Consider the following 252,500-nt stretch of genomic DNA (forward strand, 5'->3'; position numbering starts at 1 on the left):
TCAGTCCCCAGCTCCGGGGGCGGGGGCGGGGGCGGGGGCGGGGGCGGGGGGGGGGGAGGGAGAACCAAAAAAAAAAAAAAAAAAACAAAACTGTCCTCCCTCCTTCCCTCCCTCCCCCAACTGGCCATTATCTCAGATGCCAGGAGAGGTTCTCAAACATTCTGTAGCCATCTGTGTGGCGTCTTCGTGTAGAAATGCGGCATCTCTTTTCTCTTTAAGTGAAATTGACATCTCGGGAAGATATACCAGATTTCTATCACATGGTTTTGGTGAGACCCGGCACCCGGCCAGCTTCACACGGCCACACTTGTGCCTGCATGACACAGCCCTGCGGACACACGTGCTCTGAGAAGCCTGAGCCACACTGAGCTCCTCTCCAAGTGGGCCGGAACAGGCTGTGACGAGCCTCAGGCAGGCTGAGCAAGGCAAGGCCGCCACGCCCATCCCTGCCTCCGTGCCTCCTTGCTGTGTGGATCTGCGTGGAAAGCTTCATCTCTCTTGGATTTAGCTTTCTCGTCTCACCTATAGAAAGAGTTCATGGTCTCCACATTTGGGGTTCTTTTTCGTATTGTTGGGGATTGAACCCACAGTCTAGTGCATGCTAAGCAAGTGTCCTTCTGCTGGGGACACATCTCCAGTCCCTTTTCGGTTCTTGCAAAATCTACAGAAAACGTAGAGAATTCCTGACTTAGAGATTGCCATGTGTCCAGCAATGAGAACTCTCTCTCTTTTTTTTTTCCTTTTCTTTTTCTTTTCTTTTCCTTTTCTTCCAACCCCGCAATGAGAACTCTTAAACATCTGGGTTGTTTTCAGTTGAGTAAAAATGGTTTTAAGACAGTGAGGCAAGGGTCCATGTGCCATACACGAGTAGGTCTTTCTTTTTTTTTTTTTGGTTCTTTTTTCTGGAGCTGGGGACCGAACCCAGGGCCTTGCGCTTCCTAGGTAAGGGCTCTACCACTGAGCTAAATCCCCAGCCCAGAGTATGTCTTTCTTATTCCTTCTGAACACCTCAGTTAAGACAATGAAAGGCCTTCTTCAGAAACTTATTTTATTTCATCTCAGTTATGAATAAGAGATTAAATATGTCTTGAGTAAGAGAAGGAAGACCAGCAAGGCAGGGTTTTCAGTCTAAAATGGACATTTCTTCTGAGGCATTGCGCGCGCGCGTGTGTGTGTGTGTGTGTGTGTGTATGGGATATTTTTTAAAGATTTATTTATTTATTACAGATAAGTGGGGTTGGGGATTTAGCTCAGTGGTAGAGCACTTGCCTAGCAAGCGCAAGGCCCTGGGTTCGGTCCCCAGCTCCGAAAAAAAGAACCAAAAAAAAAAAAAAAAAGTGTGTATTACCTATTACAGATAAGTACATTGTAGTTATCGTCTGATGCACCAGAAGAGGGCATCAGATCTCATTACAGACGGTTGTGAGCCACCATGTGGTTGCTGGGAATTGAACTCAGGACCTCTGGAAGAGCAGTCAGTGCTCTTAACTGCTGAGCCATCTCTCCAGCCCTGTAATGGGATCTGATGCCCTCTTCTGGTGTGTCTGAAGACAGCAGCAGTGTACTCACATACATAAAATAAGTAAATTTAAAAAGAAAGAAAGGAAGAGGCGGGGGGGGGGCAGGGGGGATGGATTTGGACTGATGGCTCATTTAGAAAAGCACCTGCTGGGGTTGGGGATTTAGCTCAGTGGTAGAGTGCTTGCCTAGCAAGGCCCTGGGTTGGGGGGGTGGGGAGGAAGAAAAGCACCTGCTGAGATAGCAGGAGGACCTGAGTTCAGTGCCCAGTGCCCATGTGAAATGCCAGAGCAGGGGCTAGAGATACAGCTCAGCAGTTAAATCACTGCCTGCTCTCCCAGGGGCCTGGGTTTAATTCCCAGCAGCCACACAGCAGCTCACAACTATGTATAACTAACTCTAAGATCAACAACTTCACACAGACAAACATGCAGGCAAAACATCAATGCACATAAAATAAAAATAGATGGATGGATGGATGGATAGATGGATGGATGGATAGATAAATAGACAGATAGATAGACAGACACCAGAGCAGCACCCTTGTGGTCTCCGCTTTGGGGACCTGGAGATAGAAAGATCCTTGAAGCTTGCTGGCCACCTAGTCTGGCTGAATCAGCAAGTTCTAGGTTCAGTGGGTGACCCACTCTTGGGGGAAATCTGTGGACTGGAGAAATGACTTCTCAGTTCAGAGCGCTCACTCTTGCCGAGGCTCTGTTCCAAGTGCCTAGAAGGTGGCTCACAACTAGCTCTGGTTCCAGGGGCTCCCATGCTCTCTTCAGATCTCTCAGCAGCAGGTGTTCCTGCTGTGCCCGCACCTTCCTAAAGGCAGACACTCATACACCTCAAATAAAATTAAAAGTTAAAATTAAAAAAAGGTGATGGTAACTGAGAAAAACACTCAGTGTTAACCACTGGTCTATACACACAGACATACATACACATACAAACAGACACACAGACACACATATACACACATGTACACACATACACACCCATGCACACACATACAAACACAGACACAGACATACACACATGCACAGACACATATACACACATACACAGATGACAGACACACACACACAGACATACACACATATACACACATACACAGATCACAGATACACAAATACGCACACAGACATACACACAGACACACAGACACACATATACACACATGTACACACGTGTACACACAGACATACACATAGACACGCCCATGCACACACATATGCACACAGACACAGACATACACATATGCAGACACATGTACACACATACAAAGATCACAGATACACACATAAACACAGACATACAGACATATATACACATACCCACACATGCACACACACAGAACACATACACACATGCACACACATGCATGCACACAGAGACACACACATGCACACATGCATGCACACACAGACACACATGCACACAGAGAGACATACACATGAACACATGCACAGACACACATATGCACACAGAAACATACAAATACACACATGCACAGACGCACATGCACACATATACACATAGATCACAGATACACACACATATACACACATACGCACACATACACACATAAATACACACACTGATAGATGGACAGAAGAACACAGGGACACACATAGGGAAAAAAAGCTATTGCTGTTAATCTGATGCCTGGTATCAAAGTAAGACCCTGTTCACTCTAGGCAATGGCTCTAAGACTAAACTACACCCTTACCAATGCGTTTCACCCCTTAAACCTTTCTAAGTCTCCATGTCTCAGAGATAGGGCCAAAGCTCTGTCCCAGGGAATGCCTCAGCCTCTCTGAACTCCCAGACTCCTGAGCACCTTTCTGCCTGTAGCCTTTGCCCTGACATCTACAGTGGTTTAATAAGATAGGTGTTGTCCTCATGCGTTCAGGATGTTGAAAGTCGGGTAGGTAAAATAGCTCACCCAGTCACACGGTGACAGCATCATGAGCTCATTAAAGCTAGCCCACCCCCCTCCAGTGAGTGCCTTTTATTTCCTGCCTGGAGGCCTCTAGGTCTTACCCTTAGGCCTAACTCCCATGGCCCTATGAACTGACAGAGTCCCTGGTGCAGCAGTGTGGTACCCCAAGGCAAGGTTGACTACAAAGACTGCCCCCCTTACCCACCTCCTTCAGCCTCAGCAGCTAGGGTCAGGGGGCTCACAGAGAGGGCACACAAGGCCAGGCTGCAGCTGTGATCTATACATACAGCCCGGCAACCCCCAAGGCCCATTGTCTCCCCGGGAGACAATATAAAGGACCTAGCCTAGTGGGCTGCTTGCATCAATCTGTAGCCATGGAAACCCCTAGGGAGACAATTCCAAAGCCCTCCCTGTCGCCCCCCCTATACGCTGCAGCTGTGTCCCAGCCCCCTGCGGGAGGGGAACTGTTGGTAATTGCCGCCCCCCCTCCCCACTGCCACCTCCAAATGGGACACAGCTGGATCCTCCTCAAGTCCCCTCCCCCCAGCAGAACTGATGCCGCTGAAGGGTCCTTGGGCTTTAAGTTCTAAACCTTCTGGGTCAGCTTAAGGTTCCAAGGCGAAGAGAAACGCCCCTGATCCCAGGGTCAACCACCAGAGAAAAGGCTCAAAAGAATCCACCAACACAGAATCAGCGGTAGCGTAGGTTTCCGGCGTGTCATTGCCCTCTTGTGGCCAGTCGGTGCAACTGTCAGCTGCCGCACTGGAGAGAGAAATGACTTCCTGGTTATGTAACTACTGTGTTCTGACGCCCGTGCCTGTAGATCTTATTCTCACCTTGTGGGGTGGAGTTCTTATCCTACTTAGGAGAGTTTAAGCCGAGGCTTCCAGAGAATATTCCAAGGGAAAAAAAATCAGGCAGTTAAGAGGGTCACCCCAAACAAGATTAACTCAAAATACCAGCCACTGCTTGACCTGCCTCAAGGCTGGGTAGGGGGAAAATGACCAGGATGGGTGGTGGAGTAGGAGGGGGAAGTGGATTAGGGCCTGGAGAAGGAAATGCAGGAGAATGTTAGTCTCTGAAATGACCCATGACTCCCAGGGCCCTGACTCAGTACTTCCTCAGACACAGAGTTCCAGCGACTGTGTCAGTGGAACTATTTCTGGGAAGAAGCTACCGCCCACTTCCCCTTCGACTTATGAAGGCTAAGGCTGACAGGAGGCATGGAGCTAGACAAGGAGCACCTTGAACTTAACGGGGCAGGGAGAGTGTGATAACAGCCATAGTTACTATGGAATTGGTGTTGGGCTAAGATACAACAAGATGGTGTGAACCTGGGTCAGCATCTGGGGATGGGCATTACTAACACCAGTGAGATTCCAAAGGAAAGCTGTCCATACTGGAACTCACAGAGACCCTGCCTCCCCTGGACTAGGGAAAATTGGTTTTGTGCCCTATCCGCATAGACACCTACATGCCAGATCCAGTTCACACTGTAGACGGCTGCGAGCCACCATGTGGTTGCTGGGACTTGAACTCAGGACCTCTGGAAGAGCAGTCAGTGCTCTAACCACTGAGCCATCTCTCCAGCCCGTGAGTTCTGATCTTGTTTCCCCACTTTAACAAGTGAGCTGATCCTTTCTGAGCCCTTTGCCTGAGATCAGTGGCAACTGGAGCCACTTTGGTTTTGTTGGAGATTGAACTCAAGGAGCTGCAGACTAGGCAAGTGCCATATTTGACACTATTCTAGGGTGTTGTGCATCCCAGGCCGGGGCTGTACCACTCAGCTTGGTCTGGATTCCAGATTTTACTCCAAAGTTTCCCTTCTATTGCTCTGAAGCATTTAAGGCACAGATGGGTTTCTTTTGGGGGGATTTTTTTTTTTAAAGATTTCTTTATTTTATGTATGTGAGTACACTGTAACTGTTTTCAGACACACCAGAAGAGGGCATCAGATTCCATTACAGATGGTTGTGAGCCACCATGTGTTTACTGGGATTTGAACTCAGGACCTAACCACTGACCCATCTCTACAGCCCTTGTTTTTGTTTTTAACTGAAGAGTACTTTGAATCAGCAATGAGCACAGAATGCATGACATTCTCAATGACTTAACAGGCTAAAAGAAAGGCAAGGGGCCTGGTGAAACAAACCTATAGTCTTGCTCTCCTAGTGCCCAAGGCAGGGGGATTTCGAGTTTGAGGTCAACCTGGACTATACAGTGAAATCTTATTCAAGAACCGAGTCTGGTGATGTGCATCTGTAATTCCAGCACTCAGGAGATAGAATCAGATAGCTCTAGAGCTCAAAGCTATCCTTGGCTACATAGAATGTTGCAGGCCATCCTGGGCTACCTGATACCCATCTGAAAAACATCTGTGGAAAAAAAGATGAGAGAGAGAAAAAAAGACAGCCAGAGAAAGAGAGGGAGACAGAGAGACAGAGAGAGAGAGAGAGAGAGAGAGAGACAGAGAGACACAAAGAGAGGGAGGGAGGGAGGGAGAGAAGGAGGGAGACAGGGAAAGCTACCAAGCACAGGGTGTTTTCCTTGGGGCTAGAGGCAAAGAAAGACATTTTTAGCAGAGCACTGTGAGTCCTCTAGGAGCAGAGACAGAGGCAGTTGGGAGAAGTGTGTTGATCAGAACTCAGGGCCAAAATGTGAAGAGGTTGAGGATCAAAGGTCCTGAGGGTGGGGTGGGAGGTGCATGGTCTCGTGGGAGCTGCTTGCTAGACCTTAAGCCAGACAGAGACAAGGTGAGGCACTCTCAGGAATAGGAGGAGAAAAAGACATGGCATGGCGGTGCTCCCCCAAACTGCTCTAGGCACCGCTATGCTATTGGTTCTCTCTCTGTCTGACTCTAGACCAGCCTTGTGCTACTGGCAATCCTCCTGCCTCATCCTCCCAAACGCTGGGATTATGGGCAAGAGCCACTAAATCCAGAAGAAAAAAAAAATTGAACTAGACCAGCAGTAAACAAAATTTAAAAATAGCTAATGCTTAAATTAAATTTATCCGTTGACAATTTCATGCACGTATGTAATGTGTTCTGATTACTCATACTCCAACCCTTTCCTCTATCTCCCACTCCCACACCCTCCCCCCAAGAGCCGCATCTTTTTTCCTTAGTTCTGGAGATTGTAGTAAACACGTGCCTCGTCAAGTGTTCTTCCCTGAGCTATGTGAGCAGTCGGATGGCCCCCTTTCATGTGAGGTCACCTCCACAGGTTCCAACATCTGTGAAAAACATTGTCAGCCTCTGGAAACATCTGGAAAGAATCTGTCCAAACTGGAAGCCCGTGTTTTCCCACCGGGGTCCGCGTCCTTCTCGCCTCTGTCTACGCATGCGCCATGTTCAGCAGCTGACCTCTAGGTGGCAGCCTTGCCCTTTCGCCCCAGCCCTTCCTTCCAAAGCACGGAGAAGGAAGGCAGGCGAGCCACAGGAGACTTGCAGAGCCCACTGCTTGAAAGAACGCAGGTTCACCGGCGGCAGCGCATCGCCCTTGGACCTGAGAAAACAAACTGCTCTAGAAATCTCGCAGAGAGGTGGGAACAGGGCCTGTTAGGTGTTCTCCTTTCCTCATCTGTAATGAAGACAGACCCATCCCCAGCAAACGCGCTAGTTCATTCTCTGCCTCTGTGCGGACTGCGCGTTCCTGGACTTCTCTTGGTGTTTCATAAACTAGATCCAATGATATGTAGCCTCCGATGACCAGCGTCTTCCACTTGGCAAAATATTTTAAAGGCTCATTTATATTGGGGTATATATGTCCTTTTCTTTTTATGACATATATATATATATGTCTATCTATCTATATATATGCAGTAAACCTTTATGATATATATGACATAGAGACCCTGTCTCAAAAATAAAAAAACAAAAAACAAAACACACGATGCACACGCTGATTTTTTTTTTTTGAGATTTATTTACTTTATTTATGAGTACACTGTAGCTGTCCTCAGACACACCAGAAGAGGGCATCAGATCCCATCACAGATGGTTGTGAGCCACCATGTGGTTGCCGGGAATTGAACTCAGGACCTCTGGAAGAGCAGTCGGGGCTCTTAACCGCTGAGCCATCTCTCCATCCCACACACCAATTGTATGTCTACAGTTTATTTAATTTCTCCATTTATCAGTTAATGGCACCCGGCTTATCTTTACTCTGTAGTCATTAAAAATAGGCTGGCTATGAATACTTGTGTACACACTTGTTTGTTTGGTTGACAGTGTCTCCCTTATGGCTTGGATCACATGCCTGACTCTGCCTCTGTTAGAACCAAAGGCATGTGCCACCATGCCTAGTTTGTGTGCACAATTTTATGTAGAGAAGGGCTTTCTTCTGCTTTGTTTCTCAAGACAGGGCTACTCTGTGTTTCCTGGCTAGCCTGGAATTAGCTCTGTAGACCAGGCTGGCCCCATACTCACCGAGATCTGCCTGCTTCTGCCTCCTGAGTGCTGGGACTAAAGGCGTGCACCAACATGGGCTGGGTTGTCAATTCTCTTAAGTTTATATCCGGGATTACTATTGCTAGAGCATACTAGAGTGGCTTACCTTTATATTTTTGAAACAAAGTCTCACCTTGTTACCAAGGATGGCCTTGAACTCATAGAGATCTGCCAGCCTCCCAAGTGCTGTGATTAAAGGTGCGCGTCATGCCCAGACTTTATGTTTTATTCATTTATCTATATGTTGATTTAACGGAAAAAGGGGTCTGTTGAGACGTGGCCGCTCTGTGTAGCCGGAGTCCCAAGATTACAGGCCTGCTCTGTGTGTGGGTTTTTGAGAAACCGCCAAATTGCTTATGAAGCAGCTGCACTAATTCACTGCTCCCAGCAATGTCCGAGGCTCAGATTTCTCCACATCCGGGCCAACACTTGCTAGTGTCCATCTCTCTCGTGTTGGCCATGCCAGCGAAGGGGAAGCAGATTCTCATGGTGGTTTGCCACCTTCCAAGTGACTGAGGATGTTGGCTGTGCTGGTGGGCATCTTCCCTGGAGAAGCATCCATCGACATCCTCAGGCTGCTTAATACCGGTTCATGCTCCCGAGTTACATCCCGAGGACCTAAGTGGAAGGAGGAGAAAACCAATTCCCACAAGTTGTCCTCTGACCTCCACACTCAAACATACCAGCCATGGTACATGAAACACACACACACACACACACACACACACACACACACACACGCACATGCACACGCACACATGCACACATGCACACGCACGCACGCATGCACACACATGCACACACACGCACACACACGCACACATGCACACACACACACATGCACACACACACGCACACACGCGCACACATGCACACACACACATACACACACGCACACATGCACACACACACACATACACACACACACACACCCCAGGCACATTCATCTCCCCATTCCAGATTCACTTCAATATCGTGAGGCAGCCATAAGCAGCCTTATTTCTCAGGGGGAGAACGGAGGCGCAGGGTGGTGCAGTGGTAAGCGTAAGATCCCAAGACTTGGGCTGGAGAGGTGGCTCAGCGGTTAAGAGCACTGACTGCTCTTCCAGAGGTCCTGAGTTCAAATCCCAGCAACCACATGGTGGCTCACAGTCATCTGTAATGGGATCCGATGCCCTCAGAGCAACAGTGTAGTCATATACATGAAATAAATAAGTCTTTCTTAAAAAGGGCACAGGGGTTGGGGATTTAGCTCAGTGGTAGAGCACTTGCCTAGCGAGCGCAAGGCCCTGGGTTCGGTCCCCAGCTCCAAAAAAAAAGAAAAAAAAAAAAAAGGCACAGAACTCAAGGATGAAGTATTTCAGAGTCTATGAACTTAACTGTCCATACTGAGTGGATACGCCTAGTACAGCGGAAGGGCCAGGACCCGAGTTTTCCAGCAGAGCCCCTCCTTTGGCGTAGTAGCCTCACTGAGGCAGCAACTCCTTCTTCCCTCAGACCTTTCCTGCTTTTCAGTGCTAGGATGGAACCCCAGGCCTCATACTTTCTAGGTCAACTCTGTACTACCATGAGCACGATTTCTCCAGCTCCTTAAGGTCCCAGCCCCACCCCCTCCTCACCCTGGCCCCCACCCCGGAAACGGAGATTTAACGGAAAGCACAAAGACGAGGATGAGTAGAGGTTTTTCTCCTGTGTACACCTGCTAGACTTTCATCCATGTGGACAGGTGACATGTGGTAGCAGGGGACTGGAACAGGAGGACTCGGACTTCAGGATGCCTGGTGCTTTTTTTGATCTTTTTTTAAAAGATTTATTTATTTTAATGTATATGAATACACTGTTGCTCTGAGGGCATCAGATCCCATTACACATGATTGTGAGCCACCACGTGTTTGCTGGGATTTGAACTCAGGACCTCTGGAAGAGTAGTCAGCACTCTTAACCACTGAGCCATCTCTCCAGCCCCTTTTTTGGTCTTTTGACTTTAGGTTTTTGTTGTCATTTCTTTGTTTGTTTGAAGAGTCTAAAATTTGGGGCTGGAGAGATGGCTCAGTGGTTAAGAGCACTGCTGATCTTCCAGAGGTCCTGAGTTCAAATCCCAACACAGAAGCTCACAACAGTCTGTAACTCCAGGATATAACACCTTCACAGAGACATACATGCAAAACACCAATGCACATAAAGTAAAAATAAATACATTTTAAAACTAGAAAAGAGATTCTAAGTTTTATGCTTATTTATGTATACGGTGTGTGTGTGTGTGTGTGTGTGTGTGTGTGTGTGTGTGTGTATACACATCTGTGTGATTGTGTGTACCATGTACATGCAGGATCCCTTGGACTAGAATTGCAGGCAGTTGAAAACCACTATGTAGATGTTGTGAACCAAACTTGGGTCCTATCCTCTGCAAGAACACTAAGTGTTCTCATTCTCTCTGGTCCCATTGCGTGCTCTCTTAATTATGAGAGAGAGAGAGAGAGAGAGAGAGAGAGAGAGAGAGAGAGAGAGAGAGAGAAAGAGAGAGAGAGAGAGGAGAGAGAGCCTGGTTCTATAACACTAGCTGGTCTGATATTTGCTATATAGCTTAGGGTGATGTAGACTCCAGGTAATCCTGGTTTAGTCTGCTCTGTGTACCCAGATTACAGTGTGAATCCCCATATCTGCCTCTCTGAGAAGCCTGTACCAAGTACTTCAGGCTTTGAGAAACAGGATGTTTGTTTGTTTGTTTGTTTGTTTGTTCTTTTTCTCGGAGCTGGGGACCGAACCCAGGGCCTTGTGCTTCCTAGGTAAGCGCTCTACCACTGAGCTAAATCCCCAGCCCCTGTTTTGTTTTTTTAAATTTGTTTTTCGAGACAGGGTTTCTCTGTGTAGCCCTGGCTATCCTGGAACTCACTCTCACTATATAGACCAGGCTGGCCTCTCGAACCTGGCAATCCACCTACCTCTGAGTGCTGGGATTAAAGGCACGTGCCATCATGCTCTGGCTGCTAAACAGGATTTAGAGCAGAGGCATCTGAGGTATTTTCCAGGAGACACACCAGCAGATGACCCACATGGAGAATGGAAGCTTGCTCCGGCTTGGGGACTTTTCCAAGGCTCTTTGTGCCTGGCTTGGACCAGGACTTTGTTATCAGCTCTGTGCCTCAGGCAGGTTCTTAATAACCTGAGTCACCATTTCATCATCTGGTAAATGGTTCAAAGCATCCCTAATGCACCCAGTTGTGAGCACTATGTGTGCATGCATGCATGTGTGTATGTATGTATGTATGTATGTATGTATGTATGTATACAGGGTCTCATATAGTCCAGACTATCCTAAGATGTTGTTGAGGCTGACCTTGAACTGCTGCTGTCACCTCCAGCTTCCAAGTGCTGGGACTGCACATCCTTTCTGCAGCCCAGGCTCCCTGGCAAGGCATGAATTTCTGAGACTGGTGCTTTGTTTAGCATTCCTGGTATATGGCCCCGCAGAGGTGGCTTGGTGGTTAAGAGTACTTGTTCTTGCAAAAGACCCAGGTTCCATTCCCGGCACCCACATGGAGGCTTGCAACCATCAATAACGCCCTCCAGCACCCAGGCATGCACACGGCACCGGAACACTATGCAAGCAAAGCAATTATGCACATAGAATCTTTTCTATGTGTACATTTTTTTTTTTTTAAGACCTCTGGGGTTTGGGGATTTAGCTCAGTGGTAGAGCGCTTGCCTAGCAAGCGCAAGGCCCTGGGTTCAGTCCTCAGCTCCGGAAAAAAAAAAAAAAAAAAAAAAAAAAAAAGACCTCTGTATCTTGGGAGACCTTAATTCTTAATTTCATTCCTATACATGTTTTGTCAAATCTCTTTACATCGGCCGTTCTCAACCTGTGGGCCGTGACCCCTTGTTTTGGGGTGTGTGTGTGGGGGGGAGGGGTCAAAGGACTCTTTCCCGGGAGTTGCCTAAGACCATCAGACAACACAGATATTTAAATCACAATTCACAACAGGAGCAAAAGCACAGTTACGAGGTAGCAATGGAATCGATTTATGGGGGTCGCTCCAACATGAGGAGCTGTATTATGGGGTCTCAGTCAGCATAAGGAAGGTTGAGAGCCACTGCTCACAGGCATGGCTCAGCCTGAGTTTCCTCATGTTGTACCTGTTACAGGGTAACTCAGAGGCTTCGATAAAATAAGCATGGTGGCACGTGCTTTGTTCCTTGTTTTTTGAGACAGGTCTCACTATGTAGCCCTGGCTGTCCCAGAACTCACTAGATAGATCAGGCTAGCCTCAAACTCAGAGATCCGCCTGCCTCTGCCTCCCAACTGCCGAAGTTAAAGGTGCAGACCACCGGGGTTGGGGATTTAGCTCAGTGGTAGAGCGCTTGCCTAGGAAGCACAAGGCCCTGGGTTTGGTCCCCAGCTCCGAAAAAAAAGAACCAAAAAAAAAAAAAAAAAAAAAAAAGGTGCAGACCACCGTGCCGGGTTGATGGCCTATGATTTTAATCCCAGTCGTTGAGAGGCAGGGGCAGGTGGATCTCTGTGAGTTTGAGGCCAGCCTGGTCTATAGAGAAGGGCCAGCCATGGCTTCTTAGGGAAAACCTGTTTCACAGGCACCACAACCACTACCAAAGAATAAAAGTAAGCCGGTGAGTGCATAGCTGGGTGTTTCCGGCAAGCCCTAGGAAGCACCTGGCAGCCCTCCGTGGATTCTGTGCTCAACAGATGGGGCATCCCAGAAAACCATCGGAAGGGCCTCTTTGCCGTCCGACTGCAAAGGTGTGAGAGGCAAAGCGTCGAGGTCCAGCATCCTGACTGACACCACAACAAGAAGCACGGACCTAGCGAAAACTTGAACGGAAGGAGACCTGCTTGATCCATGCCCACACCTCTCACAGGAATCTGTCTGTCAGTTCCCAGGCAGTGAAACTCCAAAGCCAACCCCAACCACCCGAAACTCAACCACAGAGAACTGGCTCTCGGCCCCCTCACTGGCTGCTGGCTCTCCTCTCTTCTCCCAGCCCCACCCTGCCACCTCCCTTTCCTCCCTGGCCCTGGGGCCCCGCTTCAGCTCCAAACCTGCCCAGCCACAATTCCTTCCAGGTTCCCTCATCTGTAGAATGGGGATAATAACAGGGCCGTGTGTTGTGGGGATTGGAGCAGATCCCGGAGGTGAAGCTCATGTGGTGTGGTCTTGCTACGGACCAGTGACCACCATTCGCACTGCCCTGTGAACGACACCTTGGCGGCAAGCCAAGTGGGAGATTTCTCTGTATTGGGTGGCTGAGGGAATAGAGGTTCAGAGAGGTGGGGTAACAGCTGGTCTGCCTAGGGTTGTTCAGCTAGGAAGTAGAGGACAGGACTTTGTGAGGGAACCCTAGGCTTTCTTACCTGACAGGCAAGCAGGGCATAATATTTATTATCTACTTTCTGCCAAGCTAAGCCTCATTCAAAAAGAGGGGAGCGGAGAAAAAAAACTTAGAAGGCAATGATTTACAAGGTGAGAAAGCCAAGTCTTTGCTTGAGGCAAAGCACAATAAACTTTCAAAGAGTAAAAGGCCTTCAGGGTGACAGAGGGCAAACAGGCAAGGAAGGCTTCCTGGAGGAGGAGAGGTTTAAGCTGGGACTTGAAGGACCAGTTTGATAGCAGACTTTTTTTTTTTTTTTTTTTTTTTTTTCTTTTTTTTCGGAGCTGGGGACCGAACCAAGGGCCTTGCGCTTCCTAGGCAAGCGCTCTACCACTGAGCTAAATCCCCAACCCCAGACTATTTTTTTTTATTTGTTTGTTTGTTTATTGGTTCTTTTTCAAGACAGTAGCCCTGGCTGTCCTGGAATTCACTCTGTGGACCATGTTGGCCTTGAACTCAGAGATCTACTTATCTGGGCCTCTCAAGTGCTAGGATTAAAGTCAGGTGCCACCCCCTCTTGGTGGCCTACCGTAGACTAGAGAGGTCTGTGTGTTTCACATCAAAGTCCGGTGTAGTAACAGCTGTCAATTCTTACGGACCAGGCACTGTGCAGAAGGTTTTGCAAATACTATCTCATGAGATTTTTTTTTCTGTGACCCCCCAAGAGGTGTCGTTAGGAATGAGGAAAAAAAGGCCCAGAGAATCAAGAAATCTTGTCAGTTTTCAAGAAAAGGTTGGGAGCCTGGATGTGGATTAAGAATGTTGAAGGCAGGGGTTGGTGATTTAGCTCAGTGGTTTAGTACTTGCCTAGCAAGCGCAAGGCCCTGGGTTCGGTCCCCAGCTCTGAAAAAAAGAACCAAAAAAAAAAAAAAAAAAAAAAGAATGTTGAAGGCAGGGGGCTGGAGAGATGGCTCAGAGGTTAAGAGCACCGGCTGCTCTTCCAGAGGTCATGAGTTCAATTCCCAGCAACCACATGGTGGCTCACAACCATCTGTAATGGGATCCGATGCCCTCTTCTGGTGTATCTGAAGACAGCGACAGTGTACTCACAGATATAAAATAAATATTTAAAAAAAAAAAAAAAAGAATGTTGAAGGCAAAGTCTGGGCTTCCTGATTTTTGATGATCTGATGAGGTCTTAACCTGGGGACTCTCTGGAGGGCTTTGAATGCCAGGTCCAAACTTGAAACAAGTAAACCAAACCAAACCCACACAGCGGCCTTGAATAGGCCAGCAGCTCTTGAAGCCCCTGTTTCTCCCTGCTTGACACTCCTGTAACCTCTCCAAACTTGAGAGATGTGAACTGTAAGCGGATGATTAGCAAGGGAACTTTATGAATGAGGGGGGATTGTTATGGTAAAATAATCGTTTAGAAGAAAGAAACCTGGAGGTGTTTGACTCAGCGAGAGTGTTGGACCCTGCCTGGGAATATGACTTGGTCCTGACAAACTCTGGACCCTCACTGCTGCTGTGCCTGTCCAGGGCAGGTCAGAGCTGGGGAGAGTGGGGAGGAGCTCTTCACTAGAACAAAGACTCCCAACATGGACTGTCCTACATTCGAATGCCAACTCTCAGATCAGTAAATCTGTGAATGAGCCTAGGCAAATTATCCTGCCCCTCCGACTCTCTGGCCTTACCCATCCCACTTCTCAAGATTGATGGGGTAAATTAAACGACATGTAATGGCCTAATCTTGGTGTACTATACTGGGCTACAGTAGGCACTCAATAGGGGGTTAGTTTTTCCTGAAGAAAAATACATTTGGGAGGCGCCACCATTCCCTGCCCCTCTGTCAGTTAAAGCCAGGAGGAACAGGTTCCTGGGTTTCATTTGAAGAGAAAGGGGACATATTGGTTGTATTAATTAATATATTAATAAACGATTTAATATAACTAAGCAATAAAGCGAACAAACAAAACGTTTTGTGGCCAGGGAAATGCACTTGAGGATCAAGGGTCAGACTCTATCTCTCCTTCAAGTTGTTCGGCCCCACCCTCAAGGAAAAGAGGTTCACTCCTCAGCGCTCTTCGCTGTACTGTGGGTCGTTATGCTGTGAGTTCCAGATGCACCTTTCTGTCTCAGTTTCACCGGCTGTTACAAGAGGACGCTGAAGTCAGCAGATGTCGCGGCCCCTTTAAGCCACTAAGCTCCTGTTGTAATCGTTGTTTCTCAGACTAAGCCTTTCCGGGGGTGGGAGGGTGGGAGGAGCCTATATATGTTGTAGCAGCCAATCGAGGTGCGGCATTTTCCGCGGGAGATCCGAATTTGGCGGCACATAGTTTGGCGCTAAAAAAAAAAAAAAAAAAAAAAAAAAGAAAGAAAGAAAAGAAAAAAAAGAAGATAGAAAGAAAAGAAAAAGGAGTCCAAGCAAGGGACGGGAATTAGAGGGTGAACGGAGAGCTCAGCGGGGCGCACAGGACACCCTTCGCGGGTCAGAATACACTCGTGTCGGCGGAGTCCGTGGGCATCCCGGGACGCTTTCACGCACCGGGGCGACTACGGGCGCCCAGACATTCCGGGCGCAGCCCGGCCCGGGCCAGCCCCTGGCAGTGCCACCCGCGCCACGCGATCTCCGAGTGGCGATCTCTGAGCTCGACTGTGCTGGGCGGCGGGCCAGGAGGGGAGGGTCCGGCCTTGCCCGGCGGGCGTCCATTGGCGGCTGCTCCCGGCGTCCGCGGTGCAGCCGGCTGCAAAGCCCGCAGGTGCCCCGCGCGCGCGCGCCATACCCGAGTGGGTAGGGGGCGCCGCACTCGCCATGCTGCGCGCGCCGCGGACCCTGGCTCCGGCCACGGCGCAACCCACAAAGAGCTTGCCGACGTTGAACCCCACCGAGCTGTGGCCTTCGGGTCTGAGCAGTCCCCAGCTCTGCCCGGCCACCACCGCCACTACCTACTACACTTCGCTTTACACGCAGACGGTGCCTTCCTCTGCGGCGCTGGGCACCTGCCTCGACGCCACTCCCCACGGACCCGAGGGCCAAATTGTGCGATGTGTACCCGCAGGCCGCCTGCCGGTAATGCTGGGGACCCCCTATACTTCCCGTATACGTGTCTGGGTGGGAAAGGAGAGAGGGTGCTTGGGATTCTGTACAGCTTGATTACAGCTGGTTGAGGTGGGGAAGCGGGACTGGCAACAGAGAGAGAACCTCTTGGTTTTCTGACTCCGTGAAGTAATCTCGCCTGCTGTTGCGGGAGCGCATTGAGCACTGGACAGGGAGCCTGGACCCAGCCCAGTGCCCGTAGCGTCTGCGTGACCTTCAGGAAGCCCACAAGGCATCTATACTGCTACAGTTCATTCATTCTTTCATTGTTTACGCCAGAACCAACACCTGCTATTTCAGGCCAGGGGCTTGGCCTGTGGGATTTCCTGGTGACTTTAAATCCGGATAGGTCTCCCAGGTCTCTGGTCCAGCCTGGTATGGACAAAGTTGTCTAGCCAGCTCCTTCTCAAGTGTTGTCCTCAGGCCCTCCCCACATCCTGGTCATCCTCTGAGATAGCCAGTAGCAGATGCAAATGTACTCAGTCTCTTGGGTTTCCTGTTCAGGTGGACTGTGTCCTCAGTAGTGCTGCAGGTGTGATGTCAGGGAGGGCCTGGTGTGGTGGCATTGGGCTGGAGCAGGGGGTGCATGGAAATGGAGTGGGAAAGCGCCTGAGGGAGTTGGAGTGAGGGTTGGCATGGCTGGTTTCAGCTCTGGTCATCATTGTGTCTATTTGGATAAGTCAGGGCCTCTGTTTCCTCTTTTAAGAAAAAGGTTTTAGGGGTTGGGGATTTAGCTCAGTGGTAGAGCGCTTGCCTAGGAAGCGCAAGGCCCTGGGTTCGGTCCCCAGCTCCAGAAAAAAAGAACCCCCCCCCCCAAAAAAAAAGAAAAAGGTTTTAAAATTACTTTTTTGTGGGGGAGGTGGGGCTGTTTGTGTTACATTGTGTTTGGAGGTCAGGGGACAACTTTTCAGAGTTGGTTTTCTTTTTCTGAGTGGGTCCTGGGGATCAAACGTAAATGGTCCTGCTTGGTGGCAAGCTCTGCTACCCACTGAGCTATCTTGACAGCCCCCCGTTCCATCTTCTAGAAAATATACCTTCCTCGGTTTGTCTCCTCTGTTGCTTCCAGCTCCAGGTTTGGAAACAGGTACCAAGGAGGGGAGATGGTATTTATAGAGTATGGTAAGTCTGGGGACAGAGATAAGACCACCCTGTGTCCCCAGGGCATTTTGCCTGACCTGTGGCTCAGTGATCTTAGCTACTTAGATCAACTCTGGCTACAGGCCAAGCCTCATTTTCTGCCTTTGGAGTCAAGCTTTATTTTTACCTCCCATGATCCCTTTCCTGGGAGCTCAGGAAGTGGCACAGTTGTCACGCCCATTTTGCAGGTCAGGAAACTGAGGATAACTGTTCTGTTGCTTTGCCTGGTCTTTAGCATTTCCCAGCCGAATGCATTTGTGTTAGCTTGTGACGTGAACTGAACAGGAAGAAGCTTCATGTTGTAGAAGTGGAAAGCTAAAGGGTCAGAAGTCATCCAGCGAAATGACCCACAAGTCAGCTCTCTCCATACAGCCACTCTTTACCCCTGAGGTCATTTTAGGAGCTAGGTGCCCCCGCCAGGGAAAGGGGACTCCGGAGGGCTAATCTCTCCTTTGACCAACTGCTTTTGGATGTAGAGTGTCAGTGACAGCTGGGGTTTTGAACTTCCTCACCAGCCCTGCATCTGTCTGTTCTACTCTCCCAGGGCGGGCTCAGGATCTTAGCCAGACACTGCTTGGCACTCTGCACCAGTTATCTTGGTTAAGGGATGAGGCTCTCTAGAGGTGAGGAAACCAAGCCGAGGTGAAGTCACTTGCCCAACTCACAAGGCAAGAAGTGGGGGTGTCATCCTTGCATCAGACTCCCTAAAAGCCTGCCCAGGCCCAGAGGCCATCTCTGGTCCTTCCCCAGATGCTGGGGCCCCAGTGCCCCGTGGGCAGGCCTAACCCCCTGCTTACTCATTTGACAAGGGTGTGACCTGGAGCTCCTCCAAACCCAACCCTGGGTGTGGCCCTTCTGCTTTGTGGCTGCAAAATGTGGGGTGAGCAAGATTTGTTGGGGAGCTGGCCTCTGAAGGGATGATAACTGTTGAGAAGGCAGCCAGGATGTAGGTCTCCTTGCTTCCTGCCCACTGGTCCTGCTATCCACCAGCAAAGATTCCACAACTTTCCCTGTTGAGTCTTACCTCTGGCTAGGATCATGGCATTTTCTCTCGGTCCTGTAGCTGGCATCTGTGAGGACAGTGGGGGCTGTTCTGTTTCTCTTTGCCTCTTAATTGGTTTGTGTTGTTCACACGGCTGTCCTGAAACCTACTATGTATGCCAGGCTGGTCTCGAACTCTCGAACTCAGAGATTCATCCGATCCTACCTCCTGAGTGCTGGCATTAAAGGCGTGTGCCGCACACCTGGCTGTCGTTGTTGAGACAGGGTCTCATTGTTGCCAGGCTGGTCCTGAACGCCTAGGCTTAACTGATCAGCTAAGCTGGGCATACACACACTCCTGAAGTCCTAACAGTGGGGAAACTGAGTCAGGAAGACTGTTGAGTGTTCCAGATCCGGCTGAGTGTGGTGGCGTGGGTCTTTAATCCCAGTACTCTGGAGGCCGAGGCATGTGGATCTGTGAGTTTGAGGCCAGCCTGGTCCTGCATAATAAGGCCATGTCTCAAAACAAACAGATTGGGGGGTTGGGGATTTAGCTCAGTGGTAGAGCGCTTGCCTAGCAAGCGAAAGGCCCTGGGTTCCGTCCCCAGCTCCAAAAAAAACACCAAAAAACAAACAAACAAACAAAACCAGATTCTGCCTCAGCCTCTCCAATGGCTCAGACTGTAAGACAATTTTTCTTTTTTTTAAATTCCACCCCTACCAGACCAAGAGATGATGTATCAGCTCAAGGATAGGGTGACATGTCCCAGGCTGTCCCTTGGCGCTAACGGCAAAGTGGTTCCCCAATTTGTTTTCACTCCAGTCCCTGCCCGTGTGACCTTGGGCACTTCATTTCCCTTCTCTGATCTCCGTGCTCCTTGTGTTTTCCTGCCAGCTCCTCTGATCCTCTGGGGCTCCTGGGCAAGGGGTGTGTTCCACACATAAGGGTTTGGCAAGTAGATTAAATCCCAACCAGGAGCTGCTTCAGGGGGTCCAGATTAGAGCCGTGCTGGCCTCTGGGTGTGCTCACAGACCTTTGCTCTCCCTCGCCCCTGTTGTCCCTTCGACATTTTTCTCTTGAACTTCACTCACGGGGATACCCTCGCCTGAGTGGCTGCAGCTGCTGCGCCAGCCTGCTGCATCGACTTACTGACTCCTTAGCAAGAGCAGACTGGCCCAACTGCGCAAGTGGGTCAAGGTTATCTGACCTCCCAGCTCACCTAGCTAAGGAGAGAGAGAGGTCTAGCTTTGACCTCACCTGACCCCGAGGCCCGTGCTGAGCCTCTCTTGGTGCCACCTGGCCTTTGCCAGCTCAACCTAGCCACATGATGACTTCTTCCTGGGCAGTACCCAAAGGTGTTAGGCTGGTGTCCTTAGATGGGGGACACATTGCTACGTAGGGACCCTGGGGTTGCCAAGAGTGTGCACCTAGTGAGGGAGGGTGAGAGAGGAGGAGGCAGCGTGTGAACGTGTGAGGTGCTGGGAGCAGGTGGCACAAACGAGACCTTGGCCCACATTCTAGCAGTTCCTGGGGGAGTGTGAATGGATGGCTCTCGTAGCCTGGCACAGGGCTCCAGGGTTGGACAGACCAGGCTCCACACCCTGGCTCTGCTTTTTTGTCTGTGTCACTTAACCTCTCTGTATCCGCTTGTCTGTCCAGACAGAGTGCTGGTGCTGACAGACTTCAGGACTGTGAGAGAATGTGACTGGCTGTTCCCCGCCCTCTGCCTTGCAGGTGGCTAGTGAGATTCTGATGGGGCATCGGGAATATAGGCTGAGCTGGAACTAGGCTTAACCAATCCTCTTGTCAACTTGTTCTTGCATGGTGGGAGGGAGCGAAAATGAACCATTTTAATCAAGATGTAGTCCATCAAGCCCACCTGGCCTCGATTGCAACAGCCACACACTGGGTACTGCCGGAGGCTTAATTAGAGCTGAGTGCTGGAGCTTGGCTTGGGTTATTTAGCAGGTCTCAGCGGGTGCCTGGTGTGTGGCGGGGTGGGCTTTCTCGGGTGATAGGATGGGGCTAGCCTCCCTTGGGTCTAGGACTTGGTCAGTTGAGAGGTGGGTGAGGAATACTCAGGAGACTCAGAGGGATGAGTAGGGAAGTGTTTGGATTCTGTGTGAGCCTTGGTACAGCAGCCTTGTGGAGGAGAGACATTAGACAGTCAGGCTTCTGGAAGCAGTGAGTGGAATTCTTGTGCCAGTCCGGGGAGACTTCCTGGAGGGGGCAGGAGTCAGGGAGGGGAGCTGACACCTGTCAGGCCAGCTGTGCTGAGCAGCAGTTAGAAGGCTCAGCCCTGCCGAGCGTGACCTCACCACCAAGTGTTTAAGCAGATCTCTCAAACGGGTGGAGGTATCTAGGGGGCAGCCAAGGAAGGAAACGGGCTTAATGGCCCCAGAGGGTGTGTCCAGGAAGATGCTGGGATTGTGTTTGGGGAATAGATTGCATTTCCTGAGCCCCTACTGTGTATCTCCTACTGAGAACAGCCCTCCGGGTTGTGGAGTTCTGCCCATTTAACTGAGCAGGAAACTGAGGCCCTCAGCTATGGTGGCACATGTCCCCAGGTCACGCAGTGAGACTTCAGACTTGCTGGAGATTCTGGCTGGCCCTTTGCCCAGTGTCCCAGTGCCCCAGTGTCTCTGCCCCACCTCTGCCCAGCCCTAACCATCAGAGAGGCTCTTTCCCGGTAATGCAACTAGAAGCCTCCTTGTGGCCCTGTGGTGGTGGTAGTGGTGGGTGGTGTCTGGGCAGAGCAGATGGGCTGTGGTTTGGTTTCCCCAGCAGGTGTTTCCCAAGCTTGGCGGGAACGGGGAGGGGCAGCAGGGCCTCAGCTGCTTGTCCTTAAGACACTGGGGAAGGACTCATTGTGTCTCAGTAAAGAAAGAATGACAAGCAGCCCATTCAGGGGGCCCTGGATCCTCGAGCTGGAGCCCAAACGGGGAGGGGGAGTGTTTGTGCTGTTTCCCAATGTGGGCACCTCCTTGGGGTGTGGCACTGAGCCAGGAAGTCCCCTGGGCCTGGGCGGATGCCGGTCCCACCCTGATAAGGGCCAGCTGTGGGGCTGTGATGGGCACCAGGTCTGTCTGAACCAGCTGCTTCTGAAAGGGACAGGACCATGCCTGATGTGGTTTGGGTCCTGCCCACTTCTTCCTCCTCTGTGTGTGTGTGGGTCCTGCCCACTTCTTCCTCCGTGTGTGTGTGTTTGTGTGTGTCTGTGTCTGTGTCTATATGTCTGTGTGTTTTGCATATGGTAGGGCCACCAGGGTCTGGCCCACAGAGGTGGAAATTTTATTTGCCCCTCAGAAAATATGGCACTCACTTCAGTGGCCATTGAACTTTGAACTCTCCTCACCAAGTTCAGCCAGCCACGCTGCACCAAGGGCTGGTGGCAAGCACACAGGAGATGGCTGTTGATGTCCTTCTTGACCTTGCTGCAGTTCATAAAAAAGGCTGAGGAAGGAAGGCCTGATTCTCTAACTCTTCCTCTTCCCCTCTCTCCCTGTCTGTCAAAGGCCAAAAGGAAGCTAGACCTGGAGGGCCTTGGGAGGCCTACGGTCCCAGAATTCCGGACTCCCAAGGGGAAGTGCATCCGAGTGGATGGTTTGCCAAGCCCGAAAAGTAAGAGCTTCTGATGGGCACCTACGGTGGGGTGGCACGAGGCAGGAGTCCCTACCCAAGTCACAAGCGCAGAAGCCTATCAGACAAGTTTCCTTTTCCAAGGTTCCCTGTGTATTCTCACACTTGATTCTGTTCAGTAGGTAGGATTATGTCCCAATTACTGATGAGGTATCTTAGGGCTTGGCCAGGCTCAGATAGCTAGGAGTCAGGACGAACACCTCGAATGGCTTCCTGTACTCTAGGCACCTGCCGCCAGAGCTAACCACCATGACTAGTGTTTATTTGGGAGCTTGGTTTTTTGTTTACAGCCTGTCTGTCTAGAGCAATGGTTCTCAGCCTGTGGGTCGAGACCCCTTGGGTGCCGAATGCCTCTGTCACGGGGCTCACCTAAGACCACCAGAAAACTCAGACATTTACATTATGATTCATAACAGTAGCGAGATTATAGTTATGAAGTACTAGCAAAAATAACTTTATGTTTGTGGGTCACCACCACAGGAGGAACTAGGTTAAAGGCCGGCAGCATTTGCAAGGTTGAGAACCGCAGGGCTAGCGTCTTCTTCAAGCTATGGTGGAGGGGATTCCCACTTCTCAGATTTTTCAGTCAATATTCTGGTTAACCTGGGAGTTTAAGCCAGGACGTCTAGGAGATATATGGATTTACCCAGAGACCTAACGAGGGCATAAGATTGGGTAGATGCATAGATTCCTGTCGGGAATTAGGGGTGCAGGTAAGGGCTCCTTATCTCTTGTGACTGAGGCATAGCTAGCTCTGGATAATGAGAAAGTTTACTCTCCAATCGGTTGATTGGAAGTGACCTGGAACCAAGACTGAAGGATCCAAAGCTCACTAGGACAACAGAGCATAATACACTGATCAATTATTAATGTCTGCCACGAACACAGAACTGGAGTAAGCAGTATGTGTGTCAAATGCTTGGCCTCTGTGGGTTAAGGGATTCTCAAGTCCCCTTCTTGAGGAACCTGAGACTAAAACTTACTTCCTGTGACTGGTTTGGACACCGACTTCTATGAGACTTAAAGTCATTGGATTGCAAAAGTCCCCTTGTGGTTTAATTCACTTCAGCTGAGAGTGGTGTTGCAACAGCAGCCTTGTTGAGAAAGGGACCTTTTCCACGGACCTGGCCCCCATTTGATGTTTGATGTTACATGATTCCCCTCAGATAATTATCAGGCTACACATGGAAAGAAAAAGGCAAGTGTGGATCTATAAAAACTGCTCTCAAATCCAGGCTTGTCGTTACCTCCCAACCATAACTCCTAATTCCTGGTATAATTGTTGGAGAGGATAATGGTTTAGGAAGAAGCCTGGAGCCTGCCTGGATTTGAATCCTACTTTGTCATCTACTAAGTGAAACGAACAAATGATTTAACCAGTCTGTGCCTCTGTAGAGCCCTGTAGGGTATTCCCTTAAGGAAGTGCCCAGAACAGTGATGCTTCCAACAGTAGGCAGTTGGAGCTGTTTCTGTCTGCTCTGAGCTATGGTGGAAAGGTACTCTGAACTGGGAGTTGCGACCCTTGGCTTCCGATCTCGATAGCGCACCCTAGCGGAGGGACCTGGAGCAAGTTTCCTTCCCCGAGGCTACAGGTTGCTGGTCTTTGCTGGTCTGTGTGGCAGTGGAGGACCCCCTGCCCGGGTGCTCTGCGCGCTAGACAGCTCTCGATGGGATGGGATAAGGTGTTTCTGGATGGATCTGAACTCGTGGAGAGAACCCAGGCTGGCTCCCCCAGAGCAGTGTGTGAATGGGGCCTTTTCCTCCTCAGCCCCTAAGTCTCCTGGGGAGAAGACACGCTATGACACGTCGCTGGGGCTGCTGACCAAGAAGTTCATTTACCTCCTGAGCGAGTCGGAGGATGGAGTCCTGGACCTGAACTGGGCAGCTGAGGTGCTGGATGTGCAGAAGCGGCGCATATATGACATCACCAACGTGCTGGAGGGCATCCAGCTCATCCGCAAGAAGTCCAAAAACAACATCCAGTGGGTGTGAGTGCCTGAGCCCGGACATGGCACCATCCAACGGGTGCATGCATTGGGGGCGGGACCGGGAACAGTAGCCAATAGGTGTGAGTTTTAGGGTACCCTCCCCAGCAACAGAAAATTCGCCCAAATACGGGGTGGTGGTGGCGGTGGTAGTAGGTAGCAAAAGTGGCATAGCCTGTGTGTTTGAGTGGGGTGGAGCAGGTGTTAAATGCTGGAGTGGTAGCGAGAGCGAGCCAAGGGACCGGGCAGAGCGGAGGAGTTCTAGAGGTTGTAAAGCCAAAGGATCCTAGCTCCTTGTGTTAGGGAACCCGGGATCCCCTTCTTGACTTAGCAAGGCCTTTGGGAATTGGTCAGGTGGATCAGACTCCTCCCCACAGTTCCAGGCTTGATTGAAAGCACCCTGGCATGAACCCTTAAGGAAACTCAGGAACAGAGCCAAGGCTAAAGTCAACAACTTCCCATCTGATGGAGGCTGGGGCCTAGGAACTGGACGCTGGGGTTCAGGCTTCCGATCTCTAACCTACCCCCAAGCTTCAAGTGCTAGTCCATGACAGTTCCCAGGGAGCTGGGCATCCCTCCACTGATTTGCATAACAGGGGAGGGGGCCCCGCTGGTGACTAGCCCTGGTTTGGAGTTACGCCCGCTTCCCTATGCAGTTGTGCAGGGCAGCCCTGAAGTGGGGAACCATGACGTTGGGGGTTGCTCTGTTCCCAGAGGCAGGGGAATATTTGAAGACCCCACCCGACCGGCCAAGGAGCAGCAGCTGGGGCAGGAACTGAAGGAGCTAATGAATGCGGAGCAGACCTTGGACCAGCTCATTCAGAGCTGCACGCTGAGCTTCAAGCACCTGACAGAAGATAATGCCAACAAGAAATATCCTTTCTGCGGGGAGGGGGGAGGGGAGGGAGCAGGGCTGCGGCTGGCTGCGGAAATGTACACTCTGTTGATTTCTTACCTCCCTACCGGGACTAGCTCCCTCTAGGGGACCGTCACATCTGTATCTCCCTCCAGAGCTTAGGGAAGTTGGGGGGGGGTTGTTTTGGGGTTTTCTTTTGTGAGATCCTGCCGAGGAGATTGATCATATCTATACTCGGTACCCACTGTATATGTAAAGACCTACAATGGGTGTTGTTGGGATCCAGTCTAGAGTTCCCTTAATTTAGTTTTTAGTTATGCTTTTGTTTTTTTAATTACATGTATTTGTGTGTGGAGGGGTGCATTGTGCTATGGCACATGTACGGAGGTCAGAGGAGTGGGAGTTGGGTCTCTTCTTTTACCACAGAGGTCCCAAAGATCAAATTGACTTGGAAGCAAGTGTCTTTACTTCGTGCAGTGCCTCACTGGCCCAGAGAGTTTGCTTTAGCCAGAGTCCAACCTCTAACGTCTCCCAGGCAGCTGCCTCTCAGGCAAGCTGTTAGCTCCTGGCCAGTCCTCGGAGAGCATTTTTACTTGATTTGACTCTTACACTCCAGCTTCTTGTAGCTTACCCCTAGTGTCTTAGTCAGGGTTTCTATTCCTGCACAAAATATCATGACCAAGAAGCAAGTTGGGGAGGAACAATTTATTCAGCTCACACTTCCACATCGCTGTTCATCACCAAAGGAAGTCAGGACTGGAACTCAAGCAGGTCAGGAAGCAGGAGCTGATGCAGAGGCCATGGAGGGACGTTACTTACTGGCTTGCTTCCCTGGCTTGCTCAGCTTGCTCTCTTATAGAACCCAAGAACACCAGCCTAGGGATGGCATCACCCACAGTGGGTCCTCCCACCCTGGATCACTAATTGAGAAAATGCCTTACAGCTGGATCTCATAAGGCATTTTTTTCAAGGGAGGCTCCTTTCTCTGTGATAACTCTAGCTTGTGTCAAGTAGACACAGAAAACCAGCCAGTACACCTAGAATTCCACTTTTGGTTTCCATATTACTTGGGTTCTGTTACCCCTCCCACCTTCTCTGACACTGCCCTCCCCCACCCATATAATACACACATAAAAATTAGCAGTTAGGAGCCACACATAAGAGAGAACAGTGTCTCTCTTCCGTTTTTTGAGAGAGGGTTGGTTTATTTTATTTTATTTTTTTTTTTGGTTTATTTTATTTTTATTACTTTGTTTTATTTTTTGAGACAAGGTTTCTCTGTGTAGCCCTGGCTGTCCCAGAACTCCCTCTCTAGACCAGGCTGGCCTCAAACTCAGAGATCCACCTGCTTCAGTCTCCCAAGTGCTGAGATTAAAGGCCTGTGCCACCATCACAGCCTGGCCAGTGTCTGTTTTTCTCAGCCTGGGTTACCTTGCTTCATGTAACATTTTCCTGTGTGTTTCCTTTTCGTTTTCCTTTTTGCTGATAGAGTTTCGTTGAGTCCGTTCCGTCTTCTCAGCATCCGTTCATCTGTTGATGGACATCGAAGCCAATCCCAGTTCCTTGTGGTTGTAAGCAGCCACACTAACCCTGGCTATGCAGTGTTTGCTTTCCAGGGATGGAAGGTTGCTTTGTGCTATTCAAAGAACTTTACTCTATGGTCGTTTGCAGTTTTTCTGAGCGAGGATGTGATATTCAGAGGCTTGGGAGGGAAGAGAAAAGCCCTGACGGGCTGGGACGTACGTTTTGACTAGGTTGCTTTTTTTTTTTTTTTTTTTTCCCTCGGGGCTGGGGACCGAACCCAGGACCTTGCGCTTCCTAGGTAAGCGCTCTGCCACTGAGCCAAATCCCCAGCCCCTAGGTTGCTTTTCTTAACTCTTCTGCCCCTACACTGGCCTATGTGACCTACCAGGATATCCGTGCTGTGGGCAACTTCAAGGAGCAGACAGTGATTGCGGTCAAGGCCCCGCCACAGACAAGATTGGAAGTGCCGGACAGGGCGGAGGTTAGCAGGGTGGAGAGCAGGGTGGGGAAGGCCTGGGTGGCTCTGCAGAGTCTGTCTGGCCCTGCTAGTCCCAAGCTCCACTGGTCCATTCTGGATTCTGGGGCAGAAGTGTCTGAAACTAGAAGTGGAGACTGAGTTCTGGCCTGAGGGCATCTCTGGTTTTCAGGGATTTTCTTTGCAGTTAGGGGTGGAAAGGCTCCTCGATCACTGAAGGTGAGGACGGAAGCCTTCAGTGTCGAGCGAGGATGGAGCCCAGTGCCTCGAGAGTGCCAGCATATTCTCTACGACTGAGTTGCATCTGACCCTTGGCTTTTTTGAGACAGGGCCTCTCTGTGTGGGCCACTCTGGCTTTCAACACACTGTGTAGCCCAGCCTGACCCCAAATTCATGGTCTTCTTGCCTCTGCCTCTTTTTTTTTTTTTTTTTTTTTTTTGGTTCTTTTTTTCGGAGCTGGGAACCGAACCCAGGGCCTTGCGCTTCCTAGGCAAGCGCTCTACCACTGAGCTAAATCCCCAGCCCCACCTCTGCCTCTTAAATGCTGGTGCTAAAGGCAGATCCCACCATTCCTGGCACAAGACCAAATTTAAAAAAGACATTTTTTTTTTCTTTTTTTTTTCCGGAGCTGGGGGACCGAACCCAGGGCCTTGCGCTCGCTAGGCAAGCGCTCTACCGCTGAGCTAAATCCCCAACCCCTAAAAAAAACCATTTTTTTAAATTATATTTATCTAGTCACTGTGTGTGTGTTTGTGTGTGTGTGTGTGTGTGTGTGAGAGAGAGAGAGAGAGAGAGAGAGAGAGAGAGAGAGAGACAGATAGGCAGCATGTGTGTGGACATCATAGACAACTAGCAGGGGTCAGTTTTCTTGTTCACATGTTATCAGTTTTCTTGTTCACATGTTACTATATTAGTCTCAACTGCAGGAACCTTTCTGTTGAGGGCTCTCTATCCCAAGACCAAAAATTTTTTTTTATTAATTTTTGGAGACTTATTTAGATTTTTTTATGTACATGTTTGGGTGTTTTGCCTGTATGTGTTATCTGTGTGCTATGTACATGCTGTGATCGGGAGAGGGCGTTGGGTCTCCTTGCAGCTGGAGTTTCAGGCTCCTGTTAAAGGCCCTGTGGGCACTCTGGGAGTCGACTCTGGGTCCCCTGGGAGAGCAGTGGGTACCCTTAACCACTGAGCCATCCCTCCAGCCCCAAACCGAAATCTTTCATACTCCTGTAAAGTCCGAGGTGCTCTGGGCCCAGAGGCCTCCCCGGATTCCTCTCCGAAGCCGCCTTCATGTCTCTGTTCCTGACAACGGCAGCCTGTCTGGGGCTTAGCATCCTCGGTGCAGAACCTTTGCACACACTGCTCCTCTCCCTGCCTGCTGGGCTGCTGCCTGTCCTCAGCTTTCGACTTGAGGCTGAGTCTTGAGTCATTTCCTTCCTCATCAGCCCCAGACTAGATCCTCCTTTAAAAAAAAAAAAAATCACACTAAATCTCGGTTCTCTGGTCCATCTTTGACAACGTTCCTCGCAAACTCATTATGTAACCGAAGACGGCCTTGAAATTCTGGTCCTCTTGCCTCTGCTTCCGGAATACTGGGATTAGAAGGGTGTCTAGCATCCCTTTAGGCTGTGCGGGAGCTGGAGCCCAGGGCCTTACACCTGCTAGGCAAACCTTCCACCAGGGAACTAGGCAGCAGCCTGTTGTGGTCTAAGCCTCACAGAAGAGTGTGCTAGGCAACTGCTTGTAGGGTGTGGCACATCCAGAAATGATGTGTTTGAAGGAACCACTACTGCAGAGGTAAGCCCCACCCCTCAGCTCAGGACCTGGCGGGTTGGAGAAGACCCAGGCAATGTGCTAAAAGGCAGAGTAAGTGTCCCTGGGGGTGACAGGTAAACCAAGTGTCAGAACTTACAAGGGTTTCTGCCAAGCAAAGTGATGTATAGAGACCTGAACTTGTGTCTGTGTGTGTCCATGTGTGTGGCACTCGAGTGTGTGTGTACATATGTGTGTACACCTCTGTGTGTGTGTGTGTGTGTGTGTGTGTGTGTGTGTGTGTGTATTCACTGTGTCTTAAGTAGAAACACAGTGGAAATCGACAGGGGTGGAGAAATCCAGTCCAGCTACTTTAAACCTGTGGGCGAGGGGAAAACCAGAGAGGAGCTCAGGATCTGAAGATCCGAGACAAAGTTTAATTCAAGGATTCAAATCATGCCTGGGGGCCCTGTTAACCCCTGCCCAATTCTCTCTGTGCTATTCTCAAGAGGGCTTCCCTCCTGTGGTAGAAAGTGTGTGTGACAACAGCCCAGCCACCCTGGTAGGAAGGGTCCTTCTGTTCTCCTGTCCAGCCAGAGTCCTGTACTTAATGCTGCTTGGGTTGACTTCAGCCCTGTGACACCCTGAGGCAGCCACATAACCCTGACTCTCCTGGCTGCATCACAAGTGGGGCCACTGGAGTTCAAAGGTGATTTCCACAATCTTAATGGCAGGACCTAGGAAGGGAACGCTGATTTGCCCAAGGAAAATCATGGTGTCCTCCCTACAAGGAGACTTGCAGGCCAGACAGTGGAATGGTGATGTCCTTCTAGCAGGGCAGGGTGGTATCAGGCTTGCTGAGCTTGCGCGAATGAGTAGCGTTACCTTTGTCCGTTCAAACCGGCTGACCTGTGAGTCTGTGTCTAGCATTGTAAGATGGTTTCTTTTCCTCCTCCAGGAGAACCTGCAGATTTACCTAAAGAGTACCCAAGGCCCCATTGAAGTCTACCTGTGCCCGGAGGAGGGGCAGGAGGCAGACAGTCCTACCAAGGAGGCCCTACCCTCCACCTCTACCCTCAGCCCTGTCCCTGACTGCGCTCAGCCCGGCTGCAGCACCGACTCTGGGCTGGCAGAGACCATAGAGTCTTCAGGTAGGTCTTCCCCGGAAGGGGAGGTGGGCGTGGCTCTACTTCTTCCGGGTCTGCAATTGTCGGCGGTTACCCAGCATGCTCCACGCAGAGGAGCCCAGTGTCCTCAGGTGTGGTCACTGAGCGTCCTGCTTTGCAAAGTCACTGTCATCTCTGTCATCGCCTCACCAGGGGAACTGGTGTTGTTCTGGGGCAGCTCAGTTGCTCATTCCCTCAGCTGTGTGCCCTCTGACAGTTTCTGCTTGCATTACCTTTATCTGAAAGTTGGGCAAGAGTAGTTAATATTTAACTCTCCAATTATTAAAGGGATTAGCGAACTAATGTAAACCGAATGTCCGGCCTGGCAATAACTGTTATTTCTCCCGTAACTGCTATGAGGGTGGCTCGCAGCCAAGCACGTGGCAATCAGTAAGCCGCAGTAAGTGGTGGCATGTGTGTGGGGTGGGAGTTGAACCCGGGCATTCCGAATCCTAGATAAGCGGACACCGAGCCACAGTCTCAGCCTGTGGGTTTTTTAAATATTTTTAGTTAAGAGTTTATCATAAAAACCTTGTAAATGGGGGCTGGGGAGATGGCTCAGTGGTTAAGAGCACCGACTGCTCTTCCAGAGGTCCTGAGTTCAAATCCCAGCAACCACATGGTGGCTCACAACCATCTGTAATGGGGTTGGGTGTGTCTGAAGACAGCTACAGTGTGCTTATATACATTAAGTAAATAAATAAATCTTTAAAAAAAAACTTTGTAAATAAAAAAACATCATGCACCAAAATGAACCCAATCCAAAGTCGCTATGTACATTTTGATGTACTTCTGTACGGTTAGGAGCCAAGGCTGAAGAGATGGCTCAGCAGCTAAGAACACAGAAGGACCCAGGTTCGGTTCCCAACAGCCATATGGTGCCTTAGAGCCATCCATAATTATAGCTCCTGTGGTGCTTCCCAAAAAACACGCACGCACATCATTCACACACACTCACATGCACACACACACATGCACAGATGCACACCCCCCCACGTGATGCGCACACACACATACAGGCAACATATTCATACACATAACATAAATATTTCTTTTTTTTTTTGAGACAGGGTTTCTCTGTGCAGCCCTGGCTGTCCTAGAACTCACTCTGTAGTAGACCAGGCTGGCCTCGGACCTGGAGATCCATTGCCTCTGCCTCCTGGGTGCTGGGTTAAAGCCCTGCACCACCACCGCAGGGCTAAAATTTGTTTTAGATAGCCGCCGTTCTGGAACTGTGGAGTTTTCACCTTAGATCACACACTTTTGCTACTGAACATTTTACATTTAATGCTTTTTTTTTTTTTCTTTTTTTCGGAGCTGGGGACCAAACCCAAGGCCTTGTGCTTACATTTAATGCTCTTGAATATGCCCTGCTCCCCGCCCCCAGAGGACTAGAAACACAGTTACCTTCATCTCCTTGGTCATTACCTGAAGATTAGGGTGGCTTTAAACTCTTAGAGATCGTCTCCATCTTGAGTTTTGAGATTGAAGACTCTTCCTGGTGAAGTTTTTTTGTTTTGTTTTGTTTTGTTTTGTTTTGTTTTGACATAGGGTCTCATGTAGCTCAGGCTAGCCTCAAACTTTCTGTGTCTGAGGATAAATCCTCATCCTCTTGCCCCTAAGCCCCGAGTGTTAGAACTACAGGTGTGCACTATTACGCTTAGTGTACGTGCTGCCAGGAAGCAAACCCAGGGTTTTGCACACGATCTGGAGGAACCCTACCGACTGAGTCACGACCCTAGCCTGAGTCTTTATTGTGGTTTTACAGATTATTTATTTATTTTGCATTTTTTTGTATGAGTGGATGTGTGTATATGTGGACCCAAGTTTGCCATGACCCATGTGGAGGTCAGAGGACAACTTGCAGGGGTTGGTTCTTTTCCTTCTCTCCTGTGGGTCCTAGGGATTGAACCCAGATCAGCAGACTCAGCGGCAAGGACCTTTACCTGCAAAGCCATCTTGCTGGCCCCAGGTCTCTAACCCAAGTCATCGCCAAGGTCCTCTGTCTTCTACCTTGTGATGGGGTTACTAAAGGTTACCACATGCCTGGTTAACTGGATTTCCAGAGGAAGGCTCAGAACTTTCTCTGGTGACAGTAGCAGAGCTTTTTTTGTTGTTGTTTTTTTTTTTTACTATGACTCCATATTGGGCTGTCCCTTCCCGTACCACACCTTGAAGGAGGTCTCATCACTCCTGGTTTAGCATTCGATAACCAAGGTGGAGCAAAAACACAGCCTAGCCAAGGACAGACAGCTGGGAGGCAGCCTGGCGGTGCCTTGACCTTTGCTTTACAAGGACCTAGTGCTGTGTCCTCAAGCACAGGATAAACCGGGAAGGGCTCCTGGCTGGAGGGCCCGCACCTGGCTGGGAGGTGGGTGGTACAGTTAATGACTCAATGGAGCCAGAAGCCACCTCGGCAGCAAGGCCTTGCCTTCCACGAGATTCTGCCCCAGGTCACATGAACGGGTTCTTCCAGACTGTGGAGGCTGGCATTATACATTTGTTTTTCTAAAAAAGAACTTTTTTTAAAAAAGTAGAACCCTAGTGGTTCTTTAATTTTTGTTACAATTTTTATCGGGGGGGGGGGGTTGGTACACATGCTACATGCTGCTTACATGTAGAACTTTCAGGAACTGGTTTTTCTCTTTCCACCGTGTGGGTCCTGGGATTGAACTCAGGTTTGCTGCAAGCGCCTTGTCCCATAGTGTCTGTCTAAAGAAAGGAAAACTAGAATTGGTCTGGTAGTAAAGACCTGGTGTAACAGGACATAGGTTGACCTCTGTCTCAGGCCAGTAAGCTAATGATGGTTTGAACTTCGTTTTCCTTTTTATTTAGTGGTTGTGCTGGGAACTGAACCCAGGCTTTTGCACATGCCTGGCAAGCCCTCTATCACTGAGCTACACCACCCTGCCTTTAGTTTTTAGAGATGACTCAAGTGTTAGGAACGTTTATTTATTTATATGTGTGAGTGATCGATCTGTCTTTAGACACACCAGAAGAGGGCTTCAGATCCCATTATAGATGGTTATGAGCCACCATGTGGTTGCTGGGAATTGAACTCAGGACCTTTGGAAGAGCAGTCAGTGCTCTTAATCACTGAGCCATCTCTCCAGCCCTGAACCTGGGTCCCTTAAGGAGAATAGTCAGTACTCTTAACCTCTGAGCCATCCCTTTAGTCCCCAACATTTGCTGTTTTTGCAGAGGACATGAGTTCAGTTCCTGGCATTCACATGGTGATTATAACTCCAGTTCTGGGGGATATCTGACACCTTTTTCTGACTTACGCTGGGACTGCATACGTATGACACCATACACACATGCAGGCAAAATGCTTGTACGCGGGGTTGGGGATTTAGCTCAGTGGTGGAGCGCTTGCCTAGCAAGCGCAAGGCCCTGGGTTCGGTCCCCAGCTCCAGAAAAAAAAAGAAAAGGTTTAAAAAATAAAAAATGCTCGTACACCCAGACTATAATTAGTACACCTTAAAAAAAGGCTTGGATAGAGGACGTGGACATAAGCTGCACATGTCCCACAAAATAGGAAATGCTGTCCAGCCCTTTACAGAAGTTAACTGACCTTAATCTTGTTCTATATGATATGATATGTCTCTATAAGAGACAGAAAGTGGCTTCCTTAAGGTCTCACAGCAAGGTAGTGGAAGATCTGGGACAAGAACCCATGCTCTTAACTCTTCCAGGATCTCTCCTGTGTTGTTGTTCAGGGACCAGGGCTTCTGGGTGCCAGCCATCTGTCGCTTTGGGCACCTCCCTAGTCAGTATCTTTTAACCCAGACCTGTGCCTCCCGTGCCCCACCCTTTCACCCCTCCTGCCGCTCTGCCCTCTCCATCAGCCGTCAACATGAACATGGCCCTCCAGAGTTAGAACGTCCTGCACACGAGCTGTCCTCAGAGACCTTGTGTGAAGACAGTGGTGAAAACTTCGTATCAGCTTTCTAATGAAGACCTGAAGCCCAGAGTCTGCAGCTGAGCTCAGGGGTAGAGCATTGGCCTGGCCACTGAGGCCCTGGGTTCTGACCCCAATGGTAGAGACTGGCAACAAAACGTGGAGGCCCTGGGGTGGGCAAGGGCAGAGCCAGTTTGCTTGCTACCTTCTCACTGAAGGGAGGAAAAGGAAATGGTTCTGAGGGTGTGCACTCACACACTTACACTGAAAGGGGAATTGTCAGGAAGGTGCACACTCACACGCGTACACGTACACTTCCATGCACACTCACACACATACACTTCCACACATACTCATACATACACGTACACTCACACATACACTTGCATCACACATACACCTCACACACATACATACATACACTTCCGTGTACACTCGCACATACACTTACATTCACACATATACATTTCCATGCACACACTCACACACACTCACGCACTCACACTCATGCACATACATGCACTTTCATGAGCATATATATACACTCACATGCACTCTCTCACACACACACACACACACACACACTTAAATGTACACTCACTCACACTTCCATGCACAGTCACTCAGATATGCTTGAAGTAGGGGTTTTTGGTTGTTTTTAAAGATTGCTTATTTTTATTTTATATGTGTGTGTGTGTGTGTGTGTGTGTGTGTGTGCGCGCACGTGCACACGCGTATAACTACACATACACATTCGTCCCGTGCAGAGGCCTGAGCAGGACATCAGGTGTCCCCCTCTGTCACCCTCTGAGTTGTTGATTTTAGTTGGAGTCACTGGGTCTGAAATTGCTATTATTTGGCTGGCTGGCCTGTGAGCTCTCGGGATCCACCCATGTTTCTTCTAATTCTAGGGTCATAGGCACTCACAGCCACTCCAACTTTTATGTGGGCACTGGAGATTCGAACTCAGGTCCTTCTACTCACAGTGCAGGCAATCTTTTTTTCTTTTCTTTTCTTTTTTTTTTTTTTCGGAGCTGGGGACTGAACCCAGGGCCTTGCGCTTGCTAGGCAAGCGCTCTACCACTGAGCTAAATCTCCAACCCCCAGTGCAGGCAATCTTAAGTACTAAGCTATCTTCCCAGCCCTTGTGTTGCTTCAGGATCTTGTTCTGTAGTCTCCAACGTATGATGCTTCTGCCTCTGCCTGCCAAGGGCCAGACGAGAGGTATAAGCCACCATACTTGGCATGAAAATTTGCTCGATGTTTTCCTGTGAGAATTTAATAGCTGGAGATCTTGCATTTGGCCTTTAGTCCCCTTTGAGCCAATCTTGAGAAATGGTATAAGGGTCCAACTTCATTCCTCTGCACATGGACAGCCCACTCTCCGGGGACCATTTGTCGAAAGGGTGCCCCCTTGTGGGTGGGAGGGTTAATGCTCTAAAAAAAGGTTTACTTCATCTTCTGTTGCTTATTTGTGTGTGGGTGTGCATATGAACACGAGTACTCACAGAGGTCGCCCCAGGGGAATGCCTTTTAAAGATAGGCATTATCAGGGTGTCGCCTGTGTGACAATGTAAGGAGAGTCAGGGAAGCTGGAAGTGTAGGAACCAGAAAATGGCTTCAGTAGCAGTCCTGTAGGGTGGCAGGGTGGACTGGATACAGAAGCCCGGGAGTAGGTTTTTTAGGAGCAGGTCCCAGCACCCAGTGGAGGGGAGAAGAGAGTGAGGTTTCTGTGACTCACGCCTGGAGAGATGGCATGTCCCCAGACCATTAAGTGGAAGAGATGGAGGAGGGGCCAGCCATCCAGAGAGTGGGAAGACTGCCCTGTGCGCTCAAGGCCAGGCGTGACCCTTGTCTGTTTGTCTCCAAAACCAGTACTGATGCCACAGCCGGTACCGCCACCGCTGCCGCCGCCGCCGCCAGCACCATCCCTTGTCCCCTTGGAAGCCACTGACAACATGCTGGAGCTGTCACACCCACTTCTGCAACAGACTGAGGACCAGTTCCTGTCCCCAATCCTGGCAGCCAGCTCCCCTCTGATCAGCTTCTCCCCGCCGTTGGACCAGGAGGAGTACCTGTGGGGCATGGATGAGGGGGAGGGCATCAGTGACCTCTTCGACTCCTATGACCTTGGGGACCTGCTGATTAATTGAAGCGTCCTGCATCTGTCTCTACCTCCTCACAGACAGATTGACAGGCTCTCTGCCCAGATTTGGGGGGGGGGGAGTGGGGACACTAGACACCAGGTGTCACCCTCCGTGTGCCAGCGGCTCCATTCCAGCCTTCCTTCGGGTGGAGGCCACCTAGGGAGATGTGGAGGATGTGGCTGAGGAGTGTATCGGGCTAAGCCCTGCTCTTCCTCTTCTGACCTCTGACCCCCTCATGAAGGACTACAGTTGCAGGTGGCCACGTTCAGGGAAAGGGTCCACTGCCTCCTTCTGAGGGGCAGTAGGGCCCTGGCTTTTTCAAGAAGCACTTAACGCCTTTGTATTTATTTCAAGTTGAGTTGTATGTGTTTGTCCACCCTGAGTTTTAGCAGGGAGGTTTGTTCTAGTTTTTCCTCAGACAGGCCCACCCATGCCCGTTGCCTAAGGGCACATCTGGGCTTCCAGGGGTCTGGGCCACACCTCCTTGCCCCCGCCCCTCGCCCCTATAGTGGTGCCTGGGTCTTGAGGAGACTATCCAGTTTGCTTGAATATTGATTACACTTAGGCTTTGTAATTTTAGAAGGTGCCAGGCCCAGCCCAGGCATTGGCTTGGGGTCCTCCATCTCCTCCACTCTAGAGAAGGTTCCAGTAGCTATCCTGCGGGAGGTAGGCAAGAGAGCCCGCTTCCTGTCGAATCTCTCATCTTCCTTGAGCCTTAGAATATAAATGTGGGCCTTCAGGAACTAGCTCAGAAGAGCTCCTGGGAAAAGCAGGAGGCAGGTGTCATGGCTCCCTGATGCCCTTCCTCAGAGCTTCTGTCCGGGTCAGAGACCTGGAAGGTGGAGGCAGAGAGAAGTTTGAGAAGAAACAAGAAACATCCCGGGGGGGCTACCCACGCTCCCCTGGGAGGATTATTTTGTTTCTTGGTCGCGGTTGTTGGAGGGGGAGATTCCTTAAACACCCACTGTCCCAAGCCCTCACTTCAGTTCCAGGGTCAGATGTGACTGGAGCTTGGGGACAGGTTTGTACCTTTCCCCACTGAAGTGCTGAGGGGATGACGGGGCAGGGGCGGGGTACTCGTCCCTGCAGACTAGGCCTCAGCAGCTCTGAGGAGATAGAGGTGCCCGCCACCTCTCCTGGAGTGGGGATCTGGGAAGAGCTCTGGGTCTCACTTGTTTTTCCCATAGACTGACCATCCAGGGTCCCTGTGGTTAGATGGGGACAGGAGTTTTTCTCCCTTGCCTTTCTGGGGATGGAGAAGGGCTAAACCAAGGCCATGTTGTCTGGAGAGGTGCACCCAGGGGTGAAGGGGTCTGAGAGGCCTTCCACCTACCCTCAGAGAGCCTGGGTTCCTCAGGGGCTCAGTGGGGCAGCACTTTTTGTTATTGTCGTTGTAAGTTTGTAGCATTAAAATTGATGTAAAAGATGAAGTTGACTATGCCAGGTAGCTTCTAGGCGGCCGACTGGCATTTTGAAGTTCGGATGTTGAGCTAACATGAACTGGTGCCCATTTGGGTTAACTTGTCTTTATCCTTGACTCAGCTTCCTGGGCCCACAAAGTTAGTCCCTGTCTGAGGAGTGGTCAGGGATTCACACAACTCCCCTACTTGAAATGTGTATCCCTTTACACCAAGTGTCCACAACCTTTTGACATATGTGACCTTTTCGTCTCTAAAGTTCACCCTCAAGAACTGCATAGATAAGCTACCAAAAAAAAAAAGAATCTCATGGTGTTTTAAGTATGTTTACAATTTTGTGTTGGGCTGTGTTTGTAGGTGTCTGTGGCACATGCTACAGAGATGTCCTTGGTCTCTACCAAACACGGGGGCTTCTCAGGCCACCAGGAAGCCCAGCGTGCCCTAGACACGAGGGGACCCTTGAGTGATGAGGATGCTACCTGGGGTCTGGTTTGATGCAAGTGAAGCGGGAGACAGCGTTGTTGTTCTCTGGTCTTTACCATTTAACCGTGTGCCAACTCCGAGACCAGAGATGCCTGACCTGTTAGGTTAGGGTTAGGGGGAAGAGGGCTGTACTTCCTGCCTGGAAGAGGTTCAGAATGCAGTCCAGATTCGAGTTCAGTCACCAAAGGCCCAGCACAGGGATGGATGGAGAGGCCTTCCTAGAAGCTGCCTTTTGATCTCTGAACTGTCTCTTTTCCACTATGGCCTGGTCAAGGGGCTGGGCCTCGGGGGAGAAGCCCAAGGCTAGCATGGGAAATCAGCTCATGCCTCTTTCTTGCCAATGATACTTGAGACCTCGAAGTTCCTTAGAGTGCTTTAAAAGAATGGGGTGTACCCCCATTTGGAACACTGTTTTGAGTGGTGTGTCTTTTAGGCCCTATGGGAACTTTCATGCTAGGGTGGGAAAAATACCAGTTTCTTTCTGAGGGGAGGACTTTCTTCAGGGAGATTTCCCAGCCCTGCCAGTGTCCCCAGGGGCTTGATGTCCCTGGGGACCCCAGAGCACTTAGCAGAATTAAACTGTAAATAGGCTTTGGAAATGCACCGTGTGAGATGTCAGGATGAGTGGCATGGTGGCATGGCCAGCTAGTGTGGCTGCAAGGAGTGTGGGAGTTTGGGGAGTCTATAAACCATTTCAGGGGTGCAAGCTTGGTTTTCTCTCCCTGCGTGTTCTCAGCCTCTCTTCTGCACAAATTAATGTGGTGAAGAGTTTGCTCATGCTGGCATAGGGCGATATATTGCTTTAGCACATCTGAAACCTTTGGGGTTGATTAGAAGCTTTTTTTTTTTTTTTTTTTTTTTTTGTTTTCGTTTTTGTTGTTTTTTGTTTTGTTCTCTGTCGTACTCAGAGGCTCCGCCTCGCCCAGATCCTCTCTTCTGCCACGAGGCTCTTCAGGGATCGTCGTGGCCACAGGTCTGGCCAGCCTCTGGCTTCTGGGAGATAACGAAGTCTTGTGGGTTTTGATCTTTTGATCGTTTTGAGGATGCCTGGGGGTGGGGAGTTCTGGAGTCCCTGGGTTGGGACTCCATGTGGGTTACCTACCTCTCGGTTTCACCCAAAGTCCTGCCTTGAACACCAGCAAGTTTCATTCTGTTGTGATAATTGGGCATTAAATAACGAACGGCAGCTCCAGAAAGCCTTGTCTTGGTGTGATTTCTTTTCGCGGAACTGGGGAGCCCCACCCCTCACACATGTTAGCTACGTCCCCAGCCATTGAACTGTACCTCAGCCCTTTTGTGCTTCCTGAATGACATTTATTACCGACTGAGGGTCTGGTCCCTTGGCTGGGGGTAGGGAGCCTACTTTTCCAACTGACGTGCCCTGTCCTGTTGTCCTCCCTTCCCTGCCTTGCTGTTCCCATGCCTGGAGTTAGCAATGCCAAGCCCTGCGGTATGACGAGCCTGCCTCCCCGACTCCTCATCAGCGTGTGCTGTTGCCTCCCCCTTAGTCTCCCTGTTTCTAGCCACATCCACCATGTCTTCTACGTCTCAAAGCGGGGTCCCCAGTCAGAGGCTTCAGCATCCTACACATGGCTGTGGGTGCACAGAGGCCAAAAGGCCAGTTTCCAGTGTCTCCCTCTGTCACTGCTCCTAGAGCTGCTGTTTTGCAGCCATGTTGACTGGTGGCAAGCTTCGGGAATCCTCTTATACCTCCCTACCCAAGCACTGGGCTCCAGGGGAGCACTGTCATGCACTTTTTGTTTTTTTGTTTTTTTGTTTTTTTTTTTAATGTGAACTCAGGTCCTTATGCTTGATCATAGAGCACTCTTACCCACCTAACCATCTCTCTAGCCTCAAGAATTTCAAAAAAGATCATTGTTGGAAACGGGCAAGACATGTCAGGTGGGGTAGTGTATACCTGAAACCAGCATTTGGGTGGTGGAGGAGACAGGATTTCAAGTTCAGCCACAACTACCTAGGATGCTTGAGGCTAGCCTGAACTACTTGATATATAATATCAATTAAGCAAACCAGAACAGCATCTTTAATGTGAAAAGGCATCTTATGGGCTGGAGAGTGGCTCACTGGTTGGGAGCACTGCTCTTCCAGAGGTCCTGAGTTCAATTCCCAGCAACCACATGGTGGCTCACAACCATCTTTAGTGGGATCTGATGCCCTCTTCTGGTGTGTCTGAAGACAGTGACAGTGTACTCACATACATATAATAAATAAAATCCTTACAAAAAATAATCTTAAGAAAACGAACTCATGGGGGCTGGAGAGATGGCTCAGGGGTTAAGAGCACTGGGTGCTCTTCCAGAGGTCCTGAGTTCAAATCCCAGTAACCACATGGTGGCTCACAAACATCTGTCTACAAGGGAGTCTGATGCCCTCTGCTGGTCTGCAGATGTATATGCAGCAGAGCACACAAAATAAGTAAAATTTAAAAAAGAAAAAGAACTCATATAACTTTAATCCCATCACTTGAGAAGCAGAGGCAGACATATTTCTGAGTGAGTTTGAGGCTAGTCTGACCTACACAGAGTTCCAGGCCAGCAAAGCTACACAGTAAGAGCCTGTCTCAAAAGACAAACCAAAAATAAACTTAAGTATACAAGCCAGGGTGATGATAGACACCTTTAATCCCAGCACTCAGGCAGAGGCAAGCAGGTCTCTGAGTTGAGGCTAGCTCGTGTGTGTGGAGTGAGTTTCAGGACAGCCAGGGCTACTCAGGGAAACCCTGTCTTGAAAAACCAAAAGAATGCCAGTATATGGACATGGGTGGGACAGGGCACATCTGAGACAACCCCTGCCCACTGCCACAGGGTGAGGGCAGGGTGGAGGATACCTTAGAGGCCTGGGTGCCACTAAGATGGGCTCGTAAGTGTGGAGAGAGAGAATCAGAACTGCATATACAATGAAGAGAGGCAGAGCTGGAGAAGAGGGAAGTGAGGACAGTGTGCCTGATGCGTCTGCAGCGCCACTGGCAGCCGTGGTGAGGTCCTGGCCCATGCGGTGGCGAGGGCTATGTCTGAGTCCATGGTGTGTGTGTGTGTGTGTGTGTGTGTGTCTGCCTGCCTGCTTATCTGTCTGTCTGCCTGCCTGTCTATGTCAATGTCCTTGGCCCATGTTACCACCAATGACCATGGAACGTCCCTGCTCTGGGCTTCTGCCTGGGGCCATGTCGATGTCCAAGGGCTGTGCAGAGCTGGCCCTGCCCCTGAACAGCTGCAGCACTCAGCAGAGCATGAACCTTGCCTGGTCAGCGCAGTCGAGCTGGCCCTGAGGATGTGATGGAGGGAGAGCTGGCCCCTTCCCTCGCCTGGGCAGCATAGCAGAGCTGGCCCTGGTGACATGGTGAAGGAGAGCCTTGGAAGCTGCAGTGTGTCGCAGCGTGTCACACAGTATACCTTTTTGCCCGAACTTGCAAACGTTCTTTGCAGTGAGTCATTGCCTAGTTTCAGGCCACTGGCTTCTGCGACACTTTCCATACTGGATCCTGGCTGCGACTCCACTCAGAAATCCTGTCGTTGCCCTGTGTCATGGAGATTGGTTCTGCAGGACCGACCCCTTTGTGTGCTTCAGAGTTCATAGATGGGGTAGATATTGGGGTGGCCAAAGCCCTGGATCTCAGCTAGAAGCTGAGTTGGTTGGCCAGCAGCTCTCCCAAGCTCACGCCATTGAACCCACACTACTCCAAGGCCAGCTGTGGAGGGGCTGCAAGAGCATTTGTGAGTAGAGATGTTTGGGCAAAGAGTATTTACTATGTGACACGCGGTGACGCATTGCAGCTTCCAAAGAGAGATTTTGGGGGTGTGGGCTGCGAGGCAGAGGGCAGATATCGAGGCATGTTGAGATGAGTGGGGTCGGGGTCCAGATGTGAAATTCACAAAGAATCAATAAAACGTTTTTTAAAGGTCAATATATACATTTAAGAGTGTAATGTCGGGGTTGGGGATTTAGCTCAGTGGTAAAGCGCTTGCCTAGGAAGCGCAAGGCCCTGGGTTCGGTCCCCAGCTCCGGAAAAAAAAGAACCAAAAAAAAAAAAAAAAAAAAAAGAGTGTAATGTCATTAGCCATCGGGGAAATGCAAATCAAAGCTATGAGGTATCACAGTCACTCCCAAGTACAGGAGCAGCTCCACATAAGAAAGAACAAGTCCTGTGGAGGGGGAAACCGGGCCTCCAATGGTTTATGAAATAGAGCAGCCAGCCACTTTAGGAAGAAGATGGTTCCTCAACAGAGGTAAACTCAGTCCAATAACAGGATAGAGACCCAAGACCATGAGGAAGTGACTACATGAAAATGTACAGTATCTTCAGAGCATGATTAGTCGTAATAATTTAAAGATAGCGAATACGTATGTTGATGTGCCCGCATGGCAGAAAGAAGCCAGGTCCACCCACTTATACCACTGCCACCACTGCCTGGCTTCAGATGAGTCTCAATGAGGGGTTGTCTACATTGGGTCGGCCTTTGGGCATATCTGTGGGGGGACAGTCTTTTTTTTTTTCTTTTCTTTTCTTTTTTTCAGAGCTGGGGACCGAACCCAGGGCCTTGCGCTTGCTAGGCAAGCGCTCTACCACTGAGCTAAATCCCCAACCCCGTGGGGGGACAGTCTTAAGTGAATCGATATGGGAAGACCTAACCCACCGTGGGCGCCACTATTCCCTAGGCAGCTGGATCTGAACAGTGTAAGAGCTGGGAGTCCAGCTGAGCACAAGGAAGCAGGAAGCATGCTGCACTCAGATCTGCCCTTGACTGAGGAAGTGGTACCTTGCCTGCCTTGACTTCCCTGCAATGATGGGCTGTGACCCCAAACTGTAAGCTGAAGTAAGTCCCCTTTCCCCAGTTACATTTTTAAAGAAAAATATACTTATTTACTTTATCACTGTCTTCAGACACACCAGAAGAGGGCGTCAGATCCCATTACAGATGGTTGTGAGCCACCATGTAGTTGCTGGGAATTGAACACAGGACCTCTGGAAGAGCAGTCAGTGCTCTTAACCGCTGAGCCAGCCCTCCATCTCCCCATCTGTCTCCCCAGGTACTTTTTGTCAGGGACTTGAATCCCAACATCAGAAATGAAACTAGGACAAAGTCTGTTTTGCTTGGTTTTGGTTTTGGTTTTGGTTGGTTGTCATTGTCCTATTGTTATCAACATGTCAGGGCTGGACAGAGTACAAGTGAGCTTTCTTTTCTTTCCTTTCCTTTTCTTTCTTTCTTTCTTTTTTTGTTTGTTTTTTTTTGTTTTGTTTGTTTTTTGTTGTTTATTTGTTTTGAGACAAGGTTTTTTTTTTTTTTCTTTTCTTTTTTTCGGAGCTGGGGACCGAACCCAGGGCCTTGCGCTTGCTAGGCAAGCGCTCTACCACTGAGCTAAATCCCCAACCCCGAGACAAGATTTCTTTGTGTAGCCCTGGCTGTCCTGGAACTCTGTAGACCAGGCTGGCCTTAAACTCAGAGATCTACCTGCCCTTGTCTCCTGTGGCCTTAAACTCAGAGATCTACCTGCCTTTGTCTCCTGTGGCCTTAAACTCAGAGATCTACCTGCCTTTGTCTCCTGCGTGCTGGGATTAAAGGTGTGCATTACTGCCTCTGCCACCACCGCCATCACAAGTCACTACCGCCACTGGGCACCACCGCCTGGCTCATGCCTAGCTTTCTGAGTATTTTGGAAATCCCTAAACTACATGCCTGAAGTGGATGTGAAAAGTGTACAGCCCATCAAAGAAGGCATACCAAAAATTATAGATTAGTTCTTTTTTTCCCCAAAGATTTATTTATTTTATTTTGTATATGAGTACACTGTAGCTGTCTTCAGACACACCAGAAGAGGGCATCGGATCCCATCACAGATGGTTGTGAGCCACCATGTGGTTGCTGGGATTTGAACTCAGGACCTCTGGGAGAGCAGTCAGTGCTCTTAACCACTGAGCCATCTCTCCAGCCCAATTAGTTCTTTTTAAACATAGAGACAAAAATCTAAATAAAAACCAACCAAGTAAATATAGCCTCGTGAAAAGGAGTCACAGCCGAGTAGGATTGAGATAGGGAGGCAGAGAATTCATCAGCATGGTTTCTGGAAAACTCCAAGCCTGCCCTTACAGAATGCAAGTGTGAGCGTATGAATCAGGCTGGCAGGGCCTGTGCAGGCATCGGACCCAGGGTCCCACTGCCTGGACCTTCCCCTGTGATGAAGGAAAAGAAAAAGAAAGAGAGAACCTGCTTGCCCAAGACCTGCGAAACTAGCCCTTTTGAGCAAGGGTCGTTCATTTCTCAGACATTTATGGATGGACCATCTATGCCGTGCCAGGGTGGGGTCAGAAGTCTCCTTCCTGGTCCACACTGTACACCTGCTTTCAGCTTTTGCTTCCTCGTTGCCAGGGAGGCCTCAGCCTGGCAGGCCTGGCACCAGTAGAGCCCTAAGTACCTGGAGTCCTGGTTAAAATCAAGGTCAAAGAGCACAGAGGAAAGTGTGACTTGGCTCGGGGTCTTTTTGTTCCGGCTGTCTATACAGATCTTTAGCAATACGGATGGAAGTGTAAGTTACTTAGAACCATAAAATAAAACCCAGAGGCTGATTGGGGTGGTGCACACAAATAATTCCAGTACTTGGAAGGTGGAGGGCTGCTGGGGGTTGGGGTTCAGGAGTTCAAGGCCAGCAGCCATGGTTATATCAGATCCAATATCCAAGAAGAACTGAAAGGGAGGATACTCGGTGGATCTGTTAGCTGGTGTCTGCGTCGATCCAGGCAAGGCCTCGCTTCCTTCCAGAAGTATGTGGTTCCATGAACGGGGTCAATAGAAACTACCTATAAGTACTCCAGAGGCTGAGGCAGGAGGACGGAGAGTTATAAATCATCCTGGGGTACATAGTGAGACGTTTCTGGGAAAAAAAAAAAACAAAAGGCAAGGAAAGGAAAAAGGACAGAAAATAAAAACAACACGGCCCTCTATTGGTGTTGGCCTAAGTTCTGTCTGGGTGCCAGACATTTGTTCACCCCGGGTGAGCACTACTGCCCTCTGGTGGCCACAAGGAGAGGCGCTGAAGTGGTACAACTAGCAAGTGGCCAGGACAAGGTAAGTAAGCAAACTTGCTGATCTCATTCTTTTTTTTTCTTTTTCTTTTTTTATTTATCTATTTATTTATTTTATGCATGTGAGTACACTGTCGCTGTCTTCAGGCACACCAGAAGAGGACATCAGATCTCATTACAGATGGTTGTGACCCACCATGTGGGTGCTGGGAATTGAACTCAGGTCCTCTGGAAGAGCAACCAGTGCTCTTAACCACTGAGCCATCTCTCCAGCCTGTGTGTCTTTTATCTGTGAACTGAGTGATAAAAATGGGGTAGAAACTCCTGATTTGAGATGAAATAATATTACAACGGATACGGTTGCTGGGAATCAAGCTCTGGTCCTCTGTAAGAATGGTTTGCACTTTAAACCACTGAGCCCTCTCTCCAGTTTTTTGTTTTTTTTCTTTTTTCTTTTTTTTTTTTCGGAGCTGGGGACCGAACCCAGGGCCTTGCACTTGCTAGGCAAGCGCTCTACCACTGAGCTAAATCCCCAACCCCCCTCTCTCCAGTTTTATCTTTTTTTTTTTCATCTTTTTATTTGGAGACAGGGTCTCATGTAGCCAGAGCTGGCTTCAAGCTCTCTCTGTAGCAGAGGACGACCCTGATTTTATCAGCCTTCTTTCCCGGACTCTGCAGTGCTGGAATCACAGGCATTAGTGACGTGTGCCTCCACACATTATTTTTATGAGCTACTGGAATGGAATGGAATCCAGGGCTCGGAGCAAGCAAGACATGAAATTACACCCACGGCTTCTCGATCCTTCCGTCTTCTAAAAGACGAGCCACTGAGGGCCGGAGAGATGGCTCTGTGGTTAAGAGCATTTGTTGTTCTTGTAGAGGACATGGTTAGGTCCTCAGCACCCACATGGTAATTCTAATTTCAGGGAATTATGCCCTCTTATGGTTTCCATAGACACCAGGCACACATGAGGCAAAACTCTCATACACATAAAAAAAATCTTAAAAAAATAAAAAATCATAAACGTGGTTTTTACAATTTATTTGTGTGTGTATGTGTGTGTGTGTGTGTGTGTGTGTGTGTGTGTACATGTGTACCAGACCATGTATAATGCATGGGTTCTGGGGATCAAACTCAGACCTCCAGGCTTTCAAAGAAATCTTGCTTTTTTTGTCTTGTTTCTTTGTTTTTGATCTAGGGTCTCACTAACTAGCCATGGCTGGCCTGGAACTCTCTACCCAGACCAAGCTGACCTCCGACTCACAAGAGTTCTGCCTGCCTTTGTTTCTCAAGTTTGGCAGGAAGCGGTATCTTTTGCCACAGAGCCACCTCACAGACCCTAAGTCCTATTTTTAAGATCTATGGTGGCACCTAGTTGTGCAGAAGTACTCTGATATACATTCCTATATCAGACGTATTTATGTACTCACCAAATATCTCTTTAGAAGATTCTGACCTCGTTCACGGATTCCCTGACCCTTTGAGAATTTGGCTTTTGAAGTATCTAATCCATTCACACTCTTCTCTGGAAGTTGATGTGTGTGGACGAAAGTTATGCTTTTGTCCTGTGGGTAGGTGTGCCCCCTCCTGTCGGCTCTACCTTGTGGGTACTGGCTGCTGCTTTCCAGTTATGTAGGTTGTGCACTATTCAACGCTAGGGGGCGCCATGGCACCAAGTATGGTGCTCAAGTTTGGGGTTGGCCTCTTAATGTCTCTTTCTGGCAGGAAATATCTAGTTCTCTCTTAAAGAAATTTAAGAATTGAGATTCAAAGATTAGGGTCAGCATGTGGCTTGAACTGAGGCTATACAGAGATCATGGAGCCCTGGGAAGCGACTGTGTTTCACTCTTGGGCACTTTTCAGTTCCTTGGCCAGAAACTCCTGGGACAATTGGGGTCAGGGAATTACCAAGCTGGTAGATGAGAAAAAAGAGGAAGTAGGGTCCCTGTAAGTCTCAGCAGATAGCGTTAGCATTCCTTGTAAGCTCTGCCCCACAGTTACCTGGCAACAGCTGGGTCTGCTTGACTCACTATAAATAGGGCTGCTTGCCCCCTCTGCTCTCTCTTGCGCTTACCCTCTTACCCATTCTGTCCCTTATCTCCCCATTCCCCTTCTGGCTCTCTCCACATGTTCCTGGCCAGCCTCTACTCTCCTTCTCCCTCTCCCTCTCCCTCTCCCTCTCCCTCTCCCTCTCCCTCTCCCTCTCTGCCTCCCTCTCCCTCTCCCTCTCCCTCTCCCTCTCCCTCTCCCTCTCCCTCTCTGCCTCCCTCTCCCTCCTACCTCATCTCCCCCTCTCACGTCCCAAATAAACTCTATTCTATATTATATCCATCATATGGCTGGTACCTCAGGGGGATGCCTCAGCATGGGCCCGCAGAGGCACCCCTTTCCACCTCACCATACCACACCTCTACAAACACATCCTGGTTCTTTCTTTCTTTTCTATAAAACACAACAGATATTGTGAAGGATAAACAAGAAGACAAAGGGAGCCACATGGGGAGCTCATTTTGAGATGGTTGTATGGACTGGACCTAGGAACAAGACAAAGAGCACGTCGGAGAAACGATTTCACTCACATTATTATTTCTTGTCCTGGGAGCATGGCAACCCCGTCCTCAGGAACTCCCGCTATGTAGACGGATTGACACGCGTACTCTCTTATTAGAAGATTTAGTTTTTAAGTTATGTGCCTGTTCGTGGGCATGTGCACGTGTGTGCAGGTGCCTGTGGAGGACAGAGAGGGTGTTGAGTTCCCTGGAGTTGGAGTTACAGGTGGCTCTGGGCTGCGGGGCAGTAGGGACAGGCTTTGGAGCAGGCAGGTGACAGGAGCAGCCAGATGTCAGTCTGGTGCCCTCAGGAATACTGCGTGGGGGCTGGTTCTTTTCTCCTGAGAGATTGAAGAGGCAGGCGGGTCACATTAGACCAAGAAGGTGTTGAGAGGGCTGGAGAGATGGCTCAGTGGTTAAGAGCACTGACTGTTCTTCCAGAAATCCTGAGTTCAAATCCCAGCAACCACATGGTGGCTCACAACCATCTGTAATGGGATCTGGCGTGTCTGAAGACAGCTACAGTGTGCTCAATACATAAAATAAATGAATAAATCTTGAAGAAGGAGGAGGAGGAGGAGCAGCAGCAGCAGCAGCAGCAGCAGCTGGGAGTGGCGTACAAGAGCATAGCATAGGAAGGAAAGAAACAGTGCTCCAGCCAGCTCTCAGGGGTATAGTGCATTAGAGATTAGAGTTCTGGGCTAGCACACAGAGAACATCCCAGAACCCTGGTGTGGCAGTCCATGTCTGCAGTCACATTCAGGAGGTGGAAGGACATGAGCCAGGAGTCTGAGGTTACCCATGGCTACACATTAAGTTTGGGTCTATATCAAACCCTGTCTGAAGAAAAACAGACACAGAAGAAAGGGAGCCTGCTCTCAAGTCTAGTGGCTTGAGTTCGATCCTTGGAACCCAAGTGGGAAGGAGAAAGCCAACTCCTGAAAGTTACCCTCTGCCCTCATGAGTTCAGCATCCTCCATTGTGTACACACATGAGTACACACACACACACACACACACACACACACACACACATTCATGCACACTGCACATTCCTAAAAATGAAAATTTTAAAAGGGGGCTGGACAGATAGATGGCTCAATGGGCAAAGAACATTTGTTCTTGCAGATGACCCTGGTTCAATTTCCAGCACCTACATGGTGGCTCACCATCATCTGTGACTTTAGTTCCAGGGGATCTGATGCCCTTTTCTGGCCTCTGAGAGCACCCAGTTTTCATTATCACAAAAAAAACCCAGCAGAATAAAGATGATTATGCTGGCGGATGTGGAGTGAAGGGTGAGGGAAGCAGCCGGGCGGGTGACTAGTTTTAAACAGGGTGGTCAGGATAAGCCTTGTGGTAAGGTTTGAAACATTTGAGCTAAACTTTGAAAAACAAACCCCAAAATCAAATAAACAAAAACCGAAGGAGGCAGACAGGGAGAAGCATATTTAGAGGACTCAGCGTGGAGTCTGAAGCAACTGCTGAGGTCAGTTAGCATTTGGTCTGGGGACAGGGCGCCAGGTTGGGCAGTGAAAGTGTCAAGAAGAAACCCCTGAAAGAACCTAGTGAGGGGTTGGGGATTTAGCTCAGTGATAGGGCGCTTGCCTAGCAAGCGCAAGGTCTTGAGTTCGGTCCTCAGCACCTCAAACAAACAAACCAAAAAAAAAAAAAATTGAGATGGATAAAGAAGATAAGGCTTTCAAGCAGACGCCAAAAAGAAGACCTGGAGTCCAAGGCAATAGCGAGGGCCCCTGGCCCACAGCTGGAATTTTGAAATTGGGCAAAAGCAAAATAAAACCAAAAACCCACAAAACAACAACAAAACCTGAGCTATCCTGTGTACCTGAGATAAGGGTGAACCTCTCCCATTGCTATTTAAACATATTCTGGGTTATGGCACGATTACTTTTAAAAACCAGAGGGGCAGTTGATTCAGTGGCACATAGCTGACTGATGGTGGAGATCTTATATGGTGGCCTGGTGACACAGGCCTTGCCTTTAATCTCAGCGCCCGTGACGACTGCTTTGAAGAACCTAGAGTAAGAAGAAGCAAACAAGTGAACCTGGAACCTGCCAGCGCACGGTGGGCGGAGCACCGAGCTAGGGGCGGGGCTGGATGATGCTGTGCAGGCTGCGGGCTCGTGTATAAGGCTCAGAAACTGGTCCGCCTTGGGGGCGGGGCTAGGAAGGGAAGAGAATCGGGGCGGGGCCTGGGAGTCGAGAGCGGACCCCCCCCACCCGAGAACTCTCCCCAACTGTGAGTCTTGGAGGCAGGGCAGAGTGGGGCCAACGCGAGGTTGGGGCGTGACTAGGGAATTAGGGGCGTGGCTGGGTGTGGCCGGAGAGTGAGGGGTGGGAGCGTGGCCAGGGAGTTAGGTGAGGCAATGGGTCTTGGCCAGGGAGTTACTAGTGAGTAGAGGGCGTGGCCAGGAAGGTAGACAAGCGGACCGGGGGCGTGGCCGAAGAGGAAGGCTGGCGGACGGGGGCGTGGCGGAGAAGTTAGGGGCGTGGCGGGGCAGAGAGTGAAGAGGCCTGGACTGGGAAGCTGCGGGTAGTGAGGCAGGCCCTGCAGCGAGCAGCTATCCCGGCGCGGTTAAGTACAGCGTCCCCCGCGCTCTAGGCAGCCCCGGCGTCTCCGCCTTACGCCCACCATGCCCGAACAGCTCAGTGTTGCGGAGTTCCTGGCCGTCACCGCTGAAGACCTCAGTTCCCCAGCCGGGGCAGCTGCCTTCGCCGCCAAGATGCCCCGGTGCCGCGGGGCGGCGCTGGCACGGGAGGAGGTGAGGGGCCGAGGTGGGAGGGGACCTCACGTCAACTTGGGGCCTGGCTTTGACCTTTGCAGGAATGCTTGGAGCCGGGATGGCTCTTCGCTTCGCTCCAGAAACCCGCCCCTCCTAGTTCTGTGGGAACCGAGTTCATCTCAAACATCTGTGTCCTCACAGTGGAGCCGGGTTGAGAGGACCAGATGGACTTTGTAGGGGATCTCGGGGTCACTTCGATACAGATACCACATGTCGGGGCACATCTCCCAAATACTTTGGGCGACCTGCCCATCAAATGTGTATTTGCACAGCGGTTTACAGTTCTGTGTTTTCGTTTTTAGAACCCCACAAATATGCAATCCCCCAGGTCACTCCCTTTCTGAGAAGCAAACTCAGTCCTGAGCTTACTTCTCCCAGGCTGCAAGAGAGAGAAGGTCTCCTCCTCCTGGCCGCTGGTTCTGAGACTTGGCTCGCCTTGTGGAATGATTGTGAATGGGAAGGCGCCAGGAGCCGGGGTTCACCTTGGCTGTCGCAGGGCAAGTTTATAGGCTCCTCTCCTCTCCCCTCCCCTCTCTTTGTGTTTCCAGGCAAAGTGTCCCAGGCTCTTTCTTTCGCCCTTGTAGGCTGCCCCACCCCATTCCCAAGCTCCCTGGAGTTCATTCCTCTTCTCTGAACTCGCTGCAGGTTTTCATCCACTAGGAATATTCTAGAGCAGACAGCCTGTAGTCAGGGGCCAGAGGAGGATAATATGAACCCAGCTCTCTTCTAGAGGATGCCCAGGGTTGAGGTGGTATTTTTGGACCTCATTGGTCAGTCTGGCCTCTTACCCTTCCCAATAAGTGTGTACCTACTGTGTGGCAGACACAAAGTTACACAGAAATAGTCTGAGCTGAGGTTTTAGGAAATCTCCCTTCCTCTTCTCCCTGACTGGCTGGCTCTCTGTCTGGACTTTTTCCTCCTTGGTAAGGAAGGCAGAGAATTATACAAAGACTGTCAACTTCAAGTGATGCATAGGTTCAGAGCCACTACCTCCTCAGAACCCTTCAGCATCCTTGGGGATTTTACCCATCATCCTTTTCTGCAGGTTGGCCATTAGAGTGTTGAATCAGAGCATAGGCCTGGCTGTAAGTGCCTGTGCATCTGACTGACTTTACCTGACTGTGTAAACTCAGATTTGCCTCAGATCAGACCAGACAAAATCCAGCTTTCTTTTCTTTTCTTTTTTCATCTTTTCTTTTCTTTTCTTTTCCTTCCCTTCAGAACTGTGAGCTTGCAAGCTTTCACTTTTGCAACAGAAAGGCACGAGATCCCCAAGCCCAGCATTCCCCTTCAACATTCTAGTGTCCCAAAATTTAAGAGTCTGACTAATGACTTATGCCTTAGGTTTTGCTGGAGTTTTCTGGTTGGTTTTGTGGTCACGTCTCTCTGTTATTGTGCTGGGCTTACATGTAGTTTGATCCTGGGATTTTTTTTTTTTCTCTCCCTCCAGTACTGGGCACCACTAACCTACACCGTGCGCTGGCAGGTTCCAGGTTCACTTGTTTGCTGTAGTTGCTTCCTGAACCAAGGCTCCTAGTTCTAACCAGTTTCCTGGAAGTAACTAGGGACCCTGTCCTAGGACCCGCAGCCTTTTTTTTTTTTTTTTTTTTTTTTTTTTTTGTGGACCTACTGGGAAGGACCCTGGACAGGACAGGTTATAGGAACCAAGAATGTCCAGGCTGAAGGACCCCAGTAAAAGAGGAATCAGCTAGAATTTCTCTCATTTAAGATGGAGAAACCGGGGGCTGGGGATTTAGCTCAGTGGTAGAGCGCTTACCTAGGAAGCGCAAGGCCCTGGGTTCGGTCCCCAGCTCCGAAAAAAAAGAACCAAAAAAAAAAAAAATGCAAACATTACGGGCTGGAGAGATGGCTCAGCGGTTAAGAGCACCCGACTACTCTTCCAGAGGTCCTGAGTTCAGTTCCCAGCAACCACATGGTGGCTCACAACCATCTGTAAAGAGATCTGATGCCCTCTTCTGGTGTATCTGAAAACAGCTACAGTGTACTTATATATAATAAATGAATAAATCTTTAAAAAAAAAAAATGGAGAAACCGGTGCACAGAGAGGGCAAGACACTTGCCTGAGCTCCCACAGCAAGGGAGTGGGGCAGCTGGCTTTTCTCTCTCAGCGCCTCAGCCTCTGGTCTTGCTCTCTTCCTCGCAAACATCACCCCACCCCCACCCTGTGGCCTCTTCCAAACCTCAATGATTTCATCATTGTGGATCTGTGTGCAACATGAGGGAATATTAAACACTCCTTGCACCACACAGCCCCTTCCTGTCCCGGACCCCTGTGGAGCCATCACCCCATTGACTCACAGGGAAAGCAAGGCAGCAGCCACGTGGGACACAGCAGGCTTGGCTGGCCACTGTGCTTTGTGCAGTTCTCTGTGCCCTTTCTGTGCCGGCCACCGAGGGCATAAGGCTCCTGCTCTGATAATGCCAGGGGTTGTCCTGAGCATCCAGTGAAAGACACAGTCAGTGCTGTCTGAGCCCCAAGGAACAGGCTATGGAGGGAGCCAGGGAGGACCAGTGCAACATGGGAACTTCCTGGAGGAAGTTCTATTTCCAGGTAGGAGACTAGGTGACCCCAATTTAGTGGAGAATACAGTGAGTGAATTCAGGGGACCGGTTGGAAGAAAGCATGTTGGGAAGCCAGGAGACCATTTTGACCCGTGCTCTGCAGGAGGCAGTCCTCGTGGCCACGTGCATAGTTCCAGTACTTATCTTCTGAGCTGATGGGGGGGGAAGGGTCATGGTCAGTGGAATGTTTACCTAAAATCCATATCATGTCTTACACTGCATAGTTGAAATTCCGTTGGCATCAGAATTACCTTTGTGTGTGTGTGTGTGTGTGTGTGTGTGTGTGTGTGTGTTTATGTCATGAATTTCAGGATGGCTTGGGCTAGACCCTGTCTCAAAATACACACACACACACACACACACACACACACACACACACCATCTCTCTGACTACTGAATGCTGGGATTGCAGGTGTGTACCACCACATGTGTACCCAGAGGTTTTGGTTTTCTTAGAGGATTTCTTTTCTTTCTTTGTTTTATTCTCTTTCATTTCCTTTTCCTTTTCTTTTTGACACAGGGCCTTGCTATGCAGCTCCGGGCTGGCCTCAAATTCTGCCTCAGCCTCCTGCATGTTAGAATTGGGGACGTGTACCACCACCAATATTCTTTTTTTTTTTAAGATTTATTTATTTATTATATATGAGTACACTGTCACTGTCTTCAGACACACCAGAAAAGGGCATCAGATCCCATTACAGATGGTTGTGAGCCACCATGTGGTTGCTGGGATTTGAACTCAGGACCTCTGGAAGAGCAGTCAGTGCTCTTAACCGCTGAGCCATCTCTCCAGCCCAAGTTTTAATGTTCTTAAGGTGGGGATACAGTTCAGCTCAGCATCTTAGGTCCAGTCTCAGGTGCCATAAAAATAAGAGGAAAATGGCAGTGTACACAGTGTTAACGTCGTCACAGTTTGCCTCATGATGTGACTCTTTGTTTTACTGTAGAGTATTATGTAGACTGGGCAGGGTGGCTCTTTAATCCCAGGGCTTGGGAGGCAGAGGCAGGCAGATCTCTGTGAGTTTGAAGCCAGCCTGGCCTATCTAAGCGACTTCCAGGACGGTTAGTGTTGCTTAATAATAGAGAGATCCTGTCTCGAAAAACAAAACAAAAATTTGCAGGACCCTGGAGACCGTAGACGATCCTGGCAGTTTCCGAGGGAAGGAAGCTTGTTTTAGAGAAATAGAGACACCTCTTGGAACTGGACCCCAAGTGGCCCGGGAGCTGTGGCTTGTGGGGTGTCAGGAGTTTGGGCAGCCTCCTCATCTGCCTGTTTTACTGTCTCATCTGATTAGTGTTTCTGCTGCCCTCTCATTGGACGGGGCTCAGAGTGTAGCTTCAGTCCCCACGGTTATGTGACCTCACTGGTCCGGTGTCTAAAGGTAACCCAGCCAGTCTCTCGTGTCCCATTTCCAAATTCCTGACAGCCCAGCCCAGCTTCTGGACTGATTACATAAGCCGGATCTCCACCCCCGGTTTTATCAACAGAGGTCACTGGAGGTATAGACTCAGGCATGATAAACATGGCCATGGTTTTAACCCTGGGGGAGAAGGTCTCTTCTTAGAGAAGGAAGACAGGGTCCTGAATCTCTGCCCCCACCCCCACTGTGCCCCCTGTGAGCGTCCACAGAGCTTCTCTCCATTTGGTGTAGTCTGGTCTCAGGAGAGGCTCATGAGGCCCTCTGCCACTGTCTCCCCCTTCAGAACAATTGCATGTTACCTCAGCTGAGACTATTGGAAAGCTGGGCAGAGAGTTTGAAGCCGGAGCGGCAGGCTGAGGGATGCTTAGCATCTTGGAGGGTCCCCCCTGACACAAGTTAGGCATTTGGACTTTTTCCTGGACATTGGGGATCAAAAGCCTAACTGTATTGTCCAAGGCCTGGATGAGGCAGCCTTATTAAGGGTCTCATAATGGCACTGCATTCCAAGCAGTAGGTGCTGGGAATACTCATCTCTTAGCAAGAGAGATGCAGTCCCTGCCCTAGGGACCATCTCTTCTGGAGATGTCAGCTCCGGGAACAGAAGAGCAAAGTCAACAGCGATTGCCTATGGTAGCAGGTGGCAGGAAATTCATCCCCTTGTCCGGGCCATCCTTAAGGCTGTGCCCTGGGTCATCTCTCTTCCTGCTACTGCCCTTCTCTCCAGCCTTTCTAGCCCATGGCTTCAGTCGCCTCCTGCCTCACAGTGACTCACCCAGTGCAGACTCCCATGTCCAGTGGTTTGCAGTGGTTTTGCTTGGATCACACTCATGACTCCTTCGACTGGCCGCCGGGTTCTTTCGCACCAGCTGGGAAGCTCATGCTTCCCACCGAGGGCCATGAGTTTTACCTGCTGTGTACCCACAGTCTGCCCACCTCTCCTTAACTGTCCCCTGGTCCAACCTGTCAGCTCTTCAGCTGGCCTGGCTGCTCAGTGTTTTTACTGTAATTTTGTAAATTACACTGATCCCACAGATAAAATTTATCTTTATTTCCAGGTAGTGGTGGTACATGTCTTTAATCTCAGCCCTTGAGAGGCAGAGGCAGGTGGATTTCTGTGAGTTCAAGGCCAGCTTGGTGTTCAGAGCAAGTTCTGGGGCAGCTGAGTCTACACAGAGAAAACCCTGTCTCAAAAAAACAATTTTATACACCATACACACACACACACACACACACACACACACACACACAAATAAAATATATGTATATATAGCTATTTCGTTAACATCTGGTTTCTTGATAAAATAGATTCTTCTCTTCCATGAGACTAGACTCTAAGCTCGGTGTTGTATTCCCAGTTTTAATTACTGTTTTCAGTGTGGCTAGCAATTAAATTTAGGATGTCATGCATATCAAACATGTCCTCTGCAGCGAGCTATCCTCCCAGCCGCCTGTCGTAGCACTACAGTAGGTGCCTAGAAAGGATTGGTTGAGTAACAAATAAAAAAAAAAACAAACATAAAAACCAAAAGGAGGACAGTGGCCTGTTGGTTGTTCCAGTTGGAGGGAACAGCTTCAGCAAAGGTCCTCCAGCAGTAAAGAGTCTCAAGCATAAAGAACCTCAAGGCAGTGTTCATGGCACTGAAAAGAGGCGGAAGGCAGAGAAGCCTAGCATGTGGTAAATGGAAAAGCTTACCAGCTACGTAGAACAGGCTGCCTCAAAAATTAGGATCTTACTGTCTCTGCCCTCGAGTGCTAAGATTACATGAGACCTTATCTCAAAAAAGGGAAATAAACTGGGCAAGGTGGCACACACCATCAATCCCAGTATAGGAAGCAGAGGCAGGAGGAGCTCTGAGTTCAAGGCCAGTCTGGTCTGCAGAGCAATTTCCAGGACAGCCAGGGCTACAAACTGGGTATAGTGGCACGCACTTTTAACCCCAGCACTTGGGAGACAGAGGTGGGCAGATTTCTGAGTTAGAGGCTAGCCTGGTCTACAGAGCGGGTTCCAGGATAGCCAAAACAAAATTAATTGAATAAGGTGGAGAGTGACTGAGGAAGACACCCAGTGTCACCTTCTGGCCTTCACACGCACACGCAGCCCGGGTCTAATCCGTGGGATGGTAGGTGTGTCCTTAGGTACCTTACTGTAAGTTCAGAAGCACCCACGTGGGCTGTTCTAAACAGAATAGGAATTTACTTCATGGGAAACTCAGTAGTTCCCAGAAGCTCCCAGGGCTGGAGAACTGGGCTGAGGGGCAGGCAGATGTCGGCCAGAATGACATCACTCGGCCAGGTTGGCAGGATGCTGTCCCATAATGCTGCAGCTTAAGGTACCACTGTTCCTAGGACATTGTCACTGTGTCGCTTATCAGCACTACAATGGGTTTTCCGTGCTCTGGTCTTCTGGTTCAGCCCCTCAGTGAGAATCCTTTATTAACCGAGCCCAAGTACGGGGGTTGGGGGGGTGGGCCTAGAAAAGCAAGAACTCCGTCTCTCTGGCTTTTAGGAGACATGACCCGCTAAGCCTTGCGTCTTGATGTCAGATGTCCTTGGCGTGGGTTTAGCAGTGTGTAAGGTGTCTAGGAGTCTATAACCCAGTCCTCCAAATGCCCCCGAATCTGTGCCTCTCATTCACATCCATCCTAGCCGTGGGGATAGAGAAGATCACTTCTGGGAGAGGAACTCAGGGGCCCCGGCCCCTGCTCCGGGGAACTGAAGTCTGTCTGGAGAGACAGTGGAAGAAGCTAATGGAAGAGACTGGGAAGGTACTTCCCAGGGAGAGGGATGGATGTGTGAACTGCAGGACCTCGAGCTGTGAGGATGGAGAAGGGAGGGGTGGCCGGCTGCCCCTGTAGCAAAGTAAGCAGACAGCAATTGATGGCTTTCGTACTGTGGACGCCTGTGTTGAGTGCAGGAATGGGAGGTCGTGTCTCCTCTGTGCCGGACAGAAGAGATGGGGACACACTATAGTCCATGACTTTGAAGAGAGGTGAATGTGATCCTTCCCCTCCCGGCTGCCTCTGTCCGGGGTGAGGGTCAGTCCCAGCCTGGTCTCAACGTCTGTCCTCCAACACATGCCTCAGCCTCAAGCACTGATTTTTCTTGGCCAGTGTCCAGCTCCTTCTGATCTGTGGAGTGCAAGGTAGATCTGGGAACAGAAACTGAAACTTGGGAAGGGAGAAACGGCCTCAAAGGCGGTTTGATCGTCTTGTGTGATGTGTCTGAGGGTGGTGAGTGGCTGGGGCATATGGTGTTCTATGTCTTTGAACGTGTGTGCTGCTAAAAGGGTGTATGGGCGTGTGGGTAGCCAGAGGTTGACCTCAGACGTCCATGTGTGACTGTTCTTGACCTTTGTGTTTCGACACAGGGTCTCTCATTGCTGCCTGGCCAGTGACCACAGTACCCGTTTGCCTGGCTGAGTTCAGTAGCAGCGGTTGATAAGTGAGGTCCGACTGGCCTGGCTTTGAATTCCTCCAGGCTGTGTGACCCCAGACAAAGGGATATCCCTGTTTCTACCCCACAGCACTGCTTACAGAAGTGCCGTGGGCCTGGCTGATTATGAGTGCCAGAGATCTGAATCCAGGTCCCCATGATTGGTCAACAAGTACCTTGCTGACTGGGCTATGTCCCCAACTCTTGACAGGGTCTCCTACAGTTCAGGCTGGCCTTGAACTTGCTATGTAGGTGAGGATGACTTTGAATTCTTTTTTTTTTTTAAAGATTTATTCATTTATTCTATATAAGTACACTGTAGCTGTCTTCAGACACACCAGAAGAGGGCATCAGATCTCTTTACAGATGGTTGTGAGCCATCATGTGGTTGCTGGGAATTGAACTCATGACCTCTGGAAGAGTAGTCAGGTGCTCTTAACCGCTGAGCCATCTCTCCAGCCCAACTTTGAATTCTTGATCTTCCCACCTTTCAACTTCCGGGTGTTGGGACTGCAAGCATGTTCCGCTCAGTATCTGCCGTGTTAGCGGTTGAACCCAGGGCTTACATGCATGCTAGACCAGCACTCTACCCACTGAGCCTCAGCCCCCAGTCACTTAGTCCTCAGGACGATTAATTCCCTTAGAGGGAGGCCTGGTGTTTTCCAGGAGAGCGCACAGGGTTCTTTTGGCTCCAGGGCAGGCCCCAGGACTGTCATGCTTTCCAGTCACCAGAAGCACTTTGAGGGACTGAGCTGGCTGATCTGGTGGCAGTCGCTGAAGGTCCCTCTATGCTGGTTCTAGACCTTACCCAAAGAACCTCAGATACCCTGGGCCTTGACCCTGTGGAATCAGAGTCAGAGTCTCCCAGGGGGAAAAGGCCTGAGCGGGAGCAGCTTGTAAATTCTCCAGGTGACTGAGCAGGCAGTGTAAAAACAGATCAGTGAGCTTTGAATGCCCACTAGAGGTTAGTGACCCATTAAACCGTGTTTACAGAACACCGTGTGTACAAAGGTCACAGAGGTGACCAGACAAGGTCCCCATCAGCTAGGAGGACTCTGTCTGTGAAAACTTGAACAACCTGTGATGTCCACAGTATCCATTTGCCTGGCCGAGTTCAGAAGCAAGCGATCGGTGTGTGTGTGTGGTGTGACGGCCTGGCTTTGAGTTCCCATTGGTTGTGGGGCGGCAGACAGAGCTTAACCTTTCAGACTCCATTTCCCCACGTGTAAGTCAGAGAGGATAACTCTTAGGGGTTTGTTTGAGAGGGTTACATGTAATATGTGATATGTCCATTACAAACCTGGCATGTCACAGATAATATGATAATATGTGTGCATGCTAGTGCTTGTGTGCCTGTGTGTGTGTGTATGTGTGTGTGTGTGTGTGTGTGTGTGGAGAGAGAGAGAGAGAGAGAGAGAGAGAGAGAGAGAATGAGCTTATGTGTGCATGTGTGTGCATGTGTATGTGTGAGCGGGGTAAAGGGGTCAGAGTCACCAAGACGACCTGCAGCGAGAGGACAGCTGCTCAGAGCGTACAATCAAGAATGATCTGAGCAGTTCTGGTGCCAGGTCGGGAAGGGCTGTGCTCTGGAAGTCATAGAGTGAGGTGCAGAACCTGTCTGTCTGTTATCTTTCCTTTAGGATTTTTTTTTTAGATTTATTCATTTATTATATATAAGTACACTGTCGCTGTCTTCAGATACACCAGAAGAGTGCATCAGATCTCTTTATAGACGGTTGTGAGCCACCATGTGGTTGCTGGGAATTGAACTCAGGACCTCTGGAAGAGCAGTCGGAGCTCTTAACCACTGAGCCATCTCTCCAGTCCCCTCCTTTAGGATTTTTAAGACAGGGTCTTCATTTGCAGCCTGAGCTTGCCTTGGACTGGCAGGGATCCCCTGCTTCGACCCTCAGGTGCCAGGATTCTAGGTCTGCAAAGGCAGGTCTGGCTTGGAGCCTGGTTTTGAAGGAGGCAGGATCTTCCTCTGCTTTGCCCTTCGCTCTCCCATCCACCTGTTTTGGAATCCAACATTTGTTAATACCCTCCCAGAGGCCCCGTGCTGGCTGCATATGACAGTCTACTGTGGTGTACTCTTATTTACTTACTGTGTGTAGTCTTATTTAAAGTGGTGGTCAAAATTTTTTAAACATTTATTTATGTTACATATACACTGTCACTCTCTTCAGACACACCAGAAGAGGGCATCAGACCCCATTACAGATGGTTGTGAGCCACCATGTGGTTGCTGGGAATTGAACTCAGGACCTCTGGAAGAGCAGCCAGTGCTCTTAACCGCTGAGCCATCTCTCTAGTCCAGTGGTGATCAAATTTACATTAGGTCACATTCACCATTTTAAACTTTGTCTTCTCCTTCTGTCAGTCTCCCTTCTCTTCCTTTCCCTCCGTCTTTCTTTCTCTTTCTCTCTTTCCTGCTGAGACACGATTGCGCCTTCTTTGTACAGGTTCCACTGAGCTGCCTCTCTGCTTTGGCGGCTCACACCTTTGATCCCAGCTCTCAGGAGGCAGAGGCAGGCGGATCTCTGAGAGTTTAAGGCCAGCCTGGTCTATAGAGCGAGTTGCAGGATAGCCAGGACCCTGTCTCAAAAAAACAGAAAAAGAAAGAAAGAAAGAAAGAAAGAAAGAAAGAAAGAAAGAAAGAAAGAAAAAAGGAAAGAAAGAAAGAAAGAAAGTATTTAGGGGCTAGAGAGAGATGCCTCGTGGTTAAGAGACTATTTTGTTCTTCCAGGGGACCTGAATTTGGTTCCCAGCACCTACATCAAGAATCTGTCATCTGCTGACGTCTGCGCTCTCTCTCTCTCTCTCTCTCTCTCTCTCTCTCTCTCTCTCTCTCTCACACACACACACACACACACACAGATACACACATACACATAATTTTAAAAATATTCATTCATTCATTGTTTATTATGTATGGTACTGTGGTTGAATGCGTCGTACTTCACTTGCTAGGCAAAGGCTCCCCTTCGACTGTATTCCCACTTTAAAGCATATAAAACACAAACACGGCTTTCATACATTCATAGTTGTCCTATCACCACCACTATTTAATTCTCAAACGCATTGCTCCAGTAAGGAGCCCTGTACTGCGTCGTGGGAACCCCTGCCCCAGCTATCTTGTGTTTCTGAATTTGCCCATTCTGGACATTTTTCGTAGTTGGGCCCCTACAGTAGATGGTCTTCTGTCCTCTGCTTCTTAGGGCTAGCATTGCATTTTTAAAGTCCAGCCCCCTTGTCTGGCTTAGCAGACAGAGCAGGCAGTGTGGGAAGTGTTTTCCACAGACTGACTTGTGAGGTTCCCCCATGAGGAGCCTTCCAGGGCATGGAGAGGTGGAGTAGCCTGGCAGGAGGGACTGCCAGGTAGCATACAGGATGTCCTGGCAATATCTGGGCCCGCACTTCACCTCCCAAGTTTGGCAATTGTTTGAAATGTAAATACGGCTGAGTGTTGTGTATTTATTTTTGCTAAATCTGGCTTCTCTACCGGCAGGAAGTGGCAGAGCTAGGATTTGCACCCGGGAAGCTGGCGCAGAGCTGATCCTGCTCACTCTCGTAGGCCTCAGTGTTCTTCTTTGATTGACTGATTGGTTGGTTGGTTGGTTGGTTGGTTTGGTTTGTAGCACTCTGGTGGTTTTCCTGGGCAACCTGGGGATATTGTAAAGGCGTCTACTGGACCATAGTTGTTTTTAGACTTAAATGTTGAAGAGATTCAGGGCTCTGAGATGGATGCTGTTATTACCACACTTGACACCAGGGGAAATGGAGGCTTAGAGAGGTTAAGTCTCTTGCCTCACATCACACAGCTAAGAACAATACATCATACTATGACAATCGGTGTCCTTAAGTCCTGCCACCTTTTTCCATTCCCGTGGAGCCTTGATAACATTCATTAATTAATTCATCCGATCTCTCATTCCTCCCATCATAGGTATTAATATATGTTTCTGGGGTGGGTGATGCAGATACAAAAGTAATGAGGGGGCTAGAAAGACGACTCAAAAGGTAAGAGCTTAGTGTAGAAACACAAGGACCCGAGTTCAAATCCCAGCACACATTTAAAAAACTTTGTTTGGTTATGCTGGTGCCTGCAACCCCAATACTGTAGGCTCATTGTCCAGACTTGCTGACTACCAGCCTACCTCAGCGAGAGACCCTGTCTTAAGGGCAGAGACACAGCAGGACATCCAGAACTTCCCTGGCTCCCAGCTCAGCACACGCACAGGAAGTACTCCCTCCCCTCTTGTCTCCAGTCTCACCTCCAAGGTCACATGTGTGACACACAGGGCAGTGAGGGCTCAGATAAAGACCTATAGGTTGGCACTGGGTAGCAAAAAGACGGGGCAGGACAGTTCTGCAGTGGTGGGAGTTGGGGTGACCCCCGTGCTGAGTCAGGAAAGATGGGTGTTTACAGCAGGAAGGAAGAAGAGTCCCTCCAGGCACAGAGCAGCTGAGGTGACTGGATATAGCTTTCCATGGTTAGGAAATTGCTAAGAGCTCCATAGCTGGTGCCAGAGGGGCTCCTGACAGAGAGCAGGGGTGGGAGTTGTCCTGGTTACCAGTGGAGGCCAGAGGGCGCCAGGCTCAGATCTCTTACTTTCCTATCCAGCAGGTCAGGCCTCCCTTGGCTGGGATTTTTCCAGGGCTGGCAGCCAGGGGTCTGGCTGGGAATCTTTGGGAATCTTCAGCCATCGGTCCAGCAAACTTCTTGTTCTCTTAGTTCATCATTGCCGAGAAGTCTCCTGAGGAAAATCCCAGCCAGGAAACTTGGGGTTTGCTGAGGCCTCCATGTCGGGGGAGGGCGTGGTTCCTTTCCCGCATCCCCCTCTTCCTTAAGCTTCTAACTACCCGACAAGGGGTAGTGGAGGGACTGAGTTGGCCGGGCTGGCCTGCTGCCCAGAGTAGGAACCATCCACTGAGGCCCTACCTGGGGCACGGCAGGCTCAGGCTCCTGCTTTGCAGGAAGGAAAGCAGCCAGAGTCCTGAAATAACAAATGGCTGTGGAGCCAGCAGGAGGCTCCCCTGTCTCCGCCTAGCTTCTTAATTCCAGAAGAGGGGTTCTGTGCAGGAGGCCCAGGGATGGGGGAGACTGGGCAAAGTCACTCTACTTGGCCAGTCCTGGCCCCCACGGGGCTGTTCGAAGGCAGGGGTTTGAACTTTCCTCCAGTACCTTCTGACTGCTCAGCAGAACAGAGAAGCCTGGGGTACAGGGACACTGGGTGACAACAGCCAGTGGACTTGTGCTTCCGAAGCTGGTCAGGCGGGAACAGCCTTGCAGGGCACCGTGAACTGAGCCCTGAGTCCCAAGCATCCCTGAATGGGCTCAAGATCTCAGGTCTATCAGAGCCAAACTATACAGATGAGGAAACTGAGGCACAGAAGGAGAAGGAGCTTTATCAGGGTACACAGAGTGGGCAGGCCTGAAACTCAGTACCTCACCCCACCAGCCTCCAGCCCAGTACACTTGGCCATGCAGTAGTGAACGTGTGTGTTGGAAAGCGGGTCCTTCCGTGGTCCTGTGTTGCCTCCGAAGACATCCCTGTTAGAGGAGCTAAAGAGACGATTGGGAAATCTGGTGTGGGGGGTGTGGCGACACATGTTTATGACCCCAGACATGAAAGGCTGAGGCAGGAGGATTGCTATGAGGGTGAAGCCAGTCTGGGTTATAGAGTAAGACTCTGTCTCAAATGAGAAAGACAGACGAGGGAAGGAGAGAAGCAGGGGCGGGGGGAAGAGAGGAGAAAGGTAGAGAAAGGGCCCAACAGGGTCTTTCCTGAGCGTTCATGAAGCCTTGGGTTCACTCTGGTGGTAAAAGCTGGAGAATCAGAAGTTCAAGGTCAGGCTGGTTAAGAGAGGCTGGTCTGGGCTGGGGATTTAGCTCAGTGGTAGGCCCTGGGTTCGGTCCCCAGCTCCGAAAAAAAAGAACCAAAAAAAAAAAAAAAAAAAAAAGAGAGGCTGGTCTGAGGTAAGAGAGGAAGAGAGGCTGCTCTCATGACTGGCATCCTAAAAGAAGTTCAAGGTCATCGTCAGGGTACATAAGATCCTGCCCCTCCCTCCAAAAAAGGAAGGAAGAAGAACAAGGAAAAGGAAGGATGAAGGGAACTCCTACTGCTTGGGGTTGCCTCATGGATTCCTGGGGTGGGGGGAGGAAGAAAGGGCTTTCTCCAAGGCCTCGAGCCCATTGCTCTGCCTCCTAGCCTCTCTCCCTCCTCCCTCTGTGACATGGAGAGGCTAATGATTACCTTACAGCAAATGACTGATGGGAAGAGCAAGGACCTCAGAGAGCAGCTGTCCCAAACCCAGCACAGCAACCTTAAGTGGGGCAGTAGGTGAGGTGCAGGTTCCTGAGCCAGCCTGAGTCTGCATCCTTCCTGTTGGGTAATCTGCTCCCCAGAACTGGCTGTACTCCTGTCTCTCTGTCCTGCCCCAGGGACAAAGACGGATCTTCCGTCTCCTACCTGGGCATTGGCTGCAGCTGTCCTCAGAAGCTAAACTCTCTGTCCTGAGACCTTGTCAAATCACTGCCCTTGTTCACACCCTCTAGGACAGTGGTTCTCTACCTTCCTAAATGCTGCAGCCCTGTAATACAGCTCCTCGTGTGGTGGTGACCCCTGACCATAAGCTGATTGTTTCTACTTCATTACTGTAACTTTACTGCTGTTGTACGCATCTGATAGGGGACCCTAATGAAAGTGTCACTTGTCGCAAGCGACCCACAGTGTTGTGTTAGAATGGCGGCTCGTCGGGCAGATCATACCAGGTCACTTTCCACGGGAGAGGTTTATTTGAGCGGGGAGGACAAAGTGGGTGACAAAGAAGAAGAAGGAAAAAAGAGAAAGAAGGTCCAAGTGCCCTGTCTTTTATTTGGACCGTGCAGTAACCGTACGAAAGTGAGGGCCGGCAGGTGAGCATATGGCGGTTGCCATGGCAATAGATGTTCATGTCCACGGTTTGGAGGCTCGCTTCTGATGCCAACACACAGATTAAGAGTCACCATTTTAGGTTCTCCATGATTTGTGTGGTAAAACCCAAGAGTTGGGTTCAAGCTTGTCCCCTGGAATCTCTTGGCCTGGCTAAGGGTCTAGATTCTCCCCTTTGCACACATACCATGACTTCCTGGTGGCTGTAGTTTCCTCATCTATAAAACCTGCATTGGTGGAAGAACTCTGTCGGAGATGCGGGGTGAGCCTGGTCCTGGGAATAGACCCTTACGTGCAGTGACGGGCAAGTGTGTCCATGCGCTGCCCTTTGGCGCACCCTCCCAGCCAGTCTTCAAGGTGTAGCAGAGGCTTAGCTCTGAGCCTGGCGCTCACACTTCCTCCCTGGCCCTGTGAGTGCAGATGCTGGGGACCCCAGGCTGCTGCTCAGTTGCACCTGACAGAGGTGCCGACCCCTCCAACAGTCACCTCTCTGCTTTGCTTGGCCTGTGGCTCCGCATTTCCGGGTTTTGAAGATGCATCACTTCCTCTGGGTGGGTCCAGGGCTGCTCTGTGTGCTGGCCCTGGTCTTTCCAAGCCTCCTCAGCCCTTAGCAGGGTGTCTCACTTCTGTATTCACCTAAACTCTGAGCACCAGGGTCAGGGACAATCTGATACCCTCCATCCCCAGCACTCTTTGCCAAGGGCCCAGAGGGACTCACTGTGATTGAGGTGTCCCAGGATCAGTTTTCCAGGGACCCCCTCCATCAACCGTCAATCCTTGGTAGGGGAGCAAAGCAGAGGTTGCCCCTGGCTCTCCCTTCCCTCTCTGTGCCAGCTGCCCCGGCAGGGTCTTGTTAGCTTCTGAGCATCTCTTGGGATCTCGTGGATGAGAAACGATGGACGAAAAGCTAGGCATAACGCAGAGCAGCTCACAAGCACAGAAGCCACAGGTGCGGCTTTGTGCAGTTCCAGCTTCCATGGGAAGGGAGTGGCTTCAGCTGCTCTTCTCATCCTGTGGTGGGAGCTGGCAGCCCAGAGGGACTAGGGACTTGCTGGGAGTCACCATGCTTGAGACCAGTCAGGCTGGGGGAGAAGCAGTCTCTTCTCTACCTTGCATTCTCTGACTGACCTGACTTGTCCCCCCTGGGACCCTCCCACCAGGCCTGGGCCCCAGAGCCTCCCAGACTCCATTCTCTCTTACTGAAAGCTGAAAGGGGCCAGCTCGCTGGACAACTGAAGTCACTGAGCAAGTTTCAGGTTGCTGGAGCAGCCCTCAGCCCTGCTCATTGTGAGAGCCCCTTTGTCTCCATTAATTTATTTGCTTTGTAGAAATTTTCGAGCCTACTCTTAGCTTACTCACCCGGTTTCAACAAGCATCTTATTCTTTTATCCTCCAGCCCCCAATTTTTCCTTTTTAACGAGACATTTAAAACATTGGCAGGAAAGTCAAGATGGCAGACTCCATTCTTGCTATGCGTTGTCAGTCCATACCACCAACCTGCCTCTGTCTCTCTCTCTCCCTCCCTCCCTCCCTCCTCCTCCCTCCCTCCCTCCCTCCCTTTAAGACAGGGTCTCACTAGTAGACCAGGCTGGCCTTGAACTCACAGATCCACCTGCCTCTGTCTTCCAAGTGCTGGGATTAAAGGCATGCACCTCTATACCCAGCTTCCATTAAGATCTTTTTTAACAGAGTGAGTTTCTGTGATCCCACCCACTCACCCACCCAGCACACACTGTCAGCTTTTTACATGGGTTCTGGGGATCTGAACTCAGACCTTCATGCTTGTGAGGTGAGCGCTTTACTTGACTGACCTGTTTCTCAGCCCCCAGTTGTTCTCTGAGACAAGCTTTCGGTATTTGGCCCAAACTGTCCTCCTCAGTTCCCCAAGTACAGAGATTGAGAGTGTGTACCATCATTCCCAGCTACAGTTCATTTTTAAGAATCAGGAATTGGGGGTATGGAGAGATGGCTCAGTGGTTAAGAGCACTGACTGCTTTCCCAGAGGTCCTGAGTTCAAATCCCAGCAACCACATGGTGGCTCACAACATCTTCTGGTGTGTCTGAGGACAGCTACAGTGTACTCACTCTACAGTGTACTCACATACGTAAAATAAATAAAAATCTTTAAAAAAAAATAAGTCTAAAAAAAAAAAAGTACCAACTGCTCTTCCAGGGGACCCAGCACACACATGGCAGCTCACAACTGTCTGTAACTCTAATTCCAAAGGATCTGTTGCCTTCTCTGGTCCCCTTGGGCATCACATACAAGTGGTGCACAGACATAGGCACACATAATATAGATTAAAAACTATCGGGCTGGAGAGATGGCTCAGCGGTTAAGAGCACCCGACTGCTCTTCCAGAGGTCACGAGTTCAATTCCCAGCAACCACATGGTGGCTCACAACCATCTGTAAAGAGTTCCGATGCCCTCTTCTGGTGTATCTGAAGACAGCTACAGTGTACTTATATATAATAAATAAATAAATCTATAAAAAAAAAAACAAAAAAACAAACAAACAAAAAAAACTATCAGGGCTCAGATAGAGTTTATGTAATGTCGCTTGAGATATATCTTAAAGACTCTTAAGATTTCCCTTCCGGGGGCTAAGGATGTAGTTCCAGGATAAAGCTCTGCTTTGGCATCAAGACCTTGGGTTTGGTCTCCTGCACTGCAACAAAAGGGAAAAGCCTAAAATGTCCCGTTTTCTCAAGTCTGTACAGTGGCGACCCTCCCAGCTCTCGGGAGGCAGAGGCAAGAGAATCTTTGAGTCTGAGGCCAACCTGGTCTCCACAGAGTTCCAGGACAGTTTGAAAAACTGTCTCAAAAACAAACAAAAAACGTTCTCTAACCCCCCCCCCCCAAATCTGGAACTTTCTGTAGTTTCTGTATTATTTGCTGAATGTGTTCAGTGTAATTGGGTTTGGGCATTCAAATAACTAATCTAATGAGCACGTTTCATAGCTAGAACATGTAATTTAACGTCAGTGAACATCAGTCAAAGATCAAAGGAGCCAGCGTTCACCACCTCGCAGAATGGCTCCTCGCAGCCAGCAATTGTTGCCGCTGCCGGGTTAGAAGGCTGGCAAAGGTTGGAAGGGAGGAACCCAGGCGAGCTTTGAAGGAGACCAGGGATTGGATCGTTGAATGCTGGAGCCATACGCAGTCTTAGAGGGCGACTGAGTGTGTTTGTGAGACTCTTCATTTCTTTCCAGGTCTTTCCTGGGAGAAAGTGAGAAGATCTTGTTTTGATAAGGGTGACTGCAGAAATGCAGGTCACGGGTCTCGGACCTCCAGGGTTTAGGCTACAGGGAATGAACCAGGGAGTTAGGATCTAGCAATCTGAGTTACATGAACTTAGGCAACTTTGTGGGTCTCCATCAACCTGTCTCTGCGGCCTCATTCCCAAGCAGAATGCTGACGTGCCTACGTAGTGTGGTTTTACTATTCTTAAGAATAGTAAGGGCTGGGGGTTGGGGATTTAGCTCAGTGGTAGAGCGCTTGCCTAGGAAGCGCAAGGCCCTGGGTTCAGTCCCCAGCTCCGAAAAAAAGAACCAAAAAAAAAAAAAAAAAAAAAAAAAAAAAGAAAAGTAAGGGCTGGAGAGATGGCTCAGTGGTTAAGAGCACTGACTGCTCTTCCAGAGGTCCTGAGTTCAAATCCCAGCAACCACATGGTGGCTCACGACCATCTGTCATGGGATCTGATGCCCTTAATATTAAATCTTAAAAAAAAAAAAGTAAAGCTGGGTGTGGTGGGCCGCGCCTTTAATCCCAGGGCTCAGGAGGCAGAAGCAGGTGGATCTGTGCCTTTAAGGGCAGCCTGGTCAGTGGAGAGTTTGCCGTGTAGAGCAGGGGGTCCTCAAATTCAAAGAGATCCACCTGCCCCTGCTGCCTGCTGGGGTTACAGGTGTGCACCGCTCACGGCTGGTTTGGTTTGTCTTGCTTTCTTCTTATTTTAAGATTTTACACTTATCTATTCCGTGGGTGCACACATACGCAGGTGTGCAAACGCGCATGTCCTGGGATTCGTATGGAGGTCAGAGGACAACTTGACAGAAACGTTCTCTTCTTCCACCCTTGCAGGCCCCTGGCTTTGAACTCAGCTCACTGGTCTTGGTAGCAAACCCATTTACACACTGAGCCATCACCCTGTCTAGGTTCTGGTTCAGATCTTTCCCTTAGTCTGTTATGGGAGGTGGCGGTGGGGGTGGGGTGAGATGCCTCTGGACTTTGGTTTTTTCAGTCTGAGTGTTACAGGTAATGGGTTCTATGTTCTGTGGCTTAGTCTCTCTAGAGGCGCCCTCATGGTCTGAAGCAAAGAGTAAGTGGTCCATCCAGCTCCCGATTCAGCTGTAGGCTATAAGCAGGCGTTTACAGGTCGAGGGTTCCTGAGAGCTCTCTCAGCAGAATGACACACCCAGAGCCAGTGGGAAAACTGCTGTGATAGCCACAATGGCCACTGAGATTTAAAAATGGTGTCTGGGCCTGGTATTATCATCCCCCCAATGGAGTGAAATTCAATCTACAGCTCCCAGGGCTTTCTGCCGCTTTGCTGGGTTGCCATGGTAACCACAGCTGGCACTGCAGAGGCACAGGGGTGAAGAATGGGTACCATTGATACATCCCGACCCAAGAAGAGGTGCAGGCAGAAGACCTTTCTAGGCAGGGCATCTGGGCATGGCCTGGTGCTGCCATCTGTGGTCTTTTGCACAGGCAGAAAGCACAGGCTGAGAGCCAGAGTGGTGGAGTGTGTGTGTGTGTGTGTGTGTGTGTGTGTGTGTGTGTGTGTGTGTGTCGGGTGGATGAGGGGCACAAAGGACAATGCCAGTAGTTGGAACTCAGCCCTTTTCTTGGGGTGGGCAGACTGGGCTGCCTGAAGGACTCCACTGGTCTTCCAAGTTCAAACATCTCTTTTGTGCTGGGTTTCATGCGTCTTTACCCAGTGCCTGTGTAGGTTTTTGCCTAAAGGCATTGGCTCTTAGTGTTGAGAGAAATCTAGATGGCCACCAGTCCTTAAATTTCATGTATTTATCTGTCTGTTTCAGTGTATTTGCGAGTGTGTGTGTGTGCATCTTTTAGAGTGCACACATCAAGGCACATGTGTAGAAGTCAGAGGTCAGCTTCAGGGAATCAGTTTTCCCCTGTCACCATGGGGGATCCAGGGATCTCTAACTCCGGTCATCAAGCCCATGCACAAGCACTTTTACCTGCTGAGCCATTTTGCCAGCCTTTGCCTGTCTGTTCTGATCTAGAATCCAGGGCCTCTATCTTTGTAGCACTGAAGTCCCTAGGTTAAGTGGTAGAGAGCTCAAACCCTTGGGAGGAAACTCTTCCTCATTTGGGAACATCCTGTTTGGGCTGAAGTCTCTGTCTCCCTGACTTCCACCTCTTTGTTCTAGAATCCCCTCCAGGATCGTCCAGACCACTTCTGTTCTCCTTTCTGCAGAACAGGCTCCAGAGTATTAGGAATTGGGAATGGAGGACTGCTGCCCACTTCAATTTCTTAAGTCAAGTTCCCTCTTTCCTTCCTGTTCCCTGCCTGCTTTCTAGGAGACAGTGAGAGACCTTGTGGAGATGTTGGAGCTGGGGTTGAGGTGGACATGATTTGGGGCCACAAATCAAAACAGTGCTCTTGACTCTGGGTCTGCTCGATGTGGACAGAATATCGACTCTGGATGTAACCCATCCTGGGCTAAGTTCTGACTCGGCCCCTGTTTATGACTGAATAATCTAGACATTTTCCTTCCCCTTCAAGTGTAAAATGGTCATGGTGATTCCCTGCTTCCTGTGTGTGTGGCTGGGATCTCAAAGTCCGCTGGGCACAGAGCATGCGCAGTGTGACAGATGCTGGAGCCTAGACCCTCCGCTCCTGATCCTCCGCTGTTGTTAAAGGGTTCCTGGGAGGGGTTGGGGATTTGGCTCAGTGGTAGAGCACTTGCCTAGCAAGTGCAAGGCCTTGGGTTCGGTCCCCAGCTCCGAAAAAAAGAATAGAAAAAAAAAAAAAAAAAAAAAAAAGGGTTCCTGGGAACTCCTCTACCTTTCCCTAAACACCTTCCCTTCCCAGGCTGCGCTCAGAAGTTCCCCCTTAATACTTTTTTCTATTTTTTTTTAAATTGATTTTTCAAGACAGGGTTTCTCTATGTAGCCCTCCCTGTCCCTGGAACTCCCTCTGTAGACCAGGCTGACCTCAATCAAACTCAGAGATCTGCCTGTCTCTGCCTCTTGAGTGCCGGGATTAAAAGTGTGCTTCACCAATAATCACTATTCCTTAATATCTCTCAACATCAATGGCCTCAACTCCCCAATAAAAAGACATAGATTAACAAACTGGATACGCAATGAGGACCCTGCATTCTGCTGCCTACAGGATACACACCTCAGAGACAAAGACAGACACTACCTCAGAGTGAAAGGCTGGAAAACAACTTTCCAAGCAAATGGTCAGAAGAAGCAAGCTGGAGTAGCCATTCTAATATCAAATAAAATCAAATTTCAATTAAAAGTCATCAAAAAGGATAAGGAAGGACACTTCATATTCATCAAAGGAAAAATCCACCAAGATGAACTCTCAATCCTCATCTTCGATTGGTTTATATACAAGTGTGCAATTTCTAGGCTTGAAAGTAAAATGATGCTATCTGGTGCTGGATAGAGGAGCCTTATTTTTTATTATGGCAGCTTGCTATTTTTGTAACATGGTGATTTGGTTGAACACAATAAAGTACAGTAGTAACTGAAAAAAAAAAGTGTGCTTCACTATGCCTGGCCCCAGATTTTGTTTTATTTTAATTTATGGATATGTGGATGTGTATGCATCGGCCACCTTGTGTAGATACCGGTGGAAGCCAGAGGAGAGAGAGCTTTAGATCCCCTGGGGCTGGACTGACAGCTGATCATGAGCCTTCCTAGGTGGATGCTGACTCAGAGATGAACTTGGGTCCTGTATAAGAACACCGTGTGCTCTTAACTACCGTATCATCTCTCCAGGCCCCAGAAAGGACTATTTGGTGCACGCTGAGGAATGATGGGAGAATATTCAGTCTTTGTTTCCTGTAACAAAGCCATTTTGTTTCTGAAAGAGCAGAACACTATGTATGTACAGTAAAAAGTCCCTGCAATTCCCAACATGCAGGAGTCTCAAGTGTGCACCAAGGTGTTCCGCTGTCGATACTGTGAGGTGAAACGGCACTGTGTAAGGTGCTCATGTTGTATGTTCAGAGCCAAGGCTGCAAAGAAGTTGTTTCATAGAGCATGGGTGAACTCTGCTAGAAATACTTCAGATTTGAGGGCTGGAGAAGTGGCTCGGTGGTTAAGAGCACTGACTGCTCTTCCAGAGGTCCTGAGTTCAATTCCCAGCAACCACATGGTGGCTCACAACCATCTGTAATGAGATCTGATGCCCTCTTCTGGTGTGTCTGAAGACGGCTACAGTGTATTCATATACATTAAATAAATAAGTGTTTAAAAAAAAAAAAGAAGGGTTGGGGATTTGGCTCAGTGGTCCCCAGCTCCAAAAAAAAAAAAAGAAAAGAAAAGAAAAAATACTACCTTGGATTTGTGATACGCTTGACCTTGAATTAATTTGGGGTCATCACATCTTCAGAAATATTTTACAGTTTCCGAGTCATTTGCCATCCACACATTCAGTTCCATGACCCATCAATTCAGAAGCCTCGGTTAGGTTAGCCTGGCAGCTCTCCTATGTCACGTATCTCTGAATCTCTTGGTTTATATAGCTCTGGTCGGCACTAGGTTGGTGGGAAATCTGTAGTCTTCCTAGAGTGGCTTCATTATTTTGTGACTTCTGTGTGGTCAGGCAAAGAGGATCAGTTTACAACTGGCAGGAGGAGCCCAGCAAGTTCTCTCTCTGTATGTGTGTGTGTGTGTGTGTGTGTGTGTGTGTGTGTGTGTGTGTGTGTGTGTTTGGAGGGTCAATTCCTGAGGTCAAGACCTTCCTACCCAGCCCCTCTGAACCTTGAACACTTTGCCTCTAGGTCCTGGAAGGAGACCAGGCTATCTTACAGAGGATCAAGAAGGCTGTTCGTGCTATCCACAGCTCTGGTCTTGGTGAGTGAGCCTGCCTAGGGTCCAGGGCCCGGGGCCTAGCCAGACCTGCAGCCGACTCTGAGAGCCTTTCCTGTCTGCAGGCCATGTGGAGACCGAGGAACACTACCGAGAGGCTGTGGAGGCCTTGGGGAATAGTCACCTGTCCCAGAAAAGTCATGAGTTGTCCACTGGCTTCCTAAATCTCGCTGTGTTTACCCGAGAGGTGGCCGCCCTCTTCAAGAACCTGGTGAGGCCCCCAAGTCTGCCTTCCACAGTCACAGCAAAGCCAGCCTCTTGATTAGCTTCTAGGATATATTTATTTTTATCTCATGTGCGTGTTTGTCTGCATGCATGTATATGCACCATGGGTGTGTGTATCTGGTGCCCTCAGAGGCCAGAAAAGGGTGTTGGATCCCTGGGAACTGGGATTACACATGGTCTTTATCCACCATGTAAGTGCTGGGAACACTCAAAGCCCTTACCCACAGCACCATCTCTCTAGCCAAAACCCAGCATCTTAAGAACTGACCAGAGGGCTGGGGATTTAGCTCAGTGGTAGAGCGCTTGCCTAGGAAGCACAAGGCCCTGGGTTCGGTCCCCAGCTCCGAAAAAAAGAACCAAAAAAAAAAAAAAAAAAAAAAAAAGAACTGACCAGGAAGAATCAGTTGTGACCCTTGATCTCTGACCCCCTGACCTGAAATTTCTGTACAGTTCTGACCAATCTTCACCATTTTGTTTTGAGAGTGGTCCCACTGCCTGCCTCAGCCTTCTGAGCGCTGGGATTACAGTCTGCTGTGTTCCCACTCCGCTCCCTTTCCCAGTGTTGTTTCTAGCCTTACTTCCCTCTGCCCTCCTCTGCTTCACCCAGGAGCAAAGGGGGTCCTGCAGCAAGGCAGGGAGAGCCCCATGCAGGACTGGAGCAGTCCAGGGAAGGCACTGCATTCTTTACCCCCGTCCCCCTCCACCCCTTTGTCTCTCCCTCTCCCTGCCTCTTAGAGTCCTGTGGCTCCTCTTTGGCTCCTGGTATTTCCCCAGACCTTGATCTCCACGGGGTGGGGGTCTCTGCTTTTTGTAGGTTCAGAACCTGAACAACATCGTCTCCTTCCCGCTGGACAATCTGATGAAGGGGCATCTAAGGGATGGGCGACATGTGAGTGTCCACGTGGGACAGAGGGGTCTGCGGAGGGGACAGTGGATGCAGGACTGGCTGGGAGGAGAGGCCAAGTGAGGGGCTGTCTCTGCAGGAATACGGCCTTTGGATCAGCTGGAGGGCCTGGAATCTAGGTCATGAGTAGAGTTTGGCTCTGAGTCCTCACCTCTCCCAGCAGGGTAAAGGCAGACATGCTGAGACACGGAAGGTCCACAGGCCAGGATCCTCAGTGTTCTGTTGCTGCTCTGGCAGCTCTGAGTCCATGCAGAGAGGTCCTGTGAAAGGAGGTGGCAGAGTCACCTCCCTGAGCAGTCTGCCCCACAAAGCTTGGGGAGGAACTGTCCTGGTCCGAGTGACACCATCCTGGGAACCTCCCAAACCAGACAGATGACTTTTTTTTTTTTTCTCAGAAGAAGTTAAGGCTGTCTAGAAGGGTGTGGAGAGTTGAGCTGGCTAAGGCTCAAGCATCCGGCCCAGGCAAGCCAGGCCAGGGGTCAGCTGAGTCTTACTGGTTTGCCGGATGGCCTTAAGGAGACTTCTCAACCATTCTGTGAATTCATAGAATTCCTGGTGGTGTCAAATCAGGCAGAAGAGATTGGTAGGATAAAATCCGGGTGGTGTTTGACCTTCATCTTCCAGCCTTCATCCTCCACAGCCCATGACAAGACTCACAGCAGAGCCCAGAGGCTGGCTGCACCCCCGGCTAGACCCCACCACACCTGACTGGTTCTTGGCAACTCTGGGGAGAAGCGGGGGTGGGCTGAACCTCAGGAAAGAAGTTGGTTTGGCGTGCTAGTGTCAGTTGGAGAACAACATAGCTAAAGAGTGGGGCCCCTCCCAAAAAAGAGTGGGGTCCCGCTAAAGGCAGCAGAGCATCCTATTTATCCCAGGGTCCATGCTTCCCTTTGGGCAACTCATTCTTTTCTCAACTCCAGGATTCCAAGAAGCATCTGGAGAAGGCATGGAAGGACTATGAAACCAAAGTGTAAGTGACCTCGGGAGGGTGACTTTCAGGAGAGCATGTTTGCATTGGAGAAGGAGGGAGACTTTGGGTTGTGTCACTCAGGGTGTCTGGCTCTTTGGAGCCTATAGTCAATCCTGGCTGGGTTCTGGGTACCGTGCTGCAAGACAAAGGACCACAGGATGCTGCCCCCAGTGACCTGGTCTTGTGACGCCCATGTGGACAAGATATTGCATCCTCAAGATAACTCAGCCCTGAGGTGTATCCAGAGCTTCAAAGGGACAGAGTTGTTAGCTCAGGGGCATGCAGCTGGGCAGCAGATAGGAGTGGCAAACATTGGGTTGGACATAGAAGAGGAGGGGGGAAGTACCTAGGCTTCCTCGTGCTGTCCCAGGGACAGAAGAGGTTGTGGCCTCCAGCGGCCAGCCTTTCCTAAGCAGACTCCTTAGGCTCCTTCAGGTTCCGGTTTCAGACTCTGTATTCTTCCTTTGAAAATGTGTTTTTTCTTACATTGTGCTAAAGCAGAAATATAATCTAGAAAATACGGTGAAGTTAAAAAAAGAGAGAGAGAGAGAGAGAATTTGCTCAGCATGGTGTTACACACCTATAGTCTTCGATAGGCAGGAGGCTGAGGCAAAAGTTGCTTGGTTCCCTGGAGTTTCAGGCCAGTCTGGACAGTAGTGAGATCCTGTCCCATCACCTACACACAGAAAAAGAAGGAAAAAGTTTAATCATCTTTAGGAGAATATGAGGGTCACTTTGTGGGGAATGTGTTTGTTAAAAAAGGTCGGGGGGGGGTTGGGGATTTAGCTCAGTGGTAGAGTGCTTGCCTAGGAAGCACAAGGCCCTGGGTTCGATCCCCAGCTCCGGGGGGGAAAAAAAAAAAAAAAAGAAAAAAGGTCGGGGGGCATGGGCCTGGAGAGACAGCTCAGTTGTGCTCACTTTGCAAGCATGAGGTCCTAAGTTCAATTCCCAGAAGCCACTTAAAAAACAAACAAAAAACAGCCAACTAACCAACCAACCAAACAAACAAACAAACAAAAAAACAACCAAAAAGCAGGGCAGAGGTGCTGTGGCGATGCTCTCCTATAATTTCTGCAGTGTGCAATAAGCGGGGTCAGGAAGAACAGCTTCAGAGCCAGCCTCTGCTACATGGCTAATTTGAAGCCAGCCTGGGATATGTGAGACCCTGTCTCAGAAAACTATAAAGCAAGGTGAAGTAGGGAGAAACTGCCAAAGCATAGGAGAGAAAAAAAAATCTTTAATCCCCAGGAAGGAGACAATATTTTTCCACCATGAAATGTGTTAACAAGACTGAGACCAGAATAACCATATTGTTGTGTGATCTGCTATTTTTATTAATAAATTATCATGCAGAGCTAGGAGCGGTTATGTATACCTATAAAGTCGAACTTGGGAAGGTGAGGCAGGAGGATTGCAAGTTTGAAGTCAGCCTGGTATACAGAGAGACCTTGCTCAAAATGGGCTGGGCCTGGTGGCTCGTGACTAATCCCAGTATTCTGGGATTCAGGTGGATCTCTCTGAGTTTGAGGCCAGCCTGGTCTACATGGTGAGTTCCAGGTTAGCCAGGGCTCTATAGTGAGACCCTGTCTCAAAAGCAAGTAAACAAAGAGGGGACATAGCTCAGTGTGCAGGGAGAGTGCTTGCCTATCGCACTCAGAGCTCCAGGTCCAATCCCCAGCAGAGTATAACTGGGTATGGCACAAACCTGTCATTGCAGTACCCAGGAAGAGAAGACAGGAGGGTGAGAAGTTCAAAGTTACCCACCCCTATTCATAGAGTTTGAGGCTAGTCAAGGATGCATGAGACCCTGTCTCAGAAAATAAAGAAGCCAACATTGAGAGCATCTTTCTGCACTAGTGTAATGTCCTCAGACGACGGCAGCAGTTAGCTGGGGCAGGTGTGCCAACATGCACATTCTGCTCTGTCACGGGGGAAGCATCCTGGGAACTCAGTGTTCGCTCAGTGCATAATGACCTCTGTGGGCCGGGTTCCAAAAGGCAGATGCTGAAGCTTTTATTGCCCTTCCGTCTCCTAGAGCCACGAACACCAGTCCAGGTCCAGACTGAAAGGTCACACCTCCACCTTATAGCCGAGAGCTCAGAGCCTCATCCTGTCTGGGATGTCGTGTGGCCATCTGCTCATGTTAGAGATCCAAAAATGGGCAGCAGAGAGACAGGCCAGCCTTCTCTGAATGAGTCGCTGAGGGAATCATGTGACCCTCTTTCCCCCTTCATCCTGTAGGGCCACGTCTACCAAAATGGACAGAGCGACCTTCCCTTACAGACCTTCCCAAGCAGCTCTGCCTGGGAAGTTTCCTAAGTTTTCTTCTAGAGAACTCTTTGTAAGATTTCAAAGGTGTGGTGGCACCTGCCTTCGATCCCAGCACTCAGGAGGCAGAGGCAGGTGGATTTGATTCCCAGCAACCACATGGTGGCTCACAACCATCTGTAATGGGATCTGATGCCCTCCTCTGTCGTGTCTGAAGACAGCCACAGTGTACTTATATAATTCTTAAAAACAAAAAACAACCAGTGAACTAGATTGTTGGGGGGAGGGCGGCAATGGGGGGAGGATGGGGAGGGGAACACCGATAAGAAAGGGGAGGGGGGAGGGGGATGTTTGCCGGGAAACCGGGAAAGGGAATAACACTCGAAATGTATATAAGAAATATTCAAGTTAATAAAAAAAAAAAAGAATAAAAAAAAACCAAAAACCAAAAAACAAACAAAAACTCCAGAAAAATTCAACAAGTATTCATTTTCCATCTCTGTGCAAGAACTGGGGAAGGCCCGAGAGGTGGAAGCCCAGAGCTCTGCGTTATCTGACACAGGCAGTTCCTCTGACCAGCTTTTTTATTCCACGTGTAATATTTATTTATTTATTTATTTATTTTTTGAGCTGGGGACCGAACCCAGGGCCTTGCGTTATTTTTATTTTTTAAACATTTTATTTTATGTATATGAGTACTTTGTCGCTGTCTTCACACACACCAGAAGAGGGCATCGGATCCCATTACAGATGGTTGTGAGCCACCATGTGGTTGCTGGGAATTGAACTCAGGACCTCTGGAAGAGCAGTCAGATGGCTCTTAACCGCTGAGCCATCTCTCCAGCCCAATATTTAATTTTATATATATTTGTGCTCAAGTGAGTGTCCATTGTGTGCATGCGGTATCTGTGGAGATCGTCAGGTTGCCCTGAACTAGAGTTACACATGGTGTGAGCCTCCATGTCGAAGCTGGGAATTGAACCTGGGTCCTCTAGGAGGAGTAGTCAGTGTTCTTAACCACTGAGCCATCTCTCCAGCCCTGGCTTGTGGTCTTGAGCAACTTCCTTGTCCTGGGTTTCAGCTCTATCACCCTGACTGTAAATTCTAACAAAGACAGTGTGGCTGTCTCTAGATGGTGGGGACTAAGGTCAGTGCTAGCATCAAATGGATCTGGGTTCAGATCCCACCTCGGCCACTTAAGAGCTGTGTAACTAGGTCAGGCCTCAGGCTTCTCATCTGTACAGTGGAGTAAGTGTGTGAAGGCCTGTTAACAAAATTAGCGGGTAAAAATAAGTCAGCTTGAGGATGTGGCTCAGTCGGTAGTGTGATTGCTTGGCACACACAGAGCCCTGGGCTTGCTCCCCAGAACTGTGTAAAACCTGGTGTGATGCACACCTATGATGTCGGCCCTTGGAAGGTGGATGCTGGAAGGTCACAAGGTCAAGATGATCTGATGCATAGTGAGACCAGACTGGGCTACTTAAGACCCAGTCAGTTAATGCTTATGAAGAGCTTCCTTGGTGGGGAACTCTTTATACTGTTACCAGGTTCACTTGCCTGGCAGCAGAAGGTCATCCCCAATTCATAAGTGATAGACAGACAGACAGACAGACAGATCCAGCATCAGGGTCCCCACCTTATTGGATCCTCCTGGTTTGTACAACAAGAAGAGACATCCCTTCTAGCTAATCAGAATGAGTCATCCATTTGACTCAATCCCTATGGCATACAATCTTCTACCTTAAAGACCCAGAAGCTTCATTGGTGGAAACCAGGCCCCCAGTGGTCCTGCCTCCTCCACCTAAGGTATCCTAGGGTCTAGCCCTCATGCCCAGCCCTAGATTACCCCAAGCTAATGTCTCCGGCTTCCTTCCAGTCACTGCACAGACATCGCTTTCTAAGCTGCTAGGACAAGGCCAGGTCTCTTGTTTCACTTTCCTGTCTCCGCCTTGATGTGATTTGTGCCTTTTCCCCCATGACCCCCTGGACTCCCCAGACCTCCCCACCCTCTCTTGTCAGCCACAGCACATACATGGCACAGGGAAGGGATCTGTCCCCACACACATGGATCCACGGTAAGGATGGTGGGTGGCATAAGTGCTGGTGAAGCATCTTCAAATGTCTCTTTCCCTGTGATCTAGGGCCAAGCTGGAGAAGGAGAGGGATCGAGCCAGGTTCCCAGGAGGAAGCCACGGGGCGATGTCCCAGGACACACAGCGAGAACGACGAGTCTTCCAGCTGCACATGTGTGAGGTGAGGTGCAGAACCCGCAGTGAGGATGTGCTGGGTGTGTTTCCGGTTTGCCTCTTCCGAACGCTCAGGGCAGCAGTCACGGGCCCTAGGGCTGGCCAGCTGGCCTGTAGGATGTAACCAAGGTTCAGTAATGGGTAAAAGGATTAGCCCTGAGGCAGGGAACAAAACCAGGGTCAGTTCACGTCACACTTTTTTGTCTTGTCCTTTGCCAGTACCTTGTCAAAGCTGGAGAGAGCCAGGTGAAGCAAGGCCCAGACTTCCTGCAGAGCCTCATCAAGTTCTTCCACGCCCAGCACAAGTCAGTCTCTCCTCCGCCTCCACCCTTAATGCTTTGGGGAACAAGACAAAGCACCCCTCTGGGGTTTGGGGCCCTCCAGGTCTCTCTATGTCTGGACCTCATTGCAACAGTGTTTTACACAGACGCCACTTTATTTTTTTATTTTTTTATTTTTTTTGGTTCTTTTTTTTCGGAGCTGGGGACCGAACCCAGGGCCTTGCGCTTGCTAGGCAAGCGTTCTACCACTGAGCTAAATCCCCAACCCCCAGACGCCACTTTATAAAGCACTCACCATGGTTCGGGCACTAAAGGGGTTGGGTATGGCGATCTCACTGATCCCCTAGGCCCTAAGCAGATGCAGCGTTTATCCGTATTTTACAGATGGGGAAACTGAGGCCCACTTATCAAGCTCTTGAAACTAGTCAGTGAGAGCTGAACCTCACCTCTGCACACCCGCCCTGTTCTCACCCTCAGGCCGCAAGCCAGGGGTGCCCTGTGGGACCCATCTCCTTCCCTCCCTGATCCCTTATTTGGCCTCTGGCTTTTCTTAGCTTCTTCCAAGATGGCTGGAAGGCAGCTCAGAGTCTGTCCCCGTTCATTGACAAGCTGGCAGCCTCGGTCCATGGGGTAAGTCCAGCCTGTCCCTTAGTTGTGAAGTCAACATCCCGCCCCCCCCCCCCTGCCTTTCTGGGAAGCTGTAAGTGTGCAGAGCTGGCTCAGGTCAGAGGGAGGCACTGCCCCAGCACACTGGATCAGGCTCTCCCTGCACCATCTCCTCTGCCCATAGCTTAGGCAGGCTCAGGAGGAGGAACTGCACAAGCTCACCCAGCTCCGAGACTCCCTCCGTGGGATGCTGCATCTGGAGAGCAGAGAGGTCAGGCTCTGACCCATCCACCACACCCTGGCATATGGAGGGAGGGAGGGAGGGAGGGAGGGAGGGAGGGAGGGAGAAGAGCCCCCAAGTGTTCCCCAAGGAGCAGTGCAGCACGGGGCTCTTCCCTCCCAGACACCCTGAAGTCTCCTTTGCATGTCTGAGGGGCAGGAGCACCCAAACCGGAAGAACTCAGGGGGCGGCTACAGCATCCACCAGCACCAAGGCAACAAGCAGTTTGGGACTGAGAAGGTGGGCTTCCTGTACAAGAAAAGTGATGGGTGAGTGACTCAGAGAGCTTAGGCAACCTGCCCAAAGACACACAGCTAGGAATGAAGGTTGTTCTTACAGTCCTGCGGACCATTTTGTACAGTCTGATAGAATACAATTATCCAAAGGTCACTAAAGGCTATTCTTCAAGAATTGTAGCAACAAGGCCATGCCTGGCACATGCCTTTAGTGCCAGCATTTGGGAGGCTGAGGCAGGGGCTTGCCATGAGTTTGATGTCAGCAGCAGTTGAGACTTAACCAAACAGTAAATAGACTTTCATCCTGGACTCAATGCAGTATACTCAATACACCTAGACGTGAAAACATCGACTATGCCTCGCTTCCTGGTGTTAACTTTTTATTTTAAAAAGGGCCCAGTGACATCGCTTAGAGGGTAAGGGTGCTTGTGACATGCTTGACCATCTGAGCTCAATCCCTGGAGCCCACGTGGTAGAAATAGAGAACTGACTGTCTTAGTAACTTTTCTATTGCTGGGAAGAGACACCATGACCAAGGCAACTTATGGAAGAAAGGGTTTAAAGGAGGTTTACTGTCCCAGAGGGTGAGTCCAGTGACCATCATGGCGGACACCATGGCAGGCAGACTTTGGTAGCTCAGAGCTCACCCACAAGCACAAAGCAGAAAAAGAGCTACAGGGGAAGGGCGCAGGCTTTTGAAACCTCAAAGCTTCTCCCCCAGTGATACATCGATCTCCTAAAGGATCAAAAGGCCACACCTCCTAATCCTCCCCAAACAGTTCTGCCGCTGGGGACCAAGTGTTCAAACCTAAGCCTGTTCCAGCCTCTCAGGTCACCCTCTCTCCCCATCCGTGTGCTGCGGCGTGCTCACACACAACACTTGTGAGGTTGTGAGTTGTGTCTCTTCTATCAGACAAGATGCCCTCAGGGTACCAGAATCATCTTGACCCTTAGAGTGGGGATTCCAAAGCACTCGGCTTTGCCCCATCATCCTGGGAGCTTCTTGAGGGCAGAGAGTGATGAGGCACAGTGGATGGGAAGGGAAGGGGAGGTGTTGTGTATTCTTGTTCTCAGATGCAGGGAGATTAGATGTCAGCCACTGGACATTGTTTTTCTGTCCTTCTTTAGGATTCGAAGAGTCTGGCAGAAGAGGAAGTGTGGAGTGAAGTATGGCTGCCTGACCATCTCACACAGCATGGTGAGAGCTCTCCCGTGTTCTGAGCAGACAGGTGCCAAGCCCTCCCTCTGGAACAGGCCTCTAATCTTAGATAACGGAGGATTAGGGATCTCTGGTAGGAGGAAGGATGGTATCCAGAGGCTCAACTTAGGATACCCATCCCCTCCCTGGGAGGAAAGGGTCTTTCATAGTTATTTAATAGATAAGGAAACAGAAGACTCAGAGGCCCAGAGGGGTAACATGGGGTCCTCTACCCTCAAATTTCCACAGGTCAACAGGCCCCCAGTGAAGTTGGCCTTGCTGACGTGCCAAGTGAGGCCAAATCCTGAGGATAAAAGGTGCTTCGACCTGGTGACCCGTGAGTAGTCCACAGCAGCCCCACATTGCTCCTCCTGAGGGGCCACAGCCCCGGCTCTAAATTCAGTCCCTGTGTAGCCCTACAGACCAGGGGCTTGGTACTTCATAGGGTTTCACCTCTCAGCCCACCGAACATGAAACACACCCACCTCCTGTATACATTAAGTGTGGTGGTTGTGTAGAACACATTCGAACGGTTCTGGCTTATCTGGCTGTTGAAACTGGTTTATTTATTTATTTATTTATTTATTTATTTATTTATTTATTTATTATTTTTGTGTATGTGTGTGTGAATCTGGGGCTATAACGCCAAGCCTCAGGAAAGTAATTGCTGGCCTCTTTAGGACAGGAACAGCTAACACTGCCTTGTATCCATACATCTCTGGGCCCAGTGCTGAGAACCATATAACACTAGGCGTGCTGATGCACATCTGTAATCCCGGGATGGGAATCAGAAGTGCAAGGCCATCCTCAGCTACCAGTGGACTTTAGGCTAGCCTGGGTTACATGAGACCTTGTCTCAATTTTTTTTTTAAAAACGCTCTTGTCTTCAGGGAACCCTCTTAATGAATTGTTTTTATTTTATGTGTATTGGTATTTTGCCTGTGTGTGTGTGTGTGTGTGTGTGTGTGTGTGTGTGTGTGTGTGTGTGTGTGTGTTGGAACTGGGGTTCCAGAGAGCAGTGAGCTGCCTTGTGGGTACTGGGATTTGAACTCAGGACCTCTGGAAGAGCAGCCAGTGCTCTTAACTGCTGAGCCGTCATTCCAGACAGGGAACCCTCTTGGAAGGAAGGATTGAGAAGGGGATCCAGGGCTCTTGGGGCAGGGGATGGGAGTGGGGGTTGGATGTCCAGAGGAGGGAAGAGTGCATAGAGCCCCTCAGAGGACTTGAGCTGCTATAGGGAATTAAGGGCTGTTTGAGGAGAGCATTTGTGTTTAGCCTTGAGAGACACAGAGACTGTAGCATTTAAGAGAGGGAGGGTCTGGGGAGGAGGCTAGCAGGGCAAAAGTCATGGAAGCGGAACAGATTCCCCACCCAGTCTTACAAGGGACTTCACACAGGAGCAGCAAGAGGTAAGGCCTGGGACTGCCTCTTAAAGGTCTGGACCCTGTTCCCCGATAGTAGGGACCCTAGAGTGATTGGAAGCAGGGTGCAGTATGGTTTAGAGCCATAGACAGGGCAGCCTGGGAGCTGGTCGGGAGCTGGTCGGGCTAGGTGAAGGGAGACAGGAAGGAAATGGAAACCAGAGTGTGGTGGTTGCTGGAGGTGAGGGCCGTGCTGTGCTTGAGCTGGGGCCCGGTGCAGTGCACTGAGCCTGGATCATGCAGAGAGCCTTATCCCGGTCCTACTTTGGAGATGACGAATGAAGGTGGTGGTGACACTTAGGAGGGCCTGGTCTCTGGGGCACACAGACATTTGTCTTGGGGAGGGCCTGCAATATCTGTGGGCTTGATGCCCTCTTCTCTCCCCCACAGACAACCGTACGTACCACTTCCATGCAGAGGACGAACTGGAGTGTGAGGCGTGAGTGCCCGTGCTGGGCCATCAGTGGGGTGGGGGAAGGGCAGCGCATGGGGCAGGGAACTTGGTCCACACCCAGTCTCCTGTCGGCAACCCACCCATTCCATCTGCACAGATGGGTGTCTGTGCTACAGAATAGCAAGGACGAAGCACTGAGCAGCGCCTTTCACGGGGAGCCCAGTGGCGGCCAGTGGTCTTGGGGCACCAGACTGGATACGGAGCCCCACGACTTAACCAACATGCTCGTCGCGGAGGTGAAGAGCAGGCCAGGGAATGACCATTGCTGCGACTGTGGGGCTGCAGGTCAGCGGTGGGGAAGCTTTGGTGGGAGGCCTGGAGCAGGGACTCTGAGATGTAGACTCCAACTGGGCTCCTCTGCAGACCCCACGTGGCTCAGCACCAACCTGGGCGTGCTCACCTGCATCCAGTGCTCCGGTGTCCACCGGGAGCTGGGCGTGCGCTACTCCCGCATACAGTCGCTCACTTTGGACCTCCTGGGCCCCTCGGAGCTGCTGGTGAGAGCGGATCAGGGGTCAGAGAAAGTGTTAGGGGTGTGGGGCGGGGCTTAGGGAACTGTAGGGAGGGACTAAACTTTGAAGGCTGACCGTTGCCAGGAGCTACATCCTAACGTGATTTTATCCGCTGACTCCCACTTCTGCCTCCAGCTGGCTTTGAACATCGGAAACTCCCACTTCAATGAAGTCATGGAGGCCCACCTGCCCTCCCACGGCAGCCCTAAACCCTCTGCTGAGAGTGACATGTAAGGATAGTTTCAGAAGGTGGGGTTTGCTAGCCCCCCAGTTTCCAGGGACTGAGAGGGATCTGGGGTCAGAAGGCTGGGGAGAAGGGAGCTCTCTGACCCAGATGTTTTAGGACAGCAGACTCACCTGGAGGGTTGTTCCATTACTATGTGGAAAATTTTCTGAGATCCCGTGATTGTCTATTGTCTGGGTAGGAGCAGCCGCAGGAACTACATTGTAGCCAAGTATGTGGAACACAAGTTTGCAAGGCGTTCTACACCTGAGCCCCAGAAACTACGGACAGCCATTTGCAGCAGGGACCTCCTGTCCGTCCTGGAGGCCTTTGCCAATGGGCAGGACTTCGGACAGCTGCTGCCAGGGCCTGATGGGCAGGTGAGAGCCCCTCCGGGGACCACTGAGGAGCCCTATTTCCTCGTCTATAAAATGGGTTAGCAGTAGCCTTGGAGATGGGGAAGGTCAGGACTGACCAGATAGTAGTGAAAGCCAGTGCATTTTGGTGATACGGTCTTGAGGGAGGGAGGATTTCATCAGCAGGATTCCTGCTACTGATTGGATATTTAAAACTGGGCGTGTACCACTGGAAGGAGGCCTTAGCGGTTAAAAGCACTGGCTGCTCTTCCAGAGGACTGACATTCAATTCCCAGTGTTCACACAGAGGCATACAGACTCCAGTTCTGGGGGATCCAATGCCTTCTTCTGCCTTCTGTGGACACAGTATACGTGTGGCATGCATACATGGACAAAACCATGCATGTGAAGTTGGGAGGAGGGGAATGAAGACAGTCTTTTAAAAACAAAACAGCTGGATGTCACAGGCTGGGGCAGGTGTAGTTCAGTGCCTGAGCATGGTGAGCCTGCCTGGGAGGCCCTGCAATGTCTCCTAGCACTGAAGAAGAGTGCCTTGTCTCTGAACTATACAACTGAAACCTTCATGGGCCACCCAGTGGGTAGTGGGGGCTTAGCACTTGAGTGAGCTCTTGGGTGAAAGTGGGCAGCACAGCAAGCTAGAAAACAGGAGCCCAGAGAGACCTCAGTGGGAAGTGGGAGAAAAGGGGAGCCCCAGGCAGATTAAGATTTGGGAACCAGGGGGTTGGGGATTTAGTTCAGTGGTAGAGCCCTTGCCTAGCAAGTGCAAGGCCATGGGTTCAGTCCCCAGCTCCGAAAAAAAGAAAAAAAAAAAAAAAGATTTGGGAACCAGGGCTGGAGAGATGGCTCAGTGGTTAAGAGCACTGACTGCTCTTCCAGAGGTCATGAGTTCAATTCCCAGCAACCACATGGTGGCTCACAACCATCTGTAATGAGATCTGGTGCCCTCTTCTGGCCTGCAGTCACATATGCAGGCAGAATGCTGTACATAAAATAAATAAATAAATCTTTAAAAAAAAAAAAAAAAGATTTGGGAACCACTGAAGGAAGCCACAAAGGACAGCCTGGGCCTTCCCTAATGTGAGGGTCTGTCCAGACATCTCATCTCTTGGGGTTTCTAATGACATCACAGTCAGAGATGTTAGGGCAACAAGGGTTCAAGAGGGCAGGTGATGGAGGAAACTTAGGCGCGTGTGTGTGTGTGTGTCCAGGCACCTGGAGAGCTTGCCTTGCACTTGGCCATCAGAGTCGCCAGCCAGGCTTCCCTACCCATAGTGGACTTCCTCATCCAGAATGGGTGAGATGCTGCCTGCTGCCTTCAGCGGCCTCCCTGATTCCCACTCCCTCCCTGTCTACCCTCTCGCTTTCCCTGCGACTTTGACCACCCCACCCCACCCTCGCCGCCTGCCTGTTTCCCTCCCGGAAGCTCCCTGCAACTCCTTCCTCCTAGTGGCCACCTGGATGCCAAGGCTGCGGACGGAAACACGGCCCTGCACTGTGCTGCCCTCCACGGCCAGCTGGACTGTCTCAAGCTGCTACTGAAAGGGAGAGCGCCCATGGGAGCAGGTGCGGCTTGAGGCCTCCCCCAGACTCCTCCCTGGCCACCGAGTATGGGGTGGCCTTCACAGACCACAGCATTGGCAGCGAGCACAGCCTTTGCAGGCATACTCTGCCCTGGCTTGCTTCTGCCCTCTCAGGGGTGGGGGTTGTCATTCATTTCTAGAGTCTCCGCTTCCTCACCTATAAAATGGGAGTTTCACAGAGCTAGTGATCCTGCCAAGAGGTGTGGATGGAGCAAAGTAAATCCTCGCTGAATCTGGGTTCTAGTGATGTCATCGTTACCTGCTCACTATACAGCATGTGTCTGGTCCCATGATAAGGGATCAGTACTGTTGATCATTGAACCTCACAGCCTGGACAGATAGTTTCGAGTGCCACATCCCTTTAATAGATGGGACCATTAAGACCCAGCGGGGACCAAGCAGACCACCTAAGACTACACAGGAAGTCAGAGAACCAGTTTTCATACTCAGACAGTCTGATTCCAAGGCCTGCTAAACTTCAACATCCCCTTGATTCTGACCATGGTCCCTGGATTTTCCCTTCACAGTAAATAATGCTGGAGAGACAGCCCTGGACGTAGCCAGGAACAAACAGCACAAGGACTGTGAGGAGCTGGTGAGTCTGAGTGGCGAGGCTGCCCGACAGCCCTCCCTCAGCCTGGCGGCCCTCTCTGATGGGCAAGCCTTTGTCTTTGGCAGCTGGAGCAGGCACAAGCAGGGACGCTAGCATTCCCTCTCCCTATGGACTACCACTGGGGCCATTCCATGGATCACGGCTTTGACAGTGAGGAAGAGGAGGAAGAAAAGGTAGGCTTAGCCTCTCCCCCTCCTTACTGCACCAGACAAGAGCCGTATGGGGCCTGCCCTGGGAAGAGGAAGGCTGAGCTGTGGAAACCAAGGTGGCCTTGTCCCCACAGCACTGCCCCGTGAAGCCCCCAGCACAGGCCTGCTGGAGCAGTGGGAGGCTGGACATCAGCAACAGGACCTATGAGACCGTTGCCAACCCGGGACCAACCTCCTCTCAGAGCCAAAGCGAGGACAGTCCCCCACCCTTGCCCATCAAAAACTCTTCTCGGACCATACTCCTCGGACGAGCCGGAGATTCCAGTAGAGGTACAGTTGGCTGCCCAGTGTTGCAATCAAGTCACTTATTGAGAGGCTGCTGTGTGGGGCACTGAGCTGTGTGTGCATGACAGAGTGAAGGGTGGCAAAGGGAAGCCCATTGTACCACCAAAGTTCCCCTAGGGCTGCCATCCTCTCCTTGAGGAAATGGAGGTGTTGAGTGACTTCAAGCTTCTGTTTTGAGATTACAACCCAGGTTGGTCTTGCTTAGATCCTTTAGTGCTGCGCTTAGACAAAAAACCACGCATTTCTAGAGCGTGCCCGGCAAGCAGTCGGTCATAACACGAGGCTCTGCACACTAAAGACTGCTACCCTGGGTTTGGTTCTCCCAGACTGCTCTCTCCAGCTCTGAGCAGAGCCTGGCTGTGCTCCTGGACTATGTGTTGGTTGGATGGGTGGAGCTTGTTTTGGGGGCCCTGGAGATGGGGGCGTGGCAGATCCTATTGGAGCTGGCAGTGGGTTAGGAGGACTCCCTGAAGGGGGTGGTGCCGAGGCGGAGCTTGGGGGATGGGCAGGAAGGCTCAGACTGAAGAGAGGGTGAATAGAAACAGCAGGAGCTACATCGTAGCTACTGGGGGCGACCACGTGACTGCTAAAGGGCAGTGCTGGGGTACAGGGGCTTGGAGTTGGGAAAGCACCATGATGGATCCTAGAACAAAGGCAGCTGGGACAGTGAGCAAAGAGGAAAGCGATTCAACTTTTTCTTTTATTTATGTACTTTTTTCTTCTTTAATGTGAGTGCTCTGTCTGCATATACACCTGCAGGCCAGAAGAGGGCAGCAGATCCCTTTATAGATGGTCACGAACCACCATGTGGTTGCTGAGAATTGAACTCAGGACCTCTGGAAGAGCAACTAGTGCTGTTAACTCCTGAGCCATCTCTCACCGGCCTGCCATTTCTATCTTTGTACTACATGGGGAGTGGGGCAACTAAAAAAAAAAAAAAAAAAAAAAAAAAAAAAAAAAAAAAAAAAAAAAAAAACATTGTCACTTTGTGGTTCTAGATCGTTCTGACATTCCCAGCCTGAGATCAGAGTCTCCTGAGGCCTCAGAGAACCGGAGCAGCCCAGCATCTTCCTCCTCCAGCTTCACCAGTTCTGTGGAACCTGGGGGGCTGAGCCAAGCCCTGCCTAGCCCTGAAGAAAGCCTCCAGGAACCACCAGGCACCTCCCGCCCCGGCCTGGCGTCTGGAACCACCCCCGCTGAGGTGTATCTCCCCGTCAGGTTCAGGTTGGTAAAGGCTTGGCTGCACCATGTCCCCTGACTCTCTAAGCACTCGTTGGCTTACCCACTTGAGCCTGTCTGAAGCTGGGTCATAGTCTCACTCTAGGAGCCAAGTGGTGGGCTGGACTGAGTGTTGGGTGGCTTACCTTTTCCTCTTCCAAATACCTGCTTTCAAGTCTGGCCAGAAGAGCAGAGGAGAAGGCTGGGGCTTGGGTGGCTGAGGTTGGTGGGAGGAGAAAGGGCTTAGTCCTCCCTGCATGGATCCTTAAGGGCTCAGTGAAGTCTTCACTTGTCCCCAAGTGTAACCCAGGACCCCTCTGCCTCCTTTCTCTGCAAACCCTTTTTGTCTAGACTTGAGTTTGAGGAGAACTGGACTTGGGAACATCCTCAGAGCCCTCTGGGGAGAGGTCAGTTCCAGACCTCCAGGGCCTGTGCAGACCCAGCCTAGGGGCCTAGTGGACTCTGATTCCCTTCACCATCACCCCCAGCCTTGCTTGTCTACCTGGGTCCCTCTGAGGGGCTGCTGGCAGCAGGGTAACAATTGGCCACCTTTGCCTTCCAGCTCGGAGAGCACTCGATCCTACAGACGGGGAGGCCGGAATCTGGAAGACGGTCCCACTGCCCGGCTGCCTCTGTGTAGAAGGAACATTCCGGTAGGAGCACTGGTGTATGCTTTGAAGTGTAGAGCTGGTCAGGAACAGGCAGAGAGGGGAGGGAGACCTCTTTCTGTGGCAACACTATGGCTGAGGTGGTCACTGTTAAGCTGGGTGCCACCTTCCTGCTTAGCCCAAGACTGTGTGACGCTCGGTCCCCTGAGAAGACACCAAAGAAACTTTAACTTCTTTCTTTTCCCAGGTTGGCCTCATGGAAGGAGATGGTTCAAAGATTGGGGTTCTCCCGGCAAGTTCCCTGCAACTCTCACATGACTAGCTCCTCGCTGATTCCTCTGCATGGCCCACACTGGACCCCAACATTCAGTGCTGGGACTTGAGACCACAGATCTGGGAGCTCACCTTTTGGGAACCATGACCCTGCCAAGGACACTGGCCCGTCTGTGTTGGAGCTGATGTCCTGGGCCAGGCAGCTCTGGAGTTAGGTCTGACAGTGTCTGGGCTGGGTTAAGTTACACAATCCTCAGTATCCACCATACAGGATTGTGCTCCCCCTACCAGGGTGGGGTCCACTCACCATCATTCACGCCCAGGTACTGTCTTGTAGCCACGTATCAATCTGGTGATTCTCTTTAGTGAAGTCTAACTTCGGGTCCAGACCTTTGCTAGGTACCACAGATGCCACAAGAGTAAGACACACGTCCTGCAGGTGTGGGCTCCTCATTGGAAAGCTGGGCCCAAGAACTGCCGTGGAACGAGCAGAGCCAGATGCAGAGGGAAGGCTCTGGGCTCAGGGCCAGGACGGACATCAGCTGGTCTCCTGTCTGGTCACTGCAGTTGTTAACAACCCAGATCTAGGTGGTCAAGGCCTGTGGTGGACAGGCTAAACTACTCCGAATGGCTCCCTTAGAGACCAGCCTTACCCTCCCTGGGGTCCCCAGCCTGGAAGTAGAAGATGACTCACCTGCCTTCCTTGATTCAACAGAAAGGAAAGGGATGGTCTGGGTTGACTGATCCCGTTTCTCCCACTTTTCTCTTGATGAAATCAGAAGGCTGGGGGAAGTGAGGGACCAGAAAAGGAGAAAGGTGTTGGGAAGATAAGAAAGTCTGCTTTCTAGGGCCAGAAATCCCACCATTGCTCAGTCTCAATTACAAAGCCAGACCACCAGCACCCACAGATAGCTCCGTTTTATACCCACTTGGTGGTGGGTCCTTCGGGGGTGGGCCAAGCCAAACGGGAGGCCAGAGGGCACCCAGTGAATGGCCAGCAGCGTGGCTAGGAGTTGAACTGTTCACCCTGGAGGCTGGCATGTTCCTTGGTCCTGAAGCAGCAGGATTGTTTCTGAGCCCCAGGTGAGCTTCCGTTCATCTCAGACTCACTGTTTACTTATCTCTAATAAAGGCTTCTTGGGGGAGGGATGAATCCCCTGGGACACTCTTGGGACTTGGGACGCTTTCCCTGGTCCCAGCGATGGCCATGTTGGTAAAGAATGGTGGGTCCCCAGGAGACGTTTGGTAAGGCGAGGCGTTCCTACTGGAGAGGGCATCCCCGAGGTCAGGGTGCCCATGAGCATCCTCCGTTACAGTGTCTCTTTGTGTTGTTGTAAGGGACCGACGGAGGCTGAGTGCTTTCTACAGTAAATGGCTTTATTTGGCTTAGGGTTCTGGTGATTGGAAAGTCCAAACAGTGTGTCATGAATGCCCTGTAAAAGGCCCAGGCTGTCTCAGCATCACAGAGAGGGAGAGAGCAAGGGCTTATGTGCAGTGATCTTAATTTGCTTTATAGCAACTCACTTTTGTCAGAATTCACTCCCTTAAAGCACACATAATTGCCTTCCACTAGGCGCCACCCCTTAAAGGCTCAGTCAACCCTCAACATTGCCACACCAGGAACCAAGAAAACACTCAAAACATACCCACATGGCAAGGGTCAATCTCACCACAATGAATTAGCCAATCCAAAATGTCGTCAGGAGCAAGGTTCAGAACCCCTGGTGTGCAGGAAAGCATACTGGACTGGAGCTTGAGGACTGGATGCTTGACTCTCCCAGGGTCCTGACCACATCCCCCTCTGAGTTTGTGAGATGAGCCTGGAAGCATAGCAGGTGGAGAAATGTAGCAGGAGGTCAGCCAGCAGCGAAGGACTGGAGGAGAAGGCTGTTGGGAAAGTGCTTGCCACACAAGCCTTAGGACGTGAGTTCAGATCTTCAGGGCTCAAGCAAAAAGCTGGGCATGCAGTCTACTCCCACACTCCTGGCTCTGTGGAAGCGGACCCTGGAGGGACCCCAGAAGCTTGCTGACCAGCTCCAGGTTCCGTGAGAGACCCTGTCTCAAAATAAGGAGGCTAGCAATTGAGAAAAACGCCTACTAATCTCTGGCTGCCAAGTACATTCTCACACACATACACAAAAGCATAAAGGCTGCTGGGACAGCGGCACACATCTGTAATTCCAGCACTCTGGGGGCTGAGGCAGGGGCATAGTGAGTTAGGAAATATCTTCGTGCTGTCCCTTTGAGAGTAAAGAATGGGGTTGGAGAGATGGCTCAGTGGTTAAAACACTATCTGCTCTTCCAGAGGACCTGAGTTCAATTCCCAGCAACCATGTGGTGGCTCACGACCATCTGTAATGAGATCTGATGTCCTCTTCTGGCTTGTCTGAAGACAGTGTAGTCACATACATAAATCTTAAAAAGAGTAAAGAATGTTTACCACCAATGGTGGGACCCTTTGGGGGTATCAGTTCCCTGTCTGCCCCCAGGGCTCACAGGGAGATATGACAGCTGTGTGTCCTTGTGTACCTGTGACCTCTCCCTTGGACAGGTGGGCAGAGGGGATACAATGGGTTCCACAGTACTGGCTACATTCCAGGAGAGTATCAGTGAGGCACCCCACTTCCTGAGATTCAGTCTTCTATTTGCATAAGGTCGGATGGTTTTCTTAGGGTCCTTCAAGCTTCTTTTGGCCAAGAGGCCTCCCAGGAGCCCACTGAAGAAAAACCTGGCTTCGGCAACACGGTGCGAAGGCCCCGCCCTTCCCCTGCTGGCCACACATCCCTACTCTATAGCCACAGACTTTTCAGTTCTCCCCGCTTATGCTTACACGTCGAAGACCCTCCCATCCCCAAGCTCTGTAAGCTGAGTGCTCCAGGAGAGCTGTCTCCTTCCTTCTGGATGCTAGAAATACCTGGAGCAAAGTAGGTGCTCAGTAAATAGAACAAAAGATTACATAGAACTCTTTCTCCTACCAAACTTCCACTCTGCCTTCTGGAGCAATTTCACTCCTTGGGAGGGGGACGAGCCCCTAGCTGGGCCTTACACTTGCTCTCTCTCCCTCCTTTCCCCACCCCAGCTGTGATGAATACAGTCCTCTTTAATGGTTATTTTACCCGGCCTGCTGCCTCTGAGATCTTTTTTGCTAGCTGATTAGATACGGTTTGTTGAATGAGGGGGGAAAAAAAAAATCCTTGACCAGCAGGTATCCGCAGCAGGCTCCAAACTTGATTCTCCGAGGTTATCTCAGAAAGTTTGGAGATTTCACAGTTCTTCAACCCTCACACACCGTGAGCTCTCTTCTGTCCTCCTCCACATCAGAGACCCTCCCAGAAAGGTCATTTTCTGTCAGGAGGGGGAACTAGGTCTGCAGAGAATTCTTGGAAGATTTTCCACCCAAGAGCAGATGTGTACACAGCCGAGAGTGGGAGGCACAGTTATTCACTCCACCGAAAGTTACTCTTTCAAGCCCACCCCCTGCGCACCGCCCTAAGAATCACCCAAAGCTTAGCCTTTCAGAGTGTGCTCCTGACACCTCTTTGAGAGCTAGTGAGAAAAAATGAAGACTGGTGGGCAAATCGCTCTGAGCTTACCTCCCGAGTCAGTGCACACCACAGGCCTTGGGCGCACTAAAGAGCCTACCTAAGTTAGGGCAGAGCCGACTTCAGAATCTGCACCAAAATGTGATGAATTCACCAAGTTTTCCCGGCTTGGGCATAGCCAAAGAAGTAAAATCCTACCTCTGAGAGCGCAGTGATGTTAAAACCCCCAGCTCTGAACTTCCCACAGCTGCGCTGATACCCCCGGAGAACCCTCATGCTCAAATTTCCCTGGAGCATGGGGCACCCCTAGGAGAGTTGGAGGAAAAGAGCCCCTTCCCCAAATTGGTCCTTTCCTCCAGAGGCGCGACCCGCCAGGCTCAGGCAATCTTTACCCGGACAGTCCTTGAAGTCTATATTTAGTGCCCTCCACCCCTCCCCCAGCGCTGGGAGGGGCGCGCCCCGCCCACTCCGGACTCGAGTGTCCGGTGTGTTTGCGGCCCGTGCCGCTCGCGCTTTGGCGCCCGCTGCTGCCCTGAGCCCCTAACCCCACCGAGCGTCGTGGACCAACATGGGCTTGGAAGAAGAGCTGCTGAGGATCGCCAAAAAACTGGAGAAGATGGTGGCCCGGAAGAAGACGGTGAGGCTGCAAAGTTTGCAACGCAGCCCCCGGGCCACGGAGGCGCGACTCGGCCAGCCACGGGCTTGGTGGGCGTGCCGGCCCTGTGCCCAAAGGGAGCGCGCGAACACGGGACACAGGACGGGGAAGGGCGGGCTGCCAGGCAGGGGGAGTCTCCCAGATACTTGCTGGGCACTTAGGGTGGGTGTGTGCGTGGCCAGGAGGGGATCGTACAGGGTTCCCCAGGCGCGCCGCTGCTGCAAGTCAGTGTGGATGGGTTGGGTGCGCTCCTGGGCAGCTTGCGCCGAGCAGAGAAAGCGCAAGGAGAGAGATAAACCTGGGGAGGACATTTAGGGGTCCGGGGTCTCGGGGGCGTGCGCAAGGCCCGGGAAGCTGCAGGCGCAGCGAGAACTAGAGGGACACATTTTGGGTGACTTCGAAAAAGATCGGAGAACCTCGGGCTGAGAAGGGGGGTGCCGAGCCGCGTTTGCACACCCCAAGGATTGAGCCTACGAGACTCCTAGCTGGGGTGCCAGGAGTTCTGTTTGCAACTTTTTCCTTGGCCGCGGGTTGGGGCCCTGGCGGGCGGAGGTGAACAGGTGCGGGGCGGGGGAAGGAAAAGATGGGGGAGGTGCACGAAGGAGGTGGCGGGAGGGGGGGTGGTCCGCAGCTCTGGTCGCGCGAGGGTCCCTGAGCCCTCAGTTCCATTAGCGCCGAGCTAGAGCCAGATGCAAAGTTAATGTTTGATCTATCTAGCGATCTTTGCCTCAGGCTAGTGCCTGGGCGCCTGGGCCAATTCTGGAGGGCGTGGACTGAAAGGGAGAAGACCAGGGACTGGGTGAATGAGGCCCTCCTTGCTGACTTGCCGCGGGGTCCTTTTCTTCTCCTACGCAGTTTCTAGCAAGTTGTTGCACCCAGGACCTGCATGGCCAGGGCATTCCAGGAAAGTTGGAAAATGCAGAGTCCCAAAGAGAGGTGTCAGACCCAGGAAAAGGGACTGGCTTTGAGCAGCCAAGGAGTGTCAGGCATCCTGCAATAGTTACCTGGTGACAATGAGAAAGGGTGGTGTTTGGTACAATCTGGACAGCCCGAGGTTTCCTAGTCTGTGAGATGATGGATTGCATGGGAGAAGAGCACGGGGGTGGAGGGTAGGAGGGGGAGAGGCGGGAGGGAGGGACCCGAATGCTCCCAGCCCCTATTGTGCTGCACTAGGCTTCCCCCATGTCGCAGCAAAACCTAACCTCAAATCCCCGGACAGTCCCCCAGCTAAGAACCCTAAAACTGCATGGTATTTCAGATAGACAGATTGTCTAAGCCTAGCCCCTTGCTCACCCCAGACTTGAGCCAGTAAAGAAAAGAAGCCTGGGCTTTTGGGTGAGAAGGATTAGGGGTAGGAGGAAACTCAGGAGGCTCCAGGGAAGATGCCCAGGTTGAAAAGATTAAGGGAACTGCTATGGCTTCCTTCTTGGTCCTTTTACATTCCTAGGCTAGTTATGCTACTCTCCTTTGGGCCTCAGTTTTTCTCTTCTGTGAAATGGGAAGAGGAAATGGTGCCTCTTGGGGATGGGGATCCCAAGTAGAGCCGGGACTGTCTCTGGGAAAGCTGCATGGCTGGCCACAGGGTCCTTACAGGGCACAGCTGTATAGAGCCACAGTTGTCACTGGAGTCTGCGCCTGGACTCTAGCAGGGTTTGGGTAGGCACAGAGCTCTGGCCTTCTGCCTGAGAAAGGCGGGCCTGCACTGAGAGTGAAAGTGGGCCCGCCCAGTGGTGGTTAGTCCAAGAAGGCATACTTCCTGCAATAAGACAGATCCTCCACGTAGCAGTGCATGGCTGGGGTTTGTTTATTCAATGACTTAGGGCTGTGTCGGATACTGTGTAGCATACCGGCTACACAGCTTTCAGGAGACAAGCATACAGTGGCTATATGTACACTAATGACACATCAACAGAGCCACACACTGCTCCCTATCGAGCAACTTCTGTTTGACTGCATGTGGGACGTGGTTCCTTACACTCATGGGGCAGGCATGGCACATAATACTGTATGTGCTCTGACAGTTTGAGTTAAAGCAAAAAGAAACCCAAAAGCCGACGGAATGGCTTCCCTGGGAAATGCAAGGACAGCAGGCTCACTTATACCTTTCGACATCACACACAGAGACAAAGAGACGCAGAGGGTCTCAGACTGCATCCCCACTACTGCATGCCAGCACCAGAGACTGTTAGCCACACAGGGAGAGAGGCCATCTAGCAAAATTGGCACACAGTTTTATGAGCCCATCTACAACACAGGTTCCTACGTGTTACATTCCAGTAGGACCTGGTTATTCAGAAACGTACTGCAGTGGTGAACTGCAAATGATCTCATGCCGACCATGGAATTTTCAGGAATTTTGCAAACTGTTAAACATAGACATGTTTTACATTTATTTTTATTTTATGTTCATTGGTGTTTTGCCTGTGTGAGGGTGTCAGAAGTCTTGAAACTAGAATTATAAACAGTTGTGGTTGCGGGTTCGGTCCCCAGCTCCGAAAAAAAGAAAAAAACAAAACAAAAACAAAACAAAAAAAACAAAAAAAACCAGTTATGGTTGCTGGGAATTGAACCCGGGTCCTCTGAAAGAGCAGCCAGTGCTCTTAACCACTGAGCCATCTCTCCAGCCCAAACATAGACATTAAAAGACATTAATATGCTTATAATTAAAAATAACTCCTTTCACAGGGTCTCCCCTGCCAGTTCTGTCCCCCACACTATTGGGGATCAGGAACTGGCCCAAAGCAAAGAGAAACCTTGGGTTAGCAAGATGGCTCAGTGGGTGAAGATGCTTGGTACCAAGCCTGTTGAACCGAATTCAAAACCTCTGGTGAACTGGGTTCATGGTGGCACACGCCTTTAATCCCAGCACCTGGGAGGCAGAGGCAGGTGGATCTCTCTCTCTCTCTCTCTCTCTCTCTCTCTCTCTCTCTCTCTCTCTCTCTCTATCTCTCTCTCTCTCTATCTCTCTTTCTCTTTCTCTCTTGAGTTCAAGACTAGCCTGGTTTACAGAGTGAGTTCCAGGAAAGCCAAGACCTGTTTCAAAAACCCAACCTAAACCAAACCAAACCAAACTAAATGTGTGGTGAAGGGAGACACCAGACTCCCATGGGCTCTCGTCCTCCTACCTCCACATGTGGACTTTGACGTGTGCACGTATGCATGTACATACAACACGTAATTGTAAAAGAAAACCCAGTTTGGGAACAGCATGTGGGTAGCTTGAGAGTAATCACTGAGGCTGTATTTATTCCACAGAAACTAGCAAATGCTATGAATCAGGGTTCCCTCCTTGAGAACTGGCCATCAGTCTGCACCAGCATGTGACTCTACTTACCCTGCTGGTATCCAGGAGAGTGAACATACTGGCAGATCTATGGTCTTGAAACACTATGTGAAGCTCCAAGCTCAGTGTTTGTTCCGGACTGGCCCTTTACAAACTCTCTTGGTTTTCTCATCTGTGAAATGGGTTAATAATTCTGTAAAAGTGGAATTTTAAACAGGGCCCACTTCCTCAGGGCCCTCTGAGAAGTGGGTGGTTTGTTTGATTTTTAAAGAAGTATCTATTTATAGGAGTACACTGTCACTGTCTTCAGACACACCAGAAGAGGGCATCAGATCCCATTACAGGTGGTTGTGAGCCACCATGTGGTTGCTAGAAATTAAACTCAGGACCTCTGAAAGAGCAGTCAGTGCTCTTAGCCACTGAGCCATTTCTCCAACCCTATCTGTTTTTGAGACAGGGTCTTATATACAGTGTGTCTGCCTCAAACTATAACTGAGAATGACCTTGAACTCCTGCTCTTCTTGCCTCTACCTCTGAAGAGCTTTGATTCCAGTTGTGAACTACCACCCTGGTTTATATGCTGTTGGGGATGCTGTCTAAACTATGTGCATGATAAGCAAACAATTTTTTTATAGTATAGAATAATTTATTCAGGGAATGGGGAGGGTAGTTAAGAGAGTAGTAGAGGCAGAGGAAGGCAGCGAGAGAGGAGTAGAGGAGTAGAGATCGGCCATGAGAGAGAAGGGGTAAGGGAATGACGGGGAACAGAAGAGCAAGAGAAGAGAAAGAGACAACAAGAGAGCAAGAGCACAATTTTCTGACTGAACCACCTTCCTGTCTCCTTGTGAGAGGTCGGTGCAGATCAATGCCCCAGCACACGGGGAAAGCCTTTGGTTAACATCGAACATGGTGTCGTACGTATGCCTACAAGTTCACATACAGCCCTGTGTGGAGGCCATTCTGGGAACGCAGCGAACCTCAGTGCGGAGGGAGTCTAAGGACTGACGAAGGACGGCTCATAGGATATGGTCCAGGGCCTGGCAAGGGGAGGCAAAGTAGCTGGAACCAGGCAAGGGGCATACAGGACATAGTCCCTTCCTCGGGGAATTAATCTCAAGATAGCCCGGGGCTGGCTTCTAGACACCAAACTTGATCTTAGCCATGAAGCTGAGAGGCAGTAGAGCTCTCTGGAATCTGTGTAGCAGGTACCAGGAAGGAGAAGGCTGAAATGGGAGGGAGGTGTGTTTAGGACCTGGCAGGCAAACTTTCAACTCCAAGCTTCCTTCTTTCTCTTCCTTTGTTCTATAAACACGTTTTTTTTAATATATTATTATTATTCTTTGTGTAGGGAATTTTGCCTGAATGTGTGTTATGTCTGGGTACCACAAGCCTGGTTCCTGAGGAGACCAAACGTGGGTGTCGAATCCCTTGGAAAGGGAGTTACAGATGGCTGTGAGCCACCATGCGGGTGCTGGGAACTGAGTTCTCTTTCAAAGCAGCAAGCGCTCTAACCACTGAGCGACCTCTCCAGCCCCGTGTTTCGCTCATTCTGCATTTACTCAGAGCAAACTGACTCTCACCCAGTACTCTAAGGTCTTAGAGATGAAGGCAGTTCTCGTTACCTCCAGAGGAATGAGAGTATTTGTCCATACGGAGACTCAAAGGTGAGTCCTAGCACTCTAGCAGCAGAGGCAGAAAGATCACAAGTTCAAGGCCAGCCTGAGCTACAGAGACCTTGTTTCCAAACCAATGCAAAAGACTTGAAAGTAAATGTGGGTAGGAGCTGTCTTTGAAGTGGTCCCACCTTGAAATGGCCCAAAAGTCCCATCCACTGGATTCTTACTACTTGCTAGGAATCCTTTTAAGTGTTTTATACTGATTGAGAAGCGATCTGAGGTGGTCTGGATAGATCTCAGAAGCAGTGATCTGGGAAAACAAAGAAGATACTTATACCACACTTTTTATATAAAATGTTCTAAATGACCAAGCACAGTGGCACAGGTCTTTAGTCTCTGCATTTGCATGGCTGAGGCAGGAAGATCACAAGTTCAAGGCCAGCTTGAGACCCTGTTAAAGATTGAGAATGCAAAGTCTAGAGCTGGGGTGGGGGGTGGCAGCTCACATCTTTAATCTCAGGCATTTGGGAGGCAGAGCCAGGTGGATCTCTCTGAGTTCAAGGAGAGCCTGGTCTACAGAGCAAATTCCAAGACAGCCAGGGCTACACAGAGAGACACTGTCTCAACAAACAAACAAAAAAACAAACAAACAAACAAACACCCACAAAGTCAAGGGTGAGGAGATAAGTCAGTCAGTAATGTGCTTGGAAGATAAGCATAAGGCACAGACTTCAAGTCCCAGGGCCATGTAGAAGGCCAGACATGGTGGCAAATGCTTGTAACCATGGCAATCGGGAGTCAGAGATGGGCAGAACCCTAAGGCTCACCGTCTAGCCAGCTCAGCCTAATTGTTGAGCACCTGGTCCCAGACCCGTTGATAGAGACTATCTCAAGAGACCAAGGTAACTGGCTGGAGGGATGGCTCAGCAGTTAGAGCACGGACTGCTCTTCCAGAGGTCCTGAGTTCAAATCTCAGCAACCACATGGTGGCTCATAACCATCTGTAATGGGATCAGATGCCCTCTTCTGGCCTGCAGGCATACATGCAGGGAGAACACTGTATATAATAAATCTTTTTTTTTTTTTAAATCCCCCAAAACAAGGTATGAATGGTACCTGAGAAAATACAGCCAAGGTTGACCTCTGGTCTCCATCATAAACACATGCATGTCATGTGCAAACACATGGGAAAGTAGAAGTAGACGGATCTCTGTGAGTTTTAGGCCAAGTCCAGGACAAACAGCCATGGCTCTGGTGACCTAAGTTTGATCTCTGGGACCCATGTGGTAGGAGAGAACCAGGTCCAGTTAAGTACCTCCTAATGTCCACATATACACCTTGGAAGTCTCATGGTCTGGAAAATAGTCTTAATATTTTAAATTATTCTTATAACACCAACCTCAGGAGGCAGGGGTGGGGGATGAGGGTGCGGGGTGCATACCTTTAATTCCAGAACTCCATAGGCAGAGGCAGGCAGATCTGAGTTTGAGGCCAGCCTGGTCTACAGAGTGAGTTCCAGGACAGCCAGAACTACACAGAGAAATCTTGTCTCAAAAACAAACAAACAAACAAACAAACAAACAAACAGGTAGAGCTAGAGAGGTGGCTCAGTGGTTAGAGCTGGAGAGGTGGCTCAATGGTTAGAGCTGGAGAGGTGGCTCAGTGGTTAGAGCTGGAGAGGTGGCTCAGTGGTTAGAGCTGAGGGGTTGCTCAGACATTAAGAGTGCATACTGCACTTCAAGGGATCAGAGTTCAGTTTCTCGCACCCACACTGGGCAGCTCGCAAATCTTGGGATCCAGGCATCACCTCACAAACCACACAGACATGGATCTCAGCCAGACAGGGATAGTTTATTGAGCATACGCCCCAGGACTGGTCTACCAGGGTCATGGTCCAAATTTGGGAACTGAACCATGACCCTGAGTTAAGATCCTACAGGGTTTTAAGCCCCAAATCCACAAACATCTGTGCCAAGTTATTTCACCAATCAGGATGTAGGGATAGAGGTCTCCTTAGGAACGTGTCTTTGTTGTACACTTACCCTGCTCCCATTGGTTGGGGTATTCAGCTGTGGCAGGGGACGTGCCTTGTCTAACATTCATTGTCCTAACTTGTCTACCAGGATGGGACTTGTCTAATATTCATGTCCTAACTTGCCAACCAGGATGTCAGTTACCCACGTACATGCCTCTTCCTGCCGAGTAGGATGTCAGTTCCCAGGGAGGTCTTGGGAACTTAAACTTTACTGGACCACTACTCAAAATGGAAGTCTTACTCCAAGCAGTTTCTCACACTGGTGGAGGTGTCTGTCTTATGTTGGGGTCCATCCCAGGGGCAGCTTATAAAGGCAAATACCATCAAAACTTATACATAGGTATAGGAATCACTGTTGGGTGGTTCGTTCTGGTCCAAGCTTATTGTGGGTAATAATAAAAGCAGTTCTAGGGGTTGGGGATTTAGCTCAGTGGTAGAGCGCTTGCCTAGGAAGCGCAAGGCCCTGGGTTCCGTCCCCAGCTCCGAAAAAAAGAACCAAAAAAATAAAAAAATAAAAAAATAAAAGCAGTTCTGCTGACTTCTATCATGATTGGTTCCCAAAGGCACAGAATTTAACAGACTATGCAATCAATCTTGGCATTAGGAAGCTTCTTAGTAACAGCAGAAACATATGAGAAAGTTTCCTTATTAGGGTGGGCTAGCCAGGTAACTGTTACCTAGGCCTTAACATTCCAGTTAGGCCTTAATGGTTCACCTAGGTCCTAACAACAGCCTGTGATTCCAACTGTAGGGGACATGACATTCTGCATTCACAAACACGTACCTAGAGACATATATGTAAACCATACACATAATTTAAAACATACATGGCTGGAGAATTGACTCCGTGATTAAGAGCACTGGCTGCTCATCTAGAAAGACCCCGGTTCAGTTCCCAGAACCCACTTGATGGCTCCCAACCATCTATAACTTCAGGTCCAGATGAGTTCAGTGCCCTGTTCTGACCTCCACAGGTTCCAGGCACGCATGGGGTGCACATACATGCATGCAGACAAACCGTACATTTAAAACAAATTAAAATGCTTAAATTATCCATATGCACACATGTAATTAGCTGTGCGCATTTGAAGACTGGACGCCAGTGCCCAGCACCCATCAGCTGACTGTACTCTTAGCCAGTGCTGGAGGCTGAGACAAAAGTTCTCCAGAGCAAACTGATTGGCTCAGACTGCCCAGATTCACCAGCTCTGCGATCAATGAAAAGACCTTGCTCAATATATAAGGTGGAGAGTGCTGGAGAAGGACAGATGTCAACCTCTGGCCACCACACACATGTGAACACATACTACACCACGGTGATATATATATGGTGACTTATTGTGTGTCAGTAATAACTCAATAGCGCTGGAAAGAACCCGGTGCAGTAGCCGAGCACTTGGGACATTGAAGTAGGAGGGTCTGAGTTCTGAGCTAGCCTAGGCAACATAGTGAGATCCTCCCACATTGAACAAAACAAGCAAAAAGCCTTTAGTCCTTACCCTTGGGCGATCGAGGCAGGAGAGGGACAGATGACAGAGAGACAAGAGGAGGCATGGAGGCTTCACGGTCAGCAGTAAGCTCAGACCGCCCCATTCTGAGGCAGACGCATGCTGGGCAGGGACAGGCTGGGCGCAAACTGAAGCAGGGAGAAAGGCTGGTGTTCAGTGAGGGGAGGTGGTGGGAGGTGCAGCTAGCCAACTGGTCTGGGGCCAGAGCCTTTCCCTTCTCTCTAGTTCTGTGTGCCCACACCTGTCCTTGGACCACACATCTGTCTGTCTGCCCTGGAGCCTACAGCCATCAGAGGCCCAGGGCAACATCTGTGTCTCAGTGTTTTTCTTGTGACTTCCCACAGGAAGGGGCCCTGGACCTTCTGAAGAAACTGAACAGTTGCCAGATGTCCATCCAGCTGCTACAGGTGGGAGGAGGGGCTCCAGAGGCAGCTGCTACAGGTGGGAGGAGGGGCTCCATCCAGCTGCTACAGGTGGGAGGAGTGGCTCCAGGGGCAGTTGCTACAGGTGGGAGGAGGGGCTCCATCCAGCTGCTACAGGTGGGAGGAGGGGCTCCATCCAGCTGCTACAGGTGGGAGGAGGGGCTCCATCCAGCTGCTACAGGTGGGAGGAGGGGCTCCATCCAGCTGCTACAGGTGGGAGGAGGGGCTCCAGGGGCAGTTGCTACAGGTGGGAGGAGGGGCTCCAGAGGCAGTTGCTCTGTGGGAGGGAAAGACCCCATGGAGATTTCTGAGGGGCAGTGAGGTGCTGACATGGAGTTGAGGGTGCGTCTCTTGAGGGTAGGTTCTTTCCCAGGCTCAGGGGTCAGGGTCCTTGCATCTAGGGAGAAGATTCTTTCTTTGAATCTTTATCCAAAGCCCAAGTGGCTTTGACCCAAGTGGCTCATGATCCAGGGAGAGGGAGGAGTCCCCCTGCTTTCAAATCCTTGGATTTCCCACAAACCCCCAAACTTTACCAGAGACTTCTGTCCCAAAGGGACAAGCGCAGATCTAAGAGGTGGCAGCCAGAGGTAGGTCTAAGTCTCGACTTTTTCTCAAAGCATCTAGTAGACCGAGAATGGTACAGGGTCCTAGCGACAGCCATCACACACCTCATCCCAGCTTTCCATCAACAGTGCCTATCAGTGAAGGCTTGAGTCTCAGGCAGGGGAGTAGTGGTCAGAGTGTAGTTCTAGGATAGACGATCAAGGTAACGTCATCTCTGGAGGGTCAGAGCAAGGACCCTGGAGAGGTCTAGATGGAGGGAAGCGATGGCTGAGCCGGGCTGCTGCCTTCAGTAAGAGTGGCTGGTTCTGGGTCAGCTCCCTTCCTCCTTTCCTCACAGACCACCAGGATCGGAGTCGCTGTCAATGGAGTTCGCAAGCACTGCTCAGACAAGGAGGTGGTGTCCTTGGCCAAAGTCCTCATTAAAAACTGGAAGCGGCTGCTGGGTGAGAGGGGGCAAGAACGAGTGGAGATGGCGCTTCCTCCCCACATATGGGAGAGGTCATGCCTGGCTAGTTGTGGGTTCTCAGCTTATGTCACTGAGTTATTTACTAAATAGCATGTGACCTCAGGATCATGGCGTTCACGGTGCTGTGTGCACAGATGTAAGATCTATATGTAACATATAACTCTTAGTGTATGTGTCAATACGCTTCTGTTTGGGTGCATGTATGTGAACACTGCCTGACTCTGCATAGATGGGTGTACTGCTATGTTCCATGTGAGGTATACATGTTCTCTCTCTATATATATCTCTGTGTGCATGCACATGTGTGTGCATATGTCCACATCATGCATCTGCATGCATGCATTCCTGTGTATGTACATGTGTGCACGCATGTACATGTGTGTGCGTGCCCATGTACGTTTGTGTGTGCATGTGTGCACATGCATCCACATGTGTGCATGCATGTGTGTGATGGGCCTGCATGCAGCCGTCCCCCAGTCCTGGTCCTTTCTCTTCCCCAGACACCAAAGTCACACAGGTCTGGGCTGTGAAGGTGCTGAGTGGGGATACAATGCCACAATTTCATTTTCAGATTCCCCCAGAACCACCAAAGGAGAGAGAGAAGCAAGAGAAAAAGCAAAGAAGAAGGAGAAAGGACTCGGCTCTTCAGGCTGGAAACCAGAAGCAGGTCTTTCCCCACCAAGGAAGAAAGAAGGAGGAGAGCCCAAAACCAGGTGCTTCTTTTTAGGGCTGGAGAGGAGGGGACCCACACTTGTCACAGCAGCAGTTTAGAGAATGTCTTGAAGACAGCCCTCGAGGTAGATGTTAGCGTCTCCTCTGGTGCTCACCCTGCAGTCTTTTGGCTCAATCTGACCTACTCGTATGACCCCAGCTTCCCCCAGAACGGTGAAGGGATGGGAAACATGCCAGCCGTGCAGCTCTGGAATTACTCAGCTTTGAGACACTCACAGGAGCCAGGCACAGCAGCGCACACAGCTATAAACACCGCACTCAAGAGGAGGACAGGGAGATCATGGATTTTTGGCCAGCCTGGGCTACATAGCAAGATCGCTGCCTCAAAAACCAGGAGGGGTTCTCCCAGGAGGCTCTGCAGCTGTTCTCTGGTCCCTCAGATATAAAGAAAGATGGTCAAAATGGGAGAGGACCCCTGCTCAGAAGGATCCCCATCTCCCCGGCATTGCACCAGTCCCATAAGCAAAGCCTTGATGTCTAACAGGAGCAGCCACCACTGATGAGAGCCACGTCTTGAAAGCTGTGGCTCTCACTGATCACCTGTAGACTTCTCTCAGCCTTTCCTGTCTAGACACACTTTATGAACCAAGCCATTGACTCGGGCAGGGATGTTGCCTGGTAACGCAGCTCACATCCCACCTTCTTCAGGTCTGCAGGGAGGGTCGGGCCTAGACTTTGTCCATTGGGAAGAGAAGTGATTGATCCGTACTGATTCGGCAAGCCGAGGACTTTCCAGATCCCACAGTTACTATGTGGGGATGAGGCTGGATCTGTACCTCTGCAGAGAGGAACAGAACGTGGTGGTCTTAACCCTGTGCCCACTCCCTTTGTCCACCCTAGCCAAGTACTCCCCAAGGCATGTGTGTCTTGGATAGGACACAAATGCCACGTTTACCATGGTAAAGATTTCATGGATGTCTAGATAAAGCCATGGTAGAAGGCGAGGCAGGAGGATAGCTTGAGAGAATTTGGAGTTCTGCCCTGAGTGACATAGTGAGCCCCCATTTCAAAAGAGGAATTTTATGTTTGGCCACCTGGTAATCAGGTTTGTGGTAGATATTGTCACACTGCAGACACACACCTTCAGAATCTTTTAAATGCCTCTATACGCAAACTTTAAACAAGTGTGTGTATGGTGTATGTGTGTGTGTGTGTGTGTGTGTGTGTGTGTGTGTGTGTTTGTGTGCGCGCGCACGCGCAGGTGCCTACACACGTGAGTATGTGGAGGTTAGGGGACAACTTGTAGGAATCAAGTCTGTCTCCTACCATGTGGGTTCAGGCTTGGCATCTCTCCTCCTCCCCTCTCCTTCTCCCCTCCCCTTTTCTGTCCCTCATCTCCCCTCTCCTCCCTGCCTCCCCCCTCCTCTCTTCCTGTCCCTTGTCACCTCTCTTCACAGTGCTGGGGATGGGTCCTAGGGCCTTACACATGCTAGGCAAGCCCCCTATACCACTGTCTTGCCCAGCCCATTCCCCATGCCACACTGCTTTTTACGCAATTTTCATGGAGGGCTGTTGCATAATGGATGCCATAGGGCAGGAAGTTCTAAAGTACTCTAGAAGACGTGAGTTGTGGAACTACAGCTTACGAATAGAAATTTTAGACAGGGGCTGGAGAGATGGCTCAGTGGTTAAGAGCACCCGACTACTCTTCCAGAGGTCCTGAGTTCAATTCCCAGCAACCACATGGTGGCTCACAACCGTCTGTAATGAGATCTGATGCTCTCTTCTGGTATATCTGAAGACAGCTACAGTGTACTTATATATAATAAATGAATAAATCTTTAAAAAAAAGAATTTTTAGACAGGACCAGGCAGTAGAGACCAGGAGTAGTTGCTCAGTGCATTTTGGAAATTGAAGATTTTCTTTTAACCTCTGACCTTGTCACGCTAATAGCATGGTGGCTATAGGATCGGGTGGATTTTCTTCCTTTGCGTCCATTCTTTCCTTCTGGACACTGGTTTCTTATAAGACTTTGGGCAAGGCCCACACCTGATCTCGGTCCTTACTGTTCTCATTTGCCAACTCAACTCAACTCTCCTAGCCTGTGTGCGCTTCCCCCAACCTCCTAAGTAGCCTGCAGGGGAGGCCGAACGCCATCTCAGTCTCTCCAGCTCCAGATTCATGTACCAACATGAGAACGCAGGCCAGAGCCCGCCTTGACAGCAGGGAGGAGGGCCTGCTGATGGTTCTCAGTAATTAGGCGTTCAGGGTAGCACTGAGGCAGCATTCCTGCAGACCTCTCTGCCTCCTCCCTTGTATTGTTCTGTCAGGTAGGGGTGGGCGAGAAGGACTAGTGGGTACCTTGGGGCCTCTCTTTCCCTGGCAGCTGCAACCCCAGCAGGCTTCCTTATCCTCTGCCCTGCAAGCCTTGCTCCAGGGTTTCCTCTCCCAGCAAAGCAGTATGGCTGCTGGCCCACAAGATGGCATCATCTCCGGTTTTGTGTTTTTCAGGAGAGACTCCGTAGACTCCAGGTCATCCACCACCTCCTCTCCAAAAAGGCCTTCGCTGGAAAGGTAACCAAAGGGCCTTCTTCCTTAGGCATGGGGGCGGGGCTCTCTGTTCTGCCGGGTAAACCTGAGGTAGGAGAAGAAACCTACAGTGCCTTACCTTCAAATTCTAGGACCTGCAGGCATGACTGCCGTCCAGTCACTGTCACTCCAACACCGAGTGCCAAGCCCAAGGTCAAGTTGAGCTCAGTAAGGACAGCCAGGGCTGTACAGAGAAACCCTGTCTTGATAAACAAACCAACCAAAGCCAGGATCTGGGAGACCGGGGGATTGCTATAAACTCAAGGCTAGTCTAGGCTGTATAGTAAGGTCAGGGAGCTGGTTATGCCCATGTTAGGGTCATACCTAGCCAAGAGCCCTTCCTGTACGAAAGGCCTGACAGAGTCAGCAGGAGCAGACGGGGGTGGGGGGATGGGGGGGCGATGCATGGGTGAATCCTATCCCTCACAGATCTCTCCTTTAGAAACTGGAGCCACTGGCTTGGGAACTACTTCACCAGAGTTATCAGGCTTGTCCTGCTGCCTGCATCATCAGATTGTAGGGCTCAGAGCAGAAAAAGAGAACAGTTAGGAGGTGTCGGGATAATCTGTGGCTCGCATCACTTTGATGGAGGTGGAAAAGGATCACGAAAAGGATCACGTTGAGAAATCTGTTCTGGGATGGGATTTATGGATGTTTGTATGGGACCTGTGAGACAATTCAGGGCACCAACAATGGTCACCACAGTCCCTGTGGCTGGAGCTGTCAGGGTGGAAGACTGCATGGAGAAGCAATGCTAAGAATTCAGGCTGGGATGAGACTGTTTGCCTCGAAGGCACGGAGTCCTGGAGTTCATTCCCCACCATTGCGTAAACCGGGCGTGCCTGTGATCGAGAGAACTCTCGGAGATGCAGGCAGGAGGGTCAGAAATTGAAGGTCATCATCTCGTCGTTAAGTATATAGAGAGCTCACAGCAGACTGGATGGGGGCGAGCCCACATCTCGACTGAAACAGTTGTGGTCTCCTGAGCTGGCTGTGGTAACCCGAGAGGCAGAGGCAGTTGGATCACCAGTTTGAAGACTAGTGCAGAGAGTGTGGCTAGCTAGACAGCCTGCCTACCTGAGGGGGTAACGCTACCTAGCCCTAACCAATGGTTGCCTTGTGAAAATGCACACCTAGTGCGTCCTTCCGGGTTTGTTGTTCTTTGTGAGGCAGGGTTTCACTACGTATTTAAAGGTAAGGGGGGTATGCACCAGGATCTCATGGTTAAGGCCCTGGCTGACCCTAAGCTCCTGGGCTCAAGCAGTCTCACTGCCTTAGCTTTCTGAGTAACTGTACAGATGTGTCAGCATGCTTGGCTGCCATCCTCCAGGGGGGTTCCAGGCCTTTATTTATTATTTGTATGTGTGAGAATGTATATGTGTAAGCATGCATTTGTGTGTATGTGTGTGTGTGTGTGTGTGCGCATGTGTGTACATCATATGTATGATGAGGTCACAGGGCAACTCCGTGGAGCTGGTTCTCTCTCTCTATCCTTACGTGGATTCTAAGGTTCAAACTTAGGGCACCAGGCTCATGTGATGATCCCTCTGACCCCAGTCTTTCAGTATTAAAACTATCCTCACATTGATCTGATTGGTTATATGCCTTGGCCATACACAGGGAGGCCAGAGGACAGCTTACAGGAGTCGGTTCTCTCACTGTGTGGGTTCCAGGGATGGACCGTGGGGTGTCGGGTATGGTGGCAAGCACCCCGCCCTCTCTCTAACCCACAGTCTGCCAGTTTGATGTGTTTTGTGGTGGTGGGTGTTTGCCGGCATGAGCTCGTATGCACCATACATGGGCAGGAAGTCAGAGGCCAGAAAGGACACTGCATGCCCGGGACCTGGAGTTACAGGTGTTTTGTAAGCCATGCTGGGAAGGTCACTGAGGAGAGCAGTTAGCGCTCTCAATCGCTGAGCCTATCTCTCCCAGTGTTCCAGTGATTAGCAGACATCTACGTATTAATATTTCTTCCTATGACTTTTCCAGTTGTAACTAGTGGCCACGTGTGCAGATCTTTCTTTTTAAAAAAAGTCATTCATTTATTTAATGTATGAGTACACAGTAGCTGTCTTCAGGCACAGCAGAAGAGGGCATCAAATCCCATTACAGATGTTTGTGAGCCACCATGTGGTTGCTGGGAATTGAACTCAGGACCTCTGGAAGAGCAGTCGGTGCTCTTAACCGGTGAGCCATCTCTCTAGGCCGCAGATTTTTCTAAGACACAACTGGACACACAATGTGACCCAGCAGAGTGCAGCCTCTAAGGCCAGGCAAAGATCGAAAGGTCTGTCTCAGGACAGAGGTCACTGAATCCATAGCTTGGATTCCTTGGAGTGGCTACACCATGGGATGGGAATACAGGAAGAATATCCAAGAATGCCTTCTATAGGAAGGAGAGTCTGAGAGGAGTTGGCCTGATCCCTCAGCAGATGGTGTTATTCTGGGAAAGCAGTGCAAAGGGGTGGCAACGGGAGTGAGCGGTGTTCTGAGAACTATAGCTGGAATGGTCACGTACAAGTAGAGACAGATGGACACAGACACACAGAGCCACAGACACACAGGCACACAGAGACAGAAGACACAGATACAGACAGATATATACACAGAAAAACAGACACACAGACACAGACAGACAGACAGATGTGCGTGCGCAAACAAAATGCTTCATGGTAAGTTGCATTCAGATCACTTGCCTATAATCCAGAGTTTGGTTTGGCAGCAACTGTAAGTTGCAGTAACTGAACTGTCCACGAGGTGGCGCAAAAGAACAGCAAGCAGGGCCCCATGTGCCTCTGCCAGGCAGCAGGAAGGATTTCTAAGAGCAGGCACTAGTGCTGAGATCGAGGCTAAGGCTGACACATTTGGGAGCAGAGGGACGGCGCACATAACATGCACCTAATCCCGAGCCTCGCTAACATGCCCTTTCTGGAGTTTGGCAGTCCCTAACGGTATGAGTGTGACTGGATGAAACATAACCCAGTCACAAAATCCAGGCCACCAGGCAGCCTGCTCCTAGCCAAGCTGGAAGGCACAGAGCCAGGGTCCAGAGGGGAAAGTGCTCCAATCAGCTGCGGCTTGCGGGTAAGAGGACTCTTTTCCAGACACAGTGAAATGTGCTGGAAGAACTGGAAAGACAGACAGCCCTTTCCGGTCTGACTCAGCTTCTTTGGACGTTGGATGGATGACCTTAGACGACTCAGTTTCACTCACTGAGACTCGCCGGATTGATCTTGTGGGGTGGAAGTGATTTTGACTTCCCAAGGTCATGGTGAGGATCGGATGGTGAAACGAAAAGCCGGGCATTGCTCTCAACCACACACTGCAAAGGTGGTGTGTGATCATGTGCAGGGATAAGTGGCCCGATACTTTTTACTGGAATCTTCTTAGGTTCTTTTGGTCGTTCCAACAGACCCATAAGATGGGTGCTACGTTATTCCTATTCTACATGTGAAGTATCAGAGGGTAAAGAAACCACCCAAGGTCAAAGTGGGTATACCAGGCTTTGGGGTTTGCCTCGGAAGCCTAGATTTGTGCGCGTGTGTATTCATTACGTGTGTGTGTGTGTGTGTGTGTGTGTGTGTGTGTGTGTGTGTGTGTGCGTGTGTGTGAGAGAGAGAGAGAGAGAGAGAGAGAGAGAGAGAGAGAGATCGGGCACACACACAGAGGTCAGAGGAAACTTTGGGAAACTGCTCTTCTCTTTCCTCTGTGTGGGTTCTAAGATTGAAATCACATCACTTCACAACTCTCCTCATCAGCTGAGCCATCAACACCTGGATTCTTCAGGGACTGGGGGATGAATGAGACCAGCCCTTATTTTGTAGCCCAGGCTGGAACTCATGATCCTCCTGCCTCAGACTCCTGACCACTAGAATCACAGGCATGTGTGGCCACACCCAGCTCACACCCAGCTCTGGAGCTTAGCCCCAAACTCAGTGTAAGCATTCCAAACACGACAGCTGTCATTACTGCCAACTCTAAAACCCTGTGTTGTGGGCTTCCTTGGTGCGAGCCCTGAACCTCATGTTCCCGGCCACACATAGAGGGAACGGGAGAGTGAGCCCCGGTGGGAACAGGAATACTGCTTTTCAGGCCGCCCCGCTCCAGGTGAGCTCCGTCTGCACTCCCTGGTTCTTCGGCCTTTTATGATCGATCAGCTTCTATCATGCATTCGGCAGCCATTTAGCAAGCTAAATAAGGGTACTGTTACGGGAGTAAATGAGCCACTCGGTCTCTGTGTGGACTGTCATTTGAAGAGGGAAGCAGACAATGTTTATAAACACATGAGCGAGTTAATTATAGACTTGGCTAAGTGCTATGCAGTAGGAAAACAGGGCAGAGACTGCCTCCCTGAAGATGTGACCTTTGAGGGGAGGCACAAGGGACAGGTACCGGGAGCTCTGTTTTAAACTCTGGGAAATGCTAGCTCAGTCCTATTCTCAGACAAACTCCTTGGGTGTAGTGGTGCGTGCCTTTTATCCCAGCGCCAGGGAGGCAGAGGCAGGCAGATACATGAGTGCTAGGCCCACCTGGTCTACAAAGTGAGTTCCAGGATAGTTGAGGCTACACAGAGATACCCTGTCTCAAAATAAAAAACAACCCGCAGATTGAGAGAGAGCTCAGCAAACAGGGGTACAGCCTACAGCACTCAGGAGAAGTTGGGCATGGTGGTGTGTGCACATGCATATTAAAATCCCAGTCCCAGAGAGGTCAAAGCAGGAGCATCCCTGGGGATCCTGGACTGGCCAGCCTAGCCTAACCATGGTGTACAAGGTTCTAGCAAGACAGAGTATCTCCAACAATGAGCTGGCTGGCTCTGAGGTTGACTGCATGCATGCACACACACACTCACACGAATACCAACCACAAAAATCAACCAACCAGCTAGCGATGTAGTTCAGTCATTACCTGAATACACTCAAAGCCTAGGCTTAAACCCCAGCACTTCATAAACCAGGCAGGGATGCACTCCTACAGTCTTAGCAGTTGGGAGGCAGAGGCAGGAGGACCAGAGATGTTCAACGCTATCCTTGGCCTGTTGGAGGACAGCTTTGACGATGAGATCTTTTTCCCCCATGTAGTTGCTGCAGTACATGGGGTCACTGTAGGCAAGGGATCAGAGGCAGGGAAGATGCTGACACACAGCCCTGGGCTCTAGTCTTGGTGAATCGTTCCAGGTACAACTCAGAGATGGGATTTTCCAAGTTTGTTTCTTTGTATACACATCGGATGGTAAGGGTATTGACCGCCAGGGACTCCTATGACGATTAAACTAGGAAAATGTTCAAGAAGTGCTTGGCCCAACTCTGGTACTTGGTAGGAGCCAGGCCTCTTAATAGATTGTGAGTACTCAATAGACTGTGAACTCTAGGAGGGAGGGAGATAATCCCACTTGGCTACTTGTTTTTGCCATAGTTTTTGGAGAATAAGGACCTGATAAATGATGGATGAGCGGATGGACAAATGGACAGACAGGCAGATAATATATAAATGTATGAAGTACCCTATAAATACTGGATAGATGATATAAACTTATGTATACAGGGGCAACTAGGCCCAGTACAGAAAAGCTGGCGCCTATCCATTGAGTGCTGCCTGTCCTGAACTGAGTAGAGCGCACTGTTTGCCTGGGAGCCTGGGTACCAGAAGCTCAGAGGCTTGGGCTTGAGTTCCTGTAGGCTCCACATGAGGAGCAGAGGACCAGAGTCACGCTTGGATATTTTAACTCATTTCTTTCTTTCTTTTTGTTTTTTTAGATAGGGTGTTACTCTATAGCCATGGCTGCCTGTGGCTTACTATGTAGACTAGGCTGTCCTTGAACTCACAGAGAGTCACCTGCCTCTGCCTCCCAAGAGCTGGGATTAAAAGGCAAAAGGCATGTTCCACCACACTGGGCCTCAAGCTTGTCTTCAAAACGCATCCATTTCTTTTTTTTTTTTTTTTTTTTTCGGAGCTGGGGACCAAACCCAGGGCCTTGCGCTCGCTAGGCAAGTGCTCTACCGCTGAGCTAAATCCCCAACCCCAACGCATCTATTTCTAAGATGCACTGCACATGTGGGATAAGAATAGTATGGGGGGGGGGTTGGGGATTTAGCTCAGTAGTAGAGCGCTTGCCTAGCAAGCGCAAGGTCCTGGCCGGTCCCCAGCTCCGAAAAAAAGAAAAAAAAAAAAAAAAAAGAATAATATGGGGGAGGGGGGAGATGGCTCAGTGGTTAAGAGCACTGATTGCTCTTCCAGAGGTCCTGAGTTCAAGTCCCAGCAACCACATGGTGGTTCACAACTATCTGTAATGGGATCCAATGTCCTCTTCTGGTGTGTGTGAAGGTAGCTACAGTGAACTCATATATATATATACACATACATATATATATACATATACATATATATGTATATGTATATATATATATAATCATTCTTTTTTCTTATTTTTTTAAAGATTTATTCATTTATGCTATATAAGTACACTGTAGCTGTCTTCAGATACACCAGAAGAGGGCATCGGATCTCTTTACAGATGGTTGTGAGCCACCATGTGGTTGCTGGGAAATTGAACTCATGACCTCTGGAAGAGCATTGGGTGCTCTTAACCACTGAGCCATTTCTCCAGCCCAAAAATAAATCATTCTTTAAGGAAAAAAAATAATAGTATCTGCCTCCTGGAATTATTCTGAGGATTAAATGAGATGATCTTTTTTTTTTTTTTAACTTTTTTTTTCCCTTTTCTTTTTTTCGGAGCTGGGGACCGAACCCAGGGCCTTGCGCTTGCTAGGCAAGCGCTCTAATGAGATGATCTTATGATCGAGAATTACAAGTAGCACTTGCCTCAGAGCTGTGAGAGCTGGAGGAGAGCACCCGCCCCCATGGAAACATCTAGAATGCTGCTCTCCGTTCGATGATGTCAACATGTCTGTTACCGCTTGCCATCCTCAGATCCAACAGCAGCAGATCTAAAGTGGAAACCCCCAAGACCCCCAGCAGCCCCTCAACTCCCACATTCGCCCCCGCTGTCTGTCTCCTGGCCTCCTGCTATCTCACCGGGGACTCTGTCCGGGACAAGTGTGTGGAGATGCTGTCAGCCGCTCTGAAGGCGGAAGGTGAGGGCTTGGGCTGGGGATGAGGGAGGGAGAGACACCGTCTGTTTAGAGTCTCCAGTCCGGGACAGGAATCCCATTGTCAAGAAGTATCCACGGCAAAGTCAGGCGCAGGGCTAATGTCTGTGTCCCGACCTCTTTTAGATGATTTCAAGGACTATGGAGTCAACTGTGACAAGCTGGCCTCAGAAATAGAAGACCATATCCTCATAGCACGTGGGGCTGGGGGTGCCTAAACTGTCTAGTTGTCAGGTATGGGTGCAGCTCTGGGGACAGCTCCCTGCTCTGCCCTTGAACCAGAGCTGAGTGAAGTCGACGTTGCTCTTGGGTCTTGCCCTGCCCATCGGTGGGTTCCCCAGGTTCATCTGTTTGCAGGCGAGGAGGCACCGGAAGCTCAGGGAGGCGCTGTCACCCACCAAAGCTTCTGCAGCTAATCCTGCCCTGATCTGCACGATCAGAGTGCAGCCTGCTTCACACATTACATCTCCCTCCCTCCCTCCCTCCCTCCCTCCCTCCCTCCCTCCCTCCCTCCCTCTCTCCCTCCCTCTGATGCTCCTGAACTATACTTTCTGATGCCATTAGGCAGGCACCATGCCAGGCAACGGACATTTCTTGACTGTCTTTTTTTTTTTTTTTTTTTTTTTTTTTTTTTTCGGAGCTGGGGACCGAACCCAGGACCTTGCGCTTGCTAACTTCTTGACTGTCTTAATGCCCCCAGCCACCCCTCCGGAGCCTGTTGGGTGTTCTCATGGTCTATTCAGGGAAACTAAAGCTAGGGATGACAAGGTATCAGAGCTGGACTGAAGGCCTTGGTATATGGTTTTATGTATTAAAAAAGTACATTTTAAAAAATAGAATCTCACTATGTAGCCATGGCTTGCCCGAACCCACTCTCTCTATGTAGACTAGGCTAGTCTCAAACTCACAGAGATCCTCTGCCTCAGGTGCTGGTGTCGAAGGGGCACGTCGACACGCCTGTCCGTTCTGTGTATTTATGCTTCTTGTGAACGCTACCTTCTGTGAACTCAGCCTATTTCACCTCCTGATTCTTTTTCACCTTTGGGGGAGTGGGTATTGGTCTTCTGAGACAGGGTTTCTCTGTGTAGCCCTGGCTGTCCTGGAACTCTCTCTGTGCAGACCAGGATGGCCTCGGACTCAGAGATTCTTTGCCTACCCCCTCTCTCAGTACTGGGACTAAAGGTGTACACCACCACCCCTCGCCTCCTGATTTTCATCGCCCTGTGGAGATCATGGAGGTGACTTCCTGTAGTGACATTCTACTATGATAGAAAGTGTGGTTTGTGGGGAAAATAGTTGCTGGATGGATGTGTTGCATTCTCTCACCCGAGACAGAGGTTTGCATGTCTAAGTTGGAGAGTGGAAGGAGGGTGGTGATGGGGAAGCTCCAGGAGAAAGGATTCTCAGTGTCCCATGAGATGTTTGACTGGGTCTGCCTGGGAGGCCAGGCACCAAACATTAGGCAGCCAACCAGCCTGTTTCTGTCTCCTGGCTGAAGCCCCCCTTAGTCCCCCAGCATATCCGCTGGAAGTCTGTGTTAACCCCTGTTCGCCAGCCGTAACTCAACACATTTTGCACTTCCCAGTCTTTCAGTAAATGCATTCTTACCATTTTCTGTCAATTCAGGAACCCAGAGTTTTGGGGTCTCAGGATGTCATCCCCAATTTCTCCAGAACACCCAGTGGCTTCTAAGCCCAGTTTGAAACAAAGTGGGTGACCCAGTGCCTAATCCCCTTCTGTCTTTTTTCCTCATTTGCTTCCTTCCTGGTCTGCTATGAGAGGAACTGAAGCTACAGCGAGCTGCTTAGCTTTTTATCCTAGTGGCGGGGAGGATGAACACGGGGTTTGTATGTTCTGTGTCCCTCAAAGGTCTGTGCTCTGTGGAGTGACCCTGACCTGACATGGTGTGGGGTGAGACTTAGGTGTGACCTCTGACGGGTCCCCAGAGTCCGAGGACTGCTCCTCCTGATCTACCCCTATGATATATGCAGAATGAATCGGAGAGAAGCCGCTGTCTTCAAGCAGCCTCTCAGATTCACAGGTTCATACTACGGAAGTTCTGAAGAGCAGTTTCGAACTCATAGCTTAGGTCCGCACTTCTTTGTGGCTTATTCTTTTTAAAAAAATTACATATACATAATATGTATAATATATATGATGTATTTAATATGTGTGTGTGTGTGTGTGTGTGTGTGTGTGTGTGACACTGTCACTGTCTTCAGACACACCAGAAGAGGGCATCGGATCCCATTACAGATGGTTGTGAGCCACCATGTGGTTGCTGGGAATTGAACTCAGGACCTCTGGAAGAGCAGTCAGTGCTCTTAACCACCACCACCACCCCCTACATATTCTTTTTTGTTGTTGTTTTGTTTTTTTCAAGACAAGACTTCTCCGTGTAGCCCTGGCTATTTTGGAACTCACTCTCTGAGCTGGCCTTGAACTTGGAGATCTGCTGCCTCTGCCTTCCAGGTGCTGGGACTAAAGGCATGCGCCATCACCGTCTGACTATTTTCATACTCGGATTGTACAGATGACATTAAAACAATAACGGGGGGTTGGGGATTTAGCTCAGTGGTAGAGCGCTTGACTAGGAAGTACAAGGCCCTGGGTTCGGTCCCCAGCTCCGAAAAAAAGAAAAAGAAAAAAAAAAAAAGACTAAAAAAACAAAAACCGGGACGAAAGCCAGGTCTCCACCTCCTTCCCACCGGTTCCCGAAAACCGGCTGCTCTGCTCTGGGCATTGCCCTGGTCTCTCTTGGCTATGCCTTTTCCCAACAATGACTTTGACTTTCTGCCTTTGCCTGGCTCAGGAGACCAAGAAAACAAGGCTGATCTGCCCAGCCCTGCCCTTTGTCCTGAGATGGGCAGGGGAAGGATCTGGGCTGCTGGGCTTGGACAGAAGTAACTACAGTCCATGGCCAGGGTGGCTTCCTGCCTGTGAGTGAACAGAGCATTGTTAGGAGGAGGAGACCTGATTTGCAGCCCTGCCCCTAGTAGGACTCTGTGCTCTCATCCGAGCAGGGACCTGACCCCTGTCTAAGCCTTGCTTCCTCGTCTACTTGTGGGAGAAGTAACTGGTCAGCCATTCCCAGAGTGGAGCCCTGGGATGAAGGGCCGTGCCTAAGAGGGAGGGAGACTGCTGAGCGGACTCCTGGGGGGAGGCTAGGGATGTAGCTTGGTTGGTAGAGCGCTTGCCTACCCTTCTAGCACTCAGGAAATGAACGTAAGAGAAGCAGAAGTTTAAGGTCATCCTCAGCTACATAGAGAAGTCTTGGCTACCCTAGGCTACAAGAGACGCTGTCTCAAAAGAAACCAGAGGTGGTGAGGAAAACACAGGACGGCTCACTGGATTTGTCATTCAGTTCGTTCTGCTCTTTGGTCTTTTGAGGCAGGCTCTTGGTAACCCTGGCTGGTCTGGAACGCACTCTGTAGACCAGGCTGGCCTCGAACTCCATCTGCCTGCCTCTGCCTCCCCAGTGCTGAGGTAGCCAATGGTTTGCTTTTGTACTTCTCAGGGCCTGAAACATGTGGCTCTTGACCCTTTCCTTTGACAGTTGGTCTCCAACTCTGGAGTCCTTTCAAGCTAGAGGTTACCCTCATTTTTCTCTTGTTAGCAGTCCTGAACATGGAAGGAACACTTGATATGTTTCATACCCCATACTAGTTCCCGGGGTGTGATGGTACACTAGGCCTCCTAACAATCCCAGTTTATTTTGGTGGTGGTGGCGTGTGTGTGTGTGTGTGTGCGTGCGTGTGTGAAGAAGGGAGAAGGGAACTGAAGCACAGAGGCATGTGACTCACCTGAACTCCAGTGAGAGACTCTGACAGACTAGCATGCCTAATCCCGAGTCCCTGATACCTGGCTGCAGTCTGTCCTCTTCCTGGAGGCCCTTCCTGTCTCTGACACTGGGCTGACCCGCGTTTAAAGCAGATGCCCACCGAGCAGAGGCCACAGAGATGACCCCTGACCCCGGTACAGACTCCCCTTCCCCATGCTCCTCTGAGGACGGCACGGTGGCCCTTGACCCAGACACATATCTACCAAGAACTCAAGAGCACGGACATGAAGTACCGGAACCGTGTGCGCAGCCGCATCAGCAACCTGAAGGACCCCAGGAACCCGGGCCTGAGGCGGAACGTGCTCAGCGGGACCATCTCCCCAGAGCTCATTGCCAAGATGACAGCCGAGGTGAGGAGGATCTGAGGGCAGAGGGTGTGACTCCGGGAGAGTCTCTCTGTGAGAGACCCAGTTCCTCTCTCACAAGTGCAGTTATGTAACGGGCCATGAGACCCTCACTGGACAGACAGCCATTTGACCTACTTATTTCAAACACCACATCTTGGGAAGATCTTTGACACATCCTCAGGTGTGGTCTGCTTCTAGGGCTACCAGGGGGACTCCCTGTCAGTCCGCAAATGTTGGAGGAATGAATACACCCAGAGAAGGGGAGAGGAAAGGCGTGGAGGTCCTAAAGACTGCGGGGCTCAGGGTGCTTTGCTGGTCCAGAGTGGGGTTATTCTGTGCATGATGTATAGAATGAGAATCTGGGATGTGTGTGCGTGGTATATGTGGTATGTGGAATGTATGTGGTGTGTGTGATGAGTGCACAGATAGGACTTTAGTGTGTGGGTGTGACGTACAGCTTTGTATGGTGTAGGTGAAGTGTGGAGCGTTCGTGTGTGTGATATGTAGTGTGCATATTACTCCAAGTGTGAGCTGACATGAGTATGTGATTAATCTGAATGTGTGATTAGTGTGTGGTTAGTGTGTAATGTGTGATTAGTGTGTGGTTAGTGTGTGGTTACTGTGTGGTTAGTGTGGAGTTAGTGTGTGGTTAGTGTGTGATGTGTGGTTAGTGTGTGGTTAGTAAGTGGTTAGTGTGTGGTTAGTGTGGAGTTAGTGTGTGATATGTGGTTAGTGTGGTGCTATGTGGTTAGTGTGTGATGTGTGGTTAGTGTGTGGTTAGGGTGGAGTTAGTGTGTGATGTGTGGTTGGTGTGTGATGTGTGTTTAGTGTGTGTAGGGAGTGGTTAATGTACGTGTATGCTTAGCGTAGTCTGTAGTATGTGGATAATATGTATGTGGATTGCACTAGAGTGTTGTCAGTATATAGTATAAAGTTAGTATATATGTGGTTAATGTGTGTTTCTGTGTTTAGTGTGTGATTTGTGGTGTGTGGTCTGTGGTTAGTGTGTGGTTACTGTGGATATGGAGTGTTTAGTGTGCAGTCTATGGTAATGAGTGTGGTTAGTGTGTGGTGTGGAGTAAGTGTGTGGTATGGAGTTAGTATGGAGTTGGTGTGTGGTTAGTGTGTGGTATGGAGTTAGTGTGGAGTAAGTGTGTGGTTAGTGTGTGGTGTGGAGTTAGTGTGTGGTTAGTGTGTGGTGTGGAGTTAGTGTGTGGTTGGTGTGTGGTGTGGAGTTAGTGTGTGGTTGGTGTGTGGTGTGGAGTTAGTGTGTGGTTGGTGTGTGGTGTGGAGTTAGTGTGTGGTTGGTGTGTGGTGTGGAGTTAGTGTGTGGTTGGTGTGTGGTGTGGAGTTAGTGTGTGGTTGGTGTGTGGTGTGGAGTTAGTGTGTGGTTGGTGTGTGGTGTGGAGTTAGTGTGTGGTTGGTGTGTGGTGTGGAGTTAGTGTGTGGTTGGTGTGTGGTGTGGAGTTAGTTAGTGTGTGGTTGGTGTGTGGTGTGGAGTTAGTTAGTGTGTGGTTGGTGTGTGGTGTGGAGTTAGTTAGTGTGTGGTTGGTATGTGGTATGGAGTTAGTGTGTGGTTGGTATGTGGTATGGAGTTAGTGTGTGGTTGGTGTGTGGTGTGGAGTTAGTGTGTGGTTGGTGTGTGGTATGGAGTTAGTGTGGAGTAAGTGTGTGGTTAGTGTATGATATGGAGTTAGTGTGGGGTTAGCGTGTGGTTAGTGTGTGATGTGGAGTTACTGTGGGGTTAGCATGTGGTTAGTGGTCTGTGGGACATGTAATTACTGTGGGTGGTGTATAGTTAATGAATGTGAGTGTCTGAACGGCACACACATGCTGCGTGGAGCAGTACAGAATGCTGTTACGGTCCAGGGACTTGCAGTTCTGAGGGAAGAGCTCACTACTTGCCCCAAGCACTCCAGAGAGTGGGATTAGGATAAACAGGGAACCCGACTCCCAGGAACGAACCACGCATCAAAGCTACCATGCTGTTCACTCACTTTTGCTTATTTGTGGAGGGAGCACAGGGCATGTGTGGAGGTCAGAGGACAACTTATGGGGCTTTACACACACCAGACAGATGCTCTACCAACTTTGAAACGTCCCCAGCAAGGCCCTAACGGCTGTGAATGACAGCATAGCCCAGAGGTAGAAATTGTAACTTATCTTTGCAATGTCTTAGTCAGTCCAGGATGCTACAGTAAAAACAAACAAACAAACAAACAAACAAACAAACCCAGAAAACTGTAAACCCAGCACTTGGGAGGTGGAAACAGGAGAATCAGGAGTTCAAGGTCAGCCTGGGCTGCACAACAAACCCAAGCACAGTGTGTGATACAAGATATTCTGTCTCAAATAAATGAGAAAAGTAATGATTAGCCGAAACTAAGCCCCCTTCAAATGAGCCTTGGCTACACCCTGATCTACAAACCACTCATAACTTCTGCTGCCTCCACGCCCTGTGTCTGCCCAGTCACTTTGGCAGAGGCTTGAAGAGGTTCAGTGAACAGGGGTCAGATAGATAAAGGAAGGGCTGGATGCAGTTGATGCCGTATCTCCAGAAGGAGCATGGACCACTGTGCTCCTGGGACACTGTCTGAGGTGTCTATCCACGAGTATTCAGACCTCTGAGCCTTGTTACTGCAGGGTCCAGCTGGGTGGTGCAGCCAGCAGGTCATGGTTTCCAGAGCTATGGTTGCCACCAACAGACAGGACTAGAGAACATTTATAGCTGGAGCAGGCGCTGGGTTGAAGTCCAGACTGGGACACGGGTGAGCAGTGGCCAAATCAGCTGCTGGGACAACTAGTTTGATTCAGGCAAAGGCCTGGCAGGCAGCATGAGCACCGTGCTGAAGGAACGTTTTCCTAGTACTAATTCCGGCTACGAGCACCCGCTGCTGTCCTACGCACACCCAGATGACCTTGACCCAGCTAGAACTCCCAGATTGGACCTTCCAGCTGGGATGGAGAGGAGACTCCTCCAGGACAGGCCTTTTCCCAGATCTGTTGGAACCAGGGGGGAGTCTAACCTCTCCTCCATCTCTATGTTCTTGACCTAGTATGGTACCTCCTACACACACACACACACACACACACACACACACACACACACACACACACACATGCCAACAGACTCATTTCTCTGCAGGAAATGGCCAGTGACGAGCTGAGGGAGCTGAGGAACGCCATGACTCAAGAGGCCATCCGCGAGCACCAGATGGCCAAGACAGGCGGTACCACCACTGACCTCTTGCGGTGTAGCAAGTGCAAGAAGAAGAATTGTACCTATAACCAGGTGGGCAGAGGTGGGGTGGGGGAGGGGCCACAGCAGGGGGAGGGGAGGTGGGGTGGAGGGGGGACATAGTAGGGGCAGGAGAGGGAGAGGGGCCGGTTCACAGCAGATGGACGGGGAGGTGGGGTGAAGTAGGCAGGGCCACAGCAGGAGGAGGTAGGGTGGAGTGGGGCGGGGCTACAGCAGGGGGAGGTAGGGTGGAGTGGGGCGGGGCCACAGCAGGGGGAGGTAGGGTGGAGTGGGGCGGGGCCACAGCAGCGGGAGGGAAAAGACTCCCGGGAGGTATTTGAAAGGAATAGGAAGTACTACTCCCTTCAGGCCACAAGTGGAGGGCAAGCTTGGAAAAGCCACCAGCGTGTTGCTTCTGGGAAGCGTTCAGATTGTGGAATCAGCTTCTGGGTATCCATGGGGCAGAGCCCATGTGTTCTGTCTGTCCTGAAGTGAGAGCGAACCCTAAACCCTAGCTGTGCTTGGTCCTCCTTACACACCGCTGGGCACAGACTTCAGGAGAGTCACAGAAGTTGGAAGGAAGCATAGCCATGTGACACCTAGCTCCTCCTTAAAAACGCTGGGAAATCAGAGCCAAACCTTTCTTTTCATTTACCCTTACTTGGCGATTTTGAGGAAGGTCCTTGAATTTACTTCAAAACTAAGGCTACCCTGGAATTTCTGATCTTCTTGCCACGGGGGTGGGATTTCATATGTGCACCACCATGATTGGCTTTTGGGTTCCAACCTTTCTGAGGTCGGTGTTGTCCAGTCAGCTTGTTCAGTGATGACTAAGGGGATTCCTGAAGTGACGATATCCAGGAGCCTAGCAGAGTGTGATAGGAATAGGGGACCTTTTCCTAAGCTCCAAGAATGGCCTATGGCTAGTTATGTCGTTGGAGTACCAATATCTTGAGTTCTAGCTCATATTTAGTGATTTTAGAACTCTATTTCTCTGTCTGCTCAGCAAGCAAGATTCATTAAGAGTAACCAGGCTGGTAGCCCCTGTCTGTGTTAGGGTACAAATCTCGGCTCGAGTCCCTGCAAACCACACCAAATCAACATGGTTCCACGTGGAAAGGTTTAATGAGAGAAGAAGACTAGAAGAGGAGAGGAGTATTGGCCGGCTATGAGCATGTGGAGGGAAGGGAGGAGGGGAATGGGGAGAGAAGGGACAGAGGGGGAAAGATCTAGAGGAAAGAGCAAGCGAAGAGAGTAAGAGAAAGGAGGGGCAAGCAGCTCCTTTTATAGTAAGTCAGGCAAACCTGGCTGTTGCCAGGTAACTGTGGGGGTGGAGCTTAGACAGAATGCCAACAGTCACTGCCTACAAGCTTGAGGATTAGGATTAGCCTGGGCTACATAGGGAAACCTGTCTGAAAGGGGGGAAAACGGGATTGAGAGGTGGCTCAGGGGTTAAAGAGAGCTTACTGCTCTAGCAGAGGCCAGACCCCAGCTCCCAGATAGGATGGTCCACAGATGCTGTAACTCCAGCTCCAGGGATTTGATGCCTCCCACTGGACTTAGTGGGCACTTGTATACCCACACACACACACACACTCACTCACACACACATCTTTTTAAAACAGTTAGAGTTGGGAGTGTGGCTCTGTTGGTAGATCAGTGGGAGGCAAGGGGGTGGGATACATAAAACAATGGGTTTGGGCTGGAGAGATGGCTCAGTGGTTAAGAGCCCCGACTGCTCTTCCAGAGGTCCTGAGTTCAATTCCCAGCATCCACATGGTGGCTCACAACCATCTGTAAAGAGATCCGATGCCCTCTTCTGGTGTATCTGAAGACAGCTACAGTGTACTTATATATAATAAATGAATAAATCTAAAAAAAAAAAAAAAAAAACAATGGGTTTGGGGGGTTGGAGAGATGGCTCAGTGGTTAGGGGCACTGGCTGATCTTCCAGAGGTCCTGAGTTCAAATCCCAGCAATCATATGATGTCTCACAACCATCTGTAATGCTATCCGATGCCCTCTTCTGGTGTGTCTGAAGACATGACAGTGTACTCATATACATAAAATAAATAAATCCTTTAAAGGAAAAAAAAAACCCAGTGGATTTGATGCCCAGCACCAGAGACCAGAAGTGAGGATTCACGTTAATCCTAGCACTGGAGAGGCAGAGGGAGTGGGCTAACAAGATGGCTCATTAGGTAAAGGTGCTTGGTGCCAAACCTGATGACTCAGAAGTGAGGGAGAGAACCAGCTCCTGCACATTGTCTTGTCATCCACATATGCCATGACCTATGCAGTCACATACATACACGCAGAACCAAATGTAATCAAAATTGTTTAAAGAGAGGGAGAAGGATCAGAAATTCGAGGTTATTTTTGGATATACCATCAGTTCAAGGACAACCTGAGATACTTCAGACTCTGTCACGGAAATGGGGAGGGAATATCAGGACCACTTTACCTTTAGCACCCTGTGGCTACAGGAGAGATACAGTTGTCTGTCTTGTTTTCTGGAAAGTTCTTTGGAAGGATTCCAGTTCTGGACTTGGAATACATCTGTGCAAGCCCCAGTGCTCGCCCAGGCCCATTATAGGCATTCGCTTGGGATTGCCCTTCAGAAGTGAGCTCTCTTACTAGCAGAGTTGAGTCTCCCCAAGAAAGCCCATTGCTCTCTCTCCTTATCTCTGCTGTGTGGTGACAAGGCTGTGTGCTATGCTGTGCCCTCCTGATGGACAGCTAGAGTCATGCTCCAGCAGAGGGCTCCTCCCCAACAGATCCAAGTAGACATCACCAGGGTTAGCTTTAGAGACTCAGAAGACAGCTGGGAACTCCAGGGCCTTGTGGTGGGAAGCCCATGTTGCTGAACCTGAATGACTGACGTGCTTGGGGGTGGGTGTCGAGGATGGGAAAACACAGCGTAACCCACCCCAGTGATCTGTGAGCCTCCTTTCCTCTCTGGGTTTCAGCCTCTTGTAGGATGACTATAGACAAGGTGATTTCCCAGACACCTCCGACTTGGACAGATATGTCAGATACAGTGTGTTCAGGAGCTAAGTCTGGGAAGGCTTCTTGTAAGAGGTCAGGCTTTGAACGAGGGAAGAGAAACCAGTTCGGAAGAGTCAACAAGAATGCACCTGCCAGGGGCTGGGGATTTAGCTCAGTGGTAGAGCGCTTACCTACGAAGCGCAAGGCCCTGGGTTCGGTCCCCAGCTCCGAAAAAAAGAACCAAAAAAAAAAAAAAAAAAAAAAAAAAAGAATGCACCTGCCAAAGCCAGGTCGAGCCAGTAGGATTCTGAGTGAGTTGACAGTGACCAAAGGAAAAGAGGTTATTGAATATGAATATCATGGCCAACCTGCTTCTAAAGACAGTGGGAGCCACAGCAGGCCCTGGAGCAGGGGCGGAATGACCTCGTGAATGATTCTTCTCTCCGTTAGGTGCAGACACGCAGTGCTGATGAGCCCATGACCACCTTTGTCTTATGCAATGAATGTGGGAATCGCTGGAAGGTCTGTATCCTCGTATCTCTCTCCCCACCATCCACAGATGCTGCCCTACATAAGAAGTAGCCCACAGGCAGGAAGAGGGCCCATGCTAGCAGGCAGAAGGCTTACCAGCCTACAGAGTCAGCCTGTAGACTGTGACAGAGGCAGGTAGTTGCTGGGGAGGGAGAGGAGAGAGTGTTAGGCAAGGCAGCAGCTGGGATGGGTGGCAGCTCAGTCTATTACAGGGTGGGCAAGGCTGTGTATCAGTTGACTGTGGATAGGCATGGCTCTCTGGGGACCAGAGAGGGAGGAATTGCACTGAGAGTTTAGACTGGGCCTCTACTGAATGCTTTCACAGAAGCTATTGCTCTTGACCTGGCCACACAGGGATAACACGGGGAGACTGAGCTCTATCACGGTAGAGAGGCCTTTTTTTTCTCTTGGGAAGCCCTGGAAAAGCCGTTTACTCCTCCGTGCTGTGAGCCTGGCACCAGAACTCACAGCAGAAACAACAGAATCCCTTCTGGGTCCTGCTTGCTGGGGAGATATAGCTCAATCCTAGAGCATGTTCTGATATGTATAAAATCCTGGGTTTGATTCCTAGTGAAACACACACACACACATACACACACACACTAAATTATAAACAGGTAATTTAAGAAGAACATGAAAAAGATACTGGGTGAAATGGGTTTAAACATATTCCCACAGCCCAGCCCAGCCCAGCCCAGTTCAGGAATGATGACTGCTACGGAAAAGGACATTCTGTGTGCTGTGTGCCTGCTGGAAAGGCAGGGTCCAAGGGAGGTTGCCTCTTGTCTTCTGACAGCATCACTAAGGTCCACTGCCATGTGGGAGAGCTAAAGTCCAAGAGGTCTGGGACAATCATGGTATTTTTGTTCTGAGATGAGGTTTCTCGGTGTAGCCCCAACTCCTTACACAGACCAGGCTGACGTCAAACTCACAGAGATCCACCTGCCTCTGCCTCAAGTGTTAGGATAAAAGGCGTGCACCACCCCGCCTGGCTGAATCCACCTTCTTGTCCATAAGGCTCAAAGAGACCTCTTACGCCGCTGTCTTTGGTTTTACAGTTCTGCTGACTGAACCACCTGCCAGGAGAGGAAGACGGAGCAGGAAGCACAGACCCCATGACCTGGAACAAAATAAAAGTTCAAAAGATGGAAAATGCTGAGCCCTGGATGAGGCTAGGAATTAGAGGAGGTGGCGGGCGGGCAGGGGTTCTTTGTGCCAATTATTAATCAGTCATGCAAAATGATTGGCTTATAGTGGGGGGAATCCTATCTGGGGCATGGTACCCAGAGTCTTTATCGACAGACCTACACAGGTCAGCCTCAGATTGGAGGAGCCTTGTCCTGGCAGTGGCCTGGCAGATTTTTTAGTTCCTTCTCCCCTACTGGAAAATAGCAGATTGGGGTTAGGGGTATATAGCTCAGTGGTAAGTGCAGGTCTCAATCCCTGGCATAGAGCAGAGGGGAAGAGGAGAAAGGAAGGGAGGAAGGAAGGGAGGGAAGGAGGGAGGGAGGGAGGGAGGGAGGGAGGGAGGGAGGGAGGTGGGGAGAAATACCAAGCTAGGCATGGTGCTGTTTGCTTGTGATTCCAGTGACTTGGGAGGCTAAAGAGGATCGCCAGAGTCTGAGGGTTCAAAGTCAGCTCCACACTATAATGAGACTTGGTCTCTCTTTTTTTTTTTTTTTTTTTTTTTTTTTTCGGAGCTGGGGACCGAACCCAGGGCCTTGCGCTTGCTAGGCAACCGCTCTACCACTGAGCTAAATCCCCAACCCCTGAACTTCTGATCTTCTTGCTTCCACTCTCCAATACTTGGGATTAGAGGCCTGTGTCACCGTGGCCAGCTGATGTAGTACCGGGAAAGCCCTCTACGAACCCAGCTACACCCCCAGCTCAAAGCTCTTTCCTTTAAACAAAACAGAAAATGTTGGGACTGGAGAGATGGCTTGGCGGTGAAGAACACCCATCGCTCTTATAGAAGACCTGGCTTCAGTTGCCAGCACCCATCTAGTGCCTCACAACTATCCAGTTCAGGGGATCCAGGGCCCTCTTTCTGATCTCCAAGAACACCAGGCACACCTCTGGTATGTGTATGCTCACAAAGGCAAAACACTGAGAGAAATAAAATAAATCTAGACGGAAAAGAATCCACGTGTGGCGGTACACATATGGAATCCCAGTGCTGTGGAGGTAGATGTAGGATAGATAGCTCTAAGTTTGAGGCCAGCTTGATCTGCACGGTGAATCTTAGCACTGCACACCCACAGGGTAGCTGTGCGATTTGGCTTCTGCAGATAGAAATCTCCCAGATGCTGTACCCTGTTCGTCGCTCACTGCAAGGCCTTTGAGGACTCTGGATCATTCTAGGCAGGAATAGATCTAGCATGCAGATAGGATTACAGCAATGCCCATGACGACTTCTAACGCCCTTGAGGGTCCCGAGCTTCAGCGCCTGCCTAGACTCAGCGTGTTCCTCACAGCTCTCTGTAGACTGAGTTTCCAAGAAGTGTGTGGAACACATTAGCTTTGTTGAACTTCTCCCAGGTCGACATCGGCTTGCACTTTTTGTTTGTTTGTTTGGGGTGGGTGGTGGTTCTTTAAGATGGGGTTTCTTTGGGTAGCCTTGGCTGTCCTAGAACTCACTCTGTAGACCAGGCTAGCCTGGAACTCACAGAGATCCACCTGCCTCTGCCTTCCCAGTGCTGAGATTAAAGGCATGCACCACCATTACCCAGCCAGCTTGCTGTTCATGCTGAGGAAAACTTTAGGCAAAGCTAGAAGCTTCTGGAAACACCCTCAATGCAGCTATGGTGGTTTAGTCACTGATTGTCCCTGGCCTTCTGACAGCTCCAGACTGAGCCTCCTAGACTGTGTCCTAGCACAGACGCAACACAGAAGGCTGTGACTCCTAGAAATTTGAATGTGTCACCCTGTACCAAACTATAAACATGTCAGCAGTGAGCTCCTGCTTCCTGGGGTGACTGCAGGGGCTTCAGAGTTTCTATCTGTCCTGTTCACCCATGGGATGACTGTGGGGAGCTACTGTCTTCTGGGGACCATCCCCTATTGCCACCTATCATGGACCTCCCCCCAAAAGATGGAGCCTGTTAACAGTCTGGATACAGAAATCTGCCCCAGGGTGCTGCTGGCAAGGTGGCTCAGTGAGGAAGGGTACTATCTGTCAAACCTATATGATTTGCTTATAAAAAGATAAAGAGAGGGGGGATTATGTTCTATGGGGGTCTGGGGAAGGGGGTGCCTCAGTGGGTCCATGCTAAGGCATCCCTTCCCCCTGAGGGAACAGCCACATGGCGGTATAGTATAGAATAGAGTTTATTCAGGGCATGGGGAGGGGAGTAAAGAGGGTGGAAGGGCAGAGAGTAGGGAAGAGTAGAGAAGGAGAGGAGTGGAGTAGAGGCTGGCCATGAGCACGTGGAGAGAAGGGAGGAGAGGAATGGGGAGAGAGGGGACAGAGGGGCAAGAGGGTAAGAGCAAGAGAGTGAAGAGGGGGCAAGCAGCCACTTTTATAGTGAGTTGGGCATACCTGGCTATTGCCAGGTAACCATGGGGCTGGAGCTTAGACAGAATGCTAACGCTACAGCCCAAGTTCATCCTCAGGATCCACACAGAGACTGTGGACTCTCACAGATTTTCTTCTGATCTCCATATGACTGCCATGGGACAGGCACTTCCCCTAAGCACATACATACACATAATAAAGGGAGGGGAGAGGGAGGCAGGCAGGCAGGCAGACTTGATAAAGCCTTACCCTGGGGTTGGGGATTTAGCTCAGTGGTAGAGCGCTTGCCTAGCAAGTGCAAGGCCCTGGGTTCGGTCCCCAGCTCCGAAAAAAAAAAAAAAGAAAAAAAAGAAAAAGATAAAGCCTTACCCTGTCAAGTTTGAGAGTCCTGGGGAAAGACTGAAGAGTCCTGGGGAAAGACACAGCTCCTAAAGGCAGAACAGGACAGACGTCCCTGTCTGCCTCCTGTCACAGTTACCACGCTGGGACACCCAGAGCTGGGCTCCACCCTCAGCCCTGCTTTCCAGCAGGTCTCTGCCTGGCAGGACTCCACACCAGATGGTGATGTGTGCCATTTCTGAGGCACAAATGTCCCCCACAGAGGTGCCGAGATGCCACTTAGAAACCTAGGCACTTCTTAAAGTTTACCTTGGGGTTGACCTTGGAGGTCATGTTGAGATCCAGTTTTTGATCCAGTCAGCCTCAGGTAGGGCTGAGAGTTTTTGTTCCAGCAAGTGCCAATGCTTCTGGCCGTTGGCCACAGTCAAGCAGGAAGGGATCTGATGCCAGATTTCTCTCTAGATGGTTTAATTCCCCATCGCTTCTCACCATTTGCTAAGAGCAAATGTACACGATTCATCATCTAAATGTTCAGAGACCAAAGGAACAGCATGGCAGCGCCCACTGCCAATCTAATGGCGTTAGGTTGGTGAGGGTTGCTTTAGTACGTATGCTTTTCCTTCTAGACAGGGTTTCTCTGGGTAGCCCTGGCTGTCCTGGAACTCACTGTGTAGACCAGGCAGGCCTCAAACTCAGAGATCCACCTGTCTCTAGCTCCTGAGTGCTGGGATCAAATGTGTGCACCACCACCCGGCTAGAGTGGGTTTTTTTAAAATTTTACATTTTTTTCCTACCTGTACATACTGAACTAGAATGAATTTTTAAAAGGTAAGGCTCTCTATATCCTTTTTTTTTTTTTTTTTTTGGTTCTTTTTTTTCGGAGCTGGGGACCGAACCCAGGGCCTTGCGCTTCCTAGGTAAGCGCTCTACCACTGAGCTAAATCCCCAGCCCCTATATCCTTTATAAAACAAAATTTCCAGACAGAATTAAACTTGAGTTTTCAGTATTTTATAGCAGGAGTTAAAGCGGTAGCGTTTTACCTTGAAAATGTCACAGGTGGGGCTGGAGAGATGGCACAGTGGTTAGAAGCATTGACTGCTCTTCCAGAAGTCCTGAGTTCAATTCCCAGCCCCCACACAGCAGCTCATAACTAACTCCAGGGAATCTAACACCCTTACACAGACATAAATGCAGGCAAAATGCCAATATGTATAAGAGCGAAAATTAGATTAAAACAGAAAGAAAATGTCACAGATAATCGCACATTTATTTATTCATTTGTTCTTACTGAGTGTGTGCAGGGTGCACACTATGCCACAATGTGGGGATGAAGGGCATCCTGTGAGAGCTGGCTCTTGGTTCTCTTTGTGGAAGTCCAGGGGACCAAACTAGGTCCTCAGGCTTGGTGGCAAGCACCTTGTCTACTGAGCCTCTCGCCCAGCACATGGGTGAGTGTTTTAGACACTCTTTTTTTTTTTTTTTTTTTTTTTTTCTTTTTTTCGGAGCTGGGGACTGAACCCAGGGCCTTGCGCTTCCTAGGCAAGCGCTCTACCACTGAGCCAAATCCCCAGCCCCGGGTGAGTGTTTTAAAGAGTCATCCTGGAAAGACTTCCAATGTCAGACCCTAAGTGTCTTATGCGCCGTAAGCACAGGGAATAGCATCTTTGATCTTCATCATCTGAAACTTTACTGTTGACAAAGTCGATGAATCAGAGTCAACACTGAAGGAACAAGCCGACGCCAGTCCACCTGTAGCATGGCACACGTGTTCCCACAAAGAACACAGAGAGCAAATAGTCCCTACCAGTGTGTCTTCCTGTCCCCACCCGGATCCATTCAATTCATGCCTTCAATGGCACGGCCTGGAAACAGCTTTGCCAGGTCACAGGCATGCCTGTGCCAGAGTCTCTTGCTCTGCCACCCCCTATTTGAAGGCGGTCATTCCCCCCCCCCCATCCATTCAGCAGGGCTTAGAGGTCCTGCAGGGCTGGCTTTGACCTCACCTCTGCACTTTTTAACACAGCCACACTGGCCTCTCAGATCTTTATGGTCTATTGGGTTAGGTCTTAACTCCATGGCTTTCCTTATCTCAAAGACTCAGGGTTCAAGCCTTAGCAAATTAACATTAACATCAACCATTTGGAGAAGGCAAGATTGTTTCTCCAAAGGAGAAAGAGGACAAGTTTGGATGATATGAAATAGAAGACATGTTTTGGGAGTTTGAGGAAAAGATCTCAATAAAAGCCCATTAAATAACCTACAATTCAGACTAAAGAGCTGGCTCAGCAGTTAAGAGCACTGACTGCTCTTCCAGAGGTCCTGAGTTCAATTCCCAGCAACCACATGGTGGCTCACAACCATCTGTAATGGGATCCGATGCCCTCTTCTGAAGAAATAAATAAATCTTAAAATAAAAGAAGAAAAATAATTTTTTAAATATTTATTTTTATGTATGTGAGTACACTGTCACTGTCTTCAGACACCAGAAAAAGCATTGAAACCCATTACAGATGGTTGTGAGCCACCATGTGGTTGCTGGGAATTGAATTCAGGACCTCTGGAAGAGCAGTCAGTGCTCTTAACCACTGAGCCCTAAAGATATTTCTTTAAAAAAAAAAAACAAAAATCTACAACTAATTTTAAGGTTAAGGACACCTGGGCTGTGGACAGCTCACTCGATAGAATGTTGCCTTACACACATGAGGCTCTTGGTTGTCCAATTCTGGACACTGGCAGGGTTTGGGAGTGTGGTAGGCATCTAAGATATGGTATAAGAGTCTTTATTTTTATTTATTGTGTGTCAGAGAGAGAGAGACTAGCATACAGTAACCCTGGTGGGCTTCTAACTTGCTACAAAGTGACCTTGACTTGCTGAATCTCCTACCTCACCTCCCCAATTAGCTCGGATTACACATGTGCAGTAGCATACGCAGTTCATGTGATCTCAGGATCAGGCCAGGGCCTTTCTTTTTTTTTTTTTTTTTTTTTTTGTTGTTGTTCTTTTTTTCGGAGCTGGGGATCGAACCCAGGGCCTTGCGCTTCCTAGGCAAGCGCTCTACCACTGAGCTAAATCCCCAACCCCAGGCCAGGGCCTTTCGAGTCCTAGGGAAGCACTCTATCAACTGAGTGACATCCTCAGCCTCTCAAGTCTTAACATGTATAATAATATTTTTTATGTATATGAGTGTTTGTCTGGATACATGGCAGTGCTTGGTATCCACACAAGCCTGGAGAGGATGTGGGATCCCCTGGAACCAAAGTTACAGAAGATTGTTAGACACAATGTGGGTGCTGGGAATTGAACCTGGGTCCTGATCAAAAGCAGCAAGTGCTCTTAACCACTGAGCTATCTCTCCAGTGCCCCACTTCCAGAAGTCTTTCTTAATCATCTCATTGCAACTACCAGGTCTTATTCGTTAGTCCTCCATTCTCTTTAACTCAGGACAATGTCACCTAGAGCCTCTCGGATGGATACATACTGATTCCTCTGTTGAGCTGCCCTTCTCTCCAGCACTGCCACTATCAATGTGGCTTTTACAATTCCCTTTCTGGGACTGAGGAAAGCCTTTGGACTGGGCTCCCAGTGCAGTGGCCTCCCTATTCCACTTCTGGACACTCGGCCTGAGCAGCATCTGTCAGTCACCCTCATACTTAATCCTGGAGTCATTAGGGGGTGTTACCCAATTCTCAGCTTAGCATCTAGTTCCAATGGGACAAATAACCTGGGTTTAGCTGATGCCCTTAAAAGCCCAGCCAACGGGGTTGGGGATTTAGCTCAGTGGTAGAGCGCTTGCCTAGGAAGCGCAAGGCTCTGGGTTCGGTCCCCAGCCCCCCAGCTCCGAAAAAAAGAACAAAAAAAAAAAGCCCAGCCAACACCAGATACGCTTATTGTACATTTTCAAGGTTATTGTCTACAATTTTTTTGAAAATCCTTTGAGGAAAACCAGCAGAAGCATTACGAGGTCAAGCTCCCCACTCCTCTGTGGCCTGCTCTCCTCCTGCAAAGCCCAACTGCTCTTCTCACCCAGGCCAACCCAGGGCTTTGCTTGTGGGACTTACTACGAGGCTCACTGATCTGCAGGCAGAGGCAAAGACAGACAGGCATGCAAGGGAACATGAGACAGACACTGTCCTTGCCCTGGTTCTTCCCTCTGCCACTGTTCCCCTCAGGTCCTAAGAAACCCAAGCCCTGCTGGAACAGAGTGGTCCTTTCACGCCTCTGTGCCTTTGCACAAACTGTTCAAGACGAAAGCTCTCCCTCCCACAGTGTCCACCTCCAAAGTGCCTACAATCTGCAAGACTGGGTGGGTGTCGCCTCCCCTGCAAAGCCTCCCACCTTTCCATCCAGAAGGGGGTGGTGGGTGGAACGTGATGGATGCCGGGCTAGGCACGGCTGTAAGGGCAAGGGAGACCCGGATCATTTCCTTTAAAAAAGAAAATTTCGAAAGTAGGATTACAAACACGGAGACATAGTTTTAAATACTTAACACATTAATGCTTCTGATACCAAAGAAAAGCTACAATTAGACTGGTCCTAGATGGATAACCATAAGATTTGTTAAATTATGGGGCTGGAGAGATGGTTCAGAGGTTAAAAGTACTTGCTCTTTTATAGGACTGGAGTTTGATTTCCAGCGGCCAAGTTGGGTGACTCACAAGCTCACGAAGGCTTTGGAATCCCAGCCCCATGGGATGTGACTCTTGGTTTTCTCAGGGCACGTACATGCTTACACACACACACACACACACACACACACACACACACACACACACACACACACACACGAGTTAATGAAATAAATCTTTTATAAAAAAGAATTCCGGGGTTGGGGATTTAGCTCAGTGGTAGAGCGCTTGCCTAGGAAGCGCAAGGCCCTCCCTGGGTTCGGTCCCTAGCTCCGAAAAAAAAAAGAACAAAAAAAAAAAAAAAAAAAAGAATTCCGTACAGAGCCCCACAGGAACACTAACACAGTAGCGAAGCCTGAAGCCTCCACACACAGTAGGCGAACATCATTCGCTGAATGATGGGAACAGACAGGACTTTCCAACTCATCCTAGAAAACCCAAAACAGCGTTTCTGAGTAACACTGGACAATAGGGCAGGAAGCGGCTTCCTCCTCCAGGGACCGCCTCCCAACCCTTGGAGTCAAGCTGCGAGCTGGAACGGGAAGCCCCACAGCCGGGAAGCCCCACAGCCGCCGTCTTCTCTTTCCCACTCCCCCAGGTGCCTCCCATCCTGTTCCTACCTTCTCTTCTCTCCCAGATGGGTAAAGAAAAGCACTTACTGCGGGCAAGCTGACAAACCCAGCACACAGAGCCATCCTGCCTGCAGGCACTGTCCTCAGGAACAAACGGAAAAACAGGAGGGACAAAAGAGGGTTTAAAGCTTGACAGCAGCAGGATAGAAGGCCTTGGAGTTTACAAAGCCATCTCCTAGTAGAGACTTGAAAGGGACACCCTTTGGGGAGGGCCTGACTTAAGCCGCTGACTCAGTAGCAGTCACCCTCCTTGTTTTTTTTTTTTTTTTTTTTAACTTTTTTTTTTTTTTTTCACTGAGCTAAAATCCCAACCTGACCCTCCTTGTTTCTAGGAGTTTGGTTACTGACCCCTGACTCAGTTTTCTCGGAGTTAGGCCTTCGATTTTGCTTGGGTTGGTAATTCCAAGTAATAAACTCTATATACCAAGTACTTGAACCCACCCACTGGCAGAACTGAGAGTGTGAAGATAAGGCCATCCCAGAGTGGATTTCCCAGACCTTTAGGCCATTGAATAGACCCATAGGCATTTCTGGAAGTTTCTCCTGCAGGCGGCATCATCCAAATACCTATGGTTTTATAGGTGTGTTTTTTTTTTTTTAAAGATTTATTTATTATATATAAGTACACTGTAGCTGTCTTCAGGCACACCAGAAGAGGGCATCAGATCTCATTACAGGTGGTTGTGAGTCACCATGTGGTTGCTGGGATTTGAACTCAGGACCTCTGGAAGAGCAATCAGTGCTCTTAACCACTGAGCCATCTCTCCAACCCCCTATAGGTGTGTTTTAAATCCCTCCTCAATGTCCTTAGCCGAGACAATTCCAGCTGTACAGAAAAGGAAATGAGGGGCTGGAGAAATAGCTCCGTGGTTCAAAGTATATACTGCTCTTGCAGAGGAACCAAAACTCCAGTGCTCACATAGGGTGGCTTACAACTGTGGTGTTTTACAAAACGAGGCATAATAATGCAAGAGAGAGCACCCCGGTGAGCCCTGCCAAGGTGTCCCCTTGAACAGTCAGGCCTGATATAAAAGGAAGTTTATTGGAGGAAGAAGTCAGGGAGCAGAGCTGGGACCAGGAAAGGGGTAGAGAAGGGGGACAGAGGATAGAGAGAGGAAGGAAGGAAGAGAGGAAGAGGCCAGCCAGCACATGTAAATAGAGAGAAGGATGATGGGGGGGGGGGGGGGGGGAGGTGCCAAACTGTCCTTATACTGCTTGGTTCCAGGCTTGTACCTGGGGCAGAGACATAGTCTGTTGCTAGGAAATTTAGGAAACTGCTGGGCAGAGCCTAGAGGAATGGCTAACAACCACCTGTAATTCCAGCAGGGATTGGACACCATCTTAAGGCTCCTTCAGGCACCTGCACTCACATGCTCATATCCCTCCCCCTTATAAATAATTAAAAATAAAATAAAAATTTAAAAAGGAAATGGGCCTGGAGAGATTTTTTTTTTTTTTTGAGAGATACACAGCCTATGTCCCAGCCTAGGTCTGTCCTATCTTCCTGTCCATTTCCTTCTGACTGTTGTAAATCTTATGGGACTGGAACTTACATGGTGGCTGGATACATTTTACAATAGGTAGAATAGTACCATTTTGTGGCACCTACACATTTGTTAGCTCTACCTTTGGGAGTGCAAGAGAAGCACAGGTAGAAGAGATACATTATGGTTGGTAGGGGTCCTGCTAGCTCATTTTTAGACCCCTGAGTAATGTAGCCATAAATAACTGGGCACTGGGGACAGGACACTAATAAAAGCACAGCCGGGAGTCATATTGGAAAAATAAAAAATTCCCCAAGTCCTTCAGTGTGTGGATACATCTGCAAAACAAAAGAAAAGCCCCCTTTCCCAGCCTAGGCAGAGAAGTCTCCTGTTCAGTCGGAGACAACAGGCTTCTGGGCATCAAGCCAAGGTTCTGGGGATATTTATAACTTGAAGAGGGTGGGAGTCCCTAATAAGCTGCTATATTCTTTTTCCACCACTTCCCTCTCCAAGGCTACAGCAAGCTGGGAGCTTGTCCCCACACAGAATCCTTGTTTTGCTTAGCCCTCGCCTTCCATTGTCTAATTCCTTCATTCCAGCTAAGGAAAGGGAATGCTAGAAGTCCTTCCATTTGGAAGACTCTTGCCGAATGCAGCATAGCCAATGCTGATGTTTCTTGGCCAGCTGCTGTGGCCTCGGAGATCTGTTTATGAGATTGTTATTTCCAGGAGCTATATAGAACAGTCTCTGCAGTCTTGAAGCTTCGGGTTCATCTTACAATCAAACTGTCCTTTGCCTGTTAATCTATGGATTCGGATTTCTACTCCTGGCGCTGAGATCTCTGGAATCTGCTGGTGATATCTAGAATCTTTCTGAATGTCAGGCCTCTTTAGATCTCTGAGGCTTTAGGATCTCAGGCTTCTCAAGGATCTTGGAGCCAGCGACCACAGACCAGAAGGTAAGCCTGTTCGTTCTGTCCTGACTCGGGTTTGAAAGAGAGACTACTAGCATCCTTAGGACTGCAGTTCCAGGCCATCACAGGCCTAAGGTTTTCATGGTGTTGGGAGGTCTCCAAGAATCCTTTCAGCAGAGACACCCTCAAGCGTGCCAGGTCCCTGCGTCTCCCACTTCGGGGCCAACTATTTCCCTACACAGCCTACCTCCTTTCCCCGCTTCTGATTTCAGTGTTCTGGCGCCTTAGATATGTGCATTTGAGCCCGGTCTCTAAAAAAAAAAAAAAAAAAAAAAAAAAAAAAGACGCTCCCTACAGGGTTAACATCGGAACACTCTGGGCCGGGACGCGGACAGCGCTCCAGCACCGGACGGAGGACGCGAGGCCTCCTGGGATATGTAGTCTAGGGCGGGTTGTGACTGCCGCAAGGCCTACTGGGAGTTGTAGTTCTAGGACCTAGAAAGCGAGCGCTGCAGGCGGTGCTGGGAGGTGTAGTGAGTACGTGGGCGGGGCCCAAAGTTCCATCGTGGCCAGGGAGTCTCCCGAGGGAGGGAAAGTGAGCGTTTTCCCGCTCTGGCCTTGGGTGTCAAATGAGGGGTGCTCTCAGCTAAGTTCAGCCCGGGCTGTCACACTCGATCTAACCTCGCGGATAATATATGACTCAAAGATGGTCGTAGGACCATGAAACCGAACAAGGAAGCTTCCTTTGCTGAGTCGTGCCGTGGTCTCCGAGAAAAAAGTGAGGGAAAATCTGACTGATCTTGAAGGATGCGATCCTGTCTCCTCCCTTTTGTTCTTTTCCCTCCCCTGCTCTTGGCCACTAAGTGGCCTTTGTACGCCAGAGTGAAACTCCAAGTCCCGTCAGGCTGCGAGGCGCGCGCATGCGTGGTGGAGCTGCCCGGCCACGCCGCAGGAGGAGGGCTGATGATTTGGCATCTGATTGGTCATGTCTTTTACGATTTTTTTCTCTGATTGGCTGAGATTGCTGCCGGAAAGGTCCCAGCCCGGAGATGGAAGATCAGAGGCGTTCTATGGGCTGGGTTGAAAGCCTCCTCCCTCGAATTGGATCGGCCTGACCCCCAACCCAGGGGCACCCAGCCAATGCCTGTCCTCTCCTACTCCAACATTACACGTACTCGATATTAACCGAGACACGGAGAGTGGGTGACTCGGGATTCAGGAAGGAGAGTGACCCGTCCTGGGCCTTCCCCCCAAACCCTGCGACCAGAACTCCAGCCCTAGGTAGTGGGCAGGGCCTCTTGCCGCCCCTCACGCCCTGATTTTCGTCCCCTTCAACGTTGTCTGCTAGCTGGTTTTCCTGTTCTCTCTACCAGGAGACGAACGCTTGAGCCCGAGATGGCAGCCACCCTACTCATGTCTGGGTCCCAGGTAAGCCAGGGGCTCTGCTTACCCATCTCGCCCGGTGTTTTCCCGTTCTGCATGCAAACCACTATAGGAAATTCTCTGGGATTAGCTCATTTCGCCGTTCTGCTCCAGGGGCTTAGTGTTGGCTAATATAGCCATATACATGCACATATCGAACACCCACTGTATGTATGACTTAAGACACTGTGGAGGATAAAACCGAACAAGATGGGTGGTACCCTCCTTCCAACAATCTGTAGGGAGAAAGGTGCGTCTGGTTAACCTGGATGTGGTATGGTAAGTATTCTATTTGCCTGGGCAAGAAAGTATTGTGGGATGGGAACCAGTGAGTCATGGAGTGGTTAATTCTAGATGCCGTATCCAAGGATGGAGTGAAGAGCAAAAGGGTGGGGAGAAACAGAAGAGCAGCTGGCCCTAGAATGAGACCATAAAGATGGGAATTTCACTGGTCTAAGAAAAGCAGAGTGTTGTATGTAAGGGTCCAAAGTGGGCAGGGATATCGTGAGTGGGAAGTTAGTAGATTGCCCCTGTCTTTTGACCACATGTCTTTTTTTTTTTTCCTTTCTTGTTTTTCCTTTGGACTCTACAGATGAGACTTAATGCCATTGCCTTCTCGACATTTCTAACCATGTCTCTAATTTCAAGAAGAAAAGCTGGTTCTAAACTCCTAGGTACCAAGTAGTGAGGAAGCATTGTGTTGATTTCAGGCCCCTGTGACATTTGAAGATATGGCCATGTTCCTCACTCGGGAAGAATGGAGACCCCTGGATCCTACACAAAGAGACCTTTACAGGGACGTGATGCAGGAGAATTATGGAAATGTCGTCTCACTGGGTGAGTGAGGATTTTTTTTCTCCTTTCACCTCTTACGGTTTTGAAACTGTCAGAACAGCCTAGGCCTTTCCGTGCAGCCTTGTTTGTTTTTAAGGGAAAACCACACAATTAGTTACCGGCTTTGGGGCTCATTCAGATCTTTAAATGTGGGAAGATGCACGTTTCCTAGTCTAAGAAGAAAAGTAAAGAGGTTTCTGCTGTCTTGGAGACTCCGAGGATTCACATGCCCTGAGTCATTAGCGGCTCTGTGGCCTGTTTGTACAGATGACTGACCAAACAGGTCTGACACCGTGGGGCTCGCCAGGACATAAATGCCCTATAAATGGTGCTTTTTTCTCTAGGGCGCTGGAAGATGAGGGGTTCTGAGGCAGGTTCACAGGAGGGCAGAAACCACCCTTTTGTGTTTGTTTTGGCTCCGTAGCTGCAGCTTTGCCTCAGGTACTGTGGGTAGGTTCTTGTCTAGAGATCTTTCAGAGGCAGTCATCCTTTAAGTGTGTCTTGTTGTTTCAGAAGAACCATTGAAAGGGTAGAGGGTAGATCATCGGTCCTATTCCGAGGAGAAGCCGTGTGGCTAGGAATGCAGCTCAGTGGGTAGAGCGCTTGCTTAGCATACTCGAAGCCCTGGGTTTGATCCCCAGTCCTGCATACAGCCAGACACAGGACTAAGATATTTTAAAATGATTTTATTCTCAGAACATAAGGTGACCCGAAGGGTTTTCTTAGCTTGGACTCTCTCTGATGTCCCAGTTCCCTTGGATTCATCTTTTTATTTTTTTATTCATTTTTAGGTGATACTGAATGAGTTTCATTTTGACATTTTCATACACACGTGTCCGTAAACTCTGATCTGATTTGTTCCCCTCCCATACTTCCTCGAGCTCTGGCCCTCCAGTTGTTCTTTAAAAACAGCAACAACTCCACTACAAAACCCAAAGTGTGGGGCTGGGGATTTAGCTCAGTGGCAGAGCGCTTGCCTAGGAAGCGCAAGGCCCTGGGTTCGGTCCCCAGCTCGGAAAAAAAGAACCAAAAAAAAAAAAAACCCAAAGTGAACAAAACCGAGAATGGGTAGAACAGACGGCTCAAATGTTAGGAGCAGACACTGTTCCTGCTGAGAACCTGAGTTCAGCTCTTAGCACTCATATCAGGTCTCTTACAACCACCTGTATTTCCAGCTTCAGGGGATCAGGTGCCCTCTTCTGGCCCCTGAAGGTATCTGCGATCACATGTACTCATACTCCAACCCAGGTGCATACGCGTGACTAAACACGAAGTAAAGATTAAACAGCCTGGGGGCTGGAGAGATGGCTCAGTGGTTAAGAGCACTGACTGCTCTTCCTGAGGTCCTGAGTTCAAATCCCAGCAACCACATGGTGGCTCACAACCATCTGTAATGGGATCGGATGCCCTCTTCTGGTGTGTCTGAAGAGAGAGACAGTGTACTCAATATACATAAAATAAATAAAAAGACACACTCTTGAATCCCTACAGTCTGTCTCAGGAGCATTTCTTAGGTAGAATTACCAAAAGACATATTATTTCTTATGCAGATAAATTTGGGCGGGTTAGTAAATGTTTTCAAGGCGGTTCGTTGCTTTAGTTCTTCTTTTAGTGTGTATGTGTGTTCTGTCTGAATGTATGTCTGTCTGTGTACCACATACATGCCTGGTGCCCACGGAGGCCAGAAGAGGGTGTCAGATCCCCTGGAACTGCAGTTGTAGACAGTTGTGTGCTGCCTGACGTGGATGCTGGGAATTGAACTCAGGTCCTTTGTAAGAGTGGAAAGTGCTCTGGACCATTGAGCCATCATTGTTTTTATCCCAGGGCTCCTTGGATCCTGAATGTATTAGTAAACGTTGGGATTTCTTGTCAGTGTGTGTGTGTGTGTGTGTGTGTGTGTGTGTGTGTGTGTGTGATCCCAAACCAGATTCTAATGTTTGTACAACCAATACTTTCTCCTCTGAGCCATCTTCCTGGCTTCTCTTAGGTTTTCAGTTTGTTTGTGACTAGTTACTAAACCATTTACCCATAGGCTCTTTTTAGTGAGCATACCTAGTACTTACAGTTTTCTGTCATGTACTAAGAAACCCAGTTAGATGGGGTGATGGCACACGCCTTTAATCCCAGCACTCAGGAGCAGAGGCAGGCTGATCTCTGAGTTCTAGGTCAGCCTGGTCCACAGAGCGAGAGCGAGTTTCAGGTTAGCTAGGGAAACCCTGTCTTAAAAACTAAGAGAGAGGGGCCAGGGGAGAAGAGAAGAAAGAAAGGAAGGAAGGAAGAAAGGGAAAAAGGAAGAAAGGGAGAAAGGAAGAAAGGAAGAAAGGGAGAAAGAAAGAGGTAGGAAGGAAGGGAGAAAGAAAGAAAGGGAGAAAGGGAGAAAGGGAGAAAGAAAGACAGACCGACCCAATTTAGAAAATATGGTATCTGGTAGAAGTTCTCTTTTTTGTTGTTTCTCTGATTGTTTTCCTTTTTCAAAATACCAAGAATAGATAGTTTCTTAAATAACCACTAAGTGAAGAGCCTGAATTGAGCAGACAGACTTGAGTTTGACTATTTAGATTTTTGTTTTTATCTTTTAATTGCATGTATATGATAGTATGGGTTTGTGTGTGTGACTGTAGCGCCCACAGAGGCCAGGAGAGGGCAGTGGATCCTTAGAGTTGGAGTTAGAGTGGTGTGAGCTGCTTGGTACAGATCCTTTACAAGAGCCCTCTACAAGAGTGGTGTACACTCTTTTTTTTTTTCTTTTCTTTTCTATTTTTCAGAGCTGGGGACCGAACCCAGGGCCTTGCACTTGCTAGACAAGCGCTCTACCACTGAGCTAAATCCCCAACCCCTGGTGTACACTCTTAACTGCCGAGCTACCTCTCCCACCTTGAGGAGGCCACTTTGATTCTCTGAGTCTTGGATCTCTCCGTTACTGAAACAGACTTTCATGATAAGTGTGAACATTATCATCTACTCATATTAAGAACCATTTGGCTCAATCCACACTCTTTGGATGATGTCCACACTTCCCCCGCTTGCTTTCTCCCCCACTGCTGAGATAAACAAAAAGAATAAAAGAGAGCTCAGTACTGGATGGACAGGGTAGAGCTGAGCTTTCGGGGTTCTTAAATGGCGTGCATAAAATCCCAGGTTCACTCTCCAGCCCTGAGAATTAGAGGGATAACTAACACTGCCTCGTTCAGCATCTAGAACTCAGCAGGTCTGTCTGTGCACTGACCCGTCTCCGCACTATTTACTGCTTACAGATTTTGAGATCAGGAGCGAGAATGAAGCAAACCCAAAACAAGAGTTTAGCGACGATGTGGAATTTGCGACCATGTCGGAAGAGCCTCTGGAGAACGCTGAGAAGAATCCTGGAAGCGAAGAGGCTTTTGAAAGTGGGGACCGATCAGAAAGGCCGTGGGGAGACCTGACAGCCGAGGAGTGGGTAAGCTATCCTCTCCAGCAAGTCACTGACCTGCTTGTCCACAAGGAGGCGCACACAGGCATCCGCTACCACATTTGTTCTCAGTGTGGGAAAGCCTTCAGTCAGATCTCAGACCTCAATCGCCACCAAAAAACCCACACGGGAGACAGGCCCTATAAGTGTTATGAGTGCGGGAAGGGCTTCAGCCGCAGCTCCCACCTCATCCAGCACCAGAGGACACACACCGGCGAGCGGCCGTACGACTGTAACGAGTGTGGGAAAAGCTTCGGAAGGAGCTCTCACCTCATTCAGCACCAGACGATCCACACCGGGGAGAAGCCTCACAAGTGCACCGAGTGCGGGAAAAGCTTCTGCCGTCTCTCCCACCTCATCCAGCACCAGAGGACCCACAGCGGGGAGAAACCGTACGAGTGCGAGGAGTGCGGGAAGAGCTTCAGCCGCAGCTCCCACCTCGCCCAGCACCAGAGGACTCACACCGGTGAGAAGCCTTACGAGTGTAACGAGTGTGGGCGGGGCTTCAGCGAGAGGTCTGACCTCATCAAGCACTACCGGGTGCACACGGGGGAGAGGCCCTACAAGTGTGACGAGTGCGGGAAGAACTTCAGTCAGAACTCAGACCTGGTGCGGCACCGCCGGGCCCACACCGGGGAAAAGCCGTACCACTGTAACGAGTGCGGGGAAAACTTCAGCCGCATCTCGCACCTCGTCCAGCACCAGAGGACTCACACGGGCGAGAAGCCGTACGAATGCACGGCCTGTGGGAAGAGCTTCAGCCGCAGCTCTCATCTCATCACGCACCAGAAGATCCACACCGGGGAGAAGCCCTACGAGTGTACCGAGTGTTGGCGAAGCTTTGGGGAGAGGTCAGATCTGATTAAGCACCAGAGAACCCACACGGGCGAAAAGCCCTATGAGTGTGTGCAGTGTGGAAAGGGCTTCACACAGAGCTCCAACCTCATCACGCACCAGAGAGTTCACACCGGAGAGAAGCCTTACGAATGTACCGAGTGCGATAAGAGTTTCAGCCGGAGCTCAGCTCTTATTAAACACAAGAGAGTTCACACCGACTAGGCCCTGTGTGCGAGTGGACTCGTTTGGAGGCCAAGTGATGTTTGATATCAACGAGCCAACTTGAGATGGCTCTTTTTAAAGTTCCGACTTGCCTTGTTGTGGGCTACAGGCTAAAAGGTGAAAGAAAGCAAGCCTTTTGAAAATTCTGACCCACAGCTTTGGGGATGCTGTCCCCTCCTCCAAAACGGTGTTATTGTTCACTGATTATCATATGAATTGATATTGTATCATATCATCAAAGTCAGCCCCCTCCCCAGTAACGAGAGCTAAAGACCAGGGGACAAGATGTTGGTGGTCCCTTGGGCCTGGAAATGGAGTACATCTTTAAAGTATTTTCTCTCTCTCTTATATTTGGCTCAAAAACACTGCAGTGGGAGAAATGTGGTGTTCACAGCTGCTTTGACAGAAAGCTGGCGGACTTGCCCTGAGCTGCGACTGTTCAGCTGTAGTAGCTGGGTTCACACACATCCCTTCCAAGGGGCTTTTTTATTTTATTTTATTTTTTTAGTAGCTCACCTTCATATGTAAGCATCACTTCGTGCACAGGATTCTGCATGCGGAAAGCAGCCGAGTGTCTCCTTGTTTCTCACTTGTGTATAGCTTGCATGTTTTTGAAAGCTGACCGAAGAAACAATGTAATGGGAAAAGGGAGGCACAGGTTTGAGGACCAAGCGCCCAGGGGCGGTGGTGACGTTAGCCAGAGATAGCCATGGAGACTGCCCTTCATCAGGGTTCTGTATTTTCTTCAAAAATCATGTGAGGGATCAGAGTAGGGAAACTGCCCTTAGAAAAAGATAGGGCTGGAAGTCATGACGGAGCAGAAATAGGAAGGGAACCCACCCCCTCCCCCAGGGAAGGGGGGAGCCCGGCCCCATTCCCAGGGACAACAGTCAGTGCTGCAGAACCTTTAAGATCACTTGTCCATGTTCTGCTATCTCTAGGGCTTGATGGAGCCGCGTCCCAGTCTTCACCTTAGCTTGCATAAGGGCAAACATATGTATAGTGAAATGTGCATTCTGATAGCAGAAACTGAGTTCGTAAGAATCAGCATGTTCTTGCGTGAAGTAGATCATAAGATAGAACTATAGACATAACACCGATGTGAGAGGTGTCCTTTATCTTTCTTGTTACGGAGGGAAAAACAAATCAGCATTAGTGCCCGAGCACAGTGCGCTCCTGTGAAGTTTGGTTTTGTACAGAACTAAGCACTTGTGTGGATGTGTCCATCAGTTGTGAGTGGACTAGACACTCAGGTCCCTTGTCCTTTCTCAGCCTGAATTATCTTCTATGATGAGTGGCCTCATCTGCAGAAACGGATAAACCTGCGGAGGAATGTGTTTCCGGTGTCCAGATAAAAATAGTTAAAACGAGTTGACCCACCCTAGTCCAGCACTGCAGTTCTCCTTAGATAGCCCGGTTGGTGGCGCTCATTCAGTCCCGAGGGGACCGAGGGGAGTCGGCACCCAGGAGCTGGGACTTTGCCTGTGAGTGAATGCGTTCCTGCATACATTTAAAGAGTCCCAGTGTTTTCTATGGTGCTTCATTGCAAAATTGCAAACATAATTCTTATTATTATTAATTTTTTTTTACTAAAGAAAACCCTTTTTGTTAAATCTTCGGGATTTAGCACTTAAAGCCCAGTACTTTCTCTACAGAGAGTCACTGGCCACAGCTGAATGATACCATATCACTAGTCACAGCCTCCAAAAGCAACTGAATGAGAAACCACTCTGAGAGGCTCCAAGTGGTCACTCCCATTTGAGTACAAACTTGGGGCAGGGCACATGGTTTCTATTCTGTACAAAATCTAGCCTCCTCCGGGTATTCATACTTTAACTGTTATGTAACTGACATGTTCTTGGTAACTAAACTCAGCTGTGTCTTCTGTATCAGTGCAGCTGATGACTTGGGTGGAGTTCAGCATTCTCCCATTGCTTCTCTGAGCCACATAAGTGACTGCCTGGGAGTGGCTTGTAGAAGACAGAACCTCTAACCCAACTTCATTCCACACCATTTCCCTCCTCTGTTACACACACACACACACACACACACACCAGGCACAGACACACACACACACCAGGCACACACACAGACACACAGACACACACACCAGGCACACATACACACCAGGCACACACACACACACACACACACACACACACACACACACACACACACCAGGCACACACACCCAGCCCTAGCCTTCCTTTAAAGGTTATGCTGTGTTTCATTTGCTGCTTTTGCCTTCTAGGAGATGAAAAGGCTCCTGGGAGGTTTCTGATTGCCTTCCCACCTCTTCGTATGTGTACACTCTAGCTGGGTGGCTAAAAAGGCAGTGGCTGTGCCAGCTCTGTCCACTCAGCTATGGTCAGCTGCTCCCCTTCCTGCGCTGAGCTGCAGAAGTCACACAACTGTCACCCTTCACTAACGCTAAGTGCATGCCTTCTGTTCACAAGTCCCTGGCCGTTTCTGCACATACCAGACAGTCTGTGCCTGTGTTCTATGGTTGTGGAGAGTGGATGAACAGGTAAATCTGTAGAACAGGTTCCCTTGGTATTGGTCAATTATCCTAGTGTCTTGTTTATAGCTGTATTATCCTAACAATATTCTATAATTAAAGGTATAATTTTTAAACTCAAAACAACTGGGTTATTTTGGTAATCTCAAACTTGTTGATGTTAGAGCCCCTCGTGGGGAATCATTAAAACCGTGCGTGATCATCTTTACCTCTGTGCTGTGCAGGTTGTACAGGGGTTTGCGTGGGCTTTCCAGTAGGAATTGAGGGCGCACTGTCTTGAACTCAGGTATACTACATCTGGTCTGGTCAGTGTAAAAGCCTGGCTAGATTCCTACAAAGTCATGCCAGTGGCAGAAGCAACATGGACGTACAGATTGTTAGCTTTGCAGGAAAAAGGAAAACATTCCAAAGGTAAAAAGGAAGAGTTCTTGTTTTAAAAATGCAGGTTCTGGAAACACGAAGCAGGGCCAATGCCAGGCACAGTGGTGCACACATTATATCCCAGCCCTCAGGTGGATCTCATCGAAGTCAGCCTGGTCTACATATAGGAAGGCCCTGTCTACAAACAAAACAATAAAACCACTGGTGGCTAGTAAGATGGCTCAGCAGAAGCCTGAAGATCCAAGTTTAAGTCCTGCAACCCACACGGCATGAGGTAGCACCACCCCTAGTAAGTTAGTAAAGCGAACCAAAAACAGTAATACACTAGACCATCTCTTAGAAATAGAGATTGTGAGTTGGAGAGATGGCTCAGTGGTTAAGAGCACCGACTGCTCTTCCAGAGGTCCTGAGTTCAATTCCCAGCAACCACATGGTGGCTCACAACCATCTGTAATGAGATCTGATGCCCTCTTCTGGTGTGTCTGAAGACAGCTACTGTGTACTCGTATAAATAAAAGAAATAAAATCTTAAAAAGAAAATAGAACTTGTGGCTCTAGACAAGCAGGGGCTGGAGAGGTGGCTTAGCAGCTAAGAGCTCTCCTTTTTTTGCAAAGGACTCAGGCTTGATTCCGAGCTCCCACACAGTGGCTTACAACTGTCCATGATTCCAGAGGACCCAAGACTATCTTCTAACCTTTGTAGGCACCAGGCACAGGAGTGGTACAAACACACACACACACACACACACACACACACACACACACACACACACACACACGGATGTCAAAAGTTATTTGAGTAACTTACTTTGGTTTTTTTGAGACAGTGTTTCTCCATGGAACAAGCCTGTAGCCCATGCTGCCCTGAACTCACAGAGATCCTCCTGTTTCTGCCTCCTGAGGGCTGGGATCAAAGGCATACACAACCACCCCCAGCCCAAGAAAATTGTTTTTAAAGTAATCAGAGCACATTTTGACTTAGGCAGTGATGATGGATGTGCAGTGTGGCCATTTACTTTCCAATTACTTATAAGTAATTTTTTTCTTAATAACTTGTACTTTTTTAGTGGCAGGTCAGCCTGGACAGAGCTAGCGGGGAGAAACACTTTATGTCTTTATAATTGGGAGACTACAGACATGCAAGGGAAATTATGTATCCTGTAGCTTAGACTCAGCAAAGATAGTTTAATCTCTGGCAGCAAGATGGCACAAAGGGTGGAGGGGCTTGCCACCAAAACTGGCCACCTGAGTTTGAATCCCTGAACCCATGTGACAGGGTGAGAACAAATTCCCACATGTGTAATAAGCTTTTTTTTTTATTAATTTATTTATTTTATGTATATGTGTACACTGTTGTTGTCTTCAGACACACCGGAAGAAGGCATCGAATCTCATTACAGATGGTTGTGAGCCACCATGTGGTTGCTGGGAATTGAACTCAGGACCTCTGGAAGAGCAGTCAGTGCTCTAACCACTGAGCCATCTCTCCAGCCCGTGTAATAAGCTTTTAAAACTTAAGCTGGGGGCTGGGGATTTAGCTCAGTGGTAGAGCGCTTACCTAGGAAGCGCAAGGCCCTGGGTTCGGTCCCCAGCTCCAAAAAAAAAAAGAACCAAAAAAAAAAAAAAAAAAACCTTAAGCTGTTTCTTGCTAGGCATGGTGCCATAGGCTTGTTGTCTAGCATTTTTGGAGAGGACCTCAGAGAGTCATTGAGGCCAGGGGTTCGGGACTAGGCTGGACAACATTGAAAGACTCCAATGGCTTGGTGGTTAAGAGCACTGGCCTCTCTTCTAGAGCACCTGGCTTTGATTTCTAGCAACTCTATGGCACTTCAAAACCATCTATAACTCCAGTCCTATGGGACTGGATGCCCCTCTGGTACTGTTTGCGGTGGACAAAGTATGAGGCAAATACTCATTGTACATAGAAAAGTAATCTTTTTTTTTTTCCTTCCGGAGTTGAGGACCGAACCCAGGGCCTTGCACTTGCTAGGCAAGCCCTCTACCACTGAGTTAAATCCCCAATCCGAAAAAAGTAATCTTAAAAAAAAAAGGGGGGGGGGTGGGCTGGAGAGATGGCTCAGTGGTTAAGAGCACTGACTGCTCTTCCAGAGGTCCTGAGTTCGATTCCCAGCAACTACATGGTGGCTCACAACCATCTGTAATGAGATCTGATGCCCTCTTCTGGTGTGTCTGAAGGCAGCTACAGTGGACTTGTATATAATAAATAGATAAATGTTTAAAAAAAAAAAGGGGTTGGGTCCACAGCTCCAAAAAAAAAAGAAGGGAAAAAAAAAAAAAAAAAAGCCAGGCAGTAGTGGCCCACACCTTTAATCTCAGCACTGGAAAGGCAGAGTCAGGCTGATCACTGAGTTCCAGGCCAACCTGGTCTACAGAGTGAGTTCCAGGATAGCCATGGCTACACAGAGATACCCTGCTCAAAAAAGAAAACAAAAAGTGGGGGTTGGGGATTTAGCTCAGTTGGGGGGGGGGAGAGAAACAAAGTGTGGGAGCTGCTGGGAATGCATGGGGAGTTCAAACCTCAGTTCTGAAGCACAAGCAAAACCCTCTGCCAGTTTAGTATCCTTGGTGGCTAGAAAGGAGTTCAAGGAAAAGGTTAATTCACCAGAAGTTTACCAGGGAATCTTCAGGGCTGGAGAGATGGCTCCTAAGAGAAATAAATCCTAAGTTCAATTCCCAGTAACCACATGGCAGCTCCCAACTGTCTATAACTCCAAGATTTGACCCCCTCACACTCAGACTACACGCAGGCAAAACATCAATGCACATGAGATAAAAAAAATAAATATTACAACAGGGAATCTCCCATGTTCGTGTTTGGGATGTTCAATTTCTGGCAAAGCAAACTTGCTCCAGTGTGAACTGTTTCCAGGTTGTGAATTGCTCCAGCTCAGAGCTGTTTCCACGCTGTTAAGGCTCTAGGGATCTAACTGGCTCCCTGGTGTGTCAGACATTGAACCTCAGGCTTCCACACCCTGGAGGAAACAGGCCCTTAGGAGTCTTGTGTTAGAACTCTCTAGGAGCCTTCATTTGCACTTGTACTCGTATGGACACAGACACAGACACACAACACACACATGAACACACATCATTTTAAACGATAATTAAATTGTAGGCCTCTGGGATGCATGTGTACACCTTTGATCTCAGCACTCAGGAGTCAGAGACAGGTGAGTGCCTCATGATTTAAGGATGCATCTTTTTTAAGATTTATTTATTATGTATACAGCATCCTGCCTGCATGTATGCCTGTAGGCCAGAAGTGGGTGTCAGATCTCATTACAGATGGTTGTGAGCCACCATGTGATTGCTGGGAATTGAACTCAGGACCTTTGAAAGAGTAGCCAGTGCTCTTAACCACTGAGCCATCTCTCCAGTCTAGCTTCAAGATTTAAAACAAACAAACAATGCGATGTGATGCCCTCTTCTGGTGTGTCTGAAGACAGCTACCGAGTGCTTATACATAATCAATAAATCTTTAAAAAAAAAAAATGGGGCTGGAGAGATGGCTCAGAGGTTAAGAGCACTGACTGCTCCTCCAGAGGTCCTGAATTCAAATCCTAGCAACCACACGGTGGCTCGCAACCATCTGTAATGGGATCTGGTGCCCTCTTCTGTTGTGTCTGAAGACAGTGACAGTGTACTCACATTAAATAAGTAAATAAATCTTTAAAACAAACAAACAAACAAAAAGACAACAAGATTTAAAAAAAGGGGGGGGGGGGGGACTAGAGAGATGACTCAGCGGTTAAGAGCACTGACTGTTCTTCCAGAGGTCCTGAGTTCAATCCCAGCAACCACATGGTGGCTCACAACCACCTGTAATGGGGATTCGATTCGATGCCCTCTTCTGGTGTGTCTGAAGACAGCTACAGTGTACTCATATACATGAAATAAATAAATAAATCTTTAAAAAAAAAAAAAGTTCAGTCCCTTTAAAATACTCAGTCTGTTTAAAAATCTGGTACCTCTTTTAAAAGTTCCAAGTCTGTCAACTATGGGTTCCTGTAAAAATCAAAATTAAGCTTAATACTTTCTTACCTCAAGAAGGAAGAGCTAGGGCACAGTCACAATCTGAGCAAAGCAGCATCGAACTCCAGCAGCGTAAATAACGCAAACTCCAGCAGCGTAAATAACGCAAACTCCAGCAGTGTAAATAGCGCAATGTCCAATGTCTGGGCTTCACTCAGGATCTTCCGTGCTCCTTCAAAGAAAGGTCTTAGGTCACTTCTCTGGCTCTGTTCTCTGCAGCACACGCAGCTTGTCTTCTATGCTCTGGCTGGCTCCGCTCATACCCGCTGCTGCCTCTGGTGGGTCATTTCGTGGTACTGGCATCTCCAAAATGCTAGGTTACACTTTCACAAATAGCCTCAACTTCTACTCATGATCTCTTCAATCCTGGGCCTTCAACTACTACTGAGATCGCACCTTCTCTGGTGGCCTTTCCTAGCCTTTCACAGTGTCCAACCTCAGCAGCTCTCCATGACTCCTTAACCCCTTCAAAACCAGTCCCACCTGGGGGACTCCTATGTATCGTCAAGTTTGGCTGCCAGCATAGAGTACAACCTTGGCCTTGTCTGGAACACAGCTTCTGTGTGCTGCCTCTTAGGAAAACTTCCCAGAAGACTTCACCTCAGTGACGCAAGTGGCTGCTTCTTCTTTTTTTTTTTTTTTTAAATATTTATTTATTTATTATGTATAGGTCATACAGCTTTCTGCCTGCATGCTACAGGCCAGAAGAGAACCAGATCTCATTATAGATGGTTGTGAGCCACCATGTGGTTGCTGAGAATTGAACTCAGGGCCTCTGGAAGAGCAGACAGCGCTCTTAACCTCTGAGCCTCTCCAGCCCCGCAAGTGGCTTCTTAAGCACCACTAATTTCTAAGCTCCAGCTGACCAGCTCTGAGTATCTCGGCAAAGCAAAGGTTTCCTTTAGTAGTTCTGGTATCCTGCTAGTCACAGCTTACTCTTCAGCCCCAGCCAACCAGAACATAGACTCTGAATTCAAAATAACAAAGGGCCCCACAGAGTCTTTGTTCTCCCCTGAAACTTTACCAACCCGGCCTCCATGGTCTGCACCTTGCTCAACATTTTTATTTCCAAGGTCCTATAAAACAGCTCATTGTGCTCTCAGCACTCACTGACTTTTCTAGTCCAAAGTTCTTCAATCTTCCAAAAAAGAAAAAGAAAAAAGTCGTGTCTATCACAGCAATACCTCATTACTTTTGGTACCCACTTGTCTCAGTCAGGGTTATTATTGCTGTGATTAAACACCACAAAGCAACTTGGGGAGGAGAGTTTATTTTGCTTACATGTTTACATCATAGTCCATTAGTAAAGGAAGTCAGGGCAGGCACTCACATTGAGCAAGAATCTCAAGGTTAACACAGAGGCCACGGAGGAGTGCTGCTTACTGACTTGCTCACCCTGCTTTCCTATAGAACTCAGGATTGCCAACCCAGGGGTGGCACGACCCACAAGGTGCTAGGCCCTCCCACATCAATCACCAATTAAGAACATTATTAAATCTATAATTATTTAAACTATAATTATTAAAATTAAAACCTTAAAGGCTTGCCTACATACTGATTTTCAGAAGGCATTTTCTTTTCTCCTGCCTTTGCCTCCTTCAGCAAATCCTACCGGCGTGCGCCACCACAACCGGCGCATTTTCTTTTTTTAAAAGATTTGTTTTGGGCTGGAGAGAGATGGCTCAGCGGTGAAGAGCACTGACTGCTCTTCCAGAAGTCATGAGTTCAAATCCCAGCAACCACATGGTGACTCATAACCATCTGTAATGAGATCTGATGCCCTCTTCTGGTGTGTCTGAAGACAGCTACAGTGTATTCACATATATGAAACAAATCATTTTTGTTTTTAGATTTATTTATTATATATAAGTACACTGTAGCCCTCCCTCTTACTTTGAAAGACACAGGCATGCACATGGTTCATAGGCATACAGGCAGGAAAAAGACACATGCACATAGAATAAAAAGGCTGAAGAAGGGCTGGAGAGATGGCTCAGTGGTTAAGAGCACTGACTGTTCTTCCAGAGATCCTGAGTTCAAATCCCAGCAACCACATGGTGGCTCACAACCATCTGTAATGAGATCTAGTGCCCTCTTCTGGCGTGCAGCCACATATGCAGGCAGAATGCTGTACATAAAATAAATAAAATAAATCTTTAAAAAAAAAAGGCTGAAGAAGACAAAGATTTTAACTTGACTGAGCTTCTAATTCGTGGGGAGTTGGACAAATATATTCATGTCCTATGAAAAAAATCAAGGCATATTAAAGACATGTCAAGAGGCCAGTCTGCGGACGATGCATGCCTTTAATCCCAGCACTTGGGAAGCAGAGGCTGGTCTCAGGCTATTTCAGGACAGCCAGGGCGACACAAAGAAACCCTGTGTCAGGAACGAACCAACCAACCAAAAAAAAAAAAAAAAAAAAAACCCAAAAAATAACAAAAAAAAAAATATCAAGTGGTAGAAATGAAGAAACTGAGGGGAACGGCTAGAAACTGACTTTATAGAACATGTCCCTGGAAAGTCCCCTTAAAGAGATGCTGTTTGGGGTGGGAGTGTAATGACTGAACCAACTCAGTGTCGTAGTTAGGGTCTTACTGCTGTGAACAGACACCATGACCAGTGCAAGGACAACATTTAATTGGGCCTGGCTTACAGGGTCAGAGGTTCAATCCATTATCATCAAGGTGGGAACATGGCAGCATCCAGGCAGGCATGGTCCAGGAGGAGCTGAGGGTTCTACATCTTCACCTGAAGGAAGCCAGGAACAGACTCAGCATCCTAGGAGGAGGTGGGAGGAGGGTCCCCAAGCTCACCCCATAGTGACACACTTTCTCCAACAAGGCCACACCTTCTAATGGTGCCACTCACTGAGCCAAGCAGATGCAAACCATCACATTTCACTCCGAGGGCCAAGCATATGCAAATCATCACAGGCAGTTAAGTCCTGTGATCCGAGTTTCTGGGGCTTATCAGGATGTCCAAGATAAAAGAAAAGCAGCATTCTTCCACCAAGTCTACTTTGAGCTTTGTTTTAGTACTTAAATGTAAATATTTTTGGTTCTTTTTTTTTTTTTTTTTTCTTTTTTCTTTTTTCGGAGCTGGGGATCGAACCCAGGGCCTTGCGCTTCCTAGGCAAGCGCTCTACCACTGAGCTAAATCCCCAACCCCAAATGTAAATATTTTTATCAGAGCCTACTTTCCTGTCCTAGCCCAAAGTCAAATTCCTGCCTGAGCTTACTTCTGTGTGCTGGCCCAAAGTCGAAGTCTAGAAGCTGCCCTGAAAGCTCTCCACAGTGTAAGCCAGGGCTTACACTTGCCTGGTACTTATACAGCTCTGTAGTAGATCCCGGGGCTTGCAAAGAAAGAAGCCACAGGGGCTGTCTGGGCCGAGAGTTCACGGTTATCTGGGAGGAGCTGAACACAGGTCCCACTGAGGGAACAGCCACCAGGTGGCTGATGTGGCTGAGCTCAAGGACAAAGGGGTTGATGGTGGGGACGAGAGTCATCTTTACAATTGTTTTTCTTTGTTTTCTTGCTTGTTTATTTTGAGACAGGGTTTCACCCTGTAGCTTGAGCTAGCCTTGGAACTCAATGTGTAGCTGGGTCTGGAAGTTTTCATGATTCTCCTTCCTGTGAATTCCAAGTGTTGGGCTTACGGCTATGTACTGCACTCACGGGGTTAGAAACTGGTCGAGCGTTAAGAATGAATCCGCAGGTCAAGATCATAGATGTTGCTGTAGATAAAGATAGAGGCTGAGCGTGGTTGCGCATGCTGGTTATCTCAATGCTTGGGAGGCTAAGGCAAGAGGATTGGTAGCCTGGGCTACGTAGTGAGGCCTTGTCACAAACAAACACCTAGCAAATAGTGAGACTAGCACTAAAGTGGAAACGGTGGGGGCTGGAACTGTAGCCAGTTAGTTGAATGCTTGGCTAGAGTACTCAGAGTCTGGGTTTGATCCCTGGCACCACAGAAACCCAATGGGACAATGTAACCCCAACACAGGAGAGGCTGAGACAGGAGGATCAGGAGTTCAAGGTCATCCTCATCGTTACTCGGTGAGTTTGAGGACTGCTTGGGTTACATGAGATCCTGTCAAAGGAAAACAATAGTGGTAGCGAAAGCACGGAAAGAAATGAGGATGGGATGAGATGGCTGAGAAGAATGGAATCCTGGGAGCATAGATAATGATCCGGAGGAGAGGGGAGGACCGGGAAAGAGGAACCAGAACCGGAGAGTCACGGAGCAAAAGGTCTGCCACATTTCAAGATGTACAAAGGTGGGCAAGATGTCTGCCTAGTGAAGCTTGGGATTCGGAAGGCTGTAAATGGGGAAACCTTCTACTGTGGTTATTATTCACGATAATTACAGAGCACATGACCCATCCTGCAGTGGATATTTTTGCTTAAGGGTAATGAGGGCTTAGTTATATACACAGCCTATTTAGTGTTTTGTTTAATTTCCAAACATGTGCTAAAGTTAGGCTGAACGCTATAATTACTTCACAGCACCACACTGATCTTGGGAACAAGATTCACAATCCCTGCGGAATCGGGTCTGTGGATCCGTGTATTTAACCCGTGTGTTTGAATATGGGTGGTAAAACTCCTCAGACTCGAGTTAAAGACTCGCACTACCGCCTCCATGGCGTGCATCTCTTCGGCTTGCCTATAAGGAAGCTTGAAAATAAACGGGGTCGAAGGAGCTGTGTGCCAAGGTCTGCTGCAATGTGTGTGGCTCCTGCTGAGACATGGCCTGTTTTGGCCTCTTTAAACTGGGTGAGGAATTTGGTGTTGCTGCCTGAGTGGGAACTCCGAGGCCCCGGTGGTGAGTCGCCGGGGAATTCCACTCTTGTAGAATGGAAGAACGTTGTGTCCAAGTATTTAACACTTGAAAGCTGGATTTGGTAATCCTGACTAGAACTAAAAGCTGAAGTTGCGTTTTAAAAATTAGGCTGGGAAAGGAGAGCTCTCTTCGATATATATTTTTCCTGCCCCTCCCCCATCTGAACCTAAGAAGAGAATTCATTCAAAAAATAATCATAATGGGAGGCACACTGAAGGGATGGCTTGGGGTTGAGGATGTGGACGGCATTTCCAGATGATCTCCGTTCAGTCCTTAGTACTCATCTTGGGTCAATCACAACTGCTGTTAACTTCAGTTCCTGGGGATCTGATAGCTTCTAGTGAACTCAGTGAACACTTACGCTCACATACAAATTAGATGTAGTAGCCAGACATGGTGGCACATACCTATAATCCCAGCACTCAGGAGGTAGAGGCAGGTAGATCTCTGTGAGTTCAAGGCTAGCCTGATCTACATAGTGAGTTCCAGGACAACTTGGGAGACAGAGAAAGATCCTATCTACAAGAAAAAAAAAACAGATTTATTAATTTTATTTTATGTGCTACTGTTTTGCCTACATATACACCCCACACATTCTTGATGCCCATGGAGGTCAGAAGAGGGTCAGATCCCCCTGGAACTGGAGTTATGGACGGTTGTGTGATTCCATTTGGGTGCTGTCTTAGTTAGTTAGGGTCTTACTGCTGTTAACAGATACATGACCAAGGCAACTCTTATAAGGACAGCATTTAATTGGGGCTGGCTTACAGGTTCAAACATTCAGTTCATTATCATCAAGGTGGGAGCATGGCAGTGTCCAGGCAGGCATAGTGCAGGAAGAGCTGAGAGTTCTACATCTTCATCTGAAGACTGCTAGTGGAAGACTGGCTTCCAGGCAGCTAGGATGAGGGTCTTAAAGCCTACAGCCACCGGGACACACTTCCTCCAACAAGGCCACGCCCACCCCAGCAAGGCCACACCCACCAAGGCCACACCCACCCACCAAGGCCACGCCCTCTCTAACAAGGCCACACCCACTCCAAGGGGCCACATCTCCTAATAGTGTCACTGCCTGGGCCAAGTATTTCAGACAACCACAGGTGCTGAGAATGGAAGTCACGTCCCCTGTAAGAGCAGTAAGTACTGTAACAGCCATCTTTCCACCTCTGATTTTTTTCGATTAATGTTGGGGCCAGAGGCATGAAATCACTAATTAAGAGCACTTGCTATTTTTCCGTGGGTGAGAGGTTGGTTCCCAACACCCAAGTTGGGTAGTTCAGGACAGCCTGTAACACTTGCTCCCCTTCTCTGTTCTAGCCTCCACTGGCACCCACAAAAAATAACATTGTTGTTTTTTATTTTGTTGTTCTTTCTGAGACAGCATTTATCTGTGTAGCCCTGGCGGTTCTGGAACTTACTGTATAGAGCAGGCTGGTCTCAAACTCAGAGAGATCTGACTGCCTCTGTCTTCTGAATGCTGGGGTTAAAGGCATGCGCCACCCAGATATAAAAATAACATTTAAAAAAATTAGTTAATGTAAAAAGAAATTTGAAGTCACAATATGGACTAGTTGTGGTGTGACCTCATCCAGTGGTGGGGAGGGGGAGGCTTGGGGAGAGCTATCCTGTTACACAAATCTGGTACCCAGAATTGGGAACAGGGAGGCTAATAGAGGGAAGTATTATCTTACTGGTTGGAGGTTATTTCTTCTGGCCATGTAGAATAAAAATTAACTTGACCAGGGAATTTAGAGTAACATCAGTGTGTGTCTCAGCTCTGACATGACCTTGCTGTCCTGATGTGTAAAGGAAGAAAGTACTTGACCTACTGTGAGTATCAAATGAGACAACATGCTCGGTGCGTAACACGTGTTAAGGAATGCCCAAATCTATTTGATAAAGTCCTGTGAGACATTTTCTTTCATGACCAAAGTTTCTTTTTATTTATTTATCTATTTAAAGATTTATTTATTGTATACAAGTACACTGTAGCAGTCTTCAGACACACCAGAAGATGGTGTCAGATCTCATTACAGATGGTTGTGAGCCACCATGGGATTGCTGGGAATTGAACTCAGGACCTCTGGAAGAGCAGTTGGTGCTCCTAACCACTGAGCCACCTCTCCAGCCCTTCTCTCTCTTTTTATGACCTTTACTTTTGGCTGTACCTATTTTGTGCTACATTTACTCCTGTGCTGTAAGTTTTTTTTTTTTTTTTTAAGATTTATTTATTTTATGTATGTGAGTACACTGTTGCTCTCTTCAGATACACCAGAAGAGGGCATCAGATCCCATTACAGATGGTTGGGAGCCACCATGTGGTTGCTGGGATTTGAACTCAGGACCTCTGGAAGAGCAGTCAGTGCTTTAAACCACTGAGCCATCTCTCCAGTCCTAGATTTATTTTATGTTTGGGTGCTTTTGCCTGCATATATGTCTGCATACCACGTGTGCCTAGTGTCTAAGAAGGTCAGAAGAGGGCATTGGATCTTCTGGAACTGGAGTACAAGACGTTTGTGAGCTACCATAAAGGCTCTGGAATTGAACCTGAGTCTCTCCAACCACCAGAACCCCCACTGCCCTAAGTTAGAGCCTGGACTCAGAGTCCTTTGTATGGGAGAACCTGCTCTGACACTGAACTGCAGCCTCAGCTCCCAGGATATCTGTGTTTTACATCCCTTAATATTGGCTTGGTACTGGACACCTAATAGGTATCAGATGGCCTTGTGATAGAATACCTCTGATGGGATAATTTATACAGAAGAGGGTTTTATTTGATGTTGTGTTTGCTTACGTGTGTGTGTGTGTGTGTGTGTGTGTGTGTGTGTGTGTGTGTGTGAAGGTAAGTGCAGACCAAGGTCAGAGAAAAGTGGATGTCCTGCTCTTTCACTCCCCTGCCTTATTCTCTTGGGATAGGGTCTCTCATTGAGCCTGGAGCTAACCTTGCAGCAAGCTACAGGGATTCTCCTGTTGTAGCCCACATCAGCACTGGAATTTACAGGTGCATGCATGTGGTCACCCCGGGCTTTTTACTCGAGTGGAGATTCAAAGTCAGGATTTTAACCTTGCATTTGTGCCATCTCTCCAGTCCCTAGGACGGGACTTACATTTTACAGTTCTGTAAGTAGGGAAGTGCAACGTTGAGAGCATGTGGGGAGAAGGGCCTTCGTGCTGGGACACCCTATGCTGGAAGCGCAAAAGATGCAGAGAAAATCAGAGCTAGACGTCTAACTCGCAGCCTGGAGGCCTATCATTCAGCTTTAATCCTTTGAGGGTGGAGTCCTAATGCCTGAAACACCTCCCACTACCGGCCCCACCTCCCAACACTGCCACATTGGCCGTCAAGTTCGTATCAGGTGCAGATGTCCATTCAAAAACGCATGGGTAGACAAACAATAATTATATTTTGGTTTGAGAAACACGTTCTCCTGATACATTTGGAAGCAGAACCTTTGACCTTCTTCACTGAGGTGGTGTTGGGTTTGGGACAGGAGTGACAGTGACAGGTGAGAGGCTTATGAATAAAAGGTATTACTCTCCTAGGGGGGAAATGAACCTTTTGCCCGTTGCCTGGCTTTCAGTCGTACGTAGATCCAGTACCCTACCTACTCAGTTCTCCAAACTCTGAAGGGTCCCTGCTTCCTGTTAACATCACTCTTGAGTCAGATCCACGTTATTGTGAGGAAAAGTGCCAGGGAGGGAAACAGGCAGTTTCTCTGATCCTTCTAAGGGATGCTTTTCTACAGGAAAACCTCCAGCGACACGAGTCGAATCTTCTTTAAGTTGTCTTTTGACTAGAGCCAAGATGATCTAGCGATGGAGCGGAGCGTGAGGTGATGGGTGTGTTTGGGACCTACACTCTGCGGCCGGCCAGCACGGCCGGAGGGAGGATTGGGGTAAGGGACTCCCGCTCCGGGTAGCAGCGCCATTGCGGAGCGTGGCCGCAGGGACCCGAGGGGGCGGGGCTCCTGTGGCGGCCACGCGGCGCGAGGCCTAAATTTTCAACCTCATAACCCGGGTAGACGGAGAGGGAGGAGCTTCGGCCACGCAAGGCCGGCTGCCCCGCAGCCTCGCCACTACGAGGGGCTCCCACCAACAGACCCCTTTGTGTGCATGCCCCCGCCCCGGAGGCGCCTCAGCCAGTGGCGCTGAGAACCCTCATTGGCTCAGCCTGACGGCCACACCGATTGGTCCTCCGAGTCCCCGACGCGAGGGCCGCTTTCCCTCTCTCTGATTGGTCCGCTGAGCTGCCTATCAGGCAGCCTCCTGAACTGATTGCTCGGCCGTATGGAGTCCCTGGAAGCAGTTCCGGGAAACCCCGCGTGCTGCCGGGATCGCGTCTCTGTCCATGCAGGGGGGGAGGGGGTGGCGCGCGCGCCATTTCTAGTCGTTTTCAAAGCGCCTCGCGCTGATTCTCACGGGCCAGGCTGCCGGCCCCCCGCTCTGCCCTGGTGAGTCTCGCGCTGGCCCGTGGGGGGAGGGGCCTGGAGTCCCGGTCTGACCGGATTCGGCCGGGTCCAGGCTCGGCGCCCCGGCCTGCAGTTTGGGTCTTTGCTCCGAGGCCCGAGGGTGGGGGTGGGGATGGGCCGGGGGCGGCTTCTGCTCGGACCGGCCGCGCAGCCGTGGGCCTGAGTCCGGCCGCGGCGCCTCCTCTCTTTCGCTCATCCTTATCAGCCCCTCCGGTGCCCCGGTCCCTCGGTCCGCTGTCCTCCGTGCGGCCTGCCGGTTTCAGGGTGCTTTTCCCGCCTCCGCCTGCCGCTGTCCGCGGCCCGGCCGGCTAAGGGTTTCAGACGTTCCCCTGACTCCGGTGCTTGCCCCTAGGCCTGCGGTCAGGCCTGGCCCGCATCTCGCCTTGCCAGGAGTGGGATGTGTTGATACGGGGTCGCGCCCGAGGGGGTGGGGTGAGCCGAGGGCGGGGTGCAAGTCTTAGGGTTACCTGAGCCCGGAGCAAACTTTTACGGGAGTCGGAGCCGAGGGACCGAGGTATGGGGGGTGCCTCCCGCCCGATCCCCAACCTGCATGATTCGAGCCGGGATTTGAAGGAAAAAATGACTACTAGAGGCCGTGACACTTGGTTTTGAGCGGCGCCTGAGCTAGGTAATTCTGAGAATGTCATAGGCGCTCCAGACTAGAAAAGCGCTTCTTTTTCTTCCACGGTAGTATCCATGTGGCCAGAATTTTAAGACGAAAGCCCAGGGGTTCTTGAAAGGTTCAGTCCTTTCTCGTTACCTGTTTGAGTTTTTTCCTCCCCTGCCCTTTAGAAGCAGAATGTGTCAGGAGTCAGTCGTAGTGATTAAGGACTTGACACTCCCCAGCTTTGAGATAACCGTTAGCTTTCGTTGGATCTTTTAAAAGCCGGTCTCTCAACATTTTGCTTAGGGATGTTCACTAAAAGTGAGGGAGGGGCTAGTACTGACTTCCCAAATCTCCCAGCAGTCCTTATAAATCTTATTTAAATGACTTTATTTTGTAATTTTCTTTTTCTTTTTTCTTTTTTTTTTTTTTTGCAAAAATGTTTATGTCAAAGGATTCCAGTCATGTTAGTATATTTGCTGCATCCAGAAATATGGTTTGGCTGTGTGGCATTGTTGTCGAATAACATGAGTTTAAATGGTCTCATAACATAAATGTCTTTTAAATGAGCACTTTGAATTTGGCTTGAAGATTCCCCTCTGTTGATCTGAAGGTTTTATTTCCTGGAGTCTATTTTACCTTTTTTTTTTTTAGGTTAAAGTTGACAAAATCTGAACATTTAAAAAGTTTTTAATATCGATGATAGTCGTAAATATGTCTTGTGCTTTTAATACATAACTTGTCATTTTGCTTCATGCATACTTTTAAAATTACTCCACCTTAACGGATGTTCATTGAACTTCTCAGTTAATTTGCCTCTCCTGTAACGTAGTATTCATAGGTGCAGTGCTCTGAAGGTCTTGTTACAGAACTTTTGAGTTGTGGTGATCTTAGTATAGTGTTTGTGGGAGGGAATGGGAAAGCACATATGCATGTTCACAGATTTTGGATTTTTGAATGCTTCTTTATAGGACTAGGTTGTATTAATCAGTAAATATGCTCATCTTGTGCCAGTTTTGGATGTTTCTATTTTTGCTAGTTCATCAGAATTTGAAGTTTGCCTTGAGATATATCTGTTTAGGTACAGTCGGCGTCTCTGTAGACTTGAGAGGGCTAGGGAGAGGTTTGTGGTGGGAAGTCATCCAGCTGTCAGGTCATTCTCAGTAACACCCTTCACACTTTGCTTTCTACTACTGCCTTCCTCTTTCTCCTCTCATTAACTTCAACTAAATATCAGTGGATGTTCAGATGAAGAGTTGTTCTGTGTCAGCAAACAGCACTTGGCATAGTGTTTGAGTGATCAGGAATGGATTGGCTATCTTAGGCTATAGTGTTTGTAGGTGACTTGTGGTTTCTGTCTTGAGTTTCTTCAGGAACAACAGGCATTTTCTTGAGACCCAGCTTCATCACACCTTTATCTCCATCCGTGCTGCGATGTCTGCGTTGGGCCATCCATTCTCTTCATCACATGTAATCTCACATACACACGTAGATTCCCTGATTTGGAGGTAGCGTAGACTGGCCTCATATGCTTTTGTGATTTACTCTCTTTTCAGGGAATTGGTCCATTTCAGCATATACAGACTGAACATACAAAGTTATTTTGGTAGATTAATCTGAAAAATCTGACTAAGTTTAGGTGAGTTAGATAGTGTTCGTGAACGTGAAGGTTTTTTTTTGCAAGTTGTTTATTCAGTATTTTTTGCAACTTTCTTTCACTGACAATAAAAATTCCACTCATACTCCTGATTTAAAAAAACAAAAAACCAAGAAGCAACCTCAACTATAGCTCACTTATTTTTTATGTAGACTTTAAACAATGGCTTAGCTTTTAAAGTTGGTCATTTTTTCTTTTAAATCTGTGAATGGGAATAGCAAATTAATCTTAGAACAAAATTAATGTGAAAGTTGTGTTTTTAAGTGAGGTGGAGAGAACCCAAGCCACCAGCTCATTGAACTAGATACAACATGGATTTATTTCATACCTATGTTGTTTCTGAAGCAGAGCTAGGAAAAATGGAAATTTCTTAAATCTTGATTAAGTGATGTGTGGGTGTTTATTCTGTTTTAAATCAAACTTTAGAACTCTATTAAGCTGAGGGGCCTTTAGGATTTCGTGGTGGTTTGTTGATCTGCTCCCCAGAACACAACGGCTGCTTTGTTACTCAGCAGTTGTACCTGCAGTAAACTCAAGGCCTCTAACCCAGAGTACATGAAGTTGCTTAAGGATCCAATACTTCCATGTACATTTTCTATAGTTTCACAAGATTATTACTGAAAATTTAGATCAGATGCTCACAAAAGGCTTAAGATTCTGGATAGTTATTAGTAGCATGTGTACAAATTAGTTCAGGTAAATCATGCATTGTCCTACAAATTAGTTATTTCTGGCTTAATGTAATATAGCTCCTGAATTTTTTCCAGCAGCATAATAAAATGGCTAATCAGGTGAATGGTAATGCGGTACAGTTAAAAGAAGAGGAGGAGCCAATGGACACTTCCAGTGTTACTCACACAGAGCACTACAAGACACTGGTAGAGGCAGGCCTCCCACAGAAGGTGGCAGAGAGACTTGATGAAATATTTCAGACAGGTATAATATGCATTTCTTGTTTCTGACTGGTTATGAAAGTGAGGGCAAACCACGTTGAATGTTACAGATTTTAAGGATAAATAATGCTTACTGTTTGTGTGATCTGTGTAGAGCAAATGCTTTCCCTTCATTGAGGGCATACTGGGTTTGACTTTACTCCTATTTCATTATTTTGAAGCCTTCTTAGTGTTGAATATGCAGACTTAGTTGTTTCAGAACAGAACATCAATTTGTCTTAGATTTACTACCAATTAAAATGTATGTTTCAGCATACCAAATTTTGCATTTTCCCCTTAACCTAAATCAGTCATCATTTTGCTTTTACTTTTCTACTTTTAGCTTTTTAAAAGTGATTGTTAAGTCAGCTTAGGTCTGATTAGGTGGCATAATAGGACTAGTTAGACTGTATTGTTTGAAACGATAATATATGTCATACTCCGTGAGAGTTTGTGGCCTGTCTAGTTTCTAATAGACAGAAATTCACATCTCTCGGGAAATTTGGAAGTGTTTGGTTTGCAACAGCTGTTTTTTGTTTTTGTTTTTTTCTTAATGTGTAAGTCCCATGGTTAAGTGCTTAAGCAAATTTGAACATCTTAATATGGTTGGTTGTAAGTGGTTTGAAGTTTTAAAGAGGGAGAGAAATATTTACCCTTAGGGAATGGTGTTCGTAAATAAATGTGTCCTCCTTTGGGGCCATAGATGGAAACTTTCTTCCTGTGTTTGTGTGCCTATCCAGATCAGGAGAGAGAATTGAATTGTTTTTCTTAGAAATATGTTTTAAATTTAGAGACATAGCTGTGCTTTTTTTTTCTTAAAATATTTTAAATCTCGAAGCTCAGATTTAATTTTAGACACTAAAATGGCTTATAAAAATGACTCCTGGGTGATGGTCCCATTTGAAAACCAGTCCTCAGGAACTTCTGTGGCATTTCTGCCCTAGAGAACTAGCAGTGATCTGCTTAGAGACCTCCCTGTATAGTGCTTTGTTACTGCTAAGAGGTGGATGACCTGGGTGAAGGGTTGTACTGACAGGATGGATTGATGATGGTCCTGAGTTGTGGCTTTGGGTGGTGGTATGAAATATCCAAGTAAGGAAACTCCAATTGCTCAGCCATGCCCTTTCTGAGCTTTTAAAGCATGACATGGCAGCATTTTAAACAATAGCTTTACAAGTGGCATTAATTTATTTTCAATTTATTTACTGTATGAAATAAAGTTCTTTTTGGCTTTACCACAGTAGAATCACTTTTGCTGTTGGTTCATATGGACTTGGGGAGGGCAATGTTAATCTGTCAGGTATTTCTATTTTACATTGGACCAGTTCTGAAAAGGTTCCCTATATATTAAGTGATATTTTAAACATAGATGTTCTGTGAGTAGTTAAGTAGACTACATATATAGAATGCAGCATATATTTTTTCTGCATACTTTATTTAAAATTCTGTAACATTTTTACTGACCTTTGAAGGAGATTGTCGTTATTGACAGTGTTGTGAATGCCACAGCATCTTTTAAATCTCAGCTTGTAGAGCAAAAGACTGACTTAAAATACAACTTTCAGAATTGGTTTAGCAAGCTGCACTTGCATTTGTAGAATTTAAATGCCTTTCCACATTCTGACTGCAGCAAACTAGATGCTTGGATAAACACATTTTAATTTATGTTTGGTGCTAAGGAGGGAAAACCTTTGATACTCTTCGAGTGGAAAGAATTAAGTAAAATTGGTTTTCATATTTTTTATTACCTCTTTTATAGTAAACAAGTATAACAACCCGTAATTTGAATGTTTTTTCTTGAGAAAGATAGTGTATTCTTACCACTCAAATATAAGCCAGAATTTCCTAAACGAGTGGTTCGTCTGTGGTACATTACGTGCATCAGACTTCGAGAGCTCACTGCTGTTTGGAGGAGTTAGAAACACTTTAGGAGCTTTCCCCTAAAGTTTTTTTTTTTTTTTTTTAAGATAAGATTCACATTTATAGGTGACATTTTATCTTTGCTTTTTGTATTTGTATTTGACCTTTTTATATCTTGTTTAGCTGTGTATATGCATGTAGTTAAATGAAAGTGTAGTTTGTCAGAGATATTGAATATAACAGTGCTACTAGACCTTACTAGACAGTTTAGCTTATCTCTTTTATTATAATAAAGTTAAACTTTTTCAATTTAATTTTTAGGGTTGGTAGCTTATGTCGATCTTGATGAAAGAGCAATCGATGCTCTCAGGGAATTTAATGAAGAAGGAGCTCTGTCTGTGCTGCAGCAGTTCAAAGAGAGCGACTTATCCCATGTTCAGGTAAGGTCAGTCCCAGCAGATGCGGCCCAGCCATTGACGATCTGCAACTGTCTAACTGTGATCGCACTCTTCCCCGTGGGGAAGGGCTCTGTTTTGTTTGTGACTATCTCTCCTTTGGAAAAATTTAAGAGAAAAAAAGATCTTCTATGTCAAAGACTTTCAGAAGCATGAGCACAAAGCAAAAGTCTTCCCTCACCTTTTAATACCGTAAGTTACTTTAAAAACTTAGCTATGACTTTATTTTATTGTTACTATTACAATAAATATGTTTTATATGTTTAAATTGCTTACAATATGGGTGCTATCTTTGTGTGAGAAATACTTTCAGCCATTCTGTAAAGATGGTCCAGATTTAATTAAGCATTAACAAATGGAACACTTTCCCAGTTTAGAAGGCGAGCTCCCCGAGGCTCTGACTTAATGTCCGTTCCAGCCTCTGGTGTGTCAAAGTATTTGTTGAATGAATATTTTTGTTAAAACGTTGGTGTTGAAACGCCATCATTTAAATTTAAATTTATTGTTTATTTGACCCTTCAGAGATTCCTGGTAATTCTCCCTTTTGAATTGCTTGCATCTTTTAGAACAAAAGTGCATTTTTATGTGGAGTTATGAAGACCTACAGGCAAAGAGAGAAACAAGGCAGCAAGGTACAAGAGTCCACGAAAGGGCCTGATGAAGCAAAGATCAAGGTAAAAATGTGGCTTAGGGAGTTACAGTATTTGATGGAAAAGTCTAAGTCAGACTGTTCCTTGATACCTTGGTCTTCTGACAAAGAGGGAAAGATATGTTTATTATTTTATAAGCACTGTTTATATAAATTTTGTTTGGTACAGGATGGTACAGGATCCCATTATGTAGCTCAGTCTGATCGGGAACTCACTGTAGAGCCCAGGTTGGTTCCAAACTCAAGGTGATGCTGCCTCAGCCTCCTGAGTGTTGAAGTGAAAGGCTGGGATTTTTTTTCTCTTAGGAAAGAGCTGTCGTATTCTAACTGCTTTCTTCTTTCTTTTGAATTTTTTCTGACCTTAGTGCATCTATAAAATGGTCCTGGTTGTGCCTACAGCGGTTGTGTAGATTAGATGAATTCATATGTAAAATATCTACCCTCCCCAGTCATCATTATTATTACTAACCTAGATAAACTCCTTTGAAAGGCAAATAGGCTTTTGCTAAAAGACCTAGTTAAAGGGGTATTGACTAGGTTGCAGTTGGTCACCCCCAACCCCAAGCCCTGGGGATCTAACCCAGGGCTTTACACATGCTAATCGAATGCTTGGTTCTAAGCCGCCCTCCCAGATTTAATTTGAATGGTATTGAATTTTGGTGTTGTTTGCACTGGTGGCTCCTGTTTAGGTCTAACTAACTTTGTAAAGCATCTTTACACTTTTCTCCTCCATTCTCATCTGTTTATAAAGTAATTTAGCTGAATTCTTTTTTTTTTAAAGATGTAATTATTTATATGAGTACAGTGTCGCTCGCTGTCTTCAGACACACCAGAAGAGGGCATCAGATCCCATTTCAGATGGTTGTGAGCCACCATGTGGTTGCTGGGAATTGAACTCAAGACCTCTGGAAGAGCAGTCAGTGCTCTTCTTTTTTTTTTTTTTTTTTTTTTTTTTTTTGGAGCTGGGGATCGAACCCAGGGCCTTGCATTTGCTAGGCAAGCAAGCACTCTACCACTGAGCTAAATCTCCAACCCCATCAGCAGTCAGTGCTCTTAACCGCTGAACTATTTCTTCAGCCCCCTAGCCAATTCTTAGATAAATTCCAAACAACTGTATATAACAACTCTGATTGGCTAACACCACCCCTGTCCCCCAGCCCCCTGGTAAAAAAAAAATGGAAGGTTCAAGACATCCATCCCTGTGGAATCATATGGTTAACTAAATTTAGCAAACATAAATCTGGTGTTGCTTTGTATAATTAAATACCTAACATGCAAAGCCCTTCTCTTTCTTGGTAGAGTACATATTTTGTTTGCCAACAGAAGATATTCTATAGGCCTTTCATAGGAAATTTCACATGAGTGTTATGTAAACTATAGTGCAAGCTCTTTGGGGGCAAGGGCATCTTCTGTTAACTAATGTTAATGAGGTGGGACAATTAAATAATAAGGTTTCATTTTTTTTAAGTCAGTATATTTATTTGGTAGTTACCAAATTTAGAGTCTACCCTGTGAGATACTTCAGTTGTGCTGAGCTTGTGGTTTGGTAAGAATATGAACAGACAAATGGAATAGTTAAGGGCAGTCGTGAGCTGTGTGTATTCTGGGAACTAAACCCAGGAGTTTGCAAAGATCAGCAGGTGCGCTCAATGTTAGAGCTGTCTCTTTGGCTACCCCCTTTGAAATAGTTTACTGTTTTCTTTAATTGTATGTATATGTGTGTGTCTGAGTGTGGATTTGTACACATGACTACAGTGTCCATGGAGGCCAGAAGAGGGTGTTGGACTCATTGGACCTGGAGTTACAGACAGTTAATAGTGACATGTTTAGCATGTTTCCTGTGAACCAAATGTGTGTCCTCTGGAAGAGCAGTAAACTCTTAACTGCTACGCCATCTCTCTAGCTCCTCATTTTTCTTTTTCTCTTTTTTGGGGGGTGAGGAGGGAGTTCCAGACAGGGTTTCTCGTGTAGCTCTGGCTGTCCTAGAACTTACTCCATAGATCAGGCTGCCCTCAAACTCAAAGATCTGCCTGCCTCTGTTTGCTGAGTACTGGGATTAAAGTCATGCACTGCTGCTGCCCAGCCCCATATATGTGATACTGGAGAAAGAATCCAGTGCCTCATGCATGCATGCATGCATGCTATATTTCTAGCTACTCCTTTTAAATTAGCATAAAATGCATTTCATAAGATGTTATAGTTTGTGTGTGTTTAACATGTGCAATTATTTTTAGGCCTTGCTCGAGAGGACTGGTTATACTTTGGATGTAACCACAGGACAGAGGAAGTATGGTGGGCCTCCACCAGACAGTGTGTACTCAGGTGTGCAACCAGGAATTGGAACAGAGGTCAGTGCTCTTATTTATCCCTTTGTGGGAAATCTTTCTAGTCTATTAAGTGGATTATCGAGTGTATGATGTGGGCAAAGTACTTGATTACTTTCAAAGTGTGGCTAGTGTTATATTGGTAGTATTTATGTATATTTTTTATTAGCAAAGGTAACTAACCTTGGTATAGAAATCTTTCTTGCAAGGTTTATTTCATGTATAAAGTACACTGTCGCTTTCCTTAGACACACCAGAAGAGGGTGTCGGATCTCATTACAGATGGTCGTGAGCCACCATGTGGTTGCTGGGAATCGAACTCAGAACCTCTGGAAGAGTAGTCAGTGCTCTTTAACTGCCAAACCGTCTTTCCAGCCCAGTATAGATCTATCTCTCTCTCTCTTTTTTAATTGCATTTTTTAAGTTTACAGTTTAAATGTTATCTTCCCCCCGCCTGCCTCCCATATCTTAAAGCAAGAAATACAGACAATTGTTGGAGCTTACTGCTAAAGGAAAAGTAGTTTTTAAGTTTTTTGTCCTAGAGATCGAACTTGGGCCCTCATTCGTTCTGAGCATGTGTTCTACCAGTGTGCCATGCTCCTTGACCTAAGTCTCCATTTGCAATGATACTTTAGTATGTAGCCTAGGCTGCCTTGACTTCTGAGGGTAGGGGTTGTGGGCATAGGCCACTGGACTCAGTTCATGTTTATTTTATTTTAAGACAAAGTCTTACATGTAAACTTTCCTGATCTAAAGTGCTCTGTGTAGATCAGGCTTGCCTTGAACAATTGGCAATCCTGTCTGCCTCTTGAATGCTAGGGTTGTGCTGGATGAGCCATCACGTCTAAAACATTTTTGTTTTGAAATGTCAGTACTTCTGAAACTGTGTTTGTCATTACTCTTCGCTTTCTTTCAACACATAAAATGCACTTAGAAATTAATGAGAGGGGAAAGTGTAGGTGTAGAATTGAGAAGATTTGAGCACATCAGTTCATATGCAGATTGAAAAGTAAGTGACTCCTTAGGCTTTTGTAAAAGTTTCTCTCTGGCTCATTCCTCCCCCTTCCCCCCTTTCTGTATATAGTCCTGGCCATCCTGGAACTCACTCTGTAGACCAGGCTGGCCTCAAACTCAGAGGTAATTCCTGCTCCTACCTCCTGAGTGCTGGGGTTAAAGGAGTGCTCTACCTCCCTCCTCCCTGGCATGCCTTCCTTCTTTTGGTTTGCTCTTGTTGTTTTTTGAGACAGGGTTTTATGTAGCTCAAGCAGTCCTAGAGCTCACTAACTTATAGTCCTCCTGCTTGCACCACCAGGGTGCTGGGATGATAAGTTTTCTCCACAACAGGTTTACGTAGTGCTGAGGCTCCAACTCGGACTCTGTGTGCTAGGCAAGCACCCTACTCATTGCATCTCTCCCACCTCCTGGGGCCTTGGTACCCCTAGCTGTCTTGCTAGTACTGTAGCACTCTTGGATCTTTTAATGGAGAAACTAGGTGACAAAAAAACCACCTGTTTTGCAGGGACTGTTTCCAGTGTATATATTTAGAACACTGTGCACAGTTTGATGAAAGAGTTTTTGTATTTTTGTTTTTTTTTTTAAAGAAATTATGACCTTTTCATAACCAATTTAAACTATCTGGAGTCATACAGGGTTTTTTTTCTTTTGAGATAGGATCTTACTTGGAGTGGGATAGAGGATATGTGTGAGTGGAGGCATGTGGAGGACAGAGGGAAGGGTTTGGGAGCCTGTTCTTCTACTGTCCGATCTGGGGACTGAAATCATGTGACAAGTGCTTTAACCTAAGCTCCAAGGTACTTTGCTGGATCTCATATAGTCTCAGATTACATGAACTTGCTCTATAGCCTCTCCTGTGCTGAGATCACAGGCATGTCTATAGGAGTCTTATGCAGCAGCATGGTTGGAGTGAGGATGGTAAGGGAACTCCTCAGATAGTCATGGTGTCTGCTCCTTATGCGGGGAGTATTACTGTTAGACTTGAGAGTTTTAGGTTGTCTATGAAAGTTACAAGAAAAAAATTTACTCAGACTCCCATTTGAACAGTTTTTAAGGAAACAGTGATTGTTTTAGACTATTATAAATTGTATGGTCATAAAACTAAAAGTTTTCAAATGATCAGAAGAAAGTTCATATTTTTTGTTTGTTTGTAAATAGATAAACAAAGATGACTGTAGTTACCATTACTTTAAAGAAGAAAAAGTGCTCTCCCTGTAAGTGGCCAGAGGTGACCTGTGAAAATGGTTCGATACTCTTGACCCAGAAACCCCCACAAAATCATGCAAATCAAGAGGTTCAAACCTTTGTGTTCACTTTAAGAACACCCGGGAAACTGCCCAGGCCATCAGGGGTATGCATTTCTGTAAAGCCACCAAGTATCTGAAGGATGTCACTTTAAGGAAGCAATGTGTGCCATTCTGGTGGTATAATGGTGGAGTCGGTAGGTGTGCCCAGGCTAAACAGTGGGGCTGGACACAGGGACGGTGGCCAAAAAAGAGGGCTGAATTTTTGCTGCACATGGTTAAAAATGCAGAGAGAAATGCTGAACTGAAGGGTTTAGACTTAGATTCTCTATAGTCATTGAACACATGCGGGTGAACACCGCACCTAAGATGGCGGGGACGAACCTACAGAGTTCATGGCCGGATTAACCCATACATGAGCTCCCCCGCCACACTGAGATGCTCCTCACTGAGAAGGAACAGATTGTTCCAAAGCCAGAAGAGGAGGTTGCACAGAAGAAAAAGATATCCCAGAAGAAACTGAAGAAACAAAAACTCATGGCACGGGAATAAATTCAGAATAAAATAAGTGTAGATAAAGTTAAAGAAAGAAAGAAAGAAAGAAAGAAAGAAAGAAAGAAAGAAAGAAAGAAAGTGTGTAGGTTTATATGGAGGTTAGAGGACAACTTTGTGGAGTTGGTTCTTCCGTTCCACCCTTATGTGGATGTGAGGTGTGAGCGTAAGTCACCGTGCTCGTGTGGGGCACGTGTTTACTTGCTGAGCTACCTCACTGTCAATCTCAAGTCTTCTCTTTGGTTGTTGCTTTCTGTTCTTTTGACCTTCATTTTCATGTTACAATAGTTCATATATTCTACTTTTTAAATTATGCTACTTTATGTGGATAGATGATTTTCCTGTGTGTATGTCTGTACCAGTTGTATGCCTGCTGATTGCAGAGGCCAAAAGAGGACGTCGGATCCTCTGGATCTGGATGGCAGTGAACCACCATGTGTGTACTGGGAACCCAGACCCTCTAGAACAGTCAGTGCTCTTAACCTCTGAGCCTTATCTTAATGCTTAATATCAAAAGAGATTCTAAGCATTTTCGTGTTTAGAAACACTGGAACCATATTATTAGTTTGTGACTTTCAAGCTCATGTAATGAGGGCTGTAAGAGGACTCTTGGTTAAGGTGCTTAAGCAGAATGCCTGGTGACCTGAGTTGGATCCTGCAACACATGATGATGGAAGGAGAGAGCCAGCTCCTGCAAGTTGTCTTCTGACATTAGCATGTGTGCTGTGGTCCGTACTCCCACCCCAGTATAAGTGTAGTAAAAGAATAAAGTCATGTTATGTGATAATTGATAGGGTTAGATTGGGACTCAGCCATCTAGGTTCTTCACGGAAGCATGCATTGTCAGTGAAACATAGGGTACAAATAAGTAATGTTTTGGCCTTATTTTTCTCTTGTCCTCTCTAACAGCTTCTATCCTTCAGTTCTTAATGAATAATTTTAGTTACATTTATGTATGCACATGTCTACCGCATATGTGGAAATCATAGGACATATGGGAGTTGTTTCTTTCCTTCTACTGTGTGAATCATGGGAATGGAATTCAGATTGTTGGGTTCTCCAGCAAGAGCATTTACCCATTGAGCGTTTCATTAGCCTCTACCCTTAATCTTGTTCTTAGTTAGTTAATTAATTAATTAATTTTGAGACAAGGGCTTTCTACATAGCCCTGGCTGTCCTGCCTATGCTCTTAAGTGCTGGGATTAAAGGTGTGCACAACCCAGCCCAGCTCTATCCTCATCGCCCCCCCCCCTTTTTTTTTCAGAGCTGGGGACCGAACCCAGGGCCTTGCGCTTGCTAGGCAAGCGCTCTACCACTGAGCTAAATCCCCAACCCCATGACTTAGAATTCTTAGCATTAGAATTTTTTTTCTTATGAACACACATACAAGATGACTAAATTAAAAATGGAATTAACTGCATTTCTTGTTCTTTTAAGACAGATTCCTTGTTTCTTTGTTTTTTTTTTCCTTAAGATTTATTTTATTTTATTTTATTTTTTTTTTAGATTTATTTATTTATTTTATGTACATCATTCTGCCTGCATATGTGACTGCAGGCCAGAAGAGGGCACCAAATCTCATTACAGATGGTTGTGAGCCACCATGTGGTTGCTGGGGATTGAACTCAGGACCGCTGAAGAGCAGTCAGTGCTCCTAACCGCTGGGCCATCTCTTTAGCCCCATATTCTTTGTTCTTTTTTTTTTTTTTTTTTTTTTTTTTTTTTTTGAGCTGGGGACCGAACCCAGGGCTTTGCGCTTCCTAGGTAAGCGCTCTACCACTGAGCTAAATCCCCAGCCCCATATTCTTTGTTCTTACGGTATCCTGAAACACTGCCAAGAGGGCAACACAGTTTAACAGCAGCTGTTTGTGCTGCTTTTAGGTTGAGCATGCATGTGCACATCAAGGCCAGAGGTTGATATTAGGTGTCTTCCCCACTTGCTTCCCACTACATATTTGAAAAATAAGACTGATTGATTTAATTTGTTTGTGAGAGCTGTGGCATGTGGAACTGGAGGTGCTAGGTGTTGTGGGCTTCTATTGTGGGGGCTGAAAACTGAACCTGGGTTCTCTGCAGTAGCACCAAGTGCTTGCAACTATGGAGCTGTCCGTCCAGCCCCTATTTTTTTTTTAAAGATTTATTCATTTTTTATTATATATAAGTACACTGTAGCTATCTTCAGATACATCAGAAGAGGGCATCGGATCTCTTTATAGATGGTTGTGAGCCATCATGTGGTTGCTGGGAATTGAACTCATGACCTCTGGAAGAGCAGTCGGGTGCTCTTAACTGCTGAGCCATCTCTCCAGCCCCCCAGCCCCTATTTTTTTTTTTTTCTTTTTTTCGGAGCTGGGGACTGAACCCAGGGCCTTGCGGTTGCTAGGCAAGCGCTCTACCACTGAGCCAAATCCCCAACCCCCCAGCCCCTATTTTTAACACTTTATTGTTTCTGTGGATATGTGGGGGTAGGGAGCATAAGTGAACGATATGATTTGCATTTTGTAGTGTCAGGGTCAGAGGACAGCTCTATGGGACTTGGTTCTCTCCACCTTTACGTAGATTCCAGAGATTGTCATGTTGGGGCTGCAAGCACTTTTTACCTGATGAATCATCTCACTGGCTTTCCATATTTTTGAAATAGTGTCCCTCAGAGGGTAAAATGCTTGAGTCCCAAGTTCTTTTATCTCCCCCCCCCGCCCCCGAAGCTGAGGACCGAACCCAGGGCCTTACGGTTGCTAGGCAAGCGCTCTACCACTTGAGCTAAATCCCCAACCCCGAGTCCCAAGTTATAATCCCCAGCATCAATGTAAAAGCTGGGCTTGGTAGCATGTTTGTAATCAGTACAAGGCCGGGAGCAGAGACCAATAGGTCTCTGTAGTCCAGGTTGCCCTCCAACTCACAGAGATCCATTTACCACCTCGTCCTGAGTGCTAGGAGGCTTCAAGGCATGCCCAGCCTCTGGTTTTTCTTGTGTATGTACATTCTTGTGGGCAGTAGTATGCAGAGGCCCTAAGTACCTGGAGTTGCAGGCAGTTGGTTCTAGGAATTGACTTTGAGTCCTTTAACCACTGAACTATTCTTTAACAGAAACACATCATTCTGGCACCTTTCTCCTTCTCAGTTTGTTAATGAGTGCACCTCTGTGGAACTAACATTCAGTATGTCTTCTCTAAAGAATAGACTTAAACATTTTCAAATTCAGTTTTAATATTGCTCCATTCTGAGATACTGACCTCAATCAAAGCCAATAAATTTAATTTAAGAAAACAAATATTAGAGCAGGATGTGGTGGCACATGACTGTATAATCTTAGTGAATGTTTGCAAAGTCCAGTTGGGATCAAGGCTTCAAGGGCACCCTCACCTATGTCATGAGTTCAGAGGCCAACCTGTGCAACATTAAGATTCTTTTTTTTTTTTTAAGACTCTTTTTTTTTTAAGATTTATTCATTTATTATATATAAGTACACTGTAGCTGTCTTCAGACACACCAGAAAAGGTTATCAGATCTCTTTATAGATGGTTGTGAGCCATCATGTGGTTGCTGGGAATTGAACTCAGGACCTCTGGAAGAGTAGTCGGGTGCTCTTAACCACTGAGCCACCTCTCCAGCCCAACATTAAGATTCTTAAGTACAAGTAAGTCTTTCTCCTAAACAGGCAGTGCAGCGTTTGCAGAGATGGTTCTGAGGTTAAGTGCAGTAGCTGCTCTTCCAGAGGTCCTGAATTTTGTTCAAGGACTGAGGTCGGACTGCTCACAAGTGCCTGTGACTCCAGCTCCAGGGGATCTGATGCCATCTTCTGGTCTCTGAAAGGCTCTTACACTCACATGTACTTACCTACCCAAAACAAACATGGAAACACATAATTTAAATAAAGTTAAAAAAGGAGGGGCTGGAGAGATGGCTCAGTGGTTAAGAGCACCAACTGGTTTTCCAGAGGTCCTGAGTTCAATTCCCATCAACCACATGGTGGCTCACAACCATCTGTAATGGGATCCGATGCCCTCTTCTGGTGTATCTGAAGACAGCGACAGTGTACTCATATACATAGAATAAATAAATCTTTGAAAAAAAAAGAAAGAAAGAAACTCGGGAAGTTGCACAGTGATTAAGAGCATTTGCCACTCTTGTAGAGGACCTGGATTCTGCTCCCAGCACCTACATTTGATGCATGCAGCTGTGTGTAGCTCCATTCCAGAGGAATCCAGCACAGCTTCCTGACCTTCACATATGTAGACAAGCAGGCACACATATACATATATAGAAATAATTTTTAAAATTTAATTTTGTTTGATGTACATAGGTGTTTAGCCACCTGCATGTCTGTCTGTGTGAGAAATGGTGGAGCCTCTGAATTGGAGTTACAGACAATTGAGGAGAGCTGTCATATGAGTCCTGGGACCTTTGGAAGAGCAGTTAGTGCTCTTAACCACTGAGCTATCTCTCCAGCCCCAAAGGATGGCTGTTAATTTTAAGCAGTACCTAGACTACCATGTCTAATCTGATTATTCTGGGGTTAGTATTTTATGACTCCTTTGGCAGGCAAGTTTTGTTTCATTCTCACTAATATGCACAGAATATCCATGAGGTCATATGCTGCCTACTTATTTTTGGGAGAGGGTGGATTTTTGCTGTTTTGTCTTGCTTGCTCTTCAACTCTTGCAATCAAATGATCCTCCCACCTCTTCCTTCTGAGAACCTGGGAACACAGGTTTAAGTTTCTATGTTCACCTGCAGGAGGAGGGTCGGCAAGAGTTTTTGAAAAACTGTTAAGGTTGCTTTTTAAGATAATGAAGATTTTAACATTGAGAAAACTTAATGAAAGTCAGGTTAATTTTCTTAAGGTTTTCTAAAAATGATGAGTACCTTATTTCTGTGAAGGTACAGATTAGCTTTTTCTTTATCCTTTCTTTTTCTTTTTCTCTGAGGGCCATCTCTGTAGCCCTCAGAATCTTTTTTTTAAAGGTGTATTTTATTTATGAGTATACTGTTACACCAGATACACCAGAAGGGGGCATCAGATCCCATTACAGATGGTTGTGAGCCACTATGTGGTTGCTGGGAATTGAACTCATGACCTCTGGAAGAGTAGTCAGTGCTCTTAACCACTGAGCCATCTCTCCTGCCCATATTCTTTCTTTCAACAATATCCCACTTTGTAGTCCTGGCTGCCCTGGTACTCGCTGAATAGACCAAGCAGCCTGTAACTTACAGAGATGTGGGAGAAAAGGCAAAGTATAAAATTTCAAAATTTGAAGTTGTTAGTATGGTTTGGTGCAGCTACCAGTTTCTTTTTTATTTTCAGGATAGACCCTAACTTCTTGTTGATGGCCCTAAAGCTTTTTGATGTTTGTTTTGTTTTGTTTCTGAGACAAGGTCATCCTATGATCTTGGCAGAGCTTGAACGACCTGTTTAGGTGAGGCTGGCCTTGCACATACTGAGTTCTACCTGCCTTTGCCTCACAAGTGCCTGTGTAACCTCATCTACCTGACTTTATTGAAAGTTAGGGTTCACATTTAATCCAAATCAATTGCCAGATTCAAACTGTCCCCATTCTACCTTAAGTATCTTATGCTTTTTTATCCCCTAACAAGAGACAGGAAGTTTGACTGGGTCTAAAATGAAGTACTTATGTTGGCTTCTAACAAGGAAGTTTTATTTCAGGTCTTTGTAGGTAAAATTCCAAGAGACTTGTATGAGGATGAGTTGGTGCCCCTTTTTGAGAAGGCTGGTCCTATCTGGGATCTACGCCTCATGATGGATCCACTTTCTGGTCAGAACAGAGGCTATGCGTTTATCACCTTCTGTGGAAAGGAAGCCGCCCAGGAAGCAGTTAAACTGGTATGTGATAAATATCCATTGTCCAAGAACTGCCATTTGAGAGAATAAAAGCATTTGCAGTTAACATTGTTTCATTTTCTTTAGTCTCTACTTTTAATATCTTTATATTGACTGATTCTTGGTATGTAACCTTTTTTATTTTTTCTGATTATAATTCTAAGATAACAGATTAGTTAGCACAATTTTATTTAGTATCAAACAAATGTTTTTTCTTTTAATGTCATTTCTCTCTGTCAAACTTTAATTTGGTACTAAAGTATACTGGAGGCTGAAATGGTTCTGCAGAATGTAACTGGAAGACAGTAACTTCTCTAGGAGAAATAGCATGACTGTTTTATTTTTATCACAATCCAGCTATGCAGTTAATACATTGTGTTCTAAATCTCTGCTTCTCTGCTGTGTAATAGCTGGCTTCTGTGGCTTTCCTTTTCTCTAAGAGCTGTACGACCTTGCATTCCTTAGAGCAGCAGCAGTTTTGAGGATGCCTGGATTCTCTCTGACTCTCTCGGTGTGTTAAAGTGACAGTGTTATTGTTCTGGCAGATTTCTGCCAGCTATCTAAGGGCATATGCAATATGGTATGGCACTTCTTGCCTTCTTTTAAGCACAGCTATATCTGCCAAGTGTGCCTGTTTCATTAGTGAGTGTGAATAAGTCCTTTACTAGCTTGGTCCAGGTTTTAGTATTTCTGAGGGATTTTTTTTTCTTCAAACTTGTTTATTCAATATTAAGGAGATTTCAGGACTTTATATTCTAGTTTTTGATAGGGTATAGGTAACTAAAAAGATTTATTTATTTATATATATGAGTGCTCTATTTGCATGTTTGCCTGCATGACAGAAGAAGGCATCAAGATGCCCTTATAGATGGTTGTGAGCCACACGTGGTTGCTGGGAATTGAACTCAGGACCTCTGGAAGAGCAGCCAGTGCTCTTAACTGCTGAGCTATCTCACCAGTCCCATGAATAACTTTTAAAATCATATCTTTTAGTAAGCTAGTGGTAAGTAATGCTAAAATATAAAGTATTATTTAAGAATTCACATTTTTTATTGTCTTCATAAAGTTTTGGAAGTGTTCTGATACTTTGTGGCTTTATTTAGAATTGTGGTTTGTATACAGTGTGAAACTCCTTTAAGTTTCTTTGGCATTGATTAAAGTAAATTCTTCCTTATTTTGGCTATTGCTGATCTATATCTAATTTCATCCTCAAGGACTCTGAATAAACATTTTCAGGTATTTTGAAATTTTCTGGAAAGGAATGTTCAGGTAGATAAAATTGAAATAAGTCAGCAGTGATGGTGCATGTCTTTAATTTTAGCACTTGGGAGGTAGAGAAATGCAGGTGGATTTCTTGAGTCGAAGGACAGCCTGATCTACACAGTGAGTTCCAGGACATCCAGGGCTATACAGAGAAACCATGTCTCAAAAACAAAAAAATGGGGAGGGGGATATTCAGGGCTAAATTTTAGCCCTTTTTTATAACTGGAGACTGTAAGAAATTTAAAATCTACACTCATGTTTCAGCAAGCGTGAAGGAGCTTGGTGAGTGTTTGATCTTAAATTGTGGGGCTCTTTAGATTAATATTAGTTGTCCTCAGTCTGGGGTGGTTTGGGGGTCTCTGGTTTTTTTCTTCCTTGCAGTGTGACAGCTATGAGATTCGCCCTGGTAAACACCTGGGAGTGTGCATTTCTGTGGCAAACAACAGACTTTTTGTTGGATCCATTCCAAAGAATAAAACTAAAGAGAATATTCTGGAAGAGTTCAGTAAAGTCACAGGTAAAACAAAAATGCATTTAGAAGTTGGTTTGTGGGAATCTGTTGCATTATTTACAAATATAAATGCTCTCCCAGAAGGAGATATATAGTAAACAGAGAGTTCAAGTCTCCTGTATCTCGTTTGTTTCTTTCTGCTTTAATAGTAGTTGGACTAAATAAATGTCTAAATACTCTTGATTTCATAGAATTTTCTTTTTGCTTTGTCTTAATCAACCCTTGTTTTTTGCTCTTTAGCCCTCAAGTGAAAGTGTTTTCCTTCAAAAGCTTTTTAGGATTAGAGAGAAGGCAGTTCTCATTTCCAGTTAACCTGTCTACATAAAAATTTAAAAATTCTGATTGAATCTGTGCAGTTGATTGAGAAGTATATTTTATATCTCAGCTCCACATACTTAAATACATACCTGGAGTCATGCATAGGGATGCATAGGCTTAGCACTTGGAGGTTAGGAGTTTTAAAAAAAGCTCAACTCAAGAATAGTCTGGAATACATGAGATTCTATCTTAAAAAGCAAAGCAGAAGACTAAATGTATAATGTGAAAGAATTGAGTAAGACTATACCTTGATTATACAAATGATTCCATCGACTTTCCATTAACTTTCACTTTTTATGTGGGTGCTGGGGATTTGAACTTATATTCTCTTGCTTTCACAACAAGCACTCTTCCCACTGAGCCATTTCCCTACAGCCTTCAAAGGCCTGGAGTTTGCTATGTAGCCCAGGCTGGACTTGAATTTACAGAGATTTAACTGCCTTCACCTCCAGAATGCTGGAATTAAAGGAGTGTGCACCACATCTGGCCTGCATTTCAGTTTTTAATGTGAGATTGGACTAGTGAGATGGCTCAGCTGTTAGAGCTGTTCTTACTGCAGGCCTCAGGATCTGAGTCAACTCCCAGATCACTAAAATTGGCAGGAGAGAGCCCACTCGATAAGAGTTGTTCTTTGACTTCTGCAGATGCACGATGCCTTAGGAGCATCTGTTAACATGCACACTAGCCTGCTCGCTCGGTCTCGCTCTCTCCCTCTCTCCTCTCCTCTCTCTTCTCCTCCCTCTTCCTCCCCTCCCTCTCTCTCCCTCTGTCTCTGTGCGTGTCTCCTTGTTTCTCCCTCCTTCCTCTGACACACATGAATGAATGAGACAAAGAAAGGGAGGGAAAGAAATGGTGAGATTATGATCTGAAAACAGTTTTAAGACCATGATTTCCTCTTATGAAAACCAGTACATTCTTTCATGTTTTGTTACCCAGTCATACTGTTTATCCCCGTTACTTACAGCTACCGTTTACTTTACCTTAAAGGCTGCCCCATGCTGTCCTCCCTCTCCCATCCTAGGTTGACTGACTTATTGTTAGTGCTCTCATCCGTTCATTTTTGGGTTTTCTTTTTTAAAAGGTTTATTGTGTGTGTGTGTGTGTGTGTGTGTGTGTGTGTGTGTGTGTGTGTGTGTGTCTGTGTCTGTGTCTGTGTCTGTGTCTGTGTCTGTGTCTGTGTCTGTGTGTACACTGTCACTGTCCTCAGACACACCAGAAGAGGGCATCAAATCCCATTTCAGATGGTTGTGAGCCACCATGTGGTTGCTGGGGACTGAACTCAGGAGCCATCCCTCTAGCCCTACTGACTAGTATAATAATTATAGTGATAATTACTATAGTATAGTATAGTATAGTATAGTAATAGTATACTGACTGACTGTATAGTAATTGCTTTCTGTTTGTGTTCTTCTATTCATTCTCCCCTCCAGTATGTGCTTATTAAAGTACCTGCTACACAGTGAGATACAGTGGTGGATAAGAGACCTGGTCTTTGCTGTTTTCTACCTTTAGAAGGCCTACATCTCAGAGAAGAGTTAAGATCAGAAAATTAAAGAAATAATTCTATGTTGTAGAATTACAGAATGTTTCTGTGGTTAGCTTTTATAAGGTTTTATTTCGGGCACGACCTTAAAAACTCAAGAGTATATAGCATACAAAGAACAGAGTTGGGGAATGGAGAGACGGCTCAGTGGTTAAGAGCACTGACTGCTCTTCCAGAAGTCCTGAGTTCAGAGTTCAAATCCCAGCAACCACATAGTGGCTCACAACCATCTGTAATGGGATCTGATGCCCTCTTCTGGTGTGTCTGAAGATAGTATACTCACATACATAAAAGAATAAATTAAAAAATATATTCAAAAAAAGAAGAGAACTTTCCAAAAGATTAACATATACCGTGTCCCAGTCAAGAATAACTTATAGTAAAGTAACTGATAGAAAGCCAATATTTGCTAAAAACAAATTAAAAGTAGAATTATATGAGATGAAGCAGTCAAGGCTCTTAGACCATATAGGAAGTTTGCATTGTATTGCATATAGAATTAGAAGATGTGTGAAGGTCTTTTTTTTTTTTTTTTTTTTTTTTTTGGTTCTTTTTTTTTTCAGAGCTGGGGACCGAACCCAGGGCCTTGCGCTTCCTAGGCAAGCGCTCTACCACTGAGCTAAATCCCCAACCCCAAAACTAACCCTGTGTGAAGGTCTTTTTTCTCCGCATGCCGAGTGCTTTTCTATTCTATGCAGACGAAGGCTTAGAGCTGTCATCAGGATTAGTAGTACTAACCATGGCAATAGTGAGGTGGTAAAAAGTAAATGTGTTAGATTTGGACAGTAGAGATGATGAAAAGAATTACTATTTTCTGGCACGAGGATTTAGCTGAAAGATGACCTGTTTATTAGGTAGGGAAGCCTAGGGAAAGTATACTTTGGGTATGTATAGTAGTGCTGTTTTGCACATGTGAAATTTGTCCGAGGCATTTTAAGTAGCTTATACATCTGGGTCTCTGAGAAATCTAGGCTAGAAAAAGTTTTGTTTATAAGGGTACAGAAAGTACTACGGTTAGCTCACATGACATACGTGGAGGGAGGAAGGACATAAGGTCAGAGGGACTCGACACGAATGGTTACTGATGGTCCTTGTTCATAGTAAAGAGAGCTGTTATGCTGGATGTCAGAAAGGTGGGTTTTATTTCATTTAGATTTGGTTTTTGGTCTGTGACTAGTAGTTGAGAGTTAGTTCTCTCGCATTTGGGTAAATAATTTGAATCTTGAGGTCCTGATAATGGCTTTATAGATTATGAGGTCGTGTTTTATCATTAATTACAAGATTTCATAGTAGTTGGACCTACTTTAAGAACTCTTTAACAGAACTCATACTACTGTCCCAAACTCTGCATCGAATAATGCTGCTCTGATGTTTGCTACTGTGAGGCCTCTTCAATAATTTTTTTTTTTTTTGCTCATTGGCAAGTGGATTTAGGTCTGCCTAATCACTAGACGTGTGGTGGATGCTTTTGGCTTATATATCTGGCTGTTGGTTTAACAGAGGGTTTGGTGGACGTTATTCTCTATCATCAACCCGATGACAAAAAGAAGAATCGGGGGTTCTGCTTCCTTGAATATGAGGATCACAAGTCAGCAGCACAAGCCAGACGCCGGCTGATGAGTGGAAAAGTCAAAGTGTGGGGAAATGTAGTTACAGTTGAGTGGGCTGACCCCGTGGAAGAACCGGATCCGGAAGTCATGGCAAAGGTAAATACACATTATAGCTGTTCACTGTAACTGCTTAGAAAAACAAAGAGTAGCTGATGCAACACCAGCATAGAATCCTGTCTTCGTGTCTGCTCAGTTCCTCCAGATCAGAGGTGTCAAAGATCTGAAATGAAAGCTAGTAAGTGTTCCATACACACTGGGCATTTATTTAATGTTAGCACCACAAAACATACAAAACATTAGTCAAAAATAATACTATAATAATAAATGTGGTTGATAAATTATTATTTTGTGGTGGGGGAGGGGTAGTCTATATAGCTCAGACTCACTGGGAACTTACTGTGGAGCCCAGGTTGGCTTCTTTTAATCAATTCTCTTGCTCTAGACTCTTGCTACAGACATGAACTGGCTCATGCTATGACTTTGATGATATGGCTTTGAATTACATTTTAGTTAGATTTATAGCTAATTTATTGTAACGTGTCTGTAGTTTCTTTTAGAGTATTGTCCCAATGAAAAAGACAAAAGCTTGCCACACTTGTTGTCAGTGGCAACTAGACTACATCCTCCAAAGAGCAGGTCCTCGGTTTCTTCATTGTCGGGTTTTTGGGGCTTTTCTTTGGATGGTTCCTGGAACTGAAGAGATTCCTCTACTTGTAGCAAGTTTGTGTAGTTCACTGATGGTTCTTTCCGCAGGGAGGCAACTTGACCAATAAACTAGTGTGTGGGCCTTCAAGACTGAAAGATGCAAAACGCTCACCTTGACCAGTTCAGAGGGTTCTGGTTTATATTAGTGTGGTGTGGTCTCTTTGTATGTGCACACATTTTTGGGTTAAACGGAGATGATTCATTGAGAAGAATCTGAGAGGCTCTCAAGAGTTGTGCTTTCTGTTTTTCTGTCTCACCTTCCTTGAGTAGTAGATCAGTGTCCAGGGAGGGGACTAGGAATCTAAGTAGTCTTAGTTCTTTCTTTCCTTTTTTCTTTTTTAATTGTTTGATTTCGGTCTCCATTGTTTGTTGAAGTACATTGTGGCTTTGTGCTATCTATTGGACCTTGGATGCCATGTGTTTTATTTGGGCTGAATAAGTCTCTTAAGTTCACCACAGCTTTGACTTCCATAAGACAAAACATAGCCTCTGCTGCTTTTTAAAAATAAAAGTAAAATGTCTAAAAGTTAAAGGATGTATTATATATTGGGAACAGTAAAATTCCCCAGAAGTCTCAAGGTAGAATTAGTAATTTTGCTTTTTTTATTCATCGCTGATAACTATTCAGGTGGGAGTTCAAAATAAACCCAACTACCACCACCTAGTAACATCCCTGTATAATATTCCTGACTGTCCTGGAACTTGCTTTGTAGACCACACTGGCCTCAAACTCACAAAAGATCTGCCTGCCTCTGCCTCCTGAGTGCTGGGCCTACATCACTACACCTGACAGAAATTGGGAAGATTTTAATCTTGTGACTGTTGTTTTCTGGCTAAAAATGTTTAAATTGATAGAACTCTTGCTCACCATACAAGAAGCCCTGGGCCTCACATTGAGGACCAAATAAAACTTGGCATGGTGATATAGTACTTGGGAGGTAAGGACGGTCAGATTAGAAGTTTAAGGCTGTTGTTAGCTACATAGCTGGTTTTCAGATATTGTCTTTTTTTTTTTTAAATGTATTTATTTTATGTATGAGGACACTGTCACGGTCTTCAGACACACCAGAAGAGGGCATCGGATCTCATTACAGATGGTTGTGAGCCACCATGTGGTTGCTGGGAATTGAACTCAGGACCTCTGGAAGAGCAGTCAGTGCTCTTAACCTCTGAACCATCTCTCCAGCCCCCCTCAGATATTGTCTTAAACAAAGGAAACCCTCCCAAAAATCCATGAAACCAAGATTTTAGAGTGGCAAGGAGGCCTCTGTAAACTTGGGAATTGAATAAAGTTGATACATTAATTGTTCTCTTATAAAAGCATGTCTGTTAGAAAGGTTCTTCTTGGTACTCAGCGTTACACCTTAGATCAGTTTTACAGTCAACGGGAACCTGAAACCTATGTAATTCTTTTTTCTTTAAGATTTATTTATTTATGGGGGTTGGGGATTTAGCTCAGTGGTAGAGCGCTTGCCTAGCAAATGCAAGGCCCTGGGTTCGGTCCCCAGCTCTGAAAAAAAGAAAAAAAAAAAGATTTATTTATTTATTGTATATGAGTACACTGTAGCTGTCTTCAGACACACCAGAAGAGGGCATCTGATCTCATTACAGGTGGTTGTGAGCCACCATGTGGTTGCTGGGAATTGAACTCAGGACCTCTGGAAGAGCAGTCGGTGCTCTTAACCGCTGAGCCATTCTCCAGCCCCTAAATGCTCTTTTTGTGAATATTTAAATTATATTTTGCAGTCCTGGAGTTCAAACACAAGACATAGCAGTGCTTAGGCTGTGCTCTACAAATGAGACATAACGCTAGAACGCTGTTGAACATTAGTTCCAAGCTTGTTTGTATCTTGTTTTGGTGCTGTGGATCACACTGCCAGCCTCATTCACGTGACCTCATATATGTGAGGAAACATTCAACACTGAGGTAGTTACACTTCAGTCCAGGAAGTTCCTTTTCTGTTCAAAGGTGAACAAACTAGTAGAAGCCTGTCAAGAGGCTAGGGCTCATCTGATAGCCTGTTCTTCCTCTTCCTTCTCCTCCTCTTCTTCCTCCTCATTTTTGTGTTGTTTTGTTTTTGAGACACGGTTTCTCTGTGTGGCCCTAGTTCTATAGGAACTCATTATGTAGATCACGCTAGCCTCAAACTCACAAATTCACCTACCTTTCTCAGCATCATGCTCCCCCACTTTCCCCAAAAGAAGTGCTAGGACTAAGGTGTATGCTACTGTGCTTGGGCTCAAATCTTTCTGAATCTTAAGCTTTTTATCTGAGACAATAGTTTAATGTTTAGTGGGTATGCTGATTTTTCCTTGAATAGTTTCTTAATTCAAGGATTTAAAAATTACACAGAAACGTATACACAATTCCACTGTCTACCCCTGCCATCATGTCTGCCACGACTCCTGTAAGGTACCCAGTTTTAGTGTTGTCTTAGACAAGTACAGGCAAATAAAAGTAATTCTTTGATTCTGAGTGACTATAGGTAGCCTTTTGTGTTTATTTATCTGTGTTTCCTTTATTCACCATTCTGTTTGGTCAGCTCTCGGAAGATAATTTAGTATTGTTTATAACACTGAAAAGTCACACAATGCTGCCAGTTAAATTGGCATGCTGGTAACTTACCTGTTGACTGTATTGTATCTCTTCTTCAGAGATGTAGAGCATTGGAAAGAGTGTTCTCTTAGCACCCATTGATCCTGGCTCTCTATCAACTCAGCTCCTCTTAGTTTTTGACCTCCACAGTAACCTCAGCTCTATATATGTATTGAGTTATTTCTGATCTTCTGTTCTAAGTATAGTAAGTAAGTGTGTACCATGTGTGCTGATACAGGGCAATTATGTTGTAGACAGACACTTAGGAGAGACTTGTAGTCAAAGGGTAAATGCAGTTATTAAGATAGTCCCGTGCTTTTTATATATGGTGTGCCTTATACTTGACGAGATAGTATATGTATTTTGCTCACTGCTGTTAATAGTTTGTTTCTATTACTAAGTTTATGGTTGAGTGTTTAATTATAGGGCTTTACATGTATTTATTTATGAATCATGTAGTCATGAGTTTTGCCTATTTTTTCTTATTTTTCTGATGCTTCTCTGGTGTAAGTTGCTATTTTTTTTTTCTCCATATTTGTCACTTGCCTTCTGACTTTGTTTATGCTAGTTTTGCCGTACGCCACCGCTCTCGTTAGGTAGTGCCATTCCTTCATTCGCACTCTGGGTTTTAAGTTATGAGCTGTTTCACATCTATGCTTTATTTGTATTTACGAATTTTAAAATTTTAATTTTTTTTAAGATTATAACTGTTATCATTTCTCCTTCTCTCATACCAACCAACCCTTTATAAACAAATCACCCTTGTTTTTCCTGTAACATACAGCCCCACATTACTTTTTTACGCTTTTGATCTGTTTGTACTTTATCTTGGTGTATAGTGTAGAAAATGGGCCAACTTCTTTCTTCATTGATGTCACTCTGACTAAATGATTTAAGCATTGTAGTTTGTTTCTGTCATTTTTTTCTTTCTGCCCTTCTTCCCAGCCCAAGTAAATCTTTTCTTGTATAGTTTTTACATAACTATCCACAGTTTTAGGGGTAAAAACAGATAAACTCGTTTTGGGGGGGGGGTCCTTTGGAGCCATGATAAATTTGTGAATTAATGATACTTTTATGTTGGTGCCTGTCTGATAGGTTCTGTTCAGTGGTAGCTGTTCTGTTGGGACAGACAGAGGCAAGAGCCAATAGTTTATATAACTTGGTTATTTTTTTTAAAAGCTATAGAAAAGTGGTGACTGATGTGAGAATCTTTTCATCATTGCATGTTTCTCAGACTACATTTTTAGACTTGCTGCTTTAGAGAAGAAAAGCCAACTTTTTGAAGACAAGAAGTAGTATTTTAAGATTTGAGCTAAAACTTAAGAGTAGCAATTTTGTGTTTTTGCTATTAGGTAAAAGTTTTATTTGTGAGAAACCTGGCTACTACAGTGACAGAAGAAATACTAGAAAAGTCATTCTCTGAATTTGGAAAACTGGAGAGAGTGAAGAAGTTGAAAGATTATGCATTTGTTCATTTTGAAGACAGAGGAGCTGCTGTTAAGGTAGGAACTTTGTATTCTTTGCTGTTTGTTTCAAACTTGGTAGACACATAAAGTAACTATTTGAGATTGTAAAATTATGAATACATGTGTATATCTATGTGAGGGTCTGTTGTGCACACACTGAGCATGCAGGTGCCCAGTGATGTTCAGAAGAGGGCACTGGATTCCCTAGAGCTGCAGGTACAGGCGCTTGTAAACTATCCAGTGTGAGAACCAAACTCTGGAAGAACCTTTTAACCTGAGCCACTGCTCTAACCCCATAAAGTAGCTTTAAAACAGAAATAAAGTTGGTGTTTAGTAGTGTGTATGTGAGTGATTCTGTGAATTGCTGTAGTCTGAACCTAGGACCTCATAAATAAGAAGCAAGTGTTTTTCCTCAGAGCCACACCCAAATCTAGTCTTTACCCTTTTTATTTTTTTTGCAAAAAAAGGGTAAAGTGTACCATACTATGCAGTATCAGGCAAGTTAACTCTTCATTTCTGGTGTGTTCATTGATTGATTTTATTTTGTGTTTTGAAGCAGAGCTTCTTTCTCTACATAGCTCAGTGTCCTGGGGTTCATCATGTCCACCCGGCCATCCTTGAACTCACAGTGGTCCACCTGCCTCTTTACTTCCAGGTGCTGGGATTAAAGGTGTACACCACAACCGCAGCTCTTAATGGGCAGAGTTTTTAATTTCTTCTTATTCTTTTTTCCTTCCTTAGCTGGAAAATCAAGACTACTTTTGTAGTCTTTTATGTATATATGAGATCAGGAAAATGAAATACTAAGCGAGTCAAACATTGTTCTTTTTCACGTTCTCTGTTGATGGTTGTCCTAGTTAGGGTTTCTATTCCTTTGATAAAACTTCATGACCAAAAGCAACTTGGCTAAGAAAGGGTGTTTTTGATCTAAAAGCTTGTAGTTGATCATCCAGGGAAGTCTGGGCAGTAACTCAAGTGGAGGCATGCTGTTTGTTTTGGCTTGCTCAGCCTGTTCATAGCAGCCAGGACCACCAGCCCAGGAGTAACACTTCCCAAAGGGAGTTGGCCTCCCCCACAGGTTAATCTGAAGAGAGCATCTTCTCAATTGAAGTTCTTCTAAGAGACTAGCACGTGCTGACATGGACCAGCACAGTGGTATACTAGTAACTTTTGATTTGAACATTTATTTCACTGTCTAGGTTGCTGCTTTAAAGTAGGACTTACAGAATCACTGGCCAGTACAGGGTTTTGTTTGTTTTCTGTAGTACTGATAATCAAAATCCAGTACCACAGAGCAAACATATTAGACATTAGCTTGTTACTTGAGTTCTAGGTCTAGTATAGAATTAATTACTTTGCTTTCTGCTGGTGTCTTTTGAAGTACTGATTATAAAATTCATAGTTTAGGCCAGGCAGTGGTTTGTCCCTTTAATTCCAACATTTGGGAGGCAGAGGCAAGTAGATCTCTGAGTTTAAGGGCAGCTTGGTTTACAGAGTGAGTTGCAGGACAGCCAGGACTTCACTGAGAAACCCTGTCTTTAAAAAAGAAACAAGCGAACAAAAAAGTATAAAATTCATAGCTTAGTGTACAACTCAGTTTTCTTCTAATGGTATAGAACACACTTGCTAAATTTATATTATACTTTACAGATACTACTTTTGACTTTGGTACTAAATAATTAGGTGAGTTTGTAGGAAATATTTACAAGAACCAATTTGATGGTTTAAATAAAGAAGCCTGTGAAATTATAAACTTTCTAGTGTAGGAACTGGGAAGTATCCTGGATGGTCAGGGTAGGTAGAGCATTTTTGATTATGAAAGTCATCATGTTTCTTTGTGTTGATGGTATGTGGTGCTGGGCTTCAAACTCACATACTAGGTGTGTTGCCAAGAATCTACAAGTCCTGAAACAGCAGGGTGCTTTTCACTGAAGCTGTCCTGTAGCTCACTGTAGACTCGGCCTAGCACGTACAAAGCTCTGTGCTTAATATCCAGCACTTAAACACACGCGCCCAAATAAGTGGTCTCCTCAAACATTTGGGAGGTGGAGACAGGTAGCGATCTGTGAGTTGCCGGCCAGCCCGAGAAGCTGTCCTTAAACAGGTGGTTGCTTAAGGCTTCATTGGCCTTTTCTGTGCTCTGCTTTCAGTTTGGGCACAGCAAATCCTGTGCTAGATGTGATCCTAATCAGTGTTCTGTTGGGTTTCACAGACAGCTGTATGCACCTCATCTTTACGTTTCACATTCTTGAAATATCTGTGCAAAACTTAGTACCACATTTTTATTGATAATCTGGAAAGTTGGGTTGTTTTTTTTTTTTTTTTTAAAGAAAACCTTTAGATTTACATATTTGTTTTATGTGTATGGGTGTTTTGCTTGTGTGTATATGTACCACATGTGTGCCTGGTGCCCTCAGGAGATAGCATCAGATCCCTTGGCATTGGGGTTAGGGATGGTTGTGAGCCTCCATGTGGGTGATGGGAACTGAGCCATCTTCTGGCTCCTCTTTTGCCTTCTAAAATGAAATGAGAAGGCATTGCTTTTTGTTCTCCACAGTAATTTATGTATAAGACATAAGGGGAAGGACACAGCTCTTTCTGGTTAGGTTGCTCTTAGAGGTTAAAGTAATTATAAAATGCGTACTAAGACACCATATGTCTATACTTTTTCAAGATTTTTAAAAAATTTATGTGTATAGGTGTTTTGCTTGCATGTCTGTCTGTCTGTCTGTCTGTCTGTATTATGTACATGCATGGGCATCGCATTGTTGGAACTGGTGGTATAGATGGCCATGTTACCTGGGAATGGAGCCCAGAGTTCTCTGGAGAGCAGTATGTGCCCTTAACTGTTGAGCCAGCTCTCTACTTCCCCATTTATACTAAGTTTTAAAATACTGTTTCTTTTATTATTATTATTATTTTTTGGTTCTTTTTTTCGGAGCTGGGGACCGAACCCAGGGCCTTGCGCTTCCTAGGTAAGCGCTCTACCACTGAGCTAAATCCCCAGCCCCAAAATACTGTTTCTTATACAATAAACCTACTTTTGTAATTTAGGCTATGGATGAAATGAATGGAAAAGAAATAGAAGGGGAAGAAATTGAAATTGTCTTAGCTAAGCCACCAGACAAGAAAAGGAAAGAGCGCCAAGCTGCTAGACAGGCCTCCAGAAGCACTGCGTGAGTTTATATTTTATTATTTGAATAAAGAATACCTTGGTAACAGATCAGATTAATAAAGTCAAGAAGAATCTTAAAGTAAACTGACTTGTTTGTTTTCTTCCTTCCCTCCATTTGCTAGGTATGAAGATTATTATTATCACCCTCCTCCCCGAATGCCGCCTCCAATGAGAGGTCGAGGTCGCGGAGGGAGAGGTGGATATGGCTACCCTCCAGATTACTATGGTTATGAAGACTACTATGATGATTACTATGGTTATGATTATCACGACTACCGTGGAGGCTATGAAGATCCCTACTACGGCTATGATGATGGCTATGCAGTAAGAGGAAGAGGAGGAGGAAGGGGGGGGCGAGGTGCTCCACCACCACCAAGGGGGCGGGGAGCACCACCTCCAAGAGGTAGAGCTGGCTATTCACAGAGGGGGGCACCTTTGGGACCACCAAGAGGCTCAAGGGGTGGCAGAGGGGGTCCTGCACAACAGCAGAGAGGCCGTGGTTCTCGTGGAGCTCGGGGCAATCGAGGGGGCAATGTAGGAGGCAAGAGAAAGGCAGATGGGTACAACCAGCCTGATTCCAAACGTCGTCAGACCAACAACCAACAGAACTGGGGTTCCCAACCCATCGCTCAGCAGCCGCTTCAGCAAGGTGGTGACTATTCTGGTAACTATGGTTACAATAATGACAACCAAGAATTTTATCAGGATACTTATGGGCAACAGTGGAAATAGACAAGTGAGGGCTTGTAAACGATTCTGTCAAGATCCGATTGGCTCTAGATCTACATTCTTCAAACAAAATTGGCGTAACTGTTTCATCTTTAAGTAGCAGTTTGCTGCCATTTGTATTCAGCTGAAGAAGTCACTCTTGTGTATATTCTCAAGGCTTCTTATTTTTCTTCTTTTCTAAATGCTCTCGGACATTACTGGGCTTGCAGAGGTCCCTTATTCTGGGGTCACAATGCTTTTACCGTTCCAAGCTTCATCCTAGCTTCAGAACAAACTGTAAATCATGATTTTGCAGAGCCTTTGGTTTGGACAGTTCTGTGTTTTGGATGTGGAATAGATTACATAGGAGTATGACGTATGCTGTAAATAAAAGTACAACAGTACTTTGTCTCAGTACTTTTAAGGAATTAAAGCAAACAGACTTAAGTTTCCTTGTATTGAAAATAACCTATGACTGTATGTTTTGCATTCCTAGAAGCAGGTTAACTGTGTTTTTAAATTGTTATAACCACACCTTTTTGAAATCTGCCCTACAAAATTTGTTTGGCTTAAACGTCAAAGCCGTGACAATTTGTTCTTTGATGTGATTGTATTTCCAATTTCTTGTTCATGTAAGATTTCAATAAAACTCAAAAATCTATTCAAAACATCACCTATTTCAAATTCAATTGTGTCCTAAAAACATTATTTTATTCGTAATCCTTGAAGGAATACTGTTTTCAAAGTAGAACTGCCTATGTGAGTGATCAAATTCATGAAAAATTTCTCGTCTATTCCATCATGTATTGTGGATATTAGATTTGAGGATTATTCTAAATTCACATATTCCAAATACCATTTCATTGATTGTGTTCTCTCATAATCTCTTCTAATTTTGAAATTTTATCCTTAAAGAAAACAAACAGACTCATATGTTTTTGAACAGGTATTGGATAATTTTTATTAAAGCAAAATGGAGCTGGGGAAGCACACTACAATTTGTTTTGACCTACATTCTTTCAAATCAAGGATAATTGTGACTGAAGACCTTATTTGCTGGATAAGTAAATGCACATACAGAGACAACTTAGGACTGTGATGCCATTTGCACTGTGGACTAGACGCAGTTTTAGGGCTCATGATCCCCTGTTTCACTAGTTTGGGACTGTGATCCCTGTTGCTGTGTAAACTTGCTTTGGGAAGCAGTCACGCCTTTGAAGAGACTTTTAAATATCAAGTGGTCATGTCTCTGGCTTTCCGCTAATACCTCTTTTACATTTTTACCATGTCTGTTGGCTAAGTTTTTGTTGGCCAAGTGATGACGTTCTCTATCTCCTTGCTTCTTTTAGAAATTCCAATTTATTCTAATGACTTTGCTAAGTGAAAAGAGCAGAAGAATGTAAACTTTCTTTGAAAATTTTTTTTCCTTTTGGTGCTGGGAATTGAACCCAGGGACTGCACACGTGCTACCAGTGAGTTGTATCAATAACCCCCGTAAAATGTTTTAAAGTATATAACATAAGCCACTGGGGACAGTTAAAATGGACTATCCCTTGTTTGATGCTCTGTACCTGTTTGGTGTCTTTTGTGATCCCAGTCTTAGGTTTCAGAATCGTAAGCCACTTGCTCCTTGTCACACAGTCAGTCACACTTCTGGTCTCAGGGCTTCACTTTGAACTTTAACATTTGCTGATGAAAGCCAAATGCCACATTTCTTTTTCAGAGTTTATTCATAGCACACTAATTTAACAAGCTTTATTAAGAAATTATGTGGCCTGTTGTAGTTAAGTTAGAATAGATGTTAGTTAAGGGTTAGATTATAGTTTTTTAATTTTTCTAGTGCCCATGTTTACAAATAAGGAGCAGATACTCTTTAAATGCTGCTTTTAAACTTAGAATAATTCGAAGCCTTGAGTGTAAATTAGACTTAAAGCACTAATTTTTTCTTGTAAAGAAAAATATATATAAGTAAAAGTTGCATTTCCCCCCTAAATCCATGTAACTGGCTCTCAAGGTTTCCCAGCAAGTGGGGTCAAACCTGACTGAGCGTGACCCCTAGAATCCACAATGGAAGGAGCCCCAGTTGTGTATAGCACACTTATGCAAGTCAGAGGACACGTCACAGAAACATAATGGACTGATTAAAAATGTTTAATTAGGTGTTAGTCATAAAGAATATTATGAAAGGAAGTAGAAATGATTCTGAAAATGTAATTTACTGTGCTTCTGCCAATAACCCTAAAATACAAACTAGTAAAACTTCACATTCCATTTCAAAATTCTTTAATTCTCTGTTTCAGATTTTAAGTGGGCCATTCCTATTCTGTTCCTTTCGATAATTAAAAATATATCTGCAGAGATTTCCTTTAATCTTTGCTTTATAAGTTTTTACCTATTTAAAAGTCAGTGACCCTATATAAAATTTCACTTTAGAGCTTTCCTGTTTGATGTCATAAGAGTTATTCCTTGCAGTATTCAGTAAAAGGATAAACCCAGTGCTCAACTTGTCACAGACATTGAACAAATGTCAATCAAGGAAAGTTGGAAATTTACACTAGGGAGTTTTTGTTTAAGAAGTGACCAGGCACAGATGAGGCGTTCTGAGGGACATGGCTTCCTATTCTACCTTTCCATCTTTTTTTCTCCCCACCCAATGTAGTCGACGAAGCTTTATTCACGAGCCTGTCAGATTGAGTGAGTGTTGGGAGGTAATGCCTATACTGAGGTACACCTCTTTGTAGGCATCCTCCTAACAGTAACAAGAATATTCCTTCCCCATAATGGAATGCAAATTTTTATTTGATCACTCATTTATAGCAGTTGTTTAAATGCATATATTTATATGAAAGTGTTCTAATTAAAAACAAAAAAGTTCTAATAAGTTGCCAGATTCCTAATTAAATTTGAGTTTTACCTGATCAAAAGATAAGGAAAATGAGTTTTGGTTTTAAAGTTCCTTTAAAAAAAAAAAGTACAGCAGAATTGTTTTTCATTTTTCTTAGTTACTGGGATGATTCTGCAAAAGAAAGCCCAATGCTTTCTCCTAGTTAAAAATGATTTTTCTCATTGATTTTGGTTTAGGATATGAACCCTCTTATAAAAGTTAGCATGCATCAAAATTAATTCTGTATTTTTTAAAGTGTAGAAGAGAAAGGACATAAAATTCTACTCCTATCATAAAGCCTTATAAAATTATTCTTGAAACTCATTACATCATTTGCCTCCTGCCCATTTAAATATGATCATACCTATGTTTTATTAATTGTGTATTATTTGTAAAACCAAACCCTTCCAGTAAATACTTGCTATAAGGCTATTCCTTGTTTGTTTTAAAGATTTGTAAATTTGTTAAAAGTTTGCCTTTTCAAAGAGAATCTTACTGTCTTGAGCTGTTCTCAGGCCAGTCAGTTGTACCTATTGTTTGCACTCCTTTGATTATCTGGCATTTCCTAAGTGAGCGGTGAGGAGAAAGCCTTATAGAAAGACTGCACTGGACGTAGAAATGTGTTTGTTTCTCTGAAATGGAGCTTCTGTTAACTGAGCAGTAGAGTTGTGGTAGAGCCAGTGGATTACATGACTGACTGCAAAGTCCAGAGTACCAGATCCTCGAACCAAATGTCTTTCCTTCTGCATTACGAGTTTGTAGATCAGATCTTACTTTTGAAACCCAAACACAAAGCTTTAAAAATAGTAGTTCACTTAATATATTGGTCAGTAATTTAATATTAATATTTAATTAGAAGTAGTTACTGTTATTCTAAAAATATTTTTCTTTTAAAAATATATGTTTATATGTGTGTTTATATTCACTGCTGTTGTTAGTATTTTGAGGTTACCAGAAGCTCTGGTTTTGCTTTGGTTTTGCTTTTTTTATCATTTTCAGATGTTGTCCAGAAATCTGCAAGTGTTCTTTTCCTGTTTTAACTCCTTCCTTTTATCACCTGACTATCAGGGAAGCGAGGTTGAGGCTGCCCTGCCCTGACATGTCATGATGTCGACTTGCTAGGTGGGGTTCGCTGGGGACCATAACCAGTGGAATTGTTGGTAAGAACTTTTTTTATTTCCTATTTCCTTTTCTTTCTTTTGTTCTGTTTTTTTGTTTTTGTTTTTTTTTAATTTATTTACAAGTGGGGCATTAATTGTGGGGAATGCTGCCCATATCTTGTAAGTAGGCAATTATGTTGGCCTTAAGGAGAAACAGATGTTTAAGTAGTACTTGTATTCTCATAGGAACATATAATAAGTACTTAACTCACTTTCAGATTAGTAAATCAGCTGAATATTAGGATATGAAATATTCCAGTTACTATTTGTCAAGCTAGATACCTTACAATCTAGAGTATTTGTTGAAGCAACAATGATGCTGTATTTTACTGTGATTTTAGTCTCTCTGTTACCATATCTACTACATTTTTATGGGACGCTAGTGTATAAGCATTTAAAGAGATTTATTGGGGTTGGAGATTTAGCTCAGTGGTAGAGCGCTTGCCTAGCAAGCGCAAGGCCCTGGGTTCGGTCCCCAGCTCTGAAAAATAGAAAAGAAAAAAAAAAAAAAGAGATTTATTGTACACTAATGTTTAATGAAAATAAGAAGGTATTGCCTAGACTGGAGGGTTTAAATAGTATATATTTTAATTCTATAAAATTTTAATATTGTAAAATTAAACTCGAGGATTTTGGCAGTTTAATAAAATAGCATTTTTGGTAAAGATAAGTTGATATGGTAAGTTAGGATCCAGAGAAAGCTTACATGGCTAACATCTTGAGACCTTGAGTATGAATAGAAACAAAGGAAGAGTTGAGGGTGTGGCTTAAGGAGAACTCATACTTAGCAATGTTTGAGGCACTAAGTTCAGTCCTCAGCACCTCTACTAGGTAACCAACCAACCTTAAACCTCCCAGTTGACACAATTAGTAAATACTGCAAGCATTAACAGTCTAGATTACTAAACATTTTACTTCTGTGGTGCATGTGGTGGTGCTTACCCATAGAGTAACACAATGGAGACCTGCCTCAAAAAAACCAAGGTGCAGGATGTGGTGGAGCACTTGCCTAGCATACGTAAGGATCTAGGATCAATCCCTAGTGGCACAAAAAATCTAAAAAACTAAAAACATAAAACTTCCCAGCTTATACTCAGGGCATATTATGATGATTAAGTATAAATTGAGGGACACTAACTTAATAACTAGACAAAAATAATTAAAAGTAGTAACATTGAATAAAAGTAATTGCATGTTTGAAGAACTGCCTCAGTCAGTCTTCGTGTGCAACTTGGCCTTCTGTAGTGTCTGTCGGAATCTGGTAGGGGTTACACATGTGCCAGTGAGCATTGGGACTCTTAGCGTTCACCTCGCAGTTCACAGTAGAATGGCTAGCTAGGTGTCACAGTGAGATCATACAGAGTAACTAGCAATTCCAGGGTTGAGTTAAAGTTTTGTTTCTTTGTCCACATTTTATGCATGTATCAGTGCTAGAAAAAGTGAGGTGTAGAACTTGGTTGCCTGCACTAAACAGTGTGCTTCCTGAGGACTCTGTTGACATTAGGGACTCTCAATTTTGATGAGTTTGTGTAAATTAAGAGAAATAAAAATACAGTTTATTAACCCTATGTCTTTGCAACAAAATACCCTTGATGGGACCAGAAAGGAAATGGGCACCATGGAAGAACTCTTAAACTGCTGCAGTAGGGGCTTCCATTTCATGGGTCAGGATCTCAGAACATTACTTAGTGTGATGTTCACAGGTAATGCTTCGGCTAAAGAGACTCATCTGGCCTGCTAAAGAAAATAGGTAGAATTACACTTGAGTCAGTGCAGTATTTAGAGTTATATTCTTTGGCTGTTTCTAGAATTGGACTGAAAATGCCTACAGACACTGTCAGATGTGTACACATACAATAACACGAGGTGTATCCAAACTGGGACATCTACAAGACGTTGTCCAGTTAATCATTTTACAGAAAACCTGCTTTTGGTACAGTGTTCATGTACCATAACTGTATTGGAATATTTGTACAATGTTAATATTTTTAATAAAATTTAACATGTTCAAAATGTTGTGTTGGTGATTTGGGGTGGGGTGTGATGAATTCAATTTTGCAAAACAGACTTCAGCTGTGTAATTTAGGCTTTTATAGTCAAAACCTAATTTCCTCCCAAATTCAGTACTAACCTATTTGAAGGGAGCTAGTTAAGGAGTAGTAAAGTAGTTTACTTCTACTGAATTCCTGTGTGGGGTCTTTTGGGGGGTACTTAGAGCACCTGAGGTTAGAGCCCTGGGCTCAGAGGTATCAGGCAGGAATGTTGACTCTGGTATTTTCGGCTCCAATAAAGTTTTATAAGGAAATGGTGACACCACATTGGAAGTGACGTAGGGAATCTGGAAGGGCAGATGGAAGCGTCCATTGAGTGATTGTTGGCTTTCTATTGCCTTGAGCCTGTAACGTGATGCACCACAAAGAGAGGTGCTGTTTGACGAAAGGTATGGGTCTGTGGTCGAAAAATACTGCCAGTGAACAGGAAGTTACACATAGAAGAGTTCTCTTCCTTGGTGGAACTTTAGTTTCTGTCTCATATAGCTCCCATTCCCTTTCAGGTTGGCTTGACATGACAGGTTCTCTTCTGTTCTTTTCCTCAAGAATATACTTAGATCCTCACCAGTGATAAGGTGGAAGCTCGGGAGCTCACGCTGGAGTCATACACTCACTCATCCATCTTTGTAATGTGCCATGAATACCAAAAATGGCTTAGGGGAAGGTCATATAGGGGTTATATAATCAAAACAAGTTGAGTAAGTAGCAAGAAGGCGTCTAGATACATTCTGGCTTGTCTCGTGAATGAAGATTGCTGGTAAACTTAAGTTACAAGGTGAGAGTGATATGGTCTTCCCTTAGTTCACTGGTTTTCAGTTTACTGTTGTGTTTTTTCCCCATTGTCCCCAAGTCAAAAAATCGCTCAGCGAGACAGGAAGGGCTGTTCTAAAAGTGGCAGTGTATAAAGCTCTTTGAGATACTGTCATAGCCAGGGTAGGGCAGAGGCCAGGAAGGTGCAGTATAAATCCTGATCAGGCCCTACCTGCTCAGCTCCAAAGTCACATGTGGGCCACATTTAGTCTGGGTTGTAGCTGGGCTATCTTTGCTGCCATCTAGACCCTGAATTCATTTAGTGTGTTTAAAGAAATGAGGTTCATGAGTATTTTCCAGCGTGGTTGTGCCTATATCTATAAAAAATTCTGCTTTTCTAGAAATTTCAGAAAAATTAAGACCACGTACAGATAATTTTCTTCAAGAAACCTTATTATTTCTATCAATTACTTATTATTACTAATTACCAGATAGTGACCTAACTTTATTTTTATTTATTTATTTATTTTATTTTTTTCCAGAGCTGAGGACCGAACCCAGGGCCTTCCGCTTGCTAGGCAAGTGCTCTACCACTGAGCTAAATCCCCAACCCCCTAACTTTATTTTTTAACTAAGAGTCTTCCTATATAGCCCATAAACTCAAGATCTGTCTGCTGCCTCTCAAGTGCTGGGACTAAAAGCTTGTGCCACTGTGCCTGTGGTGATCATTAGGGTCTAGTTAGTTGTTAGTAGGGCAGAAAGACGTCTGTGAAAATAGTTTAGTAGCACTTGTTCATGTGCACAAAGCCCAGGGTTTAATTTTCCAGCATGATGCTAATAAATCATAAAATCATACAATTACACTCATGACATGTCTGAGGCTAGCCTAAGCAAAGAAGTCAGTGTTTATATAAAATTTATTTAAACTATATAGCTTCACCCTTTAAAAATCACATAGAGGGTTGGGGATTTAGCTCAGTGGCAGAGCGCTTGCCTAGCAAGTGCAAGGCCCTGAGTTCGGTCCCCAGCTCCAAAAAAAAGGAAAGGAAAACAAAAAATCACATAGAAGTCCACCAGCTTAAGACTCAGCTTCACAGCTGTGAATGATGCCAGTCCCGTAAGCTGCAGCACTGTGAGGAAAAGCTCGGCCTGCAGTTGGCAGCTGTGCAGAGAAGAAATCCTTTCCTTGGATGGAAAAAAACTGCATTATTTCAAGTCTCATATTCCATTGAGGGCTTGGCCATTGCCATGTGTTCTTGGGAGATTAATTTTATGCTTAAGTCTAAATTTCAGTTCCCTGGATCTTAAAATAGATTAAATAAAAAACAATATATTTTAAAAGCTATTCTTAGACCCTTTAAAATTGTGTGCTTTAAGGAAGTGTGCTTTATATTGACCAAAATATTACCAAACAAATCCTGTTATTGAGCCTGACAAGTATAATGGGATTTATTTATCTTGGCGGAAGTGATCCAGGCAGTGGTGGTGCACACTCTTAATCTCAGCACTGAGGAGGCAGAGGCAGGCAGCTCTCTGTAAGCTGGAGGCCAGCCTGGTTTACAGAGTTAAGTTCTAGGACAGCCAAGGCTACATAGAGAAACCCTGTCTCAAAAAAACAAAACAAAAACCCCTCCGATTTGGTTAAGTTGTACGTGTTTAGTATTTGCGCCTCCTGTTAGCCGTAAAGTCCTGCTGCAGTAGTGTTCTGGATCAGAGTCTGAGGTTATCACCCTTCAAACATATAAACAATAGTTCAGTATTGTTGCTGAAACTTTTTATTTTCTTTTTTTCGGAGCTGGGGACCGAACGCAGGGCCTTGTGCTTGCTAGGCAAGGGCTCTACCACTGAGCTAAATCCCCAGCGCCCTGAAACTTATTTTTATGTTGTGAAGAGTAGTTATGTTCATTCATTGTAACCATTTCTATTTGACCTTTCTAAATGGAAAAAAAAAAAAAGGCTGAATGAGACCATTTATTGTAAGTGTTGAAATGACATCTATGCCATCCCTAGCTACTAGAGTCTGGGGCAGGGGGTATACCATGTTGAAGCCAGCTTGAACCATGTATAAAGACAGTTTCTTAAAGCCCTTAGAAGGAATGCTGGTGGTTAATGAAATATTTGGAGATGTTCAGGTCACAGTTATCACTCAATATACTCCCCAAGCTGACATGTATGGAAGCCCCTCAGAGACTTTCAGATTTTACTCTTTTCTGAGTTCATTTCCCAGGATAATGCTGGCCTTGCAGTTGATTCTCTTAATTGGACTGGTGGGGGCTTTGTTAAAGGTTGAGGTGATTTATCAGCTCTGAGGTGAGGCAACAAGCTTCTAGATGATGCCAGGGTCATGATTACTCACATTTCTGGGACTCAACAAAAGAAGACCTTAGTAGAAAAGCTAAGTAGGGAAAAGAAAAAAAGCTTAAAGCTTTGTTACTGGTTTGTTTGTTCTTTGAGCTTCTTCCTAGCTATCCTGTTATTTTCTGAAGACCAGGCTGGCTTTGAATCCGGAGATTAGCGTGCCTCTGCCTCCTGAGTGCTGGGACTAAGGTGTGTGCCACCACACCAGGGCTACTATTATTGAAATAGTCTGACTGTGTAGTCTTGGTTGCCCTGAACTCGTGGACATCATGCTGGCTTCAAAGTAACAAGCATCAGCCTGACTCCTGGGTGCTGGGATTAACGCTGTCTGCTACCACACCGGGCATAACATCTTAACTGATTTGCCTAGATCTAGTTTGACATTGGAAACTGTGGTAAAGGTTGAGACCTGGTTGCACAGGCCTTGGTTTACCTCTTAGTAACACAAAACACTGTGGTAAAACACTGTAAATGTCACTAGTGCTTGGCGTTCCAAGGAAATGATAAGAAAATGAAATGGATCTATTAAGTAATTTAAGAGGTTGTTCAGAAATCAGGTCACTATGCTAATTTAGGAGGGAAGACAGAAGACAGCTTCAGGAGTTACTGACAGTGAAAACACACTGGAGACTCCCAAAGGGATTGTTGACTGATAACAATGTCAGTTCAGTTGGTTTGGTTTTGAGATTTGTCTTTGACCCTAAAAGACACAGGGTAAAACTGAGTAAAGAGGAAGGCTTGTTAGAAAGAAATGACTTCTTAAAAGCAACTCGTAGATTCAGGATAGATGGGAGAGCTTGACGAAGGGGGAGACACAGGACGAGCATCCATCTTTTATTGCAGGAGCTGAATGACTGACTGGTAAATACCTGACAGTCAGTTCTGTGAGGTGGAAACGGTCTTCCTTTTCAGGGCATGGTTTCTTTTTTAATGACAGATTGCTAACTATTATGAGTTCTGGGTAGATTCCCTGTACTAAATAGATACTTACATGTAATCTGTCAGAATGTAAGCAGGTTTTATGTAAACGCACTCTGAAATGAAAGGTAAGGAAGCAAACAGTATTTGTAGCTAGTACAGCCCAGTGATTGACTGTTAGGACCTGACAGGGCTGGAATGTGAGCCTTGACTCCCAGGAATACCTGGACATTTATTGTGAAGCCGATGTAGCCTAGGTTGACTCTGAACACAGATCGTCCTGCCTCCAATTATTACATTTGTGTACCGCAGTGTAGGCAGTTTAAACAGCTGAAATATTAGACTGGAAATAGACAAAATGAAGTAAATGAATTTTATATTGTGTTGCATCCTAATTTGAATTTAAAGTAGGCTGATGTGTGAGAAACTCAATTTGGGGCTGGAGGTGTACTCAGTGGTAGAGCGCTTGTCTGAGGTATATAAGCTTAGGTTGGAATAAGAAACCAAGGAAAACAGCAAGAACAAAAGGGACACTATTTTTAATCTAGGCAGGGATATATTTGATTTGATAAAGAAAGCTTCTCTTTTAAAAAATATGTGTGGGGGCTGGGGATTTAGCTCAGTGGTAGAGCGCTTACCTAGGAAGTGCAAGGACCTGGGTTCGGTCCCCAGCTCCGAAAAAAAGAACCAAAAAAAAAAAAATGTGTGATATAGATGTATGTATGTGTGTAATCGGTTGCCTGAGATGTTTGTGAGCCACCATGTTCATGGCTGGGAATCAAGCTCTGGTCCTTTGGGAGAGTGGCCAGGCTCTTAACTACTGAGCCACCTCTCCAACCTTTAAAGCTCCTCTTTCTTTTTTTTTTTTTCCGGAGCTGAGGACCAAACCCAGGGCCTTGTGCTTGCTAGGCAAGCGCTCTACCACTGAGCTAAATCCCCAACCCCGAAAGCTCCTCTTTCTATGTGACTTTAAACATTTAAAAATGTCCTTTGTATTTTATTTAAATAATCTGAGTTTGTTTATTCCTGAATTCCATCTAGTAAGTGCTATTTAAGTCTTAAGTACTAGTTTATTCAATTGTCCTGCCATCTTCAAGTTCAGTCTTTCTGCATTCTCAAGGATGTGATGAAAAGCTTGCTAAAGGGCTTTCCGTATCACACCTGTTCATCTGTGAGTGTAAAAACACAAAGCTGGGCCTGCTTGGGCCTACTTATCTCTGCAGAGGCAGGGACAGAAGGGTTACTACCAAGTTCAAGGCCACCTCGGTCAACACTGAGTTCCAGGCCAACCAGGAGTACATAATGAGATGTTATCTCAAGGAAAACAAAACAATGACAAAATAGAATTAACAAGCCAAAAAGGTTGAGCCCTGAATTAGTGTAGAAAAAGAACCTATGTATATTCTTTTAAAAATTCTAAGCCAGGCGTGCTACAAATGCCTATAATTCCAACACTCAGAGAGTAGAGTTAGTGACCAAAGTTTGAGGCCAGCTTCATACGTAGTTGAAGGCAGGTCTGAGTTACAGAGTGAGACTCTATAAAGAAAAACGGCTTTCGGCGGCTGGAGAGATGGCTCAGTGGATAAGAGCACTGACCGCTCTTCCAAAGGTCCTGAGTTCAAATCCCAGTAACCACACAGTGGCTCACAATCATCTGTAATGAGATCCGGTGTTCTCTTCTGGTGTGTCTGAGGACAGCGACAGTGTATTCCCATACATTAAATAAAAAAATATTTTAAAAACCAACCAAAAAAGATAAATTTTAAAAAAGGGCGTACACCTTTAATCCCAGCACTCAGTTGGAGGACAACCTGGTCTACAGTGAGTTCAAGGACAGCCAGAACTACACAGAGAAACCCTGTTGGGAGGGAATGCAGGGGGTGGTGTGGGAGATGGGAAGAAAGGAAAAAAAAATATTTTCTCTAATGTAGAAAGAACGGTAAATGAAAAGCTTAAAAACAATGGCTTTAGATTGGTCAGAGCACTTGTGTCTTTGCTGTTCTCTCGTGAGTATCTGAATAAACAGGAAATGATTACAGAAGTGGCTGGGGTCCTAGCTTCTTTGGCAGTAGGCTTGCTTACCTAGCTACCTGCTAGCACTGTAATAGTGAAACATTAGACAAGAGCAGAAACCTTGTGTTTGACTCTATGTGTGTGTGTGTGTGTGTGTGTGTGTGTGTGTGTGTGCGTGCGTATACACATAGGTACAACTGAACTATTTATATCCCAGCCCTTAGATTAGGTCCTTACTTTGGGTCCATGAGTGTTCTTGAACTCATGCATCCTGCCCATGCCTCTTGGATAGTGCTAGGGTTACAGATGTATATCACCATACTGAGCCCACAAGACTGCTTTGGGTTAGGGTAGAATGAATGGCTGCTAGAGTTTCACAATATGCATGATGTGAAATATGACATCAATAAAACATATATCCAAGCCAGGGAGTGGCGGCACGTCCCTTTAATTCCAACACTCAGGAGGCAGAAGCAGAGGCAGAAGTAGGTGGATCTCTGAGTTTAAGGCCAGCCTGGTCTACAGAGTTGAGTTTTAGAATAGCCAGAGCTACACAAAGAAACTGTCTGGGGAAAACAAAGATATATCCAATCTTGAAAGTCATTTCTGGCCTATAGCCTACAGGGTCTTAGAGCTAGAGGTCCTTGGTTAGTAATGTACTTGCTTGCCTACCATGTGTGAGCCCTTGGGTCAGAACTCTAGTACCTCATAAATTGGGCCTGCTAATGCCTTTCTGTAATTCTGAGGAGGCTGAGAAAGAAGGATCAGAAGATTAGGGTATGGCTGGAGAGAGAACTCAGCAGTTGCACTAACTGTTCTTCTAGAGGTCTAGCGTTCCATTCCCTAGTAACCTCATGGTGGCTCACAACCATCTGTAATAGGATCTGATGTCCTCTTCTCTGATGTGTATCTGAAGACAGCTGTGGTGTATTCATATAAATAATCTAAAAAAAAGATAGTAAGTTTAGGGTTATCCGCAAATACTTGGGTCAAAGGCTTGGGAGAGCTTAAGGCTACCCTATAACTCATAAGATTCTGTGTCAGAAGGGGAAAAAATGTCTTATTATAGCTTAAATTTACAGCTTATGTTTCAGCCTTCTGAGTAACTGGGACTGCAGACATGTTACCCCCATATTTATTGCATGGTGGTACAGATCTGTCGTATTACCACACAAGAGGATAAAATGAGAGGGAGTCACAGATTCCGAGTTAGCCTCGGGTCTTATGTTGATACCTAAATGTAAAAACATCCCTTGGGGGCCTGTCATGGCAGTTCATGCCTCTAATCGCAGCACTTGGGAGGCAGAAGCAGGTGGACCTCCGAGAATTCAAGGCCAGCCTGGTTTATATAGTGAGTTGAAGGCCAGCAGGGCTACAAACAAAGGCCAGCCTGTCTAAAAACAAACAAAAGATATTTCAGTATGATGTCACATACTACCTCGGGCTGCAGTCTTTAGTTTGAGACTAGCCTGAACTACATGGTGAGATCTTGTCAGTAATAGAGCACCTGTTTAACAAGTTAAATGCTCTGGGTTCAAGGGCAGTCTCTTCTTTGAAGTCTTAGCCTTGCCCAGACACTGCAGCAGGTCCAGTCCCCTCACTTCTACATCTCTATCCCTGGGGAAGATGGAGTCGTCCTTTTGGAAAATAACCTCACTTTGACAAGTCTGTTCCTGACAGTAATTTTTCAGAGACCAAAAGCAAGAGTAAAGGGAAGAGGTTGGTAGTCAGATAAGCCTTGGGTGGCACTTAGGTGAAAAAGAATAGCTCTTTTGGTTCTTTTTTTTTTTTTTTTTTTTTTTCTCGGAGCTGGGGACCGAACCCAGGGCCTTGCGCTTCCTAGGTAAGCGCTCTACCACTGAGCCAAATCCCCAGCCCCAAGAATAGCTCTTTTGACTACAGACTCATTTCAACCCCACCCTAGGCTTAACACCCATGAGGGTGGCAGAGTTGTTAAAGAAGGGGATAAAAGAAGTGTAGGTTAGACCTTTTCCCCCCAGCTTAAGAAGGATAGGTATTGGTAGAGCTCTTGCCTAGACGGCTTGAAGGTTGCAGGAGATGAAGTAGCAGCCTGCCTTAGGGGAGTGGAGTGTGTCATTATGCAGTCTGTGTTCTTATGTTCTTTCTATACAGATAGCGTAAACTAACACAGTGAGCATTGAAGGACATAGCTGTGGAAGAAGGAAGCCACCAGGAAACACATTGCAGCGAGTGCTCTGGACTCAATGGCACTGGGACCCTTCCATCCAAGGACGGCATCTCTAGAGGAGACCTTTGCTGTCCTTAGGCTGCAGATAGGATACAGGTGAAGGACAGTGTTTATTAGTGGCCTTTAGTCATTGGGAAGGACATGGAAGTGTAGAGTGGTAAGTGCTTATGCCTAGGGTGCGGGGGCATAGATACAGTTCCCAGCAACACCAACACACAAAAGCATTGGAAAAGAAGACAAGGGCAGGAAGGAGAAACGCTCAAAATATGTTCTCTGGCCTGACTTTTTATCCTCGGAATTAACATTAAATAACCTTCATTATTACTTTTAAAGATGCATTTCAGGTGCTAAACTTCAGAGATTGTCATTTTCCTGGGGCCAGATGAGAAGACACTTCCTTTTAAGAACAGCAACCATCTTGTCTTAGTGTTAACAAGGACTAGCATTTGAGTTTGGTTTTGTTCTTGACTTGGTCCCTGAGTTATTTCTGAATCAAAAGAACCAAGAAGTGTGGGGCAGAACTAGTAGCTTTATTCAGAATATGTCTGGATCTGGTATGTTTGTATTTTTAGATTATTGGGCCTGGTAGTCAGGGACCCCTGAGTGTTGTGTTAGAACAATAGTGTTGCTCAGTGACAACAAAAGGAGCCATAGTAGCACACGTCCTCCAAGTCCTGAGGAAGAGGCAGATCTCTGAACTCAAGGCTAGCCAGGGCAATACAGTGTGATCCTGTCTCAGAAAATAAAACAAAAATTAGTGTTGTTTATATTTAAAATTAGTATTTTAAAGAACCACAAAAAAATTTGAAGTGTAGTTAGATTATTGTAGCTAATGACAAAAACGGTTGCTACCCTGAAATCATAACCTGCGTGGTTCCTAGTCACACAGTTATTAAGAAGTGCATAAGTTCTAAGAATGCAAGAGTGAATAGCCCACGGTAATGGCGCTCAGAGTTTATAGGCACTTTTTTTGGGGATAGTTGATGTGCTTGGAATTTCTCACGCTCCTCCTTAAACCTGAGCTGAGACCATCTGAGAGGCCATTCGCTTGGAATTTCTTATTACAAGGACCTCTACTTTTTCTTAGGTTTATAAATTAGGTAAGAAAAGACAAAAATGATAAAGGTAATCGAGATGTTTGTCTTTAACAAGACACAGATTGTGTTTGTCATTGGAGCCCCTCTGACCTGTAGGCTGCGTGAGATGCTAGTGAAACTGAGTACGTATTCGAGAAGTGGTTCAGAGCAGAAACACCCCGAAGTACAGGGTTAACCCAATGGTGAAGGTGAAATTGGTCCTCTGAACCCCCAGTGCTAGACTAGAGGGTAATTACTTCTACAGTGCACAGTGCAGCCATGTGCTAGGGATGGGGCTCAGCCGTGAGAGTGCTCACCTAGCGTGATGTACCACACTCTGGATTTGACCCTTGGCACCCCGTAAACTGGGCATAGTGGCACTTGCCTAGATAGTCCCTGTACTTAGAAAATAGAGGCAGGGGATTGAGAAGATCACAGGGGTCCTCTGCTTTGTACCAAGGTCAAATCCAGCCTGGGGTATAAGAGACCCTGAATCAAAGAAAAATACTGTGGAAATTGCTGTTGGCTGTTCTGACCACAGAATTCACAAGCTAGGATGTAGAAGTCTGACCGACTACTCCCTCATGTACCTAATCGGGTATGCTTTAACCCTGAAACTAACTTCTTATTTTTGCCTCCTTTCCAGATACCGGTTGTAACACATGCTCCCTGCCACACTGATAAGCTCTGAGGGTGTCTGTGTCTCTCATTTGAAAGGATATTTCTGTGTCCATTCTGCCTTTGCTGTGAATACTCTGCTGAACCTGCAGACTGAAACTGAGCTCGGTGACAGCCTTTTCTCACGCTCCTCCTTAAACCTGAGCTGAGACCATCTGAGAGGCCACTCGCTTCTTTGTAAAATCAAGTTCTGGTTTGTTTTTCTTTATAAAGTAAACAGTCAGCACGAGCTTTACTGTTAGGGCCTGCCATTAACAACTGTGGTTTCTGTGTCTGATCTTCAGTTATGAGTTTTTCTGCCATCAGCTGACTTTTTTGAGTCCAGTCTTGATTATTTAACATAATCAGCTGCTGTCTGTCCTGTTCAGTGAACATGACATGACATGTTCTTAACACTTTCCAGATGCCAGCCTGGACATTGACCACATGTTGAAAGACAGGTGTTTTGGAGGTTTGGGGACTTTGTAAAGTCAAAACTTGGCGCGAGGTGCATCCTCAGTACCAGTCTGCGCAGTCTCTGGTCATTGTGTTTAGTATTGGTCATCATTCTTCCTGGGCCCTACAGTAGCTTTCTGTGCTTTTTTATTTTTTTATTTTTTTATTTTTTATTTTTTTTTTGCCTTTTTAGCTGATAGGTAACAGTCATTGCAAAGTGCACATCTTTAAATGATTTCTCCTGAGGATCACTTCAGAGCCGCCGGTGGAGTATGCCTTGAGAAGGAATGTATCATCATTTGGAATCTAGGACCATCCAGGAAGGATGATTGCCTGGTTACATGGTGGGAATAATCAGACCCTTAACAGTGTTCCCCTAAAAGCAGGTCTCCAAGGTCTTGGGTTTTTCTTTATCTGTTGTCCTTTCCATTCCCAAATGAGTAAGGGCCTGCACCTATGGTTTCTGGGCATCTCAGGCAGCAGGGAGTTGAACTGTCAGTCCGTTTGGCCAACCTGCTTATGAGTTAAAGAACACAATAGAGTTTGGTTTGCTAGCTACCTGAGTTTAAAAACATTCTTGTTTTTCAGTTTATGATTTTATAGTATAAAGAGTTTCCTGGTCCCTTTCAAATGTGTTTTTCAATATTTTTCCTATCTACACTGAGTTCATTTCAATGTATAATTCCTATGACTCAGAAAGTAGTTGAGTAAGCTGGGCACAGAGGTACATACTTCTAATCTCAGCGCTTGGTCGGCTAAGGCACAAGAGGCTCAAATCTGAGGCCTAAGTTGAGCTACACATTAAGATTCTGTCACAATTTTAAAGAAAAATCAGTTGAATAGAAATAAACATTTAAAATTTAAAGCCTGCGCTAACATCATTAAATAAAAGTTCACTTTTTTCCTGGTTAAAGTGGTACATAATATTTTAAATTTGACAAATTAGAAGAGTTGATTAGTGTGACTGGTTCCTTTTATCATTTAGCAAAATCATCAAGAGACTTTAATTCAATTTGTGTTTGGTCTTTATAGGAATCACGTCTTTTCTCACTGAACATTTGAACATTTTATTAAAATAATGTAGAAGCTGACTGTGGTGGATTTCACCCACTTTACCAAACAAATACTCAGGCAGGAGTCTCTAAAAGCAGCCTAGGCAACTTAGTGAGAACCCATCTTAGAAGAAACCGAAGATTTTCAGCCTAAACTGGAAATAAGGAGGGGATGGATGAGACATTATAATGGTGCCTAGGACTGAAGATACCATAATAAAACAGATTACTTGGTCCCCTAACCCAAGAAATTCAGAAAGAAGAAAGAAAACGTCTGCACAGAGATTTCCAGCTTGCCAGAGAGCTGAATTTTGAATTATAAAAATGAATTACAACCTGTAATTCATTTCCATGTGCCCAATTGAAGTTGCAAGACCTCAGACTATGCCCGTGACTTAATTTTATGTGCTTCCCTGTTTACTGCGCCTGACCTTGAAGATTGCATGACTGGTACTGATGTGGAAGCCAGCCAGTGCAGACGTTCGAGGGAAAGACATCTGAAGAATGCAAAGGGAAACAGGAATTTCCCATCTAGCGTTCCCAGCCTGCCTTGTCCTGCCTGCTTTCCACTCTACAGTGAGAGGAAAAGACCGGGGCTCATGGAATTTCCCAGTCAAGTCTTACGGCTCTGTTTGGTGCTCTTAGGAGAGGTACTGAGAAGGTGAGTGAAGAAAGACCCCCCCCCCCCCTGCATTAGAGCCATAGTTCTACTCCCGTCCGGGTTCCCCAGCCCTGTGTCGTACTCTGAGTGTGTTGCGGGACTGTGGGAAGGTTAGAGTAGTCGAGCCTGCCAGTATTTCACTTTAGCCAGGCAGAATGGCGCACACCTGTAGCCCCAGACTTGAGAAGCTTGGGCAAGAGAATGAAGAAGTCAAGGGGAGGGCCTGCAGCTATGGCTTAGCAGGAAAGAACACTTCCCAGGGCCCAGGTTGCCGCACCAACCTTCCAGAACTCCAGCTCCAGGGGCTCCAGTGTTGTGACTTTGGCAGGCACACATGCAAGCAAGACACTCATACACAGAAAGCTGGGATCTCTAAAGTTCAAGGGGTGCTGTGGCCATGCAAGACCCAGCTGCGGTGAGTTGCTGCTTGTTGTAGCTCTGTCCTGGGTATATACAGTTTAAATTCTTCAATGCCCAGAGGGTCTACTAAAATTACATTGTATTTGATATGAACAAAGATAGGTAAATTGGGGGAGGGGTAGTGGTTTCTGTTAACATTCATTTATTTTGTTAAAAAAAAAAAGACTCAAATTACTAGGTATGAATTATTCTAGACTGATTACATACCCATGCAGTAGGCATCCTGCAGACCTTGGAGGTAAACTAGTACAGAGTTCAGGACTTAAGGAACTTGTTTTGATTCATAACGTACAGAGAAGTTTAGTTTAAGGAATCAAAATCTGACTAAAAAGCAAGGTGGTTAAATTTTTTAAATCTTTACTAGCAATCTACCTACATATGCTATCCTGACTACACATTCTAGGTGGAAGGTGAGTTGTACACTTGTAATCCAGCACTCAAGAAGCTGAGGCAGGAGCATCAAGAGTTTGAAGCCAACCTTAGACCATTTGTCAGTCACATCCAGCGCACACCTGTATGGGTCTGTGTGTGACATTCACTAGGTCCTTCCTATTTCAGGAACTATAAGAGCCTTCGATGTGATTATCAAGAGGAGCAGAGAGGCTAACAAGCTTGGCTTAAGTATGTGTAACTATGATGTAATAGCTATGATGTAGGGCCAATATTTTAGCACAGGCAGGTGGGTGTAGAATGTATACTCCTTTTGGTTGTAATAGTTCATGTGTAGTACCTGTAGGGAGTACGGCCTCTCAGAACACTCAGGTTCTTTATAAACTTTGTCTTGGTTTTAAGAGAAAAGGAATGTCAGTGTAATGCTCTGGAGGCAGAGGCAGGCGGGTCACTGGGGGTTCAAGAACAGCTTGGTCTTCATAGCAAGTTCCAAGCTGTACAGGGCTACGCTGTAAGACCTGACCCAAAAACAGCAAACAAGAAGGAAGGAAGAGAAAATAGTATCTAGAGATGGAACCAACTGATGCAGCAGCAGTGGCGTGGGGTTTCCAGACTCAGAAATTCCTTCTTTTCTAATTCTTAAGGACATTTGGTTTCCATGCTAACCTTTCCCCTGACACAGACTTAAAAGATCTGCAACAAGGGGAGGCGCTTTCTCTTTAGAATGTAGAGAGGAGAGGAATTTGTTTTTATTTTAACTATTAAATCATGATAAACTGACTGCTGAGACTTCCCTAGCATTCCTTTAGAGTATTTTGTACAGAAGAGAAGAAGCCCTCCTGGAGCGGCCCAGGTAGGTAAGTCTGTGCTGTACACAGCACCTCTCTGCCTCTTCCACTGCTGTGTCACCCTGTAAACCTGCTGTTACTTGAATAAACTGTTGTCTGAACTCACTGGGTATTTTGCCTCATTTCCTCTTAGATTCGAGCTCTTTGATGACTGTTTACGTGTTAACTGCTACCCCTCAAGGAGTGGGGTATAAGCAGGAATAATAGAAAAACAGACACAATTCATTGCAAGTTCTACTCAGCACTGAAATTGCACCATTTTAATGAAAAAAAAAAAAACAGTTTTCGAAATCAGTCTAGAAAGGGTTGGCTCATGTAGTTTGAGCAATGGTGACAGAAATGGAACTGCTCTCCATGTATCCGTCTGTAGTCCTTGCACTCGGGGAGACAGGAAGACCCTGAGCTATGCAGTAAGACACTGGGTCACAAGCTTAAGGGGCCTTCCTGCCGTAGGTAAGGCCTCCTGTTCAATCCCAGCCCATTAAAATGAAGAACTTTGCCTTAGTAAAGCAAAGATTGGGCTGTAAAGATTAAAATTAGAGGAACAATTTTGACCATAGTTGTTTAGATTACTACTTCTCAGGACATGACATGTAAGCCACCCAAATGCTAGTTTTTCAGTAGGAATACTCAGCTTGGACATTTTGAGTGCCTTTTCTTGGGCGTGGTGCCACGTGGCCTGCATACCAAGTTTCTGTCTTAAACACAAAACAGTCTTATTGAATTAATAGTTTGTGTGCATAGAGTTCTTTCACAGTGCACATTAAATGGACTTTAGCATGCATAGTTGTCACCTCCCATTGCTGTCTAAATTTAAGACACTTTTTTTGCTGCAGCTCAGCTATAGAGTTTCTGCACTCAGGTTCAATCTTGTGGGCTCCCATCCTTTTCCTTTCTTCCCTCCCCCAGCCTCTGGCTTTACCTTCTGTCTTTTCAGTAGACCTCTTTCAACCTCTTCCAAAATTTTCATATGCATGACTGCATATGTTATGTTGACTTCTGTAACTGGCTGCTTTCATTTAGTGTGTGTGTCTAGGGTTCATCCATGTAGCATTCGCCAGTTTTTTCATTTTTATGTGTGAGTAGCACGCCTTCAGTAGATGTGTATCTGTTTTGCATCCATCAGTTGATAGACACTGGGCTGACATGAACAACGTACTGAACTTTGTGTAAGGTTTTCAGTGCTCATCTGTTCATCTTCATTAGGACCATAACTAGGAATGGAATTGTTGGGTCAGATGGTAACTTCAATTTCAAGGAATTAAATTTTTTGTCTTCGGTGCTGGTGCTGGTGCTGGGACTAGACCCTGAGACAAGGCTCTACCACTGAGCTAATTTCCAGCCCCGAAAAACCTTTCTCTGGAAGTGGCTGTGCTGCTTTTTTTTTTTTTTTTTTTTTTTCTTTTTTTTTCTTTTTTTTTTCTGGGGCTGGGGACCGAACCCAGGGCCTTGCGCTTCCTAGGTAAGCGCTCTACCACTGAGCTAAATCCCCAGCCCCGAGTTTCATTTTTAGTTGAAGAAGCTGTTCCAAGAATGCTCTTGCTGTACACTGTGGCACACGCCTTTAATTCTAGCACTTGGGAGGCAGAGGCAGGTGGATCTCTTGAGTTTGGTCTACAGAGGGAGTTCCAGAGCAGCCAGGCTACACACAGAAACTGTTGTCATCTGACTTCCACATATACCTAACACACACACACACACACACACACACACACACACACACCCCATATATAGCAAATGCACACACATTATTCTTCACTAGCCTTGGCATCCTAGGTTTCTGCTTGGCTTGCAGTACACACACACTTAGCAACCTGGGACTTCATCCTCCATGAGCTGTACACATACCCATCTCTGTGTAAAAGGCCAGCTGGGACTACACATGTGTCACTCACTGACCTTATAGCTCTCTGCCAGTCCCTCGTAATTACCTCTTTATATATTGGAACTAATCAGGGGCATAGGGCAGTGGACTGATTTAGCCGGGCCTGGTTGGGCTGCATGAATAAATCCTTTGCTACTCCACTATGTGTAGGTGCTGCTTCAGTTCTTTGAACAAGACCCAGAGTACTGGAGATAACCTGATCCACACAGAAACTCCTGTCCCATGTTAGGTCTCGGGTATATGAGAAAAAGCATGTATTAATTTTAAGAGTAATGTAGCCAGGCAGTGGTAGCTCAGGTCCTTAATCCCAGCACTCAGGAGACAGAGGCAGGTGGATCTCAGTGATCTCAAGGCCAGCCTGGTCTACACAGTAAGTTACAGGGCAGCCAGGGATACATAGACCCTGTCTCAACAAACCCAAAAAGTAGTGTGATGTAGTGTGATGTGATAGTTTTTAATTTTTGTTATGCATGAGTGTGGATTTGTACTATTTTATTGCTATGAGGAGACCCCATGACTAGGGGCAGCTCTTAGAAAAGAAAGCATCTAATTGGAGCTGGCTTACAGTTTCAGAGGTTTAGTGCATCATCATCGTGGTGGGGAGCATCCTGCAGGCAGGCACTAGAGCAGTAGTTGAGAGCTACATTATCTTTAAGCAAAGAAAGAAAGGCGGGATTGTTGTAGGCTTTTGAAATTTCAAAGCCCAACCCCAGTGACACACTTCCTTCAGTAAGGCCACACCTCCTAATTTTTTAAATTCCTTAAGATAGTGCTGTTCCCTGGTGATTAAGCATTAAAATATTTGGCCCTATGGGGGACCATTCTTTTTTTTTTTTTTTTTTTTTTGGTTCTTTTTTTCGGAGCTGGGGATCGAACCCAGGGCCTTGCGCTTCCTAGGTAAGCGCTCTACCACTGAGCTAAATCCCCAGCCCCATGGGGGACCATTCTTAAAGTACCTCAGGGTGTGTGTGAGAGACAGATGGAGAGACTAGGTTCTGAGCCTAGGCGTGTTCTGTATGCTGTCTACCACTAAGCTGCGTCTTTGCCTTCAAGCAAGCATGTCTCTAGAATGGCCTGAGTTGGTGCTAGAAGTGAAAAAGAGTAGGGAACATGGATGCAGAGGTCACTCGGAGCACACCTGTGACCAACCCCAGCACGTAGGAGGTAGAGGGGCAGGGGCATTGGTTCAAACCCAGCCTTAGCTACATGGTAAGTTTACAGCCAGCCTGACCTAATCAGTCCCTGTATCAAAAAATAAATGCATAAATGTCAGTTGGACCATTTTTAACTTCCACTAGCAGAAAGTGGTCTTTAAAAATCTCATGATGGGTTTCCAAGAGATGGCTCAGCAGTTAAAAACACTGGCTGCTGGGGTTGGGGATTTAGCTCAGTGGTATCAAGGCCCTGAGTTCGGTTCCCAGCTCCGAAAAAGAAAAGGAAAAAAAAACACTGGCTGCTCTTCTGGAGGTCCTGAGTTCAATTCCCAGCAACCACATGGTAGCTCACAACAGTCTGTATGAGATCTGATTCCCTCTTCTGATGCGTCTAATGTCTGAGTTTGTGGTCTACACAGTTACAACACAGCCAGACTGCATTGCAAAACCAAACCAAAGAAGAACCCTGGGAATGTAGCAGTTGGAACTTAGCAGCACTGGAGAAGCCCTAGGTTTCATCCCAGCCCCGTATAATTGGATGCGGTGGCTCTTGCCTATAACCCTAGCCTGCAGGAAGCTCCAAAGTTGAATGTGGCTGGGTAGACAGTTCTGTTAGTAAAGTGCTTGCTGCGTAAGCCTGATAACTTGAACTTGGGTCCCCAACACCAGCAAAAAACAGCAAGGTAGCAGCCTAGAGGCTCTGGAATGAAAAGCACATATTCCTCTTCAGACAGGACCGGAGTTTGAGGTGATACTTGCTGCCTGTGAGCACCTGCACTCGTGGACACAGACACGTGCATCCACATCATTTAAAATAGTTTCAAGCTGAAGACAGCCTAGGTGTCTTCTGTTCTTCCAGGGGACCCGGGTTCAATCCCCAGTGCCCACATAGTGGCTCACAACTGTCGAATCCCTCTTCTGCTCTATAGGATCTTACATGAATATGGGGCACATGAGCTCCACGCATACACATAATAAAACATAATAAACTCTTAAACTTTTTAAAAACCGGAGCAGTTTTAAAAGATACTGAGATCTAGAGAGATGACTCAGTGGTTAAGAACAGAAAGACCCTTGTGGTGACTCAAACTGTAATCCAGTTCCAGATCTGATAACTTCCTCTGGCCTGAGGATGCCAGGAATGAGCTTGAAACACACATAGCATGCAGACTAGCACATAATGTCTTAAAAGAAAAGATGGGGAGAGGCTCAGCGGTTAAAGAACACTGACTGCTCTTCCAGAGGTCCTGAGTTCAAATCCCAGCAACCACGTGGTGGCTCATAACCATCTGTAATGGGGTCTGGTGTGTCTGGTGAGGACAGCTACAGTGTGCCCATATACAAAGAGACTGCACAACTGTAATCTTAACATTGGGTGTCAAAGAACTCACTGGCCAGCCACCCTGGCCAAGTTTGGTGAGCTCCAGCCAGGTTCTGTGTGAAAAGAACTAGAGGAAGTACTCAACCTCTGGCTTATACACATGCACACACAAACACTACATACATATTCATACAACCCAAGGTCAGGATGGGAGATTGGAGAGATGGCTCAGCAATAAAAAGTCTTCCTGCATTTACAGGGGATATGATAGGGAACATGGTTCCCTCTTCAAGCCTTGGTACCCACACACATGTAACATACATTCACACACAAAGATGAAAAGGCTTTCTTCAGGGTTACCCTCTGCTATGTTCAAGGTGGCTGGGTAATGGTTTTCAGTTGATGAAGTGCCTCCTGTGCAAGCAAAAAACCGAGTTTGGGTCCCTAACTCTGATATAAAAAGCTGAGATCTTGCTTCAAAAACAAATCATTAGGGCTTAACTGAGTGATTCTGGCTTGTCTCTCATGTTCAGTCATTTGAAGACCTGACTGGTTTGGAGATGGCTTACTCATGCCTAGCAAGTAGTGTGTAGTGTGGTGGAAAAGCCCAGATCTGTAAGTGGGCTGCTCCATAAACTCATGACAAATGTAGCCATTCTCCCTTGCACTAAACAATCTGGCCAGTCTCCATCATTTCCACAAAATCTTGCTTGCATAACAGGGCATCCCTATTCATAAGGAGACTTGAGAGGGGCTAGAGTGCCAGTCAACTGCTTTGAACCCTTGACTCACTTGGTAAGAAAAAGAACCAACTCCAGTAAGCTGTTCTCTGACCCCACATGCATGCCATGGCCGGCATGCCCCTCCTGTGAGTATATAGATAATAAAGGGAACAACAAACTGAATTAGAGTCTCAGTGTGTCTGTGTCTGTGTCTGTGTCTGTGTCTGTGTCTCTGTCTCTCTGTCTCTCTCTCTCTCTCTCTCTCTCTCTCTCTCTCTCTCTCTCTCTCTCTCTCTCTCTCTCTCTCTCTCGTCTGTGTGTGTGTGGGGGTGGTGGTGGTGGTGGTGGTGGTGCATGCTCTTAATCCAGCACTCAGGAATTGAAGGTAGGTGAGGCTCTCGAGGTCAAGGCCAGGCTTGTCTATAGAAGAAGTTGCAGGACAGCTAATGCTACACAGAAACCCTGTCTCAAAAAGCAAACCTGAATTAGAACAACTATTGTATAGGAAAAGCTTTTATTTTTACTGAGTAAATGTAAAAATAACACCCAAAAGCTAAGTATTGGCCCTCTTTAAATTTGTACTCAAGAAAAACTTGCCATAGGGTACATCAGAATAGCTACAGAAGCCAGAGTGGTGGTGTGTACACCTTTAATCCCAGCATTTGGGAAGCCTCTGCTTCCCAGGTGAATCTCAAGTTTCAGGACAATCAAAAATACACAGTGAGACCCTGACTCAAAACAATAAGAACAACCCCAAAATTGGGTGTTTTGACAGATGAGGTTGGTGGCAGATGTGCCACAACAGCTGTAACTGCAGAACCCTGAAGGCAGAGGCAGAGTGATTAACTATGGTAGTGAGAGATCAGTCTGGGATAAGACCTTATCTCAAGAAACAAAAGAGGGCTAGGGAGATGAGTTGGTGAATGGTTTTAGCCCAAGGAGCAAAAGACCACAGTTTAAAACCCCAGAACCCACCTGCAAAGTTGGGTCTGGTGGCTCCTTTCACCTCTCCTGTAGTCCCAGCACTTGGTTAAGTAGAGATACATAATACCTGAGGGCAAGCCACTAGCTCGACTAGCCACATTCAAGCAGCTCTGAGGTCAGCAAGTGACATTTCCTCAGTGAAGTGGAGAGTGGTTGAGGAAGATATCTGGTGGTGTGTTTGGACTTCTACACATACATGTGCACTTCCATATATATGTATATGCATGTTCACATACCACATAGCAAGATGAATGTTGGCCTGGCATGGGGATGAAGCACTGGAAATACAGAGGCAAATGAGTCCAGTTAGAGGCTAGGCTGGTCTACATACTGAGACTCTTTCTAAAATTAAAAAAAATAAAACATTTGGCCAGGCATGGTGGCACATGCCTTTAGTCCCAGCATTCTGGAGGCAGAGGCAGATGGTACACGAGTTCAAGGCCAACCTGTCTGTGTACAGAGTGAGTTCCAGGACATAACAGGACTACACAGAGAAACCCTGTCTAGAAAAAACAAAAGATAAAATAAATTGATAGTAAAATCATTTGTAAACGTCAAAAGGTAGAACCAGGTCTGCTTATTGGCTTGTTTCACAAGCCTGATGACTGGATTTGACCACTTGCACCCATATAAAGGTATAAGAAAGGAAAGAGAACCAACTCCGCAAAGTTGTCCTCTGACTACTGCACATGCATGCATGTGAAGCACGCGCACACACACACACACACACACACACACACACACACACACCCCATAAATAGATGCCAAATTCCAAAAGAAGAACTGTGTTTTCACATAAAGTTAACCTGTGCTGTATACAACATGGAGTGTGTGTGTGTGTGTGTGTGTGTGTGTGTGTGTGTGTGTGTGTGTGTTTCTTAGTTTTTGTTAATTTGAGACAAATTCGAGTCACCCGGGAAGATGTGGAGCTCAGCTGAAGAATTGATCCATCAGATTACCCAGTTGGCAAGTCTGTGGCCATCTTTTGATTAAATATTCATGTGGGGCAGTCCAGCCCACATTGAGAAGTGCCACCCTGGGCAGTTATCCTGGCATGTATAGAAAAGGAAGCTGGGGGTTGGGGATTTAGCTCAGTGGTAGAGCGCTTGCCTAGCAAGCGCAAGGTCCTGGGTTCGGTCCCCAGCTCCGGAAAAAAAAGAAAAGAGAAAAAAGAAAAAAAGAAAAAAGAAAAGGAAGCTGAAGTGGACAAACTCACAGGGCAGCTCACTGCTGCTCGTAACCCCAGTTCCAGGGTATCCAACACCTGACTCAGCAGGCACCAATCACACACAGGATGCCCAGACATACTTGCAAACAAACTGCGCATACAAACATTTGTCTTTATAAAGAAAGAGTCTGAGTCAAGCCAGTAAGAATTCCTCCATTGTGACTGCTTCAGTTCATGTCCTGGCTTCCCTCAGTGTTGGATAACCAAAGTATTAGCTGAAATAAACCCTTTCCTTCCCAAGTTGCTTTTGGCCACGATGTTCACCCCAGCAACAGGAAAATAACTAGGACAGAGTGTGTTCCCAGAAATAAATCCAGGCCTTCATGAATGCATGCAAGCACCATGCTGTTCATCTAGCATTTGCTTTTGATGAGTGAGCTGGCTATAGTCATTTTATTTTATTTTATTTTATTTTCGGAGCTGGGGACCGAACCCAGGGCCTTGCGCTTCCTAGGCAAGCGCTCTACCACTGAACTAAATCCCCAACCCCGTCATTTTAAATATATGAAGGTAAGTGCCTTAGAGTTTCCTTGCTGTGATCTGAAGACCCTGAATTTGATCCCCACTACTGCAAAAAAAAAAATTGTTTAATTAGCTTTTTGAAGACACTATTCAGAACTAGAACAGCAGTGCTCAGGTTGCCTGCTGCCATGAATGCCAGAGAGCAGGTAATTGAGTCTTTAGGTTGTCCTCTATTTGGAGAGAGCCAGTGATCTGAGAAGGCAGCTAGTTATCTTAGCAGCTCATCATGGGCCAAAGGTTTTATGGTGGAAATGAAGGCAGTCAGTAACTTTAGAGCTTGGTGTCGCCCCTCTGGCTCAGGCAGCCAGCCACATAGTTGAATCTTGTGATGGTTGAGATTCTCTTGGTATCATCCCTGTCACATCATTGCCTGGACTCTGGAGCTCAGCATTTCCTGCAATACCGAGGCTAGTTTGTGTGTGCCAGCATCAATCCTGCACTTTAGCTGCTGACAGGAAGGAGCGTGAACATAAAACAAACACATCATGGATACTCTATGTGCTAAGCTAATTAATACACACACACACACACACACACACAGAGACAGAGACAGACAGACAGAGACAGAGACACTACAATGTGGACTAGGAAAGTGCCCTTATCCATCCTCTATTGTCTATGAGTTGCAAGGCAGCGTGTCCCTGGGTCTTTTGGATAATTAACATTAGTTTTTGTCAGAATCTGTGTTGAAACTAATACTAGGGGCTAGGTGTGTAACTTAGTAGTAGAATGCCTGCCTAGCATGGACGAGGTCCTAACACACACACACACACACACACACACACACACACACACACACACACACCCCTAATACAAGTCCATGGGGTTGGGAGTGTGGCATAAAGCAGTATAGTAATTCTGGATTCTAAGACCTTAACTCTATAGTACGATAGAGTTCCTTACAGATATTTGTTGGACAACTAGAAACACTTGGGAAAATTAAAGAGGGATAATTATAACATTCTCCCAAAAAGACACAAATCTGATAGAAAAGACAAGTTAGATTGTTCCCTATCCTAGCCACCAGGAGGCGCTACTTACAAGGGCTACAGGTTTCTAGAACAAAGTTAAAACCACCTGTTTGTGACAGTCACAGAAAATAGCTGTCTTCAAATTTCAAAGACTTCTCTGAAGTCTCATTTCCACCTTGATGTTCTCCATTTTGAACTTTGAAGGAATGAGCATTAAGCCTGAAACATTCCACCTGTACATTACAAGCTGTGGGACTTCATGGATCTTTAACAATGTAAAAACTGCCTCCTGGACTGTGGCTCAGTTGTTAGAGGGGATTGCAGAGCATGCATGAAGTCCTGGGTTCAATCACCAACCCGTGTAACCCATCATGATGATACACACCTGTAATCCCAGATGATACACACCTGTAATCTCAGATGATACACACCTGTAATCCCAGATGATACACACCTGTAATCCCAGAATTTAGGAGGTAGAGGCAGATCAAACGTTCAAGGAGATTTTAATTACTTGGGGAATTGGATGCCAGCCTGGGCTACAAGAGACCCTGTCTCAAAAACAAACAAACAAGCAAACAAACACCCTTCTGTCTTTCTTGATTAAGCTCAGTGGTAGGATTCTTGCCGGTCATGCACCACAGTCTGACTGTAAACCTAACATGCAAACCCACCAATTTACAGGTTCATTTCCATTTTGGAATTGTTCAGTTTCTTGGCTAAAAGCCAGAGGTTTTTGTTTTTGTTGTCATTGGAGTTTTTTATTTGTTTACTTTTGAGATAGAGTTTCTCTGTGTGGACCTGGCTGACCTAGAATTAACTCTGTAGACCAGGCTGATGTCAAACTCAGAGATCCACCTGCCTCTGCCTCTCAAGTGTTGGGATTAAAGGCGTGCACCACCACCACACAGCTAAAAGTCACTTTTTAATTCCACTCTGGTCTATGAATGTTTGTTTTCCCCCCCAGAGTTGAGGACCGAACCCAGGGCCTTGCGCTTACTAGGCAAGCGCTCTACCACTGAGCTAAATCCCCAGCCCTGTTTTCTTTTACATAAACAAATGACACAAAAATAAACACTCTGCAAACACCAAGCAATGTTAGTAATGGAGTATTCAAAAAAGTTTCCTACTTCCTGCTAAAAGCAAGATGTGTTTCCGTTATTTATTTATTTTTTGGAAGCTCTTGGGCCAGATGGCCTAAATACTTGCAATTTTCTCAGTGATACTGTCTGGTTCTTAAAAATTCGAAATCCCCTTTTTAATCACACTTGAGTTTATGCTAATAAGGCAACTTACCTGAGGGCCATTAACAGACTCAGGATTGATCTCTAAAAACTTGGACAAAGGGCTGGAGAGATGGCTCAGTGGTTAAGGGCACTGACTGCTCTTCCAGAAGTCCTGAGTTCAATTCCCAGCAACCACATGGTGGCTCACAGCCATCTGTAGTGGGATCTGATTCCCTCTTCTGGTGTGTCTGAGGACAGCGACAGTGTAGTCATCTACATAAAATAAATAAATAAATCTTTAAAAAAAAAGAACTCTGACTGCTGTTCCAGAGGGTTCAATTCCCAGCACCCACATGGCATAATTTATCATAATAAATTGTAAAATAAATATTGTATAATAAATCAACAAGAGCAAGAAAGTTGCTTTTCTGTGACCCCAGCTAGCAAATTATTGATGCCAAATAGAGGCTTGGGGAACCCCACATTTGTAGCCAGTCCAGAAAAACATGGATCAGACATTTGGCATTGGGCAGACTTGTGGGACTGAACCCTCATCCTATGGGACCTGTGTAACTTAAATGTTTTTCAATGTCTATTTTTAATGAAGGTTTTCTAAAAAGACTTATTTATTATATATGAGTACACTATCACTATCTTCAGACACACCAGAAGAGGGCATCTGATCTCATTACAGATGGTTGTGAGCCACCATGTGGTTGCTGGGAATTGAACTCAGGACCTCTGGAAGAGCAGTCAGTGCTCTCAACCACTGAGCCATCTCTTCCCAGCCCTTAACGGTGGTTCTTAAATACTTTAACCTCCCTTTAGCCCACCACCCACCAGAGGTAGTGGAAAAGAAAGGATATGGAGGAACCACTCCTGTTTAGCCGGTTTAGAAATGGCTCTTTAGAGCAGCTCCTGTCTGTGTTGTCTGGAAATCGGCAGTTCAGTTCACAGGTCAGCAGGCAAGGGCAGCTGGTCCACTCGCAGACATTTCCTGGATATATCAGCAATCTAATTCAGTAGTGTCGGGATGGCAACAGAGATGTTATGACCTAGCAGGAACAGCCAGACCTCAGCCTCAGCACAAGTCAGTAAGAGGGACCCAGAGGGACACCAGAAGTTCTTGGCTATGCCTCTCAGCTCAACATAGATAAAAGACCCATGAGCACTGCACAGCGCAGTGAGCTATCTGTAAGCAAGCCACGCTCAGACTTCGTCACCGTTCTATATACCCTCCACATACCACGTGTCCTCCACGGGGCTCGCCTCAGCACGTGCGTCTGTCTCAGCTGACATCACTCTGCCCATCAGCCAGAGTCCTCGAAAGTGGCAAGAAGCTGCAGGACAGCACCAGAAGTTTTCTGGTGCATTTCTCTCTGTGGAATCCTGACAAATGGAGCTCAGCTATGCAATGAAAAGTAGACCAATACAAGTGTGTCTTTAGGGAAGAATTCTTCATCGCGTGTTCTTCCACGAGCTTGCTTTAGCAGAACAACCTCTCTCCCGTGTCTGCTTCAGCTAAACGTCCCTTCACCAGTCTGCCTTAGTCTTTCACCCGTGTCCACATCAGTGAAATGTTCCTTCACATGTCCAGTTTAAGAAAATGTCCTTTCACCTGTGTCCGCTTCAGGAAAGCACTAGTTCACGTGTCCACCCCAGCAAAACACCATCCGGCACAAGTGACTCTCCAAAGAGCCCTTACGTTTCCACTTCAGGCCTGTGCTTTGGGCACAGCGACAGAACGGAGTCATTGGACATCTGGTGTCCTAGGAGGTAGAGAATTGGTCACCAGTTGGTGCAGGGAAACCTTCATGGTTGCTGTCACGTACCTTGAGTAAAGGAATAGTTTCTTCTACAGCAGGTAGCACCCCTAGCACGTGGCCCTCAAATAATTCAACCTGTGGTCAGCCATTATAATCATCTGCCAACTTTCTTCTTTTGAATTCCAGGCATCTTTTCTATAAAGTCCTCTTTAGAGGACTCAGACTTCATTGACATTTTCAGACTTGATAGGGCACAGGGCCTTCACCTCTGGCCTTGGTCCTGCCAGCATCACAAGGCTTCATGTTCTCTGAGGCTTGTCTCAGCAGTCTCTGGAGCCCATCCAGGATGGCGGATTGGTTAGGCACTCATTGTTGATCTAGGAAGGTCCACCGTCTTTGACCAGACAAAACCCTTGATAACTGGTCACTGTCCCCGCCCTCCACCTCCTGACGTGGTCTCCCCCACTTGCTATGAGTTTCTGGAAGCCATTATCGCTCCTTCCCACATGGATTAGGGAACAATGTCAGCTTCCAGAACTGAGCGTGTTGCTATGGGAACCTAAAGTTATTTGGAGTTGCAAAGCAATAGCAAGTAATCATTGACACAACCTGAAACACGCAGTAATTGTCCCCCAAGAATAATGGGCGGAATATTTTATTCTGAGGTTGAGGGAACCTTTGTGCTTTGGTCCCGGGGATGGTGAGGAAGCTGCTGAGGGCTGGAGGTTGCCTCCTGGCTTTCCTGTTTCATCCTGCTGCTGGGATCCCTCTCACACTTCTCCCTCAGCTGCTTTTTCTCCCATGGAAAATGTGGCATCAGTCTAGAGCTGAAAGGGACGTGGGAGAAGCTGTGTGAGTCTCTGAAGTGGGTGCTGCCTGCTCCATTAACCCTCTCAGTGAGGAGCCAGCAGGGAATGGGGAACATGACCCGTAACATGACCTTGCTATCCCTTAGGTACGCACACACACTATGCTGGGACTGCCCTCAGCATTTTGAAAGGGTTATTTATTTTTACTGTATGTCCATGGGTGTCTTGCCTGCATGCACTTGTGTGCCTAGTGCCTGAGGAAGTTTAAAAGAGGGCATCAGATCCCCTGGGACCAGAGTTACAGACATTTGAGAGCCTCGGTGCAGGTACTGGAGGTAGAACCCAGGTCATCAACAGAAGCAGTCAATGCTCTTAACTACAGAGCCGTCTCTCCAGCCACCCTTCCTTAACATTTTACCCTCACAGTCCTCCAGAGAGGCTGTGACTAAGCTATTAACATGCTGTATGTGTGCTGGGGAGGTGGCAGGATCTTATATCTGAAGTGCCTTTTAAATTACTTATTTGTGCATGCGTTCGTGAGTGTGTGTGTGTGTGTGTGTGTGTGTGTGTGTGTGTTGATGGGTTATAAACCTAGGGCCTCCTGTGTTCTACCTCTGGTACATGCTCCTTCACCTGGATGTCAAACCAGGGTCTCAAGCAGCCCAGCCCAGCGTGCTACCACTAAGCTCTCTCCTCGGCTGGCCCAGCAGTTCATGTCCTTCAATCCAAGGCTATCCTCTGCCTTCCCTGTGCCATTTTCTACATGCTGTAGATCATCCCAGTCTGGCCTGGTCCTGGTGATTTTGTGTGATGGGGTAAGGTCATGTCTACACATTTACCAGGAACCTCACGGAATTGATCATGGGTCTTCGGTGCCTCATGCCAGAAGGCTTACTGGTGATGTTAGCTTTAATTACTTGGCTAAGATGTTTGCGAGCCAGGCATGATAGTGCTTGTCTATAATCCCAGCACTTGAAAATCAGCCAAAGCAGGAGGGTAGCTGCAAGTCTGGGACTAACCCAGCCTAAGGCAGCTTGTCACAGAGCTCTGGGGAGGGAAGTCAAAGAAAGAGGGGCGTGCTAGCTGGCCTCTCCAGCTGAATCAATCTGTGTGCTCTAGGTTTAGAGAGAGACTTTGTCTCACAAAAGAAGAGGAGATCTGGGGAGATGGCTCACTGGCTTAGACTTACTGCTCGAGCAGAGGACCTGAGTTTGGTTCCCAGCAACCACATCTAGCAGCTCACAATGGTCTGTAACTTCACTCCAGGGGCTGACATCTCTGGCCTCAGGGTTCCTGCACGCTCAGGTGCACACACATATAGTTAAGAATGAAAACATAGGGGGTTGGGGATTTAGCTCAGTGGTAGAGCACTTGCCTAGCAAGTGCAAGACCCTGGGTTCGGTCCCCAGCTCTGAAAAAAAAAAGAAAAAAAAAAAAAGAATGAAAACATAGGGGCTGGAGAGATGGCTCAGTGGTTAAGGGAATTGACTGCCCTTCCAGAAGTCCTGAGTTCAAATCCCAGCAACCACATGGTGGCTCACAACCATTTATAATGGGATCTGATGCTCTCTTCTGGTGTGTCTGAAGACAGTGATGGTGTGCTTATATATAATAAATAAATCTTTTAAAAGAATAAAAAATAAATAAATGAGGTGGAGGTGGAAAGGTAGGATTGGGAAGAGAGGAGGGAGGGGAGCCGTGATTGTGATATATGTCAATAAATAAATTAATGAAAAATAAATAAGTTGGAGAAAGATGGAATGCCAGCCCATGTCCTCCACTCCCTTGAGCACACACACAATAGATGACTTTTAAAAATAGTCATTTTTATTGGGTTTATATCTATTCGTTGTGTATGTGCACACACACACGTCGCTGTGCACATGGAGGTCAGAGGTCAACTTTCAGAGGTCATTCTCACATTCCATTCTGTGGGTTCCAGGAATTGAACTCAGGTCTTCGGACCAGGCACAGGAGCCTTTCTTTCCTGAGCCATTTCGCTAGTCCTAAGTAAATTCCAAAAATTAAAAAAGAATAAAGCTTGCCACAGTTCTCCACGGTTAAGCTGCTGTGCTTTTCCGTGCGGTTAGCAGGTGAGTTGTACGGATATCTTGCCAGGGCGCGGTCCCATGTGAGCATCAGTTTGCATCTGCAGGAGCTTTGACTGTCCAGTCTGTAAGAGATGCTTCCCACGGCCTTCATTCATGTCATTACGATGCACAGACTCCATTGATCAGATGCTACATTGTCCCAGGTTTCTGGTTAATAACAACTTGGTTGGATTAATAAACACCCAGGACATCCGTGAGGCTAGGCTAGCCTTTGAGTGTGTCTATGGGGCATTTCTAGAGAGGCTTAGCTGAGAGGGGACCCACACTGAGTTTGAACAGTGCCCTCTGAACCCCACAGGCTGGGACAGGGCACACGGGAGAAAGCCAGCTGAGCACCACGGTCCGGTCTGCTGCTTCCTGATGTCCAACATAAGCCAGTTCGCACCCGCACAGCTGGGGTCTGCTCCTCCCAGCCATGGTGGACTCTATCGCCAACACGGGTAAAATAAGCCTTTCCCCTTAAGCTGTTTCTTTCTTTCTTTTTTTTTTTTTTTTTTGGTTCTTTTTTTTGGAGCTGGGGACCGAACCCAGGGCCTTGCGCTTCCTAAGCAAGCGCTCTACCACTGAGCTAAATCCCCAACCCCGACCTTAAGCTGTTTCTTGTCAGAGGTTTGGTCACGATGACGAGTGTGTGTGGAGGTCAAAGCTTACTCTTTTTCTATCTTTGAAACAGGGCCTCTCACTGAATATGGCACCTGACTGTTCAGCCAAGCTGGCTGACCAGCAAACTCTAGCAATCCCCCTGCCTCCTCCTCCTCCCCAGCACTGGGATTATGGATGCATACTCTGGTATTTATGGGTGCTATGTGTCTGAACTGAAGTCTTCCTTGTTGGGGCCCACGAGTCAACTCGGAGACCATACAAACACCAACCTCAGTGAGACAGGGTTGGTTTATTGAATTCACACCCCAAGACTGATGGGTCAGGATCAAACCTCAGAATCTGGGACTGAGCCATGGCCACAAACATCTTTCTCTTTCAGTTTATAAAGGAACCATAGAAAAAAGTAATGAGCTAGGATGCAGGTGCAGGAAGCGCTGCCCAGTGGTCGGCTCTGACTCAAATCGTGCTAGACAGAACAGTCCATATTGACCTTTAATTTGATGAGTCCTATGTAAAGCTTTGTGGAATTTCTTAGGATTGACAGACATAACAGGAAACATGATCAGCCTGACCTTGCTATGAGTCAAATTATTTTTCTGTGTCAATGACGGGCAGGCATGTTCCAGCAACAATACGAAATAGCTGGTCTGGCATAGAATAAAATGTCTGCATCTATGTTGGGGCGGGAGGCAGACCTCGACACTCATGCTTGTACAACAAGAACATTCCTGGCAGGTTGTCCTTAAACCAGGCTGGCCTCAAACTCATGATCCCCCTGCCTCAGTCTCCCAAGTGCTATATAAAATATATTTGGTTTTTGTTTTTCTCGTGTAATGCCGGGGATTAAAACGAGGCCTTGCATGTGTTAGGCTGAAATCCCACCAGCGAGCTACATCCAGTCCAAAATCTATAAACGGGAGGGAACTGGACGAGTGAAGTGGCTCGTGTCTGTGACCTGCAGACTCCCTCTCGTGGAGATGCTATCAGCTTCCCCTGACTGCAGAGGGATGCGGCTGGGCTTGCATTTGTGTCAATATTCCTGATGAATAGTGTCTGCTTATGTGGCTTCTCCTGAGACGGTTTTAACATCTTCTGCTTTCCTCAATAACGAGTTAAGGAAGACATTTAAGATGGGTGCTTTCTATCTGAATGAGAACAGTGATTTTTACCCTTTTGTACAAATAATCCCTGAACACCGGCTACTGTGCTAGTCCAACTTTTCATAGAAGAACAACTGCCTGAGAGAATCCGTTTAAACTAGATATTATGGTTTTGAGTAAGAGATGCCCCCTCCCCACACCCCAGCACAGACACACAAATATATGCTCAAACCCATGCTCATACATACACCTATGCTTACACACTGTCACACCGTGCTCACACACATGTTCACACACGCTCACACACATTTACACACATGTTCACACACATGTTCACACACTTGCTCACACTCACACATGTTCACACACACGTTCACACACTTGTTTACACACACTCACATGCTCACACACATACACACATACATGGTCATGCTCACAAACACAGACACACACACACACACACACACACACACACACGCTCACACTTTGTATTTGAACATTTGCTTACCAGTCGGTGGCAGTGTTTTTCTTTGTCATGGTTTGTTTTGTGTATGTATGTAGGTGTTCATGAGTGTGTGTGTGTGTGTGTGTGTGTGTGTGTGTGTCTGTGTATGTGCGTACATCTAGGAGTGAGTTTGTGGCTCAGAGGCCAAGGGCAGAGATCAATGTCAGGTGTCTGCCTCAATCTCTCCACTTTTCTTTCTTTGTTTTTTTTTTTTTTTTTTGGTTCTTTTTTTTGGAGCTGGGGACTGAACCCAGGGCCTTGCGCTTCCTAGGCAAGTGCTCTACCACTGAGCTAAATCCCCAACCCCACTTTATTTTTTCCCCCCCACTTTATTTTTTGAGGCAAGGTCTCTCACTAAAGTTGGAGTGCAATAGGCCAGACAGTTACTTCTTGTGATCCCCCTGTCTCTGCCTCCAGTGCTGAGATTACTGAGGTCACAGGCAAGTCCTGCTATTTCCAGCCTTTTATATGTGTGTTACAGACTCAGGCTCAAATCCTCACTAAATAACTGACCTGTCTTCCCAGCCCAAGGGCACAAGATGTGGACCACATGTGGCTGGCGGCACAGCAGGCAGAAGTGGGTTGAGGAAGGCAGGTATTTGAGAGTTGTAGCTTGACCCTGCCGCTGACTCATTCTCTCTGTTATCAGCTCCGTCTAGTGTGAGCAGGGCCATGATGTAAGCCCCTGTGCCACAGACTGAGCGCCTCCCTCCCCCGGCCCTCATGCCTTCCTTGGCTACAATGCACCAAATCCCTTCTGAGCTATGGCCCCAGAGAAGCCTTCTCTCCCATAAGTTGCTTCTGGCAGCCATCTTTGTCAGTGATGAAAGCAGTTTATAATATGAGAGAAAAGATTCCTTTGATTCCTGGTTTGGGAGGTTGGCCCTGCTGCCGTGTGCATCAAAGAGAGGTGGGGGTGCATCAGCCCTCGTTCTACCAAAATGTCATCTTAGGCAAATGACCTATCTTCTCCGTGGACGACAACAGACAACTCAGGGGCCATTGTGTAAAGGAAGCTCTGCCTGGTAGAAGGCCTGTCACATGGGGAGCCTTCAGGAAGCGCTGCCTACTTTCATTACCAGCAGGGGCAGCAAAGGTTATGTGTATGCTTTTTCCAAATTCTACCTGTTACTAACGTGCCAAGTCTTGGCTAGGAGCCTTGTGCTAGCTTAGACAGAAGCTCTACTAGTGGAGGCTAGCATGTGTTAATTACGTGCTGCTGCGGGGGCAGGGACTGGCTTATTCTGATTGCCCCCAAAGTCTGAAACTAATCTCAGCTGGTAGAAATTGCTGAAAGACATACAGCTAGTTAATGAGAAGACTTTCAGATTTTTTAAAACTTATATGTATGAGTAGGACTTTATTATGTATGTGCTCTGTGTGTGTAGTTCCCATAGAGGCCAGAAGATGGCAGCAGACCTCCTCCCTGAAGCTAGAGTTATTTGGCAGTGGTAAACTTCAGGCCCCTCCATACCGGTGCGAGGAACTGAACCTGGGTCTTCTGCAAGAGCAGTAAGTGTTCTTAACTGGGAGCCTCCAGTCCCCCAACCCATCCCCACAGAACTTTAAACCAGATGTGGCCCATGCCTGGAACCCCAGTACTTGGGAGGCTGAGGAAGGAGGGTACCAAGTTCTTGGCCACTCTGCCTCAACCATCCCCTCCAAGGAAGACAAGAGAGAGTACCACGATGCAGTGTGCAAACAGAGGCTGTGCAGATTGGGAGGAACACAGAGAATGGGATTTGTGTGTTGTAGAGGATCCCGGCCATGTATGCTGGGGACATCTGGGGACATAGATGAGCGTCTTTCAGGACTCTCTACAGTGTCTGATCTTTTGAATTTATCGAATGACAACAGGCACACAAATCGAGTCGGTTTTGCTGGTCGCCATTTACCGATGGTCGCGATTTCTTCTGAAGGCTGGCTGCCATCACAGGCTCCTTTATTTCATTTTAACTGGTTATGTTAACTGGAAGCCTCTATGTTATGATTCACACACCAGTGTTTATGTAGCCCATAGAATGGCTAAAATGGATTAAAGAGGTCAAGAGGCTGTAGCGTTCAAGGAGTTCTTACTGTGGGCAGGGGCAGAGGCAAAGAGCCACTGTAGCTGGACATGGGCCTACTGCCAAGAAATCACACCCTACTTAAACACATGGTGGCTCAGGCCAAAAGCAAAAATTCTTACTCTGGCTTCTGAAGCTCAGCCCGGCCTGACCCCTGCCTCCCTGGGCACTGCTCTCTTCCTGAGTTTGGTATTTCAACCACTTTGGCTTTCTCTAGAGGCCACAGAGTGCTTGCATATGCGATTCTCTCTGCCCAAATGCGCTTCCTCGCTACCATTAAAGCCTCCTGGTTCTTTGCCCACTTAATTCCTTCCTCTCCTTCAAGTCTTGGCTCCCGCACCTCCCCCGCCCGCCCCCAGTCTCTCTGAGCCCCAGCAGATCCCTGTAGTCCCTCCCTGGGTGGCCAGGGGTATGTCTCTTCCACAGCATTTCTTGCCATCAGAACTTGGCCTGGGTAGTTCAGGCTATGGTTCCCAGGAGGTCCCAAGCCTGCTTCTGCACTTTGTCCAGTTTGTTTGTTTTTAAAGTTTTATTTAGGGTCTGGGGATTTAGCTCAGTGGTAGAGAGCTTACCTAGGAAGCGCAAGGCCCTGGGTTGGGTCCCCAGCTCCGGGGGGGGGGGGAAGAACCCCCCAAAAAAATTTATTTATTTATTATGTATACAACATTCTGCCTGCATGTACGCCTGCATGCCAGAAGAGGGCATCAGATCCCATTACAGATGGTTGTGAGCCATCATGTAGTTGCTGGGAATTAAACTCAGGACCTTTGGAAGAGCAGCCAGTGCTCTTAACTGCTGAGCCATCTCTCCAGCACTGTTTTTTGGTTTTGTCTTTGTTTTTTGAGATAGGGTTTCTCTGTGTAGCCCTGGCTGTCCTGGAACTCACTCTGTAGAAGAGGCTATCCTGGAACTCACTCTGTAGACCAGGCTGGCTGGGACTCAGAGATCCGCCTGCCTTTGCCTCCCATGTTCTGGGAGTAAAGCACTCACTTCTGTCACCCAGCTACTTTGTCCACTTTTAATGCCTAAGTCAGTCCCTCACAATACCACTTCTTCTGTCTCAGAGACACACCATTGCAGAATAAGCGGGGTTCATTTAGGAAGAGATCGATCGTGCACTTCCAATGAGAGGCAAATGACAGGACCCTAGGAGTCTAGGGACTCAAAGAGCCTCACTGTGCCAAAGGTTGGAGCTTTGACAACACTCAAAGCTCCCAGGCTCATTTGAACAGCATGGACTTTTCAGAGTGTGCTTTGTCTGTCATACACAGCCTTTTGCTCTTTTAGCAACTTCATGGGTCACGGGTCTCACGAGCATCTTAAATCTGGACACTTGGGCCTTTGGGGGACATTGTTCAAACCATGGGACTCACTTACTGGCTAGGACAAAGGTCTCCTTGACATTAGGAGACAAGCCAAGGTCCCTGTTGATGGTGACTATGCAAGCATCCTAGCGAAGCCTGGAAGGATGAGGTGGAGGTCCACACAGCGAGGGAGGAGGGGTCTTCCCTCATCTCAGACACAAAAACATACTCCCTGAGGCTACGCCACTACCTCAACTTAATGCATTCGACAGCTATCCCTTCTCTGGGAAATGGGAGGAAGCCCACAAATGCTGCGGTAGAAGTCAGAGGACAACTTTGAGGAATTGATTCTCACCTTCCCCTGAGTGTGGCCTGGGGATGAGACTCAGGTGAGCAGACTTGACATCAATGGTCTTTATCCACTGAGCCATCTTGTCAGCCCTCTTACCCTTTTCCCCAGATAGCTTATGTAGCCCAGGCTAGCCTTGAACTCCCTATATAGCCTAGGCTATCACTATCTCTCCCATCTCTATCTCCCAAGTTCTGGGATTAGCATCTTATGTCTGCCCCATCCTTCTGATGTGTAATTTGCCTCTAACTTGGATCCTTTCTTTGAAATGTCTTCACTTCTATCTGTTCTATCCCACAGCAGATAAACAGATTCAGAGGAATCGATGGGTCAGATCAGCAGTGAGAGAGAACATTCATCCAGTTAGACTTTTGGAACCATGTTGGTGCCTGATGGGTAAACGGGTGCTATCTTAGTTAGGGTTTTACTGCTGTGAACAGACACCATAACCAAGGCAACTCTTGTAAGGACAACATTTAATTGGGGCTGGCTTACAGGTTCAGAGGTTCAGTCCATTATCATCAAGGTACGAACATGGCAGAACCCAGGCAGGCATATTGCTGTAAAATTATAAAAATGACTTTCTTTTTTCCCACACTAGATCCAGCACCATAGTGCCCCAAGGTATCTGCTAGACATCTTCATCTCAGTCAGCAAAGCCTCTCACCCGCTCTGCTCCATCCCATATCACACTGCCGAAGGCCTCTCTCTGAGCCTGGCAGCAATCTCTCTACCCATCTAGTTCCCAAGCCAGGCTGCCACCATGCCAGAAATAGACATCCCAATTCTGTGGTGGCCTAGTGTCTCCAGCTGCCACATACCCTCTTAGACTTAAATCGCCACATGAAAGACCACACAACACAATAACCTCTGATCCAATTGATAAGATATGATTGCCCACCTACACATACAAAGCCCTGTACACACCCATCCCTTAAGAACATTCATAACAACCTGTAAAGGTGCAGAGAGGAACCTTAACATCAGCCTCCATGTTCTCTCCACAGCTTCTCCTGCCTCCTCTAGTCTCCTCCTCTCTCTAAAACTTTTCTCCCGCCCATCCTTCCTTCTCGTCCAATGACAGGCCTCCTTCTATCTTGTACCTGCCTTCACCTCTATGATATCCTAATTAAAAAAACGTTTGTCTAATTAAAAAAATACTTTCAAGGGGTTGGGGATTTAGCTCAGTGGTAGAGCGCTTGCCTAGCAAGCGCAAGGCCCTGGGTTCGGTCGCCAGCTCCGAAAAAAAAAAAAAAAAAGAAAGAAAAAAAAATACTTTCAAATATAAGATGAGCACAACTATTATCATTTTATAATTAAAAGTCTAAAACATAACTAACACCTCGTCCAATGCTTTATCAGTTAAACAGAACATTTAGCTATCCATTTCCACCTTAGGAAAGGCTTAAAATCTATATTATATCTTGGCTAGCTTGTATACTATCTGATAACTCTCTAATAAAATACGTATTTTTAGAGTAAAAACAGCCTGATAGGCTATGAGACTGTACTCAGTCTTCAACCCCATCAGAAATCTGAGAATGACCAAATATCTATACACATAGGAAGCCTAACACGGCTTCCAGAGTTGAGAGGTTGTAGAGACAAATCTCCACTAGCACAGTCCCCTGTCAGCAACATGTGAGCAAAAGTCTTCAGCCTTCTGGCCCACAATCAACCGACAGACTCTTGAAATGCAGAAACCTCGAAGGGCTGATAATTGTGGCTTGGTGGTGATTACCAGTCAACAACTATTCTGCATAAGGTGTCCCTTTTTGGACAGTATTAGTCTGTAGGTGAAATGGGCAGTCTCTGCCCAGTGGCTGCCTAACCACAAAGTATTACCTCACCCGGAGGTAGAGATGCTCAATTTCTTCATTAAATCTGCCAAAGGGGAACTGTTAGGAGCAAATATGTCTCAACCAAAGATAAATAACTTTACATCTTATATTTTGTGGATTTCTGACTTTTTTTGAAGACCATCTATCTATATAAGGTAATCTGGACTGTCGTCCGTTAACTATCTTATTATCTTGAAAGTATTCTAAACTCAGAGCCATGAATTTGCTACTTGGCCCTTAACTCAACGTGTGTAATCAACTCAGAAGTTTGTAATGACATCAATAGAAGGACTGGCTCTAAACCTTGTACTTTTAAACTTTTTTAACAAATAAATTCTATACCAAAGCAAAGATAAGATTTTAGCTTAGTTACCAAATGAGATTATGGCTGTACAACTCAATCTAGCTAATTCCTCCCTGTTAAACTATGACCAATTCTAAATTCCTCATAAAAACAACCTTAGAATAACCACTTTCAGCCCCCACAAAGTCCAGGGAATCAGGGCGATGACTCCAATAACTTCCTCAAGCTGTACGTGGGCGTTGAGATATCCTTGGGGTGGGGGTAGGGGGTAACGTGGGATGTCATAGAGGTGAAGGCAGGTACAAGATAGAACGAGGCCTGTCATTGGACGAGAAGGAAGGATGGGCGGGAGAAAAGTTTTAGAGAGAGGAGGAGACTAGAGGAGGCGGGAGAAGCAGTGGAGAGAACATGGAGGCTGACGTTAAGATTCCTCTGTGTGGGCTGGAGAGATTGGTCAGTGGTTAAGAACACTGACTGCTCTTCCAGAGGTCCTGAGTTCAACTCCCAGCAACCACATGGTGGCTCACAACCATGTGTGATGGGATCCGATGCCCTCTTCTGGTGTGTCTGAAGGCAGCTACAATGTACTCATATACATAAAATAAATAAATCTTAAAAAAAAAGATTCCTCTGTGATTTGAAAAGAAGCCATTGGCAGTGCGATATGAGATGGAGCAGAGCGGGTGAGAGGCTTTGCTGACTGAGATGAAGATGTCTAGCAGATACCTTGGGGCACTACGGTGCTGGATCTAGTGTGGGAAAAAAGAAAGTCATTTTTATAATTTTACAGCAATACAGGCATGGTGTAGGAGGGGCTGAGAGTTCTGCATCTTCATCTGAAGGCTGCTAGCAGAATACTGACTTCCAGGCAGCTAGGATGAGGGTCTTAAAGTGCACACCCAGTGACACACCTACTCCAACAAGGCCACACCCCCTCCAACAGGGCCACACCCACTCCAACAAGGCCACACCCCCTCCAACAGGGCCACACCTACTCCAACAAGGCCACGCCCCTCCAACATGGCCACACCTACTCCAACAAGACCACCTTCTAATAGTGTCACTCTCCTCCCTGGGCCGAGCATATGAAAACCATCACAGGATGGATGGGATAAATCATGAGTGGAGAGGCTGGTACATTTTGTCTTCTCTTTGCAGATGGAAGAGATAAGGTCTAAGGAGAGAAATCGCATTACATGTAAATAAAAAGTTTTATTTTTTTTCTTCTTTTTCTTTTTTCTTTTTTTTCGGAGCTGGGGACCAAACCCAGGGCCTTGCGTTGGCTAGGCAAGTGCTCTACCACTGAGCTAAATCCCCAACCCCTAAGTTTTATTATTTTTAATGAATGAATTTTGAGTAGGGTTTCTTTGGGTAGCCCTGGCTGTCCTGGAACTTGCTCTGTAAAACAGGCTGGACTTGAACTCAAGAGAGATCACCTGCCTTGGCCTTTCATAGGCTGAGATAGAAGGGGTATGCCACCAATCTGGCTTAAGTCATTTTTCTAGAAGACTTATTTTATATGGACGGGTGTTTTGTCTACGGCATGTGCATGTAGCACACGACCAGAAGAGGGCGTTGCGTTCTCTGGAACTGTAGTTAGAGACTATAGTGAACAGCACTGAGGGGGCTGGAAATCAAGCCGCGGTCCTCCAGAAAAGCAGTCTGTGCTCTTAGCTGCTGAGCCATCCATCTCTCCAGCCCCCTACACATCACATTTTTTATTTATTATATGCTGGTGATGATGGTGATGGTGATGATGACGATGATGACGATGATGATTGGTATAGGAAGTATACTGTGTGTGTTTGTGTGTGTGTGTGTGTGTGTGTGTGTGTGTGTATGTGTGTGTGTGTAGATCAAAGGACAACTCTCGGGGAGTTTGTTCACTCTTTCCATTGATTCTAGAGATTGAAACACAGTGTGGAGGCTTGGGGTCAAATTGAGGTCATCTGGTTTGTAATGGTGAGTGCCTTTACCTGCTGCCCCATCTTACCAGCCCCTGGACTGTATTATCTTATAACTTCTTTTTAGATGTGTTTGTGGGGGCGGGGGCGGAGGCAGGTCATGCCTTCTTGGCATGTGTGCAGAGCTCAGAGGATAATTTTCAGGACTTGGTAGATTCCCAGAACATCAGCCCTGGTAGTGACCGTTTACCTGCTGAGCCATTTTGCCAGCCTCACAACGGCATTACCTTGAAACTAAGCGTAGGAAACTTGGATTGAGACTTGTGATTCTCAGCCCGAAGGCTGGGAGTCTAGACAGTCTTCAGCCATCCGGACTTCTTTCTCTCTGGTAGGGTAGGCCAAAGAAAGAAATGCTAGAGAAGAATTGCTCTCTACAGTAGAGAGCTATAAATACGGAAAGGAGGTAATTCCCTATGCTGGCAACTCCAAATAGGCTGATCAAAGAGAGGTCATGGCTGGCACCTCGCCCCAGGAGGCCGGCTATATTGGGTCCAGCTCATGATGACCTTGATGGTGGCTTGGGAATTAGGTTAATTTGCACCTGCCGGTGGAAGGGCGGAAGTCTGAGGGTATTAGCAAATCTGTAACTGTTCCTATGTTCTTCCTTCCTAATTGACTGTACGCTGCCCGCAGCAGAGGCCTGGCTTTCCCTGTCCTTAGCTTCCTCCGGTGCTGGAATAGTGTAGACAGCCTCCAGATCAGTCTTTGGAACACCGTGTTTCCATGCTAGGAGCAGCAGAAGCGTCCTTACTAAATACTGTATAAAACCCCACTGTGCCTCTTGCCGGTCACACTCTGGAGACCGTGCCAGGGGAGGGACAAGGCAGCCTGAAACCACAGCAGACAAGGTGAAGTGAAGACAGCTCAGAGCAGGAGACCTTTGAATGTCTCCTCATCTGAGCAAGCCCTGTAATGGGATTCAGGGTGAGCAGGGGGAGAGCCACTCTGGCAAAACGAGACGGGTGCTGCTATCTCACAGCGAAGCTGCTTTCTCACAGGATTGAAAACCAGGACAGAATACCAATTTATCTCTGTGGGAGGACTGATCTTTAAGAGGAGGAGAGCAGTTCCTGAGGAGGAGCATTGGCTTTAAGACAAGCATTCAGCTTCGGGTGGAGTTCCTATCCCTCTCTTCCCCACCAGAGCTTGACCCTTGAACTGCTCTGGGCTGGTGCACACAACTCTGGCTAGCTGTTTAGATAGGTACTGTGCTGGAGTCCGAACCTGGGTCCTCATGCTTGTGTAGCAAGCATTTTACTGACTAAGCCTTTCCCTAGCCCCCAAATCTATATTTTTATCACTTTTTAAGAAGTATTTTGTGGGGCTGGAGAGATGGCTCAGTGGTTAAGAGCACTGACTGCTCTTCCAGAGGTCCTGAGTTCAAATCCCAGCAACCACATGGTGGCTCACAACCATCTGTAATGGGATCCGATGCCCTCTTCTGGTGTGTCTGAAGACAGCTACAGTGTACTTAATAAATAAATAAATCTTTAAAAAAAAAAAAGAAGTATTTTGTGGTGCTGAAGTTTGAGTGCCGAGCTTTATATGCTAAGAGAATGATCTTCTGACGCTTCTCCTCTCTCTCTCTCTCTCTCTCTCTCTCTCTCTCTCTCTCTCTCTCTCTCCCCCTTGCCCTCTCCCGTTCCCTCTCCCCTCCACCACCACCCTTCCCTGTCTCACTCTTCTTGTCTTCTCTCCCTCCCCCCTTGTTTTGAAAGATAGCTTTATACTGTGGGCTGGTCTTAAACTCACAGCAACCCTCCTGCCTCAGCTTCCTCCATGCTGGAGCTCTCATAAGGATAATCAGGGTCTCTGGGTCAATGTAAAGTCCCTGAGGAAGTGCAGGTGAGGTGGGGTAGTGGGGGTTGTTGGGGCTTTGCTTTGGGGGAAGATTAGGATACTTCTCCAGGGAGGGTCTCCTGAGGGAGCACAGCTGGCTCCCCCACCACCTTCGGATAATTGGTTCCAGATGTGACCACTTACTCTGTCTGACATTCCACCTACCTTCACCAGAGACCAAATGCAACTGTCTCCCAACTGCGAGCTGAAGACATCTCTTTTCAGCCAGGTGTGGTGGTGACACACTCCTGTAATCCCAGCACTCAGGAGGCTGAGGCAGGCAAGCGTTGAGGTTCTCTATAGAGAGAATTTCAGGATAGCCAGGGTGTCTTAGTTAGGGTTTTACTGCTGTAAACAGACACCATGACCAAGGCAACTCTTATAAGGACAACATTTAATTGGGGCTGCCTTACAGGTTCAGAGTTTCAGTCCATTAGCATCAAGGCAGGAGCATGGCAGTGTCCAGGCAGGCATGGTGCAGGCAGAGCTGAGAATTCTACATCTTCATCTGAAGGCTGCTAGCAGAATACTCGCTCCCAGGAAGCTTAAAGCCCACATCCACAGTGACATACCTCCTCCAACAAGGCCACACCTCCTCCAACAAGGCCACACCTCCTCCAAGGCCACACCCCTCCAACAAGGCCACACCTCCTCCAACAAGACCACACCTCCTCCAACAAGGCCACACCTCCCAACAAGGTCACTCCCTGGGCCTACTATATACAAACCGTCACATCACCTGTTCTCATCAGGTATCTGGGGGATACAAGGTCCTATAAGGACAGCAGACAGCACTCACTGCGTCACTCCACCTGGATCCCAGCCCTGCCCCTCCCACAACCTCACCCCAGTCCCTGTCCCAAACCTGGAACACCCCTACCATTCTGAGTACTTTGCAGGCAACATACATGAACTCTGACTACATGCTGCAGAACAGATGAGAACAGGTGTCATTTCGTTCCCATTTCACAGATGAGGAAACTGTGGGCACGGAAAGAAGGACAAGGGGCAGAGTTGGGATTTGAACCCAGGCGATTGAGCTCCAGGCTCTTATGCTCTTGGAGTGCTCATTGTCTGATCTGATGAGTTTGTGTGGGTGAACTGACTAAAAACAGCTACTTGGGGGAGTCTACATACTGTTCCTTAACTCCAGGAAGGATGTGTTTACCAGCATCCGGTTTCACTTCCCGCCCCAGTCTTCTGCTTCCGTAGGACTTCCGGTCTCAGTCTTTGTGTTCGACCTCCAGTAGAACTGTGAAGAACTGTCTACTGCTTTCTGTCATCACGGCACTCCTGTAGCCAGCATACCGCAGACACTAACGAAACCCCTCTCCTGGCGTGCCCATCCTGGTCTTTCTCCTCTGGCAAGAGGCAAGGGAGAGTTGAGCCAAGCTCCAGAGTGAACACCTGTAATCCTAGCTTTGAGATGCAGAGCCAGGAGGATCAGGAGTTCAAGAGCAGCCTGAGCTACCTGAGATCCTGTCTCAAAATGGGAGGGAAGCGAGATTTGAAGGGATAAGAAAGGAAAAGGGGGCGTTTCTATGGGCTCTGTGGCCTGGTTTGGTTTTGTAGCACTGAAGAGTGTATCTAGGGTGTTGTGCATTCAAGGTGAGCACCGTGTCACTCCAGCCCCAAGCAGGGCTTCGAACCTGAACTTCCAGGCAGCTCTTTCCTGGAGGCCTCTGTCCTTACAGCCAGAAGCAATTCAAGCCGCTCCCCTCCCCACTCCCCATCCTGGGTCACTGAGTATGACCTGGCCATGACGGGGTTCTTCACCTCCCTGCCTGAGAGAACGTTTATAATTTCTGTCTCTGTGGCTCCTTGGAGAGCTAGGCACAAACTCACCAAAGGGGACCGACAGTGAGAAGCAGGGACTTTGAATATTCATAAACCTGTGTGCTGGAGAGATGATGGCTCAGTGCTTAAGAGCCCTGGCTGCTCTTCCAGAGGTCCTGAGTTCAGTTCCGAGTGCCCACATGGTGGCTCACAACCGTCTGTAATGGGATCTGGTGCCCTCTTCCAGCAGGCAGGTGTACATGCAGATAGAACACTCATATACATTAAATAAATACATCTTTAAAAAAAATAAAAGAATATGCATGAGCCTTCCAGTGTATCCTGATTCCGGCTCAGATATGCTATGAAACCTTGAGGACGTCGCTCGATCTATCCCTGTCTTGGTCACTATCCTTAGGATGAAATGACAGCAACCAGGCTTTTGGAGTGATCCTGTGAGACAGGAGTATAGGAGAGTTGGAAGGTAGAGCACCAACCTGAAGGGTCAGACGGTTGGTTGGGTCCCAGATACACCATAGTGTGCATGTAAGCCGAGTGTGTGAATATACCTGAATATACCAGAAGAGGGCGCTGTATCCCCTGGAGCGTGAGCTCCAGGCAGTTGCGAGCCACCCGATGTGGGTACTGGAAACTGAACCTCGGACCTCTGGTTACGCAGTCTGGAGAGCTAAAGCACTGTTTTATATCACATGCTCAAGAGACAGACAGGCACACAGTAAGTCCTCAGTAAGATAAGTAGTGGCTGCCACTAAGACTCAGCATAGCACTCTCAACGTTACTACATGACCATGAAAGCAATCCGCACAGTGCCCTGGAGGAAGTGACCTGTGAGTGGCACCTGTTGGCTTTGCTGCCACTTCTTGTTGGGGGCATGGGGGTAGGGCGATTTTGCCATCCCTGGCCCACCCCTGGGTTCCCTGACCAAGCTGATGCCCTGTGCCTCAATCTGTAGGTCCCCTCCCCCCCCAGGAGCCTGGCATTCTGGAGGCGCTCCTGGAGTCTATTATAGATTTAGCTCCCGGATCGCATCTACCGGTTGTCAGCTACTTATCAGCAATTAAGCTTCCATTGTAGATGTCAAGACAGAAATACATTTTTGCTGTTGAGTGGGGAGGTATTCCCACGGGTTGTCAGACAGGGGTTCTTATTCTCCCTGCTATGGCAAAGGCTTCTGTACTTCTGTACTCGGTACAGCCAGAAGGGACCCGGAGAGGCCCATTTTGCACAAATGGTAGCAGACCCGAGGGACGGGGATGGAGGAGCCCCATGCTGTGTTCCTGTGCTGAGTCCTTAGAAGGAACCCCGGACCTGTGCTCTCTTATTAAGTTACTCCGCAGACCTAACAGATTTGCCTATTTTCTCTCTTTTCGGAATAGCTTATTTTTGTTATTTTTTGATATGTGTACTTGTGTGTGCCTGTGTATTGGTTCGGGCACATGAGTGCAGTTGTGCTGAGAGACCTAAAATGGGGTATATCCCTGGAGCTGGGACCCGAACTCAGTAAGTGCTTGTTGTAATCACTGAGCCATCTCCCAGCCTTCCCCCAGACCCTTGACCCTTGCCATTTTCTTTTTCTTTTCTTTTCTTTTCTTTTTTTTCGGAGCTGGGGACCGAACCCAGGGCCTTGCGCTTGCTAGGCAAGTGCTCTACCACTGAGCTAAATCCCCAACCCCCGCCATTTTCTTTTAAGATGGGGTCTTATCATGTGGCCCTGGCTGGCCTGGATCGGGCTGCGTACAGCAAGCTAGCAAGACTCATAGAGATCCACCTGCCGCTGCTTTCCAAATGCTGGGATTGATGGTGTTTGCCACCACATTCGGCTATTTGACCCCCCCACCCCACCCCACTTGAAATACTTGTAAAATACGCTGTTACATACTAGAAGTGCATATAACTGCCCCTTAGTGTTCAGAGCGCGCTGGTAGAACCCTGAGCCTACCTCCAGGGGAAGATACAGGATGTGTGCTGCCACCGTGAAGCCAAGTCGGTCAGACTTGAAAACACTTTTGAACAAGTCCTTGGCAATCTCTAAATTGTTCTTGGTGACCTTGATAACGCTTTGATCAAAACTGAGGTCAGAGGGACATATAAAAAAGTCACCTTTCAGTCAGTGCTCTTAACCGCTGAGCCATCTCTCCAGCCCACTAAATGTAATTTTTAAAATAGAGCAATAGGGGGCTGGGGATTTAGCTCAGTGGTAGAGCGCTTACCTAGGAAGCGCAAGGCCCTGGGTTCGGTCCCCAGCTCCAAAAAAAAGAACCAAAAAAAAAAAAAAAATAGAGCAATAGGCATGGGGTGAATGATGGATTAGTTGGTGAGGTTCTTACCATAAAAAAACAAAACAAAACAAAACAAAAAAACAAACCAACCAAACAAGCAAACAAAACAGAAGACCTGAGTTTGATCCCCAGGGCCCATCCAAAAGCCCAGTAAGGCAAGCATAACCATAGTAACCCCAGCACTGGGGGATAGAGGCAGGAGGATCTCTGGGAGAAGAATTGAGGAAGACAAAGACTTCTGCCGTCCCACATGCATGCCCATGTGCACATACACAGGAACACATCACATACCTGTGCACACAAAGAAAAACATGCAAAATCTTAGAGACAGGTAAAACAATCCCTCTCCCCGTCTCCCTCCCTGTCCCACTCCTCCTCTTCCTCCTCCTGTCCTCCCCCTCCCTCTCCCACAGGGTTTCAGTAGTTCAGGCCAATCTTCATGATCTTCCTGCCTCAGCCTCTTGAGTGCTGGGATTATAGGCATGGGCTACCATCCTGGCTCTGCAGGCTGACTTGATTCAGACTGGTTCGGAAGCACAGTGAGATTGCTGCAAATGACAGCCTTGGCTGGCTCTGGACACAGCTAGGTTTCTGTCTTCCTGTCTCTAGGAGATGCACCTCCTTCCTCAGGCTCATGTCACCCTTCTCCACTGTGGTCAGGGCACCTAAGGGATTGACTAGCCACTGGTGGAGAAATGGCTCAGCGGTTAAGAGCACTGACTGCTCTTCCAGAGGTCCTGAGTTCAATTCCCAGCAGCCACATGGTGGCTCACAACCATCTGCAATGGAATCCGATGCCCTCTTCTGGTGTGTCTGAAGAGAGTGTACTCACATACATAAAATAAATAAATCTTTAAAAACAGAAACCCAACTTACAGAAGAGGAAGAGGAGGAGGAAGAGGAGGAAGAAGAGGAGGAAGAAGAGGAGGAAGAAGAGGAGGAAGAAGAGGAGGAAGAAGAGGAGGAAGAAGAGGAGGAGGAGGAGGGGGAGGAGGAGGAGGAGGAAGAGGAGGAGGAGGAGGAATTGACTAGCTTTTCACATTTGAAAGTTCTGAGGAACCCCAGTTCCCTGGAGGCCAATGCTCTGGTAGCTGGTCCCAGATGATCTTGTGAACATCCAATCAGCAAAGATACACTATTTCCAGGACCAGGGATATAGGCAAGAAAATAAAGATCCTGCCCTCACCTGGTTAGAAAGATGTGCAAATTACAAGTCAGACAGGCACAGCAGTGGAGTGGTGTCTGAGTGTACGTGGCTACTCTGCCTGCCACCGAGCCTGCCCGCTCAGACCAGTTCCACAGAGGAAAAAGGTCTTCCTTGCTTCTCTGTGGTGTTGTTTCTTGGGGCCGCTACCATCAGACTATTTGTGTGCTGGTGAGATAAAAGAACTTCCCATGCAAACTTGATGACCTGAATTCAATCCCTGGATCTCACTGTAGAAGAGAACTGGCCGTGTTGTCCTCTGACCCCAGGCTTGCGCTGGCCTATACAGGCCGGGGTTTACCTGTGGTGTTGGAGATAAAGCTAGAGCTGGGGCATGAGAGGTGGTTACTTCGTAGGGACGGGACTCTCAGGAGTTGGATTGGTGCCTTCTATAAGAGAGGCTTGACAGAAATCCTTGCTCTGTCCCCATCTGAGGAACAATGAGAAAGACCGTCTGTGGACTAGACACCCAATCTGCCAGCACCCGATCTTAGACTTTCCAGGCTCTAGAACCTCAGGGAATTAACCCCTGTTTGTTTTTGAGACAAGGTTTCTCTGTGTAGCCCTGACTGTTCTGGATAGTCTCGAACTCACAGAGAACCATCTCCTCTGCCTTCCAAATGCTGGGATTAAAGGTGTGCACCACCAGGGTCTGGTGGTCTCTGCTCTTTCTATCAAGCTTATGACATTTTGTTACATTTAAATGGATTATGACAGAGGAGTAAACTTCAGGGGTTCGAATCCTACCCTTGCGGTTTCCTCCAGTTATATGTAAGAGAGGGATAGGACGGCCTCCTAAACTCGACTTAGCTACTGGCCTGACAGACTCCTGGCAGTACAGACAGACAGCTGTTACTGCTATTAGGAGGCAGGAGCTTGGACACTACAGCTCTGATGTCTGATTTGGGGACGGAATCCGTTTTCTCAGGAACACATGCCCTCGGCAGCCGTGATATCTGCCGGCAAAAATCTTTGCAGGATGCAGCCACGATTAAATGAGGGGATTCGTGGACACAAAGTGCTGCGAGCAGAGTCTAGGTGGGTGTCGGGGGCAGTGCTCTGAAAATGAGGGCTCCCCATCACATTTACAATTCAATAGGTTTCTCCTGCAGACTTAAAATGGCTTCAGAAAGATGCGAATAGCTGATTGGCTTACAGCGGACTTTTTTTTTTTTTCTTCAAAAATCATCTCTTGTTCTACCCAGGGACCCCCTAGCTGGTACAGTCATTTTATCCCCTTCACAAACCTTGTTAGCTTCTGTCTCTGTGCTTTAAATAAAAGTTACTTTTCGGCAAGCTTGAATTTGTAATGGGGAAGGGAGAGAGAAAAATAAAAAGGTATGATTGCTTTGAAGGCAGAGAGTCTGGGTGTGCGGTTGCCATGGAAACGATTAATAGTGTAAACTTTATGTTATAGGGTGCCCAGTTAAGTAATTGGTCTGGAGGGAAAGGAAGATGCTCGGAGCAATTTGTTTTCTGTTCTGGGGAGGGAAGAAGGAAAAAAGGAAAGAGGAAGGAAGGAGAGAGGGAGAGAGAAAACAACGCTAGCAAGGGAGAAGTTGACAGATGACAGATAGAAGGCTTTCCCTTCGCTCAGGGAAAAAGAGTTACAAGGTAGCTTGTGCTTTGGTTGAGGCAGGAGCCGCAGGACTCAGAACTGCATCTTTTTTTCTCTTCTGCTTTCAGATTAAACCCTGATTAAAATGCCAGGGAAAGTCAGGAAGAGAGAGGCCAGGCAGCTGGTGCCTCACGCCTGAAGAGTTCCACAGGAGGGTAGCCATGAATGTGAGGACAGCCTGGGCTACAGAGTAAGATCCAGGCCATAGTGAGTCCCAGTCTTTTTTTTTTTTTTTAAAGATTTATTTTATTTATTATATATAAGTACACTGTAGCTGTCTTCAGATACACCAGAAGAGGGCATCAGATCTCTTTACAGATGGTTGTGAGCCACCATGTGGTTGCTGGGAATTGAACTCATGACCTCTGGAAGAGCAGTCGGGTGCTCTTAACTGCTGAGCCATCTCTCCAGCCCAGTCCCAGTCTTTAAAACACAACAATAAGGCGAAAATTAGAAGCAGAGGAAGAAAGTTTGGGAGCAAGGCCCTCAACGTTCCCGGCTGCAAGTGCATAGTCCTGTGCTGGGAGAGTCATTCAGAACAGAGCGAGCGCTTTGCATGTGTGAGGTCCTGGGTTCCAGCTGCAATCCCAGCACCAACACACAGACACACAGACACACAGACACACACACACACACGCACGCACTGCAAGCACATGCACACACACATACACACACATGCTTTTACACACACACATGCACACACACACACATGCACACACACATGCACTGCAAGCACATGCACACATGCATGCTCACACAAAATAGAGTTGTTCTGCCTAGGAGGCACCAATGGCTACTAGGCAAAGCTACCTGTCCCTGTTTTGTCACTAAGGGACTTCTACATCCTTGGAGATGTTTAGCTCTGTCCCAAGGATTATATTACTGGGGATCAAACCCGGAGTCTTAATGCATGCTACTAACTGAGCTACAGTCACAGCCCTACATTTTACTTTATATCTCCATTTTATGTCTCTTTTGTGCGAAACATAAACCGGACACCATTCTTGCCTCCAGCCTTGTAGATAAGGGAACATGAAAAATAACCTCTCAGTGGCTCTCAGTAATCAGCTGGTGCAGTCATAGAGGCTCCACGCCAACTGACCGATGACATACACTATCTCATTTAAACTAACCACCATCAGTGGGCACTGTTATCCTCTCAGCGTTCATACAGGAAATGGAATTACTCGTTAGCAAAGCAACTTATTCCAAGACACACAGCAGAATTGAAGTTTGACTCCAGTGATGATGGAAGGCTTAGCAATCAAACCTCCCTTTGTTCCCAGTCAGGCTGCATGAACCGCTGCTGGAGACTGCTTTGGACTGAAGCTGTTGGGAGTCGAGCGATTATGGAGATTTGGGAACGGGCAGATTTTGGAATGGAGACCCAGAGGGTTCAGAGTAGTTCCTGTCCGTACCAGTTTTATCCTGTTGCTCTGATAAAATACCCTGATGCAAAGCAACTCAAGGGAGGAAGGGCTTATTCGGCATCTCGTTCCTGGTTACGATCTGGCACAGCAGAGAAGTCACCGTGGTGGCGGGAGCGTGAAGCGGTTAATCACACCACACCCAGTGTAGAGAAGGAAGAAACACATGCACAGCCCTGCCTGCTGCTTCTCTCCTTTCCTATCCAGCCTGGGACAAACACAGCAGCACCCTCCCCTTTCCAGCCTAGGGAATGATGCCGCCCACAGTGGCCTGGGTCTTCCCACATCAATTAATCATCAAGACAGTCCCATACAGACATGCCCACGGGTCAGCCTGATCTAGATGACACTTCAGTTAAAAGGCGACTCTGGGTTGTGTCAAATCAACAGTTTAATCAAAGCATCCAGTAGAAAGAAAATCCCTTCTGCTCCTGGGCGCTGGACTTCATGTCTCATTCTTCTGTTTTTGATTGAGCTGACATTCAGACTTTCCTCGTGAACTTCAAATAGTGAGGCTGGCTAACAGACCTCACAAACTGGAATGGAAGGGCTGGAGGCTGAGGGAACCATGGGTTAGCTAGGCACCGTCAGACCTGTTTCCAGGATCACAGGATGGCAGCCACCAGGGATCTATGGAAAGCATAGAAGTGACAGTCCTCTACTTTGGCAAAGACTTGTTCTGACTTCCAGAAGTCACCATGGCTCCCTGAGCCTCAGTTTCTCCTCCTGGTTGTTCCCTCTGAGACGACGAGATGTTTTGAATTCACAACTAGTGGCCAGGATGAAGAAACAGAGGCGTGTTGCTTGACGGTGCTGGATGTCAGGGGCCAAGAAGTGTGGAGCTTGGCTGCAAACCCAGCCCTTTGCCCTGTCAGCTCTTCCCGGAGTCAGTAAATAAGAGTCAAGGAGCAGCTTGCTCTAGGTGATTCTTCCTCCTCCAGGCTGCCCCTGGAAGCGACCTGAGGGCCAGGATGAGGTACCATGCTCTTTCCTGCAGCCAGACTCAGTAGACGACCTGAAGAACAGTCTGATTGACGGGTGCAACTGTTTCATTAAAAAAATAATAATAATTAAAAATCAACCAACTGGGCATGTGTAGCCTCAGCGGTCAGGGCAGCCAGTGAAGCCACAGTTATTTCTGACACAATTACAGACAGTGGCTGTCACCTGAGATGTGAAGAGCAGGATGAGGCACTGCCTCCACCCCATGGGGGACTTGGAGGGTTATTTTTATAAATTGGGCCTGGAGCAGTGGCTGCAGCGGGCCCTTGTTGGCTCTTCAGCTTCAAGATGGCAGACGGCCTGCCTGTGGTTCTGTTGAGCCGGCCTGTTGAGCCATCCCCCTGGAGGAAAGATTCTGAGTGTAGGCTCAGGCCGACACATCGCCAGAGGAAAACCACGCCCTCTGCAGCAGTCCATACCACAGCCAGAGCCACAGTACAGTGAGAGTCATTGCTGTGACCACACGCTGCCATCGCCACTTCCCGTAGCTCCACTGTGCCCAGAGCCAGTGGATTTTGAGGTCTGCTGTGTACCAGGCTCACAGGCAGGACTATCGCCACGCCAACCTTCTCTGAAGACAAGTTTTGTTCTCGGATGAGAAAGCTGGGGCTGGGAGAGGTGACGTCAACTACCCAGGACCACTCAGCACGGGGTTGAAGAAGGAAGGAAGACGAGTCCCTGAGGTCCTAACACTCTTTTCAAGGTGCTAGGCTAGAATCTATGGTTTCACACAGGCTAAGGAAGTACTCTGCCCTGAGTAGCCCCAGCCGGAATGTCTCGACTTCCTTAGAACTGAAGGTACACGATACCGTGCCTGTTTTATACCGTGCTAGGGATCAAAACCAGGGCCTGGTGCATGCTGGGTAAACGCCCTACCAACTGAGCTACCTCGCCCTCTCCTCACTGATCAGCAAATCAGTCCAAGGAAGCCAGCAGATGGGTGAGCGGACACTAACTGTTGGACCTCCCCACCCTGGGGCTAACCTTTCGAGACTCAGAGACACAGAGACCAGGGAGTAAGCTTTCTCCTGTTAACTCCATAATAGTGGAACTGAGCCAGATCTCCAGGGACGTGATGCCGTGCAGGGTCAACCATGGGAGAGTCCCTGCCCTGCCTTCTCCTGAGTCCTGGGCCCTGCCTCTTTGCTTCCTGTTTTCCTACCTGCAGTATGCCTCAGATCCCTTCCCTGTTTGTACCCATTTTCCCTGTGTGAGGAGGACCAAGCTGGATAGCCAAAGCCCCAGAGCCTGTCCTTTATTTAGGACCTACCACAGCAGGTCTTGGGAAGATCGCCCATGGCTGAGAGACTGAGAGTCAACATGGGATCTCCAGACCAGAGTTCTCAGCTCAAAATCAATGCAGCACGGTAACAAAACAAAATCAAACCCAAAACCAATAATTAATGACTTTCGAGACAAGGTCTCACGCAGCTGGGACTAGCCTTAAACTTGCTATGTAGACAAAGATGTCCTCAGACTCTTGACCTTTCACCTCTGTTCCCTCAGAGACATTACAGGGATGACAGGCGTGAAGTACTACACATCTTGTGTTTACAAACAGACAACAAGCAAGCAAGCAAACAATCCCCTATGGGCTGAAGAGACAGTCAGTGATTAAGAGAACTTGAAGAAGACAATCTGCTCCCAGCACCCACGTGGTGGCTTATAACTGCTGTAGCTCTTGCTCCAGGGGGTCCACTACCCTCTTCTGTCCTCTGTGAGCACCTCCTCATGGGTGTGCACCCACACAACTATACATAAATAAAAATAAAACAAATCAGGGCTGGAGAGATGACCCAGTGGTTAGGAACACTGACTGCTCTTCTAGAGGTCTTGAGTTCAAATTCCAGCAAACACATGGTGGCTCACAGCCATCTGTAATGAGATCTGACACCCTCTTCTGGTGTGTCTGAAGACAGCTACAGTGTGCTTATATATAATAAATAAATCTTTAAAAAAAAAGAAATTCAAGGTCACCCTGCATAGATGTCTTTACTCCATTTTTCTAGTAGATTGATTACTTTTTAGGACGATACCTGATCGATATTTTGAGGTTTTATTGCTTTATTTTTGCAGTACTGGGAACAGGCCCAAAGTTCTTGTGCATGTCAGGAAAGTGTGAGACCTTTGAGCTATGTCCCCAGCCCAGCCTTACGCCATTAGCTTCACCCTTCCTTTTCCCCAAGGAGCAGGGCTTAAATGTAAGACTTCATGCATGCTGGGCAAGCCCTCCACCACTGAGCCGTGCCTCCAGCTCTAAACACCTTGTTTTTATTTATTTACTATGTATTTATTTTATTTATTTAGGTTTTACAAGGAAGGTTTCTTCTGTGTAGCCTTGGCTGTCCTAGAACTCACTCTGTAGACCAGGCTGGACTTGAACTCACAGAGATCCGCCTGCCTCTGCCTCCTGAGAGCTGGGATTAGAGCCCTGCCCTGCTTGGCTCTACACTCCCCCCTTGTTTTAAGTAGAAATCTTTCCCCCTCATCTTGCCGTTTTGACTTTGTTTATGGTGTCGTTTGCCATAGAGAAGCGTTCATTTCTGTGTAGTCGAATCTGTCAGCCATGGTAATATTTTAGGAAAACAAAGGTTATTTTTAAGCGACATGTTTTTATTTAGATGGCGCAGCTTCGACACCAAGCCTCACTTGGCTTCCTTGCCAGATGTCTTCTATTTTAAGTAATGCGGAAAAATAAAACAGCAGGTCAATTAGTACACTAAGTTTTTAATTCCCCCCGCCCCCAACACTAGATACGGAATCCAGGGCAAGGGCTGTGTCACTGAGCCGGCAGACAGCCCTCTTCATAGCTTTGTTTCACGTTTGTCCCCCTGTCTCAGTCAACACTGAGGACGAAGATGAGGATGAAGATGAGGCTGTCGAAGATAACACTGACAGCCATGGTGACAGAGGTGATGATGGTGATGATGGTGAAGATGATGGTGATGAAGAAGATAGAGATGGTTGTCATGGTGACAAGCAGGATAATGAGGGTGGTGAGCATGATAGGCTAACAAGGATGATGGCGATGAGGAGGAAGGATGAAGAAAGCTTCCCCTTTGTGCCAAGGGCCACGCTGCTCTCATTCTTTAATCCTTACAATTGTCGTGTTTTTCTTCCTTTTTTTCTGAGACACTCTTGTTGTCTGGTCCTTGCTGACCTGGGACTTGACATGTAGCCCAGGCTACCCTTGAATCTGTGGCAGTTCTGCCTGAGTCTCCTTATGCTGGGATGATGGGCCTGGGTCTTCTATAAAAGCAACAAGTGAGTGCTCGTAACCTCTGAGCTGTGTCTCAGGCCCCAGCTCCTGTTTTTAACTGAAGTCTGGTGACCCCTGGTAGATGGAGGGAAGAGGGCCAGGAGTCAGAGACCTGACTAGAAACAGGAGAACCTGTCTCAGGAAACCTAAAAAGCCAGAAGAAGGAAAGAAACCTAAAAGAAGGAAGAAAGGGAAGGCCATAGATCCTAAGATGTGCACATACACTCACTCTTTCCCACTTTTCAAAAAATGAAATTTATGTATTTATTACTGAGGGAGGCCTGCACCTCAGCATGTGTGTGGAAATCAGAGACAACTTCAGGAGTTAGTTCTCTGCTTCCTCGTGTGAGTATGGGACCATGGCTGAGCCACAGACACCTTCTACCCACTGATACACCTTAGTAGCTGTCTTCTTCTTCCTCTTCCTCTTCCTCTTCTTCTTCCTCTTCCTCTTCCTCTTCTTCTTCTTCTTCTTCTTCTTCTTCTTCTTCTTCTTCTTCTTCTTCTTCTTCTTCTCCTCCTCCTCCTCCTCCTCCTCCTCCTCCTCCTCCTCCTTCTCCTCCTCCTCCTCCTCTTCCTCCTCCTTTTCCTTCCCCTTCCCCTTCCTCTTCTTCTTCTTCTTCCTCCTCCTCCTCTTCTTCCTCTTCCTCTTCCTCTTCTTGCTTTTTGTTTGTTTATTTGTGTGTTGTTTTGAGACAGGGTCCTACTCTGTTGCCCTGGCTGATCTGGAACTCACTCCATGTGTGGGTCCAGGCTGGCCTCGAACTTGTGGTAATCCTCCTGATCTGCCTCTTAAGTGTGCTTTTTTTTTCTTGCTGTGTAGTACTCCACTGTATATAAGCTCCACACTTTATCTGTTTTCCTGTTTCTACATAGAAATGCACAGCAACGATCGTTTATGTCTGCCTCCATGTTGCTTCCGTCATCTTCTTTTAAAGCAGAGCTGGGGCATCGAACCCAGGGCCTTGTGTATTCTAGATAAGCACTCTGCCACTGAGCCACACCCCCAGCCCAAAGCCCCAAATTTATCCTCTTAAAGTGTACCGACTCAGTGAATTTTAAAGTGTTGTTTGTGGCCTGCCAGGCAGTGGTGATACACACCTTTAACCTCAGCACTAAGGAAGCAGAGCAGGGGGATCTCAGTGTTGGTCTAGCCTGGTCTACAGAGTGAGTTCTAGGACCACCAGGACTACACAGAGAAAGCCTGGCTGGAGTAAATAACAATAAACAAGCAAACAAACAAGCAAACAAACAAACAAAGTCTATTTCTGAAATCAGATGACTCTTAACTACTCTTGAAATCAAGAACAGTTTCATTATCCCTAAAAGAAAATATCCTGTCCTCCTGTCCATTTTACAGATGAGGAAACTGAGGCTCAGGAAGGCTGAGTCACCTGACCAAGACCACACAGCCTAACCTGGATTTGAATTTAAACTGAATTCTTGAGGTGGCAACCTCTCAGTGAGAGTCAGTCACTCTTTTTTTTTTTTTTTCCGGAGCTGGGGGCCAAACCCAGGGCCTTGGGCTTGCTAGGCAAGTGCTCTACCACTGAGCTAAATCCCCAACCCCCAGTCACTCTTTTAGACTAAGAACCAGAAGGCTGTATATGTCAAGGGCCAGGTTAGGAATGTTCTAGAAGTTGTCAGTGATCCAGCGGATAAGTTGGGGGAAAACCTAAATTAGACAATCAAGCACCTCAGGGTGTACATATGATTAGTAAACTGTCATCTGTCCCCTTGTCCCCACCCCCCAGGGGACATAGGTAAGGGGGAGGCAGCTGTTCTTTGCTTGCAGTGCCCCTCTTCCCCTCTGATGAGTGACCTGGTTTCCCTCTGGGAGACTCCTCCCCTCCTCTGTCTCACTCAGAGGCAGAGAGGCAAGGAGAGAAAACAGAATCTTAGCATCTCCGCCCGCCCGCAGCACCCAGAATCCTCCATTCCTACCTAGACTTTCAGTTCTGTCAGCCAACAGCTTCCCCTCCACCACGGCTTCTCTTTTTCCCTTAAGAGTCTTGACTACGCCCCCTACACATTTGTCGAAAATGTGCAGCTTGGTCTTCATGTGGGTCCCCTAACAAGTGGTGCGGGGCGGGGGGGGTAGGCTGCCTCTGCCTGACTCTTCCCTGCCATTGGATTCCTCTTCCCCTCATCTGGTTGGGCCTCTGGGGGAGAGGATGTACCTAGTCCTGCTGGGACTAGATGTTCCAGGGTGGGGTGGTACCAAGGGGGCTCCCCTTTTCTGAGGAGAAAGTGAGGGAGCAATAGGGGGAAGGACTTTTAAGGGTGAGACCGGGAGGAGAGGAAGGAGGGGGCTGCGATTAGGATGTAAGTGAATAAAAACTAAAGAGTCTTGATTATCAATCGATACCTTCAATAAATACAATTGCACAGATGTCGCGTTACCCAAGCTTGCTACGCCACAGCACATGGTCTTCCTTAATGACGTCCCTGATGGAGAACATGCCATCTGTCGGACACACAGCTAGAAGTCTACGATAATTAAACGTAATAATAACTTAGACCGCATACTTCACGTGCTCAAGTTACCCCGTAGAGCTGCCAAGAACCAGAGAGCGCGGCCTTCCAGGGACCCCTCCCTGTGCCTTGGCATCTCTTGGTGATCCTTTGAATATAAGACTTCTTTTCCCAGGGGCACACTGGAGAGAATCTCACATTTGACCAAACATCTGGTCCTGTTCAATGCACCGAGCCATCGGGAATTCTCAGCGAGATTGGAGGTTGACTAATCTGGCGACTCACTGGAGTCTAGGAATGTCACCTGGGTCCACTGCCTGGACTGGGGCACAGACATGGGGAGAGTCTATCTCTGCCTCCCAGGTTAT

The 252,500-nt window shown here is 47.3% G+C and overlaps 5 protein-coding genes and 6 long non-coding RNA genes across 35 annotated transcripts; 6 read left to right on the forward strand and 5 right to left on the reverse strand.

The window, feature by feature from the left end:
- Positions 1-15,661: 15,661 nt before the first annotated feature.
- E2f2 (E2F transcription factor 2) lies at positions 15,662-38,993 on the forward strand. 3 transcript variants are annotated; one of them, NM_001427622.1, is given in 7 exon segments: positions 15,662-16,305; positions 21,967-22,072; positions 23,859-24,078; positions 24,790-24,948; positions 26,822-26,936; positions 29,641-29,833; positions 35,625-38,993. In NM_001427622.1, coding segments are annotated over 7 exon segments (1,329 nt in total). In that variant the 5' UTR covers positions 15,662-16,047; the 3' UTR covers positions 35,903-38,993.
- On the reverse strand, positions 26,720-29,793 carry LOC148006110 (uncharacterized). Its single transcript, XR_015621247.1, has 2 exons — positions 29,568-29,793; positions 26,720-28,392 (listed from the first exon to the last, which is right to left on the reverse strand). It is a non-coding gene; the product is annotated as an uncharacterized LOC148006110 (long non-coding RNA).
- A 10,909-nt stretch (positions 38,994-49,902) lies between the features above and the next one.
- On the forward strand, positions 49,903-91,015 carry Asap3 (ArfGAP with SH3 domain, ankyrin repeat and PH domain 3). Of its 2 annotated transcripts, NM_001427661.1 has the most exon segments (25): positions 49,903-50,165; positions 72,552-72,624; positions 72,705-72,850; positions 73,679-73,753; positions 74,689-74,738; positions 79,148-79,259; positions 79,472-79,557; positions 80,088-80,163; positions 80,324-80,410; positions 80,579-80,688; positions 81,784-81,853; positions 82,103-82,190; positions 83,665-83,713; positions 83,826-84,013; positions 84,092-84,225; positions 84,376-84,470; positions 84,666-84,843; positions 86,049-86,134; positions 86,288-86,403; positions 86,948-87,015; positions 87,099-87,206; positions 87,317-87,512; positions 88,526-88,751; positions 89,308-89,398; positions 89,601-91,015. In NM_001427661.1, coding segments are annotated over 25 exon segments (2,712 nt in total). In that variant the 5' UTR covers positions 49,903-50,036; the 3' UTR covers positions 89,676-91,015.
- On the reverse strand, positions 88,209-89,377 carry LOC134487016 (uncharacterized). Its single transcript, XR_015621248.1, has 2 exons — positions 89,248-89,377; positions 88,209-88,962 (listed from the first exon to the last, which is right to left on the reverse strand). It is a non-coding gene; the product is annotated as an uncharacterized LOC134487016 (long non-coding RNA).
- A 2,618-nt stretch (positions 91,016-93,633) lies between the features above and the next one.
- Positions 93,634-126,186, forward strand: Tcea3 (transcription elongation factor A3). 3 transcript variants are annotated; one of them, NM_001015008.2, is made up of 11 exons: positions 93,634-93,805; positions 102,610-102,672; positions 103,589-103,694; positions 104,289-104,430; positions 106,902-106,964; positions 113,910-114,073; positions 114,215-114,271; positions 118,125-118,279; positions 121,422-121,568; positions 124,953-125,024; positions 126,092-126,186. In NM_001015008.2, the coding sequence occupies exons 1-11, from the start codon at positions 93,737-93,739 to the stop codon at positions 126,098-126,100; spliced, it is 1,047 nt and encodes a 348-aa protein (NP_001015008.1). In that variant the 5' UTR covers positions 93,634-93,736; the 3' UTR covers positions 126,101-126,186. The 3 variants fall into 3 exon arrangements, with proteins under 3 accessions (NP_001015008.1, XP_087404532.1, XP_087404533.1); XM_087548406.1 differs by having other exon boundaries at positions 114,215-114,270; positions 118,124-118,279; XM_087548407.1 differs by lacking the exons at positions 93,634-93,805; positions 102,610-102,672; positions 103,589-103,694; positions 104,289-104,430; positions 106,902-106,964 and adding an exon at positions 109,840-110,063 and having other exon boundaries at positions 114,215-114,270; positions 118,124-118,279.
- Positions 125,637-129,031, reverse strand: LOC148006111 (uncharacterized). Its single transcript, XR_015621249.1, has 2 exons — positions 128,917-129,031; positions 125,637-126,153 (listed from the first exon to the last, which is right to left on the reverse strand). It is a non-coding gene; the product is annotated as an uncharacterized LOC148006111 (long non-coding RNA).
- Positions 129,032-132,751: 3,720 nt separating this feature from the next.
- Positions 132,752-134,239, reverse strand: Igh-6l1 (immunoglobulin heavy chain 6 like 1). The gene is made up of 4 exons (NR_036617.1): positions 134,173-134,239; positions 133,834-133,941; positions 133,224-133,311; positions 132,752-132,962 (listed from the first exon to the last, which is right to left on the reverse strand). It is a non-coding gene; the product is annotated as an immunoglobulin heavy chain 6 like 1 (long non-coding RNA).
- A 1,888-nt stretch (positions 134,240-136,127) lies between these two features.
- On the forward strand, positions 136,128-146,390 carry Zfp46 (zinc finger protein 46). 7 transcript variants are annotated; one of them, XM_087548403.1, is made up of 4 exons: positions 136,128-136,587; positions 137,916-137,970; positions 138,557-138,801; positions 142,053-145,946. In XM_087548403.1, exons 3-4 carry the CDS (start codon positions 138,696-138,698, stop codon positions 143,303-143,305), a joined length of 1,359 nt encoding a protein of 452 aa, XP_087404529.1. In that variant the 5' UTR covers positions 136,128-136,587; positions 137,916-137,970; positions 138,557-138,695; the 3' UTR covers positions 143,306-145,946.
- A 13,040-nt stretch (positions 146,391-159,430) lies between these two features.
- Hnrnpr (heterogeneous nuclear ribonucleoprotein R) lies at positions 159,431-191,283 on the forward strand. 14 transcript variants are annotated; one of them, NM_175603.3, is given in 11 exon segments: positions 159,431-159,551; positions 162,601-162,766; positions 164,944-165,062; positions 165,644-165,751; positions 167,961-168,074; positions 176,526-176,702; positions 178,344-178,479; positions 181,835-182,040; positions 186,598-186,747; positions 189,766-189,887; positions 190,009-191,283. In NM_175603.3, coding segments are annotated over 10 exon segments (1,899 nt in total). In that variant the 5' UTR covers positions 159,431-159,551; positions 162,601-162,609; the 3' UTR covers positions 190,619-191,283.
- A 4,583-nt stretch (positions 191,284-195,866) lies between these two features.
- LOC148006112 (uncharacterized) lies at positions 195,867-201,565 on the reverse strand. The gene is made up of 4 exons (XR_015621250.1): positions 201,354-201,565; positions 199,960-201,185; positions 198,450-198,939; positions 195,867-197,983 (listed from the first exon to the last, which is right to left on the reverse strand). It is a non-coding gene; the product is annotated as an uncharacterized LOC148006112 (long non-coding RNA).
- A 45,711-nt stretch (positions 201,566-247,276) lies between these two features.
- Positions 247,277-248,180, forward strand: LOC120103181 (uncharacterized). Its single transcript, XR_015621251.1, has 3 exons — positions 247,277-247,338; positions 247,662-247,765; positions 247,905-248,180. It is a non-coding gene; the product is annotated as an uncharacterized LOC120103181 (long non-coding RNA).
- Positions 248,181-252,500: the final 4,320 nt, after the last annotated feature.

Source organism: Rattus norvegicus, chromosome 5 (assembly GCF_021556685.1).
Source record: "Rattus norvegicus strain SHRSP/BbbUtx chromosome 5, alternate assembly SHRSP_T2T, whole genome shotgun sequence".
Lineage (NCBI taxonomy): Eukaryota > Metazoa > Chordata > Mammalia > Rodentia > Muridae > Rattus > Rattus norvegicus.

Coding starts and splice junctions, on each gene's coding strand:
- Zfp46 (XM_087548401.1), top strand. CDS start 137,938: ATGGCAGCCACCCTACTCATGTCTGGGTCCCAG. Junction 137,971..138,674: donor TACTCATGTCTGGGTCCCAG/GTAAGCCAGGGG, acceptor TGTTGATTTCAG/GCCCCTGTGACATTTGAAGA. Junction 138,802..142,052: donor TGGAAATGTCGTCTCACTGG/GTGAGTGAGGAT, acceptor TACTGCTTACAG/ATTTTGAGATCAGGAGCGAG.
- Tcea3 (NM_001015008.2), top strand. CDS start 93,737: ATGGGCTTGGAAGAAGAGCTGCTGAGGATCGCCAAAAAACTGGAGAAG. Junction 106,965..113,909: donor AAAAGGCCTTCGCTGGAAAG/GTAACCAAAGGG, acceptor TGCCATCCTCAG/ATCCAACAGCAGCAGATCTA. Junction 114,272..118,124: donor GGCCTCAGAAATAGAAGACC/ATATCCTCATAG, acceptor TGACCCAGACAC/ATATCTACCAAGAACTCAAG.
- Asap3 (XM_087551078.1), top strand. CDS start 80,564: ATGTCTGAGGGGCAGGAGCACCCAAACCGGAAGAACTCAGGGGGCGGC. Junction 83,714..83,825: donor GACGAACTGGAGTGTGAGGC/GTGAGTGCCCGT, acceptor CCATCTGCACAG/ATGGGTGTCTGTGCTACAGA. Junction 86,135..86,287: donor GACTTCCTCATCCAGAATGG/GTGAGATGCTGC, acceptor CCTTCCTCCTAG/TGGCCACCTGGATGCCAAGG.
- E2f2 (XM_087551076.1), top strand. CDS start 21,211: ATGGGCTGTGGTTTGGTTTCCCCAGCAGGTGTTTCCCAAGCTTGGCGG. Junction 21,532..21,966: donor GGGGCTGTGATGGGCACCAG/GTCTGTCTGAAC, acceptor TGTCTGTCAAAG/GCCAAAAGGAAGCTAGACCT. Junction 29,834..35,624: donor AGAGACCATAGAGTCTTCAG/GTAGGTCTTCCC, acceptor CTCCAAAACCAG/TACTGATGCCACAGCCGGTA.
- Hnrnpr (XM_087549566.1), top strand. CDS start 162,610: ATGGCTAATCAGGTGAATGGTAATGCGGTACAGTTAAAAGAAGAGGAG. Junction 168,075..176,525: donor AACCAGGAATTGGAACAGAG/GTCAGTGCTCTT, acceptor GTTTTATTTCAG/GTCTTTGTAGGTAAAATTCC. Junction 182,041..186,597: donor ATCCGGAAGTCATGGCAAAG/GTAAATACACAT, acceptor TTTTGCTATTAG/GTAAAAGTTTTATTTGTGAG.